We start from the raw sequence: 219,598 nt of genomic DNA on the forward strand, positions 1-219,598 counted from the left end.
GGGTTGAAGTGAGATAATTCTTATTGTAATTCTGTTTGTTAATTTTTCCTAACACCAGCGCAAATAGAGTAAAATACAGGCGTTGTTTACCATAACTTGGCGAGGTGTTTTACGCTGTTGGTGCCCAGCGGGAATGCGATGATTTCATGAATCATTTCGGCTGTAATCTTGTAATTATGTTCGTTGCGCTCGAAGGGATTAAAAATGCGTCCTTTATTTTCTTCCGAAAATCTCTTCGCGTTTTGTACATCCGTTCTTGAAAATATGCGACAGGATTGAATGTGGAAAGTTACGTTGTGATCCTTTTACGCAGTTCTGTACCTCATAGACCATTCTGAAAGAAAGAAAAATCTTCATTGTGAAATGCAGTGTTAAAATTGTGATAATGAACAAACCCAGAGCTATTAAAACTAATAAATACGTTTGTTTCTTTTTCTGATTTAGGTTACAGCGTTATAAACTATTTTTTTACGCTACTGTCACCTAGCGAGATCGCGATAATTTCAGAGTAACATACATGCGTTGTTTACCGTTAACTTGAGAGGTATTTTACGCTGTTGGAGCCCAGCGGGAATTCGATAATTTCATGAATCATTTCGGCTGTAATTTTATACAATATAATATGATCGTTGCGTCCGACGGGATTAAAGATGCGTTCTTTATTTTCTTTCGAAAATCTCTTCACGTTTTGTACATCCTTGAACTGTTAAATGCGTTTGTTTCTTTTTCCGAACACCGATTAAGTAGGTTAACATGCGTTATTCAACTATTTTTATGCTACTGTCACACGGCGAGATCGCGATGATTCCATTAATCATTTCGGCTTTAATCATACACACTCATATTTAGATTATCATTTGTTAAATGATAATGAACAAATCCAGATTTATTCAAATTAATAAATGCGCTTGTTTCTTTTTCTGAACACCGATTAAGGAGGTTAACATGCGTTATTCAACTATTTTTACGCTACTGTCACCCGACGGGATCGCGATGATTTCATTAATTATTTCGGCTTTAATCATACACACTCATATTTAAATTATCATTTGTTAAATGATAATGAACAAATCCAGATCTATTCAAATTAATAAATGCGTTTGTTTCTTTTTCTGAACACCGATTAAGGAGGTTAACATGCGTTATTCAACTATTTTTACGCTACTGTCACCCGACAGGATCGCGATGATTTCATTAATTATTTCGGCTTTAATCATCCACACTCATATTTGCTAAGCAGCAAAAGAACTGGAAGTCGGAACTAAAAATGAAAAGGATATAATTATGAGTTGCACACGCATTCCAATTGTCCATTTTTGGCCACAAGTGTCGCTACAAGTTTTTGAATGCGTTATCTTTCTTTTCTTTTTTTTTTCTCGTTGCGCTGTGGTCTGCCCTAATATCACGCACGCCTATCTCGCGGAAAAGAAAATCGAATGATTATGTTTAATGATTTAGTAGGAACATCGGAAGGCATTCCTGTGTCTTATCGCGTGATTTAGAAGAAAACATGGAAGGAACGGTTCTCTGCAAAACGGAAAAAGACGTGGATAGCGTGAATTCGGTTTTCAGTGTTTCATTTGTCGCGTGTTTGAAAGCGGCAATTTAGTCAAGAAATGGAACCCCGTTATATCCGATCAAATTGCTTATGTTTTTCTTTATCATGATGCACCGAAATTGTCCTCGTTATAACCGGAATCTCGTTATAACCGAACTCGTTATAACCGATTCGTTCTGCCATAGGTTTACACGCAAAGGAAAACGGGACCGACGCGATCACCTCGTTATAAGCGGTTCCTCGTTATAACCGAACTCGTTATAACGGGGTTTCACTGTAGTTTCTTTACAAAAAGTTATTCCTCAACAATACCTTGTTTTCTATATAAGCTTTGCTCTTATCAAGCTTCTCATTCCACATTTTGATGTGCAATATTCATATTAGATATAGTTCTGCACAATCATGCATCAAAGTCCTCAGAACTGTCATTTGTTATTGGATTTACCCCTGCTATGTGTTTAGATGTATACTTTATTGTTCCCTTCATTTTGTTCTCTTTCCTGCAATCAAAATGATTACACAAAGACATTGAAAAAAAAAAAAGAACTTTGAATGATATTCAAATCAACAGGTAGTTTTATTGACAATTGTACATGCTGCATGTACAGAATTATGCAACATACTAGTAATTGCAATACAGACTAGAAATGTCGCTTTGGCGACTGGTATGCCTCCGCCATAATGCATGATTTTCCCAATAGGTCTAGATAGTACATGTGGACACTGTGTGATTACATTTTCAAAAAATTGGCAAAATATTGGAATGACAAGTTTGTCACAAATGTGTTGAATGTTCACCTTCCTTGACGTAGGTTTAATTGGATGAATAGGAGAGCATGTATCTAGGGATTTAAGGACTTTAACTTGACTTTGACCCATTCATACATTTAGGCACTGAGTAATTTTCAAGGTACAGGTGTGGAGAAAAAGTGCAATTTCTGGATTGAATAGTAAATTGTTACCATTTTCATCTGGCCCTTGACCCTAAAATTCATAAGATAATTACTTTCAGGTAGAACATGCATAATATGTACTAAGTTTCAAGGTAACTTGAGCCACTTCCGAGATACACTGTATGGAGGAAAAAGTTAGTTCAGCACTTTCACTTGATCTTTGACCTTTTGACCTTTGAGGCAAAAAGAGAAAAAAAAAACTTTCCAGAGAATTTCTATTAGGTTACACACGCATACACCAAGTGTAAAAAAATAACCCTGCTGGCATTGCATAAATATGAGGGTAATAGTAAAATTTTGAAGTCTTGCACTTGACCTTTGACTCCTGACCTTTGACCCCATGAACCCTACATTCTCTAGATAATCACTTCCAGTCAGTACATGTATATACTATGTTCCATGAAGATACCTTGAACAAATTTCCAAGGTACGGAGAAAAAAAAGAAGTTTTAATATTTTTACTTGACCTTTTGACCTTTGACCTCATGACCCAAACTTTCACCAGAGAATCTTAATTGGGTAATACATGTATACACTAAGTTTCAAGAAAATCTCTTCAGGCATTCAATAGATATGGTGGAAATAGTGAAATTCTATGTATTTGACCCTGACCTTTTGACCTTTGACCTTTGACCTCATGACCCAAACTTTCAACAGAGAATCTTAATTGGGTAAAACATGTATACACTAAGTTTCAAGAAAATATCTTCAGGCATTCAATAGATATGGTGGAAATAGTGAAATTTTATGTATTTGACCTTGACCTTTTGACCTTTGACCTTGAGCATGTGCACCCAAAAGTTGATAGGCACAACTTCACCCCCCAATACACATACATGCCAAGTTTCATTAGGATACCTCAACAGGTTTCGATAGTTACCTTGTCCACAAAATTCATTACGGACGGACAGAAGGACGGACGGACGGACGGACGGACAACCCGAAAACATAATGCCTCCGGCACCACTTCGTGGCGGAGGCATAAAAATAGCTGTAAGATCCACTGCTTTTTCTTCCTTCCCCATCCCCCACCCCGCCCCCAATATCACAGTTTGACGAGAAATTAACAAAACTATGAAGAAAAGGCATTGCTATGGAAGATTGCAATACACACAGCTAATGAATGGGAGAGGTGTTGGCAGCAAAAGTTTGTGACAGTGTAAACATACCATTGATTTCACTTCAATATAATGCAGTTGCAACAACCTTGATATGAGACCATTATGAAAGGCTGGAAAGAACATGAATATTCCATGATAGTACGAGCCAAAAAACTTTTGCTGCTGACACCTTCCAACACATTTACAAGGAAGAGGCATATTCCCCCAGCCTTTTAGAAACTGGTCGTTCGATTTAAGTTTCACTCTGTTCCCCTGTGCTTTCACGTGATACAAACTCATGACACGAGCATTATCTCCCAAATGCTACAGTATAGGAGACAATGTGTCATATCAAAAATTATTATGATAATTATCCTGTATGGTCTTATTCAACTGTATTGGTAATGCCGTGCAGTACTTTATGGATAATTTTCTCCTCTGTTTGTTTGTTTGTTTGTTTGTTTGTTTGTTTGTTTGTTTTTTCTTACTTTTTGTGGAGTGCAAATTTGGGCAAAAGTACAGACCCTCAAATACTACATCAAATGGTACCTAACAAATTCAAGCATGAGATAATCTATCCATACTTCAAGCGGCAAGTAATAACTGCCACTATAATGACTGTCATCTATGGTTTGTTTCCAATTATCATGAATTTTGAACATTCCATCCTTACAGCGATGACTATACGACTGAACACCAGAAGAGCTGTCATCTTAGAACATACAGGATTCACTTGTATGCTCAATTTCTGGTGCACATTCATGTCATCTATTCCATCCAAACAGACATTGAATATGCAACGTTCAAGATACTCTTTACAGCAGAACATTACTTATCTCCTCAATATAGCCCAATGATAACTATGAATGTTACACGTAGGTTTTTCAGACATACTGAGTTAGTGTCATCACCTACTTCAAGGCCGGTGGAACTGGAGGGGGGGGGGGGGGGGGGGGGGGGCTCAGGCCCCCAGTTTTTTTTTGCACAATACATAGTAATACATAGGGTGTAACCACTTTGCACCCCCCCCCCCCCCCCCCACTTTTTTCATCCCGGAAGTGGCATCAGAACTAATAGAATGTGGTTAAGCTTTTGATGTTTGCGAGCCAATGAAGCGCGGGAGCAGCCTGTTTTTGGTTTTTTTTTTTGCTTGTCAGCTGAAGAAACCTGGAAGGGGCACCAGAAAATATAAAGTGCCCCCCCCCCCCCCCACTTTTCAAAACGTGGCGCTGGCCATGTACTTTGCTCGATGATTTGATGCTTCTTGGCATTCATTTTTTTATAAAAGGTATAGTTTGGTGGAAAAACAGCATTTTTACCTTTCCTGCAATAGACTTGTGTAGTAAATTCGCAATTTGGGGAAAAACAGCATTTTCCATGAAACCTGCAGTATTTTTGGCCAAAAAAAAAAGAAGAAAAAAAAAAAACAGTACGAAAAACTGCAAAAAAAAAAAAAACAGTTGGCATCTCTGCCATGGTGTCCAAGTTTCATGCTGGTACTCATATCCTGTGCCAGAGTACCTTATCCTTCTTCTCCAATTCGTACAGCAAACAAGTTTGTCTGGTCTTCAACATGGTAACAAAGGTCACATCATTGAAAATCTTGGTGTGACCCAGTTTTTTTGTTTTTCCTCTGGAAGACTCCATCAAGAAGGAAGATGGGCAGTTTTATGTCATTGCACATTTGGTCATAAACCGAGGGCTGCTTTCATCTGCTGTCATCGTCCTCCATCTCCTTCCGTCTCCGTTCTTCCTCTTTCCTCCTCTCCTGGTCCTCGACGTCCATCTCGTCGTCGCTGTACGAGTTCAGGAGGTCGAAGTCGCCGATGCCGATCTGCTTCTTCTCGCCAAACGGCGGGGGTCCCAGCAGAGCCTCCACGTCCTTGTAGTTCAGAACCTCCTTTTCCAGAAGCTTGTTGGCCAGCTTGGGGAGAAGAAAGGAGGGAAAAGATTCCAGTAGGTTAGCAACTTGGTTGAAGAGAGGTAAAAAGAAGCACACACACACAAACACACAAACATACAAACAAATGATCAAATATAAGTATCAGTGTGTTCATGCATGTATGTATGCACATATTTCTGTAAAAAATGCTTGCACACATACAAAGTATGTGTGTATTGTGAGTGTGAATGTGCACTTAGGTTGTACATCACTACAGTGCACTCCCATTAAAACAAACAAGGATATAACAAAATTCCGAATACAACAAAGTAAAAATTCAGGCCCAAACATCATCCGCTCAATGTTTTTTATTGCTTATTTGTTTAATTATAACAAAATTTAGATATAACAAAAGAAAACTGCCGGTCCTAAGGACTTTGTTATAACAGAAGTCTACTGTACATAATGTGCTTAATAGATGGGAAGACGTGGTAGTTCATCGTACCTGAAAGTTATGAGCATGATATTTCATAAAACCAAATAAGTTTTATTTCTCTATGCTAAATGAATAGAACTTGTGTTATTATCAAGGAGACACTTGAGCTGTTTCTCAGATGTTCTCATGCACGATTCATACAAACACATACTGCTTCTCACTTTCCCCAAATGAAAAGGCTTAAAACACACAATGCATCTATCACTTGTTTCATCTTTTCTCTTCCTTCAGTGACTCACCAATTTTAAGTTCTCAGTGTTATCAGACAGCAGCTTCTCCGTGGCCCGGTAGGCTGAAGTGACCAGCTTTCTCGCTTCCTGTGATAAAACGTCAAAAATAATTTGTTCAACAGGCATAAGATGCAATCCAGCACACTCAACACAGTGCCTTGCAGCATGTAGGGATTTCATTTGTGAGTCTGACAATACATAAAAGTATAATTTACACATATGCCCTTTAGTGCTATCTCAAATTGGTCAACCAAAAATAGCAGCGGCAGCATGCAATGGTACTTTTAACCACATGTCATTTGATAAGCACTTGGCGAATCACACAACTGGAATCTACTGTAAAAGTGGAAATTTTCGCGGTGTTGAAATTTTTGCGCTTTTCATGCAACCACAAACAAGCGCGAAAATAAAAGCACGCAAATATTTTTGCTTACCATATGTTCCAGGAAATTATATCTTGATTCCGCGGAATTCAAGACACGCGAAACTCTTCTTATCCGGCTGAGCGCAAAAATTTAGTGGAGCGAAAATATCCACTTTTACAGTATTTAAGCATTATATCATTGCAAATGCTTTTGAGAAATCAGGTCCTAGTTAGAGGTGAAACATACCTCATCAATGACCTGCTGCAACCTCTGGCTGTAGGGCCGCTTGCCCAGCTCACTGGAGTTGCCCTCCGGGAAGGACACATGGCCCACTTCGTCGTTCATTCCCAATGACCTCACCTGGGCATAGGCCATCTTGGTGACCCTGTTCAGATCATCCTGTGCTCCTGAAATTCAGTCACGATGAAATCAAGCTCTTTCTAGTTAGCACACTTGTAAGAAAGACCCTGATTTATCTCAAACTAGCAATCAGCCCTCAAAGCCCCAGCTAGACATTCATGTTTGGTGTAAACAGCTTCCTCTGGGCCCCACTGCTTTGATGACTCATCGCGGCACAAACCAAAAATTTGAAAATGCCTATTACTAAAGTGACGGCACATCAGCAATTGGGATTCAAATCACAGTGAGAATATTTTTATATCGAGTCTAACGGGCATTGATGCCCAGACAATGACAATTGCCATGAGAATTGTGTGCACTACAGATTGTAAACAACAAGGACAATATTTTTCCAGTATTTAACAGGGATTACGTTATATGCTTTTTTGACAATTCTTAATATTTTCTTCAAATTTTGGCAAAACTTTCTGGTCATACAAAGAGAATCGTCTGATTTGCTAAAAAGATAATGCGTAATGTGGATAAGGCTATCTCTTCTCAGGACAGTTCCTAGAACCTCACTGTGACTAGTTTCAAGAAACTCACCTGTTGTTACTTTGTTGAAGATGATCGCTTCGGCCACTCTACCCCCAAGTGCCATGCACATTCTGTCAAACAACTGGGAAGAGAGGTAAAAGTAAAATGAATTAATTATTATTATTATTATTATTATTATTATTATTATTATTATTATTATTATCATTATTATTATTATTATTATTATCATTATTATTATTATTATTATTATTATTATTATTATTATTATTATTATTATTATTATTATTATTATTATTATTATTATTATTATTATTATTATTATTATTATTATTATTATTATTATCATTATTATTATTATTATTCATGGTTTATTGGAATTGTGACTCGCAGCAATGAGATTGCTGAATTGCTCACAATTGTACATAAAAGACATGATGCATACATGTAGATATAACAAAACTGTCTGATACCTATACTGCAAATATAAACATATAATCATAAAATTCTTTATACATGCAGATACAATGAATAAAAATATACATATAATTCCGATACTTTGCTACGAGTAAAATGCCTCTTGTTGCATTTCAAACACCTGCTGAGGTGCACACATACATGACATATTACATGTACTGTCAAATACTTCAAATATCTTAGCAACAGTCAATGAAACATGCGATCTGCCTTTCAACATGCATCTACTCGAGGGGGAGGGGGAGGGGGGCATATACTGTGTACCAGCATGCCCCGGAAAAACTAATTTTAATTTACAGATATTTCTCTTCCAATATTGCATAAAATTCTTTGAAATACAACTACAAAAATCAAATATACTAATAATTATCAGAACATACAAAAGAAAGCAGAAAAAGGTAAGATCGGCAAGTGCACAAACTATGTTAAACTATTTAAACAAAATTGGTGTGTCATTTGAAAAGAGAGGCCCACATAAAAGAAATGCTGTAGAGATGCGGGACACTAAATTAATTGAAAATACAAATAAATACATAAAAATAAACAGGTTTTAATATCAAATCATGATTCCATCCAGTGGAAAACACAGTGAGGGACTTTATCTTTACCTGCTCCTTGGAATACAGCTTCTGGTCTGACGGGAGATACTGGGCAAATCCCAGTGCAGCATTGGCCCTGGGCACGATGGAGATCTTCATCAGGGCATCAGTGTGCTCCAGCAGCCAGCCGGCGAGGGCGTGGCCAGACTCGTGGAACGCCACCACCTTGCGTTCTTCTGGCGACATGACCTTGCTGGCCTTGGCCGCCCCGGCGACGACCCTCTCTACCGCGAACTCGAAGTTTTCGATGTCGACGACCTTGTGGGACTCCCTGGCTGCGTGCAGGGCTGCCTCGTTGCAAATGTTTGCGATGTCAGCTCCTACCGAGGCAAAAGATTTCAGTCACAGACATAACGAAAATGTTCAGTATCACTCTATTATCACCTGATAGATTCATTAGATCCACGTTGACAAATACTGCTCATTTACCAGAGTATGGATTTTGACCTGAAATGTTTCAAAAATCTATTATTTTGCCTGACTGCTTTTTGACAGCTCTAGATACTCCATGTAAGTTCTTGATATACCAGAGTGTCTGAGACACTGGCATCTAAAATAAAACCCAAGACAGTCTTGTGTACAAATGTTAATGTATATGCCACATATACTTGGTGAGTCTAATCTTTGTGTGTGTGTGAATTGGGACTGCCAAACAATTTCATGAGTATGCACACAAGTCATATTCATGCCGGGATCAGAGTTAGTGCTTTCATTTGTTGTAAAATTTGCAAATAGCACCCAACTTGCAGAAACAAAAACCTCACAAAATATATGCTGTATACAGTAATTAATCCTGTGCTACTTGTAACTTCCAACAACCTGACAGTTTTATTTCATAATCAGCTGATAAAATTTATGTAAGCTTCAATAAGCCCCTCAAAGGCACGCTAGCAATACCAAGCTACACAGCAGAAAGCTTCAGATGGACAGCCGTCCACAGTCCCTGAAAGAATGACCATAAAAATTTATGGTTGGGTTTTACTGAGGAGTCTTACCACTCATGCCTGGGGTGAGCTGTGCCAGGCGGAGGGAGTAATCCTCAGGCCTCTTCTTCAGGACCAGCTTCTTGAGGTGGACCTCAAAGATCTCCCTCCTCTCGATCAGCGTGGGTGTGTCGATCAGGATGTGCCGGTCAAACCTGCCCGGTCGCAGGAGTGCCTGTGCAAAAACAGATGATATTGATATCAGCATAGCCAATTCAGACAGCAAAAGGCACACATTGTTCAGGCAGAAAATGTGTTGCCAAATGAGATGATGTACATGTGAACATACAAATGTTAATGCAAAAAGTTGACTGCACTCACTGAAGTCTCAAGCAAAGTATAATGACTGGTTATGTTTGTGTAAGGATTTTTGTATTTCATAACTTACTTCTTCTACTGCGCCTTGAGCACGTTAACTATGTGGAACTGGCGCATTATAATTACCCTGTATTATTATTATTATTATTATTATTATTATTAGAACTTTCATGTTGCAATGCATGATAGGCCTACGTAAAAGGGCAGGGTTTCATGGTTTTGCTTACTGGCAAAAATGGCTGGCCTGCAGCAAAATATTATCAAATGACAGGGATCTGTTCATCATTTCATAAGGCAAATACCGGGAATACAAATTATTTCGGACATTAGTATTATTACCAGCACTCAGTACTTTTGAAGCAGTCCAAAGACCCTCACCTATCACCTTTGGCGTGTTAGACTATTCCAATAGTATCTCATGAGGATAATTCTTACTGATACCCTCACTGGTATGTATTATCTGTATAATAATCACACCTTGTCCAGGATGTCGGCTCTGTTGGTGGATGCCAGCATGATGACCCCCTTCTGGGTCCCCATCCCATCCATCTCCACCAGTAGCTGGTTCAGCGTCTGCTCCTCTTCCCCTGATGACTGGAAGTTTATCCTGCATCCACCAACATATCAAGGACACATTGTAAACTTGAGAACACCATTCACATAGTAGGAATACCAGTCATATTGTACCGACACCTTTCACACCAAAAAGGATACCAATTACATTGCACGGATGCCATCCACACTGCACAATTACCATTCACTCTGTAACTTTGCAAAACTGTCCTCAAATGACTGCAGGCATTTGTCTATATCAAGACAGAACAGCTAAAGACTTTCACAGTACTGAGTAGTATTCACAGGTATGGATCACTGAACTACTCAAAAAAATTGGTCACCACGGTCAGATTCATATATCAGATATATTTGTGGTTTCTGGTAGGACACTAAACTGAAAACAATAATCACTCCTGTCACATCATTTAATTCCGAAATACAGCTTTTAGAAGTACATCTTTCTTTGGCATCAAAATTCTTTCAACAAACGGGAACGCTATATTCAGAATTTGAAGAGTTACATTTCATTTTCATTCCTCAGGTATACATGAAATAAATAATTGCAGAAACTTAAAATTTGTCATGTAATGATTTATTACTTTACTCCAATATGCGAATTTGATAAACTCACGACTCTGATCTTTTCCTGCCAATGGCATCCAGCTCGTCGATGTAAACAATGCAGGGTGCCCTCTTGCGTGCCTCCTTGAACAGGCTGCGGACTCTCGCTGCTCCCAGGCCACCGATCATCTCCACAAACTCCGAGCCGGCCATGGCGAGGAACGGCACGTTGGCCTCGGTGGCCACGGCCTTGGCCAGGAGGGTCTTGCCGCAGCCCGGGGGCCCCAGCAAGAGCGCACCCTTGGGCACCTGGCCACCAAATAGAATAACACCATATGTTTCACAGTTGCATTAAATTCCCGTGCATCCTGCACAAAATCATGCATTGATGAGCCAGGGCTTGACATCAGCAGTGTTAAAGAGGTGTTAAAGAAAAGAGAGAGCTACAAAATAAACTGTAATCTGCTAACCTTAACAATTGAAATCTGTCACATGCTCATAACAATTTTACAGTATTCTTTTCTACATACAGATAAATCATTCTACATGGAATATCCATACAGGTAAACATCACAGAACATTGGAAGGGTAATTTTTTACATTCAGTAAAACAAAAAAGATAAACACAATGGCAACAGAAATGTAAATACAAAAGTACAAATAAAAAATAAATGCAATAAATAGGGAATACTCTCTTAACTTTCTTGAAATCAATTTGAGATAACTTAAGCCCAAATAGATCTGATGCCGACTGGGAATGGTCAACTATACCTTCGCGCCAAGCTCTTGGAACTTTTCCGGACGCTTGAGGTAGTCTACGAACTCCATGACCTCTTGCTTGGCCTCTTTCAGTCCAGCGACATCTTTAAAGGACACTCCCTTCGACGCTCCTTCCTCGACAACGGTGAACCTGGCCTTGGCTGGAATGGACAGCAAGGTTTTACACGATTTAGGAAGTGCAACCTATTGCAAGGTTGTGTATCGCATCTCTCAAAAACTGTGTGCACATAATGTGTGTAATAGGATTTATTTATGTCCCCACAAGGAACAGGATCCTTTCTCACTGTGACTCTTTATCAAGGTCAGCTGACATCCTTTTCTCATCAAAACTATACATCCCATTGCTTAGTGTTCCTTGTATGACTACCATCTGTGGTCATTCCATCTTCCCCATCACCTTACCTCTCTTGCATCACCAGGCTAGGCCATTATGCAACTGCTCAATGAGCTGAGTATATCTCATTCAGAGTACTTAAGCTGACAAGAAAATATGCCCTAACCACCATATGGACAATAATTAAAATGTGTCAATCATGAGTTGAAACCCTACCATAACACCATGCCACAATGACTATGTAAACAAGATAGACTTTGTGCACTTATAACATACTTGGCCCTTTACATACTTGGCATGCACTCAACCCTTCGTGTGCTCCGAGTGTCAATTGGCACAGAAAACCCTATATCATTATATATACTGTCCACAGTCCCTGGTACAGAAGGGGTTAAATATATGTGCCTCACTCATCAACTACATTGGCACTCCCTAGCTGTCATGGAAGTCTAACAAATCTGCTCAGGCGAAACCAATGCAGCAGACCCATTGAAAGAGTTGTCATATTTTGCAATTCATTCGCAATGTGAACACATCTGGGGCAATCATCTAACTACTGTGTAAGCTGTTATTTTCACAAGGGTTTAATTTTCGCAAATTTCGTGAATTACTGTTGGACCGCAAATGTAACATGAAAAAATGTTGACAAACGATAGGGTAATATTGCACTTACAACAGCCTTGGTGTCAATTCGCGAAAACATCATCTCGCAAAAACGTCTGTAACCTCCTCATTTGCGAAAATAACAGCTTATACAGTATACATACTGATAAATATGCCAGCCCTCTAGCAAAGCACATTACTATAAAAGTGGATATTTTTGCTCGACTAATTTTTTTGCGCTCGGCCAGTCAAGAAGAGTTTCGCATGTTTTTCATTCTGCGGAATCGAGACATCAACTACAGGAACATACGGCGAGCAAAAATATTCGTGTGATGCTTTTATTTTCACGCTAGTTTCAACACCACCAAAATGTCCACTTTTACAGTACTACAAATTTTTCAATACTTCTGTCATTTCCCCAGTATATGTCAGGGGAGAAGAGGCGGGTGTCTTACTGAGTTGGGTGAAGGCGTTCATACCGCCGCCACGCATGGCAGACCGAATGATGTAGAGGAGGAAACCTAGAACCAGTACTGTCCCAATGATGCTAATCATCCCATCTGAGCTGGCATGCCTGTACCGGATTTGAATCTGCAAATCAAACAGTGTACAACGGTCAGCGTGAGATATCTTTATACCCAAGTAAAAGCAATCCTTGCCAGCAAATGGCTGCCTTAGATCACTTAATATCAGTGAAATTTTGGTATATGTGTGATCACAAATTCTGACTTGCTTGACACCAAAACTTATCTAAGACTTTGACACTCAAACACCATCAAAGTATGCCATTTAGTTCAATAACGGATCAAATCATTCATTGCACTCTATTGATCATTTAATTCATTTCGTCGTGCATATGGCAGAATGTTGTTAATGCGTTTCCCTGTGCATGGCAGAATGTTGTTGACCCTATGCGCACTCCCACGGCCTAGCGACAATCTGCCATGCGCACAATGATTTCTTGATCACGTATCAAATTGCAACCAAGTAAAACAAAATACAATGATACTCACCTACACGGAAAAAACAAACAAACAAACTATGAGTTACAAGAGGACCATAAAAAAAACAAAAATCAAAAACATATTTTCTAACACAAGAGCAAACCTGTAGGTTATGGAAAGCAATTTGAACATTGTGTAACATGGAAGAATGGATTACATCTCCAGCTTTAGAGAGGGAGTAGAAAGATTGGTCTAAAAAAAAATAAAAAATAAAAAATAAGAAAATGCCCTGTCTCCTCCCCTTACATACACATGTATGTGCATCTTCTCCACAAGAGTTATGGGAGTTGTAAGTACACCAAAGCTTCCATGATCCATTCACGAACAAACACCTACCCTGTCATTCTGCCTGATACCAAGCTCATTCTCCGCCTGTCTCAGCTTCTGCTCAAAGTTCTGGATGTTCCCGACCCTCATCCGGAAGTGATTGGGTTGACCTCTGCCGACCTGGGAGTCACAAGATTAAACAGAGATGAATTACTAGTTGACAATCAGTTTAATCTTCGACAGTTTTGATGATTTTTGGGTGCCAGAACTCCATCCAGCAACATCATTATTTGTGGCCAGTAAATTTTGCACCACATATCCTTGGTTGGCCAGCCGTTTTGCCAAGTACAATCTATCATACAATTCACTCAAGTTGATAAAATCCACTGAAGGTGTGATTTCTTTTTATTGACAACCACATGTTGAATACCCTCAACAAATGGCCTATAAGGAGATATGCGTGTTTCAGTGGCAAGTCAAGCTCTGACCTGCAAGTACAACACTGTCACTTATGATGATTTATACATCAAAACATTGTTTTCTGTTAAATCACATAGGACATTATTACTTAACAGAATCTCAGCGGGTCATTGTATATACACTGTAACAATATATAAACTATACCTACACTTTCTCATATTTTTCCTGTCATGTAAACAGTCAGCAAAACGAATAGCACACTTGTTTGACCCACGCATCGTCACATCCAAACTGAATTGCGACAGTGACAACACTGGACTTAAGTTCCTACCTCTCGCCCAAAGACAATGGCGCCATCGTGCAGAAAGATATGGACGACATCCGACTCTGGATTTTTGCTCTCTCCGCTGCCGTCAGAGTCATAGTATGTCACAGACACACTTTTCACCTGACAATAATGATATTCAGAGAGCAATTCTTGCATGATTAACGGAAGTCTCTTGAGGTATGTAAATATAAATCAATGTCAGCAGTAACACTTGAGTTACATTCAAAGAGAAAGCAAACCACGATCGAAATAACATCAGTAATTTACTAGAGCAATGAGTTTATTTAACACCACCTCAACATACTTGGGTCTCTTTGACAAATCAAAGCCCTGTATAAAGACAGCTCAAGGACAAACAAAGGTGGCCTTTACAAAAGTGTGGTCACTACTGACAGGATGGGGGCAAATCTGTATCACTTATCAATGCAAAAGGTCACAAAAGCATTACCAGCCATCTGATCTCATATATGAACAACTGCAGACATCAGTGTATTATTTCCAGTTCTGTTACTCTCCATTAAAAATTTGGATGATATAAAAGGGAAGGGGCTGCTATGTGGGACACAGAAACTTGGGCAGAAAGAATTGTTAGCGATTAATGTATGGAAAGAAGGGGCTTGGCACAAGTTCGTGACTGCTGTCATAGTGAAATATTGTCAAAGGGAAACAAGTTAGGATGTAACTGGCCATGCTAGACAGGTGGCTGCTATATAAACACAGGGCCTTTAACACACATTTTCTATGTGGGAGAGTTCATAGTGGCCAAACAAAGCAGGTGCCCACCACAGACAGGTGGCCACTGTAGACAAGTGCCTAAAATACACAGGTGGTTACTATAGAGACAGGTTTGACTGTATTCATCATGTAGCTAGCTCACTCTGTTCCTACATAAGACATTCCCCTCTTCAGGCTGCAGTGATACTTCCTTCCAAGAGATATTTAACCCGTTGAAGATGAGTCCCGAGTATACTCGGGCAGGTGTCTATGGGAAATGAGAATTGTAGCAAAATCAGCCCGTCCTCAATGGGTTAAAAACCATCATTCTCACCTCTCCCTTTGCCAGCATGTCGTTGACAAACGTTTGCCAGGAGATGTTCTGGGCCTCATCTCCCTTGGAGAGGAGGTTGAGGAGGGTCAGGATGAGAATGAGGACAATCAGCATCCGGATGTTCTCCCCATCACCGGCCTTCTTTCCTGGGTCTGGTGCAAACAGACAGACAAACAAACAAACAAATGAAAGCAATACCCTCCTGTCCTTCTCAATGGAGGCCTCATAAGTATACGTATGACTACACTGACAACGTCCCAAGAAGCTTGGACTTTATCTGTCAAACTAGAATGAGAAAAGAAGCACTTGATTCTCAATACCCTTTATGGTCATGTTTCAAATGCATATGTGACAAAATAAGATACCATGATGGAATTGCCTCCAATTTGGATATTGCAATTCAAAGCAGTCCTCAAATGCTCCCTTTTGAACTTGCCTGTAAAAAAAAAAAAAGAAAAGTAGTTCCCCTTAAATTTTCTGCAAATGAGGACTGATTATTTGATGATGAAAAGTATTTAAGGTTATAGTCTGAAAAACAATGCAGTCACAATTTCAAGCTCTAATTGTCTAATATCAAGTATTAACTTCCCACCCCACCCCCACATATACACAGACATTGTTCTAATAGACAAAAGTTGTTGGTATCTAAGTGGTGTAGGTGTTTCCTTTCTAAATCAAGGTACACCTGCGGAAAAAAAAAAAAAGAGTGCAAGTTGAAGGAGTGAAATGGAAGCAGTCTCTCATTTTGTACCTTCATCTTCTTTCTGGTCTTGTCTTTCTTGTCCTTGTTGCTGAGGACCCGAGGTGCTGAAAGCACGGACATGATCTGTAGAGTGATACAAGGAAGCAGTATAGGCACATGACTGACTGAATGAAGGGAAGCATAGAGAGGTAATGTTTCATATAAGCCCAGGATTTGCCCATAATGCTTGCAAAATTGTGTTAAAAATATCACTCTTATCAAACTAGCAGCAAGTGCTTCGTACATTCATTGAATAACATATAGATGTATTCATGGTGGGTTTGGTGTTTGGTTGTTGTTGATTTATATATATATATATATATATATATATATACATATAAAACTTTCCCTTCATTTTCAGTTTTTCTTTTAAAAATCATCTTTTTTCCCCTTTATTCATTATCACAAATATCACAAATTTTAGCAATGACATAACTTGCAATGTTTTTTTTTTTTAAATAGGCCCTAAAGAAAGTTATCTTTTGATAGGGATTTGTATTTTCTTGCATGGTCATTCTGGGCCCCATTTCATAAAAGACGTTAGGATAGCAACTCCTGCTGGAATGACAACTTCCAATAGCAACAGCCAATCAGGAAGCTGGATTCTTGCCATTGTCACCATAACAATTGCCATCCCAGCAAGAGTTGCTATCATATCAAATTTTTATGAAACGGGGCCCTGATCTTATCCAGATCAGAATTGAGAGAAAATGTAAAACGGAATGACTGACATAACTTTAGCATTATTGCACATTAAAAATAGCTTTTAGCACCGCACCTTCACATGTTTTAAACTTTCCTAAATGTATCAATAGACCAGCAGACTACAGAAAACTGTAACTCCAACTTACTCATAGATTGAAGAAGTCCACATAGTGAAGGAGTGCTTAAAAAGCCAGACCTCTTAAGCATGTGGTCCAAAGCATGAATCTCCTTCCATGAGATCACGTTCCTCGCAGGAGGAGAACCCTGTAATAAACGAATGATGAATGTTTATGAGTGCAAAGTTCAGAATCATGAGGTGAAAGATGACATTTACAAGAGAGAATGTGTGAGATCAGGGGGGCGTTTCATGAAGGAACTTGTCGGATAAAACATCTGACAAGTCAATTATATCCGACAAGTTTTGAGAAATTCTTTAGTCTGACTGGCTGATTTCTCTGAACTTGTCGGATATAATTGACTTGTCGGACATTTTATCCGACAAGTTCCTTCATGAAATGCCCCCCTGAGATTGAGAGAATGCTCACTGTGACTGAGCCGAGTGCTTATGCTAGCATGCTGCATACACACTGCAAACTTTCATTTACTGGAATTGAAAAGTCCTGGTACAGCAGTAGTGCATTTGCCATTACCAGAATTGATTACATTACCAGTAGCTTGGGTAGATTTAACTGTGACCAGCAGCCCCATACGCATAGCGTAATGGGGCTGCGGACTGTAGCATTCAGGATCGTGACTTGGTAGTATCGCGGACAAACATCAACTTAAAATCGAAAAATTTATTCAATTTGAAGACTTACCAGTGAAGATGAAGTATTGACAACAGGGTTCGTGCAACGTTTGGTTCTGTCAATAGTCCCTTTCTGTTCGAATTGATGACTTAATGTGACTCGGTCGAGAGAAACCTGGGAGAGCTACAATGAATTGACGGCCAGCGCATGCGCACAAATTTCAAATCCATTGACTGGATAAGATGTCTGTGTGCGCATGTGCTGGCCGTCAATTCTGTGTGTAGCTCTCCCAGGTTTCTCTCGGCCGAGTCACATTAAGCGTTAAGTCATCAATTCAAACAGAAAGGGACTATTGACAGAATCAAACGTTGCACGAACCCTGTTGTCAATACTTCAAATTCACTGGTAAGTCTTCAAATTGAGTAAATTTTTTCAATTTTAAGTTGATATTTGTCCGCGATACTACCTAGTCACGATCCTGAATGCTACAGTCCGCAGCCCCATGCATTAATACGCTATGCATATGGGGCTGGTCGCAGGGTAGGAGGAACTCTTGACTGTCTTTACTGAGCATCATGATCGGTCTGATCAACAAAATATCACAAAATAAGCACAGAGGAAACAGACAAGGTACAATTAACTAACATTTTAAAGAGTAACAAACCTCCTTTTGCATTGCATGCCATTGCCATTGGGCATTGTCATTGGCACTGCTTGTGACCACACCATCCCGCTGGTTTAGAGGCGAGATTCAATCATTTCAATTCAAATCATTAAATTAACTGATGTAAATTTAATTTACCCTTTGACTCTCCTTCTTCAGTCGTTCGGCAAGATCAGGCAGACACTTGCTGAGTATCTCCATGTCCACGTTTTCTGCCCCTGGCTCGCTCACCCCCATCCTTGGCCGTGCGTGTACAAGCGACCCTTCCACCAACGACCGTGGCCGTCGAGGACCAGGCACAGCGGCGTCCGTAAGCACCGGCGCCCCGCTTGGCCGCGGCGAAGACACTACAGCCGCTGCTGCTGCGGCGGCGGCAGCAGGATCGGGACGATGTGAGGCGTTATTGTGCACCTGACATAGTCGATGTTTATTAGGAAAACTGGTGCCAAATCTTGTCCCTTTTACGCCAAAGATTGACAGTCTGCGAAGTAGAGACATTTTTCTTCCGCTGACACTTCAAGCACCACAAGTAGAAAACAGCTGACACGAACTAATCGGATGTTACATCATGCGACTTCAGCTGTTCTATGTCGATCCAAGGAAGCTGCCATTTTGTTTACATAAATATGGATGAGAATTGTTTTCAAATGTATTTATCTTAAAAATGTTGTTCCCTCATTCAAGACAAAATTATCACTACATTAATATGTTTTAATATTTTATTTTTTATATTTTTTATAAACTTGATATGTTGATGGATTTTTTGGCATATTAGAAAAAAAATAACAATAATACTGAGTAAGGGAGGGGGCAGGGTAAGGGATTACCCCCCCCCCCCCCCCGCAATCTGGCAACGTCGAGAGACTGAGAGCGACCTGAATAAGATCAAACGATATTTCCCCCTCAAAACTTGCTGTTATTGCAAAATCTTAGGGACAAGTAGTTTTATAAAGATTTTTGCGATCAAAATATTACAATGATTGTGTGTTTACAAGTGCTGTGCATCGGGTGTGTATGCATGAGGCCATCGAACGCAGATTGACTGTTAAATGCCGGGATGCATAGTTAATATTAATTATAAGCGGAGATGAAGACGGAGCTTTTAAACTTTTTGCGAGATACTATTAGAAACCAACTTACAAATTGTTACAGAGCATACCATTCTAAAAGGAATTCAAATTTATTCGACGAAAATCAGTTTTGAATGGCTGAGATTGAAAACAATTAAAATAAAACAATTGAATTTAAAGCGATCCTAATTTTCGTTCCCACTTTTATTAGTTAAACTATCGCTTTGAATTGTTTTGGATATTTTTTTAAACCAAATTTCATGGCAAATAAACATTGAATTTCTCTTGGAATAATATGTTCTTTCATGTTTGATGAGACTGGATTCCTCATTTTCTCACCATACTAAAACGGTCTTACCCAAAACTATTACCCGTCCCTTTAAAGTTGGGAAGATGCCGAAATTGGAGTTCTTCTTCTTCTTCTTCTTCTGATTAAGTCTGCCTCCTTCAATAGACTGAAGATTCTTGCAGACTGGTGCTATTTACATTATAATACAATTTATTTACAGATATTTACAAGCACATAGAAAATTTGACGAAAAAACTAGCCACTGTGATCAACCGTTAGACGGTTTCGAAATGATCCCACAGATGGCGCTGAAACAATTTCTGACGACAGGGAATTCCAGTTCCTTACAGTTCTTTTTTTTTATGCAACCATAAAACAAACAAAGCACACAATATAAACAATGTACAAATGTCCAGCCTATAGCATTAAAAAGGGTTCAGTAAACAAGTCACATTAAACTATCTGCCATAATGGAATAACACAAGAAGATGGATGTCTATGAGATATATGAAAATAGAGGATCAACCATTACAAAAGCATGGATCACTTCCTCAAATGACATTGTAATTTACCTTTCTTTTGTGCTATAGCATATTCAGTTTTCTGTTTATACTTTACTAAAGCCATAAATGCATCAAAATTCAAAGTTGAACCTTGAAATCTACATCTATATATATAAAACTTAAGACAAAGAAATAAAAAATTTATACATGTACAAAATTCTACGTCATTATTTACACCAAACATCATATTAAAAGGCATAAAGGTATATACCTTTTTGGTCTTTTCCTCTATGAAATCAAATAATTTTTTCCATAAAGGTAGTGTTTTAGGACAGTGTACAAATAGATGAAAAGCAGTTTCCTGTTCTTGACTACAAAACATACAGTTTGGGTGTTCTATTCTTTTAATCTTAAATAAGAATGCATTTAAACCAATAACATCATGAAAAACCTTAAAATAAAAGGAACGAAGTTGTGTTTCAACAGTACATTTATAGTTATTCATATGAATAACATCCCACTGAACTGTTTCATCATTAATGGAGAAGAGGTCTTTCCATTTACCTATTCTTTTCTCACATGAGGAGTCACAATGTACATTTCTTATTACCGGATAAGCATGTTTAGAAATTTTCTTTTTTTTTCACCAGCTCTGACACTATTTTATCAAACATATCTTCATCGGTATCCAAGGAAGAATCAAACCATGAAAGATAAATACCATTCATTAAAGAGTTATATTTTCTCCTATCCTTAATTGCAATATCAAATTCCAGAACTAGCTCTTCAAAGGTTTTGACACGACCCCCTATGTGCAAATCATTAATAAAATGAATTCCTTTCTCAAACCAGTCAGGGTAATAGAAAAAAGGTCTATGTTTCAAACTAACTTTCTTATTCCACCATATATAGTCCTGTAAATGAAAATTTGAAAGGCCAAGGTCTTTCAAAATGCCTTCTCTATAAATGTACCATACTTTTAAGGTTTCAACTAATTGAGAATTCTTAAGCTTGTTCAAAACACAACCTGGGGCGTTTGCTCTCCACAAGACTAAGCTTTGTTCATGAAAATTCAATAGCATTATCTGTTCAATATCCTTCCATGTATTTGAATAATAAGGATCTAAGAATTTTGCAACCCATGTCATCTTCTGAGCCTGTGCATAAACCAAAGGATCAATCATACGCAAACCGCCTGAATCATAGTCATTACATATTAACTCTCTTTTCACTCTATCTCTACCCCCTTTCCATATAAATTTAAAGAGCATACTATTCAGTCGTTTAAAGAACGACTGAGGTATATTTAAACAAAGCACAGTAAACATAAAAGTCAGCTGAGGTAAGAGCAGTGCTTTGACCACAGCTATCTTTCCTAATAATGACAAATTTCTTTGCTTCCAACAATTAAGTGTATGTTCTATTTGTACAACTTGGGTACATAATTCAATTCATACAAAGATTTCGTATTCAGCGAAAAGAGAACACCCAATGCTTTAAATGAATTTTCCTTCCATTGTAAACCTTCCAACTGAAGAGGATGAAAGGTAGACCCTTTTAAGGATCCAATGTGTATAGCTTCAGATTTTGATAGATTTATTTTACATCCAGAGAATATTGCAAATTTGTGTAACAACTCAAACAGATTTTGAAAAGACTCTGCATCACCATTCAAAAATGCTGTTGTATCATCTGCATACAATACTCAACTTTTTTTCATAATTCCCAATGGGTATACCTTTAATATGTTCACTGCTACGAATAGCAATACCCAGAACTTCTATGGCTAAAATAAAAAGTAGTGGGGATATTGGACAACCTTGGAAAATACCTCTAGATAAAGAAATTTGATCAGTGAAAAAAACATTATTCACCACAAAACTACTTCTCTCATTATAAAAAGTTTTGATCCACTGAATGAAGTTGTTTCCAAGGTTAAATTTCTTAAGAATTTCAAATAAAAAATTATGTTCAACCCTATCAAATGCTTTTTCAAAATCTAGAAGCAAAATAGTTCCTGGTATCTTCAATATGTCCGTATATTCAATCATGTCCACAATGGTCCGAATATTAGCACTTATTCTACCTGGCATAAAGCCTTGTTGATCTTCCTTAATTATGGTATGTAAACTCAATCTTAATCTATTTGCAAAAAGCTTTGCTATTATTTTATAATCTACATTCAGTAATGATATGGGTCTGTAATTTTTCACTAAATAAAGATCCCTATCTTTCTTTGGTAGCAACGTTATGACACCATGTCTCAGAGACTGCGGTAACAAAGAGTTTATAAATGAGAAGTTATACATATCTAACAATAAATCAATAATATCGTTGAAGGAGACAATATAAAATTCGAAGTTCCTTACAGTTCTTGGGAAGAACGAATGGCGATGCGATTCAGTTCTCGAATATGGTAGGAGTGTGGTTGCGAGGCTCTCGTTAACTGAGTAGCCTGTTTGATAATATAGTCCTGTGCTGAAAGAGTTAGTGCACGGTTTCGCTGGGGGGGGGGGGGGGGGGGGGTCTTGGACGGTTTTTTTTTTTCCTCTAAACAGAATGCTTCACCAAGATCGTGTTGACTTCAAAGCAAATAAAAACGAACCAAACAAACAGAGTGAAATACTGGAAATAAAGTTAAACAGAACTTTAAAGAGGGAAAAATCGAAGTTCATTCTCTCTAAAAAAAAATCGAGTGAAAATATTCATTCTTAAAAGAGTGAATACAAAAAAGAGTGAATTTTGAGTGAAATTGGAGTGAATTTGGAGTGAAAATGTTCATTTTCACTCATTTTGGAGTGACCTCAGGGATCACTCGAAGATTTTGGAGTGATCCCTAGCTGAGGTCACTCCAAAACGAGTGAAAGTGAACATTTTCACTCCAAATTCACTCCAATTTCACTCTAAATTCACTCTTTTTTGTATTCACTCTTTTAGAGTGAATATTTTCACTCGATTTTTTTAGAGAGTTGATTGTTGAAAAAAGAACAACAACACTATTTTATTAGATCTGTATGCGTGAGAGCCTGAGGGAGATTAGAGAGCGTCAGTATCAGGCGTTAATGACAAAAACTCAACGATGACCGTATACGCATGCGGCTACTTTGTATGAGAGGAAGGGTTTTCAAACGGGCCCTCTTTTAGATTTTCTGTTAGATTCTCTAATAGAATGTGTCCTCTGTAAGATTTTCAAATAATTTGATAAGTAGGCACCTAAAAGAAAAAAAAATAATACAACAATCACAAAATTTAACTTGTTCTTTCTTCTAATTCTGCTTTAAAAAAAAATCTGAATTTCCTATTGTGAGAATACACTTTGTTGTGATATCTGTCACCATTCCATTCCATATACGGCTAATATTTTGTCGTTGCCGGTGAGCGTGCACCTCCATGTCACTGCTTATTAGTTCACTCAGTGGTGAACATCCCGTGTGAAAACGCACACGCGGAACGAGAGGTGACAGATACAAGTATACAGGTCCTACAACAATTTACCAATTTATATTTCCCCTAAACACTAACTTTTCTCACTGTTTATTGAAAAAATTCCAAATATTCTACCCAAAAAGTGCACCAAGTCTTTCAATTTCAAGAAAAATGCAAAAGCGATCCCCTGGCGTGTGCTTGTGCGTTATAATCCATGGAAGGGGATTTATGTACACTAAAAGTCCCCCTCCCACCCCCCCCCCCCCCTCCGTCGCTGCGCTTAAAAGCATTTTGATCAGTAATGGCCTGAAAACAATACGTAAATGTAAGAGCGTGAAATTGATCCAAAGATATATTTGTATTACATTCAAATGTCCTTTTAGCTTAATTCCCGAGAGTTTATTTTCTATGCCCCGTTTCCATTATACTTTTTCTTCTCACAGTTATAGCCTCCCATACTATACATCCTATAATTTCTTTACCTTTCATTCCAGTACAATGTATACCTTCTTTATTTTCCATTCACCTTCACACTTCATGATTGTTCTGTTCCTCATGTTTAAGTTCAGCTCATGATCACATCTCTACTTTTTATTGGTTCTTCTTTCTTTGACCTCAGATCACACTCTTTTCTTTAAATAGCGTTTTGATTGGTTTGCGTACTCTGATGATTTAAATATGCAAATGGAAAGAAACCAGTGGGTTCTGAATAAAAAAAGAAACAGTCTACCACTGGAACTCAATGAGAGAGAGGACCTCCTTCTTCTGCCTCTTGCCCTTTTTGTCCTGAATGTTTGTTGGAGATTGACTAAATGCTGCCCAGCTTGTGGAGTGCCGAGTGACAATAGCTGATGATGATTTTGGACACCAGAATCAGTAGCGGATCCAGAGGGGGCGGATACCGGGCGCGCCCCTCTTTATTTGTTGTTAAAACAAAAGAAATAAAAAGAAAAAATGTAAAGAAACCCGGAAATAGCACCAGGAATATTGTTTGCGCCCCCTTTACAGAATTCCTAGATCCGCCCCTGAGAATGAGTGTTACATAACCTTTACAAAATTTAGTCGTTTGTTTTGACTTTCTGATCTTTACTGCATGACTCATGGGAATCTACATCATGATCAAGTTTGCTCGAATGAATATTAGAAAAAAAAAAATCAAACAGAGATGATGACGATGATGATGATGATGCTGATGATGATGATGATGAAACAGCATACCATTTATTTGTAGAAACAGTCAAAGGCACCCTGCTCCAAAAATGTGTCACACATCATTCACAAATGAAAGCTGCTGGAAAAGATAGGTCTTTAGTTCACATTTAAAAGACTTTACGGTGAGGTATACAATTCCGAAGCGGGACTAGAGTTCCACAGACGTGGCGCAACAGCTATAGAAATCTCTATCCCGATACGGTTGATATTAAATTGGGCACATAATATAGAGAATCATTCCAGTATATATACAACTTTAATCGCAATCGGAGTTCTGGTAAGTTTTCTTGGAACAGTCATATCAGTATTTGCGTAAATATACCAAACTCTGAATGGTGAAAAACGGGGGGAAAACACAGCAACCAATCAAAATTCGATGAGACATGATTATAGTATATAACGAATTTAAGATAATACAAAGTTTCTAAAAATATTTAGTTGCCGATATATATACATTTTTTTTAATTATATTTACGTTTTGACATGAAAAAAAAATCCTTACAGGATACTTAACACTTTATATGTACTTGGCAAGAACTTAGCCATCAGAACTCAAAAGATGAACTATTTAGGCCTATATTTTTGTGAAAAAAATTGTTTGGAGAATTGTGCATGTATTGATGATGTTTAATCAAGTCAGTTGGATGACATTGTATATACAAGTACTAAAAGTTTTTAAAGTGAATTTCTTGATGGTGATTATCGATGATTAATGCAAATGTGAATGTAAAAACGTAAAGCTTTAGAGGCATTGATATAATTATGTTTTATTTATTGACGAAACTACTACCATTCTGACTTATTTTACTCTGATCATTGAAATGAGGCAATGTGATTCTGAAAACAAAACCCATTTTGAGGTCGGATCAAAATATGGCGTTTCGAAGAACTTCACTAACTTCCATAGATATTTCAAGTGAGTAATAGATTGTACTAGTATTTTAATTGGGTTAAGTACAAAGAGGTTATAATTATGACTGAGCATGTTCATCTTTGATATGGAATGTTAGTGCTATCATTCAATTCAATTCAATTTAATTCAAAATGATTTTATTTCCATCATCAATCATGGTGCTCTCCAAGAAATCCATAAAAGTCACGGTATCAAGGTGCGAGCGGTCTTCGTACCACAAAATTTGTGCCATGAGTGCGCCAGCTATTGCCAGACGGTGATCAGAAAAAGTGCAGTGGTGGATGACCAAAGAGGTTCTATATGTAATAGAGTAAGCGCTCACCATTCAGTGCGTACAAATGAAAACGGGGCCAATTGAACAGCGGCGCGCGCGCACGAAAGAGGTCGACTACCAGAAGCCCGAACCCGGAAGTGCCTATAGTAATACACGTAAAGTACAGCTTCGAAGATGGGGTTGGGTTGGAAAAATCATTCTAATTTTAAGGAAAATCAATATTTGTCCATATGCCTCCGGATTTTATAAGTGAGATACATTCTCAACACAGTATACGTGTTTTGATGAAAAAAGGACTTGCTCTAATGTGTCAAATATGTGCCTTAACATGAAGTCAAAATTGCCAAACAGGCATTCATGCATTCATACTACATAATAAAGACTGCAGAAAGGTACAGTGTATACTCTTTGGTATGGGAGTACTGATTTCACATAATATACGTCACTTAGAAACATCAGACACACATACAACACACACTCCCACATGCATACAGCACACCCACAACAAACACACACACACTCACAACAAACACACATACGCACACACACGTACACACCAAACCACATTTCAAACTCCAACACACATACACACAAACACACACACACACAACACCGAGTGTGTTTTGTGTGTGTGTGTGTGTGTGTAGGAATTTGAAAAAAAAATGTGGTTTGGTGTGTACATGTGTGTGCGTATGTGTGTGGGTGTGTGTGGGAATGTGTGTTGTATGTGTGTGGAAGTGTGTGTTGTATGTGTGTCTGATGTTTCTAAGTGACATATATTATGTGAAATCAGTACTCCCATACCATAGAGCATACACTGTAGGCTACCTTTCTGCATAATATGAATGCATGAATGCCTGTTTGGCAATTTTGGCTTCATGTTTAAGGCACATATTGACACATTAGAGCAAGTCCTTTTTTCATCAAAACCCGTATACTGTGTTTAGAATATATCTCTCTTATAAAATCCGGAGGTATATGGACAAATATTGATTTTCCTTAAAATTAGAATGATTTTTCCAACCCAACCCCATCTTCAAAACTGTACTTTACGTGTATTACTATAGGCACTTCCGGGTTCGGGCTTCTGGTAGTCGACCTCTTTGAAAATGGCGGCGGGTCGTTCAATTGGCCACGCTTCTGTATGCGAGCGCGCGCTCTATTACATATATAGAACCTCTTTGTGGATGACTGACTGACTCGACTGTGTGCTGTGTTATGTACGTGTGCGTGTATTGTGATTGTACTTTTCCCAGGTCCATATGATGGGCGAAGGAAAGCGCGGTTCCCATACATCTCTATAACGTTAGGTTTGGGATTCGAGTCGTCTTACGCTGTCCATCGTGACACTGGAGTCTTTGTTCACTTCTTAATTTTGGCAGTTTTGCCAACTGGATATTACTCTTGAACCCGGACCACAGTAGGCTACATCATTCCATAAAGGCGACTGAAAGAAGGTGCTTCTGACGGTTTTTGGTAGTCTTCATTCGTTCAGTTCGTCTTCAGTTCGTGTTGTGGTGAACGACTCGCACTTGGCGTCTTGGCGCGGCGTAGTGCTGTAGAGACGAATGCAAAGTAAGCAAGCAAGGCCAAGGGCAAGGCAAGGATCAAGAGATTAAGGAAGGGGCAAGGCAAGGGTCTCTCGTCTCCTGCTAGATGTAGGCCTACATGTATGCGTAGGATTTTTACCAATAGGAAGAAGACAACTGTGAATGTGACCAGTGACAGGACACTTCCGCCGTGATTCGTGGCAGCCTAGTTTCTGCTTTATATCAACATCAAAGACCACTGTACTGATTAACTTAAGAGCAAGACATTTAAAATAGTGGATTACAGACACCACTTTTTATGAGCTCTTCAGTTCACGATCACGGCAACTACTGAGTCGGGAGTGTAGTTTGTGAGATAAGATGCCGTAAACTTTACTGTTGTTAGGTACACTTGTAGGCACTGACTGGCTTTTCCTGTCACATTCTCTTCAGACAATATCTTTCCTTGGTACAGGCAGCATGCAGCAGCAGAGCTGAGGTAAGTGCATCAACCTGTGCTGTGAGGGGAACCTGCTGTGAAATAAAGCCATGGTCACACTGGCAAAAGATCGCGAAGTTTTCTCGTCCATTTACCCTAGAAGAGTAGCAGCTAAACTTCTTGATTGTGAAAGTTCTCGAACTGTAGTGTGAGTTACTGGTGTGTGTGTGCAATAAAGGAGAAAAAAATGTGCTGTCTGACAGCTAGTGATTGTGAATTAACAATGTACACATGTACATGTGTCACAATGACGGCCCACTTCGGAGGCATCGCCCGCAAACAGCTACAACAACATGGCACATTGTCATTGATTCTTAGCTCAATGGTGTATGGTGCACTGGTCATGTGCCAAACTTTCAGTTTCAGTTGGTAGAGTTACACTGCCCAAAGATAAAGAAGATCGACAGGACAGGGATCCAGGAAATTTCCCTAGTTTGAGTGGAAATTTTTTTGAGAAGTTTTGTGGGAAGTTTGCAATTATACGGGCAAAACTTCTAACAAGACATTTAAGATCGCAATCTTTTGTCAGTGTGACCACAGAGCTAGTTTGTGGTTTAGACCCTATTGTACTTGACAATCCTTAGTGGCTATTAAATTTCAGCCAAGAGTATGTGAAATTTTATATAGTGAGATGCAGGCAGGGACTGACTGAAGTTTCTGGTTTACTGAATTGTGAGATCCATCAAAAAACCTTTGTGTATTGTCCTATCGGAATTATCCTGCTTTGTTTCTTGAAGATGTCCTGTTCCTATACCTACAAGACATACTTTCTTACTGGTATATCTCTTCTTTCTTTTCTTTTTTTTTCTTTTTTTTAACAAATCATTTTCTTTGATGAAGTTTTCTCTCTACAGACATTTCTTCAAGGTTTAAATTTGGAATGCATTTAAAATAAAAATTCTCTTTCAATGTAGATAGATTTGAATACATAATTTGATACAGCATACAAGTAAAGAAATGATTTTGCTTGCCTGACTTGGAAACTGAAGAAAATGATTTGTTGTGTAACAGAATTTGTAGAGCAAGAAATAACAGATTCAGTGTAGATGATGATGATGATGATGATTATAATAATGATTATGATTACATGTATCATCATTATCATCAGTATTTAAATTATCATTTATAGACTACCGGTAGTCATTACACCTTACAGACATTACAAGCATAATACAAAATACAATTGACATACAGTATAAAGTGATAGAGGAAGAAATTACTTTAGTAAATTTTCTAATATATCATCAATACTTTAATTCATTCACCTTGTTCAAGGAATGTGAAAATCTCTGTAAGGAATATTGTTTCTGCTAATCTAGGAAATGAATTGCTGTTTACAGTTTAAATGGGGGCATCATAGCTAAAAAATGGGAAGCATTCTGATTTCAAGATTTGTTTCAGAGTTAGATTACACTGAAACAAATCGAACTATGCGACTACAGTGGTGTAAGTCAATTTCCCTAAATTTTTATGCCTCCACCAATGAAGTGGCCGGAGGCATTATGTTTTCCGGTCGTCCGTACGTCCGTCCCGTTTTGTTTTTGTCGATATCTCAAGAACCATGTGGTGGTTTTACATCAAACTTGATATGAGGGTATATCCTTGGGGGATAATACTTTGTTTGGATTTTAGGGTCACGGGGTCAAAGGTCAAAGGTCACAGGTTATTTTGTGAAAAAAAAAAGGTTGAAAATTCATGTTTTTCTCCATATCTCGCAAATGGTTCAAGGTATCTTCGTGGAACTTAGTATATGCTTGTTCCAATGGGCAGTGATTATCTAGGGAAGTTGGGGGTCATGGTTCAAAGGTCAGGGGTCAAAGGTCAAGGTCAACTCCTCAAAATATCACTACTTTCCGTATATTTATGCAATGCCTGAAGGTTTTTTTTTTTTTAACTTGATGTATGCATGTATTACCCAATACATATTCTGTGGGAAGTTTCTTGCCAAAAGGTCAAAGGTCAAGTGAAAGTGCTGAATTGCACTTTTTCCTCCATATCTCAAAAGTAACTCAAGGTACAAATGTATCATCATGAAACTTACATATTTATGCATGTTCAACCTAACAGTGATTCTCTTTGGAACTGTGAGGTCAAAGGTCAAAGGCCAGGTTTAGATAATGCTATTTTCCCATTTGATACTGAAATTATACTTTTTCTCAATACCTTGAAAATTACTCAATGCATAAACTTATAAAAGGGTCAAAAGTCAAGTAAAAATCATCAGTTAACCAAATACCTGCACTCTGACATTCTAATCATTCATCCAATTGAACCTAGTTCTAGGAAAGTGAACATTCAGCACATTTGTGGCAAACCTGTCATTTTAATATTTTGCCAATTGTGTGAAACTGTCATCACACATTGTCAAGACATTGTACTACATGTATAGACCTATTAGGAGAACCATGCATTATGGCGGAGGCATATCAGTCGCCGTAGTGATATACATTTGTATCTAGTTTTTGTATGTTTTCCCATCTCGCACCTGATGCCTTAAAGCAATGATTTTTATGTGTGTGCAAACCCTTTAGAGAGATCAGTGTGAGTCATTTTCTCACCAGCCAATTTGCATACTAGTGGTTTCGTCCAATATCACTACTGTATAGTATTTGATGAAATGTGAATCTTCACAAAATCATTCCTTCCATTGATACATGTATACATTGTACATACATGTATGTAACCAATTGAAGACTAGTGCCAAGTATGCTCGGGCAGATGTCTGTGGGAATTACATGTTATAGCAAATCAGCTTCTTCTCAATATGTTAAAGTCCAGTACGTACATGTATATGAAACTTCAAGCATTTTATGTATCTTAACCTGTTGTGGACGGACTGATTTTGCTACAACGCGCATTTCCCATCGACACTTGCCCGAGTATATTTGGGACTCGTCCTCAACGGGTTGATATTTTATTCTACCAGGCATTTCTTGAAATCAACTTGAATATGGTGCAGTGTTGTTTGCATCTTAAATAGAGATGAAGTTCAAAGTAATACATTCATAAGTTTTTCCCATTGTTGGTAATTGCACAGAGTTTATTTAATGTTTGATAAATGTAATATTCTTTACAAACTATCTTAACTTGTGGTAAAAAAACAGACTCTGTTGGAATTGAATTTATCCCATCAGTGTATTTCTAATAGGATGAAACATTTTGAGTAGAGCATGAATCAGAGAAAGAAAGGTAATTACCTATTAATGCCCCTTTGTTTATTGGAGAGATTTTTACTTAAATATTTAGCCTACATGTAGTGCTTGTAAAATGATGTGAATGACATTACCTACAAAAAAGGGGGAGAAATTCAGCTTCGTGCTTTATGGAAATTTCCTTCCAAATACCAGGTAGATGAAGAATGTCTCCCTCTCAGTCTAAAATTGTACAGTAATGAATGCCAGTGTTGTGATGGCAAAGGTCACCATAATATTCCATGGGTAATGCCACAAGAGGGCTCACTTTGACTGCCATCGTAAATCAGCATCTCCTCAGTGAATGACTGGTTTGCAGGTGAGGCCTACGTTTGAGAGTCGAGATTAGATAACATTGTACTTCTTATCGCAAAAACAAATAACAAAGACTCGGATGTTGTATGCGTAATAGTACACGCACACTGTGATAAGACATGACTAATTTTTGATGCACTTTAATATAAGATTTGATGACTCTGAAAGTGGGCTTCTTTACAGTCATGTAATTGTAAATACTGATCTTTCCTCACATAATTTGTCGATCGAATAAGTCAGAGTTTTTGCTTGTTTCTTGTCACAAAAAAAAAAGAAGAGAAAATGGCTTGATGTCAACAAATCTCAAAGTTGTGATCTCATTTAGATAGATGCAGCACTAGATTTATTAATATCATCTGCATATTATTCCCACACACTGACTTGGTTTTTGTACTAAGTCACTACTATCGTACATTGTACAGTACATCTAGGCAGCTCTCTTGACTACATACATGTATATGTCCTGCTAGGACAGGCTTACAGTGTGTGATGTCAGCAACTGGATGTCAGAGTTTCTCAAAGACCTTTAATTTGAGAAATTGAAGGCCGTATTTGACTTGTTATCTACACTGTATGAACATTTCAATATGGATTCCAAAATGACTACAATTACATGTAATTAGAATATAGCGAAATCATGATTCCAAGCTTATGTATGATATCCAATAGCCATCTAATTTGAGGAATGACACCTAGGCCCCCCTATGTACAGTTTCATATTGTACATGCACAGCTGTACCTTATTTTCCATATTGATGGCACTGGGAATTTTGCTTATTCATACACTGCAATTTTTGTCCCATCGTGCCACACTCTCCTTGCTTTTTATGCTATGAGGCACAAAGATGCATGAAAGATCATTTCATTTTTTTCTTCATTTTTTCCTTGCCTCAGGACAGAGGATGATACAGAGAAGCAGACTTCTATTTTCAATAGATAATTGGATTCCGTTGTAAAGAAGCTACAGATGTGGTTGTAATGGTCATTACCATCATACTTTTTTTTTTTTTTTTTTTTGTGAGTCCTTGTGGTGCTACTTTGATGTGTTCCTGTCCATGTGGCAAAGCCATTTGGAGCCGTTCCATATTATTTCCTTGTGCCAAGGAGTGATTATTTTCATAGATAAAGGATTCGTAAGAATTTCAAGGTATGATGAGGCATTGACAGCTTAGGAAAAGTGTATTTTCTGTATAATTCAAGAGCATGATATTATCATATGATATGCATAAGATATGACATTATATCAAATTATTGCATTTTCTTTAGTTAGAGGGCTAGAAAAGAACTAGCCATGACACTGTCGGGTGATGAAACTCTCAGAACTACATGTAGTTCTCAACAGAGAAAGTCATTATGTGTTCAGGTGTAATAAACAGTTTTGTCATATATTTTATGAAGAGGGTTTAAAGGCATAATTTACCCTTTGCAGATGAAACAAAAATTTAGGGAGTAAGGGATAGAGACGACCAAACCTGTATAAATAATATCAATTATTGTTGAATATACAAAATGTGAACAACAGTTTTGATAAACATGTGTCTAGACTAAACTGTCTACAGTTATGTTTTATTGAGGAAAATAGTGATATCTCCTTTTATTTTAGACTTCATTGCAAAATTTTTACATGGCAGGATGTTTTGTGATCAATACAACTGACCTACTCAAACATTTTTTTTTTTTTTTTTTAAATCACTGCTCCCAATGGTAAAGTGGACCTTTAAATGTGATCAACTCGACTTGTAACTGGAAAATCGTGTACATTTCCCATTGTGGGTAAAGTTTTATTTCACTGAACTCTGTATAACTTTTGAAGAAATTTTACTGTCAAACTCAGAGGGTCAAATCTTCAAAAGCTGATTACAGATGTGATGCATTTTATAGTCTCAAACTCATGCAAACAGTCCATTATTATGATACTAGATAGATGTGTTACGTCTCTGCTAAGAGAATTAACTTACAGTATGTATTTATAGATACATGCTTTCTTTATCTTGTCTTACCTGTCAAAAGATCCATTTTACATGTTTGTGGAAATTGCGCCAAGAAGTAAAGATTGCATCTAGCCATAGAATATGTTACTGTCGTTCACAAATTTGTATGTAAATCAGCCTTTATTGCCTAAAATTGTATGCATCATTCCTGCTTTTGAAAAACCAGCATCCTGGCAATTTTGGCAATGGATGCAGCCCCATTCTGTGGCAGGTGATATTTCTAAATTGTGAAGTTTCGATCACAATGGGAAAACGGAAATGTGATTTCCCATCGTCCGTCATTGCTTTCAGAAATCAACCCGCGGTTCTGCGATGATTCAGTCGTCATGGAAATATTGTCTTTGTGTGCACTCAGTCTTGCAGAAATTCACCAAAGTGGTCATAAATGGTTGATGAAGAAAGAACACAGTTTCAGTACCAGAATAGCTGCAGGTCTGTGACTGGAAATATGTAAAACTTCTGCATCAACATGCATGAAGGCCCATGCTTGGAGGCAATGTCAATGAATTCTTTGTGTCTCCGTTTTTTGTTTTGTTTTTTGTTTTTTTTTATCCATTAGTCAGCCATGGGCTGCTGTTCCAGAATGGTACTCACAATGATAAACATCCTGGATACCTATAGTATAGGGAGGGGTCTCTGTCAAGTTTTCAGTGTAGCCATGATCACAGCAGGATAGACCTCCCTTGATGTCTCCTTCACTTATTTCACTTCATGCTTTTTTTCACCGTCACAATCCAACAAAATTTTGGTACAAGCATTAATCGGACATATTTGGCATCATAGGTATTAGAACGACACGTCACTCAAGAAATATTAGAAAAACAAAATCCCTTCAAACTGGGGCTGGTATATGAATCATGTTTTGCAATGCCATGCTGTTTGACTGAATCTGGCACAAAGTATGACTGTATCATTTGCAAAATCAAAGAAGAGTTAATCTCACAGATATTGTTCAGAAAATGTCTGGTGTCAGAGTAATCTGATCATTGGAGAATTAGCAAAAATTTGGCAAATACAAGAAAGTACCAACTGCCTGTTACACAAAGTCATCCATGATGGCATCTGATTTGAGACCCTTGCCTACTCTGTGTGTAGGATGTTTTTGCATTACTATCACTTTCATAAAAATAAGAGGGGTCTTATTTGTTTGTGTGATCTTGAATATAAACTTTTATGAATGTCTAGAATGTGCAGTATCATAGTATGCTGTAAAAGTCTGTGAGATCAGATTTAACAGCAAAGTGTACTTTTTACCTAACATGTGAATGATAGAAACATTTCACTTATTAAAATCTGAGGATTTTTATGCAAGTAATGCCACAATTTCATCTTCCATGATGAAGCTGATTGTTGAATCCACTGTGATATGACTTGAGATATCATAGCGTTCTGTACACTTGAGGTGCTAATTACCCATTTCCTATTGAAAAAGAAAGGTTTTCATTATCTATGGTAAATTGAAATAATGTACAATGTATAGAGATGAGGTATCTTGTTACAAGCTAGATCAGTACTTTTTACAGTGGACTCCCGTTATAACGAAGTCCTTGGGACCGGCAGTTTTCTTTCGTTATAACTGAACAAATAAACAAAGAGCGGATAATTTTTCGGCCTGAATTTTTACTTCGTTGCAACCGGAATTTCGTTATAACTGTATTCGTTACTAATAACGGGAGTGCACTGTATTTTGGCAGTGTTTTGCTAATGATTGAACTCTGTTCATGTCAGCATCAGGCAGGGACATGCAGCTGTACTTGTAGGATTGGGAAAATGATGGAATTCAGTACATGATGCACTAATGGATAAGTCCATAAGTCACCAACAAGCATCTAAATTTCATTGCCATCCATTTCATGTAAAAAAAAAAAAAAAACTTAAATATTATCAGCATCTACATGGGACACTCTCGGTGGAAAGCTGAGAAGCGAAGCATGAAATGAATTCTATGTTTCGTAAAACTGTAACCACATTTCATTAATCATTCATAGTGTACTGCTGCTGACGGAGATAGATCACTGTGATGGGGAGAAGAGCATGGAAAAAAAAGACAGTGATTGAGGGTCCTGAAATAGAGAAACCAGCTTTAGCATTGTATTGTTTTGTGTCTGCCTATCCCAGGGGGCACCGCCTGGCCAAGATAGACTGCCAGCATATGCCTATGACTCAGCGGGGCTCAGATGAATTTATATTCTCCTTCCCCAACCCCATTCTCCTTCTTCCCTTTTCATTAATTCCCCGTCTTAGTCCAATAAATATCCTCTTTCCTTTTCTTTTGTCATTTGCCTATGATGACATTTTTTTTTTTCTTTGACCCTGAGTTACTCTGGCAATTCGGACGAAAAGTCAATAATTTCCCTTTGAGAACATTTACACTTGCAGCATTTGTTGTGTGCATAGGAAAGGAGGCGTGCTATTGACATTGTGAAATATGCAGTTTGTCATTGATCCATGAGGGTGGATGTATTGTGGTATTTTGGTAGGTTATGATGCTGTACATTGTATGTCTCGGCTTCTTATTCAGTGTATGTTTGTGTGTGTGTGTGTGTGTGTTCATGAGTGGGTGCGTATTGACAGAACAGTTTTGGTATTTACTTACAATGTACACTTGTTCTCCAGTGTAAACACAAGTCTATGGCCCAAAGTTTATGAATAAATGACCTTGTTTGTTGTCAGTTTTGTACAGAATTTAATGAAACATATCAAAGACATCTTATTTGCACACAAAACACTTCATTTTCCTCTTCCGTTGTCTATCTTATTGAGAACTGGCTTAAAAACGCAATGTTTATAGAATACTCAGAGCTCTGTGTACCTGTGCATATATTGTACCTGTGCATATATGTACAATGTATTGTGTTGTACAGGCTATTCAGTGCAAAATGTGCGCTATTGGCATGTGAGAATAGTATGTGTGAAGGCAAACCTTGTAATTGAGAATTGCTATGAGGCTGTCTTGGAGAGCAAGATACACTATGTAGTACAATATTGTCTTTCAAGTAACCCTAAAAAGATGTCAAGAGTTACTGTGAACAAAGGCCGTAGAACCATTAGAATGACAAAATATTTGAAAGGAATGATCCTGAAGTTTCATTCAATGTTTTGTCAGATTTGATACAATGCAGGGAATAATTTTCGAACTCAAATTCAATTAAAGCAATTTCATCTGATGAATGATTCAGCATCCTGTACATTTCTCTGGAAGAAAACTGCTAGACAAAAGACAATTTATGTAGCAGTGGTATACAAATTCATGACATGTTGTGATGCAATACCACGAAAATTACTCCCTGCAGTGAAAGGTCATATTACCTTTAATCATATTTTGACTGTTTTCATCAATGATTTGTTGGTCGACCTGATGAAAGCCGAGTCAAAAGGGATATTCACAAATGAATGAAAATAGTTCGTGCTATAGTCACATAACAAAAATTTTGAGTTTGAATGCAAAGATAGATTATAAATGCCATATTAAATGTTTTTTTTTTTTTTAAAGTAAGGTCAACATTGAATAGAGAGAGTTTGTAAAGTCATTTTCAACGATACTGCACTCATTACATAACTAGAAATATTTTTGAAGGTACCTTTTGAATGACTATGTATATCAAAATTATTTACGCCCTACTTTGTTTTGTTTTTTTCAGCAGATTTAATCTCATATCACAAATTAATGAAGATTGATATAGTGTTGTTGTTTTTTTTTTCTCATAAATTCTCCATATAATAAATTTCATAAAGCAGAAGTGCAATCTTGACCTTCCATCCCAGACATTGTCCTTGGTTTAATTTGACTGTATACGTTTTAAAATGAGTTCAAAAGATAACATCAAGTTCACATTTTTTTTTCAACACAAATGGATGGAAAATTATTTTCTCGCCCACCTCGAGGGTCAAACTGCAGGTCAAGTGAGCATATGCTAATAGAGCAGTGCATCAATGAACTTTATACTGGTAGGTTACTTATTGAAATACATATGTACTCTGAATACCATGGAAGTAAGGACTTCCTCTGTTTCAGAAGTCATTTGGTAAAAGTGCATTGTTGACATATCATGAGATTACTGGGTATAGTTGGAAGAAAAAAAAATACAAGCACCTGTTTGAAAAAGTTTGAAATATGCGAAGGGACATTTGATGCAAACAACAAAGAGTGGTATGTGAGCAATGTTTACGCATAGGCTGATACGTTCAATGACTCACTTGCCATTTATTTCATTGTCCATAAGGCCTGTATGAAAGGATTTTTGTAAGTTTTATATGAATAGAAGTTTAGGTTCCACAGGTTTGACCCATCAAGCTCCAGAAACCACATTGGCCCGAATTCACGAAGGTGGTACAAATGAAACCATGGTTTAAACCATGGACAAAAACCATGGAATGCCAAGTGTCGCATGAGATGTGTAGTATTTCATCGATGAAATGATTATTTTGTAAAGAAATGACAACATTTTGTAACTAAATGAACATTTCGTCCACGAAATGATAATTTCGTTAACGAAACAGTCATTTTGTCAACGAAATGACCAATTTCGTAACGAAATATTCCGTTTGACACTCGGCGCTCCATGATTTTTGTCCATGGTTTAGACCATGGTTTCGTTTGTACCACCTTCGTGAATTCGGGCCATTGTGGTTTATTGCAGTAGGTGCTTGTTTGGATTTTTATTTTTCTAATTTGTCAGTTTGCCTCTGGACATCCGAGTCTCGGTAGTGATGCAGTAATGGAAGCCAGCAACAATTCTGAAACCAACATGGCTGCTGGGGATGTTTTTTTCTCTCTTTTTTTTTGGGGGGGGGGGGGAGGGGGATTGCTGGTTGCCAGAAATGTCAGTATTTTTTTTTTCTTCCAAGAAATTGGCTAGAACCCTAGGGAGTGCACCTGTTTGTGCATGAAATGAGACCCCATCCCCCTTTGCTGCCAGCAATGCAGGAAACATCTCCATGGCGATCTCCATGGGCCTCCCTCCTATTGTGGGAGAGAGCAGAACAAACAGCCAGTTGTCCCTTCCATATTTGTACTCACCGTAAGCCAGGGCCGTAAGAGAAATGTACACTCTTGCTCTCCAGCCCTGTGTTTTAGAGATGACTTGTGAGGTTCTTTAGATGCGAAGATTAACGCATGATTCTCAATATGTTGTGATGTTACATTTGTTTTTGAAGTAATATGGCAGTAACTGTATAAAACATTGATGATGACTTTGCAGTTGTGTATCTCCAACTAGCTTTGTAAACAAATCACTTTATTGTGTGAGGCCAAATCCAATAAGAAGAACACACCTTTGAAAACTCTTCATCATGAAGAAACTACCCTGTTATTTCAGACTCTTATATTCTGTGTTGTGACTAATTTTGAATACAAACTTGCCTGTGCGGTCTCTTTGTATATGTGCCATGCTGCAAATTTTTAGGCCTCCTCAACCATGCATACTGTAGGACCTACAACATATTTAATTTTCATGCAAATGGACAGAGTATTGCCCAAGGGTAATCATACTGGTATATAACCCGACCAGAATTTGAAGCCGCTGATTTGAGGCCACATACAATTGTACATATGGCACCATTTCAGATGCTATGCATTTCATTGCATACCTGGTAATCACTTTTTACACATAATCAGTATGCATGAAGGTATGCATTATCAGCATTTTTGTTTTCTTTTTTCTCCCTGTTTGATGATGATCACGATTATCTTCATCATAATCATCACCATTTGATTGTATTCATCAGCGTTAGTAGGAGCAGTAGCAGGATCTATCTGTTTGGTTGTTTTATGTTAACATATTTATTTTTTGTACTTGTATGAGAGCTAACTATATTTACCTTTGCCGCTATGTTGATATGCCCAGTTTAAGAAAAGTATCCTTTAGTATAAAAGTGGTCTTGACTATGAATGATATACAGGATATGGGAAATAGCACAATAATTTGATTCTGAGAGGAGAATGATTTTCCACCATTGTGCAACCTCTGCCAATGACATGGTACAATATCCAGTCTGTCTCAATATCTGACGGTTGTTGTTGTTGTTCAGACACAAGCTGCCTCGTGTTGGATGTAGTAAATATTTATGAAGACTTCCTGGTAATCAACAAAGACAACAACAACAACAACAAAATAGCATGCAAGGGGTTGCTATTATAATTTCTCATTAGGAGAGGAAGCCAGCTGGGCCGCTTAGGAATCACTGTGATGTGTGCTCCGTTGCCATTGTTACCAGTCTTGTTTGTCTCCTTCTGGTGTACATATAGCCCTACGTACATGCCCCAGTGTGGATGCACTTGAAATAGGGATCATTGACGCAATAACCTTGACTCGGTGGACGGGAGGTAGGTCTTCTTTGTGGGAGGATTTCATGAGATGTAAGAAAGAGAAGCAAAGGTCTCTCTCTTTCTCTCATCAAGACTTGTTTTGCATCCTCGGGAGCTCTGTCTTGTCTGCAACAATGGAGAATGCATCAATGACGCCCTCACCCCCGTCATTGCAGAATCATTCACGATTGATTAAAACCTTTCTTTCTATTTTTTTTTTCTTTCTTTTTTGGCCATTAACAATGTTTTTATCGATATTTATGGAGCTATCTGCGGGTCCTCGTATAATGCATTACGAGTTTTCTCTTCCCCATTGATGTGCCAAAGATTGATCGAAGCTGACTATTTTAAGGTCCACAGTCTCCATAGGAGCGCACGTACACACCCATGCTTCACTTCATGTTAGCCTCAGTACAAGACAGTGGAGCTCTTTGGCTTGATCTTGCTATCAAGATATGATGCTATAATGTTTCTACAATTGTACGTCATCTTTCTTAATTTTAAAGGGGTAAGATCATACATATTTTACACAGCCTTTTTTTTTCTTTTGAGGTTAATTAGTCAGTAGCCCTAAAACTGCAAACTAATATGTTCCATATATACCCATTTTACTTGCTTTTATATATTCATGCACAACAGCTGCTAGATGGGTATGTGGCAACATTTCTTGGAGGCCTACATTGTATGACTTGTTGATGTTGTCACTGATTTTGGGAATTGTTGAGATCCCTAGTGCTGTTAAGTATAAAGGAGCTTTCAAATTTTTTTTAATGATTTTGATGGCTAAAATTAGAAAGTTTACAAGATTATGTCCCAGGGAGCAGGCCTACCTACATGCATGCAGAAGGATGGCCTAAGGTTGTTTTTAGTATTCAGCAGTAAATATTAACTCTTGGGCATTTTCTGCTTTGTTTAGGTAAAGATAGAGAAAAACACTTCCTTCAAACTGTCTTCTTTTGGTATGACATAAAGAGAGTACTGTCCGTGTCATCCATCAATGTTTTGTACATCCAACACATGCATAGATCCTATATGCATGTATATACAGATCGACCTCGATTATCTGGCCTCCTGTTATCCGGAAATCTCTATTATCCGGACGCGTTCACGCAGTGAAGAACTTTTTTTTTTTTTCCATCCAAAAATTGAGAAAAAACAGTGACTTTAACATCTTTTCATGGATCTATTTCACTAATTTCATAAGATGTGCATGATAAGTAAATTTCTCATATCTAATGAGGTAAAACATGTATGATTTTCACATAAAGATATACTTTATTTTTGTGAAGAAGGGACTACAATTTTGCGCAGGCTAGCATAGATTACACCACCGTTTCGGGGTACACTACCTGCCTAGTTGCCAGTGCACTGGGACGGCAGCTTGGACGGCAGCTATACATTAACATTGTGTCTCCCATATCCGGCCAATTTGCTTATCCAGATGAACGCCGGTCCCGACATGGCCGGATAATCGAGGTCGAATTGTATTACGATATGTTATAGGTCAATCCCTAAGCCAGAATTTTGTTCTCTTGTAAGTCATATTGATAAAGAGCGAGACTAAATGATAAAAGGCTGGTTTCTTTCATGCTGCATAAATGAATGCAGCTGCCTCAAACTGATGTAGACGGAGAGAGTGGATTACCTTTGAACTCGACATTCAAGATGCAGGAAAGGCCTGTCTTATGAAAGGAATTTACATTTGTCGTCGGCAGTGTTCAAGAGTGAGAGAGAGTGGAAAAATGTTGTGTAGTATTAGGATACGTGTACACATGGCAGAGGAGAATGATGTGGACTGACAGTGTATTGTCAATCCTTTGGATTTTCTTTTGTATTGGTCTGTTCTGTTTTTGGGAGCCAGATGACTTGTGAAGCTGCAGGGATCCACTGTGACCTGCCAGCACAGATGTGACTCAGGTGGCACAGAGTGGTGCTGATGGAAGGGGTCATGACCCGGCACATACCAATCCACCACATCCTTGTCTATCCGGCCCATTGGCCACTAGTCTCCATTCCATGCCCGTTCAATTTTTCATTTCCCGGAATACCCGCGGCAGGTTTACAGTAAAGCTAGTTCGTAGTGTTACATGCAAATTGTCAACCATTTCTCGCAGCTATGTCATGGTAGCAAGCTCCGCACTGGACCAGCAATTACAACGATCAATCTGCAATGCTTTGTATTCAGTAAATGCTGATGATCAGTCAGTGATTGCTAATGTACTCCGCAGGCGAAGGTCTCCAGGAAAGCTTTGGCGTGCAATGTGCTGCTCTAAATCGTATGTAGATGAGAATGTCCAAAAGCTACACCAATGTCCTGTCTCTTCTGATAGTGGTAGAGTTTGCAATAATAGCAGCAATGAAAACATGGCTGCTCTGATGAAAAAAAAAAAGGAACACCCATAGTCATATTAGACTTATAAAGATTATACAGATTATAAAGCAGTATATTACAGAGCAAAGGTATCAGAAACTTGTGTCTTCTGCTGAGGCAGAATTGCCATTTTTTGTTGTTGTTGTATGTTTCAAAATGAATGAAAGTGGCCCCTTTTGGTCAGCTTTGCAAATCTTTCCTCCAGAAATATTGATTTAGACTTCCTTGAGATATCTAACACACTAGATTCAATCATAATATGTCCAGTTTGCAGAGTTTTTGTCCCACAAAATATGTTGTAATTGTGTGTGCAGGTACTGTATATTAAGGTGTGTGTGGGGGGGGGGGGGGGAGAGGTGGCTACTGTAGTCTGATGTGGAACAACACCCTGCATACTACATGCAGTAAAAGGTGCCAAGTGCAAGTGTAATGTATGGCATTCCCCAAAGAGTTATGCCAGGTCGTGTGAAATGTCACGACAGGACATGAAAAGGGGAATGGGGCTCAGCGGCGTGGCTATAAGGAGCGCTAGGAGATTGCGAGTGCTGCCGTGTGCCAGCCAAGCGTGCAGTAAAATGTGGAGGCTTACACAAGATCTGGGCTCGGTTTCGTAAACATCTTTGCAACATGTACAACCTAGAGTAATTGCAGTTGCCATGGTAATCACCTAGTGACAGTTCCATCAACTGTGAGCACTTAATAGAGTTGTTGTCATGATGACTGTATGTTGCAGTGATTTTAAGTAGGGTTACATGTATGAAACAAGGCTCAAACCGTTGCCACCCGCTGCGTGCCTCATCATCACTCATGAAGTGAAACAATATGACGCCCTCATAATATTCATATTATCAGATGGCCCATTGTGTTTGGTTCATCCTTTGGGATGTTTACAAGTATATCTAGATGACCATTATACCTGTTCTACAATATGAATCACACAAATATGAATTTATGTATGCAGGTTTATATGATAAATTTTTATTAGATTTTTGTATTTGTTCATTCGTATCTTTATATCATTTGTTGATTTGTTCTCAATTTTTTGTTTCATAATACATGGCTCTGGTTAAAAAGATATGTATTTATTTCTCTTGCAATTATGTGAGTCTGTAATAAACTACAGCATCATGGGGAAGGGGAGATTGTTCTGCTTAAAGATAAAATCATTTTATTATTTGTGTAGGAAATATCAGCATCGAAAACAGTCATCCTTACGTTGTATTCTCATAAATCACTCACCCTGAAAAGTAATTCATTTCTGCCCTGCAGCGGCATCCGCCAAATTAAAAGATTAGGAAGGCCCTACATAATGAGTGATCACCCAATTCTACTTCAAGTTGCTTCTCTTTCATTATTCTATGAAAGATAATATTTCAGCATGTGTACACAGAAAGTTAAACCAAAATGAGCTGAGTAATGAACATGTTATATTTCACTATAATAAAGGTGGTTGTAATAGTCTTGATTGCATTTGTTCAGGAGCTTTTTACTCAATAACAAATAAATGACTATAAAGTATGATTAAATTGTATTTTTCTTCTACATTAAACACAATGTAACCAGTTGCTAAAGAGTAAATTGTGCATGTAACAAAATATATAGTGCTTTTTGAAAACGCTGACTCGCTTTTTCCAGAAAACGATGTATGCATGAAATATCCTTGTATTAACAAATGGCTTTCACCCTGCAATTTCTTATACTCCAGGGGAGAAGAAAATGACTGTATTGACAAGGCAGCCATTAGATTTCCAAGTAAATGCAAGCCGCAGAGTGGTGTGGTAATATAACCAATGTGAAAAGAAAGGATCGACAGGTTGTTCCGAACACTTAAAAAATCCATTGATATAAATCCCCATGCAGCGATGGAGTTTGCTCCACCTGCAAGTGAAAAAAGAAAAAAAGGAACATTAAACTACATAGATTTGTACTCAAATACAGCCCCAGGTGCTCATGCTATACTGTGCTGATCTTTTTTAAAAGCAAGGTGAGGGTGGGATACATCAGTGGTGTCTCAATAAATACAAATGATGAATTGATTTAGCTTATTGTTTGTAAATCTGTCTGCTCACTACTACAGAGGTGAACAGACATACAACGTGTAGGGTGCCTACATGCTGTTCTACAACATGTATTATATGCCTGCATACTCTATACATTGCACATAATATGCGCAAGGAGTATTTAGTGCATTCTTCCCCATTTTCTCCGATTTTCCCTGTAAAGTTATGCATCATGTACACAACATACATGGTATAACTGTTGGATCTATGGATAAAAAGTGCAGATAAAATCAGTTAGGATTTGAGGGAAAAGATGTGCATGTAGAGCGTACATAGGTAGTATCCGTGATCTAAAAAAATAGTTAAAATGGTGATTTTTTCTTTCTTTAACTGGTTAGCTGACCCCGATGTTGAAAGTTAAATTTCAAGGAATACAGTAGAGAGGTGTATTGTTTTAAAATGTGACCTTCCCCTGCAAGGAAGCATTTGTAGGAAATGTGTCAAGGCCTCAGAAGGACTTCAGGATGTCTGGTAGGCGGAAGTGCCTAGAACAGCAACAAAAGTGGGGAAATATCTGGTCATCTTATTAAAATTCATAGATGTGTATCTGTGACAGGGAAACCAGCGATCGATTCACATGATTTAAAAAGCTGAATGTATTTTGCCACCTGAGGGAATTCAATCCGAAAATTCACTACCACAAACATGACCCCTTTCCAAATGTGGCATATCAGTAGTTTGCAGTGTGTTCTGCATTTATGCACACGTGTGTGTGTGTGTGTGTGTGTGTGTGTGTGTGTGTGTGTGTGTGTGTGTCTGTCTGTCTGTGTCTGTGTCTTTCTGTGTGTATGTAATTAAATATGAAGGTTGGGACTGCAAATAGAGTACTGGAATGAAAGGTCATACATTAAACAAATTGCTAAATGTACGGTAAGTGAAATAATGATGAATGACAGTGAACCTTCATAGTCATTGTTTCATTTCATATCCAGAACAGTGTTTTAGTTGGATTTTTTTTATAGTTTTTTTCTTCAATGGACATTCATTACAGCAGATGAACAACAGTACTCACTAAATGCCAAGTACAATTTAAATGAACAATTTGTACCAAGAAAGATGTTTAGATACACCTTCTGAAGCTTGTTTATCTAGTGATTCTAAATCACATGTGTGTGTCACAATGTCATGATATCTGGAGGGGGGGGGGGGAGGTGAATGAATGTGAAATCCATTTAGATTCAAAGATAATTTGTTTGTGTTATATTGTGCTATCTGCTACCCTCTTGACAAACAGCAAACTTTGTTACATAATTCTGAATGTGCCACCAAATTTGTGAAGTTCTTTTCATTCTGCAAGGTTTAGGCCTACTTGAATGGGGGGGGGGGGGGGACCGATGCAAGCAAGTAGCGTGTAGAAATTTCCACATTTGCTTGTTTTTTGTTTTTTTTAAAGGTACAATTGCATTTCCATTTACTGTATACACTGAATATTCGTGAGGTTTTTATTTTTGTGAATTTTGCGAGTCAGGTGCTGTTCGCAAAACTAAAGACACATGAAAATAATGATTCTGATCCAGATATGAATGTGACGCATGCTTATATTCTCCGTTCAGTACAGTACTCCACAATCGCGAATTCAACCACTCGCGAAATTGTCGAAAAGTCCCGATTCGCGAAAATTTAGACCCGCGAAATATATGGCGTATGTACAGTAATCGCCTGTGGAGACGGACCACTTTCACTAGGAGAATGTACAGTATACAGGATTCAACAGAAGCTGCATTGTGTGAGTAAGTGTCTCTGAAGTGAAGGTACTTGTAACTCTCATACTACGGTCTATTGTACACGCAGGAAGAGAGGGCTTATGTTGTAAAGGTCAAAGGTGGCTCGCTGAGCCACAGGTGTATTCAGAGATTGTCCAATGATAAAGTGGGCTATGATTAAAACCACAGGTTGGGCTTTTTTGTGTGTCTGGAATGCCAAATATGGTCAGGAATATTGTGCAGTTGAGGGCTGTCAGTATGCAGAGGCAAGGCAGACACGGGTTGTGGTCAAGTAGCAAGGAACAGAGAACTGTGCAAACAGCATGAAATAATATGTGGAGGGATGATTTCCGCTGGGAGTTGTGCTTCCATTTACACGATTAAAGGGATGATATGCATGTAGTATTGGTTGAGGTGAGAATTGGGCTTTTAATTTTTTGTGAGATACTTAGAAACCACTTTATGAAATGTTGAAGGGCATACAGTTCTATGAAAGAGGAATTCAGAGTTTACTGGATGAAAGTCAGTTTTGAAATGGCTGAGATATCCAAAAACAAAGTAAGACAAAATGATCCTAATAAAAGGTGGGTCCCACCTTTTTACTAGGATTGCTTTGTTTTGGATATCTCAGCCATTTCACAGCCCATTTTCATCAAATAAACTTTGAATTCCTCTCAGATTTATGTGTTTCATATTTCACAAGAGGTTTCTCATATCAAAAAAAAAAAATCATCAAAAGAAGGTATGGCATTGAATAATATGTGTAAGGATGAATTCTGGTGGGAGTTGTGCTACCATTTACACAATTAAAGTCACATTGGTGAATCTGTGTCTATTGAAAAGAAGTCTCAACATCAGCTAGTGGGCTTTCTTATTTTCTTTCTTTTGGGGTGGGGAGGGGTTGGTAGTTTACTTGATTTGTTTTGGGATAGGCCTACATGGTTATCAATGTCAGTTTAGTATAGGGACCTACAGTGTAAAAGCCTGAAATAGAGAAGGAAGAAAATTTGTTATGTAGGCCTACAGTATTTAGGCCTACTCTTCATCACACACTAGTCAGGTAATTGCAGTACAGTGCACTCCCGTTATAACGAAATGCTCGGGACCGGCAGTTTTCTTTCGTTATAACGAAATTTCGTTATAACCGAACAAATAGAATACACGTGTATTACATTGTATAATAACACGCATAGCCTGTATACAGTAGGCCTATACATGTAGTTACTTTTATCATAATCTCAACACACGCAGAACGGTAATGTTAGATGTTTGCTATATCTCATTGATTTTATCAAACTTTCTACACTTTAGAATGAGCATAAAGTCATGTTCAGAAAGAAAACAAATGTAAGAAATGTGATTGTTTCTGCTGTCGCAACTGAGTCTCATATACAAATTCATTCTGATCCAAGGTAACTGATAAATCGCTGACTGATGCTCATGTATGCGAGCATGTGAGGAAGGGCGGATTGGCAATTAATGTGAGCGAGCGGGATTTCGTGATCGAATTTTCACTTTCGTTTCATTTTGTGCTGTGAATGTGAAGGAGCGGGATTTCACGATCGCATTTTCACTTTCGTTCTGTGCTGATCATTCATCATGGCCTCTGCAGTGAGTACTAAGAAGAAAAAACGGCAAGCTCTCAGCATAGAAACTAAGATGGATATTCTCAGAGATGTAGTAGAAAGACGTCTGAAGAAAATCGAAGTCGCTCGAAAATATGAAATACCACCCAGTACGCTCTCAACTATCTTGCTTAATCGCAAGCAGATCACGAAGCAATATGAAACATCAAATACGGAGCCGTCGCGTAAACGACTGAGGGGGGCTGAGTTAGAAGATGTGGAGAAGGCTGTCTTCCGTTGGTTTAGCGACATGAGGGCCAAGAACCTGCCCGTCAGTGGACCGCTGATGAGAGAGAAAGCAGAATATCTTGCAAAAAAGTTGGGCCATGACAAGTTTCAAGCAAGTTCCGGGTGGCTGTCCCGCTTCAAAGAACGTCATGGAATTCAGCAGTTGCGTGTTTGTGGGGAGAGTGCGGGTGTTGACGAGAACGTGGTCGATACTTGGAAGAAGGAAAGCCTCCCAGCCATCATAGCGCAGTACAGTCCGAGAGATATCTTCAATGCCGACGAGACAGGGTTGTTTTATCGGCTAACTCCAGATAAGTCACTCGCTTTCTCTGGACAGGAATGCCATGGGATGAAGCAAAATAAGGAACGAGTGACGGTGATGGTCTGCGCAAACATGGACGGTAGTGAGAAGATCAAACCCTTGGTAATTGGAAAATCGAAGCAACCACGGTCACTGAAGCATGTCCGAACACTTCCGCTTGACTACCGAGCTAACAGGAAGGCGTGGATGACCACTGAAGAGTTCGTTTCTTGGGTGAAGCGTCTTGACGCAAAATTCGCAGCAGAGAACCGCCAGGTTCTTGTTTTTGTGGACAATTGCTCTGCCCATCCTAGTGTGAATGGACTGAAATCAATCCAACTGCAGTTCTTCCCACCGAACACGACATCGAAGCTCCAACCGATGGACCAAGGAGTGATCATGAGTTTTAAGACTTACTATCGAAAGCGCCTGGTCAAACATCTTCTCAAAAGCTACGAAGCAGGAGAAGTACCCTCTCCCGTGAGCATCAAGGACGCCATCGACATGACATACGCAGCATGGGAAGAGGTGACGGCAAGCTGCATCTCGAATTGTTTCCAGAAGGCTGGATTTGAAGTCCATGAGAACGCCAATCCTGACACACCAGGCCCTTCAGGTCGCCCAGATAACATTTGGGAGCGACTGAGACAAAACCCAGATCCGCAGAATGATGGCAACGATGTGGCAGGATCTGCATGCGATGAAGCCGATGATCTCTGGAAAAGGCTTCGGCATCACATGACGATCAGCAGATCGATTTCCTTCAACGATTTCGCAGCAGCAGACAACGAAATCAGTGGAGTGTATGCTCCTACTGATGAGGAACTTGTGAGGGAAATACAGAAGCAACGGGGAGGCGAATTTGTTGAGGAAGAGGATGATGACGATCTGGATGTCGACATGCCACCAGCACCACCGTCTGTCACGGAGGTGCTTGGACATCTGGAGCGAGTCAAAGACTTCCTGTACAGTCGTGAGGAGGCTCAAGATCAGCATTTCCATGCTCTGTCTACGCTTAACGAACTTGCGAAAAGATGTCAAGAAAGGAGTCTTGTGCAGCAAAAAATCACACGTTTCTTCAAGGCATGAAGAACTAAACTGAACTCATGTCCGTTGGTGTGCCATTTGATTAGAAACGAATCATGCTAGTCCGTCAAATTTCGTGGAAAGAAGCAAAACAGGTCTCTTATCTATGATTGCAGAATATCTCACATAATCACACAAAAACAATATACTGATTAAAACTGCCCGTAACTTCCATTAGCTATCCAGAATTTACGCATGTTACAACATATATCATGTTGTGAATATGAGTTTAGTGATGAAGCAAAGAAAAAGATAGGTGTGCTTTGAGCAATACTAGAGAGTGAAGGAATATGAAAGTACAAGAAAGTAGAGGTAACGATGTGGAAAAGAGTATACATAAGTGCAGAACAATTAAGTACAGAAGAAAAAAGAAATCCGAGGAAAAATAGGAAAGCAAGAAAAAAAAAAGAAAAAGAAGCTTCTGATTCTTCGCCTATTTTTTTTTTTTACCTGCTTCCATTTATTTTTGGTTATGTTCGTCATCTCCCCCATAACTCCCGTCAAAGCCAGCTTAGAAAATCAGATTGGTCACATTCTTTTAAGCCTATTTTTTTTTTTTTTTTTTGAGACTCTAACAGTCGTTTTGTGCTCCGATATCCTGGGTGTTACTTTATCCTGGTGTTTTTGTTGGTTCGTTTGTTTGTTTGTTTGTTTGTTTTAAACCAATATTTTCGTCATTTCCGTATTTTTATGACTGCTATTTATTTGTACATTTTTTTGATGGTGTATCACTGACAATAAAGCCCATAACACTATTTAATGTTTGAACCAACACGCGTCTCCATTCAGCATGTCTTCTTTCCCTCTTGCTTCGCAGTCTCAGCTTCAAGTCATTTCAACCAATCACAGCAAAATATTCCAGAGGTCTAACCTTGGGCCTAACAATCAAGGCTTTACTGCCACATAATGCTTCCATTTCAAGAGTCTCTCCTAGCTTTCCGCCTTACACATTCCAATCAATCACAGCAAAGCATCATTGGCACACTTCCACTCACTGTTCGGTTTCGTATTTTACGTAGCGTCTTCCTTTTCGCGACCTGTTGCACTTCATAATGAACCAATCATTTCATATATTCAAGACACACCTCTGCTTCAGTGCACTTGTACATGTACACAGCCTCGTCTTTTCCCCTCTTTCTGCTCTTTCCGGGTTCACATAAGTACACACTGGATGCTATACATGCCTTACACACTCTACAGTACTGCGCTGCATGTTATATTGTGAATGGGAACGGACATGGTATGCACTCTTTCTTGGATACGTTGCGCGGAGCAACGCGAATTTTACAGTGTATTTGAAACACACAGAGCAGGAAGCAGGTTCGTCCGTGCGGAGACGCTTTGAAAATGTTTGTTCGGCAATGAAATTGCGTAAGTGATCCGCATTTCGTTATAACGAAGCATATTTCCTTTGTTTTTCTTTATCAATGGTGCTCGGAAATTACTTCGTTATAACGGAAATTTCGTTATAACCGTGTTCGTTGTAACCGAATTTTGTGCCATAGACTTTAGTGGCAATAATTTTGGGACCTGAAGTTTCATTTCGTTATAACGAAATTTCGTTATAACCGTGTTCGTTATAACGGGAGTGCACTGTACAGTAGAACGTTGGTTTCTTAAAGGACAAGTTCACCTTCATAAACATAAGGATTGAGAGAATGTAGCACTATTAGTAGAACACATCATTGAAAGTTGGAGGAAAATCTGACAATCCATTCAAAAGTTATGAATTTTTGAAGTTTTGTGCAGTCACCGCTAGATGAGAAGACTACTGCAGTGTATGATGTCACATGCGTACAATAATATAAGGAAAATATAAAGAGAATTTCACAAAATTTCATCTTTTGAAAAAAGTACACATTCCCTTGACTCGTTACTGACATATTTTATGGGTAATATTATTCCCATTGCCTTTAGAAAGAGGCAAGTCAAGTGCTCATTTATTATGCGAAAAAAGTGAAAATATGTTGAATTTTCTTTACATTTTCTTTATACTGTTGTACTCATATGACATCACGAGCCTTAGTAGTCTCCTCATTCAGCGGTTCCAACACAAAAGTTTTAAAAATTCATAACTTTTGCGTTGATTGTCCAATTTTCCTCAAACTTTTACAAATGTGTTCTACTAATATTGCTGCATTCTCTTAATCCTTATGTTAATGAAGGTGAACTTGTCCTTGAAAATATGTGAACCCAAGTGAAATGCCAGCTAACTGCAAGCAAATACAGGTCACTTACATTCAAGCCTGTCATAGGGCTTAGTGATCAATGATATGAATATTTGCTCATTAGTCAGTGAATGAATGCTTGTCTCAAGAAAGGGTGTTACAAGAGGATAGAGCTATTCTTTATGTAGTCTTTTGATAATAAGTTCTTCAAGCATCCATGAATTAGAGTCACCATTTCTGACACAATAACATTGTCAGTATTGCATTGATATAATTATTCTGAAGTTAGATTTCACGACTAAGAAAGCATACTGAATGACTAATGCACTTTCCACTGGGTAAAACTGCAAGAAAGATATTATTTCATACTGTGTGAATGTAGATGACTTCAATGAAAGAAAGGAATATATATAATGTGACCCAAGCACAAGTTTGTTATGATTTTCAGAACTTAATTGAGTTCAGGATGCAGTTTTATCATTCAATCCTCATCTATAATGTAACATTTGATTAGACAATGATGTCATTGTCGTACAAATTGTTCATGACAAATGTTGCAGACCTAAATTGGGGGGGGGGGGGTATATCAGTGAACCATGACAGTGCCCCCTGTATAAAATAGTCCCCTGTCTTTAGCTCTACAACTGTAGAATTGTTTTATACAAAGAATGTAATTTCTTTGTAATTTTTTGAAAGGAAATTGAGTGGAGTTGTTATGATATGCAAGTGGGAGATCAAAGCCTTATGTTTTCAAATATATACTCTTGACAAGTACCGCTTTTGTAAATAACAAAATATGAAGATTAATGATAGTTTTACCATTGCATTGACTTGATTTTTATTTGATTAATTCAACTTGAAGACATACTGCAGTTTTTTTCTCCAACATATTTATGCCCTATACTTCGAACACTAAAAAAATTCTATTTCTCAGCTAGGGTACTACTCACAGACATATTTTGTGTTTTTTTGCGGTTGTCAAGTTTCCAAAAAAAATTGTTGTCAGAGCAATGCTCTTATTTGCTAGACTCCCTCTCCCTCTCTCAAAAAACCAAAAAATGATGATATCCCATGACAATCAGATTAGTTCAGATTACAAATCTAGAAGCTAATATTAAGCCAGATATAGTGCATGACTCCAGTTTATTAAGCCGGACGGCTTGACATGTCCAGTTGATGCATGAGCAAATCAAAATTGCTTTGATGGCATCCAGAGTACGGTACTCAATGCTTCATGTAGATTCATTATCAGTAAGGGGAAACACAAGTAGGCCAATACAATATGCAGATTTAATTATTGTGCAATGCCAGTTGAGCCCAACATGCCATCTTCTGTTTAGTCCGATACATATCTTCCCGCAAAACCAGGTTGCGGCTCTGCGTGAAATAAGATGGAGCGATGAAGGAGGGATGACGTAATCGTAGAAGAAGAGGAAGATAGAATAGAGGGAAGAGTATGTAGGAGCTCAGAGACCAAAACAAGTGAAATGGGACTGGGCATGAAAACACTTAGCAGAGAGTTGGATGACGGCCAGAGCAGCTATTGCTGGCGAGACAAAATTGCGTTTTGCATCTTCAATCACTGAAAAGCGGGGATTGGAGTGGGAGGCATCCCGCAAGGTAGGCACTTGACATTCAAGCTGGAGACTTCATTTTGCCGCCTCCTCCTTTCTACCACTGCCCGCAAGCTCGCCATCTTTCAAGCACTGCCCATGTTGCGTGCTTGCATCACAAGGGAATTCCAGGCACAGCTGTTGCTCAGAGAGCATCAAATAAAGAGAATCACTCTTTCTGCAAGATTTATGGGTAATGAACTTGTCCTACAGAAGCTCCTAAATGAAGCCATTTACCTAGTAGCCCTTGTATGTGCACTTTTCTTTCTTTTATCATATCCTCCTAGGATTGATTGTATTTTGCAAACAACTTGAGGTAATTTTGAGATCTTTATCCTTAAAACAGTAACACTTTGGTTGAATTCTTAATGATATCCCCATAATTTTTAAAGTCTTAGGATATAGAGTGGTTCTCATACTAGGGATAAGTGGCAAGGGCTTGGTTTGGTAACAAGTTTGCTGGCAGTAACTCGTCTAACAGCTCATTATGTACCTAGTCATCATGATGGTAATATATTTTGTTGACATGGTCAATCGGACTCCATTGTCTAAAGCCAATGTATGATGCTAGGGACATTAGAATGCGAACGATGTGTATTCAAGGAATGTTTGTTTTTACCCTGCTGTACAAATACATGAGCTTGAATTTTAGATTGAGTGGTATTAATTCTAGAGCCAAATGTCACATTGAGATGCAATCTGATATACAAAAAAAAAAAAAAAAAAATGAAGCTGTGAGGTGATTCAGACAAAGTTTGCAAGAACTTGTTTGTCATCCAGTTTTTGAAAATTTGATGTCCTACTAAACATGTTAGACTTACAAAGTGTTCAGACAGGCAAATGAGTCTCCTTGCCAACAACTAACTGCAAACAACATTCCATACAACAGCTGTGTCACAAACACTACATCCTGTCAATCACACATGCAACTCCCCCTATGGTCCTACACACCTACACACCTGTACATTAAAGGGCTTTTTACACTTGTAAATTTTTGCTTAGCCCCGGACTATCGGTGGGGCTAAGGGGGGGCCTTAGCCCCACCGTTGGTACGGGACTATCCTTAGCCCACTTTCTGTTTACACTCGTTTTTGCCAAAGTGGGCTAGCCCCACCGATAGTACGGTACTATCTGGCCCTGCAACATAGCAGGGGTTAGCACCGCAATTGCGGTGCCAAGCAAGTGAGTGTAAACAGAACGAAAAAATAATCCTGGGCTAAGCAACGGAGACGAAGTCCGACCCTCACTGACCAATCAGAAACGAGGTAATCAAGTGCTGCCGGTGCGTGCGTGTACGTGTACAGTACACAGCGTAATTATGAATATTCATGTGGTTTGGAAAGTCCGGGGCTAAGAAATACGAGTGTAAAAAGGTCAGTTTTCTCCTTAGCCCCGGACAAGAGATAGTACGGGACTAATTGGCGAGTGTAAAAAGCTGAAAAAATTGGTACGGGACTAATGATAGTCCTGGGTCAGAGAAAGTCCGGGGTTAAGAAACACAAGTGTAAAAAGCCCTTAAGTGTTCCAGCCCGAGAGCCCCATCATCTTAATATTTATTGTTGTACCGAAGATACTAAAATAAATCTGGAAAAAATGAAATATATGAAAAAATACAAGCCTTTTAAAAACTACAAATAAAATAGATCTCTTTTGGAGGTGGGGCACACTTGGAATATTTGTTTTGGCACAGATTCAGAAAGCACATGACATTTTTGAGAGATAAAATCATAGTCTTCATTTATGGACCTGAGGAGAATTCAAGCAGTAAAACCCCTTTGTAAGTGGCAGTCCTTTAATATGAAACATGAAAGATACAGAATTTCTCCTGTATTTTACATATTATTTAATTATTGATTTTTAACATGTGTCTATTATTTACAGTCTGAGTAAAACCTAACATACAAGAGTATGCATGTACGTAGATGCTCACTCAAGCTGGAAGTGAATGTAAGGTAAGGCTGAGTTGCAATTCGCCAGTCAATCTGTTCACACTAGTTCAACTTTAATTCAGCAAACTTTGATGAGAAAGCATCTTCAGACCATGATAGGATGAACACTGTTTTGCAAAAAGTGTTTGGTTGGGGGGGGGGAAAATGATGTGAGATTACGCAGTTGGCATGAAACGTGTTTCTGAATATGTTTACAAGCAAGTTGCCATCTAGGGGTAAAACTGCTCCTCTGTCAACTAGGGCCCTACCTGTTAGGGAATGGATAGCATGCAAACTTTCTCCCCCCCCCCCCCCCATATCTAACCAATACATACTACATACGCACACACACATAGACAAATACATCACTTTGATTGAAGTGGAAACTGATCGTAATTTAAGTTTTGAAATATCTGAATCCATGTAGTATGGTATGTTTGAGCACCAGGCTACTGTCTTGATTTTATGCTGTTTATTCATGTGTACCACTTAGTGCATTTGTTGATTGTCATCATTTTTAGCTGATGTCATTTCACCATTTCCTTAGTGTTATCCATGATTACTCACGTACAACACTTGAAGTCATTCCTTGGAATTGGTGACTCGACATTTGCTCCTGTGACAGTTGGTCCGGTCTTATTTTCTCCAAGGACTTGTGGTTAGGGTTAGGGTTTTGGTAGGGTTTTAGGTTTACTTTGATGTGAGGATTAGGGTTAGGGTTACAGTATGGTTGTGGATAGGTGGATAGAATTTGTTTGGCTTTACAAAGCATGTAAGTTCAAATTGTTCTCAGAATGCCATAGTTGGATAATGCCACCTTCATATGATCATGATTTTCTTGGTATTTGTCTATTAGGCCTGCCACTGTGACTTTTACTCTGTACATCGGCTAAATATTCCCAGTGTAATTATTACCACTCTTTGGACCGGATCAACAGATAAAATCAAGAAGACATCCTATCATGTATATTGCTTAAATATCATGGCTGAGGTTTCAAGAAAAAAAATGAATAATTAAATGAAAAGTAATGAATGAATAAATAAATAAATAAATAAATAAATAAATAAATAAATAGATAGATAGATAGATAGATAGATAGATAGATGAATGAATGAATGAATGAATGAATAAATAAATAAATAAATAAATAAGTAAGTAAGTAAGTAAGTAAGTAAGTAAGTAAGTAAGTAAGTAAGTAAGTAAATAAATAAATAAATAAATAAATAAATAAATAAATAAATAAATAAATAAATAAATAAATAAATAAATAAATAAATAAATAAATAAATAAATAAATAAATAAATAAATAAATGAATAGATAAGGAAAAATAAAAACAAATCTAACAATGTCATATTTCATATAATACTCATGCATAGACCTGTCCAGTTTGGGTGCTGTTTGTAATATTAATGTCTATATCAGGGCTTTGGTATGCCTAACAGTAGTCGATTTGTGGACTGAAAATTTGAAATACATACTGTAGCAGTGTACCAAACTTATTGCATAACCCACTGAAACTTCTTTTCTTCTTGTTTTGGCTACAGCATCTCAAGCCCCCTTTCTCAGGCTTGTCGTGTCATTATAGTCTTTCATACCGTAGCGTTGTAGTATGATGTGACAATTGTTACCTACTTTCGAATGGGGACCATGTGACCCTTTAAGACAGTGACCTTTTGGATGCCCTCATAAATTCCTGATCCAGTCATGCCATGCCAAGTGGGATGAGAGAGAGGTTGTCCCCTCAGTCTCATCAATCAGTAACCAGCCATTATCACGGCCCAGAGAGGGGAACCCACTAGACCACAGCCCTGCATTCCGGAGACTCATCCTATATGGCCTTCATACACACATCAACCTGGAAAGTGAATGACCATCGCCTTGATCTTCATTAACAAAATGCCACTCTGTAATCAGACTCGTCCATGCATAGTACATATTCATCTGTTCTATGAAGTAGGGGCAGATTTTCATTATCCGAGTAACTTTCTTCTCTTTTTGAATCTCATTCATTCTTCATCTGACAATGTGTAATATCATAGATTCAAGTGTAGGCCCTATACCTATTTTTAGGCTTTACTTTGATTTGGATATCATTCCGTACTGCCATTTTATTATAGTCCTTATACAAATGTACGTACAATGTATGCATACTTTAAATTTAGGACAAGGTTTGATAATAACTCAATTAAGGGCTTATATTCGCAACTCTTGTGTTTTCTACATGTTCCAGATGTCCAATTTCTTTTCTTACTGTTTGCACAATTTCTTGCTCTGTACCTGAGTTATACTCATGTATGTACTCAAACTAATTTTGTTGCATTGTAATACTGTACGGTACTTGTAGTGTCAGTGCTATAGATGAAACTATGAATTTGCACAGAAATAGAGATAAACTTTAAACTGCAAACATTCTGTAGTCACCAAAAGTTAGCAATCGACTAGGTAGAATTGTAAGGAAATCAACAAGTTTTTATTCTTTTATATTTACGTCAATGTAGGGCAATTTGTCAATCAGTTGCAATTAACATGTTTGCTGAACAGAGCACTTCAGGGTGTACAGTGTGGGCAAGATTGTCAGTTAGTATCACTGAAGAATTTAGGTGTAGGTCTGAAGTCAAGTGACTTTAATAGTTTTGGAGAGAGTAACCAGAAAGAGTCACAAGAGAAGGTGTGATATGTTTAGATGGACATATGATATTCCTGCTCCAGTGTGTTCATGGATAAGAACAATGAAGTTATATTCTTTAGGCCCCCATATCCCATACAATGGAAATATCAACAAAGAATCTTGTAAAGTTTGATCGTACAGTGTGTTATTTATCCAAAGACATCTTCATACACACACACACACACACAAAGTGACTGGTAAATTTGTAAGCTAATATCGCAATTGCGGTTTTGTTTCAAGAAATTAATTGATTGGGCGCATTTACCATACATGTCATAACAGAAAAGTGCCCTCTGTTCGCACAAGTATGGATCAGCAAAAATCTATGCCCATATCTCGACTCAAAGGTGTCAAAACTGTGCATGCAACAAACACATGTCATGCCACACAATTAAGTGCTTGTTCATGATAGGTCACTGTGTCATAGCTATTGTTTCTGTTTTCTCACTAGTCTTGACTCCAGATGCTTGCCTTTTTGTACTTTTGAGGCAGAGCAGTTTGGAGGTCGAATCAGCTCTCATACTACAGTTCATAGGAAGTCCCTAGGAAAGACGTATAGTTGACACACAGACAAAAGATGCATGCAGTGTGCCTACCATTTGCATATTGAGAGTCAATGAACAGAGTAAATGATGGGAGAATGTACTTTTTTTGCCCTCTCAAGCTTTGTGTGGGTAGATTTCAGTGCATAGATTTCACCAAGCATTATTCAGGCGGAGTGAATTTCACCCTCTTCACACACTGAATGTATTCTTCAGCAGAGGAAAATTAATACTTGTTACCTGACGGCCGAAATCTGATCCTCGCTTATACACTCAGAGAGAATGATCAAACTGCAGAGAGGTCTTCGATAGCCTCTCATCGTGCTATTGCTGAGCGATGATGCATAGAATATGAATCAGCTGAACTGAAAGCCAGTAATTTGCATTGTAAGGAATGAAAAACTCCAGATTGTCTTGGTGGCTGTTCAGCAAGTAATTTCTTTTGGAAGCCATGAAGGAAATGATTCATTCATTTATTTATTGTTTATCAAGAATTAAGCTTGAAGTTGAAATGAATAACATCTCTTATTCAGCACATGTGAGGAGTAGAATATTCTGCATGCAGCATCATTAGTCATACGACTCTTTTAGTGTGGATACGCCTATCGAATGCAAAGTTTAAACAGATATATTCAAATTACCAACATATATCTAAATATCATAGCACAGAGGAAGATAGAGCACATTAATACTTCACTTGTCCTCAGCTTTGTCATATTTCAGTCTCTTTTGTTCTTGTTGACATTGTAAATCTGTTTCATATATTGCTCTGCTTTCAAAGAATTTGAATCTTCCAAGGAATGCAGTGCATTCACATACATTTGTAGGCTATGAAAACAGTGGTATTTTGCGCGGTAATAGGCAATGTGAATGCAAATACACCATGAAATATATTGTTAAGTAGGATTTCAATTTACATTGAGCACAAAAGACTTATTGTACTAGTGTGTGAGATTTGAGTATGAACCGTTTTAAGAGATAACCACCAATCGTGTGATGTGACACACGTCCTGTATTTTCCCTGTAGGGGATAGTGCATTTACTAAAGCAGTTCTCGTGAAACCAGAAATACCATGGTATTTCATGAATTAGAACAGTACCAAGTGAATAACCATGGTATCTACTTAGGTATTACTGTGGTATCTCACCAATGAGAATGGGTGCCAACCAACTAACTGTGGTATTCAATACAAAATTGTAATTCAAGAGTGGGTGCATCTAAGTGTCTGGTTTAATCATTTCAGAAACCAACATGAGCTTTTAGTCATAGCTCAGATGTAATTGGTAAAGATTCCCGACTTACGAAAAAATAGAACCGAACTCCCCAACAAACCCACTTGATCATCTTGATCATCTGTAGCAGCTGGGAACACATCAGTGGTGATTATTTGCATTCCTGGCCGCTTTGTTTACATCAAACAATGCCCCGACAGAGGTGTGTGTTGAAGAAGTTGTTTGGACAGTGACACAGCTGTGTCTGACTGGATCACTTCAGCGGCAGACAATTTGATTGTCGCTGGCAGAATATCATGAATTGCACTTTCTCCACATGAGATTCAGAATCCTCGATTCCAAGAACATATGACAATTGCATGTGATGATTTGATGTATCTGTAGTGAGATTCTATAATATGGAAAAAAAGCTGATGTAAATGCTTCATCTGACCAAGACAACCACTGTGCGCTGTCCACAGGATGCTGTTTTTCAGAGCCAATGTGAATTATTAATGTAATATCATATTCTAATTTCAGTCGCACAAGCTGTATCTGATGTGTTATTACTCTGATTTATATCACATCCACCCCTCCCCCCCCCCCCCACCCCCTTACAGTAAATCCTCCTTTCACTGATCTCATCAGCTTTCTACTACCTGGATAGATACTATGTAATGCTTCCTTGGTGGGGGAACTATAGTGTCCTCATACTTCAGAAGCTTATCATACAATTTGAATTCAGCAGTGAGCATAATCAGCAATCTTCATTGAGTCCACATATGGTATTCTTTCCATTTTGTCAGGTCTAAAATATGAAAATGAGTTCATATTAAGAGAACTTAACCTCATGTCTAATTTACAAATTCTATAGATTCTATATTTTCTGGTGTCCTTACCACATTTCCAACAGGTAGAGGTTATAAAAATTATGTATTCATTGAACATGCATTTTGTGACTTGTGCAAACTCCTTAGGAAGATATTAAAAACATTTATGGGACATTACATATTCATGAAGCCATCATAGATATGATAGGGAGTCATCAGCACGCATAGTGGGAAAACCCCGTATCCGGTATACGTACTGTTTTAAAGCTCTGTATCAGCAATGGGCAATTTATGCAGGTAATCAAACGAGCCTCCTCACAAGCTGGATTTGGCTCTCTTTCTATTCCAAAAGTGTACCCACTCCACTCCTTTCAATGCGTTTTTACGAGTGCTTTTGAGTATGCGGCCAACCGATACCATACACGTAGCTAAGCAGACAGACCGAGAGAATGGCCGTAGTGAAAAAAACAAAAAAATACCTGCCAGCAATCTCTGAAATTACATCCCTCATTTTTGTTTTGATAGTATTTTCAGGATGGTAATGATTACAGCTCATTTCCTTTGTTCCCCCAAGTCATTCGCTTTGGTGAAGAGGATGCTTTACATACTTTCATGGGCTTTCCTCAATATTAAGAGTTCGTCATGACAGATTTCTGAGAATGTCAGTCTTTTTTTATACCTCCGCTATGAAGTGTCGCTAGACGCATTATGTTTTGGGGTTGTCCGTCTGTCCATCCATTCTTCTGTGTGTCCAGTTTGGTGGAGAATGTAACTTAAAAACTATTTGAGATATTCTAATGAAACTTGGCACATGTATATGAGTGAACAAAGATGTGCCTATCAAATTGTGGGTGCACATACTCAAGGTCAAAGGTTGAGGTCAAATTCTTAAAATTTTACTGTTTCCCTCATATCTCCGCAATACCTGAAGGTATTTTCTTGAAACTTTCCCCGCGTTCACATTGTCCCCCGCGCCGCGGGGACAGCCTCAAGAGATCTTATCTTTTTTACGACTGACCGTTCACATTGGTATCATCTGTCCCCGAGCTGTGGGGGCAATTAGGGCTTGGGGCGAGCTCTGCCAGGCATAGCGCATGCGCACATTTGATGACCACAGCTGGACGCTATCAATTTCGCCCCAAGGTCACTCTCCCCTCCAAATCTTGTCCCCGTACCCGACTTGATTCGCGGGGACGAGGGGACAAGTCCCAGCGAGCGTTCACATTATGGTTTTGGAGGAGAAAGTCCCACAGCTCGGGACTTTCCCCGCGGCGCGGGGGACAATGTGAACGCAGTGTTAGTATATACATGTATCACCAGATAAAGATTCTCTGTAGAGATAGTTTTGGGCCAAGAGGTCAAAGGTCAAAGGTCAAGTAAAAATGCTGAAATTTCACTCAATTCTTTTTCTCTAAATCTCAGAAATGGCGCGAGGTATCTTCATGAAACTTACATGTTGTATTACATAGGCATATTCTGCCTAACAATGTTTCTCTTGGGAATTTGGGGGTCATGGGGTGAAAGGTCAGTAAAAATGCAAAAATTTGATTAGTTAATGCCAAAATTATACTTTTTCTCCATACTTTTGAGATTTTACAATGGCAATCAAACTAGGTATCATAATGTGCATTAGTGGACAACAATAGGTAAAGAATTTGGCTATGTGGTCAAAGGTCAAGTGAAAATGTTAAATGTTGCAATTTTTTCTCCCATATTTTTAAAAGAGCTCAGAGTATTGTCATGAAAATTGATGTTAACAGTTCATGAATGTTTGAAGAATTGTGGAAAGTGGGCTCAGAGGGCAAGGGTCAAAGGTCAAGTTAAAATGCTAATTCCTGAATGCTTGCTCTCTTTGATATGTCACCATGGTAATTTAAGGAAAGTAAACACTCAACACATTTGTGACAAACATTTCACTTCAATTTTTTGCTAATTCCAGAAATATGAAGCTGTCTTATCACATTGTCAAGATGTACTCTATACCTATGGTGAAAACTGTGCAATAAGGCGGAGGACACCAGTCTCCATGCCAACATTTCTAGTTTGTTTGTTTTTTGTTGTTTGTTTATTTATTTATTTTTTTGTTGTGGCAGGATGATAACCTGAGCAGAAATACAATCAGTAGCTTTTGCACACTACTAGACACGTCTGAGAGGTACACATTGTATTATTTCTATATCATTATTTAGGTTTTGTTTTTGTCCCTTTGAAAAATGCCTCAAGCTGTAGTTTCATCATAATGACATATTGCAGATCTGTGAACAACCCCCCCCCCCACGCATGCATGAACAGCCTTATGTTGATGTTTGCAGGATATTATACTCACTGTTCCTTGTATGGGTGGATGATCGGAGAACACATGGAGATAATTATAATTATACCGTGAAGAAAGACAAAACCTGAGAGAACTGTGCTGGTGGATATCTATTCTGTGCAATAACGAAACTGAAGCCACTCAGAAAATTTCCTTTTCGGAAGGCAAAGTTACACCACAAACTGATAAACTGCTCCTTGTTCAAGGGGATGCTGTTGAATTGGAATAGAGTAAAACAGAGTTTCACAAATGTAAAGGAACTGAGGGACAGAATTTAAATTTTACGCTTTAATGTTAATGACAGTGATGTAAGCATATTTGGTGAGGTATGTAATTGCATATCAAGTCTCCCATAAATCTATGCATAAATCCTCACTAAATATCTCTTCAAAGGATGAAATAGAATAAATGTTTTTGTATCATTTGCACCAAATCCCTATAGAATCAGGTTCTCAGGTATTACGTATTTTGATTGGGGGGGGGGGGTTACTAGTAACAAGAATTATATTATATCAGATGGCAATGAATGGGATACCAAGAAATACTGGCCTTAACTAGTACAATATTCCCTGGTATTCCATGAATTAGAGGCATTCAATATAATCATTATCATCTATATCAAATCATTATCTAGAAAAGGTTTAAACTGTAGAAGGTACCATACTTCTAGATCTTGAAGTCGACTCTGCATTGGAAGAGGAACGACTCACACTTGTACTTTACATTACTGTAAAACGAGGAATGTTTGTGTGCATTTTAATTTCGCGAATTTTGCGTGCACGAAGATTCGCGAAATTAAAATGCACGCGAAAGTTCTTTTCTACACTATATGCATTGAATGCCAGTGGCAGTTCGCAAAAATTTCATGCCGCAAAAAAGGCCGTCAGCTCCAATTCGCGAAAAATTCATGCCACGAATATATCATGTTTTACAGTATATGTGTACGTTATGTAGCATGCAAGATGTTTGTGCCCTTGTGAATTGTAACAACAGTTTGCGCACCTAGAACAGTTGCAAGAGTTTGTGCAACAGATGAAACAAAATATGGTGCATTAACGACGTAACCCTATGGGGAATTAATACATCGGCCTATGGATGCGTTCATTCCGTATGCTCTGGTATTGTACAGTGAAAGTCAAGTAGATGAGAAAACGTATTTTAGATGCACTGCTAAAATGTCCTATCATACAATATAGATGATAATGCATGATATCTATGATTCTTGTGCAATCAAAAGAAAGAATTTGAGGTGATGGCATCATTGTCTCATCCACTTTGTGGTTGTAGCTGATGTCACTGCTTCGCGAAAAACATGCGAAACTTTGAATCCGGCGCGTAATCGATCCATATGTCAAGTTTTCATGAACTTATTAATGCCATTTACCTGATCTTCTCATTTGCTAGATTTTGTTCAGATGAAGTTCGGCGAGGCCTTGGAGTTGAGTTTCACTTCCACATCTTGGGCAGTGTATTATTTTTGCCAGTGGTAACATGACATTTGAGATTAATCAACTAGAAGCACAGTCAACCTTGCCAAAGTCGAATCTATTTGGACTAAAGAAATAGCTTCAACTTAGAGAAAATTCAACTTATGAGGTATTAAAAACCAATAGAATATAAAGAGAAGAGTACTTGAAAAGACCTTTGGCTTACAACTTTGAGGGTGATTATTCGACTTACGATATGCAAGTTTGACTGTACTCTTCTTCAGCAAGTTAACAGGAGTCCAACATCTGTTTATATTGCTTACTTCCTATAAAATCAGGAATAGAGCCCAATGATGTCTTTCTTCCAAGACTTGTTTCTTTTGGGGAGAGATATCCCCAAGGTATTCTGGTTTTTGTTTTATCTAAAAGTCGATAATATTTTTGAGAGTGAATGTTTATTCGAGGCAAACCACCCACTTTCTATCAGAGTATTGAGTTTTGTATTGTCTTCTTTGTCATGTACATTGTAGATCACCTCATGGTTAAATGAAATTGGAGCCTTGTGGAAGACATTTTATTTGAAAAAAAAAATGGAAATGATGATTTAAATGTGGATGTGTGATAGCATGGTAATTACCTTTGGTTTTCTGAAAGTGATATGTACGTAATTTGATTGTCACACTGTTGTTGCCTGAGGAAATTTCTTGGTCGTGAAGAGCCTCTCTAGGCTCTCACAACACACAAGTTCTCTGTGGAATCTTTCATGTCAGCATGCAAAGAAAGGAAATGCAGGCAATTGCATTTGAAGTTGCTATTCCTAACTCAAGCTTAGCTTTCAAGAGTGATTCATGAGTACTTAGCATATACTTGGTCGTTCGAGTCGTGATGATTTGAATTGTGCAAAATATTTGATTACATCTTACTATATCATTGAAAGATTAAAAGTCAAGAATCATTATGAAAACTGCACTATCAATATTCAAAGCCCCACTGAAAAAGAAAAATACATGATTTATGTATATATATATATATATATATATATATATATATATATATATATAAGAAAAAAAAAAGAGAGAAAATTATTGGTTTAATTCATCATGATAACTTTGCAAGTGCAGCTGCTGCGGCCTGCAGTACCGAGATATTTTCAGCCCTACAGAGGCTGTTGTTCTTGCAGATGCAATCATTTATTGATACTATAACAGTAAGTCAGCTTTTGGCGTCCGGGAATTTATTATTTGATTAAGTTTAGTTAAGTGTAAATAATGGCAAACTTAATCCATTCTGGCTGCCAAATGATTATCTGCTGTGGCGCGGCAGGGAAAACACTTCAAGACTAGATTTCTTGGAAGACACAAAAATATGATGAGTCACAGAATGTATGCCCTGTTCCTGACCACCTCTCTCCCAAACAGGAAAAGGCAATTTAACTCCTAAATATGGCACAGGCATAATACACCGTATGCAGGCACTCACAGACACGCAGACACACAGATGCACACGTACACATGTGTGTGTACACGCACACACACAAACACACAGGCAAGTACCCATATATTCTGTCGCAAAGTGATGTATGGCCATTACCTGTTGCTGGTCTGAACTATGTATGAGGCATACCACAAAAATCCTGATGCATAATGTCCTTCTTTAATCTGGTGTAATGTCAGGAAATGAAAGAGACATTGACCAAGTACCTTTTTTGGAGTTTGAACATGCAATTCTTCATCGTTTCTCCTTTGGTTTTTCAAGGTTCTGTTATTTTCTGTAGCTTGTTGTGTAGTTGTTATGAAAAATCACCAGGCCTCACTAGAATAGATGAGAATGATTAAAAACGACTGCTTTCCGTGCATTGTGGATCACAGTATTCCTCGCTCAAGAAACTGCTCCATTTTGTTATGTAATGTTTGAAACCTTATGAGTGCACACACCTTTCCCAGGTAATCTGAATGGTTCAAAAATTTGTGCAGTGATGTTTAGTAGACATACAATGCAGTTTGCAATTTTTGAAAGCAAATCATTTAGCCATGATGAAAAGATGTATTATGAAAACATATTTCACGAAATAATACATACTATTAAAAGCAAACTGTAATCAGCATGATCTATGGGTGGGGGATGGAGGAAAGGAAGGAAATTTGATAGTACTAATGAAGCGTGATGGGGGGGGGGGGAGTTGAAGACTACGAGAAAGAAAAAAGATTGGACAAAGTGGAATAAATTGCATAGAATTGCAGGAAGCGCCTCCCTTCAACTGCAAACAATGTAAACATCTGCAACTATTGTATTCCTTGTATCTGTAGCAAGAATAGCTGTTAGCTCACCCGAAATGGAGATTGAGTGATAGTCTTTACTCAAGGTTCCTTTGAACGACATTGAGCGAGGGCACAATGGTCAGAATAATCGAATGAATGGATATATTTTTCTGTCTTTCTTGTTGCATGCTTTACCCTCTAGCAACAGTGACAAAAAGTTTAAGTGAGCAGGTGCATACATTCGTATCTAAGTTACGAAAGTATTCCTATAAAAGGAGCAAATTATGCACAGCCATATATGTCCTGCATGAAATTGTTAGAATCAAGACTAGATAATCAAGCACAAGTTTTAGCTGTCAGGTTTTTATATAAGAAATCCAATTACAATATCTGACCATGCAGTTCCATATTCGTTCAATTGAAGACCAAATTTTGTCATTATGCAACATATGTCACATTATGTACATTGTATGCTTTCATGTCACAACTTTGAAAATCTTATAATGGGGGGGGGGGGGGGGGGGGACAAGCCATAGACTCTTATTCTATTCTAAATTAACCTCTGTTTTTGTTGGGTTTTTATGCCTCCGCCACGAAGTGGTGCCGGAGGCATTATGTTTTCGGGTTGTCCGTCTGTCCTTCCGTCCGTCCGTAATGAATTTTGTGGGAAGTGTAACTAAAAAACCTTTTGAGGTATCCTAATGAAACTTGGCATGTATGTGTATTAGGGGGTGAAGTTGTGCCTATCAACTTTTGGGTGCACATGCTCAAGGTCAAAGGTCAAAAGGTCAAAGTCATATACATAAAATTTCACTATTTCCACCATATCTTTGCAATGCCTGAAGATATTTCCTTGGAACTTAGTGTATGCGTGTATTACCCAATTAAAATTCTCTGGTGAAAGTTTGGGGTCATGAGGTCAAAGGTCAAAAGGTCAAGTAAAAATATTAAAACTTCACTTTTTTCTCTGTACCTTGGAAATTGTTTGAGGTATCTTCATGAAACATACATGTACTGACTGGCAGTGATTATCTAGACAATTTAGGGTTCATGGGGTCAAAGGTCAGGGTCAAAGGTCAAGGGCAACACTTCAAAATTTTACTACTTCCCTCATGTTTATGCAATGCCAGCAGGATCATTTTTTTTACACTTGGTGTATGCATGTATAACCGAATAGAGATTCTCTCGAAAGTTTTTTGTTTTTGTTTTGTTTTTGCGTCAAAGGTCAAAAGGTCAAAGATCAAGTGAAAGTGCTGAACTAAGTTTTTTCCTTCATATCTCGGTAGTGGCTCAAGTTATCTATAAACTTTCTACATATTTATGCATGTTCTGCCTGACAGTGATTATCTTATGAATTATAGGGTCAAAGGCCAGATGAAAATGGTAACAATTTACTATTCAATACAGAAATTGCACGTTTTCTCCATACCTTGGAAATTACTCAGTGCATAAACGTATGAATTGGTCAAAGTTAAGTTAAAGTCCTTAAATCCCAAATCATACATGCTCTCCTATTCATCCAGTTAAACCTAGGTCAAGGAAGGTGAACATTCAACACATTTGTGACAAATTACTTGTCATTTTTAATATTTAGCCAATTTTGTGAAAATGTAATCACACATTGTCCACATGTACTATCTAGACCTATGAGGAGAATCATGCATCATGGCGGAGGCATACCAGTCGCCATAGCGACATTTCTAGTTATTAATTATTTTATTTATTTTGCCAGTATGTTTTTTTCTCTTGTGAATATTGTTGTAAACCGGCGCTATACAGACTCACTAAAAACCAGCCCGTAGGCTGATATCGGGGTTGTTAAAACCGTATTGAAATGAATAAAGTAAACAAACAAACTCTTACATTTTCTTTATTACAGATGTTGAACCTGATCTTTCTTTGACATACTATAGATAGATACATTTACCCCCCTCCCCTCCCATACTCATTATAGTCCAATTTCTGCAAATTGTTTTACCAAGATCTTCATAGACATGATGGCTCTGATTATATACATGACAACATGCAGTGGGCAGGCAGAACAATTCACCGCAGCTCTTTTCAAAAATAAAACAAATGTCTGCGTTGAGATTATGGAGCTGGAGCGGTGGAAAGCAAACCGCACACACATGTCTGAACAAAGGCTAAGAGTGTGTAGCTGTGACAGGCTGACAGATTGAGCCTGTGCAAACACGCTGCCATCAGCATAATGGAAAATGCATTTTGTGAGCCTCCCTCTGCCCCATTATATGACTCATGCACAGCAGCAGCAGCAGCCTCCATCCAAACCCTAGCTCTCTTCTCTCTCTACAACCTCTCATGCAGGATTAGGCAGGGGCCTTTGCCAGGAACAATCCAGCTCTATTTGCATCAGCTACCAACAAGAAAGAAAAAAAAAAAAACTGCATGAGTTGTAGTAGAAGTAGTAGTAGTATATTAGATTAAATTTCCTGCTCCACAATCTAGATTTGTATGGGAATATTGCACCTCGCTGGGGGGTGAATCTGATCAGACCCCCCAGCCTCCATTATTGACACGGACAACAGTTGAATTTATACATGTGCACGAATCTCACCGGAATGACTGACTGACTATGCCCTGCTCCCCTTGGTATTGTCTCACTCTCATGGCAGAGATAGTTAGTAATTGATCGTTTTGTATCTAGCGTAGGAGACAAAGGTTTAGTCACTCATTATATGAGCAATGTGTAGTGGTAGCAAAACAATGACACAGAATATATACAAGTATGCCAATTCGATTTACAAAAATTTGCGATATGATGCAAGGCTGGATGGAGATTACACAGATGTCAGTCTAATAAATTTTTCCTCTAAAACAAGATTCTGAAGCGAAGACATTAGATGACCATCTATTGATTGTGAAAGAGTAAGATTGTGTTCAGTCTATCCTTTTGCCATATTGAAATTAATTTGTCACTGAGTCATAACTTTCTCTTTCATCAAAGATGTTTGAGGGACAGTGTGTCTATTTGGTACATATGTCCAAGTGAAGTGAAGATAAGGGAAGTGCGATGAAAGCCACTTGAAAACATATTTTGATCAAATAAATGTTGAATCCTTCTTTAGAATTACATGCTCTTTCATATTTCATAAGAGGTTTCTCATTATCTCACTTAAGAATGTTATAAACCTGAATCGCCACTTCAACCATTACTGTACAGTCCCTTTAATATCAGCAAATTTATCCGTAGAATTTCTCTCAGTGATGTTTCTCTGTGAGTAGGCCTATCTGTTTCTTCTTCATGTCGCTAATCCTCTCATTCCCGATAATTTCTCTGATTGGTGAATTCTTTGTCAAATGGCCCGTGTCTCCTACGACGGAGACTTTCCACATAATGTCGTAGAAGTACCAGACACCATTAGATGCAAATGGCTGATTTTCATTTGCGTGTCAGTCACCCCCGCAAAGTTCAAACTGGAATGAAAGGAAGAGAATTTAATTGAAGATGGTTTGTTTATTGAGTAAAAAACAGTCATAAACATATAGCAGCCAAACAACTGAATTGTATTAGGCCTAAACATACAAAGCAAACAGGCAAAGTATAGAATACTTGAACTGAGAAAAACATCACCCCACCCCCCCCCCAAAAAAAAAAAAAAAAAAAAATGAAGCAAAAATATGCGCATGAAATTAAATCATGATCAGCAAGGGAATATACTCTGATGCTGACTCTGTGATAATAGTAGCAAGGAGTGCCCATTTTTGGTCATTTATCCAGTATTTTGAGACTATAGTATAGTCTGTAAGGGAGTATATGATATACGGTAAAGCAAGAAATGTTTGCATCATGAGATTGTCGGGAATTAATTTTTGTGAATTGCCACTGGTATTCAATGTATAGGCCTATAATGTAAACAAGAACGTTCGCCTGCCTTATAATTTAGGGAACCTTCGCTCTCGCGAAATGTTGCCAGATTAAAATGTATGCGACCATTTCTGGTTTTGCAGCGGTCTACACTCTTTTATATTCTTGACATTACAAGGGGCATCATTTGTTCATGGTATCTCATTCTATCAGGTGTACCTGGGTAGTGGTCAAGTTACGACATCTCCCACAATTGCAGAGCTGCTAGCATGATATATTTACCATACCCCAGTATACATGTCATTTTTGTCTTCATCCAAAGTAAGAAATGTAATGTTTTTCTGAAACAGATTTGGTATAATATCAAAATAAAGAAAAAAAAAATGTGAACACTTTTTTATCTGTTTGTCAATCTGTTCTTCCTGCTCTTAGAATATGTTTTTCCATTGTGCACCATCAGTGTGTCCTTCATTCCACAGAGGTTGGCAACCCTGCTTCTAACAATACACTTTCATGATATGAATATAAAAGTAACCTACCAGTTCACTCCCTTTGGTATGGCATTTTAGTTTTTTTTTTAAGGGGACAGTGGGAACAATAGCCTGCATTTTTTTTTTTTTTTTTTACTCACAAAGAAACAAAGCAACTCTTGTATGCAGTGATGTCACAAAAGCTCTCACATCTGAAAAGCGCAATTGAAAATATCACCTGACTTTGAGAGGAAGTATCATTTAACTTTACAACAACAAAAAAGAGAAAGATATACATCATATAAAGTTTTTGTTGATTTTTTTTTTATTACATCTATTTTGGTGAGTGCAGAATGACTTCTTGACATTTTGCTGTTTTTTTTATGCAATAAATGTTTTGTATGGGAATGACGCAATATCTGTGTGCAAGTAGAACACTTATGCAACAATAACTTCACCGCGTTCCCTGGAAATGTTTTCGAGATGATGACTAGCAATTCAAGGTAGCAAATTCCCATTCGGATTTATCTGTCTGCCATAGTGTCACTCTTATTACTGTGTGATCCGAGTGCTTTTTGTGAGCATGTGGTGCATACATTGTATGTTGTCCCATGTGCTTTATTTCGAAGCCTGGATTTGTGCTCTGCCACCATCTACATGTATAAAGTAGTGCCAGTGAGTGAGTAGCAGTATGAACTTACGAATAATTACAGGGAACTTGTTCTTTTGTAACCTCCATCACTACCATCACAACAACAAAACAATACATTGCTTAGTGATCAGCACATAACATTTTGTCATGCTGGAAACCAAAAGCAGTGCAGGGTCCTTTGTAGTGTCAGTACAACACCATGGTATTTTGTGTGGTATTTCATAACGTGAATTACCACTGTGGTAATTCACCGTAAAAGATCCATCACAAATAATCCTGGTATGCTGTGAATGGTAATCACAAACTTCGTGTGAAACACGCATGCGAGATTTGAGTGTGAATTGTGTCACAAAATACTACCCCCCCCCCCTACAAGGGTGTATTCCTCGTGTGACCTGAGAAATTTCCTGTCTTCTTCTCCGTAGGACATACCAGTATGCATACATTTGTGCAGTACTAGCCTTGAAGAGGTCTACTTTGGGGCCAGAAATACCATGTTATTTTGTTAATGAGAACGATACCAACTGAAATTTACTGCCGTAGCTATTTCCCTGGTATTTAAAATCACAATAATTCGAAAGTGAATGCACACAGTATCGCCCAGATGAGATTGCATTGTTCACATAATTATGTGGCAGAGTTCATGTAAACATATTGAAATCATCTCTTGGTGTTAACCCTGAAAGAGGTCATGTGCACTTTGTTGACCTAACCTCAGGGATGTCTGTGAAAAGACACTGAAAGTCTGATTTGTCCAATCTGTTTTTATGATATCGTGTCAAAAATTTTTTCACTCTGTTTCCCTCTCACTCTCTTGCATTAAAGGCATTATTTACCATTTGCAGATGAAACAAAAACCCAGCTTTAGTGCTTCAAAATACAAGTTCTAAAATGTGAGTTGGGGATAGAAACAACCAGTGTAAAAATTTGGATCAGTGTGATCAGTGCTAAGTATTGTTAAATATAATACATAATGTGAACAATAGTTATAAATAATGGAATAAACCATCTACATTTATGGTTTAGTTAGAAAAAAAAAACAGTGATATCTCCTTATATTTGAGGCTTTATTGTGAAATGTTTATATGGTATGATGTTTTGTGATACAACTGACTTGCACATATGCATGGAATGTGATAAATTATTTTTTTTAAAATCACTGCTCCCAATGGTCAACAGTACCTTTAATGTGATGATATAATTTTGGTTGAGATGGGGATTCATTTCAGATTTTAACTTTTTGCGAGATAATTAGATATCAGTTATGAATGGACATACAATTCTAAGAGGAATGCAGAGCTTATTTGATGAAATCTGTTTTGAAATGGCAGAGATGTCTAAAAGCAAGGTTAAACAAAGGGATCCTAATAAAAGGTAAGTGCCACTTTTTATTAGGACCTCTTTGTTTCTGGATATCTCAACCATTTCAAAACAATTTCTCTTCAAATAAACTTTGCATTCCTCTTAGAATTGTATGCTCTTTCATATTTCATCAGAGGTTTTTCATTATCTCACAAAAAAGTTGGAAACAAGGGGCCCGTTTCATAAAACTTGTCATCAGTGACAACTTGTCATAGATGTGACAAGCTACTGAAATCCTTGCATCTGATTGGCTGAGAGCAAATTTGTCATAGAAATGTGGCAGTTGTCACTGATGACAAGTTTTATGAAACGGGCCCCTGAAGCCCAATCTCAACCAAAACCTTACCATCCCTTTAATTAGGTGATCCGAGTATCCTCTCGGATCACCTTCTGTTTTTGTACGGATTCTTTCTTCTTCTTCTTCTTTTTCTTCTTTCTCCCCAAAAGTTGTGCATCGATTAGCTCAGAAAGTCCTCTTCCTATCAATTTCAAACTTATACCATATATGTATCGTCTCCCAAAGACGGCAATCGAACTAAAATCAAAGTGATCAGTCGACCGTGACGTCACTATGACGTCATTATATGAAAACACATTCTCAATCATATCTCATTAATGGAATGGAATTTTTCAATGAAATTTACGTCACATATATTTCAAGTCAAGGGCATTCTATTCATATTCTCAAAATTCATCTATACCTTAAAACGTGCGCGTACGCGCGCGTTGAAATATTTGTATGCTCAAATCGAGCTCAAATTTTTTTTGCACACGTTTCAGACCATTTGGAGCATTTTTTGAAAAATTGAAAAAATTGGACGGACGCGTACGCGCGCGCACATATACGCACGCACAGCTCTTATGCAATAGAAATTTTCCATTTTTTTACACTTATCGGATGCCTGAAATGTCAAGGAATATTTCTACCAAGTTTCAAGTCAATCCGTTTCAATATGACGTCACACGGGCCCGCCAAAGTTGAAATTCCGCGCGCGCGTCAATGGCGATATACAGTGCAACAATGCAAAAAAACCGCCAATTTTGAATCCGATTTTACTCGTCAGGATGGACGGTGACCCCCCACTTTTTTTACATATTCTGAAAGCTGATGAGTTGTACATGTCATTTCATGGGTTGGCGATGCTGGAAAAATGATTAAAAGATATCAAATTTCTTAATAAAATAAAAAGAGCAAATTTTCAAAATGACGTCATCAAATTACAAGTTCACTCGAGCGTATCTCACTTATCCTTGGCCAATTTTCACCGAGATTTCAGTATGTTGCAGCTTACTAAATGCTCTTTCATTAATATATTAACAACATTTTGATTAGATGACGGCATCACCTCGTAATATTGGATTGAAAGTAATCTTGTCAAATTTGACCAGTTTACGTGTTATCTTAATGGGAGTGCAGTTTTTCTGGAAATGAAAATTGACATGACTATCTTTTTCGAGCACTAGCTCACCTATGCTTCGGTGAATTTCTCTAAGATTTTAATATGTTGTAGCTGAGACTTTGGGCTATCTTAATGTGCCCTTCATTTTTTCATACGGTATCGGGATCACGTCCAAAAACTTGGTTGAAATCAAAGCCTATCTTCGATGTATTTTCATATTTCTTTCTTTTTCCAACTTTCTTTGCAATAACTCAAGAAAAACATACTCTATCACCACCATATTTTGCACATGTTTAGTTCATGTCACGTAGATTATTTCATAAAATAACAACTACTTCATCAGACGCCATCTTGGGTATGTAAATTAGGGTCAAAGGTCATAAATGTTTCATCCTGTATCTTGGTGAATACATGTTCTATCTTCCCCATATTTTGCACACGTAAAGACCGTGTTACAAGGATCATTTCACAAAATAACCACTTTTTGCTCAGATGCCATCTTGTCTGTGCAGATCGGGGTCAAAGGTCATATGTACTTCTTTCTTTATCTTCGTTATGACGTGTTATCTCTATGGGAGGGAATTTTTCTAGATGTGAAAACTGACATGATTGTCTTTATCGAGCACTAGCTCACTTACCCTTTGGTGAATTTCTCCCAGATTTTAATATGTTGTAGCTGAGACTTTCCGCTATCGTACGTGTCCCCTTTGTATTTCATATGGTGTCGGGATCACGTCCAAAAAAGTGGTTGAAATTAAAGATTATCTTCGATGTATTTTCATATTTCTTTCTTTTTCCAACTTTCTTTGCAATAACTCAAGAAAAACAGCCCCTATCATCCCCATATTTTGCACATGTTTAGTTAATGTCACGTACATTATTTCATAAAATAACAACTACTTGATCAGACACCATCTTGGCTATGTAAATTAGGGTCAAAGGTCATAAATGTTTCATCCTGTATCTTGGTAAATACATGTCCTATCTTTCCCATATTTTGCACACGTAAAGACCATGTTACAAGGATCATTTCATGAAATAAGCATTTTTGGCTCAGAGGCCATCTTGTCTGTGCAAAGTGGGGTCAAAGGTCATATGTACTTTTTCCTGTATCTTCGTTATGACGTGTTATCTCTATGGGAGGGAATTTTTCTAGATGTGAAAATTGACATGATTGTCTTTATCGACGAGTAGCTCACTTACCCTTTGGTGAATTTCTTCCAGATTTTCGTATGTTGTAGCCAATTTAATACTCTTTAAGTTTTGTTCAATCAAAGTTTTAATCGGATGATGTCTTCACCTCGTGAAAATGGATATAATGTAACCTTGTCAAATTTAACCAGTTTACGTGTTATCTCTATGGGAGGGAATTTTTCTGGAAATGAAAATTGACATGACGGTCTTTATGGAGCACTAGCTCACTTACTCTTCGGTGAATTTCTCCCAGATTTTAATATGTTGTAGCTGAGACTTTGGGCTATCGTGAGTGTACCCTCTATTTTTTTCATACGACGCCGAGATCACGTCAAAAAACTTGGTTGAAATCAAACTTATCTTCGATGTATTGAGATATTTCTTTCTTTCTGCAACTTTCTTTGCAATAACTCAAGAAAAACAGCCCCTATCACCCTCATATTTTGCACATGTTTAGTTCATGTCACGTACATTATTTCATAAAATAACAACTACTTGATCGGACACCATCTTGGGTATGTAAATTAGGGTCAAAGGTCATAAGTGTTTCATCCTGTATCTTGGTGAATACATGTTCTATCTTTCCCATATTTTGCACACGTAAAGACCATGTTACAAGAATTATTTCACAAAATAACCACTTTTTGCTCAGGTGCCATCTTGGCTGTGCAAAGTTGGGTCAGTGGTCAAATATACTTCATTCTGTATCTTCGTTATAGTGTATACCGAATTTGGCACCAAAGATGGCAGACCTGACTCTCTTTTCTAAATGAGAATCCAAACATCACACGGCCAATGTTCCTAAACACAGATGAAACCTGTATGGTCATGCCTATATTGGGATCAGAACTCAAATCATTGATTTTCGAAAAGATCGGATCACCTAATTTGTCAGTGTTGACAAATTCCAAGTCTAGTTGATTTTTTTTTTTTAATATATAAAAGGCAGTGATTATGCTCTACATAAAGAACAACAGTGGCCTAATCAATTTTTTTTTTCTCTCTGTCTATTTATTACAGGAGCAAAATCTTCATGAAGGACCGCATCAACAGTAGCGGCATTTTTTTTCTGAGAAATGCACAAATTGCACCAGGTAAAATCTTTTGATTGATTGTCCAGACAAAGGTGTCTCATATTATGGTGAATATGTAATCTCTCTTTTCCCCCACCCCCACCCCCTTTGGGGAAGATGATCAGAGCATAATGATAATACTCTTGAGTAGGTAAGCTGTTATGTTGCCTCTCTCTCTCTCTTTTAATATTTCATCAAAACCGGCTAATGGTCGCGACGAAACATCACTCGAGATAAAAATTGATTTTGAAGTGGTCGACCGTAGAATCCACCAAGTAGTCATGCCAGACATAGTTCCATGCAGTTCCAGAGTTACATCTCCTCGCCACTTCAGACACAAGTCCGTCAATCCGTTTTGAAAATTAACAATGACAAAAATAGAGGAAGCGTAGCCAATAAAGTGAGGGCTTGTAAGAAGACAAACTTGGAGCTAAGAGTAAAATATACTCATATAAGAGTCCTCTTTTACCAATGACTTATAACATTTGCAGATACAGCACATCTCCCCTGACTACGACCAGAATTATGCATATTTTCATTGGCTGTTATAATGAATGATCCTATTGTCAGTGCTGCCATTGTAGATGTTGTTATTGTAAATGTCAGTGGCGCATTACGAAGCGTGGCTCAAACTCCTTATAGATGCTGTTTCCATTTCTTTGTTCTTAATTCTATTGTCTGTCTTCTTCTTTTTTTTTTTGTCATGAAAATGAATACATGTGATATTTAGATATAACCATCATTAGCATTGTGCCATTTGTGGTGCATGTACAATGCATTCATTTTTAGGTGATCCGAGTATCCTCTCGGATCACCTTCTGTATCTGTACGGATTCTTTGTTCTTCTTCTTCTTCTTTCTTTATTTCTGGACAAAAGTTGTGTATCTACGTACTCAGAAAGTACTCAGAGTATCAATTTCAAACTCATACCATATATGTATCATGTCCCAAAGACGACAAATTTTATAAAATCATAGTGATCAGTCGACCGTGACGTCACTATGACGTCATTATATGAAAACACATTTTCACTCCTATCTCATTAATGGAATGGAATTTTTCAATGAAATTTACGTCACATATAGTTCAAGTCAAGCGCATTCTACTCATATAATCAAAATTCATATTTTCTCTTAAAACGTGCGCGTACGCGCGCGTTGAAATATTTGTATGCTCAAATCGAGCTCAGATTTTTTTTGCACACGTTTCAGACCATTTGGAGCATTTTTTGAAAAATTGAAAAAATTGGACGGACGCGTACGCGCGCGCACATATACGCACGCACAGCTCTTATGCAATAGAAATTTTCCATTTTTTTACACTTATCGGATGCCTGAAATGTCAAGGAATATTTCTACCAAGTTTCAAGTCAATCCGTTTCAATATGACGTCACACGGGCCCGCCAAAGTTGAAATTCCGCGCGCGCGTCAATGGCGATATACAGTGCAACAATGCAAAAAAAACGCCAATTTTGAATCCGATTTTACTCGTCAGGATGGACGGTGACCCCCCACTTTTTTTACATATTCTGAAAGCTGATGAGTTGTACATGTCATTTCATGGGTTGGCGATGCTGGAAAAATGATGAAAAGATATCAAATTTCTTAATAAACTAAAAAAAGTAAATTTTCAAAATGACGTCATCGAATTTTAAGTTCACTCAAGCATATCTCACTTATTCTTTTGTTGATTTTCATCCAAATTTCAATATGTTGTAGCTTATTAAATGGTCTTTCAGTCATATAATAACAACATTTTGATTGGATGACGGCATCACCTCTTAAAAAGGGATTAAAAGTAACATTGTCAAATTTGACCAGTTTACGTGTTATCTCTATGGGAGTGCAGTTTTTCTGGAAATGAAAACTGACATGACTATCTTTATCGAGCACTAGCTCACTTATGCTTCGGTGAATTTCTCCCATATTTTAGTATGTTGTAGCTGAGACTTTGGGCTATCGTAAGTGTCCCTTCGTTTTTTCATACGGAGTCGGGATCATGCCCAAAAACTTGGTTGAAATTAAAGCTTATCTTCCATGTATTTTCATATTCCTTTCTTTCTGCAACTTTCTTTGCAATAACTCAAGAAAAACAAGCTCTATCAGCCCAATATTTTGCACATGTTTAGTTTATGTCACGTACATTATTTCATAAAATAACAACTACTTGATCGGGCACCTTCTTGGGTATGTAAATTAGGGTCAAAGGTCAAAAATGTTTCATCCTGTATCTTGGTGAATACATGTCTTATCTTTCCCATATTTTGCATACGTAAAGACCATGTTACAAGAATCATTTCACAAAATAACCACTTTTTGCTCAGACGCCATCTTGTCTGTGCAAAGTAGGGTCAAAGGTCATATGTACTTCTTTCTTTATCTTCATTATGACGTGTTATCTCTATGGGAGGGAATTTTTCTAGATGTGAAAATTGACATGATTGTCTTTATCGACGACTAGCTCAATTACCCTTCGGTGAATTTCTTCCAGATTTTAGTATGTTGTAGCCAATGTAATACTCTTTAAGTTTTCTTCAATCAAAGTTTTAATCGGATGATGTCTTCACCTCGTGAAAATAGATATAATGTAACCTTGTCAAATTAAACCAGTTTCCGTGTTATCTCTATGGGAGGGAATTTTTCTGGAAATGAAAATTGACATGACGGTCTTTATCGAACACTAGCTCACTTACTCTTCTGTGAATTTCTCCCAGATTTTAATATGTTGTAGCTGAGACTTTGTGCTATCGTTTCTTTGCCCACTCGTTTTCATGCGACATCGAAATCACGTCGAAAAACTTCGCAAAAATTAAAGCTTAGCTTCGATGTATTTTCATGTTACTTTCTTTCTGCAACTTTCTTTGCAATAACTCAAGAAAGACATTCCCTATTACCCCCATATTTTGCACATGTTTAGTTCATGTCACGTACATTATTATAAGATAACAACTACTTGATCGAACACCATCTTGGGTAGGTAAATTAGGGTCAAAGGTCATAAATGTTTCATTCTGTATCTTCGTTATAGTGTATACTGAATTTGGTACCAAAGATGGCAGACCTGACTCTCTTTTCTAAATGAGAATTAAAACATCACACGGTCAATGTCATTAAACACAGATGAAACCTGTATGGTCATGCCTATTGCGATCAGAACTCGAATCATCGATTTAAAAAAAATCGGATCACCTAATTTGTCAGTGTTGACAAATTCCAAGTCTAGTTTGTTGTTGTTGTTGTTGTTGTCATGGTCACCAAACTTTTTTTTTCTCTCTCTCTTTTTATTTTTTTATGCAACCATAAAACAAACAAAACACACAATATAAACAATGTACAAATGTCCAGCCTATAGCATTAAAAAGGGTTCAGTAAACAAGTCACATTAAACTATCTGCCATAATGGAATAACACAAGAAGATGGATGTCTATGAGATATATGAAAATAGAGGGTCAGCCATTACAAAAGCATGGACCACTTCCTCAAATGACATTGTAATTCACCTTTCTTTTGTGCTATAGCATATTCAGTTTTCTGTTTATACTTTACTAAAGCCATAAATGCATCAAAATTCAAAGTTGAACCTTGAAATCTACATCTATATATATAAAACTTAAGACAAAGAAATAAAAAATTTATGCATGTACAAAATTCTACGTCATTATTTACACCAAACATCATATTAAAAGGCAAAAAGGTATATACCTTTTTGGTCTTTTCCTCTATGAAATCAAATAATTTTTTCCATAAAGGTAGTGTTTTAGGACAGTGTACAAATAGATGAAAAGCAGTTTCCTGTTCTTGACTACAAAACATACAGTTTGGGTGTTCTATTTTTTTAATCTTAAATAAGAATGCATTTAAACCAATAACATCATGAAAAACCTTAAAATAAAAGGAACGAAGTTGTGTTTCAACAGTACATTTATAGTTATTCATATGAATAACATCCCACTGAACTGTTTCATCATTAGTGGAGAAGAGGTCTTTCCATTTACCTATTCTTTTCTCACATGAGGAGTCACAATGTACATTTCTTATTACTGGATAAGCATGTTTAGAATTTTTTTTTTTTTTTCATCAGCTCTGACACTATTTACAATGCATTCATTGATATTTGGCATTTCTGTGTAGCACAAGCACTGAAGTTGATAATAAATTCCAATCATTTTCTTCATATTCATAATATTTTGTGTGTATGTGGGTAGATATATTGGCAAAGTCAGAGACTTCCCTAGCCCCAAAATAATGTAATCGAGGCATTTAGATGAAAACATTTTAGCATTGTAGATGCATGTTTTAAACCTATGATGTATTCAGAGGAATTAGAGCCAGCACATAATGTTATATTACAACCAAATCAAGACATACATTACTAGATGCCTGCCTGCATCATATTGTGAATGTGATCTACAAGTTGAATCAAATACTAGTGACTGTATACTGATGATGAATTTACTACAAATGTGAAACTAGATGTGGGCTTACACGCATAGGAAGAACTTGGTTGTTATCATGTTTTTGTTGTTTTGGGTTTTTTTTTTTCATTTTGATTTCTGAACTTGTCTGAGAGTCACACCAGTTTTTCACACACACGAATGGTTCTCCTCATTGACTGTTGCTGACAGCACATGACATTCAATACCACATAAAACACCATAGCTTGTCAGTCAAATACTGAGTATGACTGTGACTCTTGTGTATGAATGTCATTTACAGCTTCGGGATTTCAATTTCATGCACTTGCAATTTGTGTATAAGTCCATGCGGTTGCCCAGTGCGTGTAGATATGGTGAACACACTATCAATATCAAGAGTCACCATCTTGCCTCCGCCAGCAGCAGGCATTAAATGTCATGCCAAGCTATATCTTTTGCTTTCACTGTATTGCTGTTATGCCCTAGATTTCGATAGAAACCGAAAGCAATGATATTTGTGGCTGTTTCCATCCTATGCCAACCATTTATGTCTGTGGTGAAGTTCCATATATTTTTTGTATGTGGCAATTTTGAGATAGATCCTGGTGTGGAAAGTAATCATAGATGCCGAAAATATGCCACAAATTTACCAAGAGATGAATAATTGAGTACTTTCAAAAAGCACCAGAGGCCTGGATATCATCATGAATTCTGTGCAAAAGCACCTTCGTGCTCTGTTAGGAACCTCTTTCGCCCTGAGAATGGCGGCCAACTGACTGATTTACCCCAACAAGATTGAATTTGCTCTGTGTGTTCAAAGGTCATGTGATAAGTTATCCCTCCACGTATGCTTGCTTATGTGATAAATGAAAAATGGGGTTCATTTAGCTGGGCGTGCATTAGAAGCTTTGGGAAAGAATGTTCGTCTTTGACCAAATAAAACCCCTCCAGAGGACTAGGAAATATAATAGGCCACAGTACTGTACAGCCTTCCTGTTTATTGGGGCGCATTAGCCTCAGTTAGGGATCGCCTCAACAGTTGCTGCGCTCTCAGCATGATAGCTGCACTTTGTCGTAGGGCCCAAAGCCGCTGTGTGCCTCTTCAATCAGACGAGCACAGTCCAGTGAGCATAGCATGCTGTGAGGTTGATATAATGGCCACAAGACACTGAATTATGCGAGGTCACGGGAGGACCCGCCAGCTTCAATGGGATCCTAATGACAATTTCCATTTGCAGCGCTCATTGCTGCGCTTGGTTGTTCATTACGAGGTTCTTCACGATGAAATGATTGCGGTGTGGCCTGGGTCGTTTTTCTCTTGATATTCACAAGACGTGGGAATAGCCCTGAAACACAACAACAAAACAATGTGAGACCAGATGCTATATGAGAGAGCACGCACAAGCTCATGTGATTTATGAGCCTGTAATGTATCACAGAACATCATTCAACCATCAAGCAACACATAACATCATTCTAAGTTTTAAATGGATAATGAAAATATTCTTAGTCATATTCTTTTAAAGACATGTCAGATATAACAAAATAGACAAACTAAATTTCTTGCTGTGATGATAGTTTTATGAGCAAATCATGTAATCTTTTGCCACTTGTTCTTCGTAATTAACCTTACATGTGAATACCAATCTGTGTGTACATCAATTTATTTGTCACCAAATGCAGTGTCAGAGCTATCCTTCATGAGAAACATATAGGGCCCACCTAGCTTCTCGACTCTGTACTAATGAAGGAAGACATTCCTACAAGATTGATGTAATCATGATTTTAGTCATGGTTACTTTATATAGCAATATATTATGCTGAACATACAATCTAATAGAATACTGTATACGCCATGTATTTCTTTCTAAATTTTTGCGAATCGGGATTTCCCGACAATATCGAGAGTGGTTAAATTCGCGTTCGTGGAGTCCTGTACTGAGCGGAGAAATGTATACGCGTACGTCACATTCATATCGGCATTAGAGTCAATATTTTCGAGTGTTTTTAATTTTGCGAAAAGCAGCTGACTCGCGAAATTTGCGAAAATAAAAGCCTCGCGAAATATTCAACATATGCAGTAATCTTTTCTCTTTTTCTTTTACACTGCACACATGTAAGAGATTGTGGTTCATTTTTGTGAATAAAAGTTGTTTCCATAGTTACAATATCAGAACATTCAGCTGCAGTCATAGTGCCACATTGATGGCAGGAATAAAACCTTGTTTCAAGGAAATTTGGTGACAAGATTTTGAAGGAAAATTATGACAATTTTCAATCCCCTATATTCAACCAAGAATATGTATGGTATGAGGTAAGCTGTGAGCTTTCAGTGGGTGCTACTCTCAAAACTGTGCTTGCATCCAAACTCTCGCCTTCCTTCATGTTACTGTCCATGGAAATGAATTGTATACATTTGACTTCTCCCACACCTACTTCCGGTGGTGTTGACATTTTTTTCTTCCCTTCAGAGCTTTCAAATCTTTTCTAAATATGGTCATATATATTTTCCCCAAGTACATTATCAAAATCTATGTGATGCAGGAATTACGAACGATCCCTTGTAGAGCTGATGAAAAGGAAGGGAGGCAGTATCAACTAGCACATCAACAATTTGCAGACTTATCAGCAGGCTTGGGAGAGAGGGGTGGGGCAAAACAAATGTCAGGGAAGATAGTGAAGGGCGGGAAGCTTCTTATTTATTGTTTGGCCACTGACCAGACTGTGCGAGCGGGGGCGCAGCACAATACGACCGTTCGTCTTCACCGATGAATAGCCCCTACACCGCCAGAGTGGGCGAGGTTCGGTCCTATTGGACTCCTGGTGCTGTATCAGTCTTGAATTATTTGTGTGGTATTGACCCAATATTGACAAACTGATCCATTCTCTCCGCGCCTCTTGCTGCCATGAACTACATCAGACATTGAGAATGAGTACCCATAAATAAAGCAGCTTAAACCCAAGGCCTCCATTCCACGTCATTATTGCATTAAAGAAGTGGTGTCCAACCACGACTGGAACCCAAAGGCCTTGCATTAATTAATCAAAAGTGGTGGCTGCATCAGCGCATTCCGATAATGTACCAATGTGACCTTTTATGTGCCAGCATGAATAAAAGAACACTGCGTACTGGCACTCAAAGAAGATGGGCCTATTCAAACTATCGCTGTTTAAAAGATTATAAAAGAGAGTTATCTTCAATAGAGCAGCTCAATAGCATGTACATTTACTGTAGCTTTTATCATGGTATGCATTTTTTTTTCTCTCTCTCAAATGAGTTCTTAAAAAACTAGAAAGCGTTGCAACAAAATGTCCCTTCTGGCTTTGCCAGGTGTTGCCGAGAAATTGTTTCTTGTGAGAATAGGAAAATTAGTCATGTTAGTTCATCATTAAATAGGAATTGGTAAGAGAGGATTGGCTATGGAAGTGCTCAATGCAGTCTCACAGCAATGACAGCTATGTTGGGGTGGCAGCCATTGCCCATGGCAGGCCATTCTGCTGACAGACTGACTGTCATAGAGTAGTAATTGTCTCTTTCCTCTATCAGATTTCACTTGATTTATTCACTCATCTCGTGTCTTTATGGAACACCACGATATTCGTTTAAACCAACATCATTTTGGATGAATTCTCCTTGACATCAAAGAGCATAAATACCCTTTTGAGATACATTGCAGTGGAAGAAAAAATACTGGTAGATATGATTTGAAATTGTTCTTTATCGTGTGTGGGAATTGACATTGCTGCTGTTTAGAACTATATTTTATGATCTTTCATTTCAAGTGGTGCCCTGCATTGGAGCTCTGCAGTAAATCATTGGCAGCAAACCAACTTTATACTTTCCTGCATGTCACTGTACTTGCAGTGTGTCACCCAAGTCCAAGGATTTTCCTCATGAATAAATGAGATTTATATGAGGTAAGGACCTGCATGTTACAGGCCCCAGTGTGCAGTTTCACTCTCGTAAGTTCTGCAGGTGTATGCTGTGTGACTAGACTGCTGTGCAGCACCCAGCGACAAGAAGATTTGGGGGGGGGGGGTGCGGTTGAGAGGCTGTACATGGAACGTGGGAATGTCACATGGCTTGCAACATGTCATGTTAGACCGCTGTGATCGTACAGAATCTAAACTGCATCAGGCATGCTCATGGCGAGAGAGTATAGAGCATTTTAGACTTCGGCAAGGTCTGTGGAATATGCACTCTTCCTTCCCGAGTGATGTAATACTTAGCCCCTTCCCTAATAGTTTGTTTGAAACACTCAGTGCTCCCTATGGCTTATTGCAGTGTACACTTTGTCAACAATGCCAATAATTGAAAGAGGAAGTAGCTATGTGCCTGCTTACAATGACATCATTATATGCTCTGTTCATGTGTGCAGAGCCCCATACCACACACAATCCCCACCTTGCCATCATGTAGCCCTTTGAATACTTTAGACCTTACCTGACAAGGGCGCCAAAGCAAAGAGATAGTTGCTGTTTAAAGGGAATCTCCACTCCATTTTGAAGTTGCTTATGATTGAGGTAGTAACCTGAAACAAGGCCTGGACGCAAAATCCCAAAGGGTAGAATTTTTCATAAAGCACTGATATTGCTCACAATCAAACATTCAAATCGATGTGGTAAAACTGCACAGGTTAAGATTTGCACAGGCGCATGTAAGCAATAGTTCTGCTCTGTGCAACACACAGCACTCCAAATGATAGCTTTCTTCACTTTCTAAAATGTGAAACTGTTCACTGTTCTGTCTATTTGATTTTATTCTGCTCACATACAAAATGTAGCTTGAAGTCAATTGATATTGAGTGGTGTTTCACTTTAAACTCAATTTCTTTCTTGCACAGAGTGTAATTGAATTTGTGGAGCTATACAAATATTTGTCTGTGCTTTTGAATTCTCTGCAAAAGAAATTGATGCCACATGCAATCTACAGAGGAACTGCAGGGGGGTTTATGATCAACATATCACAAGAATAATCTCTGCCTCTTGCGAATATGTAGGGTGTTGGTTGAGTGGTAGAATAGAGGTAATATTTTTTGGATATTGGTAAAGCAAGTATTGTTGTCATCTGGGGTTTGTTGTAGTTTATATTCTGGGATGCTTGATCAGAGTGCAGATTACCTGCCATTCTAGAACCAAATAGTTGGATGACCACTGTTGTTCAGTAAGGTATGACAGGTTACTCCTTTAAACTGCATTGCATCATTTCTTTCCTGTACACAGTTTGTATCAATATGCAGTAAAGATGGCCTCCCTACCAATGAGATATTTGTGCTTTTGGGCACATTTGTTATCATGGAAGTGGTCTGCCCACATCCTTTTGGTAAAGATTTTTGTTTCCTTCTTTGATGCTGGATATAGTTACAGGTAAAGATTGTTTATCTGTGAAGGTTCAAAGGTCGGCCTACAGTTATCCACCGTCGGTAAACTTTAGCTTCCATCACCGTTTACCAATGTTACGTTTTAACTTGTGAAATTCGGCTAATCAAATATTGAGCAAATTAATGAGAAGGATGTGAGGAAAAAAGAATGATAAAGAAGAATACTTGCATGTCAGGTTTACATGTGTAACAAGGTTTACATAATAAATTTTTCCTGGTCAAAGTAAAGGTACATGTATAGACCAATTCAGGTTTGGGTACTGTTTTTTTATGGTAATTTCTAACTAGGGGGCTTCAAGTATGCCTAACTAGATATGATTTATGCACTAATATAATCAACGCACCTGTCTCATTGCATAGCCCTTTGAAAGTGCTTTTGTTCTTCTTTGGAAGCCCCCCAGTTATGCCCGCCATAAGTTACAGTGCTCTGAAGTCAGATTCATCTATAGTATCTGCAGCTTGATTTTCAAAGTTTTCGTAATGGAAGTTTTTTATTCCCTGCTTTTTATCTCCCTTCATATTTGGTGTCTTCTCCTTCTCAAATACTGTACACTGGCACATTAAAAAAAAATACACAAACAAAACAACAAAATGAAACAAAAACAACAACCAAAAAGTCATTTGAAATTATGAAACATCCATATGAATGTCATAAATAGTGAAAGGAGAGGAATGTAGATCCAATGTAAGGATGTGCTCTGTCAAGCTCTCTTTGGAGTCATGTGGGACGATTTCTCAAGAGACTTTTTCATGGTATCATATTTTGCTCAGTCACGTCATCTGTAAATCTATATTTATCCCATGCTCTAACCCAGCTTATGTCTTAAAAGCACTTTTTGATTGAAAACACTGTCATCAATATATAAGATTTGTCGCTCAATTTCTAGCAGTTATCAATGTAATAACATCTTGATAGATCCTTTGATCAGGTCATTTGATTGTTTGTTTGATATTGATCTTTTGTCCCATTTTGCTATTACATCATCCTTCGTGCAATTGTGGCTCCAGTTACCGTGCAATTTTGGATCCATGCGACTTGCTCCATTGCACGCACGCCAAAGGCTTGACACACTATGTACGTATAATGCTTGCATTTGCCGCGTGCATGTGATTAATCGCAGATCTCTCAGTCTCAGATCTTGTGCATTCTCTCTTTTCTAACTTCATAAAACATCAAATGACAAGGATTTATTTTTAGATGTTATATAAAACAAATAATGAATGTTTTTCATTCATACAATGGACAGAATATTTCATTCGGTGAAAGATGAAATCTTTGATCTATTCAACTCGGCTATGCCTCGTTGAATGGATCATATCATCTTTCACCTCGTGAAATATTCTGTCTATTGCACTCATAAACATTCATTACTTGTATAATGTTGCTCTGTTACTAGCAGTCATTAAGAGTTTCTTACCTCCTCTCAACCCCACCCTATAAGTTTAGTTGAATTTTATGCTGTTTTGTGTCTCTAGAGTATCAAAAGAATAATTCACTATCTGGCCTGGTAAGGAGGTGTAACTGAAAAGAAAATAGGGACTTCCTGTTTTGAATAATGATAAGATATTATCAATGCCTTAATTCTGATGTATAAACTTGTGCGGTCATGTTGATGTAAACAATTTTGCAAATAGTGCAACTGTACTGTCAGCCCCTTGGCATATTCATTCATTCATTCATTCATTCATTCATTCATTCATTCATTCATTCATTCATTCATTCATTCATTCATTCATTCATTCATTCATTCATTCATTCATTCATTCATTCATTCATTCATTCATTCATTCATTCATTCATTCATTCATTCATTCATTCATTCATTCATTCATTCATTCATTCATTCATTCATTCATTCATTCATTCATTCATTCATTCATTCATTCATTCATTCATTCATTCATTCATTCATTCATTCATTCATTCTTTTCTTCCATTTCCAGCAGAAACATATAAATATTTTACAAAAATCAATTACATAGATTACATAATAATACATGGTAAGTAATCTTGGACATCCCGTCACAAATCACTAATAACTCTCCCATGGCTTCCACGCGCCTATGCACATTTAAACATATCGGGGTTGGAGCCCTCCTGTGCAAATCATTACGGAGTTTTGTGACAGGAAGTACATCCTTTCTGAGCCTCGACCCCTAGCAACTGGGGGATTCGTGCAACATCAAGCCTCCACTCACCAGTACTGAAGAATGTGGGAAATTTCATACTATTTGGCATCTTGACTGTGTACTTTATAGGGAGATCGAATTGTGTGAAACAGGGATGATGTGGATGATGTGACTGATGTGAATTGGGCAATGGAACAAACACATTTTCATGCACACGCACAGGCACACATGTGAAGGTGGCCATTGGGTGATTCAGGGGTGACAGGGTTAAATGACAGTTGTGGAAATCAAAAATCTGAACTTTCACCTCACAGATTGTATTGTTAACATAAGGCAGAAGGAAGAAGCCTCAGAGGGGATTTCCCGTCCAGAGAAGTTACTCAAACTGTGCAGAAGTGAAACTATAACATCGACCCTGAGAAATCTGCAGGAAAAAAAAAAAAAAAAAAAAATCAGTCAAATATCTAGAATAATGTTATATTCAATCAGTGAATGTTTCTGGGACAAGAAATGTGGCATCCTTGAGGCATTCAGAAAAAAAAAACAACCCAGAAAACAACACTGCTGTCATGCGATATTCCTAGCATTGCATTTACTCGTTTCATAAGTATACTTTACTTCCCGTTTTCTTCAAACTGAAAGCCATTTTCTCCATGAAATTCATCAAAGTATGTAGGACGATGTATTCTTACACTTTTTTCCCCCCAAAAACAGGGGAAGTTCTTGCCTCTTGCTGCGCGTGGTTGAGAATTATATTTCAGGTCATCCTCTTTTGATGACAAAGGGAGATAGATATTGAAAGTTATGTGAGCAATCGTCTGAAAGCTGCCGTTGTGGTAGAAGAGGTCTTGGTCTGTGGTTTTAGCTTGCTTGTAGAATGAGAACTAGGTAGTAGAGGAAATTCAAAGGCAAAGGAAGGAAATGTGCAAATGAAACATACAGTTCGACCTCGATTATCCGGCCATGTCGGGACCGGCGCTCATCAAGTGGCCAGATATGGGAGACACAATGTTAATGTATATAGCTGCCGTCCAAGCTGCCGTCCCAGTGCACTGGCAGCTAGGCAGGTAGCGTACCCCGCAACGGTGGTGTAATCTATGCTAGCCTGCGTAAAATTGTAGTCCCTTCTTCACAAAAATAAAGTATATCTTTTTGTGAAAATCATACATGTTTTACCTCATTAGATATTGAGAAACCTATCATGCACATCTTATAAAATTAGTGAAATAGATCCATGAAAGTCACTGTTTCTCCTCAATTTTTGGATAAAAAAAAAGTCCATCACTGCGTGAACGCGTCCGGATAATAGAGATTTCCGGATAAAAGGAGGCCGGATAATCGAGGTCGTACTGTATATAATAAGTACTGGATATCAGGTGGGGGTGCACCAACATTGTATTGGTGCAGGACAAAGTTAATCCAGTTCCCACTCTTCTGATGGCTTTTATTAGGCTTCTTCTTCACTTTTGTCGTTGTTTTTAAAGCAAGATTGCAAATTGTAAGCTTTTGTTTTTTTAATCGTGGGTCATGGACTATTGACGAAAAGCTGAATCCCAGCTTTAATACTCTGTAAATGGCTGTATGATTCAGTCTGTGCCAGTGTATACAGGATGGATCAATTACAGGCCAGACTTGGGGCTTTACTCCCAGTGTCTAAGGCCTTGCTGGAGTGACCAGGGTAGAAGCAAGCTCTGTTTTTCATGTGACATGTATGCAGGCCATGACGAACAAGGGCCTCTCCGATTTATTGTACAGCTTGCATAAACCATCCAACTACCTGTGCTACCGACTGAATTTCCTTTGTAGCCTGCAACATGTGTGACTCGCTGGGCCCCCGTATTTGTTCACACAGGGAGGTAGCAAAGAACAGTGTGTTGTGATTATTGCCCAGACAATTCTCCCCACTGCCTATCATAAATAGAGTATTCATCAATATTGCATTTGTATCTGATATATTCTCAGACATACCCAGTATTTCTTTAAGATTTGTTTTCAAAACCTGTGTTTTGCAGTGATTATCAAGAGAAATGAACCGTGTAAGCCTACCTGTAGTTGTAGTATATATTGTAACGGACCTATTGTAATCCATGGAATTTCACTGATATCGTGAAGTAATTCTTTGTTTCTTGTCCATTATATTGTCATACTATATTTCAAATTCATGATTGTGCTATTAATGTAATCAAATCAAACATGGCTATTATCAATAAGGTGCTTGAATGTGAAGCAAAACCTTGCCAGATATGTTGTACGTGATCCCTGAACCTCTCCTTGCATGAAATGGAAATGTGGAGATGGTCCCTGACATAATGGCAGTCGCTGATTCCATGGCCATAGCAAGTGCTCCATATGGCAACAACGGTTTTAAAGCAACAGTCCTGTTCTGCATAAATGGCATCCTTGGCGGCAATATGACAGCCCTTTCCGTGGAGATTATGAAATGTGGCCTGGTTTCATTTCACTGTGGATTGTTATTGACAGCAGAGTGGAAGATGCATATACAATAAAAATCGCTCGTGGCTCACATGCTCGCTCACGAGGAAAATGAAAATGAAAATGTCAAAGTGTAAACTCCATTTCCTGGAAAGAGTCTTCGCCAGCAAAAGTATGCTTTGTAAAGGAGCATCAGATATAGCATCTGAGCCAGAGTAATTAACTTTAAGAGATAGCAGAAATTTGGTCATGCTTTGTGCATTACTCTAGTGGAATGTATAATGAAGTACGTAGTCCTGCCTGTAGCTCATGTTAAATAACAGTAAGTAGTAGTCATGCTTGACGTAGTAATATATAAGATTGTGTTATCTAAGTTCAATAGACAATAAGGAAAAATGATTTTAATGCAGTATCTTAGTGATTTTTTTTTCAATTCTTATTTAGAGCAGCTCGAATGATTTTACACTTTGAGTGCATCTGATCTTGTCAAATTATTGCGTTATTGTATAATTATCTTTTGTCACATTCTTTGGTGTCATCTCACCATATTCTCTACCCTTTTCTCTCTCACTGTCTTTTCCTTCTATCCTCTTTGAACCGCCAATATCAGCGATATATTTCACAAAAATATTAGCACGACTTCCATAGACTGGTAGGCCTGTTTACTACATAGTTTGGGTTGCTTTGCCTCTACTCATGTACTAGCATGAGCTAGCCTCAGCCCTCGCTGTAGGCTCGCCCTACTGCACAAAAGTTTTCATTGTATGTTCGCAAGCAAACAGATGGGCTTTTGAAATATTGCATAACCATTATTCGGTTTTTCATCATCATCATACAACTCCTTTGAGTCTACAGTATACAGGCTCTAGCTCTTGAGTGTGTACCAGAGTGACATTCTTTGACAGGGAGTCAGCCCATACAGCAGCTACAAAGAGTAGTATAACATGCTTATTGTCATGAGGAGAGAGAGAGAATTAACGCATGACTTGCTGCATGTTTGGACTTCCCATTCCCCTTTTGTGGCAGTGCAGTGAATGTCTTTTGTTTGAGCGCAAGCAAAAATAACCTCGTGGCACTGTGCTCTTAACAAACTCAATTGTGGGAATCTATGTCTTACCATTGTGAATTGGAATTTGTTTTTCCCCCCTCGATGAAGGAAGGTTTTTTTTTTTCTGTATGAATGTATGCATGTGTGTTTATGTGGGTGGGTGTGTGCTATTTGATCCATTCAATTCACTGATGAGAAGAGGGCAATTACTGCATGAATCTGCATTCTTACACAAATATGTATTGTGTGTAAATACATAGTGCATGTGGGTCCCATTTCATAAAAGATATCAAGATAACAACTCTTGCGTGAATGGCAACTTCCCATAGCAACAGCCAAGGAAGTTGGATTCTTGTCTTTACCATGGCAATTGATATTCCAGCAAGAGTTGCTATCATGTCCACATTTTATGAAATGGGGCCCTGCATTGAGTAGTGAATTGAGACTTGTAATACCTGTCAACATCACATGTTCAGTCTCTCTTGTGGCAGTGCGTAGAATCCTTATCAAATTGTATTTCACATGCAGTATTAGTTGAAAGGACACATTGTTTGTGGACAGATGCAAGTGTATGACATACACATTGTTTGTGGACACATGCAAGTGTATTAGAATGTATTCAGGCCTTATGTGTTAGGTTTTCTTATTGACCACTATGCAGTGCAGGAAGGTGTCTTGTGGCTGCAATAGGGAGATTCCTAATACAGTGTACTGTCTTGATTTGCAAATGTTCAATTTTATTCCAGGCATGTACAGCAGTGTGAAGGCAGCTAGTGTAGCTGGGCTGCCATACCAAGTTGAAACACCCATTAATCCAGTTCATGTCATATTCACATGTTATCTTCATTGTATGGTTTGATCTCTAAGCGATTTGCCTGCCTTTGCAACGTACATCATACGATATTGCCCTGGTAACTTACAACATCATTCTCACACAGTTTCATCAAACATGTAGGCCTACCGCTGTGATGTGTGAGGAGAATATTTGATCACACTAGCTTGTAAAAGATGGCTCTTGCAGCAGCACATACCCACAGGATACCCTTGTCTTGTGCGGCATCCACGGGTGATTTTCAGTTCAACATCCAAATGTAGCCATTACTAGTGTATGGAAGATGCAATATTCATTACATTTTCATTACATTACTCTTACATTTTCAGTATAACAGAGCCACATCCTTGTTGTTTTGTAGTTTGTAATATAAGCCTGACTCCGCAGTTCAGGAATATTATTAGCTCACAGTATAGTGAGCATGCACTGTGATCTCAATTCCCTTTTAAAAAAAAAAAAAAAAAAAAAAAAAAGGATTGTCAGGAGAGAAAGGAGGGAAGGGGGGGGGGGGTGAGAGAACCTGGTTGAGGGTTGAGTTTATAATGGCAAAAACCTGATATGATGGTTCTTGTCTCAGACAATAATCATGCATGCATGCGGCCTTTCCCAGATATCCGCATTCCATGTTGAGAACACATGGCCCCATGCCAGTGGGGGGCACACTGGATTATAGGCAAAATAGGCTTGACATGGAAGCAGCTGAAGCTAAATAAGCAAATTCACTGTGTGAGTGTGTGTGTGTGTGTGTGTGTGAATGTGTGTGTTTTGTGTCTGTGTGCACACTGTGTATTCCCTGCATAACAACCTACCATTAACATTGCAGACACACACACACAAACACACACAGACAGAACTCCGTACACACAGTACTGCTGCTATGGGCCAGAGGCATGTTTCTCTGCATGGTGCAGTTTGCACAGAGCAAAATATTATAGGCAGGGCAGTGTTGTAAAGGACATATATATATTGCTAACAAATATATTCCTATATCAAGATGTGACATATCTATATGCCATTTGCCTTATATCAAGCTCTGTGCCATACATACTCTCCCTTGCTCATTAAGATGTTGCTTGAAAATGCTTCAATCAAATAGGCCTAATTGTTGCACAAATGTTGGAATGAGCAGAGAAAATGATGTATTGGTTATTTATAGCTTTTGGCATCTGGTATTCCATATGGCATGTAGTCCATGTATTGTAAATATAACTCTGTAATGGTAAAAGGTGAGATATCTGACAGGTTTGTGGTCTGTTGAATGACAAATTGCAGAAAGAAACTTCGTGTTTGTTTTCTTTGGACTACTGACATAACATCCGCTTTGATTACCTATATGAATTCTGGTATTGTACATTGTTTTCATGCATATTTACTAACCCGAAGCAGATTTGGCCAACATAAGGAACGAATGGAGATATTTGTGCAGGCCTATGTTTTAAAGTCAACTGCTCCTGTGTTGTCTATTAAATAGGAATGATAATGGTATACAGTATGGTATAAATGATCATAAGGCGGCCTACATCAGGATGCAGTCTGTCCACTTTCTGCTCGCCAATGCCAGTCAAATTGCCGCTGATGGTCTCGTCATGTGATCATGTGGAAATTCCCGTCCAGTTCACTGTCATTCTCAATGTGAGCCAAGATTGCCTCAGACCTAATGTGGTAGTTATGTAGTAGGCCTATATGAGAGAGAGACATAATTTCTCATGAGCAAGGAAGGCAATTAAGTTCAACAAAGCGTATTGTCATTAAATGTTCTGACTGAAAGTCAAAGTGATACAAAGATTACTAATGATATTGTTTGTGTAGCTGCATGGAGAGAGTGCTGTAGTTTAGCCAGTTAAGGCAAGTTCAAAGAAGCTTATTGTCATTAAATGTTCAGACTGAAAGTCAAAGTGACAGAAAGATTACTAATGATATTGTTTGTATAGCTGCAATAGGAAGTACTGTAGTGTAGCCAGTGAAGACGGGTTCAAAGAAGCGTATTGTCATTAAATGTTCTGACTGAAAGTCAAAGTGACAGAAAGATTACTAATGATATTGTTTGTGTAGCTGCAATAGGGAGTACTGTAGTGTAGCCAGTGAAGACGGGTTCAAAGAAGCTTATTGTCATTAAATGTTCTGACTAAAAGTCAAAGTGACAGAAAGATTACTAATGACATTGTTTGTGTAGCTGCATGGAGGGAGTAGGGCCTACTGTAGCCAGTGCACTTGCTGCCTACACTAGCTAGTATGCAAATCATTTTTGGTGCTGGCTGGATCCTCATTTACAATGCGAGGTGGAATAGAGGTGGCTGTGCATGAGGTGGATTTGTTCGTGTGGCTTATGACTCATCGGCAGGTGTTTGCTGTGAAAGAAAAAGTCATGAGCGAAAATGTAGTGGTGTGTTCGTTGCCATGTGTAATTTTTGCACTTGTATCTGCCATACCGTTCCTGAATTGAGCCCCCCTCAGCTCCCCTCCCCCATAAAACAAAATTGCAATGTGGCCATGCATTTATGTTGTACCCTCTAAAAGGCTCTATCTTTGTGGTCTCTTTATTCTGTGTTAGTTTTGAAATTTGCATTTTGTGCATATTTTTCCAGTCATGCACCGATATGGGTACAGGTACCAATCTCCTTTGACATCTTACCATTGGCATATAGGGCCTAATTCATGTTCCATTCATCAAATAGACCTGTAAATACATTCATATGCAATACAAAGTTAACAGAGCCATTTTATTGGATTTCACAATAGACATTACTTCAGGCAAATGATATTTTTCAGTTTCTTAGATGTGTTTCTCCTGCAATATGTTGGTCGAATTGCTGCTCTCCTTTGCCCGAGCTCTTACGCTTTTCATGTAGGCCTATTACGTCAAGTAGATTTATTTCAGTGTATGTCAATGTATAGTCATTGGAGGTTTTTATCTGTTCTTCTTTTGAGGCGAGTGCTAGGAATAGTTCAGTGGTTGGCAACGATTTCTGTTATCAAATATTTCTAAGGATTAGTCAATATACAGCTGAACTTTATTTCCTATCTCTGTTGGTACTAGTAGCAATCCATGTCGCACTTATGTCTGCCCCTTATGCTTGGTTTTTATGGCCTGAAATTTGTTCTCTCTTATCACCTTGGCAGGTTTGTTTTGTGTGTGTCTGTGTGTGTGTGTGTGTGTGTGTGTGTGCTTGAGGGTGTATGATGTGATCTCATCAGCAAAGTCTAAAGTCTCCCCTGGTCCTTTTGTCAGGGCTGAACAATAGATGTGGTTTTGTCCACACAATGACTGATATAGTTGGGAAGAAAGAAGCCCCCACTGCAACCATACACATCCTGGTCTATGCCTATGACCAAGCAAGCACCTTTTTTTTTTATTCAATTCAGGAGTCCCTTCTAACCCCCCCCCCTTTTTTTTTCTTCATCCTTGCCCCTTTCTTCTGAGCTGTTTCTTCAGTTCAGTGCCTTAGGTCAATGCATGCATTCTCGTTGTATAGCAAGGCACAGTACTGTAGTATACTGGGTAACTTTTCAGCACACAGTGGGTCACATGTAGTATGGATTATTAGCAGCTATGCATGGGGGTAGAAATGCCTTATGGCAAAACAGGCTGTGTGTGCATGGCTACATCCAGTGAGTCAGTGTGTGTGTGGATGTGTGTATCGATGTATAGCCTGGTATGTGTGTGTAAAAAAGCGAGTGTGTGTCAGGTGAATGCAGTGTGTGTGTGTACTCGAGGTTGTGTGTGTCAGTGTGTGTTCGGGGCAAAAGCACCCATGCATTGGCTAAGGAGCATGGATTTCATTTCAAACTGAGTATGATGTGAGAGAGGACTTGGAGGTAACATTTCAGCGATTTGAAATACAGAGTGGCTAAGGTAAGGCCTTTAAATTTAATGTTCTTTCGGCCCCTGCAATTTTGTGATTAATATCTGTTGTACGTTTACTCCAGACATTATCCTGTGCATCATTCCATTCCATTATTTCTGCACTATGATTGCGTTATTGTGTGTGTATTATTTTTTATTGATCATGTGATTTCAAGGACATGTTTACTATCACTCATTTAAAAACATGATTTTGTAATGATCACTAGGGCTTATCAATTTTTAAAAGAATGTGTTATGAATTTGTATTTTGCAGATTCTGCAGTAAATATGTTTCTTTACCCACTCAGCATTTCAAATGCTTATTTATCAATTTGCCTCTGTATTGTAGTTTCGGTTTTCTCTTGAATTCAAATAAGCAATTTTTTTAACGAAGCCAATAGTTACTAACTTGTGTTTAGGTTGTAGGGTACATTTGAAACAAAATTTCAGAGAAGTATGGATAAACGTGAAATGAGGTGAGCTGTACTGTATGTTTATGTGTGCGTGTTATGTAAATCTGTTCAATATTTATTATATTATTATAGTTTATTTCCTTTAACCCAGTGAGATCTAACAATGCTTTGAAATTGTATGCTTGTTTTGTATAATGCTAGTTGTTTGTTGTTGAAAATGTGAAAAATGTAGAGAAGGATGCCCACTCAGAAGACACATGTTTCAATTATTGGTATGTTTGAATTTGGTGTTCTGGAAGAAACAACAACAGTAATAAACAGCAGGCATTTTTATCATCTTCATACTTTTTTTCCTGTTACCATGGATACAAGATAAAGTCATGCTTAAATCTGCTACATATCCTAAGGCAAGTTTTGATTGGAAAATTTTAGTTATCGGGTGTTTTTTTTTTTTTTACTAGTCAAAATTGTCAGGCCCACATGTTGATAATATTTGTTGGTAGTTTAAAAAAAACAAAACAAAAAAAAACCCCAGCAAATTTAATGGTTGGTAAACTGAATACAACGGTACAGAATTTCCCTTGGTTCATCAGAGATATCAGCCATTGCTGAAGGCAAAAAAAACCCCAACAATTTACATGGAGTCTATCCTTTCTTATTCGTATCTCTCAATATTCTGAATGTCATCTGCATAACGATCATATGTGATTGACTCATTAAATTTTCCAGGGCACTTTACTGTAATTCTGCGTTTCTTAGGACTGACACAAATCGATGGATCGTAATTCGGTGTAGTACCAGTCGTGCTTTACTACACAAGATATCCAGAATGAGTTAAATCTATGCAGGGCTGAAGAGAAAAGCTGTTGTGAAAGCGGTTTTTGTTGTTACTTTGATTAGCAAAACCGAGTCTGTAAAACCTTGAATCGAGTGGGGAATGTGGTTTCATCATTTATTGACATGTACAGAGTACAGTGTAGAAATTATTCAGAGCGTTGCGTGATGTCGTCGTGATTATGTATTATGCACTTCAAAAACAAAAGTAGTCCCTCATGGAAATCATGCATTGTAGGCTGACAATATTCTCGCCGTTCATGAGGCAGCACACGAAAGCACAGTATTTGAGTAGAGCACATAGTGGCATGCATTGTCATGAGCAGATTGCTGTTGCGGAAATATTCTATTATACACTGACATGAACTCAACATTTACAGAGTGTATGTTTAGCAGAAAAATATTCTTTTTGTTTGATTAGGTGGAAACTAAATGTCTGTATTTACTGCATGGGCCTACACAGAATACATACGATGCCTGTTTGATCAACAACATAGAATCTGGTTAGTCCTCAATTATGCTGAATGTAACGAAATAGCAGTTGTACATCTCTGTGTAATTCTCTAGGCAAAAAGAAGTGCTTCACAGACACTGTTCATGAGGCAAAATTATTCATATGGTGTTAGAATCATGTTTTATGGCATTTGCATGCATCAGCACGGAAAGTGAAAGTCATACCATAGAGGTTCCTACCGCATGAGATATACAGTACAATGTACTTAAAGGGATATCTCTGCAAGGTGCATTGATATCTACTCTTACAACTACATGTACAGTGTACTTTAGAAGGCTAAAGAACGAATGATCAGTGAATTTTCACAGGACAGGTAACAAGAAATTTATTGATTTTCACAATTAAAAGATGTCATGCATAGGGCGATGCGATGGGGTGGGGTGATTTTAATGAATGGTACGTGTAGTTGTACATGTTTGTAGACTGGAAACTTCCTAGATAATGTGTTATTAGTGAGTGTGCATTCATTGTATTGATAGTTTTCGATATCAAACTGTTCATCCAGTGGAAATAATTTTCTTAGATTATGTACAGTATATCATGCCGAAAAAGGATGTGAATTTTTTTTGTAAAGTTGTTTTCCTTTAGGTCTTGACAGTGAAATTTAAAAAAGGGGGATTCAGTCATTGTGAATTTGATCACTGAATAACATGACCACAAACATTTACTCTATGCTGGAAAATGGTGAATTAGACTTTTAAACCACTTCTTTTAGGGCAGAAAATAAGGAAAAAAAGCAGTATTCGACATTATTTTTGGATTTTTTTTTTTTAGCCTTGAATCATGATCTGCCAAGCTAGCTACAGTGTAATGAAAACCGAGTAAATACTTGAGTGATACAGGTACATTATGTCATTCTTTATGGAATTTTACCCATGTTATGCAGCTTTTAGTTTATTGCTTGTGCAAAACTGAAACTTTTTTGTTTGGTTGACTACGCGAATGTGGCCTTGTATCAGTTATAAAAATCAGATTTCAGTTGAATAGCACTTTGAATTGACATGTCAAACTCTGAGTGGTAGTTTGTTCGTTGACGTAGGCATGTTTGTTGTTTTTTTTTTTCATTCTTATAGACATACATTGTAGGCCTACGTGTAGTTCAGCATAGTTCATTCATATGACTGAGGCGATGTAAGAATATGAGTAATTCGCATCTACTGTAGACCATTCTCACCATAAATGATGTGAGTAATTTTTTTTTTTTTTTTGATTGGATATTGCATACCAGTATATTTTATCAAGATGAATGGGGAGGGGCGAGTTAAGGAGGCAGAAATAAATGCAAGGCCTGTCTAGCCCTGTACTTTACTGGATTGGAAATCTCTCACTGATTCTTTACATGTGGCAGCATTATCGATATGTTTTGTATTGATTGCAAGAAATTTGCAGTGGTTTATTGGAAGGAAAACATCGAAATGATTTATATAGCAAGCCTGTATTTATTGTGCATCTGCCAGGGACGAAAAAACAACAACAACAAAATGAAGGAGATAATTTGAGCCCTGCGGAAAAGAATGCGAGCCTGCTTTTGTTTTGTGTGTCAACATGGTATTGCGGCGGATACTGGGCTGAAAGACATTATGTATTGCCTTACATGTAGGAAGATTATCGTCCACCATTACAAACATGAATGGTTATTATATAAAGGAAGTGCAGTGGTGGACACGAGAACCCCTCAAGGTTTTGGTTGTTAGCGATTGCCACGTTATAACAATCACCCCAGTTTGTTCCTGTAGTCTATATCTATCACAGTGCAAGTTATTTTTGCTTAATATTATCTTGCTACTTCTGTCGATAACGTTTTTCTTGCAACATCTAAAATGTGAACACCGGTATAATTGTGCCTCTCACCATTCTCATTTGACCGCCTCCGTTGTTTCTCTCTCTTTCTCTCGGTGAGATGTGCCGATATTAATAGAGTTGGAGTCTATTTCAGTTATGGCCAAGAGATTGGTTTGCCTGTAGGAATCAAGAGAGCAGAATTTGCTGATTGAATTAGGAAGCCGCGAGTTGTTGAAATTCCCCCACTCATGATTCCACTTTCCAGGGTTTGTGTGATTCATTGCAATTGGCAAGGGGGGAGGGGGTGCTATAAGATGACTGGTGGGGGGGGGGGGGTAGACTTCGTGCCTTTTAAAAGGATTTAATTGACACTCCACTCATGGCATGAAAATGCATTCTATAGTACCTCTTTTATAGTTACAATGTAGTTATTATTACAGAGCGACAAAAAAAAAAAAGAGATGACAATGAAATGAATAAATGAACTATGCATTTCGAGGTCAGAGCTACCAGCTCATTTGTTTTTCTTTCATATCATTTTTTTTTTCATAACCATGTTTAACATGTTCTTTCTTTCAGTTTCAATCAAATATTTTCCCCTCTGAAATTTGCTTAAGCATACATACAATGTAGTGTGTGCTACTTTCCCATGTTGAATATTAAATAAGGAGTTATGGAAAATCTACCTTTGAAGCAAAGCAAAAAAAAAAAGTAATAGATAAGTGATTAAATAAATAGATAAAGCAACGTTCACATTTCCCTTTGCTCAGAGTTTAGCAAAAATGAACTTACTTAGGTACTGTAATCTGAAATTTAAACAGGGAGGCTTCTGCAGACACAAATATTTGTTATTTATTAACAGAGATTCAAATATATCAAGGATCGTAAACTATCAGAATGAATGAATGCAATAAAAGAACCATTCCTGGCGTTACAGAGTATCACTGGACACATGAAATCTTGCGTAATTGAATTCACTGTAACAACTCTATGTGTGTTTTGTACAGACAAGCAACAATTTATGTGTTCTTTCATGTGGAGAAAATTCAGCAATATAAGTTCCCTTGCTCTGTAAAGGTCAAGCAGTTATGGATAAGCTGACAAATAGCCATGTGTTTGAGTGGGTTATTTTGCTTTTCTTTATCTGATTATTGTAGTCCTATTAAATCTGCCTCTGTCAGAAGTCGCTTGTTGAAAATGTGGCGGAAGGAAAATGTCCTGTAGTGGCATAGCATGAGTTTCTAAATGACTCATTTTCATGTCACTGGGGTTCTCTAATAAGAGAACCCTTCCCCCCCCCCCCCTTATCTGATCCTACTTTGTTACAGTCACCAGAGTGAAGCCCCCCCCCATACAAGAATGCTATTGTTCCCTATCCTCAAGATTAGAGGGGGGGGGGATTGCACTGGGCATAGAGCTTAGACACAATGAATGGTCTATTACGTAACAGACAATGTGACTTCACAGGTTTTAGCAACCATCCTTTCATTGTCAAAACCCCAAGAGAAGAAACAGTATGGCCATCAGTGGCTTGCATCATCCTCTGAATCAGCCACACTTTTTATTCTCTCAACCCCCCCCCCCCCCCTGCTGTGGACTTCTTTAGATTGCCTAAACAAAGCCTGACAAGTAACCTAGATTTTTCTGCAGAATTAAGATTAGCTCTCATTATTGAGTGGTTCACAATCTTTCTTCCAGAAATCTGATGACGACAGTGTTAACATTGGTTATTACCATGGGTAGTTGATTGTACGTATGTAAACATCATAGAACTAGAAACCACAATCTTGGTGTCTGCCCTAGACTGCAAGCTCATGATCAAATCAGCCTGTATTGTGATGCATGTGGAGAAGCTGTCCTGTCATTTAGTGGCTTAGAATTTTGACGACGACATGATGACGACAGCGATGACACATTTCAAAGTCTTGAACATTTGTTGTTTTTTTTAAAGTGAGACTGCCTAAACAACCAATCACCTTATCAATTTTACCATAGTAATAATATTGATAATTCAGCAATTTTGTATATGTATAATGCATTTTAAACTTGAAGAGAATTCCAATGTGCTGTGCAAAACAAATTATGATACAAATTATACCATTTTACTGCCATAGAGAGGCTACACATTGTATCCATTTTGTATGTATGATTGTCACTAGTCAGTTGTTATTCTTCAGCTCCAGAATTTGTGACAGGTTTTTTTTTTCAAGATAATCATCTAAACAAGGTTACTTCGATGAGTTGCTTTTTTTTCTCTCTCTCTCTCTCTTTCTGTGTAGTGGACCAAAAAGGCTACTGCTGAGATTATTTCACAGGTACACATGCTACCTTTCCCTCTGTGCACCGTTTTAAAGGGACTGTACAGTTCTGGTTGAGGTGGGGATTCATGTTTTGAACATTCCTAAGTGAGATAATGAAAAGCCTCTTATGAAATATGAAAGAGCATGTAATTTTAAGAAGGATTCAACGTTTATTTGATAAAAATTGGTTTTCAAATGGCTGAGATATCCCAAAAAGTGCTGATAATAAAAGGCGACATGCCACAACTTTATTAGGATCTCTTTGTTTCACCTTGTTTTTGGTTATCTCAGCCATTTCAAAACGGATTTTCATCAAATAAACTTTTGATACCCCTTAGAATGGCATGCTCTTTGACATCTCATAGAGTGGTTTCTGAATATCTCGCAAAACATTAAAAGCTAAATCTTCACCTTGACCAGAACTGTACACACCCTTTAAACCAGAAACCTGTCTTCTTGTAAACTGAATACATGGTATGCAAGCAAAGCAGTGCTTGGTTTTTTTTAACCGAATTAAAAGGAATGTATAATGAATAACTTACAAGGCATACGTCACACGTATTCCATGTCATTTATACTGCTCCCATGTCAACAGATAAACATGCATGCTGTAAAAACATTACAATAATGAAAGTGAAATGGTTGTTGCATAGTTTTGTGCTTATTTCCTTTCATAGTGTGTTTGTTTTCAGTATCAGAGATTAGAAAGGTCCCCACACACTGTATATGTCCAAATTGGCAGGTTTACACCCATCAAAGAATATCCTAAGAATGATAGGACATTTACGACCAAATTACTGTCAGTAGAAAATAAAAGCATGTGAATATTTGTACATGCCATATGTTCCAGTTATTAATGTCTCGGTCCTGCAAAATTAAAAAAACACATGAAATTGATCTTCCCTGGCAGAGTGCGAAAATATTCACTTTGATAGTACTGTTTGCAATGAGAGAAACTTGGAGCAGACTGGTATAGGCCTGTGTGTCATTGTTTTCCCTCAGGAAATCATATGGAAGCAGCAAAGGTAGAATTTCAAAACTCCCATCAGTAATTGGACAGCTTGCCTCATTTTTCTGCAATGTGGGAAACCCAAAAGCATTATCCTGTGTACAGAGGTGCATGGTGTTACTTTTTTTTTTTCATAATTCTGTACTGTTTTATTGTTGTCGTTTTTTTTTTCTTCAAAAAATACTGCAGGTTTCGTAAAAAACACTTTTCCCAAATTGTATCATTACACATATTGCCGGACAGTTGAAAATACTGTTTTTCCACCAAAAATATTGCCTTTTCAGCTATCAGAATTCTGCAGTGCTGTCTGTTGTTTTTTTGCCAAGCACACTCAATATCTGTTATATTTTTTTTTTTTGACACTAATGAGTAACTTGATAAACTTTATCAAGTAGGCGAAAATATAGTAGTGTGTCATTAATTAGATACATGTATTTGTGCCATAAATATGTATTTGTGTGTGTAAAATGTGAAAAGGAAACAGTTGTATGTAAGAGTCAGTGTTCTAGATGGCAAATGCAGTTGAAGGAAATTAATTATTATAATGGTGGATTTAATGAAGCTGTAAATGATTGGCTGTGATCCTTGAAAAAAAAACAACAACTCAAAAACAAACTTTTTTTTCTTATGGCTGTACCGATCAAATGATGCACTACAAGCTGTATGTGTCGCAACCAAAAGCATAAGCTTAAATGATGTACGTGTCTGTCTGACACACAGAAAACCACAGAGTAAACAGGAAGTCATTATTAGGGCAACATCTTAAAGGGATAATTCAGGATGTTGCCAGTTCCTCTATGTCTGGGTGAGTTAGAATAAAACTAAAGACATGTTTCATTCTCAGATTCTGATAGCCAAGTTAAGGGGTTAAAATTTCATGTACCATACTGTAGGCCTACAGGTTTTTTTTTTTTTTTTTTATTGTGTTTTTGTGTTTTTTTTTTAAAGTGCTATATGCTACCTGCCTCTCTTATGCCCAGGCTTCTACTTGTATAGCCAAATCGTGATTATATTAGATTGCCCCACAGGCATGTGTAACATCTACTACTACTACTACTACTACTACTACTACTACTATTACTAACTACTACTATTACTTCTTGTACTACTACTACTACTACTACTACTACAAGTTGTACTACTACTACTATTACTTCTTGTACTACTACTACTACTACTACTACTACTACAAGTTGTACTACTACTACTACTACTACTACTACTACTACTTACTACTACTACACTACTATTACCGGTACTACTACTACTACTGCTACTACTACTACTATTACTACTACTACTGCTACTACTGCCACTACTACTACTACTACTACTACTAATTGATGGATTCATCCGTGATGGGAGTAGGGGCCTACACAATGCCATGCCAAATATTTCGGTCTATCATCTTGTTAACAGCAGGCTACCTATCTAACAGCAGGATATAGGCTTACCTACGGAACAATGTGCAGTTGATGATTTCTTGCTTTTCTCCATTGTCCAAATTTTTGTAATTGTCATTTTTCTTGGTAGATATCACAAGAACTGAACTTTACTTACTGCCGGAGGGAAAGTGGCCAAGTAGTTTGATCTGGTATATTTTCATAGGTTGGCACAACGAAGCCTCTTACGAATTGTGCAATAACAGGAATCGTACTATGCAATTCACATTTGACCTTTTTTTTTTCTTCCCCCCCCCCCAGCTGTTGTGAATGACAACCTCATATAATGTTGTTTGAGTGCTCATGGACGTGGCATCATGTACCTCATAAAACTGAGTTTTATAGCAGAGCGTTTGTGTTTTCAAGAGAGTATTAATGAGGAAGACAACGTGCTTTTTTTTCCCACCACACTATATAATTTTTTGTAATAGATTAAAAAGAATAAAAATAAAGGAATACAGCAGTTGATTTCATTTATAAAGACGTTCATGCATGCAGTGATGTTTCTAGTTTGTGTGTATGTGGAGTACCAGTACCTCACTTCACATGACTGCTGAATTGTGTACCCGTAGTTTACACTTGCTGTCACACTGAAGATAGAAACTGAAAGTCCTTGAGTTTGTGTTTCACTCATCAATGTTGAATGGCGATCGCGAACATTTCCGTTATTAATCATACAGCCAGTGCTACACCTGACTGACTCCTTAGGAGTGCAGCACATGTATTCCTCGCAGAGAAATTCTCATCACAGAGATTGATGTGTTCTCAAGTCAGTCCATTATGCTCAACTTGATATTAAAGCAGAAATATCTAATCTGATATACAGTGTAAATGTCTTGAGTGTTTCATGTCATTCTCAAATGCATAAATAAGAATGCCTACTCAGAAAATGTGTATCTCTGTGAATTGCACTTTGTGCAATATGTGATCACATATTGCACAAAGCTATCATATATTACACAAAGTGTAATTCACAGAGATGCACATATTTCTGACTAGGCATTCTTATCGATGTACATGTCTGAATTTTTAGTGTCACTCAGGCAGGGAGCGCTGCTGCTACATACCATGCTTTTGAATAATTGCGAGTGAAATGATTGATATATGTCAGCTGTCTGCAGGCAGAGAAACCCCAGAGCCAGAGTTAATAAAATATCTCTTGCATACAAGTAGATACTTTGGTACATCAAAACAGGAAGCTGTCACATCAAAAAGGCAGTACCAGAAGTATTTGAATTTCATGTCCCCATTGAAGGCCAGTAACTTGGAAAATGTTTTCAAGCACATCACAGTGCATCAGGGTTCCCTTTTACGATGTATTGCATGCAATGTGAGGTATTCGTGTACATGTCTATGCACCATAACTACCTCGTGAACCTGCTTACTGTGCTTGCCTCCCACGGAGAGAACTGTTGAGGTGGTCCCTTGCAGGTTATAAAAAGGTCAGGCGAATTATAAAAGCAGTGTTGCACTAGGCACATACAGACTGCCCATGGGTTCAAAGATGCAGTGGGATCAGAATACACAGATGGGATGTTATACTGTAAGGGGGCACAGAGTGAAGTTCCCAGCATGCCTATTTGTGGGATGTGCCTTTTGTATTTCACAGTAAAAGAGGACTGATTTGTCTTTGTGCCCTTTTGTTGTTTTCCCTTTCCTTGTTTCTTTAGGTGTTTTGTCCGCTTTGATAGTCATTTAGAGCAAACAAATGTATCTTGTTATGTGTGTTACGTGTGAAATTATGATGAACAAGTTTCTTTTGATTTTGGATGTGTATTCTCATTGTGGCTACAATGTTTTGTGTACCAAGTCAACTCGAACCATACCCAATCCCTTTATTGTGATGGATGGCTGACGTAAGTCAGAGTCTTCTTCACTTGCGTCACTATTTCCCTTGGTCATTGTTTAGGTTCACAGACCAAGGGATATGAGGTCATTGTATCTGTGCAGAGCAGGGGTATATTATAATTAGAAAATTGAATTTCAGGCATACCATTCAAAGTTGGTACACAAGGTAGTGCCCACTACATGAAGTGTGTAATGGTACATTGTATATATCTCACGAAAATTCTTATTTGTTTTCAATGAGAGATAAAGAGCGGTATTTTAAATGTGCGCATTATTTTTTGACTCGATGTTTAAGGTATTAAACAAGTGGAAAAAATGTATTCACAGATGATAAAAATTCTAAAGATCCATGAGGAATATCCACTAGAGGAACCTGTTTCATATTTCACAGATTGTTATTTATTTAGGAAATATTCAATATGATATGCATAATTATGAAAATCAAAACTCTTAGTTCTTCAGGTGCCTTTGTTGATTGTTCCAGCCTGACGTCCAAAGTACACAAGTAGAAATCTTCAATGGAAACAAAAACAAACCAGGGAAATGTAGAAGACATAAGTTCAGCTCATCACTTCTCGCAAGATGTGTAATGTGCATGCCTGTGTTTATAACTTTGTGTGTATTGTGAAATCGAAGCAAAATTCCAGATATTTATTTTTCACGTAGTGAATATGTCATGCACTTCACATCGATCTAAAGGTTCAGTTTGAGGAATGGATCCATTGGAATGTGTAGACTCTGACAATGCAGTGTGATTGTACCTTTAACATTCTGGAGGCTTAAAATTGATTTCATCCCTTCTTGTCACTAGTGGGTAGTGTACCTGCAAAGATGGATGAGGAGCACTGTCTGGACGACTTGACGCTCAGCTTCTTTCCAAAATATAGCCAACACCAGTCATGACTTTGCCATATGGTGCCCAGCGTTGGGTACCATTAAAGATTACTGCAGCACAAAGATTTGCCACCTCGATGAAATCACTAGCCTCTGTGGAGGGGGCAGAGAAGGGGGCAGATGGGAAGGGGGGGGGGCAGCATTTCATAGTCATCCTGATATATCCTTCTTCACACAAACAACCACAAACTAAATAACTGTAAAAGTGGAAATTTTCGCGGTGTTGAAATTTTTGCGCATTTTGCGCAACTGGAAACTGTGAAAATGAAAGCACGTGAGTATTTTTGTTTGCCATATGTTCCAGTAGTTTATGTCTTGATTCCGAGGAATCAAAAACAAGCGAAACTCATCTTACCCCGCGGAGCGCGAAAAATTACTCGCGCAAAAATATCCACTTCTACAGTAGGAACCAAAAGTGAGATTTCGAGGAAGCATGTGTTCCGGTTAGGTGGAAATAATTAGCCGAGGTCCAAAATGAGGCGAAAGATATTACAGCTGTCCTGCAGTCATCTAGATAGTTGGAAGCCAGGAGAAGAAACGACTATGAATGATTATAAACAAAATATTAATATCCACAACCTTATTAAAAAAAAAAAAAAAAAAAATTGTTGTGTTCCGAACTCCATGTCCGTGTAAGTTTTGTAGAGAAAAATTGTAGACTGAAATGTCAGTACAAACTTCTTTCATTGATCTAAGTTTTTACCATCAATGAAAGAATGATAGAAAAAAAGATAAAAGTAGATCATACTCATATTTGTTACAGTGTAAGTAGCATCTCTTGGCATCTGTTTAGCAATTTTCGCCTTTGTGTGTTTTTGTTGGCATTGCTATGGCTGTTTTATGCTAGTGCGTAACATTAAAAAAATGCATGATCTGAGTACAATGTAGCTCATTAGTTTTCAGTTTGGCAGATTTCTTTGCTTGGGACTGCCTTGAAAATCTGTAGTGAGGCTCCCTTTGTTATCTGTTGCGGCGTGAACATTATTTTTGTTATGTTTGTGTGTTACACAAGCACCGTGGGGGTCTTCTCCGGCAGATAGGTGCACTTTATAAATATGTTCCTGTGCTCACACTTTTAATTTCTTGAGTCAAGTCAATATTTTCAAAATCAACAACTCCAGAAAATATTGCCTCATGTTACACAGTATGCATTGTAGTGTCTTACACATATCATCTCACAGACCTGTAGGACATTGCTAACCTTTGTCTTGAAAGGGGATACTTATTCTATCCTATTCTGTGAATGTGGTTCTCTGTTACTAATTTAACCACTCCAAATATTGTCTTACAAGTCCCAACTTGTGAAATATGTGGCATACAGTATATTTGACAGTATGAACTGAGGAAAATTATTTCATTACTCCTTTTTCTTCCTCTTTGTTATTTGTATTCTCTTTCAGCATTATTATTATTATTATTGTTATTATTATTATTGTTATTATTATTATTATTATTATTATTATTATTATTATTATTATTAATTTATTATTATCATATTATGATAATTATTATTATCAGTATCATCGTTATTAAGTATCATTTATGAGTATTTGTATGACATGGATGTGACAAGGAAAGTTTAGGCCCCCTCTGTGCAGGAAAAATGAAGTAAATTTCCTTTCAACAAAAATTCCATCTGGCAATGGTGTTTCATTCCTTTGCTGATGGTGCTTCAGATTTCATTGTTGAGATTTGAAAGAAAATAAGCATTTTATTAAGAATTTGACATTGCATTGACATTCCAAGATCACCCCTTGAGCTACTGTAAAAGTGCAAAATTTTCATGGAGTGTGGAAATTTTTCCGGCAATTTGCGCAACCAGAATATTGCATGGAAATAAAAGCATGGGAATATATATATATATATATATTTTTTTTTTTACCTGCCATATGGTCCTGTTATTAATGTCCTGATTCTGTGGAATTAGAAACAAAAAAAAATTCATCTCACCTGGCCGAGCGTGAAAACTTACTCACGTGAAAATATCCACTTTTACAGTAGCTCGCAAACCCATATTTACTTGTCAGACATGTACAGATGATTCTATATTGGGGGGGGGGGGTGCTTTCAAAACTTCAGGATTTGTTTGTTTTGTTTTGTTACGACCATATCAGATTCTCAACAGATTGTTTTTGGTAGCCCCCCACCCCAAAGTGTAATATGTTGACAGAAATCTGCCCTTATGCATTGGTAAATTGATTATCTGTACAGTGTCGTGGTTTATTGTGCTTTTTCATGTCATTGTGTAGACATCCACCATGCTTCGCAGAAAGCTTATGTACAATGTATTTTCCCAAGTAGGGATGCTTCCTCGTGTACGACGTTGCTGTCGGGTTGTTTTCTGGGGCTGTCAAGTTTATGTTTGGAAAACATACATCTTATAACACAATGTATAACCTCCTTAATGACAGCTTATCACAAGGGGGGGGGGGGGGAGGGGAGGGGGGGGGGGTTGGGAGTAATTCCTCTATTTGAATCATGATGTGTCATTCAATAACAACTCTTGCCTGAATTGATGCCAAGTGTACACACTCATCTCATGCCCGTCTGTTTTCTATCTGTCTCCTGATTCTTTTTGTACAGTGTGTCAGTGTCGCCACCAGAAGTCCTGTAGCCCAGCCGCCGTGTGGATCCTATCATGATTTTACCCCACTCGCCGGCGGCGACGACGACGAGGACTGTGAGCCAGGAATTTCTCGATTAAAAGTGTGAATACTTGACCGTCCAGAATTGGCCTGTCCGCCGAGGCTGAAGCCCCAGCACGGGAGCGCAGCCGCGTCACCTCAGCATCCAGGCATCGTACCGGCTTCAAACTGACTCGCTACCACACCGTGGATTTAAATGCAGCATCGGGATTGGAAGACAGCATGGCGGAGAAAGCGTCTCCTCATAAAAAGGTGCGTAGAAAGATGAGATGTACATTTATAGCATGTCAGTCTCCAGATTAAATAGTATGTATACAAATGTAGTATGTACCATGTCTGTCTATAGATGTTTTACGATCACATGCTTTTTCACAGGCTTGTATTATTCCTCTTGTCAACACCATAATGTTTAAAGGGGATGGCTAGTAACTGATCAGTGGGAATGCTGAGGAATGATTGTTCCAATCCTTGTGAGATTCATTTAAGAGTACATTCTATTCTTGTGTGAAAATCATTTGCTTCAGAATGGTCTCATATTCAAGTAATGTGCAGTTTAATGTTTCCAGGTAAGCGTCCCTGGTCAGTGATGGGGCATTAATCTGCACATTACTTGAATATGAGACCGTTCTGAAGCAAATAATTTTCACACAACAATAGATATATAATGTACTCTTAAATGAATCCCACAAGGATTGGAACAATCATCCCTCAGCATTCCCACTGATTCCCACTGATCGGTTACTAGCCATCCCCTTTAAACCAGCTATAAACCTGTTCAGTTTGAAAATACTGTAACTTATGTCAGCCATGGTGGGGGGGGGGGGGCTTCCAAAGTAAAAGATGATTCAATCAGTTATGCAATGAGTCAAGTGCCCTTAGCTATGTCAGTGCATGAACAACTATTGTAAGGCAAACTGAAGCCCCCCCCCCCCCAACCTGGCTGAAATAGACATTAACAGAAAAACAGTGCCTGAACTGAAACAGGTCTCTTATTATGGAGATTGAGTTTTTGTATGCCTGTGTTCCTACATATTTTGTATTTTGCTGGTTGTTTTTCCGTTAATGTGGAATCATTTCATGACGAAAATGTACTGTTCAAAATTGAATAGTGCTCTTTTGCTCTGTGTTGTGAGTGTGTGTATGTGTTAATTTGAAATATGTTACTTCTGTTCTTTGAGTTGCAACATTTTGGTAATTTGCAGCTGAAAATGCAGAGTTATTCATCAAAGAATTATCTCTTCTTGCAAGGCTACTTCTGGGTTTTACCGGAATAAAAAAGAGGAAGTCAAGGATTCGTTAAAATTCTTTGTTTTGTTTTGTTTTTCATTTATACCTGCTATGCATGGTATGTCTTCTGTTGCCTTGAAATCTCCTGTTCATTCAGTATGTCCACTTCAGTCTATAAATAATGTATTGTAACTGCATTGATGGCTGTGAATCAGTGTGATTTGTTTACCATCCAGTGTAATTTCTCTGCTGAAATGAATCTTGTGCTACACAAGGACCTCTGTGATCCCTCCATAAAAGTTGCCTTTAGCAGATCTTTTGTAACCCTGATAAGATTTTTACACTATGGTAGAGTTTGTGAATTGTTGTTCTTGTGTACTCTGAGCCTTGCTTCTTCATGGCTCCCCCACCCCCCAACAAACACACTCTATAGATTTTTTTTTTCTCCAAATGAAAACTGAAACCCATGACCAATGCTGTGCATTCTTTGGGTTATTTAATGATTTTAATTCATTTCCATAAGTGGCTGGGTTGCGATGGTCAGTGAAGTGATATATGAATATTGCATGATTGCATGGTCTTGTATTTTCACAAATTTCACAATCGAATTTGACTCATTTGTCTAATATTAGCAACTCATGGAAATTGTAGATATTGCCTAGGACGCTGTATAGAACACAAGAATGCATTTTTTGGTAACCCAGGTATTGCCTGTTTTTTCCCTAAAAAGAGACCATACTTCCTTCTCATTCCATGACTGGTTTCCATTAGCAAATTCAACCCCTAACAAAGTTGTATTACAGGTCCCAATCACCGAATTATTACACTTGTGACATACGGGATGTATAGGATCCTACAGTGTAGGCCTACCTGTACATTGTATGTGTAGAGCTCTTATTTTCAACCTCTTGCAAAATTGTAGTACAGGTCTCAATTTCCAACATAATGTAATCTTGTGGCATATACAGTAGTGTACATGTATGCCTACGTGTACATGTAGCTCTTTTTTTTTTTTTTTTTTTTTTTTTTTTTACAGTGACAGGAAGGTGGGCTCGTAAAATGACATGTAAAAGGAAGTCAACAGTGATATTTTGCAGGTCTGCATGGTGTAAAGCGTTAAAATCAAGAAGACAGTACATGATAGTGTAGGTTTACAAAGATTATGTGAAATATTTGAGATTGCCCATACCTCAGCCATTGATGAGTGAAAGCATTCTTTCAGTTTCCCTGATCTGTGAGTGCTTGAATTGTCTTTCAAAAGCTGTGAAGGTGCAGTTGATGGTGGTTATAAATGACAAAATGATTGAGGGATATCGAATCAGAATACCGCATTCTTCTATTTATTTGCTTTTACATGTTGTGGTGCACTACGATGCAAGTACACCTCTGAGGATGTCAAAAGATTTGTGTGACTAGTCACATGTTCAGAAATTTTTATGATTTTGCTGGGATTTACATAGCTTTTAACAACAAAGAAATGAAAAGTGAAAATGTTTTTTCATCAGCTATTTGAATTCTTTGCACATTAAACTGCTGACTTGCTCCTGAGTCACGACGCAGCTTTCTTGGAGATCCTCACGTTCAGCCATGGTACATTGCATGACATTTTTGGTAGAAAGAAGTATACATTGAAATGTCAGCTGAATTTAAAAAGGATTTGCTTCAGATGTTAGCAAGTCTCAAACCAGTGGTGCTTATACCCGACTGTAAAAGGAAATGGTTTTTCTGTGGTAGATTTTATATTGTCACTGTGATGTGTTTGTGTGTGTGTGTGTGTGTGTGTGTACAGTCATATTACTACAGTGTATTAAAATCAATGTCATTTTAGAAGTGTACAATCAGCCCATTTCTTCGCCCAGCCTTCCACGAGGTATTGCAAATCTGAAAACTGCGGCAAGTCTTTGGGTAGTTTGGTGGCCGGCCTGAGAAAGAAATGGTCCTGGAGGGTTTAATTTCCTTCCTCCAGATTAAATACTGAAGGAAAGAGAAGGTTTGTAAGATTTCCAGTGATTTCTTGGCCATGCGTCAAGTATTGTGTTCCTGCTTGATGACTAAGATGTTTTTCAGCTACAGAAGATCTTGTTCTTTCTGTCCGTTCGAAACCATCGTAGCTGCTGTGTGTCAGACATTGCCGACATACGTTGTATGTAGAGACTATTAAAAGAATATCGTATTTGCTGTAATGATATTGTAAAGTACAAAGATCACGCATAGTACATATGCAAGTACTAGGTTGCATCACTGTAGTAGTACTGTACATTGTAGGCTGCAGTCACCAACGCATTCAGGTCTTGTGGTATGTACTAGGCGTACATTGCAGTATGTAAACATGGAAACATATAAAGCAGTTTTGATCATAATAAAAGTGTATGTATTATGTTGTGTATAATACTCCTTCATATACCTAGGTAAGCATCAGAGTTGATCTTATCTTCTAGAATGCAGTTTGTTTGTTAAGTTTGTTTTATGTTTGTTGCTGTTTTGGGAAAAATGATCACAGAAGTTTTTCACCCCATGCACATTTTCTGCTATACACATCCAATGTAAAAGGGGTAAAAATGGTCTCACACTGTGTCATGATGAAGAAAATATATTAGCTGTTATCCTTAACCATTATACATGTAGCAGCTACATAAATTTGTGTAAAGCAGTTCTTACCCAAATCCTGTATGCTGTGGATAACATATCACTGTACTTGTAGGTATACATGACCTGTCAGCTATTGAGTGGGTGGTTTGGTGTATAATTCAGTTGGAAAAGAAAAATATGGCATTTCTGGTTCACACTGTTCCTGTTCAAGGGGCAGTTCAGCATGATCCATGACAATGTGTTTGTCATGCTTAGAGTGATATTAAACTTGAGTGCCTTCAAAATTTTTTGTATTCACACTGTGTACATATCAGCAAGAAGAAAGTGTTGAAGAACAGGTGGAGTTCAAGAGGATAAAGTTTGCTTTATTGGCACATAGGCCTATTCTTTTGTACATAGTGAGACCTGCAATTTTGTTCAGAAGTTATTTCATTGTAATCATATCTGAGTGGTTACAAATTCAGCCCTAGGTGTCTTAATATTCTCTGTCAAGCAAGTACAATGCATGGTACTCACTTACATGAATGTGCACTTCACATTAATTACAAGAGTATGTGGAGCTTGCGCAAATGCCCATACAGTGTATGGCAAGTGACAGATATACAGTGCACTCCCATTATAACAAACATGGTTAAAACGAAATTCCGGTTACAATGAAGTAAAAATTCAGGCCGCAACATTATCCACTCTATGCGTTTTTATTGTTCATTTGTTCAGTTATAACAAAATTTTGATAGTGCTCGCCATTAGCGGGTGCACGTCCAGTTTGCATAGTTTCAGGCTATGGCAAATACATGATTTGTACATTGTAGCCAGTAGGTTTCTTTGTTTTTTTCACTACTGACAAGCAATGAGTGATTACTGTAATCAAATCTTAATTAGACACTGGGTAAAAAGGCTTGCGATAATTACCGTCAGTGCTTTCACTATTAGCTGGCCCAATGTCCATCAGTGCCCAATTTACATCATGTTACCTTGTAACCTCCCCCTTTTGCCTTGAGGGGAGCAACTGCTTTATCAGGATGTTTGTTTTGTTCTGGGTTTTTAGTTTATTTATTTGCAGAAAATGTATTGATAGCTCTCACAGATGTTTATGCTTATTACGGATACATTATTGTAGGGAGAGTAAGGTACAGGAGAGATACTGAATTTCATTGTAAAATGTGTGCATATTGCATTAAAGCAATATGTGCTCGGATGTGCAACCTTGATTTTCTTGTACAATTGTAGATATCGTATACCCCATATATATTATCACAGACCTATTTCTTTGTGAATTGGGGCTGGCTGACAATTTTGCAAGTACATTTTAATAGTTAAATTTGTGATTCATTGTTAGAATGAGAAAGAATATTTGCTCTTTTGTAAGGGAAAAGTTGACAATATTCCACCATGGAGAGGACATACATGTACAGTGCACTTGTCACGGGAGGCAATATCTTTCTGAGTTGTTATTCTTGCAAATATATGTTGGCTCACGAAATTCAAGAAAATAGAAATAATGTATACCATGTATAGACAGTAGCTACCCCCTTTGATGTTGAATTCTGATGAAAGACCCTTGTTGGAAGGAAAACTGATCAACCATGGATTAGGTCTTTTTAAATACTCTTATTTCTCGCAGGCATGGACAGAATTTCTCAGTTAAAAAAATGTTGACTTCCATCTTTAATACATGATACAAGTTCCATCGTTTGGTGATTTATTAAGATTTAGAAGAGGCAGGACACGTTTGATTTGACTTTTGTTTCAAAATGTTGATATTGATTGAGAATCGATGTACAAGAATGCACTGTGATGTGTATTATGTAAACATAGCACATACAACATTGTATTCACTGGTGTTGTTTTGTGCACATGAAATGTCTCTTGAGTTCCTTTTACCAGTACATTGTGTTCAGTGCTGTACTCAATATTGTGTGCCAGTGGACGTTTCACAGCTATACTACCACATCCCCCCAAGGTGGAATACTGATTCATGCTGGCATATAGTCAATTAAAATCCCATTTGGTTACCCTTCTATGCCACTGATGTTATAATCGTGTGACTGGCAGCTGTTATATAAGTCCCTGTCGGACGGACCTTGTGTTATGGAATTTACATCCATTGTTGTTGTTTTTATTTTGTTTTTTGTCCTGTCATGAAAGGGCCTACCCAGCTAATTATGCACAGAAATATGCTGACTCTTAAACTTAAAAATCAGTGATTTCATTCACTTGAAGACAAATTGCACACTGACTCACTGATCTGTGAATCTTTCCTTTAATCCATGTGTGTACTTTGGGAACCTCAGTGAACATAATTGGCAGTCTTTTTGCCAGTTAGGGAGATATTGATCCTCTCACTGCTGACATTTCAGAAAGTAGTAGGGGGGCGGAACACCCACGCACGCAGCAGCAATTAGGCAGACAGAGGGGTGGAATACAAATTCTGATGGTACCCATGGATTGAAAAAAGAAAAGAAAAAAAGAGTTACAGTAGAACATACATGTACATGTGGTAGCCATATGTCTAGTACGGGAGCCTCCTCTTCTCTGTATGACATGCCCATATGAGATTTGATTTTCTGATTTTGCCTTGCTTGACAGAAACTTGAAAACCGATCACGCGAGTCTTGAGAGAGAATCTGGCAATGTTAAAGGCATAATTTACCATTTGCAGATGAAACAAAAACCCAGCATTAATGCTTTCAAATAGTTCTAGAATGTGAGTTAGGGATAGAAACAACCACTGTAAAAATTTGAATCCGTATAATCGATGTTAAGTATTATTAAATACACAAAATGTGAACAATAGTTATAATAAGAATGCTTCCAGAATAAACCGTCTACAGTTATGGTTTATTCAGAAATATACTGATATCTCCTTATATTTTAGGCTTTATTGCAAAAATTTAATATGGTAGGATGTTTTGTGATACAACAGACCTACACATACATGTACCGTATGCATCAAATGTGATATCTTGAACATTTTTAAAATCACTGCTCTCAAAGGTAAACTGGACCTTTAAAGGTGTAGCAGCATTTTCATCTTTAAACTCTCCTTGTTCCTGCTAAATATCATCTGGAGCTTGTTTTAATTTGTACATCAAACAGTACAGATACTATTGTGAAGAGAGTTTGAATTGATTTTCTCGTATTTTATCCTGTACTCGTGAAATCTAACTGTATTGTTTGTTGCACTGTTGTGTTACCATAGCACACAAGATTTTGTGTGGTTTTTTTTTTTTATCAGTCAAATGTCGTATTTGCCATAGACAAGCTATACTGCCTCTGAGAAAAAGTTTTTATTTTAATTTGAAATCAACAAAAAAGTGGCGACAACAACAACAAAAAACAAATGTGTACCAACTGAAATTATGGTAATTTTCACGTATGCAACTGTCGAGAGACGGCAATAATTATATTCTATGAGGGTGCTGTTATGAATATTATAAATGCTCTTATGTTAAGTCATAAATTACTACTGGTAGTACTAGTAGTGTTTTAAGTAGTACAGTGTAGTATTACTGTACATGTGTAGTAGTAACGCAGATGTAGAAGTAGAAATGCACTGTGGTAATCGTAGTAGGTTTCTTTATTTTACATAGTGGTAACATGTCCATTTCACATGGTTACTATTGTGGCATTATAAATCATCACTATCATGAAGGAGTAAGAACTGCTGCTAATAATAAATCTGTTCTTTGTACAATCATTATTAGTATCAAATTCAAAAAGACACTTCAATGTTGAAAGTAGTGATGTAGACAGTGCACTCATGCCTGTGCTGTATACTGTATTTAAGCTGTTATTTTCATGTACAGATATTTTCACGAATGGGGAGGTCACAGACATTTTCGCAAGATGTTGTTTTCGCGGATTGACACCGATGCAATCGTAAATGCACTATTACACTTTGGCTATTACCAAAGGTGTACCGACATGCATTTGGGTCATTGGTTAATTTGCCGAGATTAGCATCTGTGATGTGATGATTATTCATGTGATCCTTATAAAGGGTACTTTCCAGCTCATCCACCTTACAGCAAGCCTGGTATTTGGCAATATCAAAAGAAAAAGGCTGTTATTGTAGTACTAGTAGTAGTAGTAGTAGTTGTATTTGTATTTGTAATTGTCATTATATATGATTGTTTACTGTAGTTTATGTGCATGTCCTTATTCATTGTTTTCTTCTTCACTTGTTCTCTATCTATGGTTTTCCCCAGCGCTTAATGATATAATGTTAAGCACTTAATAAACGTTATGTATTATTATTATTATTATCATTATTATTATTGGTGTTATTATTATTATTGTTATTATTATTATTATTGGTGTTATTATTGTTATTGTTATTATTATTAATATTATTATTATTCTCATTATTGTTATTATTGTTATTATTATTATTATTATTATTATTTTTATTATCATTGTTGCATTCAATACAAAACAGTGAAATGGATTTAAAATGTCAACTGACAGACTATTCTGGTCACCTGGTCTAAACGCAAGTTCATTCTTTGTTTTGAACACGAATTCCAGAAATTGTTACATTGGGCAAGCTTAAATGTATTTGTAAAAGAAAGGTCATTTGTACCAATGTGTACATGAGCTAATTACGAACTGGCTTATAAATACAGCATACACATGTAGGAAAGCTGATCTGTACATACAGTGTACAGTACAAAATATAATAAGAGTCAGGATGTTGCTCAAACTCATGAGATGACTCATTTTGCTGAGGTTTTGACGACTTGTGCCAAAAAGTGACGATAATTCCCAGTTTACGACTTAAAGTGAAAGGAAAATTGCAAGTGTAGTGGGTTATCCAACCACGGTTATTTTTAACTGGGTGTAGTCCAGTTTTACACTGGAGCTGCTTTAAGACCACTTTCAATGGAGCTGTTCCATCCTTTCTCACATTGTATCATGTATATTGTAGCATGATATGGCACCCGAGACTGTATTGAAGAGACTGCCTGCACAAGTTTACATTGGGTATCTATTACCCATGTCTTGTCACGTCATTGCCCAAACTGATACTCATCATGTCTTGCTCGGATATATCTTGCTCAAATATCCTGCTCGACTTCAGGGTACACAGTCAGCACGGAGAGGGAATATGAGAGGGGCATTTTAAATTAATACAAACTGTGTCTCTCTGTCTGTGCTTTGTCATGATTCTTTTTCTTTTTTTCAATGCAAAATGTGCATTGAACCCCCTCAAAGTTGCCACTGATAATTCCTTCCATACGAGCAGATTTCCGATGGTAATGACACTTTTGAATGTAACAGAAGAGAGTGAGAACAGTTGCATGCATGACAGGAATTTGTTCTTCAAAGTAATAGATCCTGCACATGTATTTCAATTTGTTTAGTTTCTTGACAAAGCTGTTGTTCCACCCTCTGTATGCATTGAGTGCTTAGTGGCGCAGAAAACCCCATAATGTTGTACACAGTGTCTGAAGTCCCTGTCATAGGAAGGGTTAAAAGGATCGTATAGTTTTGGTTGAGACCTAATTTCAGGTTTCTAACATTTATTGGTGAGATAATGAGAAACCTCTTACGAAATATGAAAAAGCATGTAATTCTATGAGGAATTCAACGTTTATTTGATGAAAATTGGTTTTGAAATGGCAGAGATATCCAAAAAGGGCGATTCTAATAAAGTGTGGGACCCACACTTTATTACAATCGCTTTGTTTTACTTTGTTTTTTGATGTTTCAGTCATTCCAAACCCGATTTTCATCAAATAAACTTTGAATTCCTCTTAAAATGGTGTGTTCAGTACTACATCATGAGTGTTTTCTTGGTATCTCGCAAAAAGTTAAAAGCCCAATTCTCATCTCCACCAATACTGTACCATCCCTTTAACTGCAAGTGAAACACATTTAGCTTGAGCTGTATTGCAATTCTGAGCTCAGTGCTTGAGAGCAGGTGCAGAATTCAATTAAATTATTGTTACTTTTTTTTTTTTAGTACATAGTACAATAGATGAGTAATTTTGCCCTCCCCTCAAAAAAGAGGGAGAGAGAGAGAGAGAGATAAAAAAAAAAGCCAACTGTATGTAATGACGTACGTGCAGAGTGCAAATATTTACAAGTATGATGATTGTATTTTCAACCAGTGAATTTGATCATATTGTATGGGTTCTCACCAGAACTATTCCAAAGCTGAAAGCCTTTTTAAAAACAACAAAGCAAAAGCTATTTCACAGCCGTATCTAACATAATGTTGTTTTGAAACTGACTCTACGTACCCTAAGATAATTCTTTTGTTGCTGGTTTTACAGAAATGTGATACAGAATGTAATGTGATATGTATGTAATGAAACACCCATCATACACTTTTAACATGATTGTACACATTTAATTACACCTCACAATGTAAACACCGAGTATACTATGTATTCCTATTCAGTATTTCCTGAAATTTCATTGCTCAATTTACAGTCTGCATGGTTACACATCCTACAACACCTGTAGTTGTCCAGTTCATACAGATTTTATATGCTGCAATACATGCCTGCTTTAGCATATTGGCAAATGATAACCGCAGAGTGAATGTTCAATGTAAAATGAGATGCCAATATCATTTTTAATGAACTGATGGATTTCTTTGAGTTTTGTTAAAGAAGCTGTTCCAAAAAAAAAAAAAAAAAAAGGCTATACAGTCCGAAGGGGAAAATAAAAAGTAGGACAGTTTTGCTCTGTCACCAACACTTGCATTGCATTGTATTGACAAACCCAAATAGATGATCTAATCTAAAGGCCTTGATTAAAGTAGGAAAAAACAAAGAACATGCAGAGCTCATGCCTGAAGCACACCGTGGCCTTTTTAAAAATTGCAAGAGAAGAAAAAGACTGCAAAACAACCTGCTTTGATTTTGTGTGCCTTGGCTAGAATACTACATAGACCAGCATCGGGCCTGTAAAACGTATCCGGACACATCACGGCCCACAGGCTTCCCTTTCCCCTTCCGCATAACCTTGCGATTGATGTTGTTTTCAGTTTTTCTCTTTACGGTTTTATCGAGCACTTGTACGAGAACAGGAAAAGGTGGGCTATTATTTACATGCCCTTATATGGGAACCACTATTAAGTACCCTTTTACCGAGAATAACTCACCATGGTACCAAATGTGTTTGTACTTAACACACTTGATTCTTCTCCCCCCCCCCCCCCCCACCCACCAACATATCAAGCCAAAATTTGAAAGCAAGGCGATAAAAAACTAGCTATTTCCTGGATGTACATTACTTTACATTACGTTTGTACTATGCACAGAAAATGTTTAAGAAATGATCTCAAATTTGATTAAATGTGGATGGCTTTCCCCATTTTGAAAGAGAGAATGGGAAATTGTGAATATTTCTCTTTATCAGCTTTCTCTCTATTTGTAAAGCATTGGGTACTCGAAAAGAATATTTAGACTATTAACTTCGGTGGTGGCATTTATGTACGTGGAACAAAGAAAACAGTTTGTCTGAGTGTGCGTGTTTGTGTGTTTATAATTTTTTGGTTGTAAATTCAGAGTTTTCTTGGGTATTGTCATGACTTTTTCGTTACAATTTGTCTTTCTGCACTGCAGGAAAAACAGCCGCCTATAAAAATGCCACAATCAGTAAAAGCAGAGAACAAGACCTCGCTCAAGAGAAGATTGTTCAACACCAGTGTCAATGGCGAAGAAGGTATGTCTGAACATGTATCCGATTACTATTCAAGCCACTATTTACCATAATTTGCAGATGGAAAAAAACAACAACAAAAGCTTTAGTGCTTCATAATACAGTGTAATTCTAATGTGTGAGTTATGGATAGAAGCAGCCAATGTAAAAATGATAATCAGTATTATCAATGTTAAGTAAAAAAAAAAAAAATATTAAAAGATAGCTTTAGTGCTTCATAATAGTTAACCTAAAATGTGAGTTATGGATAGAAACAAGCAATGTAAATATGATAATCAGCATATTCATTGTTAAGTATTGTCAGATATACAAAATATAAACAATAACTTTTAATTAAAAACGTTTCTAGAATAGACGGTCTACGATTTTGGTTTATTGAGAAAATTAGTGATTTTGGCTTTATTGTGAAATCGACATGGCAGGATGTTTTGTGATACAACTGAACTATACATGTGTATCAAATGAGATAACTTGAATTCTTTTATCACTGCTCCCTATGGTAAACAGTGGCTTTAATCTCTGTGCAATCACTGTGTGATCGATTTCAATGATTTACTAGTATTGCTTCTCAATGACACCTGTTTATTTTGATCGGTTTAATACAAAATATTGTACATATTGTAGATGTGATTCCATTTCGAACAGCATAGCATTAGCACAGTGGAGCCCCATTGCTAGGTACAGCAAATTTTTATCAGTATTCCATTTGCTGTTGACATAGTGTTTTTGTTGTTGTTGTTGTTTTTTTGTTTGTTTGTAAGAATGGCACCTCACAATTCATTAAATCAACTGTTGTCGATCTCATGTCAATTATTCAGCAGTGCACTATGAACTTTCCTGGATGTATGAATGCACAAATTATGGTACAATACAACTTCCTAGTATATTACTGCATTGATATCCAATCTTGGGTTTGTCTTTGTGATGCAGTGTAGGATATCAATGATTATGTAATCTATTTTTTTTTTTATTGTAATTTGTGCATTGTGATTAGATTTGTCATTTTGAAACACACAAGGTACACTACCATCTGACAGAAATTTTTGACTAGCTGTGGTACAATAAAATGTTGCCGTAATGGGGGAAGTAATGACCGGAGCGAAACCAAGGGATTCGAAACTGTTATATGTGTTGGAAGACGATACTCATCGCTGGTTATAGGATGTGTGAATGTAATTGCGAGTGGCCGTGGTCCAGTAAATTGATTGGGTGCCAGTGTACGGTGAGGAGATTTCTTTGAAATCAAGACTTGAGTGACATGTGGTGTTACGAGAGACAGATAAGGGTGAGTCACTTTGTTAGGAAGCTGCAAACAATTAGCCCTGTGTGCAATTCACAGCTGCGGCGCAGTGTATGGTGTACTGTGGCCAACAGAGTGTAAATTAATCACACTACTCGTAGTTTATTAGTGCAGTGAGGATGGATAGTTTCTGTCCAACTTCTGCTGAAAACCAGCAGCCCACAGTGTGCACTTATACATGTACTAGATACAATGTCTAATCAGTGAGTCAATGACACTTTTTTTTTGCTCTGTGGTAGAGTGATCGTACAACAATGGTATGACATTCCATTTCATACAACTCAATAATGATAATAATGAATATCATTTTTAAAGCGCTTATTACAATGTTTCTAAGCGCTGAAACTCCCATACCCATCTGTACTTTTCTCTCTTTCTTTTAAAATAGATTCCTGTAGCTTCAAATAGGTGAAGGGAAGTCTACTTGTATTTTGTATGAATTCTGTAGCTCAGTCCAGCCTAAGTAAGCCTCACAGTGCTGCCTTTGTTAGCGATGAATTTTTAGGGGGCAACTGGGGAAAATTTTGAGGTATGGTGGAGTGCAATTACATTGGACATAGCTCTCCGGAGCTTGATTGACATTTCGCTGTGACCTTTCGTTGATTGCTTCAAAGCTTGTTTATTGCTTCGGAGAAGAGATTGTAAAAGAATTACAGAAAATTGCACCACGCAACTTCATTCATATTTCATGGGCGGATGAATGGAGAATACGTGGGTTAGTGCTCCGAGGCTTCCCCAGCAAAAATCTACTTTTCAAGGCTACCCAGTGTGTCTGATCAGTGAGGTTGCTAATCTTGATGTTGAGTGCTGATGAATAAAACCTAGTGATATTTTGTCTCAAAATGCCTTTATGCATGTACTTGTTGGTTTTGAATTCCAGCACGCTCATATGTTCCTCAAATTTATGTGATTTTGTCTAAGCATGTGGTGTTCTGCAAGGTACACCGAATTGAACGAAGGGATGTTTGTTTGTGATCCTCCAGTCTGTACGTGCTTCAGACCATTCTCGCCATCTGCAAAAATTTGGTTTATACCAAACCTGTGCAGAGCCTATGTATGCAGAAAACATTCTCAAGCAAAACATGCACATGAAGAATATTCCGTAAAGCAAAAAATATTTTAATAGCGTGCATGGAATTCTCATGAATTTTGTGAGCAGCCAAGATTCGCAAAGGTAAAACGAGCGTGGAAGTTTTTGTCTGCCCAGTGCATTGAATGCCAGTGGCAATTCATGAAGAAAGTTTTCATACTGTGAATATTTCTGCTTTTACAGTTTTATTAGACAATGAACAGAGAAAAGCCATGCAGCCCACGTATGTAGGCCTACTACAATCTGTAGGCCTGTCTGATACCGTAAATTACAGCCCTGTCAATCAGTTGCAATTAAAAAGAAAAACAACCTTGAAGGCATTCATACATTGTATGTGCTGATGACCTTCATTGTAAATTATAATGGTAGGCTTTGCGTTTTGTTTTTATCTTTATCCAAAATTGATGATGGAGTGATGGACAACTGACATTAGGGATTACAAGTGTATTTTTGAAAGTGTGTGCCCCTTCTGAATAGCTTTCTCCTTGGGGTATACTCTTCTGTAATTGACAACGGGGTATCCAATAAGACTGAATCTTTGTAGTTCAGCATTCGCTGTATTTTGCGAGTGCATAGAGAGAGAGAGTCCTGTGTATACATACAAGAGTGGGCTCTGTGTTGTACGGTGCATCTCTGTGCATCGTGTACACATTGTAACAAGAGAATTGACCTTTAGGCTGTAATTGCTGCGAGTAGGGCACTTTGCCCGGCCTGCCCACTAGCAAGCAGGATCTTGCATCCTGGCTACACAGGAAATTGACAACCCAGAATGCAGTTGGGTTGGCAAATGGAGGGAAAAGGTGTCCCGCTCAAAGGGCGACATCAGGTATCCGTGCTACAGTCTACAGTATACCTGATGGTTGTGGCAGTGCTATTCCCTCAGTTTGTTAGTACAATCTTTCTCTGCGTGTTTGATTTTATTGATGTTAAAAGGAAATTCCAGACTGGGTTTATTATGCATGATTTTCAACTGGGGACATCATTGTTGTTGTTGCTGCTGCTGTTATTGTTTTTGCAGTCTATTAAGAATTAAGAAATCAGGACATGGACATTGTTGTTACATCAGTCTCTTGCAAGAGTATGGTGATGGCAGACATTGAAAATAATAGTTTTGTGGAATGTTCCCACAGGGGCGTGTTCTGTAGGTACTTTGCGTTCAAAAGTATGTGTAGGTTTTGACAGGTTCACACTGCAAACTGAATGTTGTTGATGCAGAAATTTCTTCCCAGGTACTGTAGATAACAGATGTTTAGACAGTGAACAAATCTAAAATATGACGTTGCCTGTTGCTGACAATGAAATGATACCTCCGTGCATTTGTGATTTCCTGGACCTCGAATCCTGAATATCAGCTTTCAAAACCCAATTTTTATTATTATGCTTTTGTGTCGCACTTATATATCTTGTTCTTCGATCCATGTTAAGTATATGAATGGACCTCTACATGCAGTATAGTGTATACCTACAATGTGTGAAGTGACACAATACGATTTCATGAATATGTGATGAGCGCTTGTAAATCTTGCAGTGTTGATGAGCACTTATAAATCCTGCAGTGTTTGAAATTACTACTCGATGGCAAGCAAAGAGCTCCCCCAAGACAAATCAAATTAGAGTGGTACATTATACATCATTTTAGGTAGTCAAAGTAAGCAGGCTCTATTATATTCATGTTCTATCAGTCAGCTCCAGGTGTACTGCTTCCCAAAGCAAGATACTTACATCAAAAGTTTGCACCACAAATGTCATTTTCTAAAGATTTTAGAGTATTATGTGGCTCCATGCTTCAAGTTTGTTTGTCCCTTCTTCAACCCTGAAAAATAGATTCCTTTCATACATGTAAGCTGGTATCGTGTAGAGGTACGTTAGGTAATTCAGACCTTTTTCAGAATAATAAAACTGGAAACTTATCTAGTGATAATGTAAGGGGGAAATAATACTACAGATTTCCAGTGAATTTGCATGTATCATTTAGATGCCCCCAAAATGCCATCCGTTATTCTAGATATGGTACTAAAGGTGAGCGTATTTTCGAGTGACGTGGAGTTACTCTTTTCATTTCTTATTCTAACAACACAGGTGGATTACCATATGATTGCATACACAATGTTGGGAGACATTATTCTTCAACCATGCAAAATTTTGTGATGTCAGCAAAAGGGATATAAAATATGACCTTTAGATTTCATACACAACGTTGGGAGACATTATTCTTCAACCATGCAAAATTTTGTGACGTTAGCAAAAGGGATACAAATATGACCTTTTAAGTAAAGCACTTAGGGGTAGAACATTTGCACACCATATATATTTTTGTGCTGCTAATGCAGAGAAAGTGCGCATTAAAAGGATATATTGTATTGAAATGTATGCTCATTGAGATTGTTCCACGTGGCCTGTGTATAAGGCTATTTGTATCTTTGAGGCTGGTTGTTTATCTATGGCCACTTCTTCCCCATTGCAAGTTATTCGTGTCCAAGGCCGAATTGCGTCAATGCCGCTATTACTCCTTGTCATTACAAATGAGGCGGATTCCACATTACAGTGCTGCACATTGCTGTGCACACTTGCATGAGTCAGCAGTCAACATGTCAGAGGCAAAAAAACGACCTCGAAAGCTATCCCTGTCACATGCCTCTTTTATAATCTGTAGCTTCACTTGTGAAAGGATTGTTGATGTTATTGTTGTTGTTGTTGCGTATTTGTCTTGTAAACGACAGCAAGTTTTTTGAATTGGTACCAAGGAATCAAATTCCCCGTAATGCAAGATGAGGACAAATTATGCCTAGCTTCACTTGTGAAAGTTTTTTTTTTTTTTTTTTTTTTTTTTGATACTTGTCTTGTAAGCAACAGCAAGTTTCTTGAATTGGTAACAAGGCATCAAATTGCCTGTAATGCAAGATAAAGACAAAATATAGGGGCCTCTGTTATCTACAATGTAACTTTGATTGTGAACAGTTAGTGTTTTTTGTTTGTTTGTTTGTTTTTTTTGACAGTACTTGTCTTTTAAACAACAGCAAGTTCTTGAATTAGTACCAAGGAATGAAATTCCCTATAATGCAAGATGTGTACATATGTACAATGTCCAGTTTTGTGTTTCGACTGGAGTCATGAAGACAAATGTTTCTTTCATAAAGATTAGACAAACACAGAAGTTTTATGAATGTACAATGTATAGTTTATTTTAAGGATGACATTACACAAGGTTATATGCCTAGGCTTATGTACATGACAAAGATTGCTGCTGTTTGTTGTTTTTTAAGAGATCCCCCCCCCCCATATCATTACTGTGACTGTGGAATGATAGAACTCTCAAACATACAAAATATTCCAGATTGTTGTCCCCGCCGAACGAGTTCGAGCAGGGGACTATGAAACGGGCTCCGTACGTGTGTGTGTCCGTGTGTCCGTCCGTCCGTGTGTCCGTCCGTGTGTCCGTCCGTGTGTGCGTCCGTGTGTGATCAATATCTTCAATTTGCTACTTCTCTGTCGTTTATGAGCCAATTTTGATTCTGTTTGCTTTATATGATAGCACTACATGGGAGCTTTGAAACTTCTACACAGAATTTCAGTCGTGACCTTTGACCTTGACCTTTGACCTATATTGTACATTTTGCTACAAAATGCTACTCCTTCGCCATTTCTAACCCGATTTCGATTCCGTTTGCTTTATGTGATGGCACTAGGTGAGGGCTTCAAAACTTCTACACAGAATTTTGACCTTTGACTTCTTTGACCTTTGACCTTGATTTTTGACCTGTATTGTACATTTTGCTACAAAATGCTACTCCTTCGCCATTTCTTACCCGATTTCGATTCTGTTTGCTTTATGTGATGGCACTAGGTGAGGGCTTCAAAACTCCTACACAGAATTTTGACCTTTGACTTCTTTGGCCTTTGACCTTGATTTTTGACCTGTTTTGTACATTTTGCTACGAAATGCTACTCCTTCGCCATTTCTTACCCGATTTCGATTCTGTTTGCTTTATGTGATGGCACTAGGTGAGGGCTTCAAAACTTCTACACAGAATTTTGACCTTTGACTTCTTTGACCTTTGACCTTAATTTTTGACCTACATTTTTTGTACATTTTGCTACAAAATGCTACTCCTTCGCCATTTCTTACCCGATTTTGATTCCGTTTGCTTTATGTGATGGCACTAGGTGAGCGCTTCAAAACTTCTACACAGAATTTTGACCTTTGACTTCTTTGACCTTTGACCTTGATTTTTGACCTATATTGTACATTTTGCTACAAAATGCTACTTCCGGCGGGGACATATATTACGCACTGCGTAATTTCTACTTTTCCTTGTTTCCACATAACACAGGTATCGCATTAAAGATTCTCACTTTGACAGCGTATGATTGACATGCTGACATTATGTCCATTTATAGCAACTCTAACCTTGCTTTTAAAATTCATGAGACACCAAGCTTAGCTCTTCGAAAGGATAGAAAGATACAATGTAAGTACTGCACAATGCTCAAGGTGTAAAATTGCCCTGTATACTATTAAAAAGCACTGAATCATATCACACTATGACATTGTGGCAGCTGCCAAGTTTTCATTCTATGAAAAGAAAGAAAGAGGAGACAAAAAAGAGGCGAGTCTGATTTTTGTTGTTGTTGTTGTTGTTGTTGCATGTTTTATGTTGTACATATGTCTTTGAGCTTTGATAATGAGTTGTGCAAATTTGCATGATGTGTATGTTTGGAGGGGGGGGGGCAATATACAGAGGAGCTTATGTTGGTTGTTATCAATACTTGCTGTTGTATTTTGTGTGTCACCCTGCATATTGCTGTTTGCATATTCCCTTGGGGAGAAGAAAGAAAGAAAAATTAATTTATATTACTTTTAGATTTAACAGTTGAATGTTGTGCAGTACAAAGGTAAAGGTGAATCTTGAATTTACACCCCCTACCATCAGTTTATGAGGATCGTCTGATAAATAGAATTGTTCAGTTGAATACTGTACAGTATGTGTGGTCATCTTCAACTGAACACTAAAGAAGACTTGGCACTTGGCTCATTACATTATAGTATGGATCATCTTAAAGGCCTTATTTTAAGCAAATATGATGTAATTCCCGTTTAATAATCATCTCATTTAGTATACAACAATGTAGATTCAATTCGTATTCACTCATCAGTGAAAGACTGAAATGTTGCGCAAGAAAAGAGGCAAGTGTATAATGATAAATATGTGTAGTTGTGAAGTGTTGCATCGTGGATGTGTATAAGTAGGTAGTGCAAAGTGATTTTTTTTTTTTTTTAGACTCATCATGAGGAATGGCGTATAAATATGTGACAAAGCATTTAAAGTTGGTATTAAAAATGATTGCACTTCGTATCATGTAAGCCTGCTGTGCCTTGCCAAAGAGTATGTGTTAAATACCTCGGTAGCAGGAACAAACAGCAAACCTACACTTGGGGCTACTGTATGATATGCAGGACAATATTACAATGTATGTTTTCCCAAATGTCACATGTCAACTGATGTAGCACGTAACATAAACAGTTCATGAAATATTGCTTCCCATAACGGGAGTGCACCGGTTGTATATTATTTTTAAAGATGGGAAATCACAAACTTTGTCTAGTGAATAGAATAACACTGTATCTTTCATTTTTACTTGTGAAATTACATAGATTTCCGTAATATTATGCCCACTATTAGGTCCGATGCCCTGTCTTTTGCAGTTACATACACTTGTAGACACTACATTATGCTGTAATTAACCAGAAACATTCGTAAAATGAAACTTTTCGCAAATCGCCACTGGCATTCAGTGCATTGGGTAGACAAACACTTTGAGTGCATTTCACTCTTACGAATCTTGGCTCCTCGCAAAATTCGCTGAAGTTTCATGAACGTGAACATTTCTGGTTTTACAGTGTGTACATGAACGAAATGTTGGCAAACTGAAATCTGCTGAAGCCCTGTGTGGTTCACCTCCATTAGTCTCTGGAAGCCAAGGAAGGGCTGTTGCTTGCGGGAGGGAGTGCTCAGCTGCCGTCCGTCCGAGGCTGCCTCTCTGGCTTCTAATGGAAGCCATTTTCTCTCATATCCTGTTTACGGTAGTCAGGGATTGAGGGCCAGGCTTCGCGCTGCTTTTTAATGAGAGCGCTTTCTGTCTGCCCTTTTTTTTTTTCCTTCTTCTTTTTCTTTCCAACACGGTGTTTTAAATCCTTTCCTACTGCCAAAGAGCACCCTAGGTACATGAGGTATTAGTGCACCTGCCGAAAAGATTGCCGTCGATGCACAGTTTAAAAAGAGTGTGATGAAATTGTGCTCAATTTCAATGTTCCATCGATTGATAGTAATTGACTTTAGCTTTCATTGCAAAGACATTGCCAAGTCTAATCTATCAATGTCTCTGGGCACTTGAGTGAATAGCTTTTATGACTCTTTGTTTTTTCATTTTGTCAAAATATTAACTGTTTGTTTGTAAAAGGTAAAAATATCACTGTATTATAGTAAGCTACAAATTTTTTTTTACGTTGTTTCAACTTAACAGCTCATGTCGCATTGATTACTGGAATGTCCATATTGATCTTCTGTGATAGCAAAAAGGACAACATCATATCATAGGTTTTTACAGGATGTCTCTCAGACTAGAAACACACAGATGCTGTGAATACATTGTACAACTGTGTAGGCCTACTGATAGTACCTTCAATTTTTTTTTTTTTTTTTTTTTTTTTTTTTTTTTTTTTGTATCTTCATAGATCACCTCCTGAGAGGTGAAAGCCCTTTTGGTTTGGGTTGAATTTGCGTTCAAAACCTGTATGTGCCATTACTCAACATTTCACAGACCTGACCTTAACATGCTATGTCCAATGGGGGTTCAATGATGTAAGGTCTTTAAGAAAAAAAAAAAAAAAAAAAGCACTTTAAATAGCCAGAGCTACTTGGTTTTAAAGCATAACTTGGTCACAATTTGACAGCAATGAAATTTGTATGGTGATTTCATTGATAATGAGAAGAGAGTAGGTACGTACATGTATCTTGTACAAAAGATATACAGTGCACTCCTGTTATAATGAACACAGTTAACGAAATTCTGGTTACAGCGAAATAAAAATTCAGGACGCAACGTTATCTACTCTAGATGTATTTTTATTGTTCATTTGTTCGGTTATAACAAAATTTTGATATTACTAAAGAAAACTGCCGGTCCTGAGGACTTCGTTAGAACGGGAGTTCACTGTACTGTATCTTGGATGGTTTTATGGATATGGATATACACAGTATCTGAATGGCTTGTGTTTTGACAACTTCAGAACTCACATCCTCCTCTCAGAGCTGTTGAACATTTCTATGGTGGAAGGTACTGTGTGTAGTGACACATTTTCCTTCACTCTACTGCATTATACTGGCTTGCGCACCCTGCAAAGCCTGATGTCAGGTCTCGTTTAATTTGGCAGATAGTCGCTCTAGCATCACCTGACTCATTTCCTCACACTAGAGTCTATAAGTGGGACTAAAGGAAATCAGATATCCAGGAGCAGGTGCTACAATGCTTCCCCCCTCTCCGCGCTTGTTTGTTAAGCCTATTAGGAATTCTCTGAAACAGCCTACAAATGTGTACAGCTTAAGAGATTAATGCAGCGAGAGAGACTGATGTGTGAAGTAAAGAGGGATCGTTGCTCTTTTGTTGAAAGAATTCGGAATTTGAAAGCCAGATGCTCTGTTGAAGAGATCCTTGCAAATTACTCTTCTACTATTATGCTCAGTGTCTTCAGAATAATCATATCTCAGAATCATTGGTCTGTTCCCTCAAGTGGTCATTGAGATACCGGTATCCTCTAGAAAGCTAGTGCTTCGAAACTGAGAGTAGTGATTGTGAGAGACTAAAAGGTAATGTGGACACAAAATCTCCTCAAAACACAAGCAAAATTATAACTTCCAGGCAGACTTTGAAGGTTCCGCTTTCAAGAACGAGAATCAAAAAGCAATTCCACCAACAGTTGAAGATGTAGGCTATACAAAGAGACTCTCATTGCTTTATTTCAAGTTCTGAACTAGGTGTTTAGTGATAGCCTTTTTGATGTTACCAGCAGGATACTGAACATGTCACCTCCCTTAATATCTACTGTTATTTTATTCTGTCTGACTCTTAGATAAATCAGTAAACTGCAGTGTACTGTACAGTGTATCTGTGTGTGCATGGGTATTTGAACCAGACATTGTGATACATACATGCTCTATTCCCAAGTTCATCTTCTGTGGGGCAAAGTTCAACTAGGATAGAAATCGATTAAGTCTCGCATTCAGCATGCCAGATTCCAAATATCTTTATTTAGTATGTTCACTTTGCAATTGAAAGTGTCTTCAACCCCTACTGTACTCTGAAGATTGTATTCATCAGTTTCATCAGAAATGAATGCCTTTGCCCAGAGTGGTATGTGATTCTAATACGTAATGCCCAGTTCCGAGTTGTTATAGCGAGAGAGAGAGGTGGCCTTCCTATGTCATATGTTGCCCTGAAAACATGCCAGACATCATGGATTTCCTTTGGAGGGGGGGGGGGGAATCTTATTAGTGTCGACCATCGTCATTATATCTGCACAAGCCTTGGACCGTTATCCACACAAAAGTTGAGATTCCTTTTCAATACTCTTGTCTGTATACATCATATGGTGGTATCACTTTCATGGTGTGGTTGTTTTTGTTTGGATTAATTGGCCTGGAAATCCAGAGGTTGGATGAAGATGAGTGACATGAGGGATTATTGTGATCTGACAGGAGCCTAGCACTTGTAAGACCATTATCAATGATAGGAGAAGATTCACATGTCTGTCCCAACCAGTTTTAATTATTCAAGTGGTGCAATTTACACTTTCATATCCTGTTCAAGGGATGGTACGGTTTTGGTTGAGGTGGGGGAATTCAGATTTTAACTTTTTGCCAGATGATTAGAAACCACTTAGGAAATGTTAGATAGCATACAACTCTACGAGAAATACAAAGTTTATTTGATGAAAATTTGTTTTAAAATGGCTGAGGTATCCAGAAACAAATCAATAAAAGGTGAGTCCATCCTTTTATTAGGACCACTTTGTTTTACTTTGTTTTTTGATATCTTGGCCATTTCAAAACCAATTTCCATTTAATAAACTTTGAATTTCTCGTAGAGTTGTACGCTGTTTTATATTTTATAAGTGGTTTCTAAGTATCACGCAAAAAGTTAAAATCTGAATCTCCCATCTCAACCGTAACTATACTATCCCTTTCAGTTCTAATCTTATATTTCTCGTTGAGATGCCATAATCATGTGATAGTCTCTCTTTATGGGAGATTCATTTTGAAGGTAAAAGGTCAGTGTACACTGTAGATGGTGTTAGTACATGGACATGACTCTGTGCACCGACAAAATAACAGGATAATTGCCATTAAAATACTGATTTTTTTTTTTTTTTTTTGTGCTCGTTCAAATGGATAGAAATATTTTGCTAACTGCAAACAGCAATAATTTTTTGACCAAACTGTGCATACCTGAAATATACCAAAATGATGGCCCTTGGTATTTATGTGCTGAACATTGTAATGTGCAGTTTGAATGATGGGAGAGAAAAATCACAAGATTATATGCTCCAGCGATCAGACACTTGCCACAGTGTAAATATTCGAGATAAGTCAAAGATAACCTCAAGATTTCTTGGGATTTGGATTGTGATGCTGATCACACTATTTGATGAGATTTTCATGTCCACACTGACCGAGACATCAAGTTCAAGGAATTCCCTCAGACCTCGCAAGGAAATGCTTTGGGAGACTGTGCAAATCCCTGCCAACAGAGAGCGCTGTTCATGTTTTGACAAAATGCAGACATTTAGTCTGTTTGAATCCATGACTGATGCACATAGTGCTACTGTACTTGCATGGAGAGAAAAAGTACAGCTGTAGCTTGTATTCACATGTTAGTTATTCATGGTGTGTTGCTCAGCCTTTTTTTTTTTTTTTTCATCTGACATTTAACTCTTTATGTGCCACGGTGGAAACCCCTTGTGTGCCACGTTATTCTGAGACACTAAGGTAGTCATGCTTTGAGAAAGAATTTTGTTTTTCCAATTTGTATTTTCTTCTACAAATTTCTGTGTAGATGGGCATAATAGTAGGCATAGTTAAAGAGGAATGCCAAGCTTTGTTTTGATATAAATTGTATGACGAATCTATTTTCAATTTTTATTTTGAATGACAAGTTGCTACATTACTGTACAGACATGACTTTTGCACATAAAACCGCGACAGAAACTTAGAATGTACGAGCAAATCTAGTTTGGAACACAGCTTCATAGTCAATCACCACATAGAATGCAAGCCGTATATGAGAGGAACAAAAGCACGAGAAACGCTTTCATTGTGCCGCGGGATTAGCAGTGATTAGCGATTTATCGATCGGTTTGCGGCTTTGTTTGTTGAGCAGAATATGCGAAGTTGGCACGCTGTCAGCTGAGTCGGACGTGCGAACGTGGCACATAAAGAGTTAATAGAAGGACTTGTTGATGTGCTGCTACATGTACATCAAACAATCATTTATACTAGCCAAATGAATATTATGGTGAAAAATTAGCGTTGCAGGTTTGTTTCACTTTGTATTTGTTTCATATGTTCACACCTTTAACCTGTTGAGGACGAGTACCGAGTATACTCGGGCAGGGGTCTATGGAAAATGTGTGTTGTAGCAAAATCAGCCCGTCCTCAATGGGTTAATAATTGCACCCGTAAAATTTGACTGTAATTGGACAACGCTTTATGTGTTTCTCCTTCCCTGTGCAGACAAGAAGTCGAGTAAGCCAGCCCCGAAGCGCAAGAAACCACCAGGCTCCCAGCCGGGGAGCCCCACCTTGCTGGGGACCCCTGGCAGGTCCATTCCGCTCTCCGAGAGGCAGCAGCTGGCGCTGTTGATGCAGATGACGGCCAATGAGGAGAATAGCAACCAAGGTGAGTGCTCGGATGATTGCATCAGTGTCACTTTTGTTCAGTTTTTTTTTTTTGCGTGTGTGTGTGTCTGTGTTTGTGTTTGTGTCGTTGTCTGTGTCTGTGTTTGTGTTTGTGTCGTTGTGTGTGTCTGTGTTTGTGTTTGTGTTGTGTGTGTCTGTGTTTGTGTCGTTGTGTGAGTTGTTTTTACTTGGAAAAGAAATAATGTATCAATCTGGGGATCACCATCATATTAGTCATTACATTTTGATACAAGTGTCATATTCTCATTACTACTCCTTGCTGAGTGTTATTATTCTTTCATCTTATCAAACGGTGCAATTTTTCAAAATAATACAAATAAATTGGTGCTCAGAATGGGCTTTACTTTTAACAGATGCTGCTTCAGTTGGCTGTGGCTGATTTATTTCTATTTGGACTCATACTTGATGAATACTTGATTGATTAATACGTGTAGCTTCATGTGTATTAATATTGTGGTCCTTATTCAGAGAATGAAGAGAACTATTAATGCAGACCGAAAATCAAATGACATCTGCCTTCTTGTCTTTCCCGATATTGGATACACTATTCACTTTCAGTGCACCACTTTTATACAATATTATTTTGTTCTTTGTGTGTGTGTGTGTGTGTATGTGTGTGTTCATAAAGTCAAAATTTCTAGAAAAATGTATAACAATGAGAAACATAGATTTAACTTTGCAGGAATAAGAGCCCACAGTATTGAAAAATAATGTGTGATGCCCGAGCCGGAATCGTACACCTGTGAGTTAATACCAATTTTGCACGCCTCACTTCACTCCTTAGTTCCCACAGTCCAAACACCCCAGGTCAAGCCCCAAGCCAACCCCACCACACCAAACAGCTCGGGCGGAGTCAAGAACAAGGTGAACAAGCGCAACGAGAGGGGGGAGACCACTCTCCACATGGCCGCCATCAGGGGAGATGCCCACGTGGCCAAGAACCTTATCAATCAGGGAGCAGATGTCAACGTCCAGGACTTTGCAGGTGAGAAAAGTCTTCCACGTGGGACCCCCCCCCAAAAAAAACAAAAACAAAACAAAACAAAAACAGAAACAAAACAAAAACAAAAACAAAAAGGAGAGAAAACACTAGACAAAACAAACCAAACAAAAACAATCAAATAACCAGTATGGGTCTTTCACAGTAATTGTGGTTGAGTGAGCTGGGAAGATGGATTTCAGTGGAAGAGTCCATGATATCATAAGAATTTACACTTATAAAAACAGACTGAAAGGCCGTTTTTTTTATCCAGTAGTCACTTCTTTTTTTATCATTAGATTATCAAAAATTGAAATCTCTACCTGTTGTATCAGGCAGTCATATCCTTGTTAATATTTCTCTTTTATATTTCTCTCTTCCTCCTGTATCTTTTATCTCATTCATCTGGGCCCTGTTTTATGAAAAGATATAATTGGTTTTAAATTTCCTTAACACACAGGCTGCCATAGACTTATGATAGAAATCAACATTGTAATCAATTTTAACTCTTCATAAAAGAGGGCCATGCTCTTACCCTCCTTGTCCTTGTATTTAGCCTTCAAACTTGCTTTCACTATTAATGGTACTGTGAACTGATGTTGTCATCTCACTATCCAACTTTGCTTTAGGTTGGACTCCTCTGCACGAGGCGTGTAACCATGGTTACTATGAGGTTGCCAAGGTCCTTCTGAAGGCGGGAGCAAGGGTCAACACCACAGGTCTGGAGGACGACACCCCCTTGCACGATGCGGTCGTCAACGGTCACACCAAGGTACTCGAACACGGGCCGCAGTTGGCATATTTCTGACCGTCGTATCACCCGTAGCCCTCGTGTTTGTGTAATGGATTATAATGGAATTATGATGCCATGTATGTTCATGGCAGCCCTGCCAATTTGTTTGTCTTACTGCCATAAAAGTAGATATTTTTTGGCAATCAAATTTCTGTGCTCAGTCTATTTAGATTAACTTGCATGTTTCAAATTTCACTAACTGCTGACTCCTGACTTATATCAGTGTGATTCACACGGAAAAAAATAAGTGTGAAAAAAATGTGTGCATATTTTCAATTGCTATATATGTGTTTGTATAACTGGGCCTGAAAAGCAGTAAATATCCCGTACTGCAAAATGTCTGCATATGTTTGATGTATCTATGACATTTCTGTTTTTTTAATGCAACAGGTTGTACGGCTCCTTTTGAAGCATGGCGCCGACCCATGGCAGGTAAACAAACGCGGCAAGGCGCCCCACGACCTGGCCTTCATGGATGACATCAGGGCCCTCCTGCGGAGCGAGATCAACGCCTCCAGCAGCGACAGCTCCGACCCAGTGGTCCAGACCCCGTCCTCGCCGGAGAGCGTGGCCTCCCCCCACCACCCTGTTGTCGGTCACAATGACATCGCCAACAGCGTGAAGAACGGCACCGAGCTGCAAGACGGTTAGATATCTGACTGCATTTGTGAAATCTTCTCATGTCAGAGTAACTGATAGAGAATCATTGATTTAAAAAAGTTGTGCGAATTTTTAGAACTCAATTTAATCTTTGTTTGCTTGTCTTTTTAGCATTAAGAATGAGGTGCTGTAGTTTTTTGATGTTTTGCTATTTGTACACAATATTCATCTACCTTCAATGACAGAACACGACATTGCAGTTTGGGGGCATTACATTCCTAACGTTAAGTGCTACAGAAGCTTCTTTGACCTGATGGACATTATGTCCTTCTTTCTGTACATCAGATCCCTATGAGTTCACCCCCGACAGCGGAAGCAGTGAACAGAAGATCACCATCCACTGGGCATCTCCAGACAAATCAGGGAAAGGCGGTTCCAACGTCATGGAAATCACACGAACAATACCAAAAGTGCGCGATATCACGGCGCCAAACTCTGTCTCATCAACAACGACCTCAGAAAGCGACCTTTTCGACCCCCATTTGACCTCCACATCGACCAAGCTAGAGTGTGTAGTGGAAGAGCGGAGGCAGCCAAGTCCGTCCATCTCAACATCGGTAGCCCCGCCGGAGCGAACTGTAGAATCCTTGCCAGTCACGAGAGTGACGTTGACGGAGGTCAAGGAGGATTCGGACAGTTGTGTCAGTGAGACGAATTTGTATATATCAGACGATTCAAATATGGCTACGGACACAAAGGATGTAGCGAGTAAAGCTGATAGTACTACAGTGAATGATGGAATACTTTCGTGGAATCTTAAGAATAGTCCCAGTGAGAATGGGACTGTTGTTGGAAAGAGTACTGTTCTATCATCCGTCAAGAGTGAAAATGCCAGAGTGTCGTGTAGCGCACCAAGCCCTCAGACAGAAGTGCAATCGGTGAGTGACAGCACGGCGGGACTATCGCAGTATGATTTTAATGCAAATGAAAATGATGTAAGGACTACAGAAGCAACAAATTCACGGCCAGAGCCGGTCACAGTAGGGACCAGGACTTCTCCCACGAGGTCCTCACCAGTTCAAAGTGCACATACTGTTTCCTCCAAGCACTCTGAGTCACCGACATTGTGTGACTCATTGTCTCAGCAGCAGGACTGTGTATCATCAAACTGTGTGCAAACGTCAGGAATTCACAGTCCGGGGAAACACTCGTCTGGTCACGAGAGTGAGCGCTCAGAGCCAGACAGCGATCAGAGGACAGACAGTCGGAGGGAAACCCCCTCGCAGAGTATTCCGGACTCCCGGGAGAGGAGCGAATCGGACTCCTCTCACGAAACGAGGCACCACGGGCGGGAGAAGTCGAAAAAGCATCGCGATCGCTCACAAAAATCTCACAGGAAGCATCACCGGCACCACAGCCACAGTTCTCGGAAGGAGGAGAAGGCAGAGACGGAGGAGGCCACGACGTCCACGCCGTCTGCAGTGGAGCAAGCGAAGGATGATGCGAAGGTCCATGAGAGAGTGTCGTCTCCCCGTGTCAGCGAAGAGGTCCAAGAGTCGGCGACGACGAGAAAGTCGCCCGATCGGAGATCCCCTCTGCCCGCTGTTGCACGGGAATATTACATCGTCTCTCCGCCATCATCGTCGGGTGATGATGCCGGGGAGATCAAATCCTTGTTACTACGAACTCGCGACACGTCGCACAAATCCAAAGACAACGCATCAGCAAGTACTTCGTCCGTATCATCCACAAGTGCCTCAGGATCTGTTGGGAGTCACAAGGTTGATCAAAAGCCAGGTATTGTGAATGAAAGGACTAGTGGGTCAGGAGGGGAAAATGGCAATTCGCGGAAAAGTCCTGTTAAGGAAGCAGAGCGTCGGAGGTCTCCTGCCCGAGGAAGCCCTGACGTCACATCATCGGTCAATGGAAATGGGAGGGGTTCTCCGAAGGGTACTGAAAAACCAGCAGAAAAAGTTGAGAAAACTGAAAAAGTGAATGAGAGCCAGAGTCCTACAACTCTAACAGCCACAGACGACAAACAGCAGGCTCCTAAGGTGACAAGGACGCTGAGATCAAATTCGGCAATGACCAACAGCAATGAAAACCATACCAGCGAGGAGAAAAAGGAGGAGAAAGAGAAGCCCATGTTCTCTCAGCCCATGACCAGGAGCCGACGCAATCAGGTGGAGGCCGCTGCTGCTGCTGCAGCCGCCGCCCAGGCTGCCGCGCAGACGGCGGAGGCCACCATCGAGGCTCACCCCAGGAAGCGGAAGATGGCCAGGCATCGGCAGAACCAGCAGATGGAGGATGCCTCCAACCAGGCCCCGCAGCCCCCGCAGGAGAAGACCAACTCCATCGAGGCGTTCCTCAACATCAGGCAGCAGGTAGCAGAGAGGCAGAAGACCCTGATGGCTTCGGTCCAGCCCAAGGCACCCAGCGGCTACAACGAGTACCTCATGTACAGGAAGAACTACCTTCTGCAGTCAGACCCTGACAACAAGATTGTTCAAGTCATCCCAAAGGTGTGTTTTGCTCTCTCTCTTTCCTTTGATCAGCCTTGATCTGTCAAATAAATTGGTATGATAACAAGATTAGCTAGAAATTGTCTTTCCATGTCATTTCAACATTGTGGCATGATTCCCAGGGGTATTCAGGAAAAGTTGTGCATTGAAGTCACTAGCATTTTTCGCTTTTTCAACCTTTCAGATGTAATGGTAGTATCTAATAATAAAGAGAAATTTCATCAGAGAGTGTGTCCTATGTAAAAGGTTTCAGGTACATTCAAATGATGGGGAAAACCAATACACCATCCCCTGCATCCAGTCAGAAGGTTTATGTGCGTCTTGTAAGTAGCAAATGTAGCATGTTTGTTTGTACTTTAAAAACAAGTCATATTGAATTTAGTGAACCAAAAGTAAACTCAGCATTTTATTTGTGCTCATGAATTGAAGCTATGGAGACACAAAGTGTTTTAACATATTACACATTTCTTCTTTCTTTTTTTACCTTGAACATCTTTTCTTCTTTTTTTTTTTAAATCCACAAAGACCCTTAACTTCATTTTTCACAGTACTTTTGTATAGTCCTTCAAACTGAATATCAAGATGTTCAGTAGCATATCGTCGCTGGGGCGACAAGACCTCGTATCTACAAAATGTCAAATGTTCAGGAAAGCCAAAAAAACATGGTGGTCAAAGCACTGTGGCGCATGGGATAGTCTTTCCTTTGACATGCCGGGGTGGCTTCATTTTTGGAGAAAGACAGTTGGGATTTGGACAGGACATCACTCAACCCATTATTTGACCATTAATCCAGAAAAGTCATTTTCACCACAATTGCATATTCAAGGTCTTGTCACCTCAGCGACGATATATGATAATGTGATAACAAGTCTGTCATGGAAATCAAGCAGCACATTATCATAAAGTCACACTGGCTGTGTGACACTGCCCGTATGTGCATGAATTTATGTATTGCAGGATTTGTTCTCGAGACGTTAGAATTCATGATCTTTTGACAAGTCGTATTGATGTTGTGTGATGACGATGGATAATGGTTACCGGTGGTGAATTTATCTCTTCCCACCAATAGATGGCAGCACCCGGCAACTTGAACAACGGACTTCTGGCACAGTTTGCTGAGCAAGAGAAGATCAGACATGAGCTACGCCTCAGACACTACATTGAACGGGTAAGTTTTGATCAACAGTTTGTCTGTACAGTAACAACAATAACAACAAAAAGTTACTAAAGTATCACCTTCATAATTGAGGAATGTTACCATCCAAAAAAAGAAATTTGAAGAGATGAAGAATCAACTCCATAATTGAGAAATGTTTCCATCCAAAAAGAAATTTGAAGGGATGAAGTGTATCAACTCCATAGTTGAGAAATGTTTCCATCCAAAAAGAAATTTAAGAGGGAAACTTTGAGAGAAAGAGAGAGAGAGAAAAAAAATCATTATCTCTCTCATATGGGCATATGTCCACAAATAGAATGATGTTTGCCTCATACAACTCGTAAATTTTCTAATCCAGTTGTCATTGCTTTGTGAAGTAGTGTGTAGTAATTACATTTATCTTGTGTGTGATTTGGCAGAGGGGCTGGGGAGGGTCTTCCCCAGAAAGACCAGGGATATATTTCTGTGACTCATCAAATTGTCAGTTCTTTTTGCATTTCTAACTGTCGCCCTCGTTTGTGGTGTTGGCCGCGACTCTTTCAGGAGAAGCTGATGCTGGCCGCCGAGCAGGACATGGTGCGGTGTCACGGCCGGGCAGCGAGGGCGCTAGTCAACCAAACAATTCCCTTCAGTGTGTGCATGGTCCTCAAGGATTTGGAGGTGTACAACATGCCCGATCCCCTGGTAAGAAGGGCCTCAGTCACCATTAAAGATTGTACACCAAGGAATCAGTCAAAATAATTTGATAAAACTGTTTTGTAATGTGCCTAAATTTATGATTTTTTTTTTTTTACCTCTTGAAAACCTAACAAAAGATGCCAACTGTTACTTTTTGTAAAAGAATATTGTAGTGGATTTTTTACCAACAAATAATATGCAGGCTTCATGGAAAAATACTGTTTTTTCCCTAAATTGTGTTACTACACATGTTATTGCAGGAAAAGTAACAATCCTTTTGTTTCAAAAAAAAAAAAGAAAAAAGAAAAAAAGAAAAAAAGCCTTCATAGCCCTCACTGCTGTTTGCAAGGTTGGCATCCCCTTACTTACTAATAGGCAATTCAGTTCACTGAATTTCAGTGAGCTTCATTCCTGTGAAAATATCAAATTACAAGTGTGCATTTTTGTGTGTATGGATAGAGTGTAAATTTGGCTAATCTCCATAATTATGCAGTTGGTTTGAAATCAATTAATATAATCATCCAAGTCAAGGGGGGAAAAAAAGAGTTTGAAAGGCAGGGAAAGATTTATATCAGATATCAATAAATTGTTGTGAAGTCTTGTACTGATTTCCATGTATTTGTTAAACACCGTTTCCACACCCAGCCTCCCGAAGACAAGAGCAGTATCAGGCAACGCTTCAATGGCCGCCATCTACTCTCCTGGTTACAAGATGTCGTCGAAAAGTACGAAAAGCTGAAGGTGAGGAAGTCTTTCAGTGTTTTTGGGAAAATACATGCTTTTTTCCTCATTGTCATTGAGCATTTCGTGACGTGTTTGCTGGACAAACGTAGTATTTGTCATTTAAATCAAACAAACTCCTGCAGAATTACACTGCAGAGAAGGAATGGAAGGAGAATAGAAAGTGTGTAGATGATATGTTTGTATTTTCATTTGTCTAAGTACTGTCAAATGCTCGTGCCTTTTTGTGATCACATTCAATTGGGGCCTCCAACAGTTACCCCTTCTTATGATGAATTTGGGTTTGTTAAAATGTTTACAATACTAACATGTAATTTTCGTCAGGTCTCTACATTATTGGTGGCCCAGGGCCACGTAATATTGATGTCGGGCCACCAAATTTCCGAAAAAGGTTATCTTTTGGTGGCCTGATTGGGCACCTGAAAATCATAATGGAGTTTTACATTTCCTTCTATTTTGGCCACCAAAATTTCAAATTCATCAATTTTAGTGACTGGCATGGGCCACCATGGAAGAATGTCGAGCCCTGTATTAGTTATACACCAACACATGCACACATGCATACTCTCTAGGTTTCTGTATAAGACAGCAGTGACACACACACACACTCACAAAGATGCTGGACAAGTAAGATGTTTTTGAGTGACATGATAATAACGACAGAACGCTTCTCCTCTCATCTTGTCTGGCAGGAGGAGCTGCTACAGCGCCACCAGCATGAGGCGTCGTCGCTGTACGCTATCCAGAAGCTGGAGTGGGAGCTGAAGCTGCAGGAGCTCAAGCAGTGGGACTTCAAGAACCCACCCCAGGTCACCTCCACCCACGTCCCCATCGTGGAGGTCAACCGCGACTTCGACCTCCTGCCCGGTTGATGCCACGACCGCCCACCGTGCATGCATTCGGGGTCAGGCACGTGATGGGTTCGGGATTCAGGTGGGCTTACGGCTACTGCAGTCTGGATGGGTGGTACTCTGTGTGCGCGCTCTCGCTCCTCTTCGTGTGTGTTGTCGCTGTTTTGACGATTGTCTGCCCGTCTCCCCCGTTTTGACGAATATCTGCCCGTCTCCCCCGCAAGTCAAGCCTCTCTCTGTGTCAATCCACATTCTGTCACCCAGAATATATTCCAGCCATACACGGGAGTGTAATCCACCACAAGTGACATGGAATATATATTCCATCATACGAGGGAGAGGAGGACTCGCCCCGTGAAGTGGACGGAATTGCGTCATGCACCAGTAGTCGTCTGCACTCACCGTGTCTGTCAAATGGAGTCCATGGGGCCCTTGAGGATCATCTTCACATTCAGGGACCTGGAGACTGGTTGCTGGCAATCTCAATACTGATTAACTGAATGCTTTTAGAGCTCAGTAAACACATTTATGTTCCAGTGACTCACCAGTTAGAAAAACACAAAGCAAAAACACAGTCCTCTTTTTGTTAGTTATTTCAATTTTTCATTTTCAGTTTCAAATGAGATTTTATTTCCAATAGCACATTTTTGTCATTACCGATACTGAGATTCAGATCAGTCCTCAAAGGCACGGAGCAATTCTAGTGATGCCGTTCAAAGTCTGTGTTGAATTTTGGACTCTGATTCTCAATCACCCTCTTCAACTATATTACACGTGTATGTCTTGTCCAGAGAGGCGCTGTCTCCGATAAGCTGAGTAGCCTGTAGCTAGCCGTTGAAGGCAAGTGTTGCTTGTATTTGATATTGGTACTCTAATGTGTCGTGGCAAACCCGAGTCAAGCAATTTTTTTCTATCATGGATGGCTCATCGTGTATTCTCATTTAATATCTGTACCCCATATTCTTAACATCTATATGTTTATGAACTGCAGCTGACAGTAGAGAATTAAGTTCTTGTTTCTCTTTTCTATTGTTGTTAAAGAACCACAGAAAATGTGTTAGTCTCACCCTTCTTATTTTTTTTTCTCTCTCTTTAAGTTGGTAGCCACAGTTGTTGACCGATGGTATTGCATGTTATGAGAGGTTACATGTCAAAGAGAACTGTGACTCCTCACTAGTTAAATGAATGTGTTCTGATTGCCATGGTCATCTTTTATTTTCCCTAGGGATTCTCATGACCTAGTGCATCAATTGATTTTGTCTTGCTGTTGGTGGTTGCCCATATGCAACATCAGATTAGATATTTCAGAACCATGTTAGGCCATACCTTTAATTTTATTTTTGATCACTGTGTGGAAATTTGGGGGAAGTACTGATGCCGCGGGCTTATTGTCTAGGTTAAAGAGGCAAACTTTGCAGATAGCATTGTGGGTGGATGCATGTGCAAATTGTCATTTTCTCAGGAGAAATCTGATCAGTTTTTCAAATCAAATTAGAGATGGCTGACCAATGACAGACTTCACTTCATTGAGTTCATTTTTCCACTGTTGTAGGGTGAGTCAGGAAATAGCTCAGCCAATCTGACAGAATAGCCGACGGGTAAAATGTAATGCAAAGCTTTTCTCGAAGAACCGCTTAAAATGAAGACGGAACTTTCTCTACAAGTCTGTTTGATGCGCTCGTTCTGTGTCGTCCAATGTCGTACCATGATGTGTTCTGTCTCTAGAGCGCCCTCTGCTGGCGACGACAGGTGTTTGGCTCCCGACCAAATGCCTGTAATGTAAATAGGAGTGGACAGTTCACATCATGGAGGGACTTCATTGGGCCGACCTTGCACCTCCCTCGTTCACTGTAACCTCCACAGTGTTAGGCGCAGATATATATTTGGCCTTGGGTTTTTAATCTCCAGCTTGTGAATTTGTTTCAGTTTTGTTTTGTACTTAAGTGGATTATACAGCCAGTACAAAACCACTGATGATGTAAATATCTATCATGTACATAGAGGAGGTCAAGCTGTAGATATCTCTATTTTTGTTGCATTGCTGCTCTCTCTATAGCGGTGATGCACCATTGGTCCTGTTGGTCCTGATCAAGTCTGCTTGTCTTGACCTTGTTGGTCAACTCCTCAATTGTGGGAGAAAAAATCTCGCAAAGCTGGCGGTATGCTTATGGAGCCAGCCGTATAACATGTTAACTTGTTTTTATCGTATGTCGTGTATTCTGCCGAGACTGTGAAGTGTTTTTTTGCAATCTTCTCTCCAGTCCCCAAATACGAAATCATATATTTTGCATATAATGTACTACCGGTAGTCGTGTGATGTTGGGACTGTGCGTCTTACCCATTGAATTGTGTTACTTTCACGTGAAGTTTGACTGTTTGAAGATTATTGTAGTGGCCCAAATGGTAAAAACTACCTGTGTGAATTCTCATAGTTATGTGTTCTTACGTGTTAACTACCTTTATGTCCCTAACCTGTAATCCCCATGTTTTGTTCTTGTTGAAAACCTCCCAACGTGAGAGTAGAAATGCAGACAGTTTGAATCGATGCTACTAATAACATACATTATACTTAACAGTCAACATGACTAGACATTCATAAGTAGACTTAATTAACATGGGAATCATTACATCGGCACCACATATGGACACATGTATTTGAAGCATTTAAACCTATCTTAAGTACAAAGACTTCAAAAATTTTTGAGATGTCATGGGAAGCTTGTTCAGGTTTCTGGCATGATTTAGCTTGAGCGTATTTTAGACAAAGTCATTTTAGTCTCACAAGAAACGTTTCTCGACTTGGCTTGGATCGTTCTGTAGTTGTTGCAAATTGCATTTCAATGAGCCTTTTCCAGCGGAAAAAAAAGCAAACAAACAAACAAAAGACAAAGTAAAAATGTTTGTCGGAATGACAATTTGTGGGTGTTTACTGTTGCAGTTTTTTTGGATCATCTTGACCAGTGCACAATTGAGTGTATCACGTTTTGTTTTGTATTTTTTGGATGTCTCTGAATTTGTGCCACGTTTTTGGACACAGAGTGTTGGCATTGTTGAAGCAGTTTTCAATTTGTTGTTCTCCTGTGAAGCGTTGTGTTAATACCAGTGGATGCATCTTGAATTGTTGGTGGTGTTTTTTTTTACTGCACTTTGTTATGTTTCTTCATATCTGATGTGATGACTTTGAATGCAGTTTACCCCTAGCCAAACATTATGACCAGTCTGGAATGCCTCTAGACCCACTGGATATAGGGAAGCCTGCAGCATACACATTCACAGTTATCACAGCTTAATCCTTCATCACTCAAGAGACTTCTCATAATGTCAGCCTCTACCCAGTGAATAATTTGAGTAAATTTGACACCATTTTGTAAGGATTTTTGAGAAAAAAACCCAAAAACCTAATCATGTCTTTATGGAGATTAGAATGCAGAGTAGGGGTAAAATGCCTACCGTGAAATATCCTATTGCAGTTAACCAGTTGAATGCTTGCATTTCAGCTTGTAGTTGTTGTATTGCAGAACAAGACATGGGTTTGTTGCAGTGATCTATAAAACAAATAACTCCTCTTCAAGTCCACATTGATGGTGTACCCAGTCAACATTTGCTAACAGCAAAAAGGAGTCTTAATGACGTGATGTGCCACTGCCCTCCTTCAAGTTGCATGGTGCTAAGGATTTCATCTTTGTTGTTTCCATGACAATGGTTAATTTGCAAGGCACCCAGCTTTGCCTTGTCTCTGTTTGACATTAATTTGAATTGAATGTAGAGCACATCACAACACAACTTGTGTGAAGTCGTAACAAGGTCTATATATTATCTATATAAGACCCGAGGGGCAGTATTGAATAACCAGTGGTTCTCATTGTGAGATTACTGCCAGCCAGCTCACATTGTTATCCTCTGTTTACATTTTAATGTCAACTAGAATCTCTTGCTGTAAGAGGAACTGAAGTTAGTTGTGTTTGCTCCATGTCTTGTTATGCAATGTGCATCAGCAGCAAAGTTTACAAACAACAGCAAGCTTTCTCTAAAGAAAAAAAAAAAAAAGATGGCAGTAGCTCATCACACTTAGGAATTCAAACAGGAAGTAAAATTACACAGGCCATTTCATGATTTGCTCCTTTTTTGTTTGTTTGTTTGTCTGTCTATGGCAACTGATGTACAAGGTACATCACAGTCAGAGATCATTAGGATGTCCTGTGGGATTAAGCACCAGACCAGTGCAAATACATTGTTCTCAGAAATAGACAGAATTAGTGGTATAGTATTTTCAGAAGTCTCATCTTAAAAGGGGTATGCTTTGAAAGTAGAATGCTGTCAGTTGGCTTTTTTTTTTCAACACACACATACACACACAAAAAGAAGAAAAAAGTGAGAATTGTATCTAAGTTCATTGTGTCACTTTCCAAAGCTTATGTTTGCAGAGAATTAAGTCATGTTATTGCATATCTCAAGTGTGTGATATTTGGCATCTCTCATCATATATTTCGGCAATTTTTTTTTTCTGCCTAAAAGGTACCGGTAGACACTTCTCAGACTACATCTGTTTACTCCTATACACATTAACCAAATTCATTGTGGTAGTATATGTCATCTCTCCCTTTAAACATCCTCCTCTTCCCATTGTTGTGATATTGCTGAAGCTCTGTAGGATCAAAGAAAATTTCATGTCATTGCGTGTATTACATATGTGCTTGCAGTCTCTACATTTATCGTAGGGACTCCTGTTATATGGCATTGAAGTTACACTAGTGGTGTTTACCAGTTATTAATTTTTCGAAGGAGATAACTAGTGAGTAACACACAGTGGGTATACAGAGCTTGGAAAAAAAAAAAAGAAGAAGAAAATATAAAAGGTCTAACACGGCAGGTAGCTAGAAATTCCAAAAGTGTACTAGTTCCTTGCATCCATTTGTGCCTTTGTGTGCAAATGTAGACATTTGTTGTTTCGAACGAGGTAGAGATGGCGGAAAGACCGACTCGAGGTCATCAGTGGATATATTTGATGTGTATTAACATGTTGACTTGTTAAATGACCCACTGTATTCTATCGTTATACAATGTGATCACAGTTTAGCCACTGTACAGCGGCAGCGAAAAAAAGGGGGAAAGTTTCTCCTGGTGGAAATTTTCTCATGAAATAAACATGTAGAAAACGATCTAGTCGGTGTAATTGGCTCCAAAGTTTCGATGTCATTGTGGTTTACGAGATGGCTGAAGTGAGGTCGATGTAGAGTTCATGGTCAATGTAAGGGAGATGAGTCTGGGAGAGAAAAGAGAGATCATGTGGTGGTGTGGTTTGAGGCTGGTGAAGCATCCTGGAGAAGTGTTGAGGAATGACAATCATATACCAGTATGCCTCATATTTCACTCTATGCGTATTTCTTTCATTCATTCATTCATTCATTCATTCATTCCTTTATTCATTCATTCATTCATTCATTGTTCATTCATTTTTTCCATTTCCAACAGAAATATTTTACAGAAACTGAATACATGAATTACATCACAATACATGATTAAAGATAAGTTTGCAGAATATTTTAAGTGTACGGAAATGCTTGAAATGGGGAGGAATGCTAAAAAGCAGTGCTTGTGGGGTGAATTCCCCGCACACATAATGCAACAAAGTATAAGATTGATATACTGTTATACATAAAAAGTAGAAATACAAAAGAAACTAACATATGGAAACCTAACTAACCCGAAACAAACACCGTGGACAAATCCCTACACTAAGTCGCTGTCATGCAGGAAGAGAAAGGAAAGAGTGAGAGAGAGACAGAAACTTATTACGTGGTGTGAAGATAACAGATAAAAATAGAAGACTATAACAAGAGAGTTAATGTATGGTTGGAGCTGCTCAGCAGTGATTGCTTGATTTTAACAGAAAATAAAGTTGGATTTTCCAGTTCTTTGCAACTATTAAAGGATCAGCACAATTTTACGAATTCATGATGTTGATATTTACATTAATTTTGGTGATGAGACTCAAATGAATTCTTGTAAATAATCAGAATAATCAGAATTGCACAAGTCAACCAATATATGCAAATTTATTTGGCAAAATATTTCTTACCGTAGCAGAAATGCAGTGCAAATTGTCTAAAAAAGGTGGAAAATTGCTAACTCTTCTCTTCAATGGGGATAATACTTAACATCTCATATCCATTGAATAATTCAAGCTGCTGATATGATAGAAAGTGTAAGACTGTGAGAGGAATGCAGTGATGACACCCCCCCCCCCCAAAAAAAAAAAAAGAAGTTTGATCTAACTGTCTGGTAGTCTTTGCCACGTCAGCTTAAAGGGATGGTACACTATTGCTGGAGATGAGAATTGGGCTTTTAACTTTTAACAAGATACCAAGAAAACACTTAAAATATAGTACAGAGCATACCATTCTAAGAGAAATTCAAAGTTTATTTGATAATAATCAGTTTTGGAATGACTGAAACATCCAAAAAACAAAGTAAAACAAACAGATTGTAATAAAGTGTGGGTCTCACACTTTATTAGAATCGTTCTGTTTTTGATATCTCAGCCATTTCAAAACCAATTTTCATCAAATAAACATTGAATTCCTCATAGAATTACATGCTCTTTCATATTTCATAAGACATTTCTCATTATCTCACCAAAAAATGTTAGAAACCTGAAATTATGTCTCAACCAAAACTATACGATCCCTTTAACATGGCAAGGAAGTTGGATCATTTTTTTACATCATTTATACCACAAAAGTAAGGCATGATTTACATTCCAGCTGTCAATAGCATGGCCTCAAACTTTTAACATTGAGAGTAACCACTGTTATCTAGCTAGACAAAAAAAAATAAAAATAAAAAATAAAAAAAATAGTTAGATACATGACACATGTATCAAAGTGATAGGGTAAAGGGAAAAAAAAAAATTAGTGGGTATGAGTGATTGCAAAACTTTGATTTTGATGATTGTGTGCACAAATCTCAAACTAGGTATAAGCAGATTACATTATGATGCTAACATTTAATGAGATGAAATATGTAGGCCTAGTCCATAATGTTCTAATGCACACTGGACTAAATGGCATTGTTATAGCAATATTAAATGTGAATGAAAATGTATTTGTATGTGTGTGTGCATGCATACAGAATTCAATCCAGTCATGTGTACTTCCTGAGTGAAAGAAATGACCTTGTTGCTGAAGACTGACTATATAATATAAAACAGGCCAGTTAAAAGTTAGTCTGATTGCACACAGTAAAATTTTATCAGTACAACAGTGTAAAATTTGATAAAAATCAAATGAAAATTAAGGGAGTTATTAAAATTGTGAAGTTGTGCTGGTTTTCACAAAACACGTCTTGAACAGTCGATCCTACAGAGTGTAAACAAAATCTCAAAATGTTCGGTTTTTATGTTCCAATGCATTTTTGTCCCAGTCTCAAATCTTAATATATCTTAACTTTTTCAGCCAGGATTACAATGTTTTATACTTTTAGAGTAGGAAATTTGAATTTTTGTCAATTTCTTGTACATGTTCAATATAAACTGTGAGGTGATTACCACTGGTAAATCATCAGCTCGCTCATTGCATTTTCATGTCAACTGTTGGATAGCTGTTTTGTAAAAGTTAGTGAAACTTCACAATTTCATAAATTCCCTAACTTTTATCTGGGTTGATCAAATTTTCACCACTGCGCTTTCTAAATGTTACTCTTATTTTTCAGACTTACCTTTAACTGATCCAGAATTTCCCTCAAGTATATGCCTGTTTAATGCAGAAGGTTCTTCATGCTAACGAGAAAAGAAGACTTAAGCAGGAAAAAAGAGGAAGAAAAGCTCTAAGCTGATGATACTGAGTGCTGATAGGTGACAATGGTCATACAAACATCATATACATACTTACATACATACATACATGCATACTGTACAAACATACATGCACACATATACCCATACATACATACATTGCAACATACATGCACATATGTTATAGTATGGGTATTGAATGTTTTATGATTTGTTATAATTATTATTATGCATTGAAATCAAATAGAGAAAAATTGTAGAATAGAAAAAAAAATGTATTTTCTTGGGTTAGTGGTTGGGCATGAGCCCCTACAGAAAAAAAGTGTAAGCTCCCTTTTGTCTTTACCCTCCCCCCCCCCCCCCCCCAATCTAAATCTGATTTGGATGTACCTGTTTCATTGCTATTTCTATATTATTCATGTTCTCAGAGAGAGAGAGAGAAAAAAATTAAAAAAACTGGGAAAAGTAGAGCAGGGGGAACAATATTGCCTTCAAGATATTTCAGTAACAAATCGATGGAACGTTTGGTTTTTTATGAAAAATGCAATGTTGAGGAACTCTCCTTATATTTTCTATATATTCTTCTCCGTAATGACTGTTGTTTTTGGTTTTAATGGCGTGTATGACTCAGGATTGAGTATAATGACGTCATGAACTGTAGTAGTCTTCTTATCCACAGGGGCGGGGGGGGGGGGGGGGTTAGGGCGGTATGCGAGGGAGCGGAGCGAGCAAGGGGGGGGGGGGGGGAGGGTGTCGGAGGAGGGTTTCCCCCCTCCCACAGGAGGGAGAATTTTTGAAAATCTGTTTGTGAAAATGGCATTTTCTTGCATCTAAAACACCACTATTTTTGGTATAGAGGTCATTGCCATAAATAGAAAAAAATAGAATTACAAGTTTAAAAAAAATAAGATAAAAGAAAAAAATGGTCCCCGGATTTTTTTTTTTTTTTTTTTTTTTTTGGGGGGGGGGGGTTTGCAACCCCCCAACCCCCCCCCCCTCTAGATCCGCTTCTGTATCCAGCAGGGACAGCACTGAAATTTTAAGAATTCATGACTTTTCAATCAATTGTCTGGCTTTTCCTCAAACTTTCAGTAATGTGGTCTACGTACTAAGTATTGCTGCTTTCAATAAATCCACATTTTTATATCTGGGTTTTGTTCCCTTGAAAAATGCACACTATAAATTGGAGTACGATTATGGCAATATCCATCCACAAGCTGGCGCTGTTCAGTAATTGTTGGCAGAGATACATGTGTCGGTGGGTCAAAAAGTGTCAAAAGTCTCGGCCGTCGATCCACATCACGTTTTCTTTCCAAAAATGCTGAAATAAAACTGGAACATTCATAAAAGACTAGCTTTGCCTTGCAATCCTGTTAAAGATCGTGTAGTTGCTGGTTTATTTTCTCATTTACTGATCAAATCATTGATAAAATCCAAGTGTGAAGTTAAAAGGGGGGGGGGGAACTCTGTCGCTCCCGCAATCCCCCCCCCCCCCACACACACACACACGTACTACACGACAGTAGTACAGTACGCATGCTGCGCTCGTACAGATGAGTTAGATGCCTTCCTGTTCGCCTGTGCTGTGTTAATAAGGGTAAGAAACTGTAAATGACTCAACTGCTGCGTGAGAAAACTGTGTGTGGTCTAATATCCCATACATCGCGATCAATATTAGCCCATTTTTAGTAAGTAAACTATTAGTGCATGTATGCTTGTTGATCTCATTTACCGAGGAAGTTGCCAATCCAAGCAAAAGTACGTCGACAAGCGAGTCGAAGAGAGTCAGTCCCGTGCATGCATTATTGTGTTAGTGCAATCACTGTCTCGGATCTCACTCGATTTTATTGGTCCCAATCACTGTCGGTAAAGTTACGCTTTTCCGGATCGTGTTTTTTTTCCCACAAATTCTCTGTGTGTGGTTCCAAACCCTTACTGCTGTAGTTTATTGTTGTAGCTGTAATTAATTCATTCCATATTGTCTAGGTCTAAATTTATTATAAATTCGGGGGGGGGGGGGGAGGGTTGAGTGAGAGTGAATCAGTCTGACACCCTCACAGTCACAGATACACTGTCGCTAAGCATCTTTGCTTCAGGACTCGCATTTCGCATGCATGCTAGCTCCACACAATGCACTGGAGGTAGGTTTTACTTGCACCATGTAAATATTTGCACAGCCATCTACCAGCATGACTAGCCCGACCAGACGCTGTTACGCTATGCGAAAACAGCGTCTGACGAGCGCGGCATGCAGCCTCAAAGTGAGGAACCTCAGCACAACTACAAAACTTAGGAAAATGTATACTTTTCTCCTTTAAACAGAATACTTTACTCACGTTAAATGCATGTTTCTATTACAGAAGAATAGTTCGCCACACCGGGTCCATGGAGACCACTTGCGATAAGTCCGTGGAACAAATAAATGACACTTTCTGGTGCAATTCCTGACCGTCAGGCTTCGTCATTGCAGGATTCAAAATGGCGCCTTGACTTATGCGCATGCGTGACCGGAAGTGCTCCAGAGCGAGCGGCGGCGTGTGCGTTGAAAGTGTTGAACAAACCTTGGCGTCTGCTACACAATAACCGTGGTATGGAGCTCAATGCTCCTCGCCCGACCAGACGCCAGCCGCCGCCAAGCCCAGTACAGTTTATAGCTGTATACTAGTAACCGTGCTTGCGCTGCTTGAGTGTAGCAGCATGGTCGACAGCGCGACCTTTTGAAAGGGCATTCACATCACGTGACCACCCGATATCTAAACTTGGCCTGGCGTGAAAGATTGTGTACCGTGTGGACATGCTGGATATGATGATCAATTTCGGTAAGTTTCATTACGTACATTTGAATACTGATAGCATCAGATGTAGAATGGAGTCAAAAGGGGCCTGAGCTTTCGATCCTAGCAGAATCTTCGTCAGAGGCAAAATGACAAACATGCAGGGAAAGCAATCACATATAAGGACTTTACACAACAAGAACAGACAGGGACAAGCTGGGTACACAGAACAAAGAAACAAAGGAGAGGGAGGTCATGGGCAAGGAGCCCAACAGGTAAAAGGAGGGGGATTAAAGCAGGAGGGTGGACAGACAATAGGCAGAGGAGAGGGGACAGACAAAAGGCAGAGGGGGTCAGTGATGATCATGAGGATCAAGGAGGCAACCAATGAAGAAAAAGGATGAATAGGGAGGCAACATCAAAGAAGATAGGGAACACCAGAGGGATAAAGAAAGGGAAAGAGTGAAAAAAGCAACAGCAGGAGGAAGGGAGGGGGGGGGGGGGGGGGCTGAGCAAACAGTGAGCCCTGAAAGGTGTACCAGGAGGAGGCAACAAGGGGAAGAAATCAAACATCAAAGTGTATACATATACACACACAGTAATAATAATGACAATGAAATAACAGTAATGAAAAGAATTAAAAAAAAAATATATATATATATATATATATATATATATATATATATATATATATATATATTTTAGAGATATAAGAGGTGGTTAGTCATTTCCCTCCTGGATGTTGAGGCCATGGGGTTGGATGGTGTGAAGTCGTCTCATCCAGAGCTTCTCTCTGCTGGTTCTGACTGTGTCTGGACGAGTGCCTAAAGATTCAATGCCCTGTAGAGTCATATCAGTGATGGAATGATCGGGTAGATTGAAATGGTGGCCCACTGGAGTGTCGAGCTTGGCTGTGTTGACAGTAGATCTATGTCCGTAGAAGCGTCTTTTGAGTGTTGTCTTGGTTTCCCCAACATACTGGATTCTACAAATTCTGCAAGTGATGAGATACACGACATTAGTGGTGGTACAAGTGATGTTTCCCTTTGTGTGGTGAGAGAGGCCGGTAGAGTTGCTGGTGAAAGAGTCACTCTCATGGATGTGTATGCTACAAATGATGCACCTGCTGGCTGAACATTTGAATGTGCCATGCTGTAAAGGAGAAGAATTGTCAGTGAGGGAGGGTACTTCAGCACGGACGATGAGATCCTTGAGGTTGTGGGGGCGCCGGTACGCCAGGATGGGAGTATCTGGGACGGCCTGGGAGAGACGATCAGAGGTGTGAAGGATATGGTGATTATCACGAAGGATATTGTGGAGAGAGGGTAGATTGGGATGGAAAGTGGTCACGAGTGGTATTCTGTCAGTGGTGTCCTGCTTGTTGGTTTTCGGTTTGAGAACTTCAGATCTGGGGAGAGAACGAACTTTGTTGATGGCTTGTTGAACTCTCCTGGTACCGTAGCCCCTGGCTGCAAGATGTCTCTTCAGGTTCCTGGCATGGAAAGAAAACTCAGAATCCTCAGAGCAGATACGGCGAAGTCTGAGGGCTTGACTGTAAGGGATACTGGTTTTGCAGTGGCGGGGATGGCAGCTGGCTGAGTGAAGGTACTGATGGGTGTCTGTGGGTTTAGTGTAGAGAGTGGTGGTGACATGGTTAGACTCCTTTCTAACGGTGACATCGAGGAAGTTGGTCTCTTCTTGGGAGAAGTCGGAAGTGAATTTGATGGTTCTGTGGAAAGAATTGATGTGGTCAATGAAAGTATGGAGGCTTTCTTCCTCCCTGGTCCAGATGAAGAAAACGTCATCGATGTAGCGCCACCAAATCCATGGACGACAGGGCGCTGAATCTAACATCTGCTGCTCTAGCTTGGTCATGAAGAGACAGGCGAAGGAAGGAGCCATCCGGGTACCCATTGCTGTGCCAGATACCTGTAGGTAGTGCTTGTCCATGAATGTGAAGTTGTTTTTCGTCAGTACATGTGACATGAGGGATTTGATGTCAGATATGGGGGGGTTGGAATGGCCGCTGCATGTCAAAGCCTCACAGGAGGCTAGAATACCTTCATCATGGGGAATATTGGTGTAGAGAGAGGAGACGTCGAAAGTACCGATGATTGCTGTCTCGGGTATCTGGTCCTTGATGTCATCGAGCTTCCTGAGAAAGTCTGGTGTGTCATGAATGTAGGAGGGTGCGAGTGAGACAAGAGGTTTAATGTGGTGATCAACAAAGAGGGAAATGTTCTCTGTTGGGGAACCATTTCCAGAGAGGATGGGACGACCAGGATTGCCAGGTTTGTGGATCTTGGGGAGGAGATAAAATCGGGCAGGTTTGGCATTAACGGGGGAGAGAAATTTGTGAGCCTTCTTGGTGAGGTGTTCATGTTCCTTCATGTCATCGAGTGTCGACTGGATCTGTTGGGAGAAATTATCTGTGGGATCAAAGTCAAGAGGTGTGTAGTGGGAAGGATTGCGGAGATGTTTCATGGCTTCATCGATGTACTGCTGGCGGTCCATTACTACAACAGCTGATCCTTTGTCTGCGGGCTTGATGATGATGTCCGACCTGTTTTTGAGAGATGAGAGAGCCTGGCGCTCTTCCTTTGGGAGATTGTCATGTGATGCAATGTCGAGGGTATCTGCGGAGTGGACTTGAGATGAGACAGCTTCGATGTACGTTTCCAGGGAGGGAACTCTATTCTTGGGGGGAATCCATGAGCTTTTTTGATGAAAGGGCTCAGGAGCAGAAGGGGGTTCATCGAGAAAAAACTCTTTGAGGCGTAACCTGCGGTAGAAAGAAGAGAGGTCTTGGCTGAGTGCTATCTGATCGACCTTGGGTGGAGTGGGGCAAAACTTGAGACCTTTTGAGAGAAGAGACGTTTCTGCTTGAGAAAGGGGAGAAGAAGAAAGGTTAACGACAGAAGTGGAGGATACATCAGTGGATGTGGTGTGTCGCCTGAATCTGTTAGACCGTTGACGTTTCTTCGTGAAGTTGCCTATTTTCTTGTTCCTGCGAGCAGTGAGTTCAGACACATGTTTTGAGAGACAAGATTCAATTTCATCATTGTATTTGAGCCACTGGGTGTCGGTGCAGCAAGAGCGAAGTTCACTCTCCAGTCTGTCGATGTCAGCTGAAGAGGAAGTGAGAGAGGCGGTACACTGTTCGGAGAGAATGTTAATCAAGCGGATGGAAGCTCCACGTAGAGTCTGGTTCCAGCGTTTCCGTAGTTCAGGCGAGAGTGTTCCAAGAGCTGGAGTGCAGTGGAGTTGGAGGCCTGCGGGTATCATGCGGTTGAGGGAGTAGAATCTGTAATTATCCTGGTGAAATGAGAATCTGAGGGCCTTGAGCTTGGTTTTCCTCAGTTGATGAAAAAGAGATAGATGGTTGGCCATGGTAGGCAGAGGACAGAGAAGAACAATGATAGCCAAACAAGGGAAGGAGAAATACATAACCTGTCAGAATAGAGGGAAATTCAAAAAAGGAAACAAGAGAGACCTGTAAGGCGAATAAACCAAAGGAAAAAAGGTGAGTACAGTCGGTCAATGTACAGGCCAACCTGTGCTAAGCAGAAAAGTGAGTGGAGAGAAAAGATAAAGGGAGATGAGACAAGCTCAGAGACAAAGGCACGGAACTGAAGAGAAAAATAACAAGGACGGAGACAAACACCTGAAAAGAAAGTAAGAAATATGTTACAAACAAATACAACACTGTAGAAACAAAGATACTACAAGTCGAGAAGTGGGAGGGAAACAGGGCAAGGAAGGAGACTGAACTGGAACAAAGCAATAAAACAGTTAAAACAATTAAAACAGAACAGAGAAGACAAAAAGGATAAGGAGGATCACGTGGGCGTGATGCAACAGCAGAGAATGAACTTAATGTAGCAAAAAAAGCTGCCGAAAACTGCTTATCCAATAAGGGCGAGCCAATGGAGTAAAATGGAGTCAAAAGGGGCCTGAGCTTTCGATCCTACATTAGCATCAGATGTAGAGTAAATATTGAAGAGTATACTCGATGAGTTTGAGGTGACAAAAATGATCGTAAGTATCAAAAGTCAAAGCTATCGTGATACGATTACGTCGCTCTCCTAGTGGTTGGTGGTCGCGCTCGTACAGCCCTGTCGCGACGTACCATGTACAGCGACTGGGCTGTGTATAGTTAAGCATGACCAGCTAGCTTCATATAGTCTAGACTCTATAAGGAGTCTATGAGTCTATGCAAGATTCATCCTTGATCCTTGATGACCTAGCGACCTTGGCATGGCAGTTGAGTTATGGCTTCAAGCCATCATATCCAGAATTGGACTTTGCTGAGTACTGACGTAGATGTAGATATGAGTCTATGACGTCTGAGCCTGTAAATGCCAGAGCTAGACAGACCTAAAAGCAAACTACCCATAATTCAATTTATATCGCTTTCCAAGATTTGACTGCCGGCTACATATAAAAGTAAACCTATGCATTTTCATGTGGTTGAATTTTGGCACCGGAGGTTGAACCTTGGTGCAGGTTTTTAAGTAATTCACAGTCAAATCATGTATAGAATAAATTCTAGTCATACTAGTCTAGCATCTTGAGATATTTAGCCTGGCTTGCCAACCCCTGAACAAATGTTCATATAAATTTTAAGCTTCAGGACTTCTGTAGCTCATTTTTAGGTATAAAATGTATAAACAACAAAGATTCACAAATGTATACTGTGTGAGTACAAAAATCAAATAACACACGTCTCTTAATCCAGTAAAATATGTGCTTTGCAACTCAGAAAAATATTGCATTTGTGATGACTCAAGCAGTTGTGGATCATGTAACCTGTTGGTTAAGTGTTGCCTGGCAAAAAATTGGGAATAAACTATGATTTTTAGTAATGACAGTTCACAATTAAAAGCCAAATAAAGGTATTAAGACAGCAAACCTTAACTGATTCTGATGATTTCCTGGTTGGGCAGCTGCAAGGTTCCACCTTTTGAGCTTTGTGTGCAGCTGAAAATGCCACAGAGTAAACATACATTGTATGAAAAGTGAAATAGTGTTACGTGTTCTCCCCTGTGATAGACTTACAATTGTGGATGACCCAACTATAGCAACCTGAAGATTAATGTTTCTGAATGGTATTTGAAAGTTTGGGTATGTATACCAACATTCACCTGAATGTTATATATTCAGTAAGAACAGAAAGGGGTGGTCCATATGGTTGAATAGATCATGAAACACTTTCCCTTTCTGTGAACTGCTTCAGTTCAAATTTTTTGGGTCAAATATTAACAGTGTTGATTTAATGTTAAATGCCAATATTTTTGTATATGTGTCTGAGTGTCTGTTTTCTTGCTGGGTAAAATGTATACCTCTAGCAAAGATCCTAGTGTAGTGCCTTGTACAAATCAAGAGTTTCATCATAAAATGAGTTCAGTCCTTTCTTGTCAATTTGAGATATTTGCAATTCAACCTGCTTGGGAAAAAAAAAAAGGTTACTAAGGAAATGTAGGATATTTTCAATCATAACTCTCAGAATATTCCTTGTTATGCAACAAGTGAGGTATCATTGGAAAGGTTCTATTTTGCTCTGTCTGATGGTGGACTTACTTTAAAACATTTGAAAATGTTACCCATTTTGCGATCATACTCTTCATATGTTTCTGGCAGAATGTGCCATCATGAATCTGATGCTCGTGGTTGTCGGGTTCGTCGTCCATCTCATCCTGTTCGCCTCCATCTTCGACATCTACTTCACGTCCCCTCTTGTCCACGGCATGACCCCGTATACCACGCCCCACGAGCCGCCAGCCAAGAGACTCGTCCTGTTCGTGGCTGATGGCCTTCGAGCTGATAAGCTGTTTGAACTCAATGAAGAGGGGAGGACAAGGGCTCCCTATTTGAGGTATGGCTCAACTAATTTGTATACTGTTAGAGTGTATGTGTGTGAGAGTAATTTTAGTGGTTGGCTAGGTAAGATGAGATTTATAATTCAACAGAATAAAGACATTAAGCAGTGGTACATATAACAAGCAAATATATTTGCATGCTTTTATTTTTACATTAGCTTGTGGTTGCACAAAATGCACAAAAATTTCCACACTGCAAAAATTTCCACTTCTGCAATATCTCATGAATTGTACTGAATGTGACAGTAGTTGTATTCAGCAGAAAAAGGCGAAGAATAATAAGGAGGGATACTGGTTTTCAGGCAAAAGCCTCAAATCAGGCCCTTGCTGTATCAGATTTCAGGCCCCTTTAATGTACACACTAGCTTTTCCTGTAGATAATTTTCAGGTCCTCTCTGTCATTCTAATTGGCATCCCTGAATAAAGAGAAGAGAGGATAACTAAAAAAGAAGGAGAGGGACGAGGGGGAGAACGAGATCTTCCCATTGAAACTGAAATGCTACATTTCACTGATTGTTGTTCTATGTTAATGTATACCATTCTGTCAAAATGAGTCAAGACTTGCACACAGTGTTCCATCATTCTTTGCATATATTGTTCTCACCAGCTTGAGACTGACCCCATTGAAAGGTTGTATGCGTCATGCGCAGCATGCAAATGATGAACAGTTGAGCGGTCAGTAGGAATTGTGTGCATATTGTAAACTATGGAATTGCTTTACCCACAAGGCACAGCCGTGAGGGTGTTGTGTAGACTATCTGTAGTTACGGCATACACACTATTCCTGCTGATGCAAAAAAGACATGTGCATTATCTATTTTGTAGAATGATGTACAAACCTTTCACACACACACACACACAAAAGAAAAAATTGTTTCAATCATGCATCCTGTAATAACATACACATGGCATATTTACTGGATGCCCGGCTAGCCATCTCTTGCTAAGTGCACAAACTCTTGCTACAATTGTGCAAATTCTTGCCATAAGTGCATGATGGCATGTTTGCAGTGACTATCATGAGTGATCGCAATAATTATGAGACAGTCATCTAAGATAGAAACAGGTTACGATCTTGAAAAGAGCCTGAACATTGTTCTCAGTTTTTAAAGCTGTTTTTAATATCCAGCACTGGGCCACATCATACATCATCTGAAAGCACTTTAAGCCTCTTAAGATCCACTTCCAGCCAAATCAAAATCAGAAGACGCGATAAAATATTTCATCAGCACCGTAACTACATCTAGAAATTTTTATATTCCTTTGCTTGGTATTTTTTATTTTATTTTATTTTTTTTTGTGTGTGTAGGAACATCATTGAGAAACGTGGATCTTGGGGCGTTTCCCACACAAGGGTCCCGACCGAATCCAGGCCTGGCCATGTTGCTGTTATCGCAGGATTCTATGAAGATGTCAGTGCTGTAGCAAAAGGTAAGCCAGGAGGAGCATATGTACTTCCAAAAGGGAGATTTGCTTTTAAGTGTGTTTTACAAATTCATGCTCTAGAACAAAAGCTGCAGATAGTTGAAAAAAAAAAACCAAACAAACAGACATTGAAATGGAACATATTGGATACATATGCATCTAAATTACTGCTTTTGTATACATATATGGCTAGATATGAGTTCTTAATTGCTGATTGTTGATAATCTAAATAAAAATTCACTGGGCACTTTTGATTGTTTGTTTTGGTCAAGTGAAGCGACCAAGGTTGCTATTGAACTGAACCCTGCATGTTTGTTTGTTTGTTTGTTTATTTTTTTTTAATTGCACTTTAAAAATACCCTGACTGAACTTTTGATCCTGTGTGACATCATCGCCTGATTTTGTCTGAAATTCTTTGTAGAATACTGCTCCACATACTGGACAAGAGAAAAGAAACTTCTCATACATATATTTTCCTTCTGAGATTTCTAAATTAACACTTTCTCCTTGGCTTTATGAGATGACATTTGTCTTTTTGCAGTGACACACATCTTACTGTTTGACAAATACAGTGTACATACATGTAGTCATGGCAACATTTTGGTGTTACCACTTCGACAGCACTCAATCAATTTGTGTGGACTGTCTTCAAAATAAGTTGGCATTTCATTTGTCAATTTGATTCCTGTAAAAAAAGTCACTGCAGAATTGTTTCTTCTGCTGCTATCACGAGGGCAGACATCCAGATACAAGATGATTACTGTCAGACCTGAGCACAGAGCAAAAAGTTTTCCATTCTAAAGGCTACATTCTAAAGGTTTTACTCCTTGTGAAGCCAATATTCTGACTGTGTGCTAATCATCTTTCTGCAGGTTGGAAGGAGAACCCAGTGGAATTTGACTCCGTTTTCAACGAAAGCCAGTACACATGGTCATGGGGAAGCCCAGACATCCTTCCCATGTTTGCAAAAGGTACGTTTTCATATCATGGTATATGATAATCTCTCCTCTTCTCTTCTTTTGAGTAAGTGTAGTCCACCATCTGGTGTATTTTCACTCCTCTATAGGAAGTGCTGTGATAAAGTACTTGACCAATTTTCTTCATGGCGGTCTTGTCTCAATGTTCTGCCAGCGAGATTCTTGAATGTTCTTTGGATAAATAATCAGAGCTCCTTTATTTTATGACACCGGAGGCTGCCCTCTTTTACACTGAATAGGAAATAATTCAGGGGAAACTATGACAAAAATATACAGAAGTTTGTGTTGTTTCCATGCTTACCTGCATCTATGTCACTGGGATGTTATGTGTGCATTCCAGGTGCATCTGGAGATCACGTCTTCATTCACATGTATCCGGCCGAGAGTGAAGACTTTGCAGACGCTGATTCATCTGCGCTGGACACCTGGGTCTTTGACAGGGTCAAGGTATACGAGATATTTGAAATTCCACTGTTTAGTAGTCTTTGTGTCATTATTCAGACAGAGAAATAAATCGCTTTCCCATCACACTGCATTGATGAAACCATAAGCAAATGCTGTATAAGCAACTGGGACTTTTAAGGCAGTTTTGCGAGTGGTCGAATTCATGATGTATTTGTGGTTCGTAAGAATGATATACTCTCACTTCTCGAGAGAAAAAATTGCAATATCCCAACTTGGAATGGATACATAACTGTGTAATGTGTGGCAATATACAAAAATGCTGCACAATATTGTGAATATATGAGAGTGAGCTGCATCTCCACTAAGTGTCTCAAACTTAAACCTGTGCAATATTTGCATTATAAATGGTTGTATGAACTATATTTCATTCACCCTTACAGATAATTACCAGTCAGTTACATGTAAAACTTGCTTTAAATTTGAAAAAGCCAAGATGTCTGAAGAAATGTTTCAAACACACTGGTACTAAACACAAACTTGTTTACGGTAAAATAGGTGATTAAATGCATGTTGGAAACTGACTGAGTGCCAAATTGCTAAAGTATGCAGTTTGTGATGTCATTGACTGTGATTACAGCAAACCACAGTTATGTGCATATCTCCAAGCAGTCATTAGTACCTGTTATTAGTACACGGTAAATGGTAAAAACGTATGCCCGCTGGGCATGTAAGGCAAAATAAATGACTGTTCATATGGTTACTGTCAGTCAGTCCTTTGCTTTGGATACACATAACCATTTTACAATAGTCATGAATGTCATGAATGTTGGTCAATTCATGAAATCTGTGAAAATAAAAACAAGTTGAAATATTCCACACATATACAACATATAGAGCAACTGGAGCTCCTCCAACATTTTTTGTATGCAAAATTGAACATGACAGGAATTCCTGGACAAAGCCAGAGACGATGCATCGCTGAACGCCAAACTTCACAAAGATCGCGTCGTCTTCTTCCTGCACCTCCTGGGTCTAGACACCAACGGTCACTCGCACAAGCCATACTCCCGGGAATATCTGGACAACATCGGCCTGGTGGACAGAGGGATACAGGATGTGGTGAAGGCCCTGGAGGACACCTTTGGGCGCGACGGAAAGACCGCCTACGTGCTGACCGCGGACCACGGCATGACAGATTGGGGTGAGAAAACAATGTCTCCTTTGCCACACTCATGCTCGTAATCTATTCAAGGAGTCTGTGATATTTTTGTCTTTCGCTCAATTGACTGATCGATACAGCACTTGTTGAGCTAGCAGCACAGATAAAAAGCTGAGGATATACACTGAAATATTCCAGTAAACAATGATGGAGTAAAGAAAGAGAAGTAATTATTTTAAATTTTCCTTGTTTCTGCCTACTGTGCATAAATGGTGCTCACAAAAGTGTTCAGCAGGTTGGGTTGCAGCACATACATGTAGGCCATGAGTTTAAAAACTTATCAAGACGTATTCACCATTTTTGGGGTAAACACTCTTCAAACAATTTGATCATATACCAGTATCTGAATAGTTTTATAAAATAAAAGTATGTAGTACTTGTAAGTATTCATTTGTACCCGGGAATCAAATTTTGTGATATTTTCCATCTCAAGCATGACTATAAGCTGTAAGGAACTCTCAAAACTTATCTAGATGTATTCCCCATTTTTTTTTTGAAAAAAAAAAACACTCCTCAAACAATTTGATCATATTCCAATAATTGAATAGTTTGATAAAATAAAAGTATATAGTGGTATGCGTAAATATTAATTTGCGTCCATGAATCAAATTTTGTGATATTTTCCATCCTAAACAAGATGATGAGCTGTAAAAAGCCTTACATGCTGTTATAACTTCTGGACAGGTGATCATTTTCCTAGATTATTTTTTCCCCTGTGTCACTGCCTGCAGGATCTCATGGAGCTAGCCATCCCTCGGAGACTCTGACCCCCCTGGTAGCCTGGGGGGCTGGCATCAGAGCAGCCAGGGCAGGAGGGGATCAGAGCTTCAGTGACAACTTCTTGAAAGGTAAGGCCTCTAATTATTAAAGGGGAATGATACCCAAATACATATATTGTGTATGAGGATTGAGTGAATGTAGCAATATTAGTAGACCACATCAGTATAGTTAACGAAAAATTAGACAATCCGTTCAAAAGTTATGAAGTTTTCAGCTCATCTGAACCAAAGACTTACATGAGCTATTGCAGTCATGCATCAGCCCTTGTACGTCTTGTGCAAACTATTTACATTTTCAGCTTCTTTTTTGAAAACCCCTTCCGTGGATTTTCACCAAACTTGGCCATGAAGCATCATCCCTTGGTTGGGAGGACGTCAACTCTGTTCAAATGGATACCATGCCCCCAAAGCCCAGTTGCATAATGACAGAGCACTTGACTTACCTCTTTCAGAAAGCAGGGGAAATGAATTTAAGTATGTCAGTTACCAGTTGAGGGAATGTCTACTTTTCATAGAAAGTACAATTTCGTTAATTTCTCTTTGTATTATTTTTCATTTCATTGTCCTGCAGTGAGGTCACAGTCTGTTGTAGTCTTCTCATCCAGCAATAACTTCATCAAAACTTGAAAGCTTCATAACTTTCGAATGGATTGTCAGATTTTCCTTAAATGTCACTGATGTGTTCTACTAATATTGCTGCATTCACTCAATCCACTTATACAATCGGGTATCACTCCCCTTTAATGCCCTTTTTGAAGCTTAACTGACATTGTGTTAAAGAACATGTACTGCCGTGTTTGTTTGGGGGTTTTTTTTGGGGGGGGATGTTTGATGGGGGGGGGGGAGTTATTTGCCACCAGATGCAGGATAGATTGTTAAAATTTTGAAATGAATGTTCTTTTATGTTCTTTCTCTCATTCGCTCTTGAACAGAGTGGCATCTGGACCACGTGGAGCGAATCGACGTGAACCAGGCAGACATCGCCCCGCTGATGGCATCCCTGATAGGCGTTCCTTACCCCCTCAACTCGGTGGGCGTCCTCCCTGTTGAATACCTGGACGGCGGTGAGGAATACAAGGCGCGCTGCTTGCTGACCAATGCTAAGCAGATTTTGGCCCAGTTCGACGTGAGTCCAATGTCTGTTCTCAATATTTGTGGTGTTCCTCAGAGTTATCAATATGCACATTTTGCTGGCAAAATTGCAGTCACCTCTTCATTGATGTCAGTTCATTCAGAAAAAGATAAAAAGAATTGGCAGGCCCATTTTGAGGCGAGCCAAATGTTTCTTCTTAAAATTTTCAGTATTCCTCTAAGTAATTGATCTATGCACAGTTTGCTGTCGAACTTGCAATCAACTCTTTAGTGATGTCAGTCTTTCAGAAAATGATGAAAGAGAAATACCAGAGTTTTGCCCCGGTTTCATGTTTTTATTCCAATATATGAAGTAATTTAAAATCACATTTTGTGTGTTGAATTGGGGATTAATTCTTCAGTGATATCTATTCATTCAGACAAAGAAGAGAGAATGAAAAGGAAAAGGAGAAGGAATAAGGAGAGAGGAGAGAGGAGAAGTGGGAGGAACTTTTCATGCTATGAGACACTCGTCTCGAGAGATATCTAGCTCACGATTTTGCTTTGTGTAAATTCACGGCTACAGGTGAAGGAGACGCAGAAGGAGGCCACAACACTGAGGGCGCTCTTCGTTCCCTTCAGGGGGCTGAGCGGAAGTGAGAAAGAGTCGCTTCTAAAGCGGATCAACACCCTCATGATGAACCGAGTCTTCGCAGATGCAGTGAGTGAAGGAAATTATTTTAAAACAAGAAACTTTTACAAATTTGCAACCGACTGCCTTTTTTGCGGCATGAAACTTTCGCGAAATGCCACTGGCATTCAATGCATTGTGTAGACAAACTTTCAAGAATCTTTGCTCTTCAAGAAATTCATGAAAATTTTATGCACATGATGATTTCTGGTTTTGCAGTATACAATTTGCTTGATGTGCTGAGAATGAAGCTATCACTTTCATACTGGATATTGTTGTGACCTTGAGTTTTGTACCATTGCCCTATGAGAGTCACAAATATTGTGCACACTCTCTCACGTTTTATCCACTTTGCTTAAAGGTAGGGGATACCTTTTACAGACCTCCCAAAATGCAGCAAAACATTAAATATGAACCTCAGGGGACTTGCTTAGGCCACTGCTTAGAAATTTGGAAGTCAACAGTTACCTAAAATTTGAATAATGCACAAAATTCAACTACTCAGTAGTTCTGTGTGTCAGCCACACTTAAGCCTTTTTGTTGCATTCTTCTGTATTTGTGATCTCTAAACACAAATCTAAAAGTACAAGAGCTGATGTAATAACATATAGAGTGTGTGGCAAGAATGTATATAGAAATGTTTGTAAGTGTTGAACTTTCTTCACAAAATATACATGATGGACACACATGCAGTACATGGGTCTGCAAAGGTAGCCTAGTAATGTACTGGAATTTACGGTGAGCCCCGAAAACAATTCAATTCAAAATCTAACGGTCAAAAAAATGTACTAAATGTTACCTTCCACTTTCAATACTTTATGGGAGTTTCTAAAATGATACTCTCTTCAACATACCACTGTATTCATACAACTCTTCATTTAAGGCGTGCAAATGGGATTCCCTACCTTTAAACCACGCTTTCAAAGCATTTGCATAATGAAATTGGTTTAAAGGACATTCTGAAAATCATTGGAATCTTTTGCTCATTTGAGCAGTTTCCTGCATTGACAACATTGTACGATAGAGAATATGACAAGATAACAGATATGGAAGATAAAATGAGCTCACAGAAAATGAGAAGGAAGAATTTTTCACTCCAGAATGTGCCATAATCTTTTTTTTTTTTTTTTTTTCAGAAAAATGCAAGAACAAATAGCTAAGTTCAGTGAAACCCCCTTGATTTTTAGATTGTGATAGCAGTCACTTTTTCATTGCTCTCATCTTTGTATTTGATTGTTGTTAGCCACTAATCTTTCACTTGATTTCAAGTCTCAATCCAGATGAAAGTTCAAGATAGAATGTTTCACAAGTTTGAACTCCATATTGTCCCTGGGGTAACAAGACCTTGTATTTCAAAATGCTGAATTTTCAGGAGAGCCAAAAATGATCTTTATTTTCACAACATTTTCTCAAAAAAAAAAAACACATCAATTTTAATGCCAGTAATATCAAAACATTGTTTTGTTTTGTTTTGTTTTGTTTTTTAAGTATGCCAATCTGAGATACAAAGTTTTGTCACCCCCGGGACCATATGCTTGTCATCATGAATCTATTAAAAAAATGATAAAGACGATGAACAAAAATGAAGTTAGCAACTGTGTAAATGAATAACTTAACAAACGTGTGAATAACTGGATGAAGAAATAGGGGGAAGAATTCGGAAAGTACTAGATAAGTGAGAAAGTGGATGAGAGTACCTGGATTTCGTTTTAAAGTGCATGTGTGACATCTACACTACATCTTTTGTATTGCAGTCCTCATTCCTAGACCAACCACTGCATCAGAGCTTTGACAGGGTGGATAATTGTAAAGTTTGTGTTTTGCAAATTTGTGTTTTGCAAACAAAGTGAATGACTGCTTTTATTGAAATGTATAATTTGAATTGATATGTTTAATAATAATATTAGATATAGTCATAACGCATTCTTAGATTTCATTGTTGTCATTATTGTAAAACCTTTTTTGTGTGTATGCTTTCATTAACCTGCGCTGTAACAAGAGATTTCAACCTCGGACATAACAAAGGATGTCATGCTATACAGATATGGACAGCTTTTCGGGGTATTGTTGATATCATTGGATATAGTGATCCATTGACTCCGAGCTATACTTGGCTGATCGCACTAGCCAGTTCACACATTAAATGCTGCCATCAGATGTTATGCAATGTGATCACATTGGACAAGGGTAACCTTTTATGCTATGGAAGCCAAGTGTTTACAGTACATATACATGTACATATGTACTACATATGTAAAAAAACAAGAAACAAACAGGAAAAAAAATGCAGTTTAGTAATATCAGGCGGTTTAGTGCTATGGGCCAGTTTTGGAACTATGAGGGTTTTAGAGTTTCAGTTTCATCTATTGCCACATTTTTTAAGGTACTATAAACAATCTCTTGGGCCTTTCAGTGTGTGTATATAGTGCTGACACAAGCAACATTTGTTCACAGTGTACTACCATGTCTAATGTCTTTTCGACAGATTATTGAAACAAAGAAGCTAATAGATGTGGCCTTGGATGGGCTGAATTATTATCAGACTTATGACCGCTTCTTTCTTGGGTAAGTACAAGACAGATGGAGCTAAAACATATGTCTTTGTTTGTTGTTTCATTATACCCCCGGGGTATATAGGAATCAGCGGGCGGTCGGGCGGTCGGGCGGTTGGTCCGTTGCAAATCTTGCGTCGCGAACTACTTCCTCAGTTTTCAACCGATTCCCATAAAACTTGGCACAGATGTGTGCCTTGGGTTGTAGATGTGCAAGACGTATTTTTTGACAGTACCCAAAAGTACGTTGCCATGGTAACGGCATATTATGGGCAAAAATGGGTACAAATCTTGCGTCGCGAACTCCTCCCACAGTTTTTGATCAATTTTTATGAAATTAGGTACAGATGTTCATCTGAATATGTTAATGTGCAAGACACATATTTCCGTAGTGGCAAAAAGTGCATTGCCATGGTAACGGCATGTTATTGGTAAAATATAGGGCAAAATGCTTCATGGCAAAACTGCTTCATCAGTATTCTTCCAATTCTCATGGAATTCATATTGAATGTTTGTCTTAGGATATAGGTCAGCTTGACACATTTCTTGACAGTGACAAAAAGTATGTTGCCATGGTAGCAGCTCACATATTATGAGCTAAAATGATGGAAAATTTTGTGTTGCAAACTACTTCCTCAGTTTTTGCCCAATTTCCATGAAACTTGGTACAGATGTGTGCCTTTGGTTGTAGATGTGCAAGACGCATTTTTCGACAGTACCCGAAAGTACGTTGCCATGGTAACGGCATATTAATGGCAGAAGATCAAGGAAAGATCTTGCGGATTTAACTTCTTCCTCAGTTTTTTGACCAAAGCTTATGAAATGTTGTTTTGACCAAAGCTTATGAAATGTTGTTTGGCGGAGGTATAACCAGTCGCTGTAGCGACATTTCTAGTTGAGTATGAAGCCTCAAGTAATTGAGGCATAGATTGGTATCACATCAACTCTAGGGCAAGAAGTCAGTATGTCATGATTTTATACAAATTCGTTCGTAAGCTGAGAGCGCCAAAAGTGTGGCATGTGACTTGACAGGAAATTAGAAATTTTAGATTTTTACACACTCTACAAGAGCACCTTAAATGCCAGTTCAAGTAATATTTTTCCCAGCAATCCCAAATGGTATGTATGACATGTTTAGATAAAAGACTGTATGAAATGAATGTGCATCTGACTCTTTTGAATGTGATATCTTCCTGGAAACTTCATGTCAGTATTTTATATGTGAGTGCATCCGTTACCTTGAGTGTTCTTCCACATGCTCGCTTTAAAAAATCAGTCACTCTCCAGTAGGGCTGCACTACCTTGTGTGGCAAAATTTTGACCTGCATGGTGGAAATTGATCTCAGTGCTGTAGTGGGTGTGCTTTTTTGTTATGGCATACAGCTCTAGCGTCACAATGAGCTACCTTGGCTGGATGGGCTACATACTCCACCTTCTCCTGAAGCACCACACCGACCTGGCCACACCATCCACAGCATCCGCTGCTAGGGGCAACAGAGAACCGCGTTGGCTGCTACCGGGGTTCTGCGCCCTGGCTGGTCTGATCAGCGTTCTCCTGGCCGTCCAGTCTTCTCCTGTTAAGCACTACGTCTACACTCTCCTCCCGATTCCGCTGTGGTATGCTGTGGCTAGGAGGTAACTTATCTGAGAGGCGACCAAAATATTTGCTCAGCAGATGCTGTTGAGAAATCAATTCTTTCAGCATTAAAGCTAAAATGGGAGTGTGAGAGGATTTTTTTTTTCTTTTTCTTTTTTTGCTGGTATTAGTCACATACATCCCATCTTGTAAACCTTTTTCATTTGTTAGAGATATCTCATGTTCAATTCAACTATTTTTATCATTTCATTTATCAGCCATTTTTATTGCTTCAGAGGTTTGCAGTAACACCATGATTATGTAGTCCTTAAAAAGACAGTTGTTTGGAACCTAGACACAGGAGAGAAGAGGAGAGAAGCAACATAGGTGGAGGCAAATGGTGACAGTCGAAGGGCAGCAGTGAACTAGAAGTTCAGGTTGCACTATTAGAGATGGGAGAATAAGAGACAAGGACAGTTGATACATGAGAGTGAGAATCAGCTAAAGGGTTCGGAAGTCGGTGGGAGGAGAAAGATGAAGCAGAAAGGAGGAGGAGAGGGGGAAAGAGAAGGATGGAAAATCATGGAGATAAGAGAGAGAGAATTGAAAAAGGACGTGAAATTAGAAATGATGCATTACAAAGTGAAGCAAGAGACGACAAAGTCAGTGAGCAATTGAGAATGCATACTGTATACGCCGAATATTTCACAAGGTTTTTATTTTTGCAGATTTCTTGAGTCATATGCTGTCAGGGGAATTTAAGACACAAAAATATTGACTCTGATCCCCGACTTGAATGCCACGTGCACACCTACATTTCTCCATTCGGTACTGTACTCCACGATCACAAATTTAACCACTCACAAAATCGACGAGAAGTCCTGATTCGCAAAAATGTAGACTCGCTAAATATGTGGCGTATACAGTACTTGCATGGATCCCAGGATTGACTCCTATGGAAGAGAGCTGTGGGAGAGAATGAATACTGATTAACAGTGTAGTCCTGAAAAAAAAGGGTTCAATGACCTTTGCTGCTGCGACAATTGCTCTAATGAAACATCTGCATGCTAAGTCAAACATAAATTCCACCAACAAGCGCATCCCTAGCCCTGATCCTGAACCTCACATTAAACTAAACCTAAAACCCTATCGCAACCCTAACCCCAACCCTAAGTCCTGGGAGAAAATATGACCGGAGCAATTGGCTCAGGAGTAAATTTTGTGTCACCAAAAAAAGGACTCCAGTAGAGGAGGGAATGTGGCAGAGAAGACAAAGTTAGAATGTAGTCCCAATTAGGGGGCCAAAGAACTGAGGAATTGGTCCTTGCAAATGACTGTAAAGTGGTGAAGTCGTCCTGAAAAAGACCAGTGGGTCATTAGGAAAGTAGGAAATAGAAAGAGGAAGGAAAAAGATGAAATTGAGAAGAAGTTGGACTACAGACTGTATATGATAGGAGAAAGAAGTGGAGAATTGTAAAAATAAATGAGCAAAAGCTCTAGAGATCTAGTATGAGAATGACTAAGATACTCTAAGTGCATGATATTTCAGTCCAACTGACCAACCTTCGTCAGAAGTGAGGTGCAACCTAAGCGAAGGCGACTTATGTATGGAGAGTGCAGACCTAGAAGGAGATTGTTTGCCGCATCAGGCTGGGCGGTGTGTGTTGCCGTGGGTGGTGGCGCGATTTATTCGTTGATGAGATTAAGTTGTTGCATTGTTGTTGGGGTGCGTCAATTTTAGAGTGGATCTGGGAGGATTAACTCGGGTGTTGGTAGATAGTGGGCGGAATGAGGTATGGGGGGTAGATGGGATGGATATGGGTGCAGCAGATGATTTGCATCGATGGGGGCGTTCAGTGTGCATGTATGCATTTCTTGCATTGAAGTCTGTGAGTCAGGCATCAAGACAACTGGTAAAGAGTTACAGTTAGAATGGTGAGAAGATTGTGCTAAGGGAGCGGGAAGAAAAACTGAGGGGGTAATCTCCTAGTTTTCAACAAGTATGTTGTTAATGGGCTTGTTATTGGCTGTGTCCGAACGAAGAGATGTGAGACTGATACTGTATATGTTTGAAGAAGAGCATTCACAAAATTTATATTACGCCTTTTTTTCCCCCCTTTTTTTTTGATGGAAACCAGATTGTCACATCTTAGCCCTATGGGGAATTATATTACATTGGAGGCACCCCTAAAAGAGAATTTGTGGCCAATCAAAAGTTAGTCTGCAAAGGAAGAGTCTAATTTTATAGCAACAACAGTGAAAATTTTGTCAAATCCAGATCAGAATTGGGGAAGTAATCATGAAATTATGAAGTTTCACTAATTTTTGCAAAGCATTTCTGGGACAGTGAAATGACTATGCAAATATGTGAGCTGGTGATGTCATAATTTCCCAATTTTCCATCGATCATAAGAAAGAAATAGATGATTTTTTTTTTCTGCCATGAAATTGTTCAATATAATGTTATTCCTGGCTTAATAACTTCAAAATAATGATCAGTCAGATATATCAAGATTTGAGACTAGGGCATAATTGCATTTGAACAAAATAGTGGAAATGTCAAGATTTTGAAGTTTTGAGGCAATGACATCAGCTCACCCATTTGCATATTCATATCGACTGTTCCAGAAGTGTCTGGTGAAAATTAGCAAAAATTCACATTTTCATAACTTCTTAAATTTTTTATCCAATTTCAATGAGATTTTCACTATTGTGCTGATGAAATTTAAATCTTTCTTGTGAGACCAACTTTGAACAGGTCTGGAATTCCCCTTCGAAGTGCCACAGTCTGCAACATGCTGTCCATAAAGCAGCCATGAAGTACTCCCTCTATAGTTTCCACTCGCTGAGGCAGACATGTTGATTATTAAATACCCGTATGTCTCTCATCAGTGGAAGAATGGACCCGTGGCACTTTCGCCACAAAGACAGAAATTAGAAAGGAAATCAGAAAGGTGTTATAAAGTCTTGAAAATGACATTTGATGAGCATCATTCGGTCTGCTTTTCCTGACTTTGCAGAGTTGCCCCACTTCCTTTGCCTTTTGTGTGTCTGTGAGTATATGTGTGTATGTTAGTTTGGCGTGTCCAAATGTGTACAAGTCTTGAGGGTGCACTTGTATCAACTATCAGTGATCAGTGCTGTGAAGAAATATGCCAGCATACAGGATGTGAATTCTGTCAGGCTTTTCTGCATTACATCACATCTGTTCACTAGCTGTACAACAAAACATTGACTGGGTGACAAACACTTCTCTCTTTTTGTTGTTTGTGGGGAAAGGATAGGCTCTATGTGAAGGAAGTGCATATCTTGTACAGAGAGACTATACACAGTCTTTTCACACATGCCATGTCTGACTCACCTATGGTAGTGTGTGCCCAAAAAAAAAAGAAAAAAAAAGGTTTTGGTATTGTTTTTATTTTTGTTTTTTATTTTGAGTTTATTGTTATTTCTGTGGGTTTGTGTAGAAGCTCATACAGCCATTTTCTGACAGGTGTGATAGACTATCATGATTCGTTGGTGTGAAACGGCTTCAATCAAGTCAGGCGAATTCAAGAGTAGACAATTTCCCTCTCCCCGCCCCCCTCCTTTTAGTATGTTGCACAACTCACCAGTGTTGATCAGACGTTTCTTATTGATGTGTCATTATGCGAAATGTGGTCAATAGAATGCTGGTGGATATTGGAAGGTTTTCAAGTGCAAATTTACTATCTGTTTATTATTCAGTGAGGAGAATTTTTTTTTTTTTTTTGCAAAACATAGTGACTCTGCCTGAGATAGATAATGAATAGATGATGAATAGGTTGTTGGAGCTCAATGCGGTGTTTCTTATAAGGGAAGCACCCATACAGCACATGGTCATTTGGTTACATGAATCACAAAGATAGATCTCGTGGGTGCTGGAAGATTTTTCTTTCTATTTCATTTAATTTGCCCATATGTTTTCGATAAGATGGACATGCACGCACACACACACATACACACAAAAATTATAAAATGTGAAATGATGAGTCAAGAAATTAGTCAAATGCTCAGCAACATCACTCCTGTCTTAATCTCAACACTATGAAAACTCCATTTGCTCTGCAACTCAGTATTTCTCAAGTTTTCCACACTGAAACATTGACAAATAAACAAAAGGAAAAGAATAATTGTATCAAATTGCAATATCCTTAATGCCTTTATTTTAGAGACAAGTTATGTGAAACACAGCGATGTCCTTTCCAAAGTGTCCATGGGGCTAATCGCACCATGGCGTACTTTCAGCGGGTTAAAGTAGTTAGCTGTAACCCAGATCTGTAATTGGGAGACCGATGTTGGTTGTCAATCTTTATTTCAAATATTGGCCGAGCTTCACTTCGCACGTCATTCTATTACAAGGATGGGCGGAAGAAATCCCAAGTGTAGCTGGCACTGACATTATAAATGTCATATCTACTACCATGACAAAGCTATTTTTTTTTTTTTTTTTTTTTTTTTTTGCCATGGAGGTTACGGGTATGCAAGATTAATATGAAAAAAATTGCATAATCATGACAATCATTCCCATCAAGCTATGGAAACTGCTACAGGACAGGAAATGATTTTATTGCAACTCAAACGACAAGTTGTCATGCATATTGTAGGATTAAATGCAGCCTTTATGTCATACCTGCTGGAGATGGTATGACACCGTTTACTCATGAACATTTGTGAGTGACAATGTATCGCCATTTAATTGTACAATAATTGTTTTGAAAAGAAAAAACAAATCCACCGACAGTTCAGTGGGCATTCTCCATGCCATACTTTAGTTACACATATTTGCATCCTCTCATATTGTAATGCTGGGATGTGGTTTGACCATTTTGCTTGCACACAAGCAGAGGAAGGATTAGGATGAAGAGGAATGAATGGATAGGAAGAAGGAGGAGGAGGATGAGTAGGAAGAGGAGGAGGAGGAAGAGGAGGAGCAGGGAAAGTTAAAAAAGGAAAAAGATGAAAAAGTAGGACCAGGAGCAGAAGAGGAGAACAACTAAAGATGAAGAGGACAAGGGGTAAGAGGTAGAGGGGACTGAGGAGAAAGAGAGGGAGAGGAGGAGGAGGAGGAGGAGGAGGAGGATGAGAAGGAAGAGTGGAAAGGAAAACAGAAAAGAAGAGGAAGTGGTACCAGGGGCAGAAGAGTATGGAGGATAAAGATGAAGAGGAGATTGATGAGAGAGAGAGAGAGGAAGAGGAGAGAGGATGATAGGAGGAGGAGGAGAAGGAGGATAGGATAGGAGGAGTTAGAGGAGGATGGGGAAGAGGTTGAATCATAGGAGAAAACAAGAGAGAGGAAGGGGAGGAGGAAGAGGAGAGGAAAATGAAATAAGAAGATGAGGAGGCGGAGGAGGAGAAAGAGCAGTAAGAGGAGTAAACAAGTGGAGAGGGAGGAAGTGGAAGAGGATTAGGAGGAAAAAGTATGAAGGAGGAGGTAGAGCAGGAGGATGAGGAGACCAGATGGAGGAGAAAACTTGAGGATAAAAAAAAAAGATGAGAAGGAAGAAGCAGAGCATGAGCAGAAGAAGAGGATGTCAAAGAATAAGAGAAGGGAAGATACTGAAGATTTTGTTTTTGGAAGAATAGTGAAGGAGAACAGTCAAAAATAGTGAAGCCAGAGTAGGTTACATTTCTCTGCTCTTTTTATGTCAGATCTGTATTTATCAAGCACAGTATACATTAAATAAATTATCTTTGTCACGCAAAATATAATTGGTTTTGCCCTGTGGGAAAAAAATACTGGTTTCAATCATATAATAGTCTGTGTGAACTATAATTATATGACAAGTGAGTTTTCACTTGTTCCATTAGTTCTTTCTTTCTTTTTGATGTAAATTAGCTACTTGCTGTATGTGCAGTACGATGTTATCTCTGTGTTACTGCCCTTTGTACCTAGCCAACACCATTAGAATCTAACTGAGATGATAATGCAGTGCATGTAGAATTTATCACATTTTGCTGGGTCTAAATGTCTGCCATTGTTTTGATTAGCCCGAGTAGTGATGATATTGGCATAATTTTTCTCTTTTGGACTTCATTTATTAAGATTCAATGACGGTTATAATTCATTCATGGAACTGTCTGTATAAAGGATGAAGGTAATATGGGGAAAAAATACAGATACACATTTCCTGCATTGCTCTGTAAATTGGTTCTCTGAACAAGCCACTAGACTTTGTTAAAAGATGGTTGTTTACGATCAAGCGACCAGTCGGGAAATTACAAAATCTCATTGAGACACATCCGCACGTTTACATGTGCGTGACGTGGGCAGCGAGAAAATCAAACTGTCACACATATGTTGATGCAAGAATATTGGCAGACGTCCACTCTTGTTGCACATGGGTCCAACGATAAAAAGCATCCCATGTTATGATAACAGGGCTGGTGCTTTGGTTTCTGCGGTTTTAAGTGTATGTCATGGCCGTTAATCGTCTCCTTTGTTTCAGACAGTTATGGGCGTGATTGACCTTAACGATCATTGAGAAGAGAGCACGCTGTTTCGCACCATATATGGCGATAACCTTGATGCTTTCGGTGTGATGACCAGAAAAAAAGAAGAAAGAAAATAGGATGGAGAAAGAAATCAAGAAAGCTTATGTGTGTCGGTGTTTAGGTGAACAAAGCTAACTGGATTTTGGGTATTAATTTTCACTAGGTTATTAGCTATGACACTGCATTTGATGTTCAACAATGAATATACTTGTACTTGGAGAAAGGGAAAAAATGGAGTGTCAGTAAACAGGGATACAATGCATGAGTCATGCGGTCTGACATTTTCGCCAGAGGCAGGATCCAAGTGTTCGTGCCAAGGACGATGCCCTCTACCAGGAATGATTTTTATCTCTCGATTGATAGGTGGGATGTGTTCCGCCAATCATTCCGGGCCATCGCGGCGAGGTACAGCTGGCAGAGGGTGGCGGCCGCGGCGGTGCTGGGTCTGGTTGCCATAGAAACGCTCGTGTTGAGCCTCTTCCACCGGGAGGTGATCTCGCTCGGACTTCTGGGAGTGGCGGTGTGGCCGCTGTGCAGCGAGCAGAGGGGCAGAAGCAAGGTACGTCCCATAATTGACACATTTTTCGCTGTAATCAAACGAAAAGAGGCCTCTCTCTCCCTTAAAAAAATTCTCACCCCAATGGAAAACTGCAGGGAATTGAAATGGTTGGTGAACCAACTAGATGTCAGTCACATGCAGTCTTTGTTCATATCGACAATAAAAGAGAGGTAAAGATAAGAGATGAATATCCTTGAATTGTGCTCCTGTTGTTGTTAAGCTGGTACATGAGATGAGTCCATGGAGCATCTGTATAGATGAGTTTATCCCACTTGCTATCGTCTCTGCCTTTTCCATTCCACATTTCTGTGGCAACACGATTCTGATGGGAGTGGATATTTGACACTGTCTGTGCCAGGGACCGTGGACAGTGTGTGCAACTCTCTGGAGTTATCTGTGGCAATCAGCACTCATATCGCACAAAGGGTTAAAGCAGTGTCACAGAGAACAGAAGGAGTTAAATGAATAGTGCTCAATCCACATTTACTGCTAAGGAATGGTTAAAACTGGTATTTATCATAATTTGACCTTTATCAATTTTCTCCTTTCTAGAAAGCCTCTTTCCCTTCATGCTGTAGTTTTTGCCTTTTTGATGAAGGGTAAGCCTATTGAGGTGCTTGGGCAGTCGAGCTAATTCCTCAAACAATATCAAGGTTGAAAGGTTAAAAGCAGAGGAAAAGGCAGAGGTGATAATCAGGGGTGATGTATTCAGATTTTGAAGTTATGTTCCTCTCCAAGGATGACTTGACATCTTTGTCCTGTAGTTGGAGTTGTGTTTTGTGTGAGTCAGGCCAGTGGAATGATTGTGTACAGTTTCATTCTCGTCAGTACGTATTCATATTTGTGGTGTCGAGAGGCCAAAATGTCCCAAAATAAATCGTGAAGACAGTTTGCACATTAAAATGAGAGCTACCGGTATATCTTACACCCCGGTGAGCACACATGTCATTGGAAGTTTGTGTCGATGAATATTCTGTAAAAGTATGGTACCATGTTGTGTGAAGGGATTGTGAAGCATACCATAGCTTTTGCCAACCTGCCTATTTTGGGTCGCTCTTTTCCATATTCATATCAAAAGCATGGGTGAACGCAACAGCCAACAAAGATGCTCGTGGAATGTGAGGAGCTTGAAAAATGAGAAAATTCATGTGAAACATGGGCTTCCAAAAAAATCCCCACTTGTAAATTTCCATGTGATGTGAAGCTACTATCAGCCAGCTTGGGGGGGGGGGGGGGGGGGAGGGTGGGGGAGGAAGGGTTGTAAAATCATTGCCCCCAAAAAGATGGAATCTATCAGCAACAAGGTATATTAAGAAGAATATTTTCCTGTGAGGGACTCGGGGGAACTGAATTTCTAGAATGTATATCTTTTTTCCCTTTTTTTTTTTGTGAGTCACTTAAGAGCCTGATGCCTTTTAAGCTATGTTGTCTGGCTATACTGCCAACCAGTGCCAAGGGCTATCAGTCCCATGCAGTGGTAATTGATGATGGCAATCAGTTGGCTGTAGTGTTGGGTAATAAATTTGCCCAATTGTGATAGGGTCAGTGGACTCTTTATCAGCACCAAATCATTTTGTTCCCCCTCCTTTTTTTTTTTTCTTGATGCGTTTGCTAGTCTGCAAATGGATTACGGTTATCTGGAAAATTAGTTCGGGAAGTGTTGTGTTTGAACATGTGATATCAAGGTGCTTGTGCGAGCTCGTCTGACTTATGTGAGATTTTTTTATTAACCAAACCTTAGAGTATTGAACAAAGAGCAGTAATATTTGCTCCATGAGTGTGCATACTTGTAGCCCCTTTTAAAGTTTTATCATACCTTCAAACCTGTTTAATACTGTATGCACTGTTATTTTCGTGTACAGATTTTCTCGAGAATGAAGAAGTCATTGACATTTTCGCGAGACGTTGTTTTCGTGAATAGACGCCTACGCAAATGTAAAGGCAGTACTGCCCTAGCGCATGTACATTTTCGCGTGTTGTTAAATTCGCGATCCAACTGTGATATGCAAAATTCGCAAAAATAAGAGCGTATATAGTAGAGGGGGAGTGTTTAAGATGTGTGGTTGGCCAAAATATTTTCGTTTTCTTTATCACATGTCTATTAAGCATAGCAACAAGTGCCACAACTATTTTTTCTTTTATGTTTTTTTTTGTAGTACTTAAGGACCTGTAGAATAAAGCAGGGAGTATTACATGACATTATGACATTATGACATTATATTGTAATGGCACATATCAACTGAAAATGCTGTTCCATACAATTTTATCTATTTTGTTTTGTTTTGTTTTCAAAGATCAACTGTTTTCGTACATACGTGTACATATGAGTTAAAGAAAAGATTCAGTTTGCGGAGTTTCTAGATAAATGCTTTGATCCGTCAGTGCATGTCACACCAACACAGGTCTTGCATCTGACAAAGAAAAAATGAGGAAAAAACAAACAAACCTAAGAGCAATCTTCCCATAATTTATAAATTTACATTACTCACACTTGCAAATATGGTATTTTAAAATAGTATGAATGCACACTGGTTTTCATGCAGAATACATCAGACTCGATATACTTCAGGCAGTGGCGGATCCAGAGGGGGGTGCTCCGGGCGCGCGCCCCCCTCTTTATTTTTGGTTAAAACAAAAGAAATAAAAAGAAAAAATGGGGGATGCATGCGCCCCCCTATAATTTTGCAAAGACACCTCCCCTTAACAGAATTCCTGGATCCGCCCTTGCTACAGGGGTGAACAAAACATCTCATCTAGAGTTACAATTGACTACATACTCTGTGATCAGGATCCTTACTAACAACCCCATCCCCTGAAAAGTTTACGAGGTGTTTTTTGGCAAATACCAGCTTTGGATTTTGGCACAAATACAACTGCACACACAAAGAGAGCACCAACTCTACTTCATAGACATTACATGTGCAATAGCAATGTTTGTGTGGCATGTTATATACACACATGTATACACACAGACATACCCATAGGGCTATGGTTGCTACCATACCCCCCCCCCCCTTTTTTTGTGTCACTCCTGTAGAGTACCAAAGTGATGATTGGAACCAGGTCCGAGCATAAACACTTGGGCCAAGTGAGGTTGTTTAGAGCCAGTTTTCATGGCGATGAATGGCGATGACATCACTCTTTGGTACTCCATTTCATACATAAGAGATGGAATCTTTTAGCAACATTTCATGTAATTTGAAAAGATAGACATTGAGTTCTGTTATTTAATTTTCAATTCAAAGTTTTTGCTCAATCATCCTGGACTGATATCATTCCCCCCCCCCTTCCTTGTCAAAGTAAATGTAAAGATTGGTGTAATGTGTATTGTTTGGTAGGTGTGGGGCATTTAATGTAGATTGCCAGTATTAGGTGTACTATGGCATATATTAGGCCCGTTCACAGTCACCCATAGTTACAATTATTTGAATTGTGAATTGAATTGTGAATTGAATTGCAACACAAAAACCTCTTTTTTTTCCCTGATGAATTTGAATATTATAATCACAACTATCTGTGAGATTCAAATAATTTTCCCCACTCCTCTAAAAGTATAACATTTCCAAAATAGTCACGATTATTTGTGGTGCTAAGTATGTAAGAATGTGAGCAAAGATTTGCCAGGTTTTATATCCCATAATGCAAGGCACATGTTGGACGTTTAGAGACAGTTGGGTCAAAGTCAGGTCAAACTCCGAGACTCTGGCATGTGCGGCTTGACCTTGCTTGAAGGGGCGCGATTTGGGTCAAGATTTTTCCTCGTGAACCCATTCAATTTTGATTTGCTTCTTCGTCTTTTTTACTTTGTTTTTTTGTGAACAAGAGTGCAATAAAGCTTGATTTGAATCATGATTCAAATCACATTTTTCAGTGTGTGTGAATGGGCTTGTTGTGATAGGGGCGCAAGAAGCCATGCTTCAAGGTGTTGTAGCATATCCCACACAAACCTGAACTACCCAATTTTGTACCAAGGTGAGTGAAATAATAATAGGGCATGAAGAATAAGTCTGAACAGAACTGGACTCTAAAGTTTTATGCCAGAACCAATGTGCCTTGACCAAGGATGGGCCTTTAAAGGGACTGTACAGTACTGGTTGAGGTGGGGATTCATGTTTTGAACATTCCTAAGTGAGATAATGAAAAGCCTCATATGAAATATGAAAGAGCATGTAATTTTAAGAAGGATTCAATGTTTATTTGATGAAAATTGGTTTTCAAATGGCTGAGATATCCAAAAAAGTGCTAATAATAAAAGGCGACATGCCACAACTTTATTAGGATCTCTTTGTTTCACCTTGTTTTTGGATACATGTATCTCAGCCATTTCAAAACCAAATTTCATTGAATAAACTTTTGATACCCCTTAGAACTGCATGCTCTTTGACATCTCACAGAGTGGTTTCTGAATATCTCGCAAAACGTTAAAAGCTAAATCCTCACCTCGACCAGAACTGTACACACCCTTTAATACCATCTTGGGATTTCATAGAAACCCCTGTGTGTGTACAGTGTATGTAGCATCTTCGTAGCTCATCAACTAAACCAATCTGTTATCTCGCATAACATCCTCCCAAAACTTCAAAGTTTTGCCAATGTTTTTAAATAGAAGAAGCTGAACATTTTTGGAAACCCAATTTCAAATGTAAAATGAAACAAAAGTATGAATGAATGCATGAATAAATATTTGTGAAAGGAATGGCTCTAGAGAGTTAGTCTCAAGCAAAGCAGCTTTTTCGTGGAATGATTCTGGGCGAACTTTACTCCAGACTTAGCTTTGAATATCATGCAGCGTTCAAATTCTGTTGTTCTTAGAATCAAGCCAGTGCAGTCTTGGGTTCCGGTACATGGGAAGCAAGATTTTGATTGAGCGTTCATTTGATTTGGTGTGTTTGTTTATTTGCTTTTGACAACCTTTCTCCTGAATTATTCCCTTTTTATGGTTATTTTAGGTTTATGTATCTTTTTTTTTCCCCCCTTCATCTTTGGGCTGGAGGTGAGCACTCAGCTTATCCACCCTTTACACAGCCTGTTATGCTTTGAGATTTTAAGTGAAAATGTGTTGTTGCCAGTAGTGGGTGTAACACATAAGACTGCATAGGTTGCATAAAAGTCTTGTTGTAATCACCAATGTTATTGTTTTAGCATTGTTTGTATAACTGTATCTCTTGAGCATATTCAAACATGGAAAGGAAGGAAATGCGACAACAAAAAGTTTTGAAAAAAAAAAATATATATATATATCAAAACGTACAGTGTTTCAGTGTTACATTTCATGGGTGGTTACACAAACCTGAAACTGAGCATTAAATGACAGAAAACTATGGGTTGTTGTTGTGTTTTGTTTGTTATGTGGGTTTTTTTTTGGGGGGGGGGGGTGGGTGGGACAAATGACAGGACCATTCAGGAAGAAAAAGAGGTCGCGTGGGAGGTGCATCCACAGACCCTCCCCTGAGCCATTTGGAATACAGCGAAGACATTCAATAAGACATGTTTGTTTTATTTGTCGTAGCCCAGGTTCGTTATCCAACGCATTCCTGTGAAATATAGTGCCGCATGATGAAGAAACGTCTCCTCAGATTCCGCAAAGACGTCCTGTTTGGATGGGATCCAGGTACCTGATGGTGTCTCTGACATAGGAAACTTGTCAAACAGGACGTCTTCTGTTACTGTAGTGATTGTTGCCATGGTTCAATGTGCAGAACTGGTTTATGCATGCATGCTCTATTAAGAGCCATGTTGATTCTCATCCAAGACAAGATACAATGTCCACTGACTTTTAAAAACTTTCTTCAAATATTTGCTGATAGCTTGTTGGACTGAGTAGATTTTTTTTTCCATCTTTTTATTTTCAAATTCTAGTATAAATTTAAGTCTGCGTGGTTGTGGTTTTGAAACTACCCTGGATTTGATGGCGTTGAGTGATACTAACTTATGGTTACTCTAGCAAATGAAAATTGTAAGTAAGTAATTTGGGTGCTGTTGGTTATTCCCAAGGTTTTGTAATTTTAAAAATTCAATGAGGCTCAGCATTCTGAAGATTTGTTCATCTGAAAATGAAAAATAGGTGCATGCTAATGAGCCTTTAGAATTAAGAACCTTATTTTGTTTTTGGATAAATGGACGTGTATTTAGAATAAAGAACCTTCTTTTTTAATTTTCAGATAAACGAATCTTCAGAACAACAAATGTTACTTCATTTTTGGAATTGTGAACCTTCAGAATAATGAACTGTAACCAGTAACTGAATGGAAATTATGTGTGTTTTTTTTTTTTTTTTTTTTTTTTTTTTTTTTACTTGCAAATACACACTTAATCATTGATGGAATATGAGCCTGTCATTTTATTTCTGATATGCCTAATAAATAATACTTCTTTTGACATGATGACCAGAAAAAAAAGACAACAACTGAGTGGATATATTTCAGATTTCTTAAGGAGGTACATCATGAAAAAAATCTTACTGCCTGTAACTTTGGTGATAGTGTCCTCATTTATCTGCCTTTATATACTCAAAAAGGTTGATTTATTGATTTTCTCCTTGTGTGTGCTGTACTAGCCGCATTTCTTGAAAGATTTATTCAAGTTTTGTACGGAAGTTTATTATAGTCTAATCTGAACTCCTAGATTTTTTTTATGATGCTGCCCCCAATGTTCTACCTTTTATATGTTCTAGGGCAGAGCCTGTCTTGTTTTACTGGCCACATTTTTGGTCAGATTTTATTCAAGTTTTGTACATAAGTGTATTGCATCGTCAAATTTTGGCTTGGACTAGTTTTGGTTGTGCAAACCCTCAGTGGTCTACCTTTTTATTGGGTCCAAGGCAGCCACTATGCATTATTTCTGGTGTGTGCTCTCTATGTTGATGTTCTTCATTAATTTTCTTGATTTTCCAAAGTTGTATGGACATGCATCATGCTGCAATTTAGACCCATGGTCTCTGGTAGTGGTTCCCCTAGCATTCTGCCTTTTATGGGGTTAAAGGTCATATTTTGGTTGGCTTCACTCAGGTATATGATGGTCAAATCTAGGCTACTGCTGTTTTTGGCTATGCTATAGATTTCAAAGATCATGTACAGGATCCTCCAGGTCATTACAGACAATGGGGTTAGAATACTGGTAATATGTGCTATGCATCAAATCAGGTATTATAACAACATCAAGTTTAAAGCGGATGGCAGGAGTCCTTAGTGAGAAATGAGACCCCTTTCTGGGAGTTTTTCCAGCATCTTCCAAATTTTCAAAGAAGATGGTCTTTGGTGTCAGAATGGCGTATGTCACATTTCAGCACACAAAAAAAGTGTCACGCATTTGGCAGGCAGAAATAGCATACTGTAGATGCTAGATATTTTGTGAGGGTTTTGTTTGCTTGAATTTCATGAGTTGAAAACATTTTGAAATCAACAACCCCACAAAAGTATCTTACTCCGGTTACATGAGTACTACCGGTAAGTATGAGAATGATGTACTGTATGTACAAGCAACATGGGCAAGCAACAGCTGCACACAGATGTCTAGCCTTCCATTTGCACATTTATGCCAATACGCTGAGCATACAAAAGCACTAGAATATTCGCGTTCGCAATCACGGATTCAACCACCTGCGAAAATTGTCTTTCTACTCCTGATTTCGCCAAATGTGACGCCCGCGAAATTCTTGGCATCTACAGTATACCTTCTCGCGTCGCTTCAATTGTCTGTGAATGTCTGTAACTTCTTCATCTGGACAAACAAGACGGTCTCCTCTGTCAGGTGACATTTCACACTCGTCACATGATTTGGCTTTCATTCACCCAATCAAGACACAATGAGGGCAAGGCTTTTGAAGCCTCCAGACAGTGTAATACCTATGAATACCAGGTACTACTGCACTTCCTCGCCGAGCACAGCTGCAGGATGCTGGGAATCCCACATGGCATAATTGCAATGCCGTGCTTAATCTCCAATCTAAAGTTCCTCTTCGGCGGTTTCCATTTTCGATAGACAAACGGATTAAGACCCTGAAAAAAAAGAGGGCCAAAAAAAAAAAAAAAAGCAATAAAGAGGAACGTTCAGGATGAAATGGGAGGGGCAGAGATTAACGGGGCGTCTTGTGATTTTTCAAACGTACTTCAGTCGTTTGACGCCAAAGGAGAGAAAAAACTGGAGCAGCAAACAAACTGGGTTGCCAGTGGGCTGTATGTGCCCTAGATCTTGATGGAGTGGGAAGGTCATCCAACTTTTGTTGTAGGAAAGAGGATTCCATGCCATCAGTATTACTCATGCTCTCAAAGAATTTGAACCAGCCATCCCAGATCTGGGGACATCTTCTCTCCCTCCCCCCCCCCCCAATAAAAAGCAATAACAACAACCACAACAGCCCGACAGTGTGCATTTTTTACCAGCACATTATCAGTTGAGCTTCAAAAAAAGGCATTTATGCTGCATTTGCCCTTTATATTCCAAGGACTTTAGATACTGTATAGGGCACATACTAAGCGAGTCTAATTGTTCCCTAATTAGGACTCCCCAACAATTTCACGAGTGGTTAAATTTGCGATCGTGGAGCACAGTACTGAACAGAGAAAATGTATGCGTGCACGTCACATTCACGTGGGGATCAGTCAATATTTTTGCACGTCTTTAAATTCGCGAATAGCACCCGACTTGCGAAGTGCACAAAAATTAAAACCTCGCGAAATATTTGGCGTGTACAGTAGTCTGTACAAGTGTATAGGGTTTTCTGTGCCAGTACGCACACAAAGGCCCGAATTCACGAAGGTGGTACAAATGAAACCATGGAGTGCCAAGTGTCGCATGGAATATTTCGTTACGAAATCAGTTATTTCGTCGATGAAATGATCATTTTGTAACGAAGTGACAACATTTTGTAACTAAATGAACATTTCGTCCACGATTTGATAATTTCGTTAATGAAACGGTCATTTTGTCGATGAAATGACCAATATTGTAACGAAATATTCCGTGCGACACTTGGCGCTCCATGGTTTTTGTCCATGGTTTAAACCATGGTTTCATTTGTACCACCTTCGTGAATTTGGGCCAAAGGGTTATTGCTCTACAAGATGATTGGTGATACAAAGATCCTTGCATCTCACTGGAAATATTCTATATGAAGTATCACAACAAAATGATGTCATGTACCTGCTAAATAGCATTTGCCAGTCAAATTTTGATATTGTTTTGTGTGCATTTTTTCTACTTATAAGTGAATTTACAGACATGAGCTGTGCTTTGTCAAATACAGAAAATAATGCAAATGTCAATATTATCCTCCCTCAAAATCATGAGCAGTCATTCCTTCATTTTGCTACATATCATATTCTAACTATCATAAGGAGCTTTCAGTCAACAAACAGATGACATCAGTATGAATGTCTGTTGCATTCAAAATCATTGATGATTTAGATCATTGTCAGTTCACCTACATTGTACTTCAGAGCTTGGAATGACAGTGTGCTCACTCAGTGTTGCAACAGTTAGAATGCTGGGGTAATGCCAGATTAAATATCATATTTTAAGTGCTTAACGTTTTCGCAGTGTTTTTATTTTCACAAATTTCTCGAATGGGCTCTCGACCTGGAAGAATATCGAGAAAAATGCAAGCAAAATTTTGCCCTGCACGCACTGTCCCAGGCCAGCACACTAGTGTTGCATTTCAAGTGACTACTATTACTAGTTTGCTGTCTGGCCTCTAGCTCAATTCCTTGAATTCTACAAATAGTATTCTTTTTTTTTTCTCCTGAGAGATTTGAACTCATTTCATATATCTGTATGCAAAAAATATAGCGTTAACAGTAGTGTCTAGTTATCAGGTGCCTTTAACACTTATCAGACGTGTGTGCTTCGTGGAGTCATAAATCTTAAATGCGGAAAGTATGTTTATGAGGTCGTTGAACTACTAAATGAAGACTTGCACAGTGTGACTATAACTCTGAGTATGAATGACTTTTCACCTATATAATATCCACAGTGGGAAAAAAACAAAACCCCAAACAAACTGAAAGTTGTAGCGGCACTTTCATTTCTCCAACCAAGACAGGGAGGTGATGTGATCATGCATGCTACATTTACAGAAGAAAGTCAGGCTGCATTTATCAACTCATTTCTGGCGCAGAGTCAGTGTTTCCAGACGACTTTCAGGGAGTTTTGGGCAGTTGATAAACGCAAAGCTGTTTTGATTATGGGGTTATAAATGTGTTTCTGAAACGTTGAGAAAGTGTGGTCACAAACACATTTGAGCCAGAAACTTGTTTCTGTACAGTTGGTAAATGCAAAGTCGTTTTAAAATGTGTTTATAGCTAGGATCTGCCCACGCCAACCACTGTCAACTACACATCTCTGCTTCTTGGGTCAAACTGCGCAATGACAAGGCCTCCCAATTGACACATGACAGATTTGGTAAATGCAACAACTCAAGAAATGCGATCCGAAAGGTGTTTGCAAACACGATTTGATAGTGGTTAGTGAAACGCATTTCAAATATGAGAATGATGATAAATGCAGCCAAAGGGTGCGTTCGAGCGCTCTCCTAAAGCGAACTGTACCGTACCGTACCTGCGCCAGAGGAGCGCTCAAATGCTCCCAAAGTGTACCATACCGTACTGTACCGAGCCAAAAGCGGACCACTTCCCGATATGTGCTCCAAAAGCATACCAAAAGTTCGCTGTGAAGCATGCGCATATCATGAGCATACGTCACAATGCAAAGACATCATTCTCTTTGTTCGGGACAGCTGTAAGTAGTTCAAGCGCCAGGTGGATGACAGTCTATGCTACAAAAATGTGTGACCTTTTCTAAAAATAACTCGTGAGGTACGCTTTCTCAACAGAGCGCTCGAACGCTTCAAATCTGGCGCAGTTCGTTACTGTACGCTTTGGTTCAGTTCGCTTTGGTTCGCTTTAGAGCGCTCAAACGCACCCATAGTCTCATGATGAGAGCGTCTGGAACAAGGCACAACTAGTTATTTGAGGAAGCAGCCTACTAGAATCGTTCCTCTTAAGGTTTTGCTTGCATAGAGTTTTACAGAAGTCCCCCATTTGTATGCACCCGAAATTAACTGTTTTTATGCCTCCGCCACGAAGTGGTGCTGGAGGCATTATGTTTTTGGGTTGTCCATCCATCCGTCCTTCCATCCATAATCAATTTTGTTGGCAGTGTAACTAAAAAACTGTTTGAGGTATCGTAATGAAACTTGTCATGTATATGTATGAGTGGGCAAAGTTGTGCCTATCAACTTTTAGGTGCACATGCTCAAGGTCAAAGGTCAAATGGTCAAGGTCAAATGCTCAAAATTTCACTATTTCCCCCATATCCATGCAATGCCTGAAGGTATTTTCTTGAAACTTAGTGTATTCATGTATTAACAAATAGAGATTCTCCAGAGAGAGTTTGGGGTCATGAGGTCAAAGGTCTAGTCAAAAATGTGGAAATTTCATGTTTTCTCTATAACTATCTCACAAATGGTTCAAGGTATCTTCACGGAACTTAGTACATGTATGTATATATGCATGTACTCACTGGCAGTGATTACTTAGGGAATTTGGGGGTCAGGGGTCAAAGGTCAGGGCATCAAAAATCAAGGTCAACTCCTCAAAATGTCACTACTTTCCTCATATTTATGCAATGCCTGCAGGATTTTTCTTGAAACTTGATATATACATGTATTACCCAATAGAGATTCTGTGGGAAGTTTCTTGCCAAAAGGTCAAATGTCAAGTTAAAGTGCTAAATTTCACTTCTTCCTCCATATCTCGAAAGTGACTGAAAGTATCATCATGAAACTTAATATATTTATGGGTGTTCTACCTGACAGTGATTCTCTTGGGAACTTTAGGGTCAAGACATTGTCAAGACATTGTACTATAGACCTAGTAGGAGAACCGTGCATTATGAAGGAGGCATACCCGTTGCCATAGCGATATTTCTAGTTGAAAATTGATATACATGTATTCCGATCCAAAAAAAATTTAATTCTTGTGCAAAATGATTCTTTCGACTCCTGTGATCCACGTAGCAATGATCAGTCCATCTTTATTTTTTTTTTTTTCAAACCTTTGCAAATAATTTGCCCCGTGCAGTGTGTTAATAACACACACACACAAAATAGAGAACATAATGTATTTTTAATCCCGTTCCGCGGGTGTATGCAGCTTGCCACACCAGGTATGATCTGCACACAGTGATGCTGGGAGTCACATTCCGGCAGTTGCTTCATAGGCGTGCACAGTTGAGAGATTTAATGGGCTACACTTGCGGATGAATTAATTTTTGTATGGCCATGTGTGAACAGTTACAATTGATTTTTTGTGACGCGATTAAAAATGTGATTATTCTTTTGTGTGAATGGGCCTACATTATCTAGAATGGCTGTATTTTGAGTCTGAGTCGTTTGGTAGAATGCTAGTATGTGTCTGTCTCACTTGTACATTAAATGTATATGAAATGCTATAACCGTGTTATTGTTCTAATTATGCATTGATGCATTGTGTGAATGCGAGCGTGTGTGTGTGTGTGTGTGTGTGGGGGGGGGGGGGGTCTACCTGAAAGTCATTTATTGATCAATGAACGGGGTTTTCCCCATTTCAGTAGCTTCATGGCACTTTGTGGTTTTCCCCAATGGGATGTGTCTAGTCATCCGAGGCACTGGCCTCACGTCTGTCATGTAGTGATATAGGATGACAGAGTTAGCTTTTCTTGGTTGCTGAAATCAAGACGCTCACTCTTGGTGAGGAGGTGGTAGATGCTTGATTAAAGAAACGAATGTGAACGATGTTCTGCAGTATCGTTGTAGTAATGAATTTGTTAAGACTTAAAAGGGGAACAAAGATTAGAGCAAGGGGAACATTAGTCTTAATTTTGACTTGAATTATTTCATATCTGAAACTCATAAAACGCCATTAGTGCAAGTCACAGCCATGACTATGGGCTAGCAAACTGCAGATTTTGTGGCATTGTGCAGGCCCACCATCACTGGAGGAGTTGTCTCTCTCACTCGCTCCAATCACTGTGCTTTCGTGGATACCCCTTGTAGTTCTTCTAGACATGGATTACTAGGAATATCACATGTTCTTCAAAGAACCCTTCCTCCCCCCCACCCCCACCCCCCGCCTCTTTCTGATAAGTTTGCTGCTTGAGACACATGATCTACGATGGTGTATACTGACCCTTTCTGTAAGACAAAGAAGTCAGAAGTATCTTCATTCAACATTGCATTGCAGTGTACTGGTGTTTGTGTTGATGAAAATATGCCTGTTTGCTGAGGGGTACATTTAGCTTATTGTTGCACCTCAGATTGTTCGAGATGAAAGAATACAATTCAGTGTTCAAGATTTTTTTGTGTAAATGCATCCAGCGATTTGATATAGAGAGGGAGAGGGATTGAGAAAAAAAAAAATGGAGTGTTTTCTTCCCTTGGTAGTGCAGAAATTGGAAGTCTCCACATCAGGTTGTGAGTGAAATGTCGCCCTCTACAGGGATTTTGAGACAAGCCTCTCCTTCAGGATTACTACTTAGTGCTACATGAATGAGGAGTACAGATTGTCCCTTGTGTATAAAGCCTTGGCTTGATTGTAGCACAAGCCATGTTCTGTCTTTTTAGAAATGAGTCATGAAGAAACGGGCAATTCTTGAATATTATGTTATCAGCATGCTGTATTTATCCACAATTCGGCATATCGCATATAGCCGATATACAGCGATATCAGCTATCGATATCAACATCCGCGTATTTTTGCTGTGAAGCTCACTTCCGGTAACAGTTTTGAAACGTTATACCCTCAATGAAAGTGCGAAGTTTCATCGTTCTTTTTCTGAACTGTTCACACATTCATCATGGATTAATTTCAGGGAATGACAGTGCCACAACTGAGAGAATTTTTGAACAGTCGCGGTGTTCCAAATGCTGTGAAACGAAGACAAGAACTCGAGACACTCGCCAGGAAAGCCAACGAAGCCGTCGTATAAAAGCAAGAAAGCATCGATCGCCAACTAGCGCGCCAGCACCGGAAGTGCCCTTCCCAGCACATCCGGGTACTTTGAAGGGAATTTTTGCTATCGAGAGCTGATATCGCTGGATATCGGCTATATGCGATATGGAGAATTATCTGTCTTGCTGTATTGTCCTGCTATCTTATTAAAATATGACTAGGAGACACTAGATTCTATTCTAGCAGCTTGAACTTCCTTTCTTTTCTCATAAACCCATTTCTTATTGAGACAGGGTATCCACCATGCATTGAATTTATCAGCAGCTATATTTGATAACCAAAGGGTTAAGATTACAAATGAGATACTGACACTGTGTTAATATCAGTTGATTTTGTACACAGTGCATGGTTGCCAGGGAGTGCTGGATTATTAGAAGAGTGCATACGTACGCTGCTTGAGTGGGGATTAATGGTGCCTGGATGGTTTGCATAAACCAGTCTGCACTGGGATTAACCAATTAAGACAGCCAGTGATGAATGTCCCCCGCCCAGACAATGACTTTGTTTAAACCGGAGAGATACTGACTTTGACCCCCCTGCTTCTGAAACAGTTTAGGGTTGAAGGTGATGGGTGTCGGCACCTGCCCCTCTACCTCCAGCCTGTGATTATCCAAAGTGCCTTTGTCATTTTGCGCCACTTAAGACCGCAAGCAGTGTTCTTCTCCCCCCTTCCCCCCCCCCCCCATGCTCCTCCCAGTGACGCCCCTTCGCGGGTGATCATCAAAGATGCTACTGTGACTCAAAGGCAAACGTGTGGGCACTCCCGGGGTGCAATTTCATACTGATGACAAACTTTTGCAAACAATTTGTGTGAAAAACCTTGCTCTTCGGTCACACCTTACCAATCACGCTCATTACTAGCGAAGGGTTTTTTTTTCTTTCTTGCTTTTTGCGTGCGTGCTACGAGCAGAATTCCTGGCACAGGCCTCCTGCGCAACTGCGACATGGCCTGGGTGCCACGGGGATGGGGTAAGAGTCGCTCTCCTATACATGTAGCTGTGTGTAATTCATAGGGTGTTTGTTCACCGTGTCATGCGTGGGGGAAACCCATCAACTCAGTGTCAAAATATTTTCACGACTCTTGTGTTACTTGTACAGTTTTTAGGCTTGGTTGCATCTGAATTGAATAGGTGCAAAACATGATTACTGATGGCGAAGTATCAGCTCCACCCTTTTCATGTTTGATACACATTGCAAACATAGTGTCTACCTCATAGATTCCCAAACTCTAGATACATGGGAAGTTAGTATTTTATTGTTGCTTCACAAAACAAAAGTACTGACCAAGATCTGTCATGATTATTTTGCTAAGAGAACTCACTAAGATGTCTCTGTAGTCACACAAATTCCTATATCTTGAGAAGCTGTAGGTGATCTGACTATAAGTTCATTCAAGTTCATGATTCTTTCATCAAGCTGTTTTTATTTGTTAATCAAGTGTATTAAAAACAACTTGAAGTAAGGATCATTTATTTGAGTACCAGTACATGTGCAGTACCCACTGCTACATGTATCTTAAGCGAGCAGAACCATCACTGTCTATCAGGGGGAAGCTCGGTAGTCTAATGAATGTAACGCCTGTCTAGTAATCATGAGGTCATGGGTTCAAATCCCAACCAAGTATGTATTCCCCATGATTTTCACCATGGCTTCTCCCCAAAACACTGAATAATCAGTGCTTATTTACATCGATGAAGGGCAATTTGTCAATTAGTTGATTATAAGTGTGGGAGACACTAATTTAGGCACTGAGTTGATATTGAGCTCTGGTTGACAGTGTATTCCAGCACTTTGTTGTAAAAGACCAAAATGTAATGTACTGTTGACAAGTACTGTCTTCTATGCCACAGGGAAGATAGAAAAGTGATTTGGTTTGGAACCAAAGTTTTGATCTGTTGATGCATAAAACACAGCAGGTTCATGACAAAACCAAAGCTGCTCTTAAAAGATTGAGTGTGAAAAAATAAAATAAAATGTTATATTTTAGTGACAAAGCCATTTTTGCCTACTTGAGGTTGAGAGATGTTCAGTGGTAATTGATCTGATGTGTATTATGTGATTGTGTTAAAAAAAGAAGAAAAATCTGTCATGAAAAATCACCATCATTCTTGTTGTTAAGTTGGTTGTAAGTCCATGTGTCAGGACACTAGCTTCACTGCCAAACATGGAGCATGGTTGTAATTTGGAATGGTTGGACGAAAAAGGGGTCCAACCTCTAAAGTTGTGTTTACATGTATGTTCAGGAAACCCTTTGCTGAGTGAAATTGTCCTTTTTGACATCTTATCATTAGTTATGCTCTTTGTTTCCTCTGTCTTTGTAATTTGCAAATTTATACTGGACAATACCCGCTGAGATGTGGGGCCAAATCATTTATGGTGGATACTGCCAATTTTGCTTTCAATTTTTTTGTTTAATTTTCTTTGTTTTTCTGTTTTGCTCTCACACTTCATTGAAACCTGCCACGAGAAGAAACTGATTGGGAAATTGGCCACCAGATATCGAGTCCCCTATTTACGAACGAAACATAACAACATTGCTATACTCCAGTCAAATTCCCATACAGGTCTGTTTTGCCAGTTTTGATGTCTACAATTTTCTCATGGTATCCTGGTGACAGGCCACAATAGACCACTTGACTTGCCAGTCCAGCTATATTTAGCCCATTCATGCTGACAGTATCCTCCACAAGACATAATATGATGGCCACTTATCTGAAACTCAAGTTTCAAGTGAAGAGAGAGAGAGAGAGAGAGTGAGAGAGGGTCATACCCCAACTGGACCCGCCCCATAAGTGACAGTTTGTATGCCCTGAGGATCCTCACTTGGATATATTATTATGTTTTGTACTACATGTATGAGCAATGTAAAAAAAACCAAAACTACTAGGAGCAGGATACACCTCCTGCTCATCCTCAGAAATTTCCCCCTAAGATAAACAAGAAAGAAGAAGTGATTATGGAAACTGCTTTCAAGAGGATCAGAGCTTCACATGTATTGAGTCGTTATGTTTTCTGGGACATTAAAGGGATGGTATAGTGTTGGTTGAGATGGGACTTCAGGGTTTCCAACTTTGCTTTATGGGATACTAATGAACCTCCTATGAAATATTAAAAGAGTATATATCATTCTAAGAGGAATTCAAAGTTTATTTGATGAAAATTTGTTTTGAAATGGCCGAGATATTGAGACAAATTGATGTCAATTGAATAAAAGATGGGACCCACTTTTTTTTAACGTAATTTTTGAATATCTTAGCCATTTCAAAACAATTTTCTTCAAATAAACTACGAATTCCTATTCAAATGGTATGCTCTTCAACACTTCATAAAGTGGTTTCTAAGTATCTCATAAAAAGTTAAAAGCTGAATCCTCATCTCAATCAATACTATGTCACCCCTTTTAAAAGCATTATTTCACAGTACCGGTACATCGGTCTGAAAAAGAAATGAAAAAACTGAAGCTCTGTAAATATATGACCTGCATCCAGTGACTTCAATATTGTGCAAAGCATGTAAAATCTATGAAATTGACATACAGTAAAAAAAGTAGATTGTAGTGTTTTGAAACTCTTTTACAACTTGATGTTTGTTCGTATACTACCTGATAGTGACAACATATAATTTTCAGAATTCTACTTTTAATAGGAAAGTGCTCCTTCATATATTTAAACATCATATATTTAAACATTGATTTTTTTTTTCAAAACTTGAGCCACTAGTATGCTAAGCAGTGTCTTTAATGCAGGAGAACATGAAATTTTGCTCTCATAAGGCAAGATCTGAAAAAAAAAAAAATGAACAAGAGATGCATTCAGATTGACTTGAATGATCTCGAGGGACTTCCTACTCCAAAGATCTGGGAAAAATGTCAGAAAAGTGAGTTCCCAGCAGAGCTCGTTTCCAGAGACTGCTGTGCCCATGTGGTAGATCGCTAGCAAACCAGGTCAGTGCTTCTCCCAGTTTGAGTCCCTCAGTGTAGGTAGCTCCATGCTCAGTGGTAATATCTCCCCCCCCCCCCCCCCCCCGAGATCCACGTGTGATCATTCGGACAGCCGCTGCGTCGAGCCGATCTCATGACAGGTAGGCGCGTAGCTAGCGCCAGACTGGATGCTGCAGAACGGAGGCAGAAAAACAAAATCAAATAAAAAAAAAGCTTGGGAGTGAAAAGGACAAAGACAATGACCGAGTGGGGAAAAAGGAAAACTGGGGTCATCAGAGATGATCCACTATCAAAAGTTCCCACGCCATTTACCCATGATTAGGCTTAGATCATTTTTTTTTTTTTTTTTATGTTACCCCCCTTTACTGGAAGACATTAAAGGGAAACTGACCCAGGACTCAAGAGGGCTCTGTTTCATGGACCCTTGTTTAATGTACTGTCAAAATGGAGATTTTCATGTGAGTCACTTTTCGTGCTCAGCTGGATAAGATGAGTTCACATATTTTTAATTCTGCAGGATCAAGACATGAAGTACTGGAACATATAGCAAGTAAAAACTTTTGTGTGTTTATATTTTCGCGCTGGTTTCTGTTTGTGCGAAATGTGCGAAAATTTCAACACCACGAAAATTTCCACTTTTTACAGTATCTGCCATGTTGTTAATGTCTGAATATACAATGATTTGTACCTACCATATATGTCGAAAATGGTCAAAGTGATGTCAATCTCAGATCATCCATTTATTCTGCCGTTGTTCCTGGTTTGTCCCACCTATTATACAGCGATCCTTTTCGAGCAAAGTGTGCTTACTAGCTAGTGTGAAAACTTACGCATAGATACGTGATCTACTTTTATTAACAGTTAACTTGTTAACGAGAGCTTACAAGGTCAATCGTAATGGCGCCAATCATCATACCATTCAGCAGTGCCCTCTTGAATCCCATGTCTGTGTACCTTTAAAAGTGTGTGCGCAAGTGTGACTGTAGCATAATTTTAAGAAAGCAGTTGAGATTTTATAAGATCAGATGCCTGGCTCACCAATTCAGGATGACTTCTAGCACTCCTGTCACACATTATAAATTATGCCATTACCAAGACATCTTTGGAGGAGCCTTACCAAATGGTTTTACAGTCTGATGCAGGACAATTTTATGTTCCAAAATCTGAATCTCTTCATCAGTGTGAGGGAGTTGTCAATCAATGGATGAACAGTATGTTTCTCCCTTTCAAATTTGCCTTAAGTTGTGATAATTGTATACCTTGACAATAGTAATAAATGGTGATGACGATGATGATGTTGACGATGATGATGATGATGATGATGACGATGATGATGAGGATGATGATGATGTTTATGATGACAATGATTTGATAATGATTTGATGATGACAGTGATGGATGATAGTAATAGTGATGATACTTGCACTAGTAATGATAATGATAACAATCACAGTAATGTCAATTACAGCACTGCTAATGATGATTACAGTTGTGATAGACATTTGCCTTTTAAGTGCTTACTAAGTGCTGGTAAATGTGTCACATAATTTACTAGTAGTCATGAGTGAGACCATTACCTGCACTGCCTTACCCCAATTACTAAGATTCCTGATACACATACGCAAAAAAGCCGACCTGAGGCCAGCCTCAGGTCGGCTTTTTTGTATATTGTACAGTGTAAATGGTCACAACGAAACTCGTGCCGGCCTCAGGCCGACTTTACTTCAGGCCACCTCTTGAGGTGGTCAGAGGCCGGCCCCGGCTATGTGTAAATGGTACCGGCTCCCAAGGCTGGCTTTTGGAGCTGCGGTTGACTGGTCACATGACCTTCTGCAGGGGCAAGAGCGCAGTAGAGTATCAAAGCCAATTTTAACAAGCAAAATGTTTGTTTACTTAAAGGGCGCTCGTATGGCCGAGTAGGGAAAGGCGACGTGAGGCTGGCCCATGTGTAAACAGGGACTATGATGAGCGTCGTCGCTTGAGCCGGCCCCGAAGTTCATGTGTAAGTGGTCCATAAAGTGGCCTCAGACCTTCCTTGGCAGGCCACGAGAAGCAGGCCTCAGGGTAGCCTTTCATGTGTGACAGAGGTCTGAGATGCAGTTCTGTCCAGATCACGCGTGTCTATTCAACCACAATAGTGTTTGCCCTTTACTGCCACTTTGAATCCACCAAGGGTATCTTACCTTAGTAGAGTGTCATAGAGAAAACATCATGTTGCAAAAAAGGGAAAGAATGACAACTAATTAAAAAAAAAAAATAAGGTTGTTTGTTTTGTGATTTTTCTTTTTGAGGGACAGAGAGACATTTTGAATTTTTAGAAAAATGAAAATTAGTAATATGTTATGTCTCTTTGCAGACACTATAATACTCGCTGAATGTGCAACAAATACTTGTCTATTGTGAAGAGTTTTTGTTGTTTTTTTTTTTTTGTTTGGCTTGCATAAAGCCAAAATGATCTTTGAGTTCACTTGCCTTTGCTAGGGCAGGTTTCCTGGAAAATGGGTAAGTGATCATGTGTTATACTGCAGAAGCAGGAAATCAACCACTTATAGTATTACCAGGGCATAGATCTTCAATTTCACCTGATGAATAGCAGTGTGTGCTGTATGGCAGTCTTGTAAAGATCTATACTAACGTTCTCGTTTAGTACCGGCATTCGCAGAAAACGTTTGCATCGTGGATGCCACATAAAATGTGGCGACTCCAATGTGGCGACATCTTCTTTCACGAAGTAGTTGATATCTTCTTGCAGGATCTAAATTTTCACCTGGTGAAGAGATTAATGAAGTATGTGGTGACTAGGAAAGAATTGAAGGTCATTCACACTGTCGGCGCCAAGAAAAAAAAGAAAAGAATCAGAACTCAAGAGAGTCGCAACATTCCATGAAAATTACCCGGCAGTCGTGTCTAAGGCCGGCCGGAAACATTGCCAGAAAAGTCGCTGATGGGAGTGTGAGTTTCCCAACTTTGTGTGAAGCTTGCAATGAGAACGCTCCGCGTGGATTGAAAAATTACAATATTCTATCATGTATTCATGTTGTGACTTCTGAATCTTACAACCCATGGCGTGGTGGCATGCAATATGTCCAGCTTTCTGATAGTCAACCAGGCTATTATCATTTACGCCATAATCAGAGCCACGTGCTGTCGAGCCAATCGTGTATGCATGCTAAAACTCACAGCTTTTCTGAAGTGCCACAACTTTGTGCCCACCACCACCACCAACCCCATCCACACAGCTGATGAATTAATCAATTTTTGTCAGGAGGGGATGGTTGATCTATGTTAGACACAAACTTTCTAACCTCATAGTACATGACAAATCATATTTGCTGTCCAAGAGTGGACTTTTATGACATTTTACTAGTAGCTCTCAATTGCTGTCTGCATTGCATGTTCGTGGTCACCTGTTGGACACTCGCTGTGAGTGGACAGTGAGGTGTCCATTACTTACACTACAAACTTGATCTAGTATGTTATCTGAAATTCATGTGCAACTTTCTCATCATTTCTCCACTTTTGAACAAGTTTTCAGTGATGTGTTCCTTTAACTTTATTACCTTTAAATTATACATGCATCCTTTTTTCAGTTTGTTTGTTTGTTGTTTGTTTGTGGTTTTTTTTTTTTTTGGGGGGGGGGGATTCTACCCTCATACCTACATCTTGTGGACTGTGCTATCTAGGAGTAGTGAAGAGTCTAGTATTTTGTTTGATTTTCACTTTTTTTCTCCTTTTTTGCAATGTTATGGCATTTCAAATCAAAGAAGTAGCCTACTTGCTTATCAAATGTACACTCCAAGAAAGGTTGCACATTCAATAAATGTGCTCACCCTCTCTGAAAATGGCATGAATTACAATTAATGTCATTGAACCAACCTTTACTGACACTATACTGTGGAATTCCTATTCAACAGTTACTCTTAACCCATTGAGGACGGGCTAATTTTGCTACAACACACATTTCCCATAGACCTCTGCCCGAGTATACTCGGGACTCGTCCTCAACGGGTTAAAGTTGATATAAATGCTATTATGCAATAATTGTATACAAAATTGCATTGCATGGTCCCGTGCATATGAAACTAAACGATTAGAAAAAATGAACATACATAGCATAGAAGAGCTAGAGGTTACTGGATATCTGTATAACTTCTTCTGTCTTGTGTTTTGAATTTAAATCTTGGTAATAGGTGTACGCCATTGGTTGGCTGGTCTCCTGTCTGGTGCTGGCCATATTTCCTCTTCTCCCGGTCGTTGGCAGAGATGCCAACATCCCCCTCGTGTGAGTATCACCTTCGTCTTTCATCTTCTTTTCCAAGATATATGTTTAATTCCTGAAAGTCTTCAGTTGAAATCGGTCACCCAAGCCAACACAGATACAGAAGAAAGAAGAAAAACAATGATTATTCATTTGCACCTTACTCAGACTCAGAGGGCCAATGTAACATGAAGCTGTGAAGTGTTTTAGTGACCGCAATACTGGTGTGTTTGTTTTTGTTCGGGTTGGCCTGCTTTCCAGACACTACGAATATTCATTGATGAATCTAAACATTCAAGTCAAATGGCCAATCTTAATCTGATAACATGCATTTGTCATATCGGGGTTTTTTTTTTTTTTTTTGTAATTCAAATAACAGAATAGATTTATCTCCTCCTTCTTCCTATCTTCAAAAATTATTTCTTCAAAAAAAGTGTTATTTCTTAGAGAAGAATGGAACCCAAACAACATATGTGAATTGAGGGAATGCAGCGATATCTTTAGAGCACATCAGCAAAGTTTGAGGAAAATCGGACAATCCATTTAAAATTATGGATTGTGAAAGTTATAGTGCAGCCACCGCTGGATGGGAAGACTCCAACACTTAGTGACGTTAAATGTATCAATGATGATATAAAGAAAATATGCAGAAGATTTTACTTATTTTCACTTTTCCAACATAATGAAAGAGCACTGGACTTACCTCTTTCAGAGAACATGGAGAGTAATACCCTTAACATATGTATGTCAGTAACAATGGAATGTGTACTCTTCATGAAAAGAATTAAATTTTGTTTCAATTCTTTTTATGTTTTCTTTGTATTGCTCTTTATATCCAGTGATGGCAGTTCCTACACTTTGACAATTCGTAACTTTTCAACGGATTGTCCAATTTTTCCTTAAACTTCACTGATGTATTCTGCTATTTTTTCATTCACCCAGTCCACATGCACATCCATTGGCCTGAATTCACAAAGGTGCTTTAGGCTTGGACCAAGGTATAAATTTAGACCATGGTCTAAGATAAGCGTGAAATACGCGTACCTTTGACATGCGTGCATCAACGCACGCTTGTTACTAGATGTCTGTTGGCATGCGCAATCTGTCAAATGCATTTACGCATAAGAAATGTACATACACCATGATTTGAATTAAACCACCTTTGTTAATCCAGGCCATTCCATTTCATTCCCCTGTAAAGCAATTCTGTTGTTGTGTTCATCACATACCTCATAAATTTTGATTGACAGCAAGCAGAAGTTAATTAAGGCACATGATATGATCGCCCAAATTTTTATTTGCCTGTGTAGTTGGTAGAAGTGGGTGTCTTGGCTGTTTGCCATTTAGTTAAATATCTGTCATTGCTTTCTGACATGGAAATAAATGAATCTTTATTGTTTATATTCATAAGGTAAAATATCATCTCTCCATCTATGCTTCTTTCATATGTCCTGGACAATGCTGATTTTTCCTTCATACCTTCAATTCTTGTGTCTTTCTCATGGCACCCGGGTTCTCATGGCTAGATTGCTGCAAGTGTCTGCTACTTAGCTGTCTCCCTGCTGTGGTTATAGCGCTCATTTACAAGTCATCACGCTAGTGGGCGGTCGTATGGAAAAGAGATAGGGCCATTGTAGCTGGAAATAATAAATGGGTGCAATGTCATATTTTGCTAGATTGGTGAATATAATCTGAGGATGGGAAAGATGTCCTAGATGTTCAAAGAAGCTGAAGGAAAGTGAAAGGAATACTTCCCTTTCTCGCTGCTAAATACATCAAAAACTTCAACTGACATTTGACGTAACTGTGGAACCAGGTGGTCCGCTCCCAATTTCATTGACTGAAATAGCTCGAGGCGTGTGAAGAGCTTTGGATGCCTGTGTGGGAGTGAGGGGAGAGGTCTCCATAATTAGGAGACCTGTAGATGGTATGAATATCAAGTTTGACCGGCTTTTCTCATTAACACCTGTCAAATATAAATATGGATTTATTGTATGCGTGTCTGCATCATTGTTTCTCCGTTTCATCATTTCAGAGGTCTGGCGGGGGCGTTGTCTGCCCTAAGTGCCGTGGCGTTGACGAGGCACCTCTCCAAACGCTCGTCCGCGGTCGGGATGAACGTTCCCCTCTTTGCCGTCCAGACGGGCTTGCTCCTCGCCTCGGCCCTCGTCGTGCACTTCACCTGGCGGCAGATAGCCGGCAAAGAGGGCGTCCCACTCCCAAACAAAATATTCAGCTGGGCCATGCTGCTGGGTGTGTTCGTCCTGCCGCGGTTCTCCAGCGAGCTCGTTGGGCACCGCCTCCTCTCGTTAGCCATCAGCCTTTCTTCAGTCTTCCTGCTCATGAGCACATCGTATCCTTGTCATGCAGTGAGAACACAAATGCTGGTCTCCTCTACATTGCATAACTCCACTCTATAGAGCATTAACTCTTAATGTGTCTCGTTCATACGCCCGACTCAGTTGATGGTGTGCCAAGTTTGCAAATTTTGCTCATATACACAACCTTGCATGAATCCATAAATGAATGCAATATGCCGCACTACATTGAAAGTGGCATGTATAGCCATACAAATTTGCCATGTTAAGATGTACATCACTCAAAGCTTGTAATTTTCTCTGCAACTTTGATCTACTACATTTCTAGCATTAACGCTTCGATAGTAAGTTACACGGCTTTGACAAACAGAACATTTTCCAGAAGCGCTCATGCATTGCGTTCTCAGAATAATGTGGCACACATGGTTTCCACCATAGCGCACAAAGAGTTGATTAGTCTGTGTGTGTTGTTTGTGGGACAAATTATTTCGACGACCAGCGTTTGAAAGAAAATATCCACTCCATGGTCAAGTTGGGTTGAATAGAGTAAAACCAAGCAAACAGAACGATGAAAATGTCATTAGGAGTAGATCAAAAAGTGAGGAAATAATGGAATTTTAGTGTTTCGTGCATTCTTTTTATGCCTCCGCAACGAAGTGGCCGGAGGCATTATGTTTTCGGGTCGTCCGTCCGTCCGTCCGTCTGTCCTTCCGTCCGTCCGTCCGTACGTCCGTCCGTCCGTCCGTCCGTCCCGTTTTGTTTTTGTCGATATCTCAAGAACCGTGTGGTGGTTTTACATCAAACTTGGTATGAGGGTATATCCTTGGGGGATAATACTTTGTGTGGATTTTAGGGTCACTGGGTCAAAGGTCAAAGGTCACAGGTTATTTTGTGAAAAAAATTTGAAATTTCATGTTTTTCTCCATATCTCGCAAATGGTTCAAGGTATCTTCATGGAACTTAGTATATATGCTTGTACCGATGGGCAATGATTATCTAGGGAAGTTGGGGGTCATGGGTCAAAGGTCAAGGTCAACTCCTCAAAATATCAGTACTTTCCTTTAAAATGCAATATGCCTGAATGTTTTTTTTTTTTTTTTTTTAACTTGATGTATTGCATGTATTACCTAATATATATTTTTGGGGAAGTTTCTTGCCGAAAGGTCAAAGGTCAAAAGGTAAAAGGTCAAGTGAAAGTGCTAAATTGCACTTTTTCCTCCATATCTCGAAAGTAACTCAAGGTATCATCATGAAACTTACATATTTATGCATGTTCAACCTAACAGTGATTCTCTTTGGAACTGTGAGGTCAAAGGTCAAAGGCCAGGTTTAGATAATGCTATTTTCCCATTTGATACTGAAATTATGCTTTTTCTCAATACCTTGAAAATTACTCAATGCATAAACTTATAAAAGGGTCAAAAGTCAAGTAAAAATCATCAGTTCCCCAAATACCTGCACTCTGACATTTTAATCATTCATCCAATTGAACCTAGTTCTAGGAAAGTGAACATTCAGCACATTTGTGTCAAACCTGTCATTTTAATATTTTGCCACTTGTGTGAAACTGTCATCACACATTGTCAAGACATTGTACTATAGACCTATTAGGAGAACCATGCATTATGGCGGAGGCATATCAGTAGCCGTAGCGATATATCTAGTTTTCCAAGGTTTACCTGGATGTCAGGCTAAATTATATGCAAATTAGATGAGGTCATCATATTTTGCTCTCAAGAGTCTCCCACTTCTTCAAATTGAGATCATGGATATTTCTGTTTTCAGAAAATAATGTGATGTATTTGAAAAGTTCACAACTTCTTTATTTTTTGCCAGATTTTAATGAAACTTTTCCTGTTAAAATATACTCAGTAATAGCAAGTAACAAAGTATTTGCAGGATTTCTACTAGCTACTGTACAAGTGTAGTTGCTGCTATTGTTAGAGGGTGCTGTCAAATTATCGTTTTTTTTTCAGTTGTTAGGTCCTGGTTTCCCCCTTTTTCCCCAGCCTCTCCCCAAATGTGTGTGGTGCATGCATAGTAAGGCCAACCAGGCCTATCAGGCTACGATTGGTGCGGTGTTCATAGCAACCTTGACTCCTCACTCTCGACCTGCAGTCACGAGGGCCTGTTCTGCCTCTGTCTGTGCTACGTCATGTTCTTCTGGGTCCTCTGTGAGTTCAGCCTCAACAAGCAAGACAAAGTCAAGGTGAGCGGTTTGCTCCTATCAATCGACCGTTTCTGTAATTTATTACAATTTATGGATGTTTCCTTTCCAACAGCCTAGTAACGAAGCATTTTATTCGCCTGCTCCCTTCCATTGAGTTTCATAAGCAGGACTTCACCTAGTTGTTGCTATGTCGGGCAAGCCTCCAGCCAGCTTTGTGGTTGTTAAGGGCAACTTTTGTGACTGCATACATAAAATCTTAAAACATTACAGAACTGGTCTATTCGATACTCCACGGACTCTACCAGTTGATCTGTTGTGCTCCTCAAGTTGGACACATTCTATTGGAATCACACCATCATTGATAGGGTGCCTTGCTAGATTAAATGAAGAGTTTGTTTGCAAAAACCAATAAGTCCATATTTGCCAAATGGAGATATTTGCGATTAAAGGTCGAGAAAAATAAAGAGAATAATAAGAAAATTTTTGCTTCTTTTGACCATAACTTCAAAAATGTACCTTTATATGCAGTGACCAATATATCATTTAAAAGGTATTATTTTGTACTTTATGACAGAGACCGTACTTCAAAATCTTCAAAAATGGACTTATCGGTTTTTGCGAACAAACTCTTCAAATGGTCCCAAGATTGTTGGGAAATTGTGTCCAGTAGTCACAAAGTGACCAGCAGAGAGGGGATGACCGTTTGCTGAAGTACCGCCAGGCGATGAACACAATGATGGAAATCTAAACCAGAAACTTTGTGTAAAGCTACAACGACAAAAACAATAACGACAATCATGATTTTTGTCACATGTTTGTTCTGTCGCTTCAGAGCTCCTTCAATCTCTCACACCTCTTAGCACAGAATAATGACCAAACTTCATTCATCAGCCGGGCTGATCAGAGTTTGCCATCAGCATGCACCAGCACTTATTTGCCCCAACGTATAACAGCAGACACATAGCGCGCATAAAAATAGTTGTAAAAAGTTTATTTTTTTGAAAAATCAATTATATGTAAAATAATGATATTATAAAGATAAAGGTGCAAATATTCATATCTGAATGATGCGCCTCAAATATAAAAACAACAAAACATTGTCCCTAAGGTTAAATGAATGGAAACATACCTATTGATGAAAGAACACATACCTATTTGATTTATGAGATGTAAAGTATGACTTTTTATTTTGCATGTGTATGTGTTTTCTGCACTGTGATGATGAGTGACAAATGTTCAAACATTTTGTTAAACTTTTCTTCAAAATTCACTTTTTTTTTGCTAATAGACCACAACATATCTTTTACACTTCTTTCACTTCATATTGGTAGAAATGAAATGTGAGAGTGCCTAAATATAACCATTCTTAACCGAGCCATATCACTCAGCTTTCCAGCATAAAGCCGCCAATTTCTGATGTTAAACATTTGCACAGACTACAACCATTATGGGTGTGTCATGGTATTCTGAAGAGACACACCGCTGAATGGTGGTTAGCCATACACTGATTGAAGTGAACCAGTTGTGGTTCTCCTTGTATGTAGCTTTCCCACGACCCCAATACCCCGGTGTGACTGGAATCGTGAACCAGCGCTGACACCCGAATGTGGTCTGGCATGTAGAATACCAGACTATGTGGTTTGTGCAAAATGAAATTTGATGTTCCTCCTTTTTATCAAGTGTGAGGAAGACAAATCCCTTATAATGTTCACACAGTATGACAGTGTAATTTCAGCCATGAATGTAAACTTGCATATTATCATGCAAATTTATAATTTAATGATGATGATGTTTCTTGCGATAGACTTCTGACTTCATTGGCTATAATAGAATTGTTTTGCCTCCGACGATTTCTCATAGCTACATCACATCTCGTTTGAGGAGGAGTCTGATCTGGAGCGGGCTCCGCCCCGCACTCTGGTCCTGTCCGACCTTCGCTGCGCGTGGAGCTTTGTCTTCTTCATCCTCACAGCTTTTTTTGGGACAGGCAACATCGCCAGCATCAATAGGTGAGGGCAGGAGGAAAAAGTGTTGACTCTGTCATCATTAAAGATTCACTGTCTTCTCATCATCATCATCACCATCAGCACAATGACTGTATTTATTTATCAACAGTGCCATCTCTTTCATCATCACTACCACCACCACCACCATCATCAATGCCATCATCTTGACAGCATCCCCCATAACTAACCATAATTGTCATTATCATCATCATCTCTATGGTCACCATCATCACCAGTTTCATTACTTTGAATTGATTCAGGGCTACCGTTGAGAAGTCAGACTCTAAGATCTACCTGTGTATTAAAGTGTGCTCCGGCAACTTCAGGTCATTGAACTCATGCCTCTTGATGACCTCTACTGTATGTCCAACTCATAGTAAATTCATCTCTTTGGTGAATCTAGTGAAGATTGCTCTGTGTATCATGCAGTGAAATGTTCATTCTTAAAATGTATTTTGAAACATTGCCCTTCCTTATGCCAATGTTCTTTTTATGTCCCTTCCTTTTGGCGGTGTTCTTTGTAATATTTCACCCTATCACTGAGTAACATCCTGGAATGAACAGCTCATTTTTCATAGGATGCTTTAGGCCAACTTGATGTCACTTTTAAAGTACTGGTTTGGCATCATCATGCTCACAAAGACTGCTCAGTCACCTTTAAAAACTTTGGCTCCTACTTCTTAAGGCATGCTTGTCCTGTTAACCTACTTTGAACTGTCCAGTTGAGGAAATTGCAGTATCGACATTCAGTAAGCATACTTTGTCAGCTCTAACTATTTGAAAATGAGGAGACCCGTACATGTAAGATCAAAACTTGAATGATGAAAATTTGGTTTTGACGCTGTTCTCTGTTTTCTCTGAATCCTGCACAGCTTTGACCCCTCGGCCGTCTACTGTTTCCTGACAGTCTTCAACCCGTTTGTCATGGGGGCGCTACTCCTATGGAAGGTCAGACATTACGTTGATTAACCTCCTCTAGCCCAACCCCCCCCCCCCCCCAACTTTAAGAGCAATTGATTCGTCTTTGAGCCGGAATGTTGGAACTGACAGATTCTCCTGTCTTTGAAGGACTGTATAAGTGGACATTTTCGTGCCAGTAAATTGGTGAATTTTCACGCTCAGCCGGGTGAAATGAATTTTTGCACATTTTTAATTCTGCATAATCAAAACATGAAATAATATTATACATAACAAGCAAAAATATTTGTCTGCTTTTATTTTCCCACCAGCGTCTGGTCGCCCTAAATGCACAAAAGTTTCTACTTGTGCAGTACATTTTATGCCTTGTGCCATTTTTAGTTGTGTTAAGAAGTGGCATACCCCCTGTCTTGTTTCTCAATCCTTCCAAGACTTGTACATCAGTTCTGGGTGAACTGTTTCAAAAGACTGAGCTAGAATACTGGAAAGTATGCCCAGAGAATGCAGACAAGAAGCTCCTGATTGTGTAACTGCCAGGTTTATACAGATGATTATTTTGCTTGGGTAGACATCACTTCTCCTGTGAGCAATGAATATCTCCTAAATGTTTGTCTCAAAATTTTATCGTGTTTGTGTCTTTACACGTGGGAAAGAATTCGGAAGACGTTACAAGATCAAACAGGATTCGTAACAGTTGTAAAACATATAGACCAAGATTAATCTCCGTGTTGTTTTAGTGAGGCAGTTCGTTGACATCAGTGGATAAACATCAATTAATCCACTTGCGGTTCGTTCACGATCATGATTTGCAGTTCTCAAATGCTTAATAGTCAACATATAGTACGACAGAACAATTAACATTCTATATTGCACATGATAGATGTGGAGTTGAGGAACTACATCTGTGACATGAAACTGAATGGACTTTTAGTTCTTGTATTTCAAAATCCGGTTTCAATACATATGTTAGAATCAGAGTACATTGCAGTGGTATCTATGTGTCTGCGTATGTAGTTATGTTTGTATCAATATTTTGCAAGGGGTAGGAAAGTAAATAGGGGGGGGGGGGTAGGTGGAAGGATAGGAGGGGCAGGGTGGAAGACCATTATACAGGGTAGAGAAAGAAATTACGATACATGAGGGAAGGGACAGATGCTCATTAAAGTCATACTGATTCCTTAACTGTACCATTTTGTTCACTGCATATGATTGTTTGAGAAGGAATACGTCATTCGTGTTTATGAGAATAAATGAAATCATACAGCAATCTTTTTGATAGTGCAATGATAAAAAAAAAAATGAATAGTACCTGTAATGTAGGCAGGGGAGGGGAATCATGATTTCATAGAAGATTCCATTTTGATTTTGTTCACTATAGTCTTTGTTGTGGAAAGCTATGTTTTGTATATTTGTCAAAGTCATCTTGTAAGCTGTACTTAGTTGCCGTGGCTTTGTTGGTGGCATGACTGCTGTAATTATCGCTGTTTCTTTAGATGACATTTAAATTAACTGAATGTGAGGTCAAGTTATATTTTTTGACCTTCAAGAATGCAAATCTCATTGTCAGTGGGAGCATAGTCTACACCTACATAGTATTGCCCTTGTTGTTGTTTTTTGTCGAGCCCACCTGAGATGTGGGGAGACTAAGGGATTGCCTGCGGCGTCTGTCCGTCCGTTGTCCGTCCATCGTCCGTCCGTAACGCTGCAAAAACTTGAATAACTCTCTACTGAGGACTTCAATTTCAATCAAACTTGGACGTAAGAGTGGTTATACAGAGTTACACATTTTACCAAAATGAAATCACCTCAAGGTCAAAGGTCACAGGCAGGGGTCAATGAACTTTAGGGCCCAATGTTAAGTTTTTATGGCACGTTTCAATTATGGCTCATAACTTTTTATGTATATGTCCCTTTGTGACCAAACTTGGATGGTAGATGTCTCTTGGGGAGTTGAAGGTCACCACAAGGTCAAAGGTCACAGACAGGAGTCAACAAACTTTTAGGGCCCAATGTTAAGTTTTTACGGCGCGTTTTGATTATGGCTCAAAACTTTGGATCCATATGTCTGCTTGTGACCAAACTTGGATGGTAGATGTCCCTTGAGGAGTTGAAGGTCATCACAAGATCAAAGGTCACAGACAGGGGTCAACAAACTTTTAGGTTCCAATGTTAACTTTTTACGTCGCATTTTGATTATGGTTCATAACTTTTGATCCCTGTGTCCGTTTATGACCAAACTTGGATGGTAAATGTCCCCTGGGGAGTTGAAGGTCACCACAATGTCAAAGGTCATAGGCGGGGTCAATGAACTTCCAGGAGTTAGAAAAACTGTAATTTCTTGTACGCGAATGGGCGAGACACAATTTGGCATTTGCCTGGTTTTCTAGATAAAGAGAATGTTTAATGTCACTAGGTTTTATTAAAGGACAAGTTCACCTTCATAAACATAAGGATTGAGAGAATGCAGCAATATAAGTAGAACACATCAGTGAAAGTTTGAGGAAAATTGGACAATCGATGCAAAAGTTATGAATTTTTAAAATTTTTGTGTTGGAACCGCTGGATGAGGAGACTACTACAGCTTGTGAGTCATATGCGTACAACAGTATAAAGAAAATGTATAGAAAATTCAACATAGTTTCACCGTTTTTCGCATAATAAAAGACCACTTGACTTGCCTCTTTCTAAAGGCAGGGGGAATAATATTACCCATAACATATGTTGGTAACGAGTCAAGGGAATGTGTGCTTTTTTCAAAAGATGAAATTTTGTGAAATTATCTTTAAATTTTCCTTATATTGTTGTACGCATGTGACATCTAAGTTATTCATACACTGCAGTAGTCTTCTCATCAAGCGGTTACTGCACAAAAACTTCAAAAATTCATAACTTTTGAACGGACTGTCCGATTTTCCTCAAACTTTCAATGATATATTCTACTAATATTGCTACGTTCTCTCAATCCTTATGTTTATGAAGGTGAACTTGTCCTTTAAGAACAAGTCCAAATTGGCAACTTGGTGCATAATGTCACATTCTTCTTCTAAATGGCCTGTTTTGTGTGATCCACTTCCAGAATGTGATACTGTTCCTTCTGGTAGCCTGCACCTTCCAGGCTGTGCACATACTGCTGCGTCTTCCCACGGCCAGCCTCTACTTGGTGGTGGTGCTCCTCTCCGACGCCATGGCACTTCATTTCTTCTTCCTGGTCAAGGATTCAGGCAGCTGGCTGGAGATTGGCACAAGGTCAGTGGGGTTGTCATCATCATCATCATCTTCTTCTTCATCTTCTTTTTCTTCCTTCTCTTCTTCTCCTTCATCTTTTCCTTTTCCTTCTCCTTCTCTTCCCCTTCTTCATGTTTTACTTCCTCCTTTTTTACTGTCTCCTCATCATTCTCCTCTTTTTCTTCTTCCTCTTCTTCTTCTATCTTTCTTCTCTAATACCCCCACTCCACAGAGATTTTTTCTCATCTGTCACTCAGCGGAAGCAGAGTTATTTGCTGCCGGCCACCAACCGAAGTGTATCGGATAGCAGTCTGAAGAATCGGACTACTGTCGGTCGGCTATCGAGTCAGTGTCAGACATGTCGGGCAATGATGGATGGGGCAAGATCGTCCAATGAGGATCCCACACGACATGTCTGACACTCACCTGATAGTCGACCAACACAAGTCGGATTCATCAGACTGTGATCCAATACACTTCGGTGGGTGGCCAGAAGTAACAAACTTTGCTTCCGACTAGTGACTGAAGAGAAATATCTCTGTGGACTGGGGGTACGTAGTACAGAGTAAATTGATTTATTATGAAGTCAGAAAAAAGTCGTCAAAAATCAGTCTGACTTGATGTATAGATATTTGTGTTTGTCTCAGTACAAACTGCCAGATTAAAAAGATAAATATATAAAAATAATACCCCATGGCTATCAATTTTCATCAATGGGATAGATGTCGTGGTGTTGTAGGGTAAGAATCTTTGTCACAGAAACAAATGTCAGTCATTAATGTAGTCACAAAGTGGACTAGGAGCCACATCTTGTGACAATGTAGAGAGATTATTATGACTTTAAAGCCATTTTGCTGCACTGTGTGTACAGCCATATGGAATTCCTTCATGCACTCCAAACTAAGACTTTCCTTTCACTTTCATATAGTCCAGAGTCCAGTCTTAACCTTTGATGTTAGGCAGTATACTGACGAAGCTTTCGTCCCTTTTGTTTTGAGGATGGATAATGACCTGGAAAAAGATGATTTAAATCATTTAGTGAGAGAAAATTGATGACAAAGCTATTACTTCAAAACTTGCTCCCTCTCACCCTGCAGCATCAGTCACTATGTGATCGTGATGTCCATGATCCTGTTCATCATGGTGCTCCTGGTCCTGGCAAGATTCTTCACCTCCTCGTCATGGCGACGGTCGTCATGGAAGAAAATGCGATGACAACGGCCGCCGCCTACAACCTTACTCCGTTAGCTGCAATGCTCTTAAAGAGCCTTTCTTCACCTGGGGCCTGTGTAGAGTTGCGAAGTGCTGCGTACCGACTATGCCAAGCTTACGCCGCTCTAGGCTGTGCCTAGGATGACCTGTGTAACAATATGATGAGTGACGCGAAGGGGTGCACAAGATGTACTTAACAATTAGACACGTTTAATTATTTGGCATGACGTACTTTGGGCGCAGAGCACAGAATGCAGAAAAGGTGCAGTTTGTGTGCAAGTTTACGCAATACGACATTACTGTACGCCATTCCTACGTAATAGCATGCTACCCTATGCCTGTCTGATGAAAAATCCTTTGAGGCCGGATCCAAGATTCAACATTTCTGTTAATGAGTACGCAGCCTAATCTTGCCATATTCGGTACGCCGCACTACGTAACTCTACACTGGTCCGATGTGCAAGCCCCTTAAGATCCCGGGACAGATCGTCAGTCTTTCTGTACTTGTGATTGTCAAACTCTCCTTGAAGAGGAGCCTCGTAGCTACACTGTTGCCACTGCAGTTCTGAAATCGATCGTTGATGTGAGCCGAGGTCACACTGCCTATGAATTCAGTCGTTTCAGGCTGTGTGGAACTGGTCTATGCTTCGTGTATGCCTATGATGTGATGGGCCATCCAAGGTATAGATTTTGCTGTTATGAAGTTATAGGGGAAGGCATGCCTAAGCAGCTGATAGTTTTAATATTCTATCCTCATCAAAACATGTATAATATAATATTCCAAAACTGAAATAACAAAAAAAAAAAAAAAAAATGGGAACAGGAAGGTAACCTATATTTGCAACATTTGGGCAGTTCAAACTCTGAATTTCAAATAAAAGCTGGATTGGCAGGAACCACAGATTGTGTATTAGATATAGAAATAATCTGAAGATCCGGTATTTCTAATTCTCATATTTCACGGAAGCAGAATCACATGACCTTGCAATGAAACGCTTAAGACTCTGTTGCTTTTTTTTCTTTTCTTTTGTTTTTTCTTGTAGTAAAATCAGGAAGTTTTACAAAATGCCAGGAAGTGATCAAAATGTCCAGGAAATAAGCCAAAAATTGAAGGAACAGTATCAGGAACTTAAAGGGGTCATATAGTTTTGGTTGAGACCTTATTTCAGGTTTCTTACATTTTTGGTGAGATAATGAGAAACCTCTAATGAAACATGAAAGAGCATGTAATTCCATGAGGAATTCAATGTTCATTTGATGAAAATTGGTTTTGAAATGGCTGAGATATCCAAAACAGGGCCATTCTAATAAGTGTGGGACCCACACTTTATTATGATTGCTTTGTTTTACTTTGTTTTTGGATGTTTCAGTCATTCCAAACCCGATTTTCATCAAATAAAATTTGAATGCCTCTTAAAATGGCATGCTCTGTACTATTTTGTAAGTGTTTTCTTGGTATCTCGCAAAAAGTTAATGGCCCATTTCTCATCTCCACCAATACTGTACTATCCCTTTAACTTAAATCAAAGTGAGACATGTACATGCATACCTGTCTTTCCTTAGCCTTTTCAAAAGCAAGATGTAATAGAAGTAGATCAACTGTGCTTGGGAGTGACTCTGAACATCGCTGGTAATTTGAAGTTATCAAACATGACTTCATTGAATCTCAGTTCAACCCACTTCCTACTGGATTCTGTAAATGTCTCGTAGACTTTGTACAGGACTTACCAGTTTCTGCGTAGGCATCGAGTTAAATTGCAAGAAATTGTTGAAGCATTGAGCATTGCACATGCACAAGATGGGGGCACCAACAAAATTTGGAGCAAGGGCACTACATACATACAGACAGACAGACCGAACCAAAGCTTTGCATTTTATTTTTTCTGTAATCTTTCTTTCTGATTACATTAAACACAAATGAAATGTACTTGTGCAAAACACAAGATTTGATGTTCGATCACAAGAGTTGTGAAGCCGCATGGTGGCACAGGATTTACAAACGTGGTGCATGTTGGATTATAAATTTTTGTCAAAGTGGGCCGAGAATGGGAAGAAGTTACTGTAACCTTAGATTGGAACTCTTGTTATGAATGGGGTAGAAAATAGGGGTGTCTTATTTTAAATGGCAAAGTAAACTTAACAGTTAGTACTTATGAAAAAGTGAAAATAAAAATAAAGGCATTTATCAATAAATCACAAGTAGTTGCTCAGCTACTGTAATATTCCATCTTGTAGATCATGTTATTTTGTCACTGTAATCCCTAAAGTCACAACGTTGATTTCCTTTTCTTTTTTTTTTTTTTTGGGGGGGGGGGGGAGTTGGAGAAGGTTTGGACTTTTGTTTAGGAGAGAAATAGAAAATAAAAATAAGGCATTTTCCAATCAATCACAAGTATCTGCCCAGCTACCCTAACATTTGTTCTTGTAGGTCATGGTATTTTGTCACTGTAATCCCTAAAGTCACAAAAGTCGATTTCTCTTCTTTCTTTCTTTCTTTTTCTTTTTTTTTTTGTCAGGGGGGGGGGGGGGGGGAGGGGGGGGGAGGAGGTTGGGGTTTCTTGGTTTATTCGGGAGAGTTTACCTAATGAGGTTAGCTGCTGGCAAAAGGGTGGAGGACCCTAGATGTCTTGACTCTGGTAGCTTGTGAAGATGAGATCTTCTACAACTGACAGCCATCCGTGTTGGGCTGGATGTGGAGTGAAAATTTGCACGATCTAGATTGTGTCAAGGGCAGCATTTAACAACAGTGTTTCTGGGAGTTAAAAAGTCTGCGCTGCATGGTTCTACACACTACCATCCACCATGTCCCTGATGTTGTGTTAAAAAGATTAAAGTATGACGAAACTGTGGTTGAAAATTATTAGCCCAATTTCAGCCAGCACACCGATGTGCCCAATCTCCACCTAAGGAGGCCAGCTGCATTTCCACATGAGTGCGTTCAAACTGGCAGCTCTCATAAGAACTAGTCTTTATTGGCAAACACACAAAAAAGAAACATTGGCAAGTCATATATCATTTTAAAAAGAGAAGAAAACTGTCTTTTTTTAAATACTTAAATCATCAACATTCAAGTAATTTAGCAGTCATAGCATTCAATAAAGTTTGAACAAATGGCTGCATTGCTGCCCTTAGCTACGGGATATTTTCATGAATTTGAAGGAGATTTCTTAGTGGCCTCTCTGGCGGTTTGTGCCAACTATGAGACATCCATTGCCTGGCCTGCTACAGGTTAATGAATGCTTAAAAAAACTGAGCTCAGTGAATATCAAAATACTTGATTTTTGAAACAGTATTCTAGCACAGTGATATTTGTTCACATATTATACGGCTTGAGGGAGATTGTCTAGTATCAATACTTTGTCGTGCTCAATTGTGTTTTTAATCTATTTGAGTGTGTTATATATAACTGTCTGCCAAAATTGGACATTTTTTTTTCTTTTTAATTGAGCCACAACAAATGTCATTACACAGTGTGTGTCCTACTGGTCAATCTCTCGTGCCAAACTGACCGAAAACTCTCAAACTGGACCTGAGATGTGCAATGTTAGGCACTCTGTAGCTTTGTATGATCACCAGGTAGACCTTTTCACTTGGTAGTGACACACTTGATTTTCCTCATCATCTACGATACTCCACGCCCGATGATATAATAAAGATGATACCAGATGGCAGTGATAAGGAGTGTGTGCCTGGAATGGATCACATCTAGTGTTTGAACCAATGACACTTTCATACAGACAAGGAATATGTACTCTTATTTCATTATATTATTGTTGGTTTCTGCAGCTTTTTCATGGACAAAATTATAAAAAAAAAATGCATATATATATATATATATATATGAAATATGAAACCAAGAGTACATTTTGAATTTGTGATATAAATAAGTATGATGTAATACAGGCTTATCATAATTAATCAATGAGCAATACAGATTGTGCAGGTGTATGAAAATAATTGCAATTAGTTATTTAATTATGAAAAATCAAATGTAAATTTGATTCATTACATATCAATTTTAATAACATTTATTTTATACTTCTTTCAAAGGAAATCAGAAGGGTTATCTACTGAGGGAGTTCAATATGAATTTCATAGATCAGGTCTGTGATATCTAAGAGCTTTGTGTGCCAATAATATCCTATGATTATTTGTAAACGAATATATGAAATATGTTACATGAGCATTTACATACAGGTGAATGAGGTTTATAAGGTGATCAGGATGAAGTTTTCATCAGTGAACTGACACGAGGACCAACCAGCTTGAGTTCGAAAAATGATTGAAATTTCTCAGTGACCACATTATTACTGTGATTGTACTGATATTATGTTGATATTATTTTGATTTATATGAAAGCAGAGAAGTATATCAGTGAATAGTTGGGGGAGGAAAAAAAGTCAGACACGTAAAAAGAGTTGTGAGCAGCAAAAGTTTAACGAGTAGGACAAATCGGCAACTCCATGTGATGCAGGCATTTAGCAGCCCTATTTTCATCTTTCTCAAATATTTGGGTGTACTAACTAACAGACAGAATCAAACTGCCAAGGAGGACGCTTCAAAACTTTTTACTCTTTGATATTATATACCAAAGAACAGGTCTGAAGACCTTTAGACCTTTTTTCCAAGTCTGCTGTCAACTTAGCTGTTTCACAAACTTGTTGATTCTTCTCAGGGATACGAAAGGCAATAGCTTTGATTTTATATTTGTATCCTCTTCTGTTTGTTCCTTGTGCAAGTGGTTGTGCCGACCGTTCTATTTTATACTTGATGAAAGCAAAGAAGCTCTATGTATGCCCTTTTTCTTCATCGTGAGTGACAATATTGTATCTGAGTCATGTAGGCTCGCTTGATTTCATGTGAAGTGCAATTCTAACAGCCCTTGCCGACAATATATGTAAAGTTAGGTAATCATTGCCAGAATGTACTTTATACAGTGTTTTCTGATGAGCACTGCGATTGTGATTACAATTGTGATCGGATAGAAATCTGAGCTTTCAGCCGTACCACCTTTAGTATGTGCAATGTTTTTAAGGACTACTGGCAACGCTGTTCCTCTCATAGCACAAAAATATTTGATTGGGTGGTATTGCCTGGCAGTTACAATGTTATGGAGAAATTGTTTTCATGTATGTGCTCTAACACTATGTTAGATGACTGTCATCAAGACAACTGAATTACCTTATGCTCATGCTCAGAGAGAACAAACACACAAAAAAATCACCATTGTCTCAACAGGAGTAGGTCTGTAGTAGAAGTAGATTGTATTAATGTGTAATGTTGATGGAGAGAATCTATAAACTACCCAAAACATGATATGTTTTTGTGGTGTGGAGTTTTCCTTGATATTAAGCACTGTGCAATACTAACGAGAAAATCAGAACAATTTTGCAAATGCTTGAAATATCATTATGCTGTTCTAACTTAAGTCCATGTGAATTAATGCTATTATCATTGACCCTATTGGGTCCATGTTATTATGAATAACATGTCAAAAATGTTTGCAGTCAATGGCATCATCATGTCAGACTAAGAGCCAGAAGTTCATCTCACAAAAGTTACCATAACCTGGCACAATGAGAATAACTGTGGTATTAGCACGTTCCATACTGAATTCTGAAATGTCCATAGACTTAATACGCACGCCACCAGGTTCCCGTAAGGAACGGGGTAAGAAGTGTGTGGCAGTCCTGAGGACATCACATTATGAAAGGGAAGCTTTGTAGTGATACAGTAAGGATATCACTCCTAGAAATATGATTTTATTGCTCTGGTGCTCTGATTGCCCTGAATTTAGGAGAAGCAATTCCATCAGAAGTGGTGCAGTATGATATAAAAGTGTCTTGATGTGAAGGAGAACTTGAGAGATTTTTTTTCCCCCACTCTTGGATCATCCAGAGACTGACCTACCATCATTCCAGAAGTGGTGCTCCCGCGGTCACAATAATCATTTTCACATATATGTATGAAACAGGAAGCAGTCTCTATGTATGTGTATGCATATCTATAGCATTCTGATGTAAGCCATTCCAAAAGCAGGTACCTGCAATAAACCATGAGAGCAATGTAATTGTGGATGTCCTTGATTGTAAAGTTGTGTAATTACGCAGTGGGTTATGTAAGTTATGTGTATATGTGCATGTGTAGGTGTGCGTGTGTGTATATGTGTATGTATGTATGTATGTATGTATGTATGTATGTATGTATGTATGTATGTATGTATGTATGTATGTATGAATCTATCAACCTATCTTATCTATCTACCTATCTATCTATCTATCTACCTATCTATCAACCTATCTGTCTATCTGTCTATCTGTCTATCTATCTATCTCTCTACCTACCTATCTGTCTATCTATCTGTCTATCTATCTATTTTATAATACATTTATAGCAAATTTAATGAAAACATTGGAATAAATGTGTATACTGTGTAGTTATGCCGATTTGATATTAAAACGGAGATATGTATGTAGATATATATGTAAATTAAATGAAAACATAGGAAGAGCTTGTAAACACATCCACATTAGTGCTGTCGAGCTTTACCATGTGTAGGTACACATAGTTGGCTTACCATGAGTAAAAACAAACACAGGATAAAACCAAACTGTTCCATACAGTTCTCTGCACTGGATGTGAAAGTCATGAATTGGGAAAGCCAACTGAGAAGCGTTCATTGCGCCTCGGCGAGTGGAAAGAGATCTAGATAGCGCCACCAACAGCTCGCCAACCTTAACAGAGCTTCATCTTCGGGTCGGAATACGCCAAGGACGGTGTCAAAATCCTGTAAAATACCATGGATTCCGCGTGGTCGTATGGTCGATAAATAAACCAACCGTTTAACTTTAATAATCTTACCGCGCGTATAGAGTTTTGTGATAGTAATTAAACTCGAGAAATGCCAGCTTGACGCAATAAAATTATGTCATGTCCCGACGATTTTTTTTTAAATTTTATTTCAACACTAAGCTCTCATGAAAATATGAAGAGGTGGAAGATAGATGGATAGATAGATAGATCGGTAGGTAGATAGATGGATGGATAGATAGATAGAGAATGATAGATATAGAATAGTGATAGATAGATAGATAAATAGAGAGAAATATGATGGAGAGACAAAGGAAGGTAAAAACAGGGAGAGAAGCGGAGATTAGACAATCGCGCTGAAATAATATGCAGGTAGCGGAGTAGTCATAGAACAGTGAACAATAAGGTCAAAGGCCTTTGTGCTGGAGCGACCTTTCGTATGACGTATCACAATTGCAAATGGCGTATGAACGGGAAAGATTCCAATGAATTAGACCGTGTAGGTCAGTGTGTTTAAACATCGTTGACAAAGGCTCAAGTTGAGGATATAACATTCATAAGTGATGGTTCCTCTACTCGCCCTACGGCTTTCTGTAGAATTTATGCAAATATCCTTCCTGATATTAAAGAAGCAATCCGGACCAGTGAAGAGTTGGTCTGAAAAGAAAGAGTAAAATTTTCTCGGCAAGACAATGAAAATGTGATCAAAATTGGATGAAAATAAAGGAAGTTATGAAATTGTGCAGATTCGATAATTTTCACAAAACAACTTTTGAACAGTCGATATGAATATGCAAATAGTGAATTGATGATGTCATCCACTCACAACTTGCCATATAGTTTGTACATAAAATTTTGAAATTTATAGTTTTCTGTTCAAACGCAATTATGTCATTTAAGATCCTGATATCTGACTGATTGTTATTTTCAAGCTATTGAGGCAGGAAAAAAAACACTGTATCATGGCAGAAAAAAAAAATCAATTTTCGATACTTTTTCTACACGATCAATGGGATATTGTGAGGTGATGACATCATTAGCTCACTCATATACATAATCAAGTCAACTGTTCGAGAACTGTTTCGCGGAAATTGACAAATCTTCGACATTTTGTAACTTCCTTGTGTTTTTTTACTCCATTTTAAACCAAATTTTC

At 38.7% G+C, this 219,598-nt stretch overlaps 4 protein-coding genes and 1 pseudogene across 5 annotated transcripts; 3 read left to right on the forward strand and 2 right to left on the reverse strand.

Moving 5' to 3' along the window:
- Positions 1-5,060: 5,060 nt before the first annotated feature.
- LOC140233205 (mitochondrial inner membrane m-AAA protease component paraplegin-like) lies at positions 5,061-18,816 on the reverse strand. Its single transcript, XM_072313320.1, has 16 exons — positions 18,754-18,816; positions 17,349-17,466; positions 16,507-16,581; positions 15,756-15,907; positions 14,711-14,827; positions 14,029-14,139; positions 13,144-13,279; positions 11,743-11,891; positions 11,042-11,280; positions 10,333-10,462; positions 9,550-9,712; positions 8,564-8,874; positions 7,530-7,602; positions 6,831-6,991; positions 6,229-6,306; positions 5,061-5,535 (listed from the first exon to the last, which is right to left on the reverse strand). The coding sequence occupies exons 1-16, from the start codon at positions 18,814-18,816 to the stop codon at positions 5,320-5,322; spliced, it is 2,292 nt and encodes a 763-aa protein (XP_072169421.1). The 3' UTR covers positions 5,061-5,319.
- A 9,494-nt stretch (positions 18,817-28,310) lies between these two features.
- Positions 28,311-148,547, forward strand: LOC140233176 (uncharacterized). 2 transcript variants are annotated; one of them, XM_072313292.1, is made up of 13 exons: positions 28,311-28,330; positions 76,396-76,469; positions 110,152-110,465; positions 121,610-121,709; positions 134,884-135,048; positions 135,853-136,053; positions 136,677-136,819; positions 137,231-137,486; positions 137,786-139,962; positions 141,032-141,130; positions 141,662-141,802; positions 142,442-142,537; positions 143,230-148,547. In XM_072313292.1, exons 3-13 carry the CDS (start codon positions 110,436-110,438, stop codon positions 143,407-143,409), a joined length of 3,588 nt encoding a protein of 1,195 aa, XP_072169393.1. In that variant the 5' UTR covers positions 28,311-28,330; positions 76,396-76,469; positions 110,152-110,435; the 3' UTR covers positions 143,410-148,547. The 2 variants fall into 2 exon arrangements, with proteins under 2 accessions (XP_072169393.1, XP_072169394.1); XM_072313293.1 differs by lacking the exon at positions 28,311-28,330 and adding an exon at positions 72,303-72,312.
- On the forward strand, positions 47,868-49,511 carry LOC140233206 (tigger transposable element-derived protein 6-like). Its single transcript, XM_072313321.1, has one exon. It carries the CDS (start codon positions 47,868-47,870, stop codon positions 49,509-49,511), a length of 1,644 nt encoding a protein of 547 aa, XP_072169422.1.
- A 6,127-nt stretch (positions 148,548-154,674) lies between the features above and the next one.
- LOC140233207 (uncharacterized) lies at positions 154,675-156,468 on the reverse strand (annotated as a pseudogene).
- A 3,137-nt stretch (positions 156,469-159,605) lies between these two features.
- LOC140233209 (GPI ethanolamine phosphate transferase 1-like) lies at positions 159,606-211,635 on the forward strand. Its single transcript, XM_072313322.1, has 18 exons — positions 159,606-159,829; positions 161,143-161,264; positions 162,131-162,229; positions 162,576-162,682; positions 163,586-163,841; positions 164,591-164,707; positions 165,571-165,764; positions 166,296-166,430; positions 168,886-168,965; positions 170,336-170,587; positions 177,405-177,600; positions 199,716-199,807; positions 201,819-202,136; positions 204,220-204,310; positions 206,132-206,280; positions 207,150-207,225; positions 210,272-210,441; positions 211,518-211,635. Exons 1-18 carry the CDS (start codon positions 159,606-159,608, stop codon positions 211,633-211,635), a joined length of 2,796 nt encoding a protein of 931 aa, XP_072169423.1.
- Positions 211,636-219,598: the final 7,963 nt, after the last annotated feature.

Source organism: Diadema setosum, chromosome 9 (assembly GCF_964275005.1).
Source record: "Diadema setosum chromosome 9, eeDiaSeto1, whole genome shotgun sequence".
In the NCBI taxonomy this organism is placed as follows: Eukaryota; Metazoa; Echinodermata; class Echinoidea; order Diadematoida; family Diadematidae; genus Diadema; species Diadema setosum.

Coding starts and splice junctions, on each gene's coding strand:
- LOC140233205 (XM_072313320.1), bottom strand. CDS start 18,816: ATGGAGATACTCAGCAAGTGTCTGCCTGATCTTGCCGAACGACTGAAG. Junction 14,828..15,755: donor ACATGCTGGCAAAGGGAGAG/GTGAGAATGATG, acceptor CATTATTGTCAG/GTGAAAAGTGTGTCTGTGAC. Junction 11,281..11,742: donor TCCAAGAGCTTGGCGCGAAG/GTATAGTTGACC, acceptor TTTGGTGGCCAG/GTGCCCAAGGGTGCGCTCTT.
- LOC140233206 (XM_072313321.1), top strand. CDS start 47,868: ATGGCCTCTGCAGTGAGTACTAAGAAGAAAAAACGGCAAGCTCTCAGC.
- LOC140233176 (XM_072313292.1), top strand. CDS start 110,436: ATGGCGGAGAAAGCGTCTCCTCATAAAAAG. Junction 136,820..137,230: donor TCGTCAACGGTCACACCAAG/GTACTCGAACAC, acceptor TTAATGCAACAG/GTTGTACGGCTCCTTTTGAA. Junction 139,963..141,031: donor TTGTTCAAGTCATCCCAAAG/GTGTGTTTTGCT, acceptor TCCCACCAATAG/ATGGCAGCACCCGGCAACTT.
- LOC140233209 (XM_072313322.1), top strand. CDS start 159,606: ATGAATCTGATGCTCGTGGTTGTCGGGTTCGTCGTCCATCTCATCCTG. Junction 204,311..206,131: donor ACAAGCAAGACAAAGTCAAG/GTGAGCGGTTTG, acceptor GATTTCTCATAG/CTACATCACATCTCGTTTGA. Junction 207,226..210,271: donor GGGCGCTACTCCTATGGAAG/GTCAGACATTAC, acceptor ATCCACTTCCAG/AATGTGATACTGTTCCTTCT.